The following is a 244,503-nucleotide window of genomic DNA, read 5'->3' as shown; positions in this document are numbered from 1 at the left end:
AAAGCTGAGTGATAGTGGGTGCCATTATAGATGCACATTAGGCAGACTCCAGACTGAGTTAAGAGCGACATCTACATCACCCGACTGCAGTTTACTGTGCCGTATTTATTAAGATTATACATTTTGAAAAAAATATATATATATTATCTCAGTGCAACGTTGCTGCATGTAAATATGATTTAGTGTATTCATAAAGCTGCAAATTCCACTGGAATGATGCGCGAGCGAGGTGACACGTCCAGTCACAGAGCACTGCGCGGCTCTGTGTGCAGGACTATTCAGGGAGAGGGACAGCTTCCACTCGGAGGAACGCACTCCTATTGAACTCCTATTGTGTTTTTTGTACTCGTCCTTTTCCTGAAAAGTCGATATGTAAATGTTATAAGCCCTCGAGGCCAGAAAATGTGAATTTGTATTGTGCCATTTCTGACAGAGGCCCGGGACCAGGAAACGCAGCAAACGTGTTAAACAACTCAGTGTGATACGAATGCCAGTCCAATTATTTCACCTCACGCTAACGGTTCATTGCTGTATAATATATCATGCGCATACTGGAAAATCACTGAGGAATACGACAGTGTAACCGACCGTCTTTAACTCTACAAGACAACCCATTGTCGAGTTGCAAATAAAAAAACACTGCTACAGTACATAGGCATTGTAACGCTTGTGTCGCTGTCTATGCCACGCCTATACTTCACGCAAGTTTGTGCGGTGCTATCTTCATGTTTAAAATGAGTTGTTTTCGGTGGTTCTCTTATCCGCAGGCCTCCTTGCTCCTCTTCGCGTGCTGCGGTTCCATTGTGGGGGGGTTAATGACTTTGCATCCCTTACGCCCCCCCCCCCCCCTTCCACTTTACAATTGTAATATGATATTGTTTTCATTGGGTTGGGCATCGATTTTAAGATGCTATACGAGTATCGAATATATTCATGGAGTTCTACAGGTTTGCTCAAATCACTGCTTTATACAAAACCGTATGACATACTGTCGCTTTCAATAACAAAGCTTAAACCATCCGCGGCACATGCAATGCTTTTAAATATAGTAAAATAATGTAATAATAATAATAAAAATAATATGATGATGATGATATAAATAAAAACGTCACTGGTGCATTTTTTTGTTTTTTTTATGAGCAAACAGGCCTCAGTTTTCTGGTCATGATGCGGATTGCTGATACTGTGCAGGTTAGGGTGACTGCCTCCTCCACTCTGTATCGTTTCCAGGTTTCTGTGATTAACGACCGCTGATCCGTTCAGATTCCCAGCGCAGATTACAGATTCGGAATATTTAACCCTATGGGTCGCTATTCAAACAAAACAAAACAAAAAAACAAACAGATTCTGATCTCGCAATAAAGTTTGTGCTTGGATACAATTTGGGTGTAGTAGAACTCATATGGGAGGGTGCCCCTCATTCCACACACGATAACTGGGGGTACAGACAGTGCCGTCCGCTTTATCGAGACCCGGCTACTGGCGCCCCCTGTTTGTGAGCTTCGGTAATGCTAAGCGATTCAATAATCAAGCTTAAAACTCATGCGGGTCTTATTCTCCGGCATTTCCAATATAAATGTTTGCCGTATATAATATATATATATTTAAACGTATTATTGAAATTATAAACCATATTATAAACGTATTATTTATAACATTCCAAAGGGACAGAAGCTGTTGGTGGCGGTGTTAACAAATCTGTTTCTGACTGATCTTTCTGCATGTATATCAAACCAATAATAATAATAATAATAATAATAATAATAATAATAATAATAATAATAAAGTCCTTTGATTTTCACTCTGTGCGTCCAGGTTCACCAGCGATTCAGCAAATCCCCGATATGTAAAAACAAGGTGAAAAAAATAAAGATAACCACGCCCCATTTAGTGCGCTCCAAGGACAGCGCCCCTCCCCTTTTCAACATTTCCAGGTTCTGATCACGCCCACACACGTGGGATAACCGCCAATCCGTGCCCCCGGTCCCGCCCCCTTCTCTCTGAGGTTCGTTTCGAGCGCCCCATTGTTATGCAAATAAGAGGCTTGTAAAAGGGACCCCTCGGCACAGACCTGCCGCAGAAACAAGCTGGGACGGGAAAGCAAGTGTAGGTGCGCGCCATCGGATTAATGCGAAGCAAGAAGGATCCCGGGTTTACATTACAACACAGGCAAGTGAAGGAAGGACCGCAGTGCAACGCCTTGGGACGTTTAATATACTGAGTGATAGAACTGTGCAATAATGCATACAGCGGGGAGTCATGCAATCGTCATGTATACATAGAAAACGAGCCTGGCTTGCTTTTTATGATCTATTTAAAGAAAACGCTGTACTAACTTGGCTTTTTTTTATTTCCACAGAGAATTCAAATTGAAAACGAGTTGCAAAACTGAAGCCATAAAAGAGGCTCCGTGAAGGGGTGGGAGAAACGACTTTCAAGAAAAGAGAAGAAGAGGTAATATAACTAAACCCTTCCCATCCCGGTGGTGGCGTGCAGCTGAACCCGAATCGAGGGATTGTGTTTTCCAAGACGCACCGATTCCACAAAGCGCGTAAAGTGTGCAATTGTTTCAATCAAGGAGAGCGACAACACTGCTGCTTTCAGGAAAAAACAAAAGCCATTGGCTCACTCTGGGGAGAAATCAAGACACGTAGTTGGAACAATACGAATAAATAACACCGACAAGACCCTGTAGAATCTCGTACATTGGGATTTCCAGCCATTAATCAAACGCTGTGCGCGCATTGTATTCCAATTATTTTGGAGGAGTTTTTTTTTTCCTTTCAAACTTGATTCCTGAACTAAATCCGCAAAAAAAAAGTCAATTTTTTGCTACTCCTACAATCCTGGATAACATAACGTGCCCAGGTTATTTCGACACCACAGCGGAGCCCTTAACTTCTGCTCCGGCGACCGCCTACCACAGCTCCTCAGCCATGAGTCACACCGAGATATCGCCCTGCAATGCGCCGCAGAAGGTGTTCCAGGAGGCGGTGAAGCAAGGCAACACCAAGGAACTACATTCCCTCCTCCAGAACATGACGAACTGCGAGTTTAACGTCAATTCTTTCGGCCCCGAGGGGCAGACGGCGCTGCACCAGTCAGTAATTGACGGGAATCTGGAATTGGTGAAGCTGTTGGTGAAATTCGGAGCGGACACCCGGCTAGCTAACAGGGACGGCTGGAGCGCCCTACACATCGCTGCTTTCGGGGGACACCAGGACATTGTCTTATACCTCATCACCAAGGCGAGGTATTCCTCCGCCGCACGGTGATCGGCGCGCAAAACCGCCACCTACGCAAAGAATTGCGGGCAGGTGAACGCCGGTAAACCAAACGTTCAGAACTAGCGTTTCAGATTGCGTGCGAAGACAAAGAAAGTCGATCGCCTGCTATAAGCAGAATAAAGGTTGATTACGCAGATGCGCGCAAATTCATGTTGATATTTATTACTGTATAATTAATCTAGGAGAATACAAAAGTAGTAAAAAAAAAAAATTGTATTTAGTTGCCCCGAAGTATTGAAAATGAACGCAGTTCAAACACTGCGTCGGTACTGAACAGTTCAAACACTTCTCAAAAGCTTCCCAGTGCGCTGTCTGTGTAACAACCTGTTATTACTGTCTGCTTGCTGTTCATGAAACGCTTGTTTATTAACCTTGGTCTGGCGCGCTGCCCCGCACACCTTTTAGGCCTTTTTTTTGTTTTGTTTGAAAGTTTTTAAAAGATGAAACATGCGGATATGTTTATTTGTTTAAATGAAACATGAATTCATTTGTTAAGTGGGCTCATTTCCATTTATATCCAGGCTGCATGCTGTAATGTGTTTTTGTGTGTGTGTGCGGTGTTTTTTTTTTTTTTTTAAACCTATATAGATTACAGTTTAAATTATAGCTAAGGAGTATTGTTGAGCAGATGCTATGTGAATAATGTACCCGTTTTTCTGGCTTACTCCAGAATGGATAGCGTTTATTTGCAAGTTTCGCTTCAGAAATACTCGCTGTCCATATTTTTTAGTCTTGTATTAGTGTTTTTTTAATCTATACAGGTTTAAAAGAAACACAAAAAGTAAATTAAGTGATTTTAAGTTTTGATGAACGAAGCTGCTTCCTTTTCAGTTTGCCGTGGAACGTGGGAGGCCCACAACACACACGTGAACGACATTGTAACTATGTTTGTTTTAAAGTTAATTCCTAAAAATAACTCTCATCTTTTTTTTTTCTACTGTATTTTGGTTTTCTTTGCCATCTACCTCGACTGTACACAGTATTCGTGGTTTTAGCAAGAGATCTGCAGGGGTTTGACTCGGAAAAATGTTCACTAGATCCTCGCGTCATCAGCGTTGCAATATCTCAACTATTTCGATTTTCTTGCCATTTCACTCCCAGAAGGATACCTCTTCATGTTTCAGATGTAAACAAACACAGAACAGCCTGCTAATGTATCACTGATTTAAATAACGACTACGGTTTATAATTTCAATTCTAGAATATATTATAATGAAGAATTTTTCACATACCCCCCAACACATGTATTTTTTGTCACACGATCTTTTGCTAAAACCTTACTTTGGGATTTTTTTTTTTTTTAACACGACCAAACATAAACTGTTGAGCATCAATCTCTTTTTTAAGAGGTATTATATTTTAATATAGTTTTGGGGACTTGTAAAAAGTTAAAAGCATGACTGATTTTAGATTTAAAAGAAAAAGTCAGGGCGTTACTGTTGCACAATAAAAAGTGGATCCTTTCGCGCCCCCTGGTGGATGTTTTGGAAACTTTCAGGCGCTGAGGCCAACGGATTTTACTACTGAACAGGACTCGGGGAGGGAGGGGGGAAGAGAGACTTTTGGGATATTTTTTCTCCCTCCGCTTCTTAATGCCACGCACGACTCCAGCAAGAAAAATAGAAACCTCGGATAACAACAACATAACAGAACTGGCTGCATTTTGAAGTCACATCACCTAGAAACAGTTTTTTTTTTTGCAATGCTGCTTTTTATAATTATGATTATTGTGTATTGTTAAAGTTGAAAGGCTAACCGAAGGACGATTCGAATCGGACTGTATTGCAGAAAGATATCGAGGTGCCCACTTTCACACTAGGTGTGTCTCTGCGTGCGTGTGTGTGTGTGTGTGTGTGTGTGTGTGAGAGGGAATGCTCTTTCTGTGGCGCATGTGCTGTCGTTTGTTTTGTTTTATTTGTTATGAGCTGTATATGTGCCTCCCCTCCCGTCATTTTTTTTTTTTTAAAAGCTATTTTTAGTCGAGAGTCAGTGAACTGTGGATGAATCTACAAGCATATGTGTGAATGAAAGCGAAGAAAAATGGTTTGGGTTAAAAACGTAAGAAAATATATATGCATAGCTTGTTTTAAACTTGAGAAATCAATTTTATTTACATTGCACTGATAACTGATTTTTATAAACTGTTGGTTTATACCAACTTTTTTTTTTAATTGATTTTTTCTGAATAGAAAAAAAAAACCACAACGAAATACTATTGTATAAAAAACAAAGAAAAAAAAAAAGAGCTCCAGGTTTTACTTATGAAATGGGTTACTTTTGCAAAACGTAATGTTTGCAAAGACTTTGTATCTCTGTGATCGGGTGTGGAAAAATAACGGCAAACACTTTTTGTGAAGTGTGTCGCCATATTGTTGTACGGCGGGCAGGGAGGGTGAGACCATTGTTGTGACGCCAAGTTGCACGATGCCCGGATGTCTGGTGGGAGATTTACTGGAGCATGTCATAACATTTATGACGTGTCAGTAAAATAAATAATTACTAGATTAAATAAATGAAAAATAAAGTGCTATATTGGTGTTTTATTTTTTTTTAAAAAAGAAAGTTGGACCAAGTTGTGTCAATGTCTTTTGCTTTTACATTCAGCACGAAGATCGACAGGACCATGCGAACACGGCTTGGTTTGGGAGCGAAATGAAAGAAAGGCCGTTTGCAAATTGACGTCCCATAGATATATTATTATGTAATGTTGTAACGCTGTGATCAATGTGAAAAAAAACAAAAAAAAACATGTATGCTGTGATTGTGTACGTTTGTGTACAAGGCAGTGCCGAAATCATTAAACCTTTACTCGTGGTTAAACAAAAATGTATTTGTTTCTGTGCGTTATTAATATTGCTTTTGCTTTCAAATGAGAACACTTATTTTATTTTAATAAACTTGGAGCACAGTTCTGCTCTGACCTCCCATGCCAAAATGGAGAGACGGGAGGGTAGGGGGCTCTTTTGTGCATGACTCGTCACCATGTTTTACCGTCAAACTGTACGGATGCGTGGATTATGTGTGAGAATACATATATTATAAAGACAACAACACCAAAGAAAATAACGAGCAGGTATTGAAGAATGGGTTGCAGAGCCGAGAGCAGGGGATTTCTGCTCCTATGAGCGGCAGGTTGCTGATTCAAACTGGATCTCAATGTTGTGCAGTTCCTGACTGTTAGACTCGTGCAGCTGGACGGCTGCCAGGTTTCTAAATCCGTTTTGCATGGGGTTTACGGTTTTTAAATATCATTTTAAAATAATGAGCTTTATAAAATTATAAAATAGCAAGGCATATAGGAAACAGCGTGGTCCAATTATACACGCAGTGACAGAAGGGGTTAAACAAAGAAAGCAAACAAACGACGAATCCTATTAAAGGGCTTCCCTTTCCTGCTTAGCTGTGACGTTACACAAAACCACACTGTTTGTTTGTTCGTAATAGCAGTTCATAAGTACAACGCTCTTTTGACGTGTTGTATACAGTAACGTCAATCACGCCGCACGGTTTGTGCAGCTGCAGTGAAACTGCTGGAACGATAAAGGGGCGCTCTGCACATTTCGTATTGCGTGCTTTTCCTGCAGAACATAGATATCAATTGCTGTATTGTGTAGGAACCACTTGCTGTGCGGCTACTGCCACCCAAAAAGACTGCTCAGCGAGACATATATATATTGCAATGTGTAGTTTATGGTCTTTAAAATAGCAGAGCCATGTGGGTTTATCAGATCAACACCACGCACTGCATAATTATTATGAGCACTAGTATCATCATGTCATTTTAAATCTGACGGCACTAAATACAGGGGCCAAAAAGCGTGTTGTTTTCAGTGAAGAGATCACAGCCCAGCCACTGTGCAATGGCATGATATTTTCCTTGGTGGATCTCTCTCTCTCTCTCTCTCTCTCTCTCTCTCTCTCTCTCTCTCTCTCTCTCTCTCTCTCTCTCTCTCTCTCTCTCTCTCTCTCTCTCTCTCTCTCTCTCTCTCTCTCTCTCTCTCTGGGTTAGAAGCTCAGAGTTCGTGTTGATATTTGATCCTCAATAAACCCACACAGCCGCTGGTTTTGTCTGCTTTTTAACTTGAAAGTGAAAACCCCGAGAGGTCTGTGATATACATGGAAACTACGTATCCTTCCCAACAAATTCAGGGTGATGTGATAGAGCCGATTGCACGGGCGTCCGCTAAAGCTGAGGGAACACAAAGCCATGTTGTGCTGTGCAGGGGCCTGAAACCTAGACTCCTGATACCAAGTTTCTTATGACAACAAAATTCTAATACACTCATTATCTCATTTTCCTTATGATTGTTATTGATGTGTCCCAGAATTCAAAATAGAGCAGCCCATGGGCTTGGAACCTGGTTTCAGGGCACGGCATTGCACACACACAGACACTCTCTGTTTTTATCTTTTGCTTATTTATTGTCTTTTGTATAACTTGTCAGAACTAACTTGTAATCAGATGAAGGTGTAAAAAAAATAATAAAAAAGTGACTTTTGGCATTTTTTTTGTCAAGACTCCTTCATTGAGTCACAGGAACTGCCTGCTTGCCTCTGTCTTTTCAGGTGCAATACAACGGCATACACCAAGAACTGTGCTATGAAGTACAATCCTTACCAAACCACACGTAGATCTCCCCAAGTCATTTAGGATTCGCAAACACAAAACACCATCAAGCACAAAGTCATCCAGCCAGGCAGGTAGACTAGGGGCTAGCATTCTAGTCTTTAAGATAAAGTCGCTTGGTATAAAACACAGAGATTACTACATCTCCTCTTACTGAGTGCACAGCTGTACTGGGTTAAGTTTCTCTAGCTATGCATCTATTTTATAATGCATAGAATTGTTTTTTTTTTCAAAGTTTTGGCAGGGAAACTTCTCAAACCCATAAAAAAATTAAATAAAAAAATCGTGACCCGAAGGGGATATCAAATAAAGCAATAAACAAAGAGCAGAAAATATTGCTGCCCCTTGACTGACCCACCCAGTCCTGGCGCTCTATCCCCCCGCCAGACCCACCCCACCCCGCCCCGCCCGAGCGCTGCGTCCGCACTGAGAGACAGGTGGTCAGTCAGGGTTCGGCTGCCCTCTGCTCTTTTTAACTTTCTTTCATTCTTTCACTCCATTCTGCGCCTCCACCTTCCCAACACAGCCAGCCCCATTCAGAGCCCCATTCTTCTCTCCTCTCCCCTTTGTCCTTTCACTTCAGCTATGTTCCCTCTCTATTCATTCCCCCAGACTGTGTTCCCATTGACTCGCTTCCCCGTTCCCTCACTTGGCAGCTGCTATGCTAATGAACCCAGAGAGGTTAGAGAGGGAGAGAGAGAGGGAGGGAGGGAGAAAGAGGGGGCCCTCTCAGCTCTCCAAATGCTCAATAGATGATCCAAGGTCTAAAACAGCAGCCCTTCCCAAACAAAGAGCCAGCTTCCCCTCCTCCTCTCCCTTCTGCCTCCCCTCCCCTTCCACCCCTTTTCACATTCAAATCCATTAAACACTTTGCAGTAAAGCTAGAGGCATTCATCGCATTGAATTAAAGCAGACTGGGCCCATCCGCCAGGCACTGCTAGCCCCAGGGGCAGCCCCGGCTTCACTCTGTGTAGGGAGGGGAGGAGAGGAGGTCTCCCGCTACCCTGTCACTCCACAACCACACGCCTGCCCGGGACCTGACACCTGTCACTGCCTCACCTTGTGCATACCCTCGTTCACACAGTCCCACCGTCCCACAGTCCATCACACACACACACACACACACACACACACACACACAGTCCTGCGCAGCCCCGCATGCACACAGTCCCACCGTCCCACAGTCCATCACACACACACACACACACACACACACACACACACAGTCCTGCGCAGCCCTGCATGCACACAGTCCCACCGTCCAACACACACACACACATACGCACACAGTCCTGCACAGTCCCACCGTCCTACACACACACACACACACACACACACACACACACACACAGACACAGACACAGACACACACACACACACGCACACAGTCCTGCGCAGTCCCGCATGCACACAGTCCCACCGTCCAACACACATACACAGACTAACACACACACACACACGCACACACAGCACACACACCTTGGTTTAACACACAAGGAGTATGTTGAGTTAGGTGATTTTAACATGACTGCTCTGAAGATCTCACACAATACAACCCTTAGCTTAAGGATTGCTTACAACAAACTGCTAATGCATGCGTTATAAAGGATCAATTAAACAACATTCTTCATATTAATTCTGAAATACTGAAGGAAACTCAATAAAATGAACGACAAACGCCAGGGGGGATCTCATAGTAATCACCGGGAGGGAGTGACACTACACTGTTATATAACACGAGTGGTATTGTTTTTCGATGCGCCAGTTTACCATGTAGATTGTGCACTATTTGTATTTGTCCCTAAATCATTCTGAATTTGAGAAATGAATCTCCATTTCCAATTTCAAGCACACTTCCGAAAGTTAAATATTCTACCTATTAAATATATACTTTATTATTAATATTAATAATAATAATAATAATAATAATAATAATAATAATAATAATAATAATAATAATAATAATAATAATAATAATAATAATTTCTTAGGGGTTCAATTGGGGATATTATAAGTTGGGTTTGTGAGTTCTTATCTAACACACTCGCTTGCAAAGGGCCCGCCGGTAGCGATGTGTCTCTTCTGTGCAGGTTTATCCCGCAACACTAAAAACATCCGACGCTGTCTGCAGTCTCCCAGCAGACGATCACTCCCAGAATCCCGGCCGGGGACTCGGAGAATGCGCGGCTGAACACATGTGTTCATGCAGAGCTATGCGCCCCGTTCACACACTCCGTGACCCCGATTCCTTTGCATGAAAATGCCGGCAGATTTGACATCTGCTTGTATCCAGGCAGGTGTTGTAGGAGGGTCCGTAGGGAGCTCCGTGTAGCGCACCGCAGCGTTACCGTATCGAAACCCAGGAGTATGCGTGGGGCTTTTGTGTTGTGGAGACAGAACAGTGCACGCTGAGAAAAGAGCAGAACGCAGCGGCACAGAAAGAAGGAAAAAGATTGTTTAGTCGTCTTAATATAAAAAAAGGGTTACTTGGAAATGACTTCCTAATATTATAACATAAAGAAATATAATTGCGATAGAATAATAATAATAATAATAATAATAATAATAATAATAATAATAATAATAATAATAATAATGACTGAGTGCTTGCAATTGCAATACTAATAGAAAAAATGAATACAAGGTGTCATCACCATTGTACATACAGTATATCAATCAATCTTACTTTATATTATATTCCAGGTTTTCCCAACCCTTCCCCTGCACCCCCCCCCCCCCTGCACCCCCCAAAAAACTAAAGTGAACTGTTTCCCCTCTGAAAGCAATTAAATACAATAAAGCAACAGTTGTGTCCCTTTTTTCTTGTTCTTTGCATTTTTTTTTTTTTTTAACCTAGAGGGGGTCTTGATTTTCTGTTTGGCTGGGCACACTGAATGGGGCTATTCAGGGCTGTCTTGCTGCCACCTTTCATTTCCCCCATTGTCCCCCCTCCCTCCCTCCCGCTCTCGTTTTCCTGCAGCGATCGTGATTTCTGTTGGTCGGAATGCCTGAATGAGGGAGCGAGAGAGCGAGGGAGCGAGGGGGGGTTAGGGGCCTGTGTACCCGTGGTAATCTGCAGCCCCCCTCCCTCCCCGAATTAAGGGTTTATCAGCTGGGAGAAGGAGAAGAAAAGAAAGGGGAGGCGGTTGTTTTTTCGTGTGGGACAGAAGGGCAGATCTGCCTCACCTCGCCCTCCCCGTCCATTCAGCCCTGCTGCATTCTTGCATTGTCAAGGAAAGGAGGGAGGGGAGAGAAAGGGGGTGGGAAACATGCCGATGGAAGCTTTAGCGCTGCCTCTGTTAAATCTGCCCTGTAGCAAGCTGGGTCTTCAGTGTGATGGGGGGCATTGGAGAGAATGGGCAAATAGATAGAGCTGAGGGACGGGGAGGGAGGCAGTGTGGCTCTAGTGGTTAAAGCTGAGGGACTGGGAGGGAGGCAGTGTGGCTCTAGTGGTTAAAGCTGAGGGACTGGGAGGGAGGCAGTGTGGCTCTAGTGGTTAAAGCTGAGGGACTGGGAGGGTGGCAGTGTGGCTCTAGTGGTTAAAGCTGAGGGACTGGGAGGGAGGCAGTGTGGCTCTAGTGGTTAAAGCTGAGGGACTGGGAGGGAGGCAGTGTGGCTCTAGTGGTTAAAGCTGAGGGACTGGGAGGGTGGCAGTGTGGCTCTAGTGGTTAAAGCTGAGGGACTGGGAGGGAGGCAGTGTGGCTCTAGTGGTTAAAGCTGAGGGACTGGGAGGGTGGCAGTGTGGCTCTAGTGGTTAAAGCTGAGGGACTGGGAGGGTGGCAGTGTGGCTCTAGTGGTTAAAGCTGAGGGACTGGGAGGGAGGCAGTGTGGCTCTAGTGGTTAAAGCTGAGGGACTGGGAGGGAGGCAGTGTGGCTCTAGTGGTTAAAGCTGAGGGACTGGGAGGGTGGCAGTGTGGCTCTAGTGGTTAAAGCTGAGGGACTGGGAGGGAGGCAGTGTGGCTCTAGTGGTTAAAGCTGAGGGACTGGGAGGGAGGAAAGCAGTGTGGCCTGGTGGTTAAAGCTGTCCTGAAAAAGCCAATGAGAAGTCACTGAGCTCCCTACACAAGGGAGGAAAGCATTTTAAAAGCTCTGCTAAACAATACCTACAAACACACAGGACAGTGAGACGTTAAATAAATGACGTCGCATCCTGATTTTGTAAAGTTCAGCGGGTCAGAAGGAACTTACAGTATTTATTACAGAGAAGCTGTGGGAGGAGCTGCTTCACTGGGACCCTGGAACTGAAATGAGAGGGGGGGCGCAGAGGGGAGGGGGGTGATGGGGGGGGGCACAAATAAAAGGAATATAGTCATGCGGGTAGTAAAGGGAGGGATCTGTTTTATTGGCGCTGCAGAGAGGTACGCTGTCGAGTCAGGGCTGATTAGCAGCTGAAATATGCAAATCCTATTCAAGACAGAGTGAATAGATGCCCCCAGTAGCCGGCTGGGGTTTCAAACCCTCGCGTTGAATAATCACGCTCTCTCTCTCTCCCTCTCTCTCTCTCTCTCTCTCGCTCTCTCTCTCACTCTCTCTCTCCATCCTGAACTTCAAACACACACAACTTCAGAGGTAAAACTTTGAGAAACTGAGTGAAGTGGAGAAAAGGCTGCACATGTTTCAGCTCTCATTCTCAACACACTTCTGTCTGTATAGCAGAAAATACCTAGGCGATCCATTTCAATTAGTTTAATTACATGCGTACTGGGCTGTACCAGGTCTGTTTGACCTGGTTTCTAACTGCGTTTTTAACATTAAAAGGTGTTCCAAACTCTGGGCCTGTCTAGGCTCGTGCGCGCCGGTGTATTGTCCTGCGAACGCTAAGAAACCCTTTCTGCAGCCTCCTTGTCTCACTGCCTCTCTCTCTCCTACAGGACAGGAAGGCTACCCGATACAGACCCACACACAAAGGCCCTGGGATAAGAAAGCTGTTTATTGAGGTTCCTGTGAAAGGAATTCCTTTGTACCTCTCTCTCTCTCTCTCTCACTCCCCCTCCCCCACTCAGAACGGGTTCTTCCAGACTGGCAGACACCCCCCTTGAGGAGGACCCGGGGAATCCTGTTATAACGCCACTGCAGCACCCTGTGCAACCCTTAGCTGAGTCAATACCACAGTGTTGCCAGTAATTGCAACCACAATACAGTGCAACAGACTCAAGTCTACTGGACCCCTGCCTGCGTATTTTCTTGTTTTTTTTTATGTATGTTAGACATTGTGTTTCACAGGCTTGCAAAGGTTTGTAACGGTCTGCGTTGTGCTTCGAAAGAAAGCAAAGCTCAGCCCCAGCAGTGCTTTCTCAGTCAGCTTACCAGACTGCTTACACACCCCTTAGAAAAGTGCTCCATAGGTAAAGCAGAGAAAGGTGTAATAAAGCATGGTAAAGCAGAGGTGAGCATTGTAAAGCTTAAACTGCACAATTACTGTGAAGATGTACCGTGGTGAACACATTAGTCTGATTACTCTTGCTTTGACAAGTTTTGAGTTTTCCCTTTTCTTTTCGCAACATGATACTTCAAAAGAAACCCACCCATTGGCTCCAGCCATTGTGACATCATCGGTATGTCAAAATATGAAAGTTTTGCCGCTGTGGTATATTCCCTTTCTACCTGCCCCTGGGGCTCCATCAGTGCTTATTGATCTCTCTGTTTTGGCCGGTGTTAAGATATTGCTGAGAAAGCAGACTGGATAAAGATCCTTTAAAAGTGGAAGCTGTGGAAGGGACAGGGCTGCCCTGGGATGACATTCCGGTTCCAGTTTTCCCTGATCCCAGCTCTCACAGATTCCGGAAGGACCGCAGGAAATCTCCTCAGTTCCGTTTTCCTTTCCCGGATGCTGTCAGTGTTCGAATCTCGGAACCCGGAACCCGGAACTCGGAACCCCCCACGGTGCAGGGAGCTGAGAAAGGAAGCTGCAGACTGGAGCCAGGTGAGGCAGGGAAGTGAGTGAAGCGAGGACGCCACCTGCTGGACACAACCGTCTCTGCAGGGCAGTTGAAAACCCCGCTCTGTTCTGTTTCTACAGCTGTTCAGGGTCTGTCATTATGGAGTCTATATCATAGTTCTCTTTACCTAAAGCAGTTAAAATAACATTTGAAGCTTCTTGCTGTTCAAATGGCATGATCTTTATATGGGGGCTGGGAGACAATATACTACAAGTGTGAGGGGCAGTGCATCTCAGTTTAGTCTATTGTTGCATGTTGGCAGCGCATAGATTTCTGCATTTCCCTTTTCAAGACACCCGCATGCCTACGGCTGCACCTGGATATTCACACTTGATACGAGCAATTAAAAAATAAATAAAGGTTGTTCGCTGGCATTGTGTAGCTCACCCGCAGCGGAAAGCAGACGAACTGGAAAGAGCTGTTTGTGAACAGAGAGCACAGAAAGAAGCCCCTCCAGCAGCACAGAGCTACACTCCCAAGTGTGGAAACGACAAGACAAGCACTGGGGAGTGTATGGCCCATTTCCTCACACTCAGACCCCTTACTTACTAAACAGCCTGCTGTCTCTGAGTCGACGCTACAGAGAAATATTTTAATAAGCAAGACATCTCACAGGTAGGACGGTTCCCCCGAAATGCTTTTCCTTCATCTAGGAAAGCAGCACAGCTGGGGGTGGGGAGTTTGTTTTCGGATAACTTCACTCAGACCATTTGCTCACTAAACATCTCCGTGTCCCGGATTTAAAATAGTCTTGCTGTGAATCATTTGTCGTTTCCAACAGCACACCAGGGTCAAAAATAAATACAGAGTCATGCTTTTCATCGTCTGGTTATATATATGTATATCGTTTTTAATCAGACTGAATCATAGACAGTATTACAGGCTGACAATCCATTGAAAGCTGGATGAATTCTGGATCCACTTTCTTCAGCCCTACAAGGATCAGCATCCGCTTTCTTCAGTTCTTTTTCAGCAGACCCAGGAACTCCTCCTCACCTGTTGCAGAACACGTGGAAAACATGAAGCAGCGATTTCAGGACATTGTAACCCGTTTTGAAAGATCTGAGAGCACTACTTAACCCTTGAGATGAACCTGTGCAGGCCCTGCGGTCACAAAGTGAATCAACTGAACGAGTCAACGAAATGTCCAAAGAGCAGCTCTCTCTGCCTTGTTGGTCCATGTCTACTGTGTTACTGGACAGAGCGTCTCTTACTGTGTGTTTACCTGTGTGTCATAGACCTACCTTGCTGTCTCACAGTGTCAGTAAAGCAGTACAGTTTGCAAACTGAAGACATTGTCTTGGGAACTGGCCAGCGAGAGAGAGCAGCAGTGAAAACAGTTAGGAGGCTCTCTTGCAGGTTTGGTTTGAAAGCGTTTAATATACACCTTTAATATCTGCTAACTGCTTTTGCAGCCTGCCTGTTTGTGGTGTCTTGCATGTGGTTGTACCTGTAAAGGCCTCTGCTGCCATCTAGTGGTTTAATATTGGAATAACTCATTTAATTCATTATGGCATTCCCAAGTCATTGCTTTCAATGATAGAAACTGATAGAAAAAGGATGCTTATTTTAACTCACATCCAAGTGCATTTGGGTATCTTTTCGCCTGTCTCTCTTTTCTTCAAGAGATTCAGGACTACAAGTACCAGGATGCATTGCGGTGAGAGTTTAAAACTGTCCTTACCATCCCTCAGGGTCCCGCAGTACTCCTCACACTCCTTCTGGGTGTAGAACCTGTTGCCGTTGCCCTGGCAACTGCTGTATTTGAAAGGGACGCACTTCCCGCTGGTGGAGTCGAAAGCCCAGAGCTCAGTGGATGTGGTGCAGGAGCCACTCTGTATGGGCAACCGGCAGACAGCTGAGAGGGGGAGAGAGAGGGAGAGAGGGGGTGAGAGAGAGGGGGAGAGGGAGAGAGAGAGGGGGAGAGGGAGAGAGAGAGGGGGGGAGAGGGAGAGGGAGCAGGAGAGGGAGAGAGGGGTGAGAGGGAGAGGGGGAGGGAGAGATAGGGAGAGGGAGAGAGAGAGAGGGAGAGGGAGGGAGGGGGTGAGAGGGAGAGGGGGAGAGAGGGTGTGAGAGGGAGAGGGGGAGAGGGAGAGAGAGAGAGGGGGAGAGGGAGAGAGAGAGAGGGAGAGGGAGGGAGGGGGTGAGAGGGAGAGAGAGAGAGGGGGAGAGGGAGAGAGAGAGAGAGAGGGAGAGGGAGGGAGGGGGTGAGAGGGAGAGGGAGCAGGAGAGGGAGAGAGGGGTGAGAGGGAGGGAGGGAGGAAGGGAGAGGGAGAGAGGGAGGGAAAGGGAGAAGGAGAGAGGGGAGGGAGAGGGAGAGAGAGGGGAGAGGAAGGGAGAGGGAGAGCGGTCATCATGCTTGTGCCTGCTAGTCTTCCACACGTCCTCATATAAAGACTAGAAGAGTTTTCTTTATGCATGAATGTGTCAGTGAGTGGAGCTGTGAGGTCAGCTTCATGCAAGCCTGCAGTATTCAGATCCACCCTGCTGTTCTCTCACCCTCGGTCCTGCAGCTCTGCAGACACTCCTTCTCTGTCACAAAGTTGTTCTCGTTGCCAAGGCAACCCCCGTAGGAGAACTCCTGGCAGGTCATGAGGGTGGCATTGTAGAAGAACCGTGTCTCATACCCGAAGCAGGGTCCCTGGTCCTGGGGCAGCTTACAGGAGTCTGTGTGGAGAGTGGAGGAGTCTCGCTTTACACTCTTAATACCCGGGGGCAACAAAAAGGAACAGTGGCACAACTCAGGAACAGGGAGAGCATTTATACACTGACTGCTTATTGCCATTAGGAATGTTACCACTATCACCACAGTTAACCAAGCCTTAACACTGAACAGAGAGCTAAGCAAGGCTTTCACATCCAGCCTCTGTAGTCTAATCCCTGCCACACCTGTTTACACAATACAATGTGCAGTATCACGTTTATAGTATTACACTTCAGTGGGGTTTTTTCACCTTATCTAAGGCATTGGCTTAATGGTGTTAAGTTGCTTTTTTAGGCTTAAGAAACACTTAGGAGGGAATTACACAGTAGGTGATTTCATGCAACTGGCCAGGTACCAGTATGTATACCAGTATGTATACCAGTATGTATACCAGTATGTATAGCTGACCTTCATTGCGGAAAAATGGGCTGTCATCGCCTGATCCCTCGGGAGGCTGGGCTTGACCGACATCCCTGCGGACTTTCTGAGAAAACAAAGAAAGCCTGGAGTTACTGACACTGCCCCCTAGCTGCTAGGAGGAGAAGGCTGCGCTAGAAACAGTGGTGTCATCAGCGATTTGTTTTAAAACGAAGAGCCAGGAGGACATGAGGAGCGTCTGGGAGTGATCAGAGGCTGTTTGACCCATCAAGGCTCCTCCGTTTTGTTAACCGCAAAAGTCGAAATGTTGCTGTTAATCCTCCTTCAGAGGATTCTTATGACCTCTCAGTATACTGAAGCCTAACAATGATCCATTTCTTGTTGTGCTTTCCTCCCCGCAGTGATGCTCATTTTTCTATGCGTTGAGCTTCATAGCCGGCGTGAGATTTCAACTTATATTTTCCTGTCCCGGGATATATATACATTGTAAATCAGCCTGTCATTTTACACTTCTAATACTTTTAGAATGCTAGCATATTGATTTAGACTGTATCACACTGCATTCATACAACACGTGTCGTGATTTATTTTTTTTTCATAGAAAAATGTCACTGGTACTTAATGGGTTACAACGTAGCGCAGGAAGAGAGGAGTGTGGGGGACCGTCCTTCTGTCTCACTCACCAGCAGCACAGGCTCTTCTCTGATCTCGCTGGGCTGGCACTCCTCTGTTTGGGGAGAAAGGGCGAGAGGGTCAGGGTCAGGTTCAGCGATACTAGGAGGGAGACCTGGTGAGTCGGTGCTGGGAGGGAGACCTGGTCAGTGATTATTAGGAATGTCTCACCTGTCTTTGGTAGAATTTGGAAGGTGTCCTCTCCAAACCCCTGCTCCAGAGCGAACTGTTTGAACTCGGCCAGCAGGCTGGGGCGCAGTTCCTGGGTACGGCCTGTAGAGGGGTGGGGAGAGCAGATTTGAACAAATTCCATTGAGCATGCATCCTTGGGTGAATTAAATACGGTTTGCAAAATGTAGCTGGGCGAGGTGGGTGGGGTGGGGTTAGATGCTTAGATTACTCGAAGGAAAATGACAATGAAAAAGGAATTGGTTATAAAAGTTATGGTACGGGGAGGTGTTTGGAACGCGTGTTAGTCTGGGGGTTGGCTCCCTCTGTTCAGTGTAGAAAACGTGCTGAAGTTTTCTATGGGTGACTCGGGAGAGCGCTGAGACAGGGGAGTCGGGGCGTCTCCTTACCGTACAGTTTGGCGGACTTGGTGACTTTGCCTTCCTTTTGTTTCAGCATCAGTACCATGGCGTATTCATCGTAGTTTGTGCGAACGACATAGACATCGACATCCGCATTCCACCCTGGAAATGCAAAAGAGAGAGAGAGAGAGAGAGAGAGAGAGAGAGAGAGAGAGAGAGAGAGAGAGAGAGAGAGAGAGAGAGAGAGAGAGAGAGAGAGCGAGAGAGCGAGCTTGTAACCAGCATATTAAACAGTGCTTCGCAAAATGAAAATTCATAACAACGCTAAAACTACTAAAACCATGCTTTGCAAACTGCAAGCAAGCTCGATCGAATTAATCAAAATGTTCTTTCAGGGCTGATTTCAGGAAAGACGTGCCAGCGTGTCTGTTGAAGGGACTCACGGCTGACATGATACTTCATGTGTCCCGGGGTCTCGGTCTCTCTGTACACCGCAGTCTTCTCCATGCACTGGCCGTTCCTGGTGTAACACACAGAAAAGCGTCTCTAATGACAGGGTATTTACACAGCAGCTACTTGGTAAATGCATGTGCACTTACATATCACTACAATGCTATTAATGATGCATAGTTACACACACGCTGAATCTACCTTCTCTGTATCCGCTTGCTGTACTCTGAGTGTAATAAAGTCTCAGTATTAATCTGAACGGAGGGACTCACGCAGTGAAGGTGACGGTTGCGTCAACCTGGCCTCTCTCGTTGGACGGTTTCAGGACCAGGGTGCTCATGGACATCTTGCTCTTGCGGGCAGTCAGCCAGGGGCAGGTGGAGGCCAGTCCGAGGCTGTACCACTTACCCATGAACTGCAACAGAAACACAGGCCGTGACTCCCCTCAAACACACACACAGCAGCAAACACGCACAGCAATTTAAACAAAACAGAACCATATCTAGCCACGCATCTGCCCACACTGTTGCTTTTTCAATAACTGAAATGCAGCGCTGGTGCGCGTGTTTGGAAACGCGTGCACAGCTCTCTCTCCCGATGTAATAAGAAGGGCGTGCGTATTTAAAACGGAGAGCCCTCTTCTTTACCCGGTCCTGGTCGAAGTTTTCTTGAACCTCATCGGCAGGCTCTCGAGGCAGCACCAACCCCGTCACGAGGGGCAGCGCGAGGAGAAGGCTGAGCGTGCCCTGCATCTTGGTCCTGTCCTGTGATGAGTGAGCGATCTCTCTGAGTTGCGCGGGGGTGAGGAACACATGCCACCCCTCTCACATGCACCTCTCTCCTATATGAATTAACTCGCCCTCAGGGACACTGACCCTCAGTGTACTGCAATCTCTGCGTTTGCTTAACCCCGTCGGTAAATACAGCAAGGAGAGGAAAGGTCTCGTGGATCTGCAAGCTCTGAGAATTGTTTTATATCTACGGCATATTTAGGGCTTAGCTATTTATTTTCAGTTCTGAAAACGCCTTGTATCGTTCCCAGGGGTGCAACTCGTTTTGAAAATGGTTTAGCAGCAGAGGCCCCTGGTGTGGGCATGTCTTCGGGGGTGCACAGTAGCTGATAGTATGGTAGAGCACTTCATTGGTCTTGTCAGGGTCTGGAGGCACGGAGACTGTGTGTGACTCACCTGTGTCCCGTGGGGTGCTGGCTTCTCTGTAACACAGCGTGCCCCTCTCCATCGTTAGGGTAGACTAGCAGCATACATAACAAAGCTTAATGATACTCTTTTAAACACCGCTGCCTCCACACACACACACACACACGCACATCCTTTCCTTTTAATGAATGGAGCTCTTATTTCCTTTGATAATGTTTCACTACGTTCAGGTAATTGCATTGCATTCAGTTTACCTTTCCCGTTCAGTCTAGGGTAACTGCCTGCCTCGTGACACTGTTGTGTAATGTGGGTTAATGTCCACTGGGGGGAAACTGGGACCACCAAACTCCATGTACAGGGTGTTCTATAACGCAGGCATCATAGCTATCTGTGATACGGATTAGGTGCTCTCTGCTGACGATCAGCACCACACGTCTCAATGATCTAAATCAGCTCCTCTTTGCTTAAAAACATTGCAGTGCAGATGCAGAGGTTTGCCTGGGGCTGTACTGCAGAGTCCAGCCAACACATGGGGAGGGATGATTGCAAAGAGAGCACAGAAACTGCATGACTTCATGATTCCACCCCCCAGAGTCAGCTCTGTGAGGGGTCCCAGTCGGGGCAGGAAAACAAATCCGGCTTTGGAATCGCCTCCCTCCCCTGATCCAGCATCAACACTGGGGGGTCAGGGACAGTGACCCACAGAACACGACACATTTACACAACCTCGCTGGTAAACAGAGAGAGTGGGGATCTGTACGCTCACAGAGAGAGACCGACCAAGACTAAAAGAAAGATTTTCACCCTGTTTAATCATTCAACAAAACAAACATGTAGGAGAACAAATAACCAGGAGCAGGGAAGGCTGAAGCAGCCAGCGTGTGCGCACAGGCACCGTCCAGGATTACAGGCATCCTGGAGCACACAAACACCAGGGCTGCTGCGTGTATTTATTTAAAGGCTCAGTGCAAACAAACAGGGTCAGCACTATTGGTTCCTGCCGTTACGAAATGCTGCTAGAAGATAACAAGTGACTCTGGAATAAAAAAATCGATCAGAGCTGTCCAAACTAAAAAACACAAAGCTCTTAAAAGAACGAGAATACGTAAGTCTGTTAAATCAGAGTTCACACCCCTTCGGGAGTTTGTGTTCAGTAGGGATGTTATACATCTTTTGATTTTGCATCTTGCTTGGACAAAAAAAAAAAAAAAAAAGCTACCTACAAGCGCCATACAGCTCTGGTGTATTGGGTAAGTCACTGGTTAATTGGAAATACAGTGGGATGACTCCAGCCCTCCCCAACAACCGAAAGAGATACCAGAAAAGTGCAGTTGTTGAGTTTTGCTGTTCATTCAGAGAGGTGCAGGACAGTCCACAGCCATTTTAAAAGAACAGGACACGTTGTTTATTTAATTGTATTTATTCATTAAAAAGGTTACATTGCTTAAAAAGGTTTGTGGAATGAAATAACTTGCTCGGAATGGGGTTTCCAAGGTTACAGAGCTTGTAGAAGGCTCTGCATTCCGTTTGGGAGGAATGTTCCGTTTGTTCGATTAGGACAAGCTTTAGGAAGCCAGCGGACGACGGTGTCGATGAATGTCAGGAAGAGCGGCTTTGCGTGTGGATCAGGTGCTGCGATTCAAACGAAGTCTCTGAATTAAATAAAAGCAACATGGTTTGAAGCAAGGACTCCTGCAATGGAAACAAATACAAAAAGTATAATTTCATTTAGTGTGACTTCTGAATATCCAGCATGTTACCAAAGGAGTCAACGCAGCTGGGAGAGAGACAATGGCACGGTGGCTCTATTCTCAGATTCTTTAGCTACCATGGCTTACCCTGCAGCAGTATGAATCCACACACATGCTGGCAATCCACTGCAGTAGCGCGATGCTACCCTATCAGCACAAGGCAGAGTGCAGCAGCACCAGTGGCTCTGTGAATGCTCTCTGCAATGCTAGAGTTTCTTCAGGGTAATGCACTGGGATTACGATGGGATATCCCGTACAAGAGGCTGCTAATCGCCTAAATGTTGGGCTTGTCTTTCAAAGCGTACTAGAATTATATTGCTCACCTCGATTCCACCTTAAGGACAGTCCTCTGAAAAATAAGAGAAATTTAAATTACATTAGGTATGTAAAAGACAGTATTTGATATGACGACTGTCATTTGAAATCGTCACAACACACACGTGTGAAAAGCAGCAAGCACTAACCTATACTGAAAGTAAACTCAAGTCAGCAGGCTCGGGATCCTCAGGATTAGTTTAGAGGCGTTATCTTTCTTGTACTACGATTGAGGTCTCTGCCTCGTCTCATCTGGTCTGACCAGCAGGGGGCGCTGTGGTACGACGAGGTGAACCAACCCCTGGTTGCTTTCCCTGAACCTACAAGTTCCCCTTGACTGTGAACTGCCGACAACGTTAATACCAGCTTATCTGAGGGGGGCTGCGTTTACCTGCGGCGAGTGGAATCACAATGGAATCCTCTGGTAAGCCCTGGGCCAGCGAGAACGCTTTGAATTTCTCCATCAGCTCTGCTCTGAGCTTCTGCTTCCTTCCTGTAAAACATGAGAGAGAGAGAGAGAGAGAGAGAGAGAGAGAGAGAGAGAGAGAGAGAGAGAGAGAGAGAGAGAGAGAGAGAGAGAGAGAGAGAGAGAGAGAGAGAGAGAGAGAGAGAGTTACAATATTTCCCAATTTAAAAATAATTAAAATCTATTACACAAACTATTTTTTTTTGCTGCACCTACCATACATGGCCACCTGTGTGTTCCCTGTCGGATTGCTTTTGAGGACCAGAGCGTACTCGTCGTAGTTGGTGTCCACTATTGTGATGTCTTTCAATGCATTTGACCCTGGAGATCACAAAACGCTCATTAAACTGGCCTCACTTAATCCATCTTCCCAGTCCCTGGACGCTAACCACCAAGCTCCGCATCCGACCCCGCCCCTAACCACCAAGCCCCGCCCCCACCCCCAGGAGTTCCACTTACTTGTGCTGAAGTACTTGAAATGACCTGGCGTGTCTGTCTTCTCATACAGGAAAGTTACACTGTGACAACCAGAAGACCTGATTACAAAAACACAAACAACCTTTTTAAAAGCCTGCAGTAAAACAGCCGGCCCCAGTGTGCTGCAGGGATTGCACCGCAGAGAGACACTCACTTGAGTTGCCACATGGTCACGTTGACACTGCCAGTCTCCGTGGGGACCAGCACACCCACACTGATCTTGAGGCTGTCCCGGTACTGCCTGAACCAATCCGAGTTGTAGGCAAATCCGACCCGGTGCCACTTTCCTGCAAACTGGACACGGACATGACGGCTCAGCACCGCGCCAAATCAATACAAAACTGACACCGTTTTGTTTAAATTTGTATTTATTTATTTATTTATTTAATTATAGCCTAAATATTAAATAAAACGTTATATAAATGAGGTTTTTTTTTTTAATCACACCTTTTAGTGGTGTATATATATATATATATATATATATATATATATATATATATATATATATATAAACACACGGACATCAATTATATAACGTTGTATTTAATATTTCAAAGCAGCACCTAGGAAGCTGTGTATTCGCGTTACCCTACAAATCACACCGCTGAACTGAGCGTGTAGCAGATGCGCAGCCACAATGTAACGCACGCCAGAATAATATTGTGACACGGTGTTACACAATGTAACGCACGCCAGAATAATATTGTGACACGGTGTTAGACAATGTAACGCACGCCAGAATAATATTGTTACATGGTGTCATTTACATCGCGGCGGTTGCTTTTTTAAAATGCTTCAACACCTTCACAAACCAAAACAAAATGTTGCTAATTTTCCACTGAAATTAGACTACATGGATTCTAGGTGTTTTGTAGCAGACCTTATTTTCACATTCAATGTATCTTACATTCATAAAGCGGTTTTGTTTTTGCATGGGTTTCCATTCCGACACTTTTAAACACTGAATCTGCATCCTCATACTTTTTATGACCAATAAGATGATCTGTTAATTGCGGTAAAGGAGGAGCGAAATACCATCATGTAAATGAGCGTTTCCAGTACGCCACCGATCGTGAATCAAATCCCAGCGACTCCGAAAGGCTTACAAATAAAACACATACAGATCACCCCACGCAAAGTCACGTTTTGCACTGAAACTCAACATTATAAAAGCTATGTCATTCTAACCGGCCGATACATTGGCAGAACTTACCCTTTGTAGGTCGAAGTCTTTCTGTGGAAGGATGTGCGCGCCCTCGGTTAAAACGCAAAGGGCTCCGAGAACCGTCAACAACACAACCTTCATTTCTGCAGCGTCAGACGTCTCTCTCCAAACCCAACGATGCCCTGCACGCGTTACTGCTGCTTTATAAAACAGCTGACAGTCGTGCTTTCAAACCCCGGCCCCCTCTCTCATGCTATTAAACCCCGCCCCCTCTCCCATGCTATTAAACCACGCCCCCTCTCCCATGCTATTAAACCACGCCCCCTCTCTCCCATGCTATTAAACCACGCCCCCTCTCTCATGCTATTAAACCCCGCCCCCTCTCTCATGCTATTAAACCACGCCCCCTCCCAGTCAGTACCGACACAGTGCGTGCTGGTTTCTATAGCTCATGACCTGCACCCTGGGGAGCAGCGTGGAGTGCCAGTGGGTGCGTTCACGACACGCAGACTTTCGTCATTCTCACAGAATCGGAGCAAGTAGCCAATGAATTTTCAGAATCTGCGCAGACTTAGCAAAGTCTACCTCTCGTGAACGCACCCAGTGTTTTAAGACAGGAAGTGATGCAATCATGCATTTTCCCCCCCCCCCCCCAAGTCAATTCCATCACATTGTGCAAAGTGGCCATCGTTTGAGAAGCGAGCGAGTGCAGAATGACAGCTTTAAAAACCTTCCCCCTCCCACGCGGACACGGCCGGAATAAAGGCATTGGCACCTCAAGCTAGTTCATTCCATTCTGCAGCGGCAGAAACGGAAAGGAATTCACAGTGATAATAATACAAATAAGAGCGAGATGTGGGAATGCTCTGTGCTTGTAGGACTGAGGCTGTTAAAACTGCAACGCTAATGAAGTTCCTACCTTCCTCTCTGTTTGCACACTGAAGTGGTGTGAACACACACACTGCCAATTTCAAACTGATACTGGATGCCCTGGGGGCTGGGATGCTGTTTTTCAGAGCTGTGGTGCACTAAGGGCTGTCAATTAGGATGGTTTATACGCTTGTGTGGCAGGTGTCACCCTTAATGTGTTAACAGAGGACAGGGAGGGGAATAAGAAGTGACTTCAGTGTTTGTGAAGGACTGGAAGACCAAGGAGGAGATGGGAGTGGAAAATCGGAGATGGACAACCATAGTGAAAACAAACACAAAAAAAAACACACAAGCCCAAACATCTGCTCTTCCATGACAAGCAGGTTTATTTGCTAATTAAAAAGTTTAGAGATCACAGTATATATTATTCTTACAGTTTGATTTTCCTTAAGACGGTTACAATCACAGATATTAATGTTACGCCTTTATCCACTGAGGGGAGTTTCATTTACATACAGTGCACTGCACAGCTGAATCGCAGCCTGTGCCAAACATGATCCTCTTATCTGTCTGCTACAATATGCAAGCATGGGCGAGGTTTTAAAAACAAACTACAACAATCTTCATCTCTGAATTCAGGAGTAGCAGCTCCTTCCAGTACTGGAAGGGCGGTCTTGCATTGACAGAGCAGAGCAGCTTTTGACCTGAGTGGTGGAGGCTATGCAAAGACCCAGACAGCCCACTGGACCCAAGCCACCTCCTTTACCCACACTGTGACCACATCATAACCAATCATTCAGTCTGTGGACTTACTCCATGCCTGGTACACGGAGTTAACCGCAGCACAAAAAGGACTAGATCCCATCGACCAAGCAGTTATGGAGCTGGTATGCCTTTTTGGCTTGTGAATTAATACAATCACTGTATTATTATTAGTGTTAGTTTTAGCCCAGGAAGAGGATATTACTTTGCCCGCTCTGTTCAGCAGTTGTGGTAAAGATCTCCTTCGCTGTGTACACAGGGGTAGGATCGTATTGTCCTGTCAGTAACACTGGCCCGTGCGTGCGACCCCAGGGCTAGGAGGAACCTCTGAAGTGCTCCTCGATTTGTTCCAGAGATTTCCCCTTCGTTTCGGGAACAAAGAACGCGGTGAACAGGACGTTTAGAACACAGAACCCAGAGAACAGCCAGAAGGTTCCGGAATTAGCAAGGAGATTCTAGAGAGGGAAATGAATGGAACACAGGGGTTAGGAGTCAGTGGAATACATGGGGGTCTACTGGAATGATCTCAACACCTTGAATTGCAGAAACCCACAGAAAGAGGACTTTGTTTCCTTTTTTGTTTTTGGAGCATTTTCGCTTGGTGCGTGGGGGGGGGGGGGGGGGGGGGGCCTTATTGCTTACCCGTAACTCACACACATGTATATTAGATCAGGGATGGAAATAAGACTCCTGTTGCATAGCAGCTGGATCCGTTCCCTGGTTTTGCTAGGAGTTTAACACATTAAATGCCCTTGTCCTCATTTGAGGACAGGCTACTTTGTAATTTTTATGGAGCATTTGTAACTTGCACCTACCTGTTATTTTAATGTTCTCTTTAACTATATCGTTCGGTTCTAAATAGGTTAATAAGACACACCTGCGCCTGTTACCTATACACCGTGCCTAATCAAGCTCGTAGTAAAACCTGGAATGGGTGAAACCGCTATGCAATAGGAGTTCCACCCCCGTTAAACACATTGCGGTTTCATTGGCTGCTTACCAGGAGATCATGAAACTCCTTGGTGATGATGAAGGCAGAGCCCCAGTTGGTCAGCACACACGCCCCGCTGGCGAAGCCTCGAGATTTAGCTGGGAAGATCTCAGACATCACCAGCCAAGGGATGGGACCCCACCCCAGTGCAAAACCTAGAAGAGCAAACACAGGACCTGCACACCTCTGAACACACACATACACATACAAACAAACAATACAGGAGCAATCACAGAGCAGGGGGGGGGGGCAAATCACAGAGCTGAAGAGCCTCGAAGGGGCTTCTTGCTTTCATTCCACCCGACTTCTCAACGACTTCACTCAACTGATTATTCTCTTAATTGGTCAACACTAACATTTTCTTCCAGGTCTTTAGCCATTGCTGATTTAAAGATACCCAGAAAACCTGCAGGATTGTGGCTCTTCAGGACCAGGGTTGGCCCCCCTGTTACCGATGTTACATACAGGGCACGGTTATTACAAAGGAGCTGCTTCATGCAAGCCCACAGGTGGTCTTTCTGGATGTCCTTGAGTGGGGTATCCACTGCATCATACATTATTAGACTGCATTATATGGAGATCTCACTTGTAACACACAGCCCTGTGTCTGCCTTCATTATCAGGGATTCTTACCTGCTATAAACATGCCCATACTGCCCAGGGCAAGCCAGGCAAGGGCTCCCTCTGTTGAGCCACCAGGACTTGGGGTGGTAAAGAGATAAAGACTGTGGATAGATGAGTTGCTGGGGTCTGCAGCGGTGAGTTTGAAGTAGACTCCGAAGACCCCTGTACTGATCGCCATGGTGACCCCTGCGAAGAGAGACATGAAATAACGCCCAGGACTTCACACACTGCGATCACGAGAAAACCATTCTGTAGACTTCCTGGCAGTAAGGCGTGCAAAGTTGTTTTAATCTAGTCAGGTACAAAATAAAACACCTGCCCGAATCTCTGTTTCTTTGAAAACGGAGACCTAATTAAAACAGCTGTGCACAACATGTTACATTTCCGGCATTATCTACGATCACTTTAATGAGCATTTATATCAGTTGTTAAAAAACAAAAAGACAAAAGAAAAAGATAAACCCGCGGGCGGCGCGTGACACTTAGGAAGGGAGAGAGATTCTCACCTGATATGATAAGCAAGACTTTCCTCCCAGCCCTGTCCATGATCAGAGCTGCCACTGCGGTCAGGGACACCTGAACGGCAGCTACGATGACTGTAGCCACACTGCTGTTCTGCAAGCAGAGAAGCACAGGAAAGGAAAGGAGAGAGACACACATCACCTTGATGTTACACAACGAAAAACAAAGACAGCGCTGAAGAGGACCTGAAATATGTAACTTAGTTGTTTGGTGCTAGTTTTGTAAAACTAACTGGTGTTAATTAAAGACTGGAGTAAATGCTTTGAAAAGATCCAGACTTATTTTTGTTCTTTGAATGGCACTGTTCAAAAAACTTTTTGGGCAGGTTTTCAGCGATTCTACCTTAAAGTTTGCTTCTTCAAAGATCGTCTGGGCGTAAAACATTATGGCATTGATTCCTGTCATCTGCTGCAGAAACATCAAGAGCACCCCGATAATGAAGGGCTTGTAGATCTCGGGCTTCTGCAGGTCCTGTAATTGGAGTCTGCTTCCCTAAAAAAAAAAGATAGTCCAAAGAATGGGATAAAAGAAGACTCAGGTTTACGATCTCGAGCTCTGCTCTTTTTAACCCTGTCAGGGCTGAATTGTTTTTGTCGAGCTGAAGAATAAACTCCTTCATTGAGCATGCATGAGAATGGGACTGGAGTGTTTTTACATATATTTCTCCACTACCTCAGACTGGGACCGCGAGGTTCCAACGTGATTTCCGACAGCATACGTTGATACGACAGCATAAAGGGTATAACTGTAATTAAGAACTTCATTTTAAAGTAGAGACTCAGGCTAACTTTATCTACAGCACTTAGGATTTTATGAATTTCAAGAGCGCCTCCTGTGGGTGCATTTCGTAACTGTGGTTTTTGAACCTCCCCAGCCTCACCCGCTCCGCAGAGCTGTCCTCAATCTGCCTGCACTCCCACTCGTGGTCCACCTCGGGGCCCCTGAGGAAGCGCAGGGCCACGCATGCCTCCGCGCGCCGGTTCTGTGTCAGCAGGTACCTGGGGGTCTCCGGCATGAAACACATGAGCACCAGCATGAGAGCGGGGGGCAGGGAGCAGACCACCGCCAGCCAGCGCCAGTCCAGAACCAGACCTGGGGAGAGGAAACCAAGACACACGCCAGGGGTGAGAACCCACAGCACTGCCAACCAGCCAGCATCACTACTGAACCAGACCTGGGGAGAGGAAACCAAGACACACGCCAGGGGTGAGAACCCACAGCACTGCCAACCAGCCAGCATCACTACTGAACCAGACCTGGGGACAGGAAACCAAGACACACGCCAGGGGTGAGAACCCACAGCACTGCCAACCAGCCAGCATCACTACTGAACCAGACCTGGGGACAGGAAACCAAGACACGCGCCAAGGAGTGAGAACCCACATGTCGCCGTTACCTGCTATGTACGCCCCCATTATGCCCGTCACCACCATGAGCTGCACACAGGACCCCAGCGTCCCTCGAACTCGGGTATGAGCCGTCTCCGAAATATACAGCTGCAAGATCCAGAGGAGAGAGGAGCTTTTCAGGGGTTTAACTTAACATTAAATCAAGCTCTATAATACCAGCACGATGACAGACAGGAGAACCAGTAAGTGGCTTTGCAATTTCACAAATGGACTGCAGGTGTTAACTTGTACGATTCATTGATTAAAAACGCCTAGGTGATCAGGAGATGTGAAAATAACGGTATCAGACATTGTGACCGCCCGACTGTTCCTTCACAGCTGAGAAACTCCAGAGGTTTGATCACAATTGGCCGAGCGGTTCTCAAGATCTCAACCACTTACAGGCACGACCAGGGAGGTCACGCCACTAGCCAGTCCGGTCAGCACGCGCCCCAAATACAGCATCCAGATGCTCTGTGCAGAGATGATGATGGTGAAGCCGAAGATGAAGGGGATGGAACACATCATCAAGCTCAGCTTTCGGCCGATCTTATCCACCAACCAGCCCCCGATAACACCTCCCAGGGCAGCCCCGAGAGTGACAACAGACTGGGGGACAGAAGAAGGAAAGTTAGTCGTGCTTAGCCCTTTTCATGTTTGCGACTTTTAGGGAACTGCGATGCTCACCCCAAACCAGGAGGCCTCTTCGTTCCCCAGTCTCAGATTGGGGTCGCTGATTCTCTGCAGGTCAGGGATGGCTGGGGAGCTGTATCCCAGGACAAACCCAAAACTAAGAGGCCCCAGGACAGCGGCAAAGGTGGCCAGGTACAGCTTCCCATTCTGCACCTTGCTGTAAAACACAAAAAGGGGGGAAATACAAAAACTATATGGTATTGAAAAAAAAAAAAAGTGGGAAGCAACAGGATTGTGGTTGCAATAACATCTGGAATAAAATAGCTATTTTGTAATATATATAATTTTTTTTATCAGAACAGGACAAGTGATAACCATAGCTTAGGGCTTTAGCCAACAAGCTATTAGTTTGGTTATTGAGAAAATTGTGCTAAGGAGGCTTCTTACCAAAATGATAACCCGGCTGGAATCAATGTAAAAGGTAACTACAGAGGTGGCAATCTGTGTGTGCAAAATGAACCTTGAGCTGTATTTTAACAAGCATTCGTTTCCATCTGGCAGCTTCTGTTCTCCCATTAACACCCATTGAACGTGACAATGACTCAATTAACTTCAAACTGCGTGAAAGCTTTTGCAGCGGCTGTTTGGTGAACATCGCAAAGCAAAAAGCAATGACACTGGTTTAGCCTTTTCAATACCATGTCAATAAAAACAACACGTCACCTGTTATTCTATGCAAATGTTGCTGTAATTGTTTTTAATGTACTATATTAATAACACCCGTGCTACCTTTTAACAAGTTGAACTTTTAAGTAATGAAGTCTATGGTAAAGCCGAACTGTGGGCTGTCACTGACATCGTCAGTAGTTCCTCAAAAAAACAGGTTCTAACATGTTTTTAATGCTTACTCGAGGTAGTTCTGTTCTTCCGAATCGTTTTGTGCATCCAGGAGGTTAACCGAACCGTCCACTGCACCTAGCAGAGGCTTCGACTCTTCGGAGGAGTCCATCTGGACACATAAACCGCGGACACCCGGGGGAAAATGAAATAGAAATTTAAGAAAAAAATATATATAATAATGAAAGATGCAATAATATCACTGTTCGCAGCATTCCGTATTCGTCCAATCACATTAATGCACGATCACAAAATATGCACACACACACAATCATTTATATGCCTGGAATGTTGCAAAGCTGCGTTTTAAAAAATCACAAGCAAGTTGAAAAAAAAAAAAAAAAACACTACACTCGTTTCACGTGATGGTCACTTGTTCTGTTTTTTCTTTTTTTTTTTTTTTACCACTAAACCGGTACAGCTCGTACGGTAAATGCAAAACAACCAAACTGAATGGTAATGTTCGCGTTTATTTTATTTACAATTGCATTGCTCTGAAACCTCGTTTTACCTTCAGTTCCTCTTGATGAATCAGGGATTTTATTTTGTGATCGTCACCAGATATACAGATCAATAATTGAACACACAGAGGAAATGCTATAAACAAAACCTAGCTGGACGCAATGCATTCTGGAGGTTGTAGTTTTTTCAAGTGTTTTAGTCCTTTCCAAAGGGATCCTTCTCCGTGGTTGTTTTGGGCTTTGTAGAATATATTTCATGAGAAACCAAATGCGGTGTATATATATAGTTTTTAATGTTTACTTTTCATATTTGTAACCTCGAACAAATTTGACGTTTTTGCCACTGTTCAAACTATAGAAAAGCTAGTCTTGCTTTCTGGGAGTTTCTTAACCTCACGGCTGAAAGAAAAAAAGTGAAATGTTATTAATTATTTTATACATATTTATTCCCCTGTGCAATTCGTTTTAATACCAAATTAAAACAACTTAGCGTTTCTTTTTACAGACCTAAAGAAATTGAGGTTAAAAAAACGTGCAAGACACAAACGGTTTATATAAATGGTGCCTACTGAATTATTATATTTTGTACAGCAAAAACAGCAACTTTTTATTGCCGTTTTCAGAACATGTGTTTTTTCCTCTGAATCCTACGTTCACATCAGTGCCATTGCACCAAACCCGCCGCCTCCCTCCGCTCCGCGATGCCTGCCTGCCGACTTCCTTCTGCTCGCTTCCTGTCACCGTCTGCGGCGGATTCAGAGGAGAGGTGACCGCGTCATAGTAACCAGCAAATAAAAATAAATAATAATAATAATAATAAAAAAACAGCCTAACATTTAAAAACAGCGTTTTTATTTCCCTCCTTAGGATATTACTTCAGACATTTTAAAGAAGGCCTTTGGTGGGACATCGCAGATTCAGTCCCACCGAGCTCGATTTTTGCCTCTGGCCGAGTAGGGTAGGCGGGTGAAACCGAACAAAACTCCGTGTTTTTTTTTTTTTCTCTCATTTTTGTATTTATACGGGAAGATGCAGGCTTTAGAAAACTATCTTACTTAGTTTATGTGTTTAATATATGTATGTTTTAACCCTTGCGCTTAATAATTGGTGGTTTCAAAACATATTCGATTTTAGTTTACATGCAGTAAAACAAACCTTACCGCAGCAGGATATTTTAACTTCACAATGTTTTCTTTAAATACAAGTTCGTTGAAAAGTTGAGTCTTGAACGCACCCCATGTAAAATCATATTTAGGGCGGTTGCTGTTCTCTGCAGACCGGCTTCTACGGGAAATGGTAAGTTCAGGAAGATATGATAATTTTGTTCTGATTAACAGTACGTTACGAATGCTACACATGTATTATCATTCACGGTAGCGTACACACCGAGCTAACCATTTTCTACAGATGTGGTTAATTACATTTTGGTAGCGTTTTGAGTGTGTGTGTATAATATATAATATCATTTCAGCTGTAGAGGGACTAGATTTGTTTTCTACACCTGTATGTAGACGCTGGATATTGATGTGTTTTACACTCATTTTTCATTAATGAGTTAATTTTATGTGTGAGTGTGTTAGATGTTTAGATTTTTTTTAAACATGCAGAAGAATTATATAAAGTGTAATTTGACTGGTGGAGTTTGGAAAGAAATTACATTATTTTACATATAAACATTTCCTTATTTATCTTACCCAGTGCACAAAAAAAAAACAATAGGATTGTGGTTGCAATAACATCTGAAAAAAAGAAGCTATTTATTTATTTATTTATTTATTTATTTATTTTTTACGTTGCCAAGGTAAACGCTCCCATGACCTCATGGAGAGAAAGCGCTTTGAAGCATGGCTCCAATCTGTTTCCACTTCCTTTCTCACCTTGACGGAGCCCCAGAAGAATGAGACCCTGGATCACCTGATCAGCCTGAGCGGGGCGGTGCAGCTCCGACACCTGTCCAACAACCTGGAGACTCTGCTCAAGAGGGACTTCCTCCGCCTCCTCCCCCTGGAGCTCACCTTCTACCTGCTCAGGTGGCTCGACCCCAAGACCTTGCTCACCTGCTGCCTGGTGTGCAAGCGCTGGAACAAGGTCATCGGCGCCTGCACGGAGGTATGGCAGGGAGCCTGCAAAGCGCTCGGCTGGCAGGTCGACGACTCCCTTCAGGACGCCATGCACTGGAAGAAGGTTTACATGAAGGCCAAGCTGAGGATGAGGCAGCTGGAGGAGCGAGAAGCCTTCGAGACCTCCTCTTTAATTGGGCACAGCGCCAGGGTGTATGCACTCTACTACAAGGATGGGCTGCTGTGCACAGGTAGGGCGCCGCTCTCCACGCCCAAGCGTTACGTTTTCCAGTGGTGGTACCGACGCCCTTGCTGTTAAAAAGCACCCAGCACGAACGCCAAAGCTGTGGTGCAGATGTTTCTGGCTTTGTTGGCTGTAAATAATTGCAGGGTTCTCTTTTAGTTTTGGGTTTAGAAGCAGATTTAAAAAACAAACAAACAAAAAAGGCGCTGTAAGGATAGCGACAGCATCGTATTAATTTAATCCTAGGGTTAGCCGTCATTGAATTCAGTTATTAAATTTGATGCTAGTGCTTTAGCTTTAATGAAAAGTATGACATTGGAACACGACAAAAAACGGGTGCATGTTTTTCGGATCGTAAATGCAATTTTTTTTTTTTTCTACGGTTTTTGATGCTTTAAATGTTAGTCCTTCCTGAAGTGGCAGCAATTTAGACAAGTTTCAAAATCGCTCCTGTCCATGTGAGTAACAGAGTACAGCTTTGAGGAGATGGTTGGTATTTAAGCTGGCAGATGAGTTCTGTATTATTATTATTGTTAGTGTTGTTGTGATTATTTTAACAGGCTCCGATGACTTGTCAGCGAAACTCTGGGATGTTTGCACTGGGCAGTGTATCTATGGCATTCAGACGCACACTTGTGCTGCAGTGAAGTTTGATGAACAGAAGCTAGTGACTGGATCCTTCGACAACACCATCGCCTGCTGGGAATGGAGCACGGGGGCCAAAATCCAGCAATTCCGGGGACACACTGGCGCGGGTAGGACTGCTAATAAAGTGAGACGCGCAGGGATGCCAGACTCCTGCTGCAGAGCAGTTTGAACCCTTCCGAGAGTCACTTAATTAGTCGCGCATCATAAGGTAAAGCATAGTGCAGTGTGCAGTGGAAGCCTGCTTTCCATCGGTGTGGTATAGACATGCTGCTTACTGCAGAGGAGTGTCAGTGCTTTAGCCCCACAAGTGTGATAGGAAACACAATATGAATCCCCTCCCGGCTACTTACTTTTACATTGAGGATGAGATGCAAAACCTGACCAGACAGCCGCGCTCAGCCGCTCGGGCAGTGTGAGTCAGATTCGTATTTGCATTGCATAGTTTATATGGATTTCATATTCTACATTGCTGTTCTGCATGATCATTATGAATTTTAAAGTGCATGTGATCGCTCTGGGGCAATTATTATGGATACCCCCCCCCAGCAATAATCATTAATGTGCTCCACTAGATGGCAATGTTTATTTCAGTGGACAATCCAGTCGATCACTATTCAAAATAAAAATAAATAAATCCGTGCTCAGAAATTCTGATTATGTATGTATTATTTTTTTGTGTAAAAATAATTGATCTCTTTTTGTGTGTGTGTGTGTGTGTGTGTGTGTGTGTGTGTGTGTGTGTGTCTGTGTGTGTGTGTGCAGTCTTTAGTGTAGATTACAATGACGAGCTGGATACCTTGGTCAGCGGCTCTGCAGATTTTACAGTGAAGGTCTGGTCCTTGTCTGCGGGGGCGTGCCTCAACACCCTGACTGGACACACCGAATGGGTGACAAAGGTACAGGAACTGAAACAGCAGCTTTACTGAGAGAAATACAGCAGCGCTTTACTGTGTCGCCTGCGTCTCTTGAGCATGCTTCTTGCAGGGATGGAAGTCAGACTCCTATTCCATAGCAGTTTCACCCATTCCAGGTTTTGCTACGAGCTTGATCAGCCGCAGTGTATGAGTAACAAGCTCAGGTGTGTCTGATTAAACTTGTAGGAAAACCAGGAATGGATCAAACTGCTCTGCAACGGGAGTCTTATTGCCATCCCTGTTTGCCGGTTCTGTGGGGCTGTTCAACCGAACATCCAGACAAGAAATAAGAAATGTTTAATAGGTTAATGTTTGCCAAGTGTTAAACCATTAGACTCCATCCCTGAATGATTAACCGTTATCAAAGACACGCACTGTGGTGTTTACACAGCAGGATGCGTGCGATGTGAGGTTATTTATTCTTTCACATGTAGTGTCATGCACATTAATGTTGTAGTATAAAAAAAAAAACCTCTCCACCTGCTTTATCAGAGATGTGAGACTCAAGAATCAATCGCACACGTAGCTATATTAAAAGTGTTTCTGCTTTACCTTCGGATTCACCTTTCCTTCTTCACACACTGTTTGGATCGTATGGTGTTTTGCATACAGTATATTGCATTACTAAAGTTAATGGTTTTCTTCTTTTCAATTTAGGTGGTTTTACAAAAGAGTGAGGTGGAATCAGTGATGCATAGTCCCGGGGACTATATTTTACTGAGTGCCGATAAATATGAAATCAAGGTAACTATGTAACTGTATCGTTTGCTGCTTTTGTATGAAGTCTTTGTAGGTGGACGTTACTCTCTGTAGTTACACAATACATCCACCAGAGGTCAGTGTTGAGCTAGCTGGAGTACAGCACAATGAAAACTCCCAATAATAAACTAAGTACAGGTACTGCATTAGAAAATCCTTCAGAATGATGTCTATTGTATTGCAGACCTATGCATTTCTTGATATGTTAATGCTTTATGAATATGGCTTAAAGGGAGCCTAAGTGTGAAGCTTATTGATAAAAAAAAATCTATTGGATTCATATTTACCACGCTTTCACATATGATGAATGTTTAAATAATGTGTTCACATTTGTGTTCCCAGTACTAGCAAGATATACCGGTCCAGTGAATAAGTGAATACGCTCCCCACCAGCAGCGCTCGTTTAAGGCTGGCACACACGAGAGAGCACAAACACTCTTGAATATGACCTGTCCTCGGTGACCCTCACATTGCACTGTGCCCCGGAGGATGCTTGGTTTTTGTTCCCAGCCGGCGTTGTTTTGTCTTTCAGATCTGGCCAATAGGAAGAGAAGTGAACTGCAAGTGCTTGAAGACCCTGTCGGTGTCTGAGGACCGCAGCGTGTGCCTGCAGCCCAGGCTCCAGTTCGACGGCAGATACATCGTGTGCAGCTCCGATCTCGGGTTGTACCAGTGGGACTTTGCCAGTTATGACATTCTTAGGTATAACTTGCCATTTTGTTGGCAGTGACGTATTTGTTTTTCCTATTGCTTTTATGGAATCAAAGTCTGCTTGTGCAATAATACATATAATAAATATATATATATATATATATATGTGTGTGTGTGGGACACAGCTACAGGTGAAGAAAGAGTACTGTAGTTTGCAGAGTTTAAGTGGTTTATCAGCAATGTTAAAACACCATCATTGTATGCAATACCACAGTCTTGACACCAGGGCATTTATAAACTAGCTTCTTCTTTTTCTACTTAAATCAAGTACCGGAACTCGGGCATTATGAGGTTCTGTACAGTCTTGATTTCATGCAAGCGCTTGCTTTGTGATCTGCTCACAAAACGTTTACTTTTTAATAATGAATTAACCTGGTGTTAACAGTTAGCTCGCTAAACCATTCATCTGGGCATGCTTTGAAAGGGTCCCCCCTCTCTGTGTATTTCAATAGCTGTGACGTCACAGTACATTGTGCTGTACTCACTGCTGTGTACTAATTGCATCTGTTTCTGTGATAGTAAACCAGCACAAGGAACGTTGTTGACGTGGTCGCATATAGCTGAACGGTAAGAGGTTTAAACATCTTAATCTAAATACAATTAGAATAATAATTTGTATGATCTTGTCCAGATTCATAAGCAATGTCCCATTTCTTCTGGTGCTTTGTAAAATAAATAACGAACCCACTGGGCCACTGATACAGAACCTTATTGACGTAAATCTTCTGCTCTGTCCAGTTAGACGTTGCTGTCATTCGACGCGCTACCTTTTTAAAAGGCGACCAGTGACATGGCTTAGAAACTCTTTTTACATTGAGCTGCCAAAGCTGTGAAATAGTTTTTCATTGTCCAGTATTGTTACTTTTATTCATACCATCATTTCGTTGTCAAAAAAAAAAACATAACACCAGTTCTCTACATTTTCCTTGCAATTTGGACTTCTGTGGCATAGTTCAATTAATCGGACAAGATGATAAAGATTGAGGGAAAGTCTGAGAGCGCAGTAGTAGCTACATTTTAGTGTTGAATGCTACTCCTCTGTCTTAATGGATAAACTTCCACACTTATGTACTGTATCTGTACCTAGCAGTATGCATATACCTGTCAGAATTTAACCCCACTACTTTCTGATCAACATTCATAGATTGAAATGTGTTCCAGGTCTTACGAGGAGATACATTAGCCACACCAATGCACAGTGGCTATCCTAATTCAATGTAAAACCTGGAAGTATTCTTGTAAGGCTCAAACTGCTATGCAGTAGGAGTCTGATTTCCATCCCTGAACGTAACCATGATTAGGTCGCTAGCCCTTTACATCCGCTTAGATCGGTTAATTCTTGCTGTGGAGCTGAGTGTTGGGTCCTTTTCATTAGGAAAGTACTGCATCATTCAGAAACACCCAAGTGTTGCGTTACCTACCCTGTAATCCAGGGCTTGATACACAAGCCAGAATAAGCTTCGTGCAATTCTGTTTTTTTCATTTGTATTTTTATTTAGGAAAGCCAGTTGGCTCAAAACTCTTAATTTGATTTTAGAGGACTAGAGAGTATTCATCTCATAATTAGCCTTATCTAACTTTTATATGAGCTTTGAATATTGTAGTACAAGGAAACAGTGGTTTGTGTTATATAATCCCTGCAAACGGGCATAGTTAGATCTCTGCAATATGGACTTGAAACAAATGCCTTGAATATAATTATTTTGTTTTGCAGGGTCATCAAAACTCAAGACTCTGCAAACCTGTCCTTGCTAAGTCTTGGAGAAGTGTTCGCCCTGCTGTTTGACAACCACTATCTGTACATAATGGACCTACGGACCGAACAAATAACAGGGCGCTGGCCTTTGCCCGCGTACAGGAAATCTAAAAGGGGCTCCAGCTTTCTCCCAGGGGTCACAGGGTGGCTTAACGGACTTGACGGCAGCAACGATGCTGGCTTGGTGTTTGCCACCAGCATGCCGGATCATAGCATTCACTTGGTGTTATGGAAGGAGAACGAGTGAAGCCGAAGAGAAGGAGCCCCACCGTATTTAGTGTAACTGGCGCTGCTTATTTTAAATCCATGCCCATGAAGTCCGACCAGCACTGCATGAACCAAAGGTTGGCACCTGAAGAATCTGCCATCCAGTGCACACGTAGCACCATCACACGCCCTGCTTTTTAAATACTACTACTACTACTACTAATAATAATAATACGAAAAAATAAATGCAAGCCGGCATGCTCAAAGACATTCTTTATTTTTTGTATTTATCGTCAATTTTTATTTCACTGTTTCAGTGGAGAACATTGAAAATCATGGAGCTTTTTTTTTTTTAAGGAGCTGCACTAAACAACTTTCTCGTTTTAATTAATTTTTGTTAGCATCTCTTTATTCGAATGACAGCTCTTCCCCTTTTTTTCTTTTAGAATCTCAAAAGAAGAAACGTAGACAAGAAAAAATGATGAATGTACCAGTAAACAATAGCCTTTCTTAGGAGCTTTGTAACTTGTCAAAACGCCACATCTTCTGATAATAATAATAATAATAATAATAATAATAATAATAATAACAGGTCCCCTCTTGCATTGGACTAGTGAGTTTCACAGGATTGTCAGCAGAGAATCGGACATCGTTGCTCAAGTATCTGATTGCGAAGACGTGGCGGTTTTGAAATGTTGCCTAGTTTTCTTAGTGTTTCGTACTATACTATAAGGCACAACTGTCCTCAACTAACACAGCTAAGAAATTACAGAATAATCATTAGATGATTCTTGTTGTTTTTACTGTTATTATTAATGATGATGTCTGAACTAAACGTTTTGCTGCAGTGTAAAGTTTGCACATTTACCCTTTCTGCTAAACTGTTAATTTCAAACTAGCAATGCAAGTAGGAGCCCTTAAGCAATGCTATTATTATTGTTATTATTATTATTATTATTATTATTATTATTATTATTATTATTATTATTATTATTATTATTTATTGCTAGGAAGCAAACTGTAGCAAAACGTTGCCCGAATCGGATTCCTTTGAGTCTAGTTCTGGGTTTTTAACATGTCGGTGTTCTCTATGAACTTCAGATAATTCAGCTGCTGTTGTTTTCAAGTTACCCTAAATGAGAAGGCGAAATGATAAACATTCATAAAGTTGTGTTTTCTTTCAGAACAATAATCATGTTTAATTAATTTAGGGTTTTTAAATGCCAAATCTCACTCTCTCTCTCTCTCTCTCTCTCTCTCTACACACATATATAATTTCAGGCAGAATTATTATTATTCTATTCCCTCTGAATGTATTCACTTGCTGTCTGTGTTTCTCTTCCCTAACTTCAATTCTGTGACATGGACGCTCATTTCTGCTCCACTTGCTTTTCTGAGTGTCTTTATTTTTACACTATATTTCAATATAAAAAGAAATGCTTGATCCACCTTCCTCGATGTGATTCATTTTTCCAACCCATCTCGCCCAGAAATGCCAAACGTCATTTCAACAGAGCCCAATTCTGCTATAATGACACATACAGTTACATTGTAGTAACCGTCCACAATTTGCACAAAATTCTCAATCGCATTTTTAAGGGAAAACTACAGGTGTAGACAAAAGAACCCTTGAATGAAGTTACATCATAACCCCTTTTCTGGGTCACTGGTCAATGTTTCAGCAACCAAAGATGTATATGTTGCAGTTCAGTTGTTTATGAAACAAAGCTTCCCTATCGAAGGTGTATCCTTTGCCATTCTTTTTTTAGACCTTTACCCTCTGTCTGCCTGCCAAACGTTTAGATAAAGTGCGGTAGAACATAAGAAAAAAAAACGCCAGAGCTGAACCAAGGCATCAACAGTTATTATTCTCAGCACACTACTGCAGAAAAGGTTGCTGCAAGTGTTGCAGTAAATAGTGTTTATGTTCAAAATCACCCCCGTAGAAGGGGTTGCAGTTGCAATTCGGGATGTTCAGATGGAAGAATTTAAACGTTTTTATACGCACGGCCATGCATTCATAGTGGGATACCTAACTCATCTCCACATGCCGTTGCATTATTTGTATTTATTTATTTGAGATGTAGCCTTGCCAGTTTGATTGTTCTCCACCTAGAAGCATGGAAATAAACGGAATCAATTCAGCAGTGTTGGGGTGTTTACTTCAGTGAATTTTTTAAGGGTTTCACATATAGACCCTGTTCTTACAGCAGCAAGCAGGAAACACTGGGTGTGGTTCGGTAAGTAGGGGTTAAATCTTCTGCACAAGACGGGCTCAATCAAAAGACCCGAGCTGAAGCACAAATATACGCAGACTGAAGAAATGGTCCCCGATTTCATCGCAGGAGAAATGGCGAATCTTGGAGGGAGACGGGGAAAACTCCACAGCATGTAGTTTATTCTGTGCATTTTGCTGCACTGTTTGGGACACAGAGCAGTATTTCCGTTATTATAGTATTCTAGGCCTACAGAGGCGAGGTTAAAAAGAAGGGAGTGTGCTTCATAAAAGCAACACTTCCGTCAAACTTTACAGTATGAACATCATTTAGATATTTTATTTAACACCAGGTAATCAAACAAATACACAATGACGTCGCAAAACTCGACCGGAAGCCATAAAAGCAGTACGGTATTTCAAAATGTCACACCTTTCAGGTCGTTGTTACTTTTTTTCGTGAAGCGTATGGAAAAGTACACAGCGGTGTGTAATACAATATGTTATTAACGTAACGTTGTTCAGCAGGTTTCATTGAAATTCATGACGCAAAATGTGTTAATTCTGTAGGGTGTTACAAAACGTTTGGCCAGAGCTGTTATTGCCATAAAAAAAAATTATTCTTGAATCATTTATGTGTTTTTTTTTTTGTTTTTTTTATAATATAAAATAAACTTGCTTGAGGACTGTAATGTACTTCGGATTCGAGGAACGTGCATTATTTTGCTCTCTCGTTGCTACAGTGCTTTCTATATCTCTCACACTATCTAAATGTACTTCCTACCCCCAAAACTCAAATCTGCTTCCCACTAGCATATGTCATTTGTATAAGTGTCCTATAGGTGTCGCTGTCACACCACAAGGACCACCGGGACAGAGCAGTTACAGGACTTCAATGTAAATAACACGTAGGCTATGGTATGCAGGGGTGGGCGAGCACAGTCTGACGCAATAGTGACCTCGCCAATGCACATGACCATTTTCTCTATTGGATACATCTTTTGTTTATTTTCCAAACTGAATATGGCTGCAAACGGTGCATTACAGCGCTCAGATATTTCTGCCAATATCGCCTGTACTTCAACATTTACACAACGATGGTATATACGTTGACTCGTGTCGCTTTGGTCAGTGCTATCACCACACATTTTGCGCACAAACGGTAACGCTGGTTTCAGAGTTTCGCTGAAAAGTGTTTCTGACAGCAGTTTATATGCAGTGCAGTCTTCGTAAGGCAGTGGCGTTGGAAGACCTTTCTGTGCAAGACGCTACCTGTTATAAACTGTAACAGCTTTTTGCCAAACTAGTACAGACGAGACAGAGATCATTATGTGCGTCTTTTTGATCCAAGTTTACAAATGCCGACGCACACCCGGCCCGCTTAGTTTGCTTCTCTACAAGCATCTCCTTTTTCTGTTATAGGCGTTTAATATTTTTACACCATTTCTCGTCATGATCTCTGGCCGCTGTAGATTTGAATGGCTTCATTACCTGACCACTCCTCATGCAACCCCCCCTCCCCCCCCAGACCAGAATAGACATTCTTCTCATGTTTCAATGCAGCGATCTCCGGGGGGTATCTGTCTGTTATTATTATTATTATTATTATTATTATTATTATTATTATTATTATTATTATTATGATGATGATGATGATGATGATGATGATGATGATGATGATGATGATGATGATGATGATGATGATGATGATGACCTAAATTACATAGCGGCACAGAGACAGTACAACAGTGGTACAATGGTAACTAATTTCAATTTCTAGGCTATAGATAAAAAGTAAAAAAAAAAATTATACATGCACATTTTTATCATATATATATGTGTGTTAAATATTATATATGTCCACCATTTTATTATGTGGAAAAGACTGAATGTCTGGATATGAAATAGATATGAAATAAATGGGCAGAATTCCAAACGTTTAACAACTGGCTGGTGATTAAACATGTACTCTGAACTATTAACATGAATAGAAATATGTTTTTACAAGCGTGGTTATTTTAATTACTTTTCTTTCATTTTTTTAGATATTGAACAGAAGCTGCAATATGAAGGACAGCAACAGTCCCTTAAGGGTACATGAATGGAGGACCAGGAGTTGGAACATTAAGAAATTCGTGTTCTTTGGGTGCCTGCTGGCCGTTGGGTTAATCCTGGTCTATATCAATAACAACAGTACCCGGCAAACAGAAAATAACACAAGTGCTCCTAAACTTCAAGGAAGTTCTGATGACCGTCCCCTGAAGACGATCGTACCTGTGGAAAAAGTATTTTTTTATTTTCTTGTTACTATATATATGGGGTATGGGGTGCCAGGTGTAAAATAAAAAAAAGTCTTAATATTTTTTCCCGCTTTTTCACAAGCGTCTGTGGGGCTGGACATTCAGATAAAGAGGTCAAACACATTCACTTCAGTTAAAGAACTCGCAAGAAACAACGAAGGTGCGCTGAATTACTCATTAGAAAAACTAAGCATTGCAATAGCACGGTGGCTTATTCGATTATACAGCATGCATCCTAAATGATGTTGTATAGACTGTATATTGTGCTACCAGCATCCTGCAACAAACAACATCAATCTGAATTATAGGGCAGCAGTGTGGAGTAGTGGTTAGGGGCTCTGGACTCTTGACCGGAGGGTCGTGGGTTCAATCCCAGGTGGGGGACACTGCTGCTGTACCCTTGAGCAAGGTACTTTACCTAGATTGCTCCAGTAAAAACCCAACTGTATAAATGGATAATTGTATGTAAATATAATGTGATATCTTGTAACAATTGTAAGTCGCCCTGGATAAGGGCGTCTGCTAATAAATTATAATAATGAATTTCTCATAAATATGCGTTATCGTGTATATCCGGGCTTTCACTAGGATTTATTGCCCGTTGCTATGCTTTTACTGCGGGCTAATGGTCTAATTTGCAATCAGACTATGACCTGCAGTTGACTAAGTCAATAGATAGCAGGAAGCAATGGGCTCAGCTAATGCCTCTGAGAAAGTCCCGTCATAATTCACTTAATCCATTTTTATTTATTTTTATTAATTATTATCTGGAGCAGAAATCTATTAGTTTAAAAGTTAAAGGGGGGGGGGGGGTGCCGTTATATTTTTTTCCCAGATTTAACTTAAATCTTGTATTTTTAGAGAGAGAGAGAGAGAGAGAGAGAGAGAGAGAGAGAGAGAGAGAGAGAGAGAGAGAGAGAGAGAGAGAGAGAGAGAGAGAGAATCCTTATAAAGAAATCCTTACCAAACATTTGGAAAGAAATCACCGTGACACTTTTGGTGATGTCACAGGGAAAACCCCACCTCTTTCTCATTTGACTTGCCCTCTCAACAATCGAAGCTCAGAATCTGAAATCAGAAGCGAGTCATTTTTCAAACCGTAAGATGACTTTGCATCACACTAAAAATTACTAAAAGACGAGACAAGCAGGAGATTAAAATAAAATACAATAAAAGTGTTTTTTTTTTAATTAACCAGCAGATGGCAGCGTTGAAAAAACAAACCAACATGAAAGTACAGTCATTGAGTGCGAGTGTGTAACAGGCTAAGAGCTTATTAATGGTTTCTTTGCAGTTTATTTTTCAACGTGCATATGATTGGGTGCAGATGATTTTCCACAAACCAATTTCAGTTTTATAAAACAGTTTTCTTGCTCAAAACCATAATTAGTTTGTCTAAAAAATAAATACACATGTTTCTTCGTGGCTTCACTAAATCATAAGTGCATTGCTGTCATGACAAAGTTCAACAGTGCAATGAAAATAACACAGCAAAAAAAATTATTGAATCAATTAGTAAAATGATTCAATATTAATGGCTCAATCACGCCACGTGGGAAAATATGAATGGATCCGATCTGAGCTTTCAGTTTGGTTATTTTGTATTTATCCATGCAGCTTTATAATCTTTGCATATTTTGCAGTGGCTTTGTTTGGAGCGGTGTTTGAAGGGTTATGTATAGGATTACTGGTGGTTAGGATTCGCTTTCTATTACCCGTTTTATGACCTCGTTGGTTTTTTTAATCACCTCGTCAGCGTATTCCCACAGCTTGGTGTCTCTGATCAGGGCTTCTTTTGGTAGCTGACCCTGTAATGGCACTCGGACGTGGACGTTCTTGAAAACGTCCGGAGGCCCTCGGCAGACACAGACACACGCACACACAATTCAATTCAAACCTTTATTTAACCAGGTAAAGACATTGAGAACAAGTTCTCATTTAAAATGCCAACTTGGCCAAGAGGAAACATAAATGCAACAAACAGTACATGGACAGTTAGAGACATTACAGCAATATGAAATCAATAATAATAATTAAAAAAAAAACCCTAATAAAATCAGTGTCTTCCCTGACAAGCACATGAAACAGGGAAAAGAGCTTCAAGTCTAGAAAAGAAAGCACCCTCTGAGATAAAACCAGGGAGTTTAAGCCTTGATTGTAACTCATTCCAATCGTGAGCAGCTGCATATTGGAATGAGTTCTGCCCAACAGCAGTAAAAACACGAGAGACAATTAAACCAATCAAATTGCTGAATCAAAGGTTGTAATAGGAGACCGATATAGTCAACAATTCGCTTAAATAGAGGGGTGATTTCCCGATTAGAGTTTTATAAATGAGTCTGTACCAGTGACATAGCCGACGTGTTTGAAGTGAGGGCCAGCATACCAAAGTGTACAGATCACAGTGATGAGAGCGGTAGGGAGCACCCGTGACAAATCTTATTGCAGAGTGATATAAAGCATCAAGCTTCCTAAGGGCAGCATTAGAAGCATCTTTATAAATGACATGTCCATAATCTAACATGGGGAGTACACACATCTGTACCAGTAAGTACTTGAAGCATGATTTATTTCGGTAAAGAAAGCCGAGTCTAGCTCGAACTTTCGATTGTGTGGTTTAAAAGGAAGTGCACTGTCTAGCCAAATACCCAGATATTTATAAACTTCCACTTGCTCAAGGTCAACCTTACAAAAGGTACCAATTTTGCATCCTTTCAGCTATTATTTAGTCCATTCATTTTAATTCCGTACATGGTCTTGTTGTAGTAGTGCTAAAATATACACTGCCTTTTTTAAAAAATATATTTACCCCAAACCTCGCTTAATATAATTTTAGGAAATGACATGTCAGCACTGTACTTGCATCCAGAGCTGGAATAAGGGAAATGCACACTGACCGCATTGTCCATATTACTTATTAAATTCCCACCCCCGTAAAAATAAACACTGTAATATCAAAAGATGCGATCATAACTACGGCAATATTACTTCATGAAACACAAGGTACATTTTTTTTGCATCACCCACTTAGACCCATCCTCCATCCTCTCTACAGTCATGTGCAAAGATGTGACATTTATATCCTTTATATACCTGCCTGCATGAGAAACCTGTGTGAGAATTTCAATTTTCGGTCAGTAATCAGTGACTCAGAAACAATAGGCATTCACGTGTGAAAATGTTAGACCACTTTGTGCTTTAATCTTATGCAATTCACCATTTGTGGCTATGTGTTCCTTTTCTCTTACGATTTTCAATTAATTGCATGCGTGGCTTATTAAAGTCATCAATTAAATTAGGCAATCCCTAATTCGTCTATTTTTGACAATTTCCCAATCTTTTCAGTTCCAGTGGTTTGGTTTCATATGCACAGCCAGTGCACGGGTTCAGAACAAGATGAGGGGGCTGTGTGGTCCAGTGGTTAAAGAAACATGCTTGTAACCTGGAGGTCCCCAGTTCAAATCCCACCTCAGTTACTGACTCATTGTGTGATCCTGAGCAAGTCACTTAACCTCCTTGTGCTCCGTCTTTCGGGTGAGACGAAGTTGTAAGTGACTCTGCAGCTGATGCATAGTTCACACACCCTAGTCTCTGTAAGTCCCCTTGGATAAAGGCGTCTACTAAATAAATAAAATCGCTCTCTGTGCCAGACCGCACATACTGCTGTTTCTAGAACATTTCTGCTTTGCTCAGAAAATTAACTGGTTTTAAACACATAGTATCTATGCTGGGAGACGGCAACGGGTTCCTATGAATGGGGTCTTCTAGACAAGGTATGCAAATAGGGATTAGTGCAGTACACCTGGCACGAACAAAGGAGCTTTTCAAACATGCACTCCTTTAAGAGCACATAATCCTTGTGCCAGTGCAAGCGGTGGGTGGGTGTGTGTTTATATGAAGTTATGATAATACAGCGCCAGGTAGCAATGGTTTTCATGAAAGGTATGTCGCTTAATTTTCATTAGATGCTTATCTTTGTTCCAGGTCGCTTTCATGTATGTTTTTCAGACTTCACTGCCAAGTTCTTCTGTCTCCAAGGAAACTCAAATGACAAATGTTAAGTGCGAGTGGTTCCAGGAACTTGATTTTCTCTGTAATGTCCTTGAATACTAGAGCAACCGCCACGCACCTCTCTGAAGCATTTTAAACGCCTTTAAGACCAGTCGCAACGCTTTGATATTTTTTTTTCCAGATTTAACTTAAATCTTGTATTTTTCCCCCCAGATTTATAAATGTTGTGAAAATAAAAAAATATATATTTTTAATGTGTACATTCAGATATAATTTATACATCTAGTTACAAGATTTAACATTTAGCTAAATATTTAACTAAATATTAAATCTCTTAACAAGACTTAACATTTCGCTAAATAATTAACTAAATAGAACCATTCTGAATGGTATTTTCAGTTTGTAGTTTACGTTTTTGTTTTGTTTTGTTTAAATCACATGAGGCTCATTGTGGTGCATTTAAGATGAGCTTTTTCCAGATGGATGTGCTGCCCCCTGCAGGCTCACTGCACACACTGTATAATTTATTTTCTGAAATGCAGGATTTCCGGGTGCGTTCACAGTAAGCAAGCCCATATCCCCTTCAGGAACTGTACCATTATACGTTTCCCAACTTCTCAAACCCCACAGAGTTGTGTGTGTGTGTGTTAGTATATATATATATATATATATATATATATATATATATATATATATATATATATATATATAATATATATATATATATATAAATTAAAACATTTTGCCTGAGGGGATATCCCCAGAGAAATAGGCACAGAAAATAATATTTTATAAAACAGAATAAAACCTTTTACACTTCTTCTTTTCTGCCATTAACCAGCAGACAGTTCACATCAGCCAAGGCTGATCTCTTAACCGTGCCAACACGCTGCCAAAAAGATAAGAGATAGCTGTTCTATTTCTGTGCAAGTCAGAACTTATTAAAAAATAGTACACACAGCGGTAACCTGACACATCTTAAAAATAGCTAGCAATGCCCTATATGACCTATTTAATTTCTGTGATGTTGTAAATATCTTGGACATGTAATTTCAAATTGTATTTTCCAAATACAATTGTATTTCGTATTGAGAATGCAGTGTTTCTGAAGTAGTTTGTATTTTGTATTCCTGTAGTATTTTGCCCAAACCTGTTGCTTGTTTCTGACGTAAATGTAATGGGTGTGAAATGTAATGCGGTTTTATTTTTTGGTGTGTAATTTTAGTTTTGATTTTTATATTCAATGTATTTTATTGACCTTAACGTGTGGTTTAAGTTTGTTTCTTTAAAGTTTTGATATTTTGACACTGTCCCTTTTAAAATCAACCGACATCGCTGTGAGTTTCCATAGTAACTGCAGTGCTAATTCTTAATTGGTCCAGGTGTGTAAAAAGACGTGCAGCTCAAAAAAAAAACAAAACCGGAAAGGCTACCTGTGCAATTATCGCGCTCTCACTGTGCAAAAAACGGGACTTCTTTTTTGTTTTTAATTTTGAATGTACTGTCTTAATGCCTCCTCTTGAGTTCATCTCCTCTCGTTTTAAATTCACAAATAGCTCACGGCAGTTTGTATTTTGAGCTATGTGAAATACCTCCCTTGTTTTAAGACTGTGTAGCGTCAGTTCTCCTGTGAAGTAGCGTCTTTTTATTTGGTTGTGTATTGGTTTCTTTTTCATAATAAATATATGTAGTGTTTTTTTTTCTTTTTAAATGGAATCCCAGATTTCTATTAGGGCATTTTAACCTGATTTATATGAATGAGGTAGTGTTCATTGCAGTGTTTGTATGCAAGGCAGTATTTAAGGATCCACGGTGCTCTGTGTTGTGTTATTTTGTTTGTAGTTCACTGCTTCTTGTTGTTTTGAAGTGTTGCATTTATAGCTACATGGTGCTTTTATTCATGTACCATTTTGATGAAAGTCAGTATTTGCTTTTTGAAGTTATGATTTGGATTGTTTCTGTGAAAGTGTTTTTTTTTTCTTCTTTAGGATTAAAAGCACTATTTAAATAAGTGCTTTATTTCTGGTTGGATTTTTGCAGTGGAAATCTCCATTTGCTGTTAACTATTCGGCTGCTAATGTGATGGTTTGAAATGCTTGAATTGACATCATCCTTGTTGTATTTGGATCACCTGTATGGAAGCTGTTTGCTGCTAAATAGTACTTCCTTGAGGTTTCTGACTAACGTTGATCTAAGTACTATAATCATGAGTGTTTGTGTTTTCTTTAATGTTTTAACTTGTTGATATACGGTGATAAAATAAATGTAACCTCTGCTTAGAAGTTGCAAAGATAATAAAACCTTCAGGCCCCCCTCAAATAAATGAAGGATAACAGACAGCAGTGCAGTTAAAGAGTTTTTATTATCAACACAAGAATTGAATGAGGCATCAGCCAGAATCTTCTTTACTAGCTAACAAAGATATATGTTTATGCTCATCAGATGTGCTGATAATGTAAACTGTAGCTCTAATAGAACCTCCCTCCCTCTGACCACACACCAACCAGGTAAACTACAAAATAGAAAAAAAAAATAATAATAATAATACACACACACCAGGAACAAAGTGAACGTGTAAAGAAAAACAACACAACTCAAAAACCAAAGCAAACCCCAATACAATGCTTTAAACCCATAATAAATGATAAAGTGGACACACACTCAGTTTATCCCGATTTGATAACAGTCGGAGGAACACAGTTCCAACAACCAGAGTAAAGCAATCTTCGATAGCTCTGATAAAAGGTATTCAACGAGACTCTGTCCAATCGTGATGTTAAGTCCGTGATCTAGGCACCATACGAGCGTGCACTAGTAAAAGAAAATAAAAAAACACACAAAATAAAACTTTTAAACGAAGCAGTATACAATCAAACACCGTTCAACAATAAAATAAAATACAAAACAACGGTAAGACAAACAGCGGCTGGAACTCCAGAATTCTGCAAACACAAGGATTACATGGAGTATTTGGAGTTCTACGAGCTTACAATTGTCGTAGTCATTAAACTTACTTAATTGGTCCACTAATTAATCAATTAAATCTATTATTATTATTATTATTATTATTATTATTATTATTATTATTATTATTATTATTATTTGTTTATTTAGTAGTCTTTATCCAAGGCGACTTACAGGACCTAGGGTGTGTGAACTATGCATCAGCTGCAGAGTCACTTACAATTACGTCTCACCCGAAAGACGGAGCACAAGGAGGTGAAGTGACTTGCTCAGGGTCACACAATGAGTCAGTGGCTGAGGTGGGATTTGAACAAGGGACCTGGTTAAAATTGTTAAAACTGAGTCCAGTCGTCATCGTACACGTGGTCATTGACCAATGGTTCAAGCAGATTGACATTCTAGATTTCTCACTCGGAACGTGCTCTGCACAAGTGTTGCGCTTCTAGAAGAATGAGACAGCGGTCCACTTCTGGTACAACATATTTATTAATGTTTCTGAAAATAAATGTTGCACTTTTTATTTTGATTTGCTGCATCATTTTGCTTTGGCGTGCGTCTTTTTTTTTTCTTTTTTTTTTTTCTTCTGTTCACCATACTACTAATTCAATTCCATGGTGCTATTACTGACACCTACTGGCCAAAGCTAAATGCTGCAATTTGAGCATTTTTCAAGCAAAAGAAATTTAGACAACTGACCATTATCTATACTTTTATGGGGGTATCTTATTTACTAGTGTTTTATAGCCTTTTCATACCAACTGTTCCACACGAGCACATTCTGAGTGCACTGTATGGAGCTTGTGTTTTTAAATTGCCTTCTTAACCCATTAAGTGCCATTGTTCTCATTTGAGGACAGGCTACATTGTAACTGGCATCTACCTGCTATTTTAATGTTCTCTAACTATATTGTTATGACAACTTGCTCTAATTTTGTAAACCTCAAAAGTGAAGTCTAAATGTTGCTGTTAGTTGTGCAGATGCACAGCCCTTCAGATGCGTTCATGACGCCTCAATATAAAATAAGAGCCTGAAGCATACAAATGACAATTCTTGGTGTTGAGCTTCATAGCCAGCATGCAGTTTCACTGTTCTGATTACGTCTAGCTTCCTCAAACTGGGACGCTAGGAATACATATGTTGTAAATATGCCTGTCATTTTACACTTCTAAAAGACTGAATTTCTTCTTTTTTAAATTGATTTGAATGTATCATTACATCAGTAGAGCTCGTGTTGTGATTTCTCAAAGAGAAATGAATGTTATTTATGTAGCGCAGAAAGAGAGCCATGTGGGGAGAGTCGTTCTGTCACACTCGCCAGCAGCACAGACTCTTCTGTCATCTTTCTGGGACTTTACTGTCCTCCGAATAGGACGCAGCAGAATTTAAATGTATTTCTTGTAAAGAAATACTGATTTTTATAATGTATCAAATTACATAAATAGCCTACAGCTTGTGTTATTTTTTTTTTTTAAAGAAAACAATATTTGGTACTTAATGGGTTAACAAGGTAGATATTCTGATCCCTTCTGTATTCAATCAGAAGTTATTGTGTAGCTCGCAAGATGTTCGTTGCATGCAGAACAGAATTCACGTTCTTAACGAGCTGATCCGAGTAATTCCACAACGTTGTGTCTTTAATTAATTTGTCTTTTCCTAGACGAGTCTTGTATTGGTACCGATAGTGGTGTAACCAGGCCACGTCGCTGGACACAAAAACGAACAATTTCCGATCAATACACTTCAAACAGCTGTGGATAGAGGTCTGAATCACAGTCCTGGGATTCAAAATCATCTTCCTAGCGTTGCTTTTTCTGTTCACAGGCTCACTGTTGACGTGGCGTAAAATATTCACCCCCGGGACGTTGTTCCATTCCTTGTAAGCAAATCTGTCGCCGTCAGCACTGTTAAATAAGTGGTGCTCATCGAAAAGAAACCCCTCCTTGTATGGGTACTGCTTTTCGAGAAAGTTCATGAGCTCCCCCCAGTTTGAATGCTTGCGTGGAATTATGATTTCATCGAGGTCTGTGAGTGCCACGTACCGGGTGGTGTACATGTTTCGATAGACGCAGTCGTTTAAAGCAGCGAGCTGCCCGTTGTAATGAATCTCACCGCCGGCCTTGGGCTTCCAAGAATGGGACACATCAATGAATGAAGTGATTTGCCAAGGAATGACCTCCACAATGCCCTCTTTAATATAGTGCCCCAGCACTTTGTCTAACTCTTGGCTGCTGCTGGTTTTGTATATGAACACCTTTTGTACCCCGAGCAGCCTGTGCATCTCAATGGTTTGTATGAACTGCAAGACGTTGCTGTAATTCCTAAACATGACGGAAATGCACACAGCAAACTCGTAGGTGAAATGGGAAGGTTTTCCCTTCTTGATATTCCGAATGCTCAAGCGGGGGGCTGATGCGTTATTCTGAGGTGAAGTCGTCACTGATACAGACGAGTTCAAGGTTATCCCTGGACATTTGCACTTGAGGTCGGCTGTGCCGTAACGAAACCCAAAGTGATTTGAATGAATGTCGACCTCTGCTTCAACAGAGATGGTTTCATTGTGGAAGCGTAGATGGCAGTAGAGACTCTGATTAGACTGCTGCCGGTCCACAATTCCAATAATCCGGACAACAGGAGGGGGAAATCTGTCATCATAATATGCCGAAATAACAAAAGCCTGTGCGTTTTCCACAGGTATGATCGTCTTCAGGGGACGGTCATTAGAACTTACTCGAATTTCATTATCCTGTGTGTTTTTCACAGGTATGATCATCTTCAGGGGACGGTCATTAGAACTTACTGGAATAACAAAAGCCTGTGCGTTTTTCACAGGTATGATCGTCTTCAGGGGGCGTTCATCGGAGCTTACTGGAATTTCACAAGCATGTGTGTTTTTCACAGGTATGATCATCTTCAGGGGACGGTCATTAGAACTTACTGGAATAACAAAAGCCTGTGCGTTTTTCACAGGTATGATCGTCTTCAGGGGGCGTTCATTAGAACTTACTGGAATTTCACAAGCATGTGTGTTTTTCACAGGTATGATCATCTTCAGGGGACGGTCATTAGAACTTACTGGAATAACAAAAGCCTGTGCGTTTTTCACAGGTATGATCGTCTTCAGGGGACGTTCATTAGAACTTACTGGAATAACAAAAGCCTGTGCGTTTTTCACAGGTATGATCATCTTCAGGGGACGGTCATTAGAACTTACTGGAATAACAAAAGCCTGTGCGTTTTTCACAGGTATGATCGTCTTCAGGGGGCGTTCATCGGAGCTTACTGGAATTTCACAAGCATGTGTGTTTTTCACAGGCTTGGCTGTTTGCAGGTGACTCTTGTCATAGATAAAGATCAGGATTAACCCAACGGCCAGCAGGCACCAAAAGAACTCTAATTTCTTGACACTCCAACTCCTGGTCCTCCATGTATGTACCCTTAAGGGACTGTTGCTGTCCTTCATATTGCAGCTTCTGTTCAATATCTAAAAAAAATAAAATAAAAAATAAAAAAACTATTCATATCTCCGAGGGGTGTTAATAGTTCAGAGTACACGTTTAAAGTAAACACTTGGAAAAACATATTTCTATTCATGTTGGTACACGTTTAAGCGCCAGCCAGTTGTTAAATGTTCCAAATTCTGTCAATGTTCAACAGTTGTTAAAAATAGGCAGGCCAAATCCAGATGCATACATACAATGATGTGTACATACAATCTTCTATTATTATTATTTATTGCTTAGCAGACGCCCTTATCCAGGGCGACTTACAGTTGTTACAAGATATCACATTATTTTTACATACAATTACATTATTTTTTACACATTATTTTTACATACAATTATCCATTTATATAGCTGGGTTTTTAGTGGAGCAATCTAGGTAAAGTACCTTGCTCAAAGGTACAGCAGCAGTGTCCCCCACCTGGGATTGAACCCACGACCTTCCGGTCAAGAGTCCAGAGCCCTAACCACTACTCCACACTGCTGCCCTAAACACACACATTATCTATCTCTAGCTATCTAAAAATGAATGAATGAATGCAAAGGTTTTTTTTTTTTTTTGCATGTACTCAAAAGGTTGAAATTCTCAGCATTGATGCTTCATTAACCGTTTCCCCACACGCTGAAACCAACATCTTAAAGGATGTGTCTGTAACACTATTTTACTGGTCACTTTTTATTTTATTTATTTATTTGTTAATTACCATATAATTAGGGCTTCTGAATTTCAGTTTAAACTGATAAGATCCGATCAAACACCCCCGATTACAAAAAAAAAATGAAATGGGTGGCTAGTCAAGAAACACCGGAAAAACTGTGGAAATAGTTAATCAATTCACGTTGACTTTACCCTATTCCAATTAAAATATAAAACCTACTACAAAAATAATAATAAATACATTTCCCAGTGCTGCTGGGCAATGTCCCGCCTTCCTGATTTGCATCTATCATTCGATTCGTTCTCAATACTTTAAACCCGCCCCAACTACTGAGTGACACCACATTCCTACATTTCTATTGGAGACGTCGCTTGCGAGATTTAAAACGAGATTACAATCAGGATGGAGTCGTGTTAACAGGATTTCAAGCTGTATTACAAGATACGGAGGATTTAAAACAGAATTGTGGTGAAATGTACAAAAATGTATACACACAAAAATAGCAAACTGATTCGTAATGAAGCTATTAAGACACTGTGTGAGTGGAGGGAACACACAATTAAGAACTTGAGTAAGCGGAAATAAAGATCCTCTGTGTGTTCAATTGAATGGAGATTAAACAAAAGTCATCGTAGACTATTTTTCATAATTTCATAGTGTTTAAATAAAAGCTTTAGATTCAACCCAAATGTCTTTATTTACCCTGTAAGTCTTGCATCTTGATTAGCATCAAACGAAACCCAGTTTTAAAGAGTAATACAGCAATGGCGATTTAAACTGACCCGCAGGGGTGTAGTGCTGTATTAAGAAGTGAGGGGTCGCTATTGTCTACCCTGCCGTCCCCCTTTCCCCATACACTCAACAGATCAGTTAAATATTCTCAATGTGACGTACGGAAGCCAAGAAGTGGGGGAGCAGCGCCCCCTGCAGACCCCGCCCACTACACGCATCACACTGCTGATACTGCAGCCTTTGCGCCTTCTGTTGTAAAAAGAGCGTGTGAAAAACATACAGAAAAAAAAGTGAGCTTCAAAATTGCATGGCTGTGTTCGAAAGTTCGTTCAGTAGCCAGGAATTTGAAGGTTCTGTTCACCCATTCCGAAGTATTTTGTTGAGCTATGTTACGTTTTGAAGAAAATGAGCATTTGTATTCAACAAACTAGGGTGAGCCCAGGGGAATAAAATGTTAGAAAGATACATTGGGGTGCCCTGCATTGTGCAAAAAAAGAGTTTCAAGTAATAACGTGTAAGTATTAATGAATCATTATTTGATAAAGGTTGCAACCCTACTTTTTGCAAGCGCTGAATATGGAGAGCCCCACCGAGGGTTACAGTAACAATCGATCTATGTCTGCAATGGGAAACTGCTCAACAGCTGAGAACTGGAAAGCATTTTTTAAACACTTTTTTTTGTAGCAATAACAGAGACACGTTACAAGTTATGTTTTATATATTTTATTTATTCAGCCAATAATCCTGATCATCGTGAACATTTACAGCCGATAATCGGTAACAACAAATTCGTCCAGCACTACTGTATATGTATGAATATCTCAAGCAACATCAATTCCCTGTACATAAACGTGTGTTTTTATTTAAATGATAAAAACGTGATCACTGCTCTATATAACCTGTTTTTAAACTACATGTTAATGTTTTATTCCATTGATATAGATTACCTGTATGATAATATACAGGTGTGTGTGTGTATATATATATATATATATATATATATATATATATATATATATATATATATATATATATATATATACAATTGTACCTATCTTTTTATGTTACTGTCTTATTTTCTTATTCTTTTTACAATATGTTTTGTAATTACTGCTTTTTACAAGTCTGTGTGAAGCGCCTTGAACCTCTTGGTATGAAAGGCGCTCAACAAATAGTTTTATTTATTATTATTATTATTATTATTATTATTATTATTATTATTATTATTATAGGATTTTCAATCAACGTCACCAGTAAAATACACAAATTAGTACCACTGAAGGTTTGAACTTAATTTTACAAACATTTAGCAAATCATTTCCAAGCATCCCTAAAATATTAGTACTAATTTACCATGTTAGCAAAATGTATGTATTTCAGTACTTTTAAAAAACTAAAATCTAAAAAGAGCAGTACCAAAAAAAAATAAAAAATAAAATTGAGTCTTACCTCTCAGAAACTAAACAAATGACCGACCACGTGAGCAAGAGCTGAGGGTACCACAGCGACGCAGTATTGTATAAAGTATTGACTGGGGTTAGGAATTTGGAATACATTTCAATGTATTGCAATTGCATTTGGAGGCTGAACGGCTGCAACGCCTCCCATTTCTTTTGCAACCTGTTTTAATTTATGACAAACTTGTTGGGGGACTAATGTGAAAATGCGGAGCAAGATAAACAGATAAAAAAACCATCATATATTATGTACAGTACTGTGCAAAAGTTTTAGGCAGGTGTGAAAAAATACTGTAAAGTAAGAATGCTTTCAAAAATAGACATGTTAATAGATTATATTTATCAATTAACTAAATGCAAAGTGAGTGAACAGAAGAAAAATCTAAATCAAATCCATATTTGGTGTGACCACCCTTTGCCTTCAAAACAGCATCAATTCTTCTAGGTACACTTGCACAAAGTCAGGGATTTTGTAGGCATATAGTCAGGTGTATGATTAAACAATTATACCAAACAGGAGCTAATGATCATCAATTCAATATGTAGGCTGAAACACAATCATTAACTGAGACAGAAACAGCTGTGTAGGAGGAATAAAACTGGGTGAGGAACAGCCAAACTCAGCTAACAAGGTGAGGTTGCTGAAGACAGTTTACTGTCAAAAGTCATACACCATGGCAAGACTGAGCACAGCAACAAGACACAAGGTAGTTATACTGCATCAACAAGGTCTCTCCCAGGCAGACATTTCAAGGCAGACAGGGGTTTCCAGATGTGCTGTCCAAGCTCTTTTGAAGAAGCACAAAGAAACGGGCAACGTTGAGGACCGTAGACGCAGTGGTCGGCCAAGGAAACTTACTGCAGCAGATGAAAGACACATCATGCTTAGTTCTCTTCGCAATTGGAAGATGTCCAGCAGTGCCATCAGCTCAGAATTGGCAGAAAACAGTGGGACCCTGGTACACCCATCTATTGTCCGGAGAAGTCTGGTCAGCAGTGGCCTTCACGGAAGACTTGCGGCCAAAAAGCCATACCTCCGACGTGGAAACAAGGCCAAGCGACTCAACTATGCACGAAAACACAGGAACTGGGGTGCAGAAAAATGGCAGCAGGTGCTCTGGACTGATGAGTCAAAATTTGAAATATTTGGCTGTAGCAAAAGGCAGTTTGTTCGCCGAAGGGCTGGAGAGCGGTACACGAATGAGTGTCTGCAGGCAACAGTGAAGCATGGTGGAGGTTCCTTGCAAGTTTGGGGCTGCATTTCTGCAAATGGAGTTGGGGATTTGGTCAGAATTAATGGTCTCCTCAATGCTGAGAAGTACAGGCAGATACTTATCCATCATGCAATACCATCAGGGAGGCATCTGATTGGCCCCAAATTTATTCTGCAGCATGACAACGACCCCAAACATACAGCGAAAGTTATTAAGAACTGTCTTCAGCATAAAGAAGAACAAGGAGTCCTGGAAGTGATGGTATGGCCCCCACAGAGCCCTGATCTCAACATCATCAAGTCTGTCTGGGATTACATGATGAGAGAGAAGCAACTGAGGCTGCCTAAATCCACAGAAGAACTGTGGTTAGTTCTCCAAGATGTTTGGGCCAACCTACCTGCCGAGTTCCTTCAAAAACTGTGTGCAAGTGTACCTAGAAGAATTTATGCTGTTTTGAAGGCAAAGGGTGGTCACACCAAATATTGATTTGATGTAGATTTTTCTTCTGTTCACTCACTTTGCATTTTAATTGATAAATATAATCTATTAACATGTCTATTTTTGAAAGCATTCTTACTTGACAGCATTTTTTCACACCTGCCTAAAACTTTTGCACAGTACTGTATATTTTGAAAAATTAAGAAACCATTTATAGCAGTTGGATTGGCACCCTTTTTAAAGAGGTGACCCAGACACCAAAAAGTGTTTTTAGCGCATTCCTGCACACTTTTATTATTTACACAAAATAAAATAAAACCAGCTAAACAAAAGCCAAACTCCCAATGAAGTACTAACTTATTTCCCTGACTAAAGGTCCTGTAGACTACCAGGCTAAGCAAAACCTTTGGTGTTTTTATTTATTTATTTATTTAATTTAACTAAACTGGACAGCTAAGCTATTTACTGGTCACACAACGTATTCTTCAAGAACAAACACAGAGCAATACTTTAAAACAACTTCAGCTACTTTAAACAGAACAGTCTGTGAAATAACCAGGCAGGCATGGCCATATCTGCAGCAGAACAGGGCTTGTTAGTCCACGGAAATAATAAAATAAGCATTTACAGAACAATATTTTAACAACTAAAAAACAAATATGCCAACTTTAGCCCAGTTTCCTAACCACCAAAAAAAACAACGTAGCACCAGCGTTGGCCCGACCTATAGCACTTGAATATAACATCGGTGCAAAAAGAGAGAAAGAGGGCAGAAAAAGAGCAAAGGAGATGAAGTGGTTCGAGGAGGGCGATAGTAGGGGAAGGAGGAGATCAGCTTCTGGAGCAAATCAGGTCCTGCTGGTGGCCAGCTTTGTGAGTAGGGGGAGAGGTGGAGAGAGAGAATGAAAGAATAGAGTTGGAGAGATGATAGGGATAGAGGGAGTGAAGAGAGGAAGGAGGTGCTTGTCAAGGAAGTGAGCTGATGGGGACGGGGCAGGGGGAGAGAGAGATCAGGTTGGAAGGGTTAGAGCAGCAGCAGTGGTGGTGGTGGGAGATTTTGCAAGAGCGTGATACAGTGGATAGCAGTTAGGAAGCAGCGAGGCAGAGTGTGGTGTAGACCGTGCGCACAGGCAGAGAGCATAGGGAGGAAAGAGCCTGTGTGTTTTGTGAGGAGTTTAAATGGGCAGTGTGTAAACACAGTAGCAATTGCAGGTCTCGGCAGCACCTGGGACAATCTAAGACAGTTTAGCAAACAATTAGTGTGGTTATGTAGTTCACAAGCACTCTATCTTGGCACGATCCATGCGTTGGTAAACCTCAACAACAGAAAGTACAAACCGGTTTTGAGTATAATTCCAACAGAATAAGTAAGATCTGCATTGTTTGCTGTAATCCTGTTATACAGTAGATCATATCTTCAGCCTGACCTATAGCACTTCAAGGTAACGTCGGCACAGTGTTGCTCAACTAAAAATTGCTGTCTGGTTGGTTCTGCCCAGATTTGTGCAAAACACCTGGCCAACATAACTGAACCCCGCTGAAAGGGCATTTAATTCAACACGTGAGACCAGCATGTCCTTTAAATAAACATGTTTTATTTCATGAAACTGTGTCATCAGTGTTACAAGCTGGAAAAATACTCCAGCTTCGTACGAGGGCAAGGTAACAAATAATTTAACCAAGAAAACCAACACAACGACAGCCTTGCTGGGCAGTTAAGGTTTAGTGGTCATGTAGCCACAAACCCAACAGAAACAATGTTTGTACACAAATAACATGCAGTGGGCTGGGGAAGCACCAATTTACACATGTACAAACAACTGAAATATGTGTACACATGGATTTATATATTTGTTTATACACACGCACACATACATGTATATTTCGGTTGTTTTTACACATATGTGAAAACTGGTACTGCTATAACATGTGTGTGTATACAGCACAGCCATCCACAATTCTCCAATTACACGTTTTTACATTTCTCAGAATGGGTTGGTGACCATTCATTTTGGCACTCTGAACGTATGAAATACATAAACACTACAATTAAATATTGTGAACTTATCACGATGATGTGTGAAGTACTAGAAACCAACAAGAATATGACAAGGTACAACGACGATTCATAAAAACACTTTTTTTGGGGGGGGGGGGGGGGGGGGGGGGGGTGTGATCGATCATCTCATTAAGAAACGTTTAACTATAGCACCATACAATGATTAGAGAGGGTTAAGTATCCGGTTAATGCTACCGTAGCATCAAGACAAAATACACCAAAAAGACTGCAATGCATTCCTCTAGCAGCTGTGTTATACCTTACAATAAATAAAGTACTCCATTAAAACCTTGTTTGTTTTATATAATAGTTTTTTACAATTCCAAAACAGAAAATAAACAGTCAACTTCTTTACCTTTACTCGTATAGGCTGATACACTATACAGTGTGCATTAAAAGATAAATACAGCAATACTAAAAATAATATCCAACATTGAAACTGTGTGCTAAATGGTCCTTTCTCTTCCTTAAAACAAATATTGATAAACAAGGCTATCAGACCCCCAACATTTGGTGACTAAACCACGTTGAGCGTTTAAACTCAAGACAACTTTTATTAATACATTTTAAAAAGAGGGTATAGCTCCAAACCACATTTAATCTGCTGATATGGGGGGGGGGGGGATAAAAATAAATAAATAAATAGCCAAGCTGATCAGTAGTTAACAGTATTTATTGTTATTTTCTAAATAACAGGTCCTGACAAGATTATTTGATTGTACTGCCAAATGATCTCGAAGCAGTGACGGTAAATTTAAGATTTCAGGAAAAAACGTGCTTGGGGAATTAAGCTAAAGGATCACATGGTTTCAACTGACCTTGCATTATCAGCATGTCTTGAAGGTTTTACCTGTATAAACCAATTCAAACCATTAGGTGTGTTCAAATAAACTGGATCAATTTAAGAAAAAACAAAACCGTGCTAATGATATGTTCTGTATGTGGCACATTGGATTGCCCCACACGTTGATTTAGTGTATTACTAAAGAGATGCTGTCAACACATCTGAAGGCATCGAGACAGACTTGTAGTCGAAGATTCTTTTTCAAAGTAAAACAATCCATTCTACCATTGAGCGTTCTGCTATTCATGGATGCGTCATATCAATGGGTTGAATTATTGTAATAAATAAATGGGCAATGCAAACTGGAACCCTATTTACATTCTAAATACATATCAACGTGTTTGGGTCCAGTCGCTGCATTGGCAGTTCAATATTTGTATTAGCTAAAGGTCATTTAGGTGTGTCTTGTGTACTAAAGGGGGCAGGTTTATCCCTTACACACTGTGTAGATATACATGGGACACACTGTGGTCATAAACAAATAGATCATTCCTGGGTACGTGCGCAGGCTGCAGTATTTGACACCTTCCATTTGGTGTGTCCTTTCTGCTTGAACTTGCTTGTAGTTTTCACTTTGAGAAACGTGTTTTGCCCTTTGTCCCTTTGTCTTTTCTTGGGGTGCCAACGTTCCACAACCTGTCCAGTCAATGTGTGGAGGGCAGACCCTTGTGTAAGGCAGGCAGGCAGGCAGACACACACACACACACAATCCTGTACCTCAATCGTGTTCTCAGGTGATCTATTCTAAACAGTTACACTCTGAAGTCTGTTAACACTCCCAGTAAGTTTTATGTGCAGTAGAAACTTTTTTTCTTTTTCCTTTCTTTTAAAACCCAACATGGGCTAAAAAAAAAAAACGTTCAGTTACATAAAGCAGCATAACACATTTAAAAAACAAACAAAAGAATTAAATGAAAAAACATTAGGCAGGAGTTTGGAGTCTTTTGATGCACAGTTCATTGGTCGCCATTGACCAAAACCAACAGATTCATTTAAGCAGTCTGGTACACGAGACTCATGGACTGCACTCATCTTCTATTCTGCTTTCTCTTGAAGTATTAAAAATGAAGTTCTTTTCTTGATTCAAGTAAGTATGCCAGTTGTTTCTTCTAGGCCACTCCTTTGTACTGTAAACAGTGTTTTAACAATCCTCTGTTCCAAAAAACACACCGTTCTTGTTCTGCAGGTTGAGTTTTCCCAAAAGCATGAGGTTGCCACTGTCCCCGCAGGCCAGGCTGCCGAGAAGAGATTTTATTCAAAAGACATCAGGTTGGCAGGTATCTGAAAGACATACAACACAGATGACTAAGCAAACCCCTTTCACATAACACTGCAAGACCTGTCTGCTAAGTTTTGTATGGTTTAGACACCCGAGCCAAGCTGCTCAAGAACAGAGTTTGGGAGTATTGTAACTTGGGAGGCATTTGATGTGAAGAGTAACCTTTTTATAAATGAGTATTCTGACGTACCTGAGGCCGTCCACTCTTGCAGGCATCCTCCAAATGCTTGTGCCAAAGTATTGCATGAAACCTTGAACCAGTCTGAAACTTGTACACATTGCCTGCAAGAGATACGGGACACGGCTTAAAACTTTAAAAAGGAAGAAGCGGAATGCATCCAGAAAGAATGTTTTAAAAACATCTAACCGTGGAATGATTAAAGATAAAAACTACTTAAGATGAAAAAAAAAGTGTCATTGATAATAACAAGGATGGGGGCAAACAAACTCCTATTCCATAGCAGTTTCACCCATGCCAGGTTTTACAACTAGCTTGATTAGCCGAGGTGTATAGGAAACAAGCTCAGGTGTGTCTTATTAACCTTATAGTAAAACTAGGAATGGATCAGACTGCTTTGCAATGGGAGTCTTATTTCCATCCCTGAAATCGACAAATTAATAATTGTGCCCCAAGCCTCACCTTTATCAGGGTCGTTGAGCTGGAATATATCGGGGTGCTCCGGATCATCGGGTAAGACCACCATCCATCCAATCACAAGAACCTTTTTACAGGGCGTGGATTTATACTGCAAAACAAAGACACCTGCATTGATTCCGAAAAGGACAGGAAACCCGCAGTCTCTGTCTAGCTTTTAAGATATCTTTAAATAACTCCGATAAGAAAGAAGGATTACCCATAGCTGACCTTACGCATTCAAGATAAGCAAACCTGGTGCTTCTCCTGAATGTTTGATCATAGCCATAGCTTTAGGAACAAAGCTGCAAAGCACAAGCAGAACTAGTCAATCTACAAATTCTAACTCTGTCATGAATGATTAGCTCTCAAGAAGGGCTTGTGTTTTGTCCATTTTTATATAGCTTATCAGCGTAATGTGCACTGGTTTAATACTGGAGTTGCAGTGATACTGTAAAGAATCTATGTGTACTCCAAAATACCATCTGAATTAGTTGCAATATAGTCTGCAGTTCATCTTCTAGGTTCGTCGGTAACTTCTAAAGTTGACAGAAATTTTCCTAGTGATTTTATTTAAATACAGATCTTATTTTAACCGTTGCTATGGTGAGATAGGGAAGATGATAAAAAAATATATATATGTATGAGTCAAGGGGGTAGACCAGGAAACACGCAACCCTCCACAAGAAAAAACTAAACGTAGACCACAGGTATCTGCCATATGGAAGTGCAGATCACAATTCTTGCTGTAGATGGATGTATAGATGCCTTATGAACTGGTAACAAGCTTATTGTTTTGGTACATACTGTATAACTATTTTCAGGGCAACTGAATTTTTTAATTTATTTTTCTAATGCTTACGTGCTTTCTTTCAGTGGCCCTCAGTGCTTTGGAACCGTAATACTGAAGAGTTGAGCCTGAGAGTCTGATCCAGTAGCGGCTCCAGGAGGAAAGCTGGAATAAGGGAAATGCACACTGACCGCATTGTCCATATTTTTTATTAAATTCCCACCCCCGTAAAAATAAACGCATATAATATCAAAAGCTGCGATCATAACCACGGCAATATTACTTCATGAAACACAAGGTACATTTTTTCATCACCCACTTAGACCCATCCTCCATCCTCTCTACAGTCATGTGCAAAGATGTGACATTTATATCCTTTATATACCTGCCTGCATGAAACCTGTGTGAGAATTTCAATTTTCAGTCAGTAATTTACAGAAACAATAGGCATTCACGTGTGAAAATGTGAGACCGCTTTGTGTTTAATCTTATACAATTCACCATTTGTCACTATGTGTTCCTTTTCTCTTCCGATTTTTAATTGCATGCGTGGCTTATTAAAGTCATCAATTAAATTAGGCAATCCCTAATCTAATTTTCAGTTCCAGTGGTTTGATTTCATATGCACAGCCAGTGCACGTGGTGTTCAGGACAGGATGAGAAGAGGCTTTCATCGCTCTCTGTGCCAGACCGCACATACAGCTGTTTCCACAACATTTCTGCTTTGCTCAGAAAAGGGATAACTGGTTTTGTTCAGGTGTTGGACAATCTGATGACAGATCTAATCATTAAGAGATTATATATAGATGTGACACTGACAGATCTAATCATTAAGATAAATATATAGATGTGACACTGACAGATCTAATCATTGATAGGATTATTTCCAGTAAGCCTTGAAAAGGGTGAGACTTGAGTGCAGAAGTAAAACTTTGTAAAGCTGCACTGAAGAAGGCAGAGGTTCATTTCAAAGCTTTGTTAATGAATGACAGGGCCTTGCAGTCTTGCTCCTGCCTGTACGGCTCATTTCATGTGCCTGGGCAGGCCCGGTGTGTGTTTTAATGTCATAGTTCAAGGTCTGTTGTTTTTTATTAGTATTGTTGTTTGGACTTGTGTCTTTAACACTTTCTCATACGTGATTTTTAAAAATAAATTAAGTCAGTCTTGCCTAATTGTTCCGACACGGGGAAAGTGGAAAATAAAACGGTCAAGCAATGAATTTCTTGTTTTTATTTGAGGTTTATCATAGCAGTACGCTGCCAAACACTCCTACTTCCACTCTGTCATTAAATCCTCCACTCACAATCCTCGTAAACTCTTCTCTACCTTCTCTTCCCTCCTTAGCGCCCACCCCCTCATCCCTCTAGAACTACCATCCTGTCTCATTCCTCTCTAAAACCCTCAAGCAAGCGGTACACCACCAGCTCTCTGCTTTCCTGTCAACACACTCTCTGCTCGACTCCCTCCAATCTGGTTTTCGCCTTGTGAAACTGCTCTTCTCTCTGCCCGTGCCGCCTCCCTCTCCTCTGTCCTAATTCTCCTTGACCTCTCTGCTGCCTTTGACACAGCTGACCACTCTATTCTCCTGTCCTCCCTTGCTGACCTCTTGCCTGGTTCTCCTTCTACCTCTCAGAGCACACGTACCGGATGTCCTTGCCCTCTTTCGACTGGTGTCCCCTCCCAAGGCTCAGTCCTGGGACCTCGCCTGTTTTCTCTCTACACCCGCTCCCTGGGTCCCCTCATTGCCTCCCATGGGTTCTCATTCCACTTCTATGCTGATGATGCTCAGATCTTCCTCTCCTTTCCCACCTCTGACATTTCCTCCTGTATTTCTACCCATCTGTGATGGGGTGCAGCCTATTGTGGTGGTTTTGTGTGTTTGTATTGTTTAGAGTGGATATGAGTGAGTTTGTGTGAGGAATGTGCCTGGGCTAATGATGTGCGAATTACCCAGGCACCTGTATAAAAGGGAGTGGTTGGGTATGTTAGTGGGTGAGTGTTTGTGAGTGAGAAGACCTGTGTGAGAGAGTGAGTGGTTCTTTTTGGTATAGCTAGTTTGTTTAAAGCCTGTTTTTGTGTTTGTCTTTTTGGTTGGCCATCATGCCTTTTGTTTTATAAAAGTCTTATTTTCCCTGCACATGCTGACTTTGAGTCTCCTTACCTCGGTCCGCCTGTCACACCATCTCTCGGCCATCTCCTCCTGGATGAACTGGCATCATCTCAAACTCAACCTTTCAAAATCAGATCTCCCCCCCCCCCCCCCCCCCCCACTTCTTATCTCTATCTCTGTTCCTCTTGAATCCACCACCCTCTCTCCATCCTCATCCACCAAGAACCTCGGTGTCGCCCTCGACCCCTCTCTCTCCTACTCCCAGCACATCTGTATTCTGGCGCGCTCCTGTCGCTTCCTCCGCAGCAACATATGCAGAATTTGCCCCTTCACCAATTACCCCACACAGCTCCTAGTTCAGGCCCTGGTACTGTCCTGCCTTGACTACTGAATAATAGAGCAACCGCCACGCACCTCTCAAAGCAATTTAAACGCCTTTAAGACCAGTTGTAATGCCTCTGTGCCGTGCTGGCTGCCCATGGTGGTCCCACTCCTTATTGACAATGTTATGGCGGGTGTTCTGGCCAGCTTTGTGCAGAGACTGGGATGGGGCAGCAGTTAGAGACACCCCAGGTTTTACTAGGAGTTAATTAGCCACCGACCCTCAAAGCCATTTACTTCAAATGGGAATTATTGGCACCATTTACAAATCTAAAACGAGTAAGAAACAGCTAGATTACTCACAAGCCCCTAAATTAAATGTCAGATGTTTATTTTGGCCGTGTTTTTACCAACAAAAATCATGCAATGACGTTGTACCGTAAACGGCTTTAAGAACCTTTAAGAACCAAGCTCAGGCATGCCTAGTTAATCTAGTAAAACCAGGAATGGCTCTAACCGCAATGCAACGGGAGTCTTATTTGTAATCTCAATGTGTGGAGCATTGAATTCAGTCTTACAGCTGGCTTCTTTCCTTCCTTCAGCAAGGTCTTTCTTCTCAGGGGTCCTTCGATCGCAATCCCGCCCATTCCACTGCCGGACGAGCGGCTCGGACAAGCGCCTGTGGGGCTGGACATTCAGATAAAGAGGTCAAACACATTCACTTCAGTTAAAGAACTCGCAAGAAACAACGAAGGTGCGCTGAATTACTCATTAGAAAAACTAAGCACTGCAATAGCATGGTGGCTTATTCGATTATACAGCATGCATCCTAAATGATGTGCTATAGACTGTATATTGTGCTACCAGCATCCTGCAACAAACAAAGAAAGGGCATTTTTATTTTTGAACGGCTGTTGTGTTTTGTTTGGTTTTTTTTACAGCTGAAAGAAAAAATGAACGCCGTGCAAAGCTGTTACAGCTAATTAGCCCTCGCATTCAAAGAATGCGCGGTTATTGTTCGCTTGCTTTTACTTAAAAGCAGTAACAGCAGTGACGTTAAAATAATCTAATCTCCGGGTGGAGGGGCCGAAAATATCTGTGTCCGGCGCTGAGAACCAAACAGATTGTCAGAGGTAAGAAACTAGATTTTAAAAACCTTGGCTATTGCTCCTGATATAGTAATACATAGAAATACACAGCACAAGATAGCAGAGAAGATGAAGACATATGAAATCACAAAGTCCCATCGACATTTAAAAGGTACCAATCTGAGCTGGTTCCCTTCATACATTACATGCAAAGGAATGTATTATTCAGTGACGGGGGACAGTAGTGAAACTGGGACGCACTGGAGGAGTGGGGATGTATACAAGGGCAATGTAACAAGACTATCCATCTATTCTCATGGACGACTCCTGAAGAAAAGGATGAAAACAGGAGATCCTGACCCATGACGCATGCACACTCACGGCCCCACTTGATTGAGACAGACACAGCCACCACCATCACCACCGCGGGAATGTACCTGTAAACACAGCTCCTGATCCGCGGAGAATTCCGAACAGGGACCCGCCAGTTGGGCCCCAATGTGGCACACAACCGACCCCTGTAACATCAGTGTGAACCATCACATGTCAGATCCCACATGGCTTTGTAAGAGCAACATTAGAATGAGTTGACAGCTCCCACTGGGGTGACTTCGGCTTTGCAGGGCAAGAAAGATCAAAAGGCCGTGTGCTCTGTTAACGCTGCCTGCAGGGTCAGTGTCACAAAGCCCCTTCTTACGCTTGCTGGGGAGCGGTCTGTCTGTCTTTTTATCTTTTTCCCCGCATGTTAACTTCCAAGACGGAAGGGTTTTGTAGAAATCAGCTAGTCTAAGCGAGCTTGTGATTACAAAGATAAAAATGCCTGCCTGTCTGTTGAGTTGATTTGTACACTAGAGCAGGCTGCAATTTAGAAGATCTTTTAAAACTAGCCCAGGAGGATGATAGGAAATGTCCATGTATGTACATGTGAAGCCATCTTGGGGCAGGGAATGCAATTTAAAAATTTAAAAAAGTGGTCAAAATGTAAAAAATAAATAAATAATTAAAAACAATACAATCAAATAAAAAGGTCCTTTTTATATACCCTTTATCACTAACCTAGTTATCTGCATTACCTCACTGTCTTATTATTTTTATTTTATTGTTATTGTTCCTTCTTTTAGTCACAGTGAATATTCCAGTGCTTCTATAACACAACAAGTTCCACAGGTTAGCAATTTTAAGGTTAAGTGTAACAGCTTGCATAATAAGTACAATAGGCCCCACATCAGGGAAGTTATTTGTTCTGCCACCGTACATTTCTATGCTATTAATAAATAACCACTGGGAGTGGCTCTCATTGCAAGTGTTTGATGGGTGAATCCCATTGGGCCATGCCCATGTCCTGGATGTTGGATACACGGGCAGGGGGGCAGCGCTACAGCTTTAGGAAGGAAGAGCAGTGATCAGGACTCTCTGAAGCATCCTTTGTGTGTTTCGAGATCAGTGTTCATTTTGAATGGCTCACCTCTCCACGCCCGACGACAGCTCTTCACTGAAGGAGCTTTCACTGCTGCCTGGAGACACAAAACAAGTGGGAGATGAGTTAGGTACCCGTCACGTTGCTCAGCACTAAACACACACACAGCCACTAAACACGAAGCGACTGCAGCTCCCAGAGGGGACCTATCAGTGCTTTCTTACCTAGAGACGTCCCATTTGAGAAGACGCGGTTCTGAGAGAGGTTCCTGGCTGGACTGTGGGATTCTAGGAGGCTGTCGTCCAGCAGGTGGCGTGGTTTCTCAGTCGGGAATGTGGCACTTTTGCTTTCCGCGACACTCAGCTGACACATCACACTGGAGACAAGGGAGAGGAGGAATATTAAACAGGATGAAAGTACCGTTTACAGTCATGGCAGATGCAAATGGTTTTGATCAGTTATCTCGTATTGTATTCTAGTAGTATTTGTACCTAGTGTAAACCACACTGTATTTAAATACTGTTTTTGCACTGTAACCTTGTATTGCCTTGTAACACCTGTCACCTTGGATAAAGCAGTCTGCCAAATAAACTAATAACATAATCATTTATTATAGCAGCTGTAACTGCTTAACTGATGCTTAATAAAACCAAAAATGATTAAAAAAAACAAGAGACTAAACTCCTATATGACCTATTTAATTTCTATGATGCTGTAAATATCCTGGACACCCTTGCAAACGAGATGATCCCTTGATCTCCATGTTTTCCCAGGTTCAATATGTAACTGTGCACAGACATGCACGTTCTAGGCTGGGAGTCTTGACACGTGGATTTGTTTTTCAAGCACAGCATGCATCCAGGACCACGAGGGTTTTAAGAGGGTAATAATAATGCGTAGAGAAGGTGTAACAATTCAATACAAATCCAAAAGATCACATTAACCCTGAAGAGGCAACGTGGCAACTTACTCCAATCTTTGCAGCAGGTGCCAATAAACTTTTCCAAACATGCAAGTAGCCGTAATACTATGTTTGGAATAACACACACAAACACAGTTTATTTGTCAAACTATCAACTTCAGCCTGCCTGGCTTAGGTGCCTTTTCCATCTGGTATACCCCTTGTACTGCATAAGGGTTCTTACCCTTCAGCACCATCTGCTGGAAAGACTTAGCAGCTGCATGGTTTATTGATTTTTTAAATTATTATTATTATTATTATTATTATTATTATTATTATTATGATTATTATTATTATTATTATTATTATTAATTGGTCATTTAACCCAAAGCGATTTAAAGAGATTAGGGGGTGAACTATGGATTCTTGATGGGCTGAATGGAGCCTTGATGGGCTGATGACAAGCAGGACAGACTACACTTACCAGAATGCACTGGGGTTCTGAACAGCGCACAGGGCTTTAAACCCCCAGGCAAGTCTGCAGCAATAATTCCGTGCAAGTGAACCTGGGATTTAGAGGTTTCAAAACTAGAAACACCTTCAGTTGTTTCTGTCTTGGGTCTGGAACAAATGTATGCTCTGGAGAAACTGCTGCTCATATCCTGCTCCCCATCCCCTGCTCCCGGTGGCAGCGCACTCGCTTGATGCCCAATCTCCCCTCCCCTCTATCCCCAGCACACTCACTTGTTCCCCAGGCTGTGGCTCTTCCTGTGCCGTGCCACTGGGGGTGTGGGCAGGCTGGCAGCGACGGAGGCGTCCGGACAGGTGGGTCTCCTTCTGTAGCGCACTGAGGTCAAGACCTCGGAAGGGCCTGTGGGAGAGGGGAGACACACACACACACACACAGACACAGACACAGACACACAGAGCTGTGAATATCCAGGAGAACCAACACACTGCAACCTGGTTAAGCTGGATAACTGCATTACATGCATGCCGTTGATATCATTTACAAGTAGCTTTACCTTTTTAAGTAGTTTGCAAACGCTGTGATTTTTAATTTTTTTTTTTTTTTGATGAGTCTGTGTTAACTGCTCTTCAGTTCAAGTTGCCTGTCATAAGTATATACAGCTCTGGAAAAAATTAAGAGACCACTGCAAAATTATCAGTTTCTCTGGTTTTACTATTTATAGGTATGTGTTTGGGTAAAATGAACATTTTTGTTTTATTCTATAAACTACTGACAACATTTCTCCCAAATTCCAAATAAAAATATTGTCATTTAGAGCATTTATTTGCAGAAAATGACAACTGGTCAAAATAACAAAAAAGATGCAGTGTTGTCAGACCTCGAATAATGCAAAGAAAATAAGTTCATATTCATTTTTAAACAACACAATACTAATGTTTTAACTTAGGAAGAGTTCAGAAATCTATATTTGGTGGCATAACCCTGATTTTCAAGCACAGCTTTCATGTGTCTTGGCATGCTCTCCACCAGTCTTTCACATTGATGTTGGGTGACTTTATGCCACTCCTGGCACAAAAATTCAAGCAGCTCGGCTTTGTTTGATGGCTTGTGACCATCCATCTTCCTCTTGATCACATTCCAGAGGTTTTCAATGGGGTTCAGGTCTGGAGATTGGGCTGGCCATGACAGGGTTTTGATCTGGTGGTCCTCCATCCACACCTTGATTGACCTGGCTGTGTGGCATGGAGCATTGTTCTGCTGGAAAAACCAATCCTCAGAGTTGGAGAACATTGTCAGAGCAGAAGGAAGCAAGTTTTCTTCCAGGACAACCTTGTACTTGAGTTGAGAGCGGCTGATCTACACAGAACATACATTTAGCCTTTTTCCCCACCCTCATATTGTAAAATGCATCTGAGAAAATCCAGATCTCTCTCAAATCACAGCAATTGTTGAAACGGGGAACACAGATGCACGGTTTAAAAGGAAATTTATTTCCAGGGACAGAAATGAGCAGCAATACGATTTCCAGAAGAGAAACGGAAACAGTTAAGAGAAGGTGCAGTTAAAGTCACAGCGAGTTACAACAAACACGCAACACAGCTTTGCAGGTGAACTTCCAAAACTTCAAACAGCAATTCAAAAGCAACCTCTCTGCATATCTGCTCCATGTATCTGCAATGGAAAGTATTACCATTGTGAGACATTTTGAACCTAAACAGGTTCAAAATCCTGCGGGCATTAATGATCTTTCCATTTTAAAAGGCATTACTCAATCAACGGTAAAAGATGTTCCTTTTAGTCTCTCGCAGGTGAAGCGAGGTTAAAAGTTCAAGAGCTGCTTGTGTAAATAAGTCTGGCTCTTTGTGGAGTTCACCTGTGGCGTGTGAACAGCCACCGTCTTGAGCCAGCCTCCACCCAGTTACACAACACACAGACAGAACGCTAATGTTAAAGCCAGGTAAGTTTACCTGCAATTCTTTTTGTGTGTTTGCTATTAATCTTAATGTTCTCCGTCATGTTAGCTGGCACACAACTGCAGTTAAAATAATTCTCTTTGTTACTGACATGCCATTCAGATTAGTGCCAGCGCAGTGCAAAAACACAATGACAGTACTGCTTGATTTGATTTGAAAATGCCAAGATTTCTATAGATTATTTCCATGTTTCTTCAAAACTGCAATAGAAAACACCACTCAGTTCATTAAGCAAAAATCAAGCAAACTCATGATCTTGTGAAGATTTTTTTATTTTTTTTTCCTGTTCATTTTATTTATCATTCAAAAATGTACTAAAACCTCTCGCAGTAATTATTATCCTAAAAACGAGTGCTGGGACAAAATAATGTTTTTTTCCTGTTTCCTTTCAAACATTCAAAATGTACTTTTATATTGAATCGGTAAACAAAAGGATAATTCCTACCATATTCAAGTAAACCCGGAACCAAATCAAATTACAGATCAAAGGAAGGATTGGAAGTACAGGCAGTCACGCTTAATCAACATGGTAAAGCACGGTACAAACACACACATGACAACGGAACAGAAAAACACATGTTTGTAATGGAAAGTAGAATTTCCTTGTTTGAAGCATGAAAAGCTAGTGATTGAAACGCGATGTGGGCCATGTTCTACAGAACAGCACCATGCTTTGTAACATAGTGAGGTGATTCTACAGAAAACAGATGCACAACTACTTAGATAAGGTAGACATGGCCTAAAACGTCATCAAGTCTCCTTACAGACTCCAAAGAAGATGTAGTCTTCCTTGTAAGCAAAACACAACATTAAATAACAATTTTCTTGCCATTACATCAATTCAGAAATACACGTGTATTCATAAGCAGTTTTGTTTGAAGTCTGTGTCATCGTTTTTTGCAGATTTCTTTCCTCCTTCCTAAGCTGATGGTGCACAGATTAAACAGGATACAAAGCTGGACCCGAAACTGCAAGCAGGCTCTATGCAGGGATGGTATGAATCAGTGTCAGAAGCATTTCTGACAGGGGCACGGAGCTCCTTGTGCAATCAATGGCACTGTTGTTCTGCGTAGATCACGTTCATGGTAACTGAAACTTTATTCTGGAAGGCGTTACCTACTGCCTGGTTTAGAAATGATTGAGATGCCATGACATCATAGGTGAGACAGATTGCTCTGCTCCACAGCTTTACCTGCCCTACACTCCAGCTCACCTGATTGAAGAAGAGTTCAAGGTCACAAAGAGGTGATGTGTTTGTCTTGGAGAAGGCTGAACTTCTCGTTTTATTTAAATGATCGACGTACAAACTTTTTACACAAACGTTTTCATTGACTCCTGATAAATTCCACATCCAATAAAAAAAAGCCTCATCCCAACTATTAGTGTCCTGAACCGACACCAAACGTAAAGCACGGCCCTTATTATTATTATTATTAGACAGTGGTTTCTCCTATAGCTCGGTACAGTATTAGTTCCTATTGTTTGCAATAAATAGTAATCAGGAGTTTTATAAAGGAGTGTGTTACAGTTGTTTACAGTGCCTGGTTATTTGAGGTATCTGCTTACCTGTATTCTGCAGCTGCACAGGTACAGGTTTAAAATGATTACGATAGAGCATTAACATTGAGATCCACTCGTGCACGCGCACACACACACGCACACTCACGCACGCACACACACCTTTCATTACACCAGATCTCTGCACAGCAGCTGCCGTGTTCAATCCACTTCATCAGCCTAATTAGACCTTAATAAAAACATCCATTATTTTCACATGTGGTTATAATATACAGCAAAGTATGAAAGTGGGTGTAGCGCACAAGATAATTATTACCAGCTGTACATGTTCACTTTATATATATATATATATATAATGTCAAATCTATGCTGTAGTCGTAGGAAATGAATCCTAACTCTACAGTTTGTGAGTATGGAGCATGAAAGTATAAGATTATGGCTCTTTTATCTTTATGTTACACACAAATCTCACCCAGTACAGTAACCCCATCCAGGGTTACCACATGCCTCCATGTGGACTGGGACAGTGCAGGCTTTTCAACTCACACCCCAATGCATTCTGGTACCTGCCTCAGCAGGACTACACTTACCACAATGCACTGCAGTTGAAGAACCTGCACTGTTCCAGACTGTCCTGGTGTACGTAGATGGAGTCATATGGGTAAAACATGGCACTTGACTGCTAGCTTGTTTGGGACATCCCTGCCTACAGAGTGAATTAATGACTTCGAGACCTGTGTGCAAGATCACGGACTCGCTGCTTTACCTTCTCAGACTGCAGTACAAGGAACCGCTCGGAGCTGGAGAGCTTCTTAATTATTTTTCCATCATTTATTTCGTAATAAATCTTCAAGAAAATGGCAGGACAATTGTATCCAAAAACCACAGCACTGGGCTCAAATTGAGACGCATTCAAAAAGTACAGCTCAATATATATATAGATATATATATATAAACTATTGCCTGGAGCAGTGCTAATAAACAGCATTCAGGCTGCGATTATGATTAATAGTTAATCGATTCCCAGTGGCTGGAGCCAGCAGCTTACCCCTCTCACTGGAATGCTACATGATAAGCAGAGCCACGTGTGTGTACGCTCTCATTACAGCGCTGTGATCACTGCAATGCTCTGCAAAGCATCTGGGGAAGATTTGAAGTTTGCAACTTTAAAAAAAAAAAGAAAAAAAAGAAAAAGCATTTTGTTTTCCACTTCTAACCTTAAAATATAATAATAATAATAATAATAATAATAATAATAATAATAATAATAATAATAATAATAATAATAAATAAATAAAATAATGCATTTCATTTGAATGCAAGAAGTGGTTCCAACCCATCAAAAAATCCACTGTATAATCACTGGAAAAAATATGTCAGCAGCCTTAAAATATTTTAGTAATAATTCAATCTAAGTACCAAATTAGTTTTTATTTAAAACAAAAAAAACAGAACAAGCTGTATTTATTTATGTAATTTGATACATTACATTTATACTTCACTTTTGCGGTCAACAATTTTAAGTTATCATACCAATATAGTTGAGGAGAAAATTAAAACATTGCCTAGATGCCAATTAAAATATCCTCCAAAAAAATGACAAAATGAGTAATGGGTAAATGAGAATCATGAAGGTGGAATGTGCAGTTTCCATTGTGGTAAAAATAACGTGATAAAATGAATTAGGATTAGGTTTGATTGCCCAGTTAACACTGAAACAGCGGTGCAGACTGTGGACACATGTGGGAACACTATGTACCACACTTCTCATGCAAATCAGACTGCTCTTGTATCATGAAAGCTGCTCAGAGCTCGGTGGCACATGGTTTGTGAATGATGCTACTGGTTCTTCATTCTGGATCCATTTCCCTGCCTGCGGGATTTAAAGGGACGTACAAAATAAACAGACCAAGTGTCTTTTACAGCTTAGACTTTTACGAGTCTCTAGAAAGCCCCTGTGGTGCCGAGTCTCTAGAAAGCCCCTGTGGTGCCGAGTCTCTAGAAAGCCCCTGTGGTGCCGAGTCTCTAGAAAGCCCCTGTGGTGCAGAGTCTCTAGAAAGCCCCTGTGGTGCCGAGTCTCTAGAAAGCCCCTGTGGTGCCAAGTCTCTAGAAAGCCCCTGTGGTGCCGAATCTATAGAAAGCCTCTGTGGTGCCAAGTCTATAGAAAGCCCCTGTGGTGCCGAGTCTCTAGAAAGCCCATGTGGTGCCGAGTCTCTAGAAAGCCCCTGTGGTGCCAAGTCTATAGAAAGCCTCTGTGGTGCTGAGTCTATAGAAAGCCCCTGTGGTGCAGAGTCTCTAGAAAGTCTCTGTGGTGCCGAGTCTCTAGAAAGCCCCTGTGGTGCCGAGTCTCTAGAAAGCCCATGTGGGGCCAAGTCTATAGAAAGCCTCTGTGGTGCCGAGTCTATAGAAAGCCCCTGTGGTGTCGAGTCTATAGAAAGCCTCTGTGGTGCCGAGTCTATAGAAAGCCCCATGTGGGGCAGAGTCTCTAGAAAGCCCTACTGGCTTGCCTCAGTTGTGGAAGTGTTTTTGACCACTTATGCAGAACATTAAAAAAGTATAGAATTTATTAACATGGCTACCATTAAACTTACAACTGCTGCACATGATCTCACTATTAGACATTTCCTACAAAGACAAAAAAAAAAGTTTCTGTTTGAACCGCTATTGAATTAATTTTGGCATTTGTTGCATGGAACAACTGAGTAATGCTGCCTCATTCATTTGGCAATTTCATTTGTTTCCTATAATTCTTCATATTATTCAGTAAAGTACTACGCTAAGCCTTCTTCTGAGAATATGTATATCCTCTATGCAACGGCTGTGATCTGAGATCATTAGACTTAAGACTGTACGACAAGCTGTACCGGTGTTCAGAAATATTTAGTATCGGAAATGAGAGCCAGTCTTTACACTTGGAGAGTACACAACTACCCCGAACTTCCAGAGAACACGCTGATGTTATTAACCTGCTAACTGCTGGAACAGACTCATTGTAGGGATGGAAACAAGACTCCTGTTGCACAGCAGCGTGATCCATTCCTGGATTTAGAATGAGCTTAATAAGACACACCCGAGCTTGTTACCTATACACTAATCAAGCTCATAGTAAAACCTGGAATGGGTGCAACTGCTATGCAATAGAAGTCTCATTTCCATCCTTGTGTAATTCCGATTTCCCAGTGTGCTCCCATGCAATAGAAATTTGCCACTAAACTTTTCCATTTCCAAACCATCATTTAGCATAAACAACCCCTTAAGGTCCAGTACAAATATCTATGGAAAGAGGGTGTGTAAAAAGAAATCAAACAAAAATAAATCCAGTATTCAGTTTCTTGGCACTCCTTGCAGATCCGCTATGTGTTCATATTGACATTGCCGGGCTGCCTTCTCATTAAAGACAATTAACAAAGCCTTGCCTGTAAATGAACTATTCTATGTGGAAGACCCCTCACAATGGGCTTGTAATTACAGCACACCAAATGAACAAATAAAAAAACTAAAAAAACACCAGAGGCTGTTTACTGGTTACTGGGGCAACCGCTACAAACAGATTCCGCAACGCAATCATAGTGAGCAGCAGCTTCGTATTTACAGGGGAAGCGGAGGGATTTGCATTCGAATTGTGTGAATGCCAAGACAACTGTATCGGGGGTATCTCTGGACTTTTAACAGAGCATAATCTACACTGTACCACTACAAAGTAAAGAGCTTTCAAGGAAGCACCCGTGAAGTTGCCATTCTGAAACTGCTTGTTTCCTTTACATGCCAAAGAAGTGCATCTCTCAGTATCACCGAACTGACATTCTATCATTACAGGGCTGCTTTCACAGCTCCCGAATAGCAATGGTCTTGGACTACCTAATGCAACCTCAGGTAAGGTGGTCTAGAATTAGCATGTGCTAATCAGGGTCTGTGAAACCAGCCATTTGATTCTAAAGTGCTTAAATTAAAGACAGCAAACTAAGAGACACCCTCCACCCCAGATATATAATCTCCTGGTACTGTATCATGTCCACGGTTACTTTTGTACATACTGGAATACATTACACACTAGGACATTGAAGTTGCTGTGTTCAACAGTTCTGTCCTAGAAAGGCAATTAATTGCAGTGACGGATCTATACCATGCTGTGAAATGAAAGCCCTTTAATTAACATACCATGTGCATTCTCAAAACACTGAACCTGGAACCAGACTATAACAGACTGTACTAAATCCACTGCTAGAATGTCCTACCACTGGAATGAAGCGGCCGGGATACAAGAGAGAATTGAGCTTTCCTGCAAAAAAAAAAAATTCCAGTATAAATGGGCAAAACCACTGAACAATTTAAACTCCAGGTAACGGCAGCAAGTCCAATTATTTAAAAGACAAGTATGCACAATGCAAATTCCATGAATTCTTTAGACCGCAGTCTTCAATATAATTGAACCCCCCCCCTTCGCCCCCCAATTTAAACATGAGATGGTTTAAACGGTGCTGGAACGAAATCATCACCAGTTCTGGCCTGAATGCAAACCTTTCCAATCTGCTTATATAAAGGTGAATGCCAGCCATAAATTCAAACACTCTGTCCTAAATGAGGAAACTGCGTTGGTCTGTACACTTGGCTTGCACCCAGTTGGATTGCCTTATTTTTCCAACACATGTTGAACAAACAGAACAAGGACACAGCACAGGGATGACAGCATTGTTTTTTATGTGGAGCCTGTATACATTTTGTACGAGGCATCCTAGTGTAACAGGGCAGAGGCTGGCCGGGACCCGGCGACGCCGCGGCACTGCAAGCGAGCGTCTTAACCACGATGCAAGAGAGCCGGGCATCGTCAGTTTGGTTTTAGAGCTTTTAAATCTCATCTCATCCGGGTCACGGCACCAATGTAACAGGGCTGAGGCTGGGAGCGAACCGCCCTGTTACACTAGCTTCGGTCAGACTCGCTTGTACCAGTTTACTGTAAATGCAAAAGAGCCAGACCCAGACGTTACTTTGGGTGCAGATTCAGAACAAGCCATACCACATTTCTCTTCCAAATTGTTCATGTAATGGTTTGAACAGACCAACCAGCACCCTGTTAAAAGACTTGCACTTACTGTTCTGTCGTTTAGTTAAAAAGGTAGACAATGATTTAATCATTCCATGACATAATCCCTTGAAATTACAAAACCACATGGAATACAGCCCTACACACACTGTGGACCCCTGTTCCAGCACTAGCACTTTACAGAGTGGTTCAGTAACGATGACTACATGATGAAAAGAATAGGAGAACAAAATGATATCCGCCTTCAACGCTAGCGTCTGCTCTGCGATCATCTACGCCCTGTTTTGAATATGCCGGTCGTTGTGCTACATTCATCAGAGGTAGCACTGGTGATGACAGAGGCTATTAAACAGAACGAGCTTGGGGCTTTAGACCCCAGAATGTAAAGTGTGCCTGCTTGTAGCAAGAGCCTTGGAGTAAATGAGCAAAAAACAAGGCATGTGGGTTAAATAAAGAATCAAGCCAGCTGAATGCGGCTCCGAGTCAGTAGCAGACTAGAGGAAGTTATAAAACAAACATGAAACCGTGCACAGGCTACATGCCTGGCAAACTGGGCTGCAGGGAGAACAACACTATAAAACAAATCTCTCCACATGATGCATTGGATTTTGCATGTGGTTTTAATCACACGAAGACCCATTACGAAAAAAGTCAAGGTCAACTTAACATGATCCTGGATATTATAAAAGTCCCATTTCAGCATATAAAATACATGCAGCATGTATTACTAGGCTCACTTAAGGCAGGTTCACACAGGCGGCTTTTCTTTTCTTTCCTCCGCAGTTTAAAATGTCCTGCTCCCCACAGCAGCTGTGGGGAACTGAAGGTCAGCGGGCGTCCTCCGATCCCACTGCCAAGCCAATCACCTCTTTAGCTCAACCAGCCCGTGAAGGACAAACGCCAGCTCTGCAGTGTCTGCACTTGTCCAGTAGGGGTTGATACAGCGTGGTGAGATGACCCAGTCCATGCTGAATTTGCTACCTTTCATGTTTAATGTTCACTTTCCCCCCCATTGGGTTCCTTCTTGCTTACCTGCAAGGTCCTCCTTGGAAGACACCAGGCGTGGCGAGCTGCTGCCTGGCTCGATCCTCAGGGACAGCCTGCAATGAGAAGAGTTCAGGGGGTTGAGAGAGAGGGGGAAACAGCTCAAAAGCAATGGCAATGAGGGCAGCACACACAGGCTAGTACAGGAAGGCTCTACACTGCTAGCTGATGTGGTATAAAATTGTAAAAACCCCTTCAATCTCTGGTATCAATTAAGACTTGCTCTGTCTTGTTAACTGAAATCTCACCTCGTCTCCCCACCTTAGATTCAAATATACAAGACGCGAGATCGAACTAATACACTCTCCTTCAAAACAGGTGTTTTACCTTTATTAAGTGGAAAAACTGTTCACTGCACAGCAATAAGAAAACTGGCAGGTGGAAGCAACATATCGCATGCAAAATGAATGAGATAAGAAATCAAACCGCAACCACACTCAAAGCGCAGAGATGCAACGAAAGGCAGGTGGACTGAGAAAGAAGTGCTCTGCAAGCTCTTTAATGTCTTGGTGACTCGTTCAATATTGATAACAAAAGCAACAGTGTGCAGCTTCATCACAGGGACACACAACGCCTCTTGACAGATGGTATGACTCAGATTAGTTAAGAGGTGTTTCATTTTCTACAGCAAAGTGTCCTGCTGATTTGTTAACCATCCAGTGCAGTCGAGGTGTTGTGGCAGATGAGGATTTTAACGCAGGAAGCAACTTGGGATGAACACAGTTTAGAGGAAAAAACATCAAATGTCTCATCGTCCCCTGAAGGCTATTACTGCAAAGTGCCTTTCACCAAACGCCTATCACAACAAAACAGGATCATCTCACACACTAGGTTGTATTTTAAATACAACTATTTTTAAACAAACACGCACGCACACACGCAAAACACATGAGATTCACGGATTGGTTTTCTTGTGCAGTCTGCACGCTTTCTTTTACTGCTTGGAATTAAAAGCTCAGAAAAGTTTACTAAACCAAGGCACTGGTTTATTGTTTATCTGCTCTGCACCACCGTGCAGTTACCCCATTCCTCCCTTAGTACTATTGCAATGATCCAGCCCACAGCACACACTGTGTCCGCTGTGGGGCATGGAAAAGTACCCACAATGTTAAGCAACAGACCACCGTGGACGATCCTCGATGGGCTGACAGCCCCTGCAGAAGGGAGCCCCCTTGATAACCCTCCGAGAACCACTTTCGAAGAATGACCCAGATACAAAGTTTCCAAGAGAGATGTTTCACCGGATTCTCTTCCCTGTCTGTTGCAAACAGGAGCAGCTGCAAACTGCAGTGACATAAAACCACTAACCCGCTGGCAATTCTACCCAATTTTCAATGCATTTTTTGTTACCTATAATTGAACCCCCCCAACTACACCAGTACAGAGCACCCCTTTTCCAGTTTCAACTCCACTTTATGTACTGTATGCTGAACCATCATGCTTCTTTACTGAAACCGTGGGTTAAGTGAACGATACAGAGGTAAACATTTAATCTGAAAACGGGGCACACCGTCCAGCACAGAAAGCAATGGGGAACTGCAATACACATTACCAGAGAGGCGTAATGCAGAAAGTGCCATGCAAGTGGCAGGGGCTTTAACATTATTAAGTCACTTTCCAATGTGTTAAAGCTAGTCTCCACAGAGCAATAAGAAAACTGGCAGGTGGAAGCACATCATTTAGGGTACCAAGACTCCAGGACTACCGCAATGAATCACAAAAGGATCCTGCACTGCGCTGGACGCCTATGAGAAGTGCTACTGCCTGGGCACCATTAGAGAGATCCCAGACCATGCCTGACAAAGTGCTTTGTAGCTGTGCATGAATAACACCCACATTTTGTGTGCAAAGTTGTGTTGTATTTCCATTCTGCCTATCAGCTTTTGCAAAGTTGTTGAATAGGTGTTCTATGCACCGTGCTAGAGGGCTGTAATGCACAAAGTGCCCAGCAAGTGGCAACAGGGTTCATGGCTAGTTATTAAAAATTACAACAATTAAAAAAAGTGTCCTTTAGTAGATTCAATTAGACTAAGGCATTTGTTTTTAACAAGGTATCTATTTACAACAAATGTATCAGTTGTGTAAATGTTGACAGCAATGCTTGTCTAATGCATGTGTATATGTTGTACTTGAAATTTCACACAACCTGCCACTAACTACATTAAAGTAAAAGAAGAACCAAGCGAAAAAGAATCAAAAGAATACTGGAGAAAAAATAAAATAAATCAAGCAAATACGTGTATGTGTTTATTTTAGGTGATATTAATATGGCAACTGTCCAATGACTGTCTTGACACACCAAGCTTTTACATTGTCCTGCCAGAACTCCATAATGAATCATTAACCAGCAGCTGTATCCACTTAAGTCACTGAGCAATTTGGGTATATTAACATGTGTCATCTTAATTGTTTGTTTGTGATGTGGTTTAGCCAAATGTCACTCACTGTTCGGTGCCTGCCATATTCGAGGAAAAAAACGAGTCTCCACGGTACTGTGAACCAAATGTTTCCAATGAGAATCAGATTAGCAATGCTGAATAAATGTAGGACCGTTCAAGCAAAGGGTAGCCGCAGAGAAGCTGACTTTATCCCACGCTTAAAACCTCGCTGCAGCAGCCCCATCTCTCCCGACATTCCCCAGACTCCTGCTTACAGCTACCTTTGTATGACACTTGTGATGTCTTCAGTCACACCTCCTTATCAGTTAGTGCTTTCCGCCACTCTCTGATTTCACTTTCTGTGCTGTGCAGCAGGTGTGAGGGTCCTACCTGACACCACAGACTGTACCTGCAGTACGTGCAGCTAAGTGAGCATGCTTACCAGGAGGGTGCTCAATACCAGCTGCACAGGAAGTGGATTCACTGTGTAGTGGAAAGATAAACTGAGTTCATTTGAGCTCAATGAATGACAACTCAACGGGATCCATTTCAGGACCTTATTTATAATCCTGTTCAATGGCAGGGCTGTGATTTAAATAGAGACGGGTACAGGGAGCTGAAATGAATGAAAAGCGTGCTCACGTTATGTTTGCCCAGCCACACATTCAAACTTACACAGAACACAGCATGGGGGTGAATTGTAATTGAAAAGAACTTCTAAGCACTGGACACCCGTGTCATTATCGACTAACCACACTTTGGGTTCTGCAAACACTTATGTCAAAAAATAGCGTTCGGACATTTCAGTGCACGCGATGCAGCGACATCAGTGCTTGCTGGGGTTCTGAGCACGGTGATTTGCGATGTCAATCTGAAAAGCAATTCAGAGTGTAATTCCCAGTGTTCTTTTTGTGGCGAATGTTAATTACTGATCCCTGACAAATCCACACAGCGCTTATATTCCAAACCTGAGCTGTAAACAATTTGCACACTCCCAGTTTAAATACTGCCTTCCGCTCAACATCCAACAGTTTCAATTGATACTTCTCCGAGACGGTAATTACCATTTGGAGGCACGCATCTCAGTTTTTTGACATGCCTTTCGAAGCCACATGAAGAAGTGGCAGAGTTTTCATTCTATTATTTCAAGTGTACAGGAAACACAAAGTGCAGTTCAGCTAGGGCCAGCATTCCTGCAAGTGAAACTTACGTGGTCCATTAAAATGTACCCAGAACTTTAAATTATAACTAACGCCTTTTATTGAGCCAGGGTTTCAAGCGAGTTTCGAGACTGTAAAGCTCAGAGCTGGAGGGAAAGCGGGTCATTATTTGGCAGGTCGGGGATGCTCAACAATGCAAAAAAAAGAGCCCACCTGTGATATCTCTTAGAGGAAGCAGTTTATTTTATATTGGGATCACCCAGCAGAATGGGTTTAGAGTCAGACAGAGAGAGGAAACACTGATCATTCACCAAAACATATATTTTAAACATACATTTCAGTTTTGATCTTCTGTAAAGGGTGGTTTTACTGCACATGTCTGACTTTAAATAAACATGAGTCATTTCCCTGCAGCTGAACAAGCTGGTCTCCTGTGTCCAGAAGCTTGAGTTTCCATTACAGTAGATGCACAATCCGCTCACAGTGACGCTACCCATAAACTAAGGCTTCTTTCTTGTTCTCTACTTGTGGCTGGACTTTTCATACACAGCATTCTTTTCCAATGCGCTCTGTTCTCCCACAGTTCTCAGAATCACAACCTTGCTACTAAATGGATACCCTTGGGAATGCCTGCAAAAAGGTTCCAGTAATCCAGATCGCTGGACTGCCGGTGCACCAATGTATTTTTCCTACATGTTTCTGTGAGAGGATTCCAGATTGCGCTATTAAATTAAATGAATTCCATTACGAAAAACCACAGACCACACGTCTGGTAACGGCTGCTCTCAAATAAAACCTGAGTGCATAATTTTGCTGGCGCGCCCCTTATGAAGGTTTACCACCTAAGTTTTACCTACGGTTATGCTATGCATTTACCATAGTTTCAATGTTTTTTGCTTTATAATACGTCTCCAGGCTTAATAATAAGCTTTTCCTATGTTTTATTACACTTTGGCATGATTTTACTATTGTAAACTTTCATAAGGGGTAGTAATGTATATAAAAAAGGCTTATTGTTCAACTGGGATTTAAAAAAAAAAATAATGAAGGGAGCAAAAGTGTACAGACCGTTGAAATCAGTTTCTAGTTTGATAAAACAAACAAACAGCGCATTCAAATCATATGCACAATACATCAGCCTCTGGGGGAATGAAAGTTTACAAGTGAAACACCTTTTCTGCACGTGACATCATCACCGTGGTTACTTGGCAGTGGCAGAGGTGATGACATCTACAAATACTGAACGAAATGACTTCATACTTTAGGGTGCCAAAACAAAAGAAAGGGCCCCGATTCCAAAACAAAGTGCTGCAGAATTAATCTTGCCATCCAAGAGTATCCGAGCGACCATTTGGTTTTGGGAGAGACGGTCACAGCACACAACGCTTCAATGCTTTTCTGAAATGCCAAGGGTGCTGGTGCCAGGCTCTTGGGAGTAATGCTCTGAAACACTTTTCAGGTGAGACCAGGTGTGCTTTTCCACGGTGCTTAACAACCGTACTGAGACATCGCTTCCTTCCTTTCAGCGAAAGACCATAAATTAGGCGCAGCACTGGAAAGAATATTTTCCATTAAGGAGATTGTTGCATTATAAAATAATGGGATGTTCACAATGGCAATGCAATTCTATTCCGGTTAACATTAGGTAGGTTGAAACATTGGATTCTTTTAAGTCTAAATTGAAAACATCCTTTTTTGAACGTGCTTTTATCTAATCGGTTGTAGCTGGAGTGTATTGTACACATGAGCTCTCTGTACAGCGCTCTGGGATGCCACAATGTGAAAGATGCTATATACAAATTAATTTGTATTGTATTACCTATCATATATTACCTACCAATGTTATCACACACGAACCAACACTCCATTATAATCTATGGCAATATCACGGATACAATATCCATTGTGTTGCTGTTGCTGGCAACGTGTTGGTCTGATAATGGTTCTGCAAAGGCTTTTTCAGGATGTGATTTTGTAGCCGACTACAGCACTTGTAATAAGTTGTTACAGCCCTGCAAATATAAAAGTCAAATGTGTGTAAAACGAAGGCAAACGTCAGTGTTTTCAAACAATGTCTTGCAACCACATGCCCTAGAGCGTGAAATGATACTGCCGCGTTTCAAGTGCTTTCTAAAGGAAGGGACGGCTGACCAAAATGACTACCTAACAAGGAGGGAATTTTTACAGCCGTGATCAGCAGGGAAATGCCTGGCTTAAAACTTAAAAGTGCTATTACAGTATATTTAAAAAAGAGCTGGATAATATATATTATTTTTTCTTTACAACTTATCTTTTGCCAGTAGCTATTCTTGAAAAAAAAAAAAAAATTGGCCAAAGATAGAAAACCTAAATCAAATCAAAGGCGACACATTAACAGCTGAATCTCTTTATTGGAAAAGCTAATGAACGGCATCCGTTATGCACCGTCTTCAGAGTGGGCTCAACACACTGAAGCAACCCTAGTAATTAACTGAGGCGTTACTCGATTTTATTGAGACAGAAGTGCAGTTTTGTCTTGACAAGTACAATACCTACTGTAATTTGAACAAGTAGCTTTAATATGCATACTCATATACCACACCATTTTCATGTTTTTGCACATGTTACCGTCGCACATAACAGCCAACATGCCCCACACAAAGACGATAACAGAAGCAATCGTGTAGGCAGTGTAACTTATGAAGTTGCAGGGTAGTGTACCCCCCACTCCCTGCATTTCAAGACCCGGTTTAGAGATGGAAAGATGCATGTGTTTGGTATCAGAACATTATATACAGTAGGTAGATCTGCAGGCACATTTAGTCTCATCACTCCCTGAATGTCTTGTTTTTTGTTTTTTTTACCACGTCAATAAATTTTTTTTTTTTTTTAAATGACCCGGTAGTCTTCTGAATCTGAGCTGCTGTATTTCTAAACAGTAAAAAAAACAAACAAAAAACAAAACAAACGAAAATTTCCACGGCAGAGAAACCCGTTTACTCTGTAAATATTTTTTCTTGTTAATCGGGAGAATGTTTCCGGTTGAGGGTAAACTAAAAACACATGTGATTTATCCACACTTCCGCATCAGCGCTTCTTTCCAAGCATTTCTCAAATCTATATCAAATGGCTGTATCAAATCAACAGCAGCATTTGATACACAGCATATATTATAAACACACGCATCTTGCTTGAACACTCTTACTTGACTCCATGTAGCTTTGATACACACAGCTGAAATATTCATTTTGCAGTAGTCATATTCCACTTTGTTGAAGACAGATTCATCTCACACAGCTGGACGTTATTTCAACCACTCGTCGAATCAATCATCGCGGTCTTAGCAACGCAGTATTGGAAACTAATTAGCCCCTCTCTGAGCATCTGCTCTCCCCTCTCATCTCCTGTGATGTATGTTTGTGTCAAGAAGGTATGTGTTTGGGAAGATATGCTAACTTACTTGTAATTGTCATCTTCCACAAACTTCTGAAGCTCTTCAATGTAGCGTACCGACATTAAGTAGTTCTGCACATGGGGCAACGTCACCAGGTAGTCTGCGGAAGATTAAGATGGAAGTTTTGTCAAAACACTGATGCTGCCTCCAAGATATTCAATTACCGTGTGTCTGACTACTTTGCATGAACCTTCATTTTTATTTTTCTGCAGTTAGAGACTTCATATATAAAGCTGGAAGTGTGACAGAGAGACAGACAGACAGACAGACAGACAGAGAGCCTCAAAATACTCCCAGATTATGCTACATTCAATGTACTTAGCAAGTTTCAATACAATTAGACAAGCGGTTCTCTCTCTCTCTCTATATATATAGATATTATACACACACACTATATATCATATGGAGTAAATGACATCACAAACACATTAATAGATTTGAATAGAAATAAGTGAGTGTGGTTGCCATGGCATCAAAATCCTACAAGTATCTCCACTGTTTGTTTTCAAACATACTTGCCCTTGACAAAGGGATCTCAAACATACCGAAACGTTGGGAAGTTGGCTCTTTTGAGCGTGTATGAATTATGTACACACAGCCGCCCCTTCTATATCCCACTTGTCGGACAGCTGGGTTTAAGGACCCTAACACAAACAACCTTCTCCCACTTAAAATGATTAGACGCAGTTAGAATATTCCTTTATAAAACAACTACTGTATAATTAATCTCTCCTCGCACTTGGGACCTGTCAGGCCTCAAGGCAATGCACACTGGAACTGGATTGCGAGTTTGCCAGCACAAGCCCATCCTGGAAACACATGACCTTAGCGGCAACTGGCCAAACACATGTATACTGTAAGTGACTTTGAGAATGAAGCAATGGCAGCTCTTGAGTAAATGCAACCTTTAGCCCCACATCCAGAGGGGCAGCGGGGTATCAGCTTTGATCAGGGGGGCGGGGGTCACCCTTTCTAAAATAACGAATGGCTTTGAAATCTTCTTGCTCAAGATAGTTTCCACCATAGATAAAAAAATAATAATGATATATTCGTTCTGAATTGTTTATTTAAGGGATCTTTATATATATATATATATATATATATATATATATATATGGGGCAGCAGTGTGGAGTAGTGGTTAGGGCTCTGGACTCTTGATCGGAGGGTTGTGGGTTCAATCCCCAGTGGGGGACACTGCTGCTGTACCCTTGAGCAAGGTACTTTACCTCGATTGCTCCAGTAAAAACCCAAATGTATAAATGGGTAATTGTATGTAAAAATAAGGTGATATCTTGTAACAATTGTAAGTCGCCCTGGATAAGGGCGTCGGCTAAGAAATAAATAATAATAATAATAATAATATATATATATATATATTTTTACAGTTTCTGTATCCTGCTTGTACAAGCCCTTGCTTACCGTAGTTACATGAGACCTGGAGATCGGAGATTATTCGGAGGAGATTGTTCATCTGGTTGGTTCTCTGCTTGTTTTCCAGAATGCTGTCCGAGGCAGGGTAAGCAGAATCAATGTAGATTATGTCGAAGAGGTAAATTCCTACAGTGGAAAAAAAATAAAATAAAATTAGTTTAAAATCGTTAATGCTAAACCCAAGGAGCACAGAACTACTTTTAAGAAAAATATTTAACCTGATAGCTGGACAGGTTTACACTCATAGTAAAACCTGGAATAGCTTAAAAGTGCTATGCAATGGAAGCCCGAACCTCTCACCTATACATTAAGTGATGTCTAAAAGCCAAACCCACACCAATTCAAAAGACAAGGATCTACCAAGACATGACGCAAGGTAAGAAAGGCTGTCATGCAAGAAGGGTCCTGCTTGGAAGATGCCAAGGATGCATGGATCACACAAGGAGTCTTGAAGTTTGGATTAGAAAAAAAACACAAAAAAAAACACACAAACCGCAAGGATGATGCAAGCTTTGTGCACGACATTCATGAAACCCTCCCTTGTCCTCGCATCACCTCCTTGCATAGCTCCTGCTATCAACTTGCATTGTATGGTGTATCTTTATCCTCGCGTAAACGTTGCATGGGTTATTCTTTGAATGGGAAAATCAAACAGAACTAAAAGAAGGAGTTCATCAAGACCGATGAAGGATTTGGTTATTCTTTCAGCATTTCGATTGTTGGAGATTAATGAAAAAAAAAGTAGATTTTGGATCTCAAGCACAGAAGCTATGTGTAACCCCCTCCTGCAGCTGTTACAGGGCCCATTCCAGCTCTTGATTTTCCACCCCAGCACTGAGGTACCGTGCAACGTGGACTCCATAAACATTTGCAGACCGGGGCCCGAAGCCCATTTTATTCAATGTCTAGCCAGCAGGGGAAAAGCAAAAACACGGAATATTTTCTGCAAGTGCCAAACGACACAAAACTTGTCAGGTTTTTACATTAGAATGAAAATATATATATATATATATTAAAAAGTAAAACAGGATATCATTGGGCTCTGGAGAAACAGCACTTAAAAAGAGAAAGCATATTTGGCTCCAAATATCATTTTATTCATTAGTTCACCTGTTTTTTTTATTTTTCCAGGGTGTTTGCAATCCTTGTGAGTGGTTCTAGGTTCTGTTTTTTCCAATTCCGAGTTATTATCATTCTGTATCTCCGTTTCCACCCTGGAGATTTCTAACTGCCCAGCGATGACCCAATATCCCTATTCCATTACGTGACCTTTCACCCCTGCAGCCCAACCTACTCTACATATACAGAGAGAGAGTGGGGAGATGGGATCACATGATGCAAATGGAATTAAGGAAGACTGTTCAGTGATGATAGATTGTTTGTGGTTTTTTTTTTTTTTTTTTTTTGTAGAATCGTCACGGATACCGGTTTTAATCTTAACAATTTAAATTTCATTCTCAACTAGCAGATCACCATCACAGCTGTCAATAAGGGGCGACCTTTGCGGTCAGTGTCTTAAAAAAAAAAAAAAGGTGAAGGATTAAAACGTATGGAGACTGTCCTCTGTCGAGGGCAGGACAGTAATTCAGTGTGGTTGAGACTCGCATGGCCGCTGTCCATGCAGACGCTACTCAGTCAGTACAATGGTGACTCAAATCAGTTCAGTGATATCTGAAAAAATACTTTTGGCTACAGATTTGTGTAAATCCAAACTGCTTTTTAATAGGGGTGGGGGGGGGGGATCTTAAGACTTATCCCATACCGTTCAAAGTCCTTTTCCAGGGTCTTTAGATTTTTTTGAAATGTTCAGATACATTGTGTCCAGTGCATTACTCTCTAAACTCCTTGCTATCCACAACTTTAGATGCAATAAGCACATGTGTAGATGAAGCATCACACCTCTTTTGTATCTAGACTGATTACACATATTCTGCTTCTGGGCAGACAGCTAATCAATCATCAGCGATTAATTAAGCAACAAAAACGAGGGAAGACAGATCCACGGGTTTTAAACTTTTTTTTTCAACAGAAATAATAAGCTTTGTATTGTTTTTTTTATTTAAAAACGAGTCACTTATATTTATAGATCTTTAAGCGTTTTTCTTATGTAATATTTTAACAGTGATGTAACCCGGAGATTCCTGGCTTGGTCTCTTGTTGATGAAACACTTTCCCTAATTGACGATCTTCTGTGCCAAGCTGTTGTATAACCTTGGACAGACTCCTTCTGACCTCTTCCTTTAACAAATCAGTAACCGCAATACATCATTTGAATGTTAGTATATACTGCTTATATTGCATATGGCTCCATCTGCAATAAAAGTCATTCGTCTCCAAAGAGATCATAATTTATTAAAAAAAAACAAAAAAACACGGTCCATGAAGAAACAGAATGAAGCTCTTCAGATACCACGTGCTTACTTATATTCCTCTTTCCTTAATGATGTTTTCAATCACCCCAAGTGGCTCTGGGTTCTCCAATATTGAGGCTTGTTTTTGTTTTTGTTTTTTTTCATACAGCTGCCTTTACCTGGCTTTGAGCTTGCTTGTGGGACTCGCAGGTTCCCCCATTCCCTCCAAGTCACATGACAACGTAACCTTTCAATTCTGCCCGCCCCACCACACTCTCATTTTCTTTTTCAGAGTTGAAAAGTCACATGATTTGAACGGAATGAGGATGACGGTTCAGTCCCGGCATTTAGGATTCTTCAGACAAGCGCAGAACGATAGCCCCAAAACAACCCTTATAGTTTTACCTAAAAGGTTAATTGAAATCGGGCTCCAGGTCTGGAGCAGCAGTTTCACATTAAGTGTCTTTTGGCGACTCTAAACCTTCCCTCCAACACAGGAGATCTATTGAGTCCAGACTAGTAGCCCTGCCAACACTTTGTGCAACAGGAAATGGCATTGCCAGCAGCTGGGAGGAATCTCAAGTGCTGATGCCTGTCTGTTGTCAGCAGTGTCATAATATTTCCTAACTTTTCCACTGCTTCAAGGTGACATGTCTGGATTTATTTATTTCTTTTTTTAAGTTGTTTTGAAAAAAAGAATTCAAACAGAATTGCAATGCATTGCGTGCAACACTCTCTCGCTTTTCTTGCTAACAGATATAAAAATACCTCCGCGTACAGTTTTAATCAGTACACTGATGAAAGCGCTCGCCCTCGTCCACTTAACTTAGTTGATCATCAGTTTACATTTTAGATGATGTTTTTTCTGAAGTTGTAATATCCCTAATAAGAAAAGGCCAACTCTTCAGAAGTAGACTTCATGCTGTAAACCTTTTCCATCAAGGGCATCTACTGCGTGATGACCTTGTAGCTCTAACAGTAAGGAGCCATCCAAACTGGCCGAGCAATAACCTCGATAAATGGCAATTTCCATCTCTGTGGCATTTTCATAGGGCAGCATTCTTCACCAGGTTGGATTATTCTGCAGTTGCGTTGAAGGTTTCATTTCCGTCTGCCAAACTGCATGCGAGACGAGTGGAGTCTTTCCTCCCCCATAGGGAACGTGAAACAGTGACATCACTGAGCATTGTGCTTCTGGGTCCTTCAGCTGGGCCAGGGTACGAATGAGATGACAAACGGCTGTAGAGCACACTGAACCTGCACTGGAGAAGCACATCCAGTGCAGTGTGTGGAATGGAAACGCACAACGCAATGTTACGGGGAGGTACTCCATGTGGGCTTTGTACAATTCAGATCAATTACACATACTTTTAGAAATAACAAAAGGAGCGGAATAAATTCAGTGATGGACGACCATCGTTGAAGACAAAAGTTTCTTTCAGCGTTTCTAAATGTAACGCTATTGACCTTGGCAAAAACAAACTGTGCTGTGATAAATCTAATATAAATCAAGGGTGACAGTACAAAACTTTTATAAACCACGCATGTGGTTGTTTTTTTTGTTTTTTTTTAACTGAATAATATTGCAAATGTGTGCAGAAATCATTAAAACAAAACCACAGAAAGTGTCTTCTAGGCGAGCATCATTATTATTATTTTAATTATTATTTTTTTTGCTTGTTCTTCAGACCTAGCCATCAAGGAATAATAAAACAGACTGTCACGAGAGTCAGGCACAACTATACATCAAGCTCCATTCAAGCCTCAAACCCCTGGAAAGCTGTATTTTTGTAATTTTTTCTACAGTTCAAACACAGTTTCGATTCAGCTTTATTTTGATTTGTGGTCTCTCTGGGTCTTGAGAAACTACTTTCTGCATCTTAACTGATGTTACCCTTCTGTACGGGAGACAACACTAACATATCTAGACAATCTCCTGGTGCCTATGAATATAGACTATTCTACGAGTTGTCTACCAATAAATATTTATTTTAAATGACAGGGTGTACAAGGAGATAGCCGTCTTCAGAGTAGATAACATGCTAGAGATGTTTATATGCAAGTACACTTGATGCACCCTCTTTTCTAGCTATTATATTACTGGATTATAATAATAATAATAAAGTCAGGCTTCAATTATATCAGTCGTTCAGAGACAGGCTGCTGTCCTGTCAATGGGAACCTTTGTGACGAATGTTTTCACTGCACGTTTACTATGAGCTTTCCTGTCATTACAACAGCCAATCACAAGTATTCAAACCTTATGGGCAATTGTAACAATTTCACAACCTGTATGAATTTGGTTTGTGTTATTGCCGTAATGACAGGATCGATTTTTCAAAACATTTTTGTTCAAATCGTATATTATTCAATTGCCGAAAATAAAGCTTGTATCTCAGTGCACCAACCTATATAAAAAAGTAGCTTTCCATAAACAAGCTAACTAAAAAGAAAGTGATACATTTAAAAGATCTTTTTCAACTTCCCAGGACCAGTAATAAAAAATAAATAAATAATGAAATTAAAAAAAGAAGAAAAGTTTGACGTTCCTTTTGGCTAGCACGGCAGAGACGTCTTGTGATTCGGACAGTGCTCAGTTCTGGTATAACATGGTTCTCTGGGTGTCTCAAGATCAGTGTGATACACAGCTACTCAACTCAACAAGCTGCGTGCGAAGGATTGCTGATGTACTGTCTGGACGCTGGAGGCAGGCTGCCATTCTCCGTTTCAAACACATTTTCTGTGCTGGAATATTGGGTTTCCCATGAGGATTCATCCACCAGCTAAACTAGTACAAGTGGCGTTACTGGGGCGCAAACAAATCTGCTTCCTATACAATAGGAAGTTGCAAACCAAGGCTTTACTTATCCCACGTTTCCATGCACCACTCAACCTGGGATGAAAACCCTGCTGCCCCAGATACTGCGTTTCCATGGTAATTTAGCCAACCTGCATGGGTGCCAATCCAGGATGAGGGGTGATAATATTTATGTTGTTAATAAGAGAACTCCTTTAAGAATCTGAAGTTGAAGATGGCATCAAAACTGGTTTTCTAAGCCACATTTTTCATGCATTGTTTAAATCATTCTGGGTAAAATAAACTACTTAGATTTAAATAACGGCAGCGCTTAAGAGCTGAACCTCTTTAAAAAACGATATCTCATATCTATATATGAAAAGGTCAGCTGTGCGCAGTTCTGCAGTGTGTAGTGTTGCATTGCTTGGAAACTCATCTGTTTACAAGCTGAGACCACGCTGAGCGGTTTTACTGGACGTCAAGTGTTTGGGCCCAGCTAGTTATGAGCAATGGCAATAAAAAAAAAAAAAACAAACAAAAAAACACAACAACATAATTACTGTACACGGCCCCATTTTTATTTGACAGGATTAATAAACAAAAGGATCGGGTTGTGTATTTTTAAATGGAAAGTGCTGCAAAGCTGGCAAGGATTCCAAGAATACTGCTCAAAGATGAGTGTTCTAGGAGTAAAGTAATCCCAAATGGAATCCCGGAATGGCCAAAGTGGCTGGTCAATTATTGTGCATCAAATCAGCTGTGTCACCCTGCTTGACCCTCTAAGCAATGCCTGCTGATGGCTAGCCCCAGCTTTGGTCAGCTAACGTGCAAACGAGCGTTGATGCCCGCAGCCAAGTTACCGCCTGTCTGTAATAGAGGCTCAATTGTCAAAGGCTTTGTATAGAAATTGTCTGTGTTCAGATTCCATGTGTTTAATAGACTGTAGTCTGGTGTTATCCTGAAGAAGGGAGTGCACCACACACTCACACAAGGCTGTTCTGTCACGTTCGGATCACAGAGATCTGAAGACGAGCCCATTGCTTTACTTTTCCAGGCAGGGCCCTCACGATAAATAAGACCAAGAAGGAGAAACGCTGTTTTTTTTAAATGTAGTAGTAGTGGTACACACTTTTTGATATTTTTCTGGACGTTTTTTGGTTGATTTTCATGCACATTAGATTTCTTCTTACAAGTTTCCAATGTGCACTAAACCCCTTTCATTGTTGTGTTTTTTAAGGGGGGGGGAACACAATAGTTTCTTTTGCGACTAAGGCAGTAACAGTTCACACTAAACCCTTGTTCTCGCAGATCTACTGAAATGACCATTTGGTTTTTAACATAAATCACACTTTTAGTGCAACTTACACAATACAGCCCTTTAAAACCCTACTGTGTACACTATAGAAGATCTAGATACATTCTGCATCGTGACCCTGCTACACACATATAAGGAAATGCTGTGGCCACGCCTCCAAAACCTTTAGTGACGCTAAACAACGTTATCCCTACCCTACAAAAGACAATTGCCGGGGATCACTAAAACACACAGAAAAAACAATATCCTTGAAATGCCAGCAGAGTAAAACCAAAGCCTCCACGGAGGCAATAACATTCGACTGCTGTGACAATACACAAGACGCCAGGGTATCTCTCTTTATACAAATCGCCACATGCCAATCACCTAGTTAGCAATACAGCCTCTTCTAGTCCACATCCTTTAGATGGTCGTTGGGCTATAAAAACGAGGAGGTTATACCCTGTGCTCGCTGGTTTTGATGTTACAAAGCGCACTTTACAATGGGTGAAACAATCAATCTGATTGAGAACAGGAAGCGGAGGTTGCAGTTCAGTGTCGGACGTGATTACGCGGTCACAAAACAGGAACTGTAATTTTCTGGTTTCAGTAGTTTAAAGCACCCCGGTGGCTCAAAGGGGCTCTTGAAGAAGACTTCTCTCTAAGTTCAGCTGGGACACCAGAGTGTTACCAGAATCCTGTCCCCCCTGTAATACTCCGACCTCCTGTGCATGGAAGAAACACCACATTTGCTCCAAGTGGTAACGCTCTTAGTGATGCAGTTCTTATATCCACTAGGAAGTGTTTCAGGGGGGACAGGTTAATGCGTACACTCTGGTGTACCAGCAGTACCTGGAGGGAAGGCATGTAAGAGAAGCACCAGAGCTTTAAGACGTCCCCAGAGTGTGATGACTGAACAGAATAATATACAAAGTGACTTAAACAACAAGAAGAACACACAATAAATCTGACCTAAACTGGGACTGGATGTAACGCAGGTTACACAACCACTGTTACGCCAGGTGCATCAACCTGTCTCGGTCCTAACGACATCTTAACAGAGACACTGAAGAGTTTCATATCGTGGCATAACCATATATTGGTAGCAACCAGGGTTTGATTTTAACCAGGCTTCCCTCTTCTAAAGGCACTGAACTCTTTTTAATGTGCAGCCTTCCAATACCTGCCCCATCTGTGTTTACAGCTAGGGAGAAAACGGTAGCTGTAGGATTTTCTTTTACACTACAGCAGGCAAAGGCAAGTGCCAGCATTTAAGTTCGTTTTAACTCAAGCCAAGACTGCGTGAAAAAAACACACCCTGGAATTACGGGAAAAAAATGAATCCCAGGTTTTGTTTAAATAACAAAATCAGGTTTCCTTCACTTTATAACTTGATTGCACTTGGTTTGTTTTAGAAAGGCAGAATGTATTTAGTACTTTGGGCATCTGTATTTTATTTATTTATTTATTTATTTATCAACTCTTTTTAAGATCTTTAAAAATCTACAAAAAAAAAAAAAAATCTCTCCACTATTATTATGGCCCTTTTTCAGAAACTTTTTACAACTTTTTTTTTCCCCACCTTTTACTTTGGAGACATTAACTTAGAATTCCAGCACCACTGTAGATTCACTTCCAGTGCAGGGCACTAGAAATGTATCTTTAAGAGGGTTCCTAATACCAACTGCACAACAAAAACAGTCGTCACCAGAATTAAAGTCAAAATAAAAGAGTGGAAAACCTCAGACAAAAATGATGGGGAATTCAGTTTTTGTACTTCTGGGAGGTCTCTGAAATCCTTGTTATTATTACCTCTTAAGCATTTCCCCCCATTGTAATTACGATTTTGATTAGAGGCTGCCACACACATTCCTTACCTGGACGCATCAAGCAACCAGGTGACAGTTAAAGGAAGGGGTTTCAACTCCGAGATCTCAGAACCCGATTGCCCTACCCGTGCCCAGAGCTAAAATGAGAAGAAGAGAAGGAGAGCTTCCTCTCACCCAGCTCCTCTGACAAGGATTATCGCATTGAAAAAGAGGATTAGCTGCATGAATCACCGGGGAACACAACCAACTCTTAATACCCTAAGAGCGAAGTGGTTTAAACGCTGACCGCGCCATTGTCATGAGCGCCTCTCTCAAAAAGCCTTGCATAGCAACCAGGTATAAACACACAGGGATTGCATTGATAAATACTTACAAAACCGCTTTCAAGACTTATAGTGCCGCTTTGTGCACGTTTCGACTGGCAAGTAACCAACGCTTTGCTTCTAGACAAAAGCCGACAACAGCACTTCTCCTATTGTCAAGCAAGGCGTATTAATACTTACCAGGTTGTGAACAAAAGCTTGTATGCCTGTTTAACAATGTAATCCGCTTGTGTTTATACACGGTTGCTAGGCAAAGTTTGAGAGACGCTCGCAAAAAAAAAAGGAAACCTGAAGAGGATTCTCTCCAAGGTGCACTATGTTACCTCCACCCTTTACACGGATCACTTTAAGGGTTTCTGACATATTCAGAGCACGCATCTGTAACTAATACCACCACTTTGAAAAGGGGCCGATTAAAAGCTTATACATATACGTTACTTTATATCTTCTTAAATTTAAAATGTAACATTCTTGGATGTTCACAGTACAGTGCTGGTTCTGTGTTAAATATTACAGGTAGATATGGTAGGAAGCTGGAACAGGAACGAGAAAGAGGAGTGCAAAGATAGCAGGCTCTATTAAATCACAAAGCCTGAATCTGAACCTCCACCCGCAATCTGTCAAGTTTGTATTCCTGACGAATCGCTGGGGTCAGCAGGGCTGTGTTTGCGTAGCTGACCTCTTCATTTTCTTTCTTTTTTGTAACTTTTTTTTTTTTTATAGCGGCCACGTGGAAATTACTGTACGTTGGTCATGTAACTTAAGTGGCTTTCAACAGCTAAAAGTGAGCGGAGTTTGGCTGCACCAACCGAGTCAAGCATGGGCTCACACTGCAGCCGTTCAAGTTCAAGTTCGCTCTCAAATTAGAACATATTTTTGGCATCCCCGGCCTTCTTATCATTTTTAAAAGTCTGCGCCCATTCAAAATGCTTTAGGAGACGAATGCTAAATAGTAAACAACTGGGCAGTAGTTATTTAGCTCTTTGAACGAAACCAGCAATAAAATAAAATAAAAAGATCTCAGATTCCTGAGGGGAGGTTTCAAATGTCCCAGAGAGATAAAAATAGCAAACAAAATCTTTCACTACAGAAACAAACAAGACTGCTTTTCAAATCGATGGCATTCATCGATGTAGCAGACATGTCAGAACTGATTGGATGCAAATGAGGCTTGAGTTCATAGTAACCATGGGTGTCCATTTCTTCAGGAGCAGCACAGTGGTGACAGCAGCTAGTCAGTGTGATCAGTTCCACTCCGCACATAGCATTACGTTCAAAACCAACCATTCAACTCATCCTGCAGCAGATGTACTGTAAATTCCGAAGGCCTTACGAAAAGAGCAAAGATCAAACCCCTGGGTTACTGCGCGTTTAAAAAAAGAATCCTGGGGAATGTGCCTTCTTGATACGGACAGTCAGCTCAAATCCAGAAAGCAAACCAGTCGCCTCTTTCCCTTGGTAATGCTTTTGCAGTCTTACGGGTGCAATTGGGATGTGATATGGAGCCAGCAGGCTACCTGCACAAACAAAATCGACAGCACCCTTTTGTGTGATTTATTGACACAGCAGGACAAACAGCTGCTTCAAATTGAAGCATTGCTGAGAAACGGCCGGGTGATTTACTCTGTGAGAAAAATCTTGCTACACCTCCGAGTGACGTGTTCTTTTTACTTATTCCTTTTTTTTTTAATCCCCCAAAAATCAAGGTCTTAACTAGGCGAAGAGCGGCTCACATCAACAGTACGAAGGTCACTCTTGAAATCAGGACTTAAAGGATGTGCTGCAGTAAGAATACCTCTTTTAAGAAAGACCAAAAGTACATGCACAAGAACACAGAAACTGGACTACGGAACAATGGTCAAAGGTGCTTTGGACTGTTGATGGACGACACCTGTGCCTTCTGCCAGTTCTGTTGTCAATTCAACGCTTGTCTTCTTTCTATTCCTTAAGGGTATTATCTTCAAGTATTGCTCATCCTTGTTAGACAGCTTTTTGGGTCTTCCAGCCCTGGGTTTGTCAATTACAGATGATGTTTCTCTGTACTTGATGATTATGCTTCGGATACCACACCTTGAAAATCAAGTGATGCGAGATATTTCACTCAATGTTTTTCCTTCTTTATGCAAGTCAAGGTTGTTAGAATAGTAGAAAACACTAGTGGAGGCTTTGAGTAAATTGTTGATTCTCATAATGCATCAGAGTAGAAAAATACAACATGTCTAAGACTTTTGCACAGCAGTGTATCTCAGACTGCGATCTTGGATCTTGTGGAAGTTATCTTGGCAGCTTGCCGTTCTCTTTATGATGGCCGCGGACTTTGGAGGTTAGATTAGAACAGCACAAGGGAAAAATGTGTTTTCATCTAAATGAATTGGATGAAGTTTGTGGAGACAGGCGCTGGCCTGAAGCCTGCAGACTAGCTCAGCTGAGGCTTTTCCTGGTACGACTCTTCAAACAGATAGCACAGGCGTTTTCTGAGTTATGATTTGATTTGATTGCAACCCAAGGAGCATGTTAAAAGACACAGACAGGATAAAAAAAATAAAATAATGCAACAAACTGCTGGCCACAATGTACGCGATCGTGAATTCATTTACTGTAATTACAAGACAAAGCACTTTTTACAAGGACAAACTTGTAAAAAGGGCTTTAAACTTGGCAGCCGTAACAGAAAATAACTTGCACGTCAACCGGCGTTTCATTTTCCATCACAACTGATCTGGCTGTCAGAAGATATCTCTGTATAATTATCCGAATTTGCAGCTGCAGCTGCTCTTACAGCTGTTACACTGGGCCCATCGCGCGCAAGACAAGTCTTTGAAATGGCTCTATAAAACATGGGTCGCTGCTTTCACATGGGCTTTCATAGGGAAAGAATGTATTTTAATGTCACCTTTCGCTATCTAGGAAAACCGTTGATCTTATACTTAATAAAGACCAGCTGGCAGTGACATGTGTTACACTGACAGAGACATACAGCAACCGTGTTCAACCAATTTCCTCCCTGTGCTGTACACATACATCATGCACAGAGTGCAGTATTCTTGACAGGATAACATGCTTCGATTCATCTTGCACACGTCGACGGCTGGCTGGTTTTAGTTAAAGGTCAGTAGAAAGACGGACGTATCATTATAGAGTAATCTAAAACAAAACTATTTTGTGTGGGAAGGACAGCTATCCTGGAAGACGCTACAATACAATACCCCAAGCACACTGTTAAGCCCCTTCACCTAACTGTCTACTCCGATATCTACACTGGTCCATTTAAAACCAACAGAGGTTAAAGCAGTATTTATGCATTCAAGTCACCGCTTACCACTAGAAGAGATGACCATCATTTTTGGAATCTACAGCCCTTTTTTGGAAAGTAACTCCTTTTCTTTGCAATTGATAGGTCTGACAATGCAATTGAAAGATCAGCTTGCAGGAGTCTTACTCAACCTGCAAAGTGGACTCTACAGATGCTGCCAGAACTTGCCATTTCCCAGCAGGGGATTTGCACTTTCAGTCTCTGTGTACCAGTGTGGGCACGAAGCAGAGCACAGCATTATCAGCAATGGCAACACAATCAGTTTGCAGCAGTGTATTTTGTTCATAACATTGTGCTGCTGTTGGCATGACAAACTTTCCAGTGTGATTCTATTTTACCCATGACGGCCTCAGACACCAATGCAGCTGCCCTTGTGCTGCCATCACCCCTTAGTGCAGTACCGTTCTATCGCCATTGAGGGTAAAGCCAATTTGTTCAAAGTCTCTTCTATACTGAACAATAAACCCAGTGGATATCCCAAAGGAACCACAATAATATTAAATACATATATATATATATATATATATATATATATATATATATATATATATATATATATATATATATATATATACATATATATATATAATCCTTTTTAACATTAAACAGATTTCTGTGTGGAGTCCAGTTTAAACAAACAGCTAAGTGCGCTGGTGAATTATTTCTGTTCCGATTAAGACGAGGTGAAAGCAAGTCTAGTTTGGTGTCATAACAATGTTATCTCAGATTCCACTGCACTGGAAAAAGAGTCGTAATGCAGAGTCTCGCTCCTTCCTTCCAACACGCCTACCTATTAATTCCAAAACAGAGAAAAAACGAAAAAGCAGGCCACTGCCCAGATTTGGAAGCACATAGGCAGATTCCTTCCCACTGCAGTATTTTGCAAAATTTGGCCAATTTCCGCTGGTATTTTCTGGAATCATGTTAGCAGAACATTTCCTGGGATTCTGGTGATATAAAAGTGCAAAGCAACAAATGTTTGCAGGTATTTGTTAACAAAAAAGGTGTACAGATGCTGTACAGGATCCAATAAATCACATCATGGTTATAAGATAGTGTTATTAAACTAATGTTTGACAGATGTATTAAAAAGGTCCCCGGCACAAATTATCTCACCTCAGGAGTCACTGTTGCAAAACACGTTCCTGGAATTAAGATTACACATTCGTTCCAGGGAAGCTGCTTTTAAAAGAAAAACATGCGACATAACAAGTCATGAATCACTCATCCTAAACCGAATCGAAGTGTCAAAAACGTATTATTTTAACCTAAAAATGATATTGAATCTTTCCAGTCCTGGCGGGACCTCTTATCGTATGTTAACACATGCCGTCGGAAATCACGCTGGAACCTCAAAGGACTCCTAGGTTGGCCCAGTCTGAGGTACTGTACAAATATATGCAAAAAAAAAGTTCCTTCTTCATCTCAACAAGGATAATTCAGGACTGAAAGGGTTAAAGTCTTGGCGTCGATAGCTTAAAGATGATTGTCCGTCACTTTCAAATCAGCTGTGAACGTTATCTCACCGTGGAGAATTTTCCATTTCGCTACGGATTGTTAGTCGTCCACGGTTTGAACATCTGTTCCTTTACAGACAAGGAATGTCAACAGACATCACCTACTGTCAATGACAAAACTAAGGTGCGGGTTTCCTTGTGATCAAAGTCATATCAAGATCGGTAACTGATGGGAAATAAGTGTAATGCTGTTCAGGGTAACCGGGTATGTGCTCCACCACACCAGCAGGGCTGCTTTCCATCAGTACGGTTTCTCTGACAGGAGCCATAGCCAAAAACAAAAGGAGTGGAAACATTTGACATTATGGAAATGGCTGGTCTGCTGCGACTAGTCTAAACATTTGGGCTTTTACCTCATGAGATCCTGGACAGTCAAACACTTCTTTTCAGCTTTTATTTTCCGGGGTAAATATGAGACATGCAAAACTTTGGTTAAAAACTAGCCATCAGCTTCCTGTCTATATTATACACAAGTTAGGACTGGAACTTATGCTGGCCTTCTCTCTTTAGACCTCAGTATAAAAAAAATAAAAAAATAAAAATTCCATTTCACAGGCCGTTTACCTAGTGTATTATACAGCCAAACCTGTGCTGACAGACCAGAAAGAAAAGGAAAAAAAACCCACACCCAATAGAGTTATCAAACCAGAAAGAAGTCTTTAATTTAGGGGTTTATAAACAGCCCATTCCTATTAATTTTACAACGGATCACACTGTTATGTGCTTTACTCTGCGATCTGCCAGGCTTTTATAGCATAGGGTATTGCAGTAAACTTTTAAACAGGTTGTGTGGATAAGAAGATTTCAAAGCCTTCCTAACACCTAGCCTAACAGTGCATCTACTTGTTCAAACCATTAAGAAAACCAGCCAATCCCACCTCGGTAAGTCAGACTTCTCCTTGCAGCGGTGAGGGGCCCGGATGGTACAAAATGACCTTTGTATTCGAGCCAAGCCAAACAATGCAACAAAACAACTGATCTCTGCAAATCTGAGCTACACGTGCAAAAAGCACTACTGTACACAAAGAGATTCCAGAGCGGCTTCCAAACAATGAGCTCACACCAGACAGCTGGGATGAAGAAACCGGAATGTTTTCCGTCTCGGCCCACAGATTTCCCTTCTGTTGTGGTCAACTGAGAACCAGCTTTGCACAGGACATGCAACGGGGCCAATCCTCAGAAATAGCCCTCCCGGCCACACTGCCTAACTGACAGCTCAGCTGCCACAAGGGCATGGCACCGCTTCTTGAAACAGAATCCCCCCCCCCACCAACAAAACATTTCTTACATTGCTCAAGTCGCTGACCTTAAAGGATACCCTTTCTTTGTCTTGGCCCAGAGATAGCCTGCTCCAGTGAAGCTCACATCTAGTCCTTTACTGAAACTGCCTTATACAGTACTTGCAGTCAACATCATTTGTATATTAATTAATCAATCGATTAATTAACCAATTAATCAATTAATTAATCAATCAATTAATTAATTAAATGCTATCCAGCAATAAACAATACAGTTTACTTACGTGACTACAAAACTGTACGAAACACAATGTGTAATCTAAGTTACATTTATAGCTTTTCTTATAGAGTTATAGTTTTGCACTGTGTTTGAATTTTGCCTCAGGAAGCCAGTAAATACTAATAATTTACAAGCGCAGTCTTGGTATAGAACATCCCCAGCTATAAAATGTTTGGCCAAAGCATGAGCTTTTCTTTCTTACATTTTACATTAATAATACATTTTAAGCACCAAAAGATCCTGTATTAAAAACAAAAACACATGTATCAATATACAGTAAGAAATACAGCAGATATTGCGATAAATCATTCTAGTCTTGGAAAATTCTTTACTGGACTATTTAGCAAACGACTGATGAAATATCATTGCAGTCAGCAATCTCTGAAACCAGGGAGTCCGTTCTTCGAAGATTAGCTCATACGGCATGGAAAATATCAAAACACGCAATGCGGTTCCATTGGTTTTAACCCTAAACTTTAGTTTGGCTCAAGCATCCGGTTTGAATAAATCTGTTTCATAGTTTAATCTGGAAGGCATTATTGGGTTCCCAGAACATGGGAAAAAAACACAACTTGAGAATGCCTTACTGACAAAGAATGTGACTGTGGTCTCGGTGCAACAGACAGCTATCTTCTGATTCTATACGGTTCTGCACTGAAGATACAGCAAACCAAAAGACCAGTGACATCAATAGGATTTTGATGCTGGGAGTGGTGGAGTCTAGGGGAGTCTGTCCCTGTAAGATTTTGAAAATAAATACACATTATTGCTTCAGTGGAAAGCTCCCTTATTAGGAAAAAGATAAATGGCGTTAATGTCGCAGAATTAGCATGAAATAACACTGAGGTACGAGCAGTCGCATTACTGCTCTTGATGGTTTTATAAGAGGAAAATGTTTTTCATCTCCAACATGTCCCTATATAACAGGGGTATATGCTTGGCCTGGTCTTTGTACAAACTCTGTTCTGAATTGTTTGATTAACCCAACTGAACCTCCGTCCAGCCCCTAAAAGCAGCCCATCTGGACTGGGAATGGTCACCCTTGCTCCAACTTGTTTGGATTAGCCTGACTATAATTGAATTAAACACATTGTGGGCGTCAAGGTCATGTGTTTAAAGTTCTTAATAAAATGCACCATGCTGCTTTGAAATGAGATTCTTTCTTTCCTTCCCTGTCTTTAAGGAGTTCTACCTCAATAAAACATCAGCCTGGTTTTGTCCTCCGATAAAATCCCGTAAGGTCCTCTCTGAAGCTGTAGAACGTCACTCCGAAGGGTTAAGTTCTACTTAACTTCTACTACACTGGCACAAAGATTCCTTTTCACTTTCAACACAGCACCCCCCGCCCTGCCCCGCCCCGCTTCATGTCCACTGTTTTCTTTACAAACACCAACACAAGTCAGTGGATTGTGTTTCAGTCCCATGCATGGGTGGTTTGCCCCTGTGGTTCACAGTCTGTCTCAAGGTCCTCGATTCTGCAGTGGGAGGGGGCAGGGGTGGGGGAGCCATTGCATTACTAAGGCATGTGTCTCCACAGCACAGAAACCTCTCGCCGAATCAGCCCCGGACTTCCAACACATGGAACAAATTTAAGTTAAAAAAAAAAAAAATAATAGATCAATAAAAAAATAAGCATCATCAAAAATAAGCATTACAGGCTTGTAAAAGCTCCAAAAACAATTTAAAACCTGTTTGACATAATGGAACGGTTTTGTAGACCACTGGATTCCAGCGATATGGAGTCAAAAAACAATGACAGAATTCATGGAAAGTTGTCACTTTCTGGATCTTTGTCTTTTAATGACTATATGATTATATATTTGCCTTGGGAGAAAAAATTAGGAACAGAATATAAAATTATGAAAAGAAAACAAATAACCTTTAGATAGCATACTGCCAAGTTTCCGACAGTTTTAATGGTTGCATTTGTAGATCCAGACCAGGATAGTGATATGTTATTAAAGTTCATAGCGCTTTTAAGAATGACATATTCTTAAGAATAAAAACCACTGCGTCATGTGTGCCTTCTTTCAAATGGAAAGAATGTCTTCCATTTCCACCAAAACATGTTGTAGAAGTGAAGCGAATTTAAACCACACATGTTGTCTTGGTGGAATAGAGGCTGGAAATAATGTAATCAGCTTCCTTACTGAAGAAAAAAAAAAAAGTTTAGTTCAACTTCAATGGGGAGACCACTTTTTTTTTTAAAAAAGGCTGTCTGAAAGATTTAATGGAAATAAAATTCATTCGTCAAAGAGTCAAGAGCGATTTCCTTTTCAAAAACTCTCCCCGTTTCGTGAAAACGAGAATCCTTTTCTGGGTTAAGTCATTTGGCAGGGCGTAGGAGCTCTTCAGCAATTCAGGGCCTGATAACCCATCACCCCTTGAGAAGAATGGACTGATGTTTAAAAAAAGATCACAGTCCAGCTGGAGGCTTAGGTCTAGCTGAATATCAATGGTGGTGGCTGAGAGAGAGAGAGAGAGAGAGAGAGAGAGAGAGAGAGAGAGAGAGAGAGAGAGAAGAGAGAGAGAGAGAGAGAGAGAGAGAGAGAGAGAGAGAGAGAGAGAAAGAGAGAGAGAGAGAGAGAGAGAGAGAGAGAGAGAGAGAGAGAGAGAGAGAGAGTGTAAGAGTGAGAGTGAGAGTGAGAGAGAGAGAGAGAGAGACCTTTTGGTCCTGAAAAAGATCCTTCTGCAAACCCTGACCATTCCGTGCTTGCCTGTGTTTGTCAGCAGTATCAAATTCAGAGCCGAACACAAAAGATCTGGCAGCATGGCTATTGCAAGGGGCTTGATACATTAAAACAATAAGCCACTTTCCAGTGTTGCTTGAATGTGACTACAGAGGAGGAAGCCCTCCCCTCACACCAGACTGAAGACAGACAAGGTTACTGTGATTTCATGGCAGGTGAAAACCGATGATGCTGAACCGTGTGTGAGCAGCTGAAGCTCAAGGAGAAAGGGCCCAGGCAAGCAGGATTCTTTTCCATTGAGAGATGGGAATTAGTCCAGATGAGATATGACAAACTCGGCAGCTCTTTCGGGGTGAACAGCCATGTAGAACGGGCTAGCGAGAATAAGTAATCCTGATCGTACTGGGTTTCTTAATCTCAAATGGCCCGTGTAAAACTGTCTGCTTTTTCCTGTCTCCCCTTAACACAAGACACAGACAATCTCGCAGACAGACAACTAGAAAACTCACAACGCAAGACATCTCAAAGAAAAAGAGCCCAAGCATTACAAGAACAAGACACTAAATCTTACACAGGAAAATAAAGCAGCCTTAAGACAGCCAGTCAAATCAGGCTGGTGCTCAGAGCTGAATTTCTGCAGCTGTTTTTGGACCAATGCAATGGTGGTTTGAGAATCCGAATCGGAGCAATGCTTGGCATGGTCATTCAAGATGGTTGTTGGCCTTTAACACGATTAGCAGGCAAGTAGCTTTTCTACAGGTTTCAGACCCAGCAAACCGGAAACTGTATAATCAGAACCAATTGGATCCGTTATTTTATATATACAAATTTCAACAGAAACGCAACAAAATTGCCAGTAACTTTTACATAAAATAGAGTGCAAACCGAAGGGATGAGAAGATACAGGAGGATCGCAAAGTTGCATTCGACAGAGGAATTCTTCTGCTTTCAAAGTGTAACACTGCTGCCAAAGTAAAGAGTGGAAAACAAAAACAGGGGGTTGCTCATCGAACGCCAAGAGAATCCTGGCTGGCAGGTGCCGATTAAAAAAAAAAAAAACAAGACCCCCAGATGTTTTTTGGAAGGATAGTTTTAGTGATTTGGTTTGGTTTATTATTATGTGTTTAAAATGTGGGAATAAAATGTTAAATAAATAGAATTAGAGAGAGAAACGGAGTGAGAGAGAGAGAGAGAGAAAGAGAGAGATGAGAGAGAGAGAGAGAGAGAGAGAGAGATACAGAGTCCGAGACTACACAAATACAGAGTGTGTGATCTGTATTATAGATTTTTAATTAGAGCTACGTCCAGTTTCAAAGGACATCTAACTTTCGTGACATATTAAAACGACGTTGGTACAAAACCCCCATTGTTTCTTTAAAGGTTAGCATTATTTTGTAAAGGGAAATTTTGACATTTTATTTAACAGAGGATTCTCAGTCTGGAGTGCAGAAATGGGGCCGCACCAAATTGTGGAAAAACATCTCCCAGCTGCACTGCCCAGCCCCCACTTCTCTCTTTGTCTTTCACAAAAAATGAAGCATAGAAAAATCACAGAAAATCAGACTGCATTCATTATTGCAAAGCTTACAAGCGTAAAGTCAACACAGTAAAAAATTGAACTGCAGTAACGAACGGAAACATGGCTTTTATTATGTGTCACAAAGCTCTGACATTTCGTGGCTCTTTAATGTGGTTTCATTTTGGATTGTCAGTTTCTAGGGTCGAGAGGAAATTGATTTCATACTTCAAAACAATTCTGAGTGTTTCCACGGTGACCAAGCGACACTGAACTCCTATAGGGTTACAGATCTTACACTATGAGAGTACACCGTACAAAAAACCCTTTCAATGTGCTACTTTACAGACAGCGAACAGGTTGTGTAGATTGTCCTGCTTTACTGTTCTTTGAATATATTATTGCCATGTCAGACACCTACTCTTAAACCAGTTATAGCCATGTCTGCTTTTTAATAGCCTGCACGTTTATTACACAGCTTATATTTTGCGATTCACTTGGGACTGTCGAGGAAGGCATTGATCTACCTGGTCAGCCGTGGGGGGTGACATGGTTTAGCCTGCTTTTCTAGTTTACAATACCCCAGACAATCATGAAACGGTAAGGAGAAGTACAGTAGCTCCTTGTCGAGATGAATTAGAGTGTTTGACAAACAAACACGTCCCAGCCTCCCTGCCAAGACTGTTACCTGCAGCGCATCACACTGGGACTAATAAACTCCATCAGACCAGAACAGCAGTGAGCAAAACACAGAATACACCTTGTACTCAAGCGGGAGGGAGGGAGGAGGTTTCCTTAGAAAGGAAATTGTTACAGGAGGGGATTTTCATGGGGTTACAATTCACGCTTCATTAAGCCGATGTCTTGCAACACACTTCTCAGTTTTTACCTGCCTCCCAATAAAGAGATACATGTCATGATAACTGGAGCTTCGGAGAGACTTTTTTAAGAGGTCTTCGACGACATTTTGACTGACTAGGAGCCAAGATGAGGTGCTTAACTATACTGTTATGGAAATCAGCTGCACCCGTCGAGGTGATGTGAAGCGATCTGCCCTGAACAAACCCTCAATGCAAAGCAGATAGGAATCAATCACGCATCAGTGACTTCAGGAGCAATAGTTTGTGATTCTGAAGGCAATGGGGCAAATCTCTTGCTGTGCGTCTGCCATCTCACCTGAATAAAAAAAAAACAACCTCTGACGCTCGTTAATGTACAGAACCCCCTGCAGTGCTAACAAGGAATAGATTACCTTTCCTGTATCCAGCGTTGTCTGTAAGGCGAATATATATACATATATATGTTTCAACACAGTCCTGATTGATCGCTGTATCACTGTTATCATGGGTCAGCTATAAATGCAGGCACTCGGCAGCATTGGTGGTATTAGAATCCGCTGCGATTTCCATTATTGAAATAAAAATGGACCTCAGGGTGTCCTAATAATCTGCATTGTTATATTGGTGCCCTTTGTTGTTTCCAAGCTATTTCAAACTGAAACAACAAATGCATACTCAACAAAACGTGGACCCCCGTGTGCTGGTCTCGCAGAACGCCGAACAGCCTCACATACAAGCGGTATTAAATGCAGGAACATGTTTCCAAATGAAACAATATAACCAAAAGTCTCCGGACCAGAGGTAAACAACTAAAAAAAAATTAGATCAAGGCACTTAACTAAACATGTTCTGATAATGAAAAATGATGATTGATAAATCGGAATTCAAAAAAAAAAAGAAAAAAAGACACTGCTACTGCAATGTTTAGTTCCTCTCTCTAACTGATTTGTCCTGGTGGTGTTACAGCAAGTACCATGTAATTAAAGTGGGAATCAGAACCTGTCTTTAATCCAGTCGCCCCCTCTATTGTGGGATTGGAGAGAGCACTCGTTTTTGGCTCCATTTGACAGAAAGCCAACCAGCAAAACACAGACAAAAAGAAGAAAGTGTGTGAGAGCAAGTACTACCAACTAGGAAGGAAGCTATGAGAAATGCGATTTCAGATAATCAACATCTGAATAATCAATCACCCAACCATAGCAGGTCCCAGCTACCTGCTGCTGCTTTCTACTCCACCCTGAATAGTCTCATTCCAGGTTTACCGTCTGAAGCCAGAGCAAAAGTAACAATCGCTGCCATGTGCGAGGGGAGATTACCAGATGTTATTTCCAGAAGACCAGAGTCTTTTACACTCTCTGGGTCAGTCCTTTGAAAGGTGTATGATTTTTTATACTTATTTTTTTATACTTTATTTTTTTCTCCTACGAACAGGAAAACCTGGGTTATGAACTTCTGTACCCTGGAAGCAGCTTAGCCATGATTTTGAAAATCCAACGTGAACTCACTGGCGGAGAATTGTACTCATTGTTACACCAAAAACAGCTCATGTTAGAAAAGGCCAACCCTTGACTTTTAGATTAAAACCCGTTGCACACCATGGTGGCTTGATACGGCTCTATTATGAAAGGCAATAAAATAATATCGTTAACGGTCTGACAAACTACTCAGGACAATCATCTGAGCGCTCCTTTCTGCCACGAAGTTGCTGACCAGCTTTATACCGTTACAACTGTCTCTGCCTTTGCACGTGCTCAGAACGGGGCCCTCGTGTACCCACAATGCACCCTTGTAACGGGTCGATTCCATTGCCTCGACAAATAACTCAACATTTCCACGGGTCGTCATTCAAATCAAATCAACAGAGTGCATGGAACGATTAGCTCTTAAATCTTCAAGTAAAACGACAAGGCCATTGGTCGCCCGCTTGGCGCAGGACTGGCAGACCTTGATCTTGTCTCGAAACGGCGTTTCTCTTTTGTAAGAATGCGTGAAGTGGAATGCTGCTCTCCCACCACTGGTACTTCCCAACAGGTCACAGGCTGGACAAAGTTCATGTTCTGTAATGCATATAATCTAACCGAGGGGGCATCTAGTCATGGTCAAAACGGGCATTCGACTTATTTATATTCACACTATCGTGGAGCAATCGCTGTCAAGTCAGATAACCTTAGCTGAGTGAAACTGGGCTGTTGCAACCCCTACTTACTGGAATATACAGTATATTTGTACTGCAGATTTTATTAAACCATGGCATTGTTCTGCCTTCCAGAGTAAATCAAGGGACCCACGGTATACCAGGAGGCAATGTCAGATCCAAACGGACACACAGGTCCTAATAAAAAGTGTCCGGGCCATGCTTTTGGTCATCATACTTTTCTGTGCTTTGCAAGGCTTTCAATGTGCTTCGCTACTCTTTGCTCCACTTTTACCATGGCATGCTGCAGTGAACTCTTCTAAGGGGGGTGGGGGGGGTCTAGTAACTAATTACTCGGGTTTCCGAATGTGTTCTGCAAATAAAGAAATCAATTAACCTTGCTGGTGGTCTATGTTAGCTGCTGTATGCTTCTCGCAGCTGCGACTGTTTCCAATACTTGACCCTCAGCTGCAATGATGTCATTGCTGTTTAATGTTTCCGTTCCACTGAGCATTCCAAAGCCGTTCTGTCATCCGAAGCCTGGACAGTAACCTGAGAAACAGGGTTTTAAGACTCTGTGTAGCTCAAGATGAACAAGAGCCTAGATCCCGACCTTTACCCCTGCTACAAGATCAAGCCCATGCACTGACAGCTCATCTATGGGTACAGAATTAAAACTCATTGCACATATTCTGAGCGTACAGGTACCCATGAACACGAGCAATCATGATGTTTAAAAAGAAAACATTTCGTGGTACATTACACAGACACCTGCACTGGTGTACAAAGGACCCCCATATGCCACTTCAAGATAGAATCAGACCTAAAAAGACATGATAAACAGCTCAAATGAAGTCACCACATCTAGCTGTCTCTCGCTCAACATGCTTTCTGAATTACAGAAGTTGCAGGCTTGTTTATAGATTGCCAGGAAAGCTTTTTATTTTTTTTACTTTTTATGGTTTGCTAGCTCAAGACGTCAAATTTACTACAGCACGGTTTGAGAACTGCACGTGACAAACAGCCTTTTCTGGTTCGTTTCAGGTTTACAGTAGAAGTAAACCATCGAGGAGGACTGGAAAATATTCTGACGTTATCATTGACGGGGTTAGGTGGATTCTGAGTAAGTATATCCTTGGTTATCAGCTTCGATGTGAAGATATGTTGCTTGTATGCAAAACCTTGATAGATCAAAAGGGGCATACACACTGTGTTCATGCCTCTCTCCTATGCTGGTCTACTTGTAAACATGATAGAAAATAAAAATGATTTAATAAAGTGTATACAATTGATCTGAAAGAGTCAGATCTTAACACTATCCCCTCTTTAATCATTCAAAGGGGACTGTTTTGTGACAACTAACACCTTACACAGTGCAAGCCAGCTGCTTTAGTGTTCTTCTTCCAGTAGCAAGACACACAACTTTAGGTTTTGTTTCTTATTGCTATGAACCTTGGTGGTGTTGTTCAGATCAACTGAACAGCAGCCTGCTCCCATGGCTCCCATGGCTACAGCAATCACAATTCGACATCTCACTCAGGGATCGGACCTGGAAGTGGTGGACCTGACCTGCAGCAGCTGATGCACGTCCCAGTGAAATTACCGCGAAGCTTATCAGAACAGGGGGCTTTATCTGAGCGATCCACCAGCACTGGGAATGAAAACACTGTGAGAATGAGCATGGTGCTGGGAATGAAAACACTGCGAACGAGTATCGCCCTGGGCTTTCTTTCCATGCGGACGGGGCAATCTGCCGGCAGCTGTGTTTACATGCAGAGGTTACCGTTTATTTATTCACATGTCGATGAGGAAGCTCAATGAATGAACAGAGTTAATGTTCTGCCAATCAATCTCTCTCTCTCTCTCTCTTTGCAGACATCGAGATCATGCCTTGGAAGTGGAAATTGGACTTCAAATGGTTTAGCAGTGTAGAGAGGGAAGGGGTGTGCATGAGGGGCATAACGGAGCACTGACCTAAACGCTGACTGATCTAATAGTACCACACTGAGTGGTGCTACTGATTCCCACACAGTCTCCCTGGCTGTGGGCAAGGTTACTATGCTGAGATTGTACCATCGCGTACGCAAAACGTCTGGTTCTGCTGCTAAAAACATTTTCATGATCAGAATGTGTTTTCAAAATTGCCAAGCTTGGTAGCGGCACTTTTATTTAATTTTTTTGCTGTTATTGCAATACGATCCACGCCTGCCTACATACATACATACATACATACATACGTACAATCATTTTACTGATTACTGATTCAAAAGTCCCTATAATTATCAAGTTGTGCAACATACTTCTCCGAAGATATAACCGCATCTTTGGAGAGTCTTAGCAACAGAAACTCTGCAATATCAAATATTTACAGCCCTGGAGTCATCTTCCAAATAGCAGTATTTATGGTCTAGCGGTATTTACGGTCTAGCAGAAAAAGATACGAGAAAGAAAATGTGAAAATTAGTAAGGGACTCCCTTAACAAAAAAAAAAAAGTTTATTTTCAGAATTCGAAAAACCTGTTACAAAGATTGCTTTCCTGTGTCTTTTCTGTTGGCAGGTTGCAATAAACAAACCCTTGTCTTTAAATATTTGGAAGTGGATGAAACACCTTGCTTGACAGGACCGCTCTACCAAGGCCAGGAGCAGCAATAGTTTGCTGAGTGATAACTCCGAGCCCTTGCAGATGCCTGCGACGCTATGCAGTCTCCTGGTCATTCATGGGCTCTCAGCCAGCAAAGCCACTGACAGAACTCTTAGAAAATCAAACCAGGATTAAAGTGCTGATTGTAAAAGGTTACTGAATGCGAAAAGACGGCCGCAGGAACTTCAGTGTCAAGTTTTGTTCTGTAACTCACAGACACCAGATTGGAAGAACATCTGTACAGCCAAGAACCAAAGGATGTTGGAATCCCACACTGGGACGCTCTAAAGGTGCAAACTAAATGAAATCAGTATGAGCTAACGACAGTGCGCCGTCGCAGACTGTCATGCTACTTGAATACAGCATGGCTTGAGCTCCACTACGCGCGTGTGGCTGCGACGTCACTCAAAGAACCTGGTACTGTTTTAAGTGCCAGACTAGTCATGCAGAGCTAATGCAGCATGACAAGAACATAGCATAAAGAATGGAGCGGTCCGCACAATGAACACGCATACAAAAAACAATTATATACATTGTTAGTTTTCTGATTGGTCATGCATGCCCTGACTGCACTGATTATATATATATATATATATATATATATATATATATATATAGACATACTGTATATAAGTGCTAAGTCTATAAAAACAGATTTATCCATTAATCCAGTGCCATTACAGGAACTTGCAAAATATTATTTGGGGCAAAATGCCTCCGGTTAATAAGCAAACTTTGGCTGCAGAAGTACTTTATATAAAATGCACAGGACAACAATACTGTCTTTCAGACTGGTGCCAGTCGTTTTCAATGTCTCTGGGTCAGTGGTTTCTATATCAATTACACTGCTATGCACCAGCACTTAGTTTAATTGGGTTAAATACACTCCATACCAAAAAAACAAATAAGGTTTATGCAACGATAAATGCAAGTTTAAAAGCATGACCAATTCAAGAATGATACTAGGATAATGAAGGACTGTATGCTATGTCTTAGACAAAACTTGTTCAAATCTTGCCAAGTTCTTATGTGATCCATGCGTCCCATCCAAGCAGAACCAGTCCCGGTCAGAAACAGTAATATTGTTAAATCGTCACTGTTTTGCTCTTTATTTTAAGTACATAACTGTGTCAGTGTGCTCAGTAAAGTAATTTATGAGGTTGTGTTAGCGCCATTCAGAAATACAGTAAACAATCTCCTGGATTATTTGTTTAACCCCTGTAATTCTGATTATGTGTGTAGCACATGTTTAAATGGCAACATCGGATCTATTTTTTATAATCTGGCTTTTTGTACGTTTAACATGTTTTGATTAGATGACAATAGAAAGAAAACAACGAGTTATGATCTGCGATAAATACACCCGATGTTCAATTTTTTAAAACGAGGATTGTGTTATTATATACAGTTATTTTAAGGGCTTCAGAGTTGCTACGGTGTCAGTGAATTTTTCACTCTGGAAATCTGGTAACCCTAACCCTAACCCTAACCCTAACCCTAACCCTAACCCTAACCCTAGCATTTACTGTGTAAGGCATGCATGAAAAGATCTTGTTTTAAACCTGCATTTATAGTCCTGCATGATTTGCACGATCCTTGTGTTTTGCTGGTAGGGATCACTGCTTGAAAGACTTCAAGATCTACTAAAAAGCATCAACAAGGGACAAGACTCTCAAAACGGTACAATCAGGCGACATATAATGCTTAAATAAATCAATAATAATGAGGACTGTTGAAATGATCTTTCAAACAGGATAACCTCGATGGTTATCCTTACAGAACGAATTAGCTGTGAGCAATGGGTGTTTTCAGACGAGAGGAGAATGATGGACATGCTTTATTCTCTACACGGCACTACAAGCACTGCGTTGTTATGCACTAGCCTTCACAGTAATACTCATTTCCTTCCAAAGCACCGTTGTGTGCAACATCAAAACCATACTTTGTTCTACTGAAAATCTAAAGCAGGATAAAAAGGGATTAAAGTCTCCGATTCAAGCAGACATGACAAATCCCCTGGACTGACATAACCAGCTGGAAAACGGCCACCTCGCCAAACCAGGACAAGAAAAACTTGACTCAGCTTGCCCCCCCCGATTTATTTAACAAAATGAAAAATTCCATACCGGTCAGGCTTTATTGTAAAAGCAGGGAGTGATGTATGAAGGAGGTTAGAGCTGCCTGTTGAAAAAGACATGCTTTCTGGTGTTCTCTTATTCACATGACAGCCAGGGTGCAATTAAAAGCTCAGGATAAATAGAGCAGGATAAATGCCGCCCTTGTTTTGTGACACACGCGGAGTGGCAGCTGCTCCTGCCAGCTCACAGAGGGGCCAACGCACACACTCCCTCCCAAACACTACCACCTGGAGAAAGTGCCTGCCATGGATAAAACATACTTTTAAATACTGCATCCGTAACTATGAAACCATTTGGAGATACTAAAAAAGAAATTAAAAAAATTCAACGGCAAACGTTTCGACAAAACACAGAAGGAGCCTGCCATCGAATCGACATCCACGTTTATTGGATTATTTCTAAACTCTGAAAAGGGCCAGCCTTGCGCAAGCGATACTCTTGCAGGCCCCAGTTCCCCTACATATTAGTGACGCATTTTCTTAGCTTTCTTTCTACTACCATTAAACTCAATTCAGTTTACATATTCCTCCACCCAGATTGCATCCCCAACCAGAACATTTTCAGTAATTTCTTGAGTAATCTATTTACACCGGCAGCCTCTAAATAGCTGTATCTTTCTGTGAATAAACATTTGCGATGAGCTCAGCTCAGAGTTATTTGCATTGCCTACCTCCGTTTCTTTGTTTATCGAGTTTTGATTGTTACTATGCAAATCCTTTGCCAAAGCCCACGGCAGCCTGTTCTCTCTTGGCACCAGACTCCTTAAACTTCAGTGATTTCCAGTGTTTCTTTTCAAATGTGTCACCTTTGGACAGACTTTAATAAACACTAGAAGGGTCAATCTAACATACCAAAATCACGCCAATCAGCACTCACAAATGCTCATAGATCTGATAGAAGGCAGGTGGTGTTTTGTGTGTTTTGGGGACTCGTTTTGTAATACCTGTGTGTGTTTTTCTTTGCGTGTTTCCTTCCCCAATCCAGTCGATCCCAATCCTTTTTTTTTCATCAAAACTCCCAAACAAGAAGGAAACACACAAGGAGTTGCTAAGGAAATGTCTGCCAATATAAACTTATAACAACACTTGGTGAAAATGAATGGCTATACTTTAAGGCAGGGGTGTCCTGCAGGGCCACTCCACTCCAGAGATAACAGATAAAATGAGATCATTAACTACCTCGGGGTCTGGATGGAGGTTCAATTGGTTCAATTAAACGATTTAGAACAGTTGGAACGAAGACCAGGAGTGGAAGGGCCAACCATGGACACCCCCTGCTTTAAAAGGACACGCTTGTAATAAAGTGCATTTGTAACCATCAATATCTGAGAATCTTTGTGCAGTTCATTACACTCAAAGGAACACAGTACACTTCAAGCACATACTGTACTAAACAGTTACTGGAATACAGCTCACACGCCTTCCACACCATCATCAAACAGACCCTGATTAACATTGCGATTGCTCTATTATCATGCTGGCCATACCTAATGTCGGCTATTATGGTTTGGCCGCACATCAAAACTGGATCTCGATGATGTACCTATCACTGGAACAAGGCAGGTAATTAGCAGTCTTTTTTTTTTTTTAAGGACTGTAATGATTATTAATTACTCTTGCGATCTCCTTGTTCTTCTGATGCCAACAGTAATTAAAACAATTATAATGAGGTCCGCCTTTGATCTTCCCATCAGTTTACAGGACTCAACTGAGAACTACACTTTCATCAAAGAAGCTGCAGCAAACGACTCCACGTTTAAGCTGAATGTAAAAGGTATTTTTATTTTGCTCGGTAAAGGGATTCCGTGGTGTATAACCATGCAAAGAAGTGCCCGCGCTGATGTAATGGTGGACCTCTTATATGCGAGACATTTAAAGAAAGAATTGAAGAGAAAGCGAAAAGTGAAGATCACTCACAAATCCTAGCATGCAGTTTTAACGTGGTCTTCCATGGGGGTGTGTAGTGATGCAGAATATCCTCGCCCAATCACGAGGCTGCTTACACTCAGAGATGGCGCCTGGGCTTATATATGAACCCAATGTAAATGACTGCACTCTCTCAGAAAACAGTGCGCCTGTATTTACTGTACACCATTATACGGTACACAGAAGGTGTATAAAACTAGTTTGAATGCTGTTACAACTGTTCCTCTTTGCATGTGATTCAAAATACACTCTACAGTGGTGGATCACTGCTGACGTAACCCACAGTCCATGCTGATTCAGCACTCTGCATTGTAAAGCGCGTACTGATAACATAACAGCGCCTTTACAAGACTACACAGGGGCAGAACTCATAGTTCTTTACTAAGGTCAGCTGTGTGAATATTAGCACAGGTTAGCAACATATTATACCAGTAAAACCCCATTTTAATTCCAAGCCTATTGGTTGTTCTGCTTTCAGACAGGTCTGTCTGTTGAACGGGTCTCAAAACATTTCAACACGCTACGCTGGCTTCCTTTTTCAAGGAATCCGCTGTCGAACTACAGTAATTCAACTTACATGGACAAACAGTGCGGCCCAGGCGAGTGTTAAAAGCATGGGCTTTATGGCCCCCTATTTATGGGGGTCTTCCTGAGTGGGCTGGCTCTGTGTGTGTGTGTGTGTGTGTGTGTGTGTGTGTGTGGTGGTGGGGGGGGGCAGGGGACTGGCACCGAAAACCAACTGTCAGGAAACCAGCACCACTGGGGAACTGGGGCCATGTTTGCTTTTTAAGTCTTAAGTAAAGGGCTTTTCCTGTTCATAGATCTTAAAAGCAGCGCCTTGGTGGCTGTGGAAATGTGGGAGAGAAACTGCTATGCAATAGGAGTCTTATTTCCATCCCTGACATGTACTGTGGTAAACTTTTTACAAAGTCCATATCATTACTGCCCTTGTGACACGACGGTAATAAAACATGACTTGTTCAAGCAACAAAAAATAAACAACACACGCAACAGGCCCTTACTAAAATACATAGGCATTTTAAAACCGTTTGTAAAATAATGACACGCTTTTTCTTGGGGCAAAATTCATTTTAGACGCAGAATGGTGAACGAGCAGGTGAACCCTGAACTGTGTGAATAACTGCTGTGCTACCCACGAACTGCTACAGGGAATCGGGTTTACATGTCCCATTCCTCCCCAGACCAGTCGGTCACGTGAGAAGCATGCAAGAAGTCAAAATGATTGTCAAAGACAACAGGCTTGATAGGGACTCACCACCAGTGTATAAAATGATTTTTCAGATACATTTTATCAAGCACCAGGGACAGTACAAGGCTTGTTGTTTCTTTTCGATCTTCTTCATGTCAACAGTTTAAAAACCATGAACTAAGTCTTAAGTTATGCTTGCTGACACCCCCCCCCATGACTCATTTTCACAAACTGTGTTTAATCACGATACTGTTTATATACCAGTGACTCAGGAGTCTAACATTGAGAGCATTGCGTGGACCAGAACAATATACAACTGCACATTCTGTTTAAATAAGTGTATTTATTTGATGAAAATCTGCCAATATATGCACAGATTTTGTTTTTTCTTTTCTCTTTTCAACACAAGTTTGGGCAGTTAATCAAACCCAGAAAGAAGAGGAGAGAGAGAGAGAGAGAGAGAGAGAGAGAGAGAGAGAGAGAGAGAGAGAGAGAGAGAGAGCCGCCAAAGGCCTGACTTATCAAGGTATTTAGACCAAAATGCAATTTGCACCATTTATCCATGAAAGAAAAATAACTTAACGTTACTTAACTAGTTTCTATCTTACTTGTTTTGTAAGATGAAACTTTCCACACATTGTTATATTAACAGAATACTCCATGGATGTTCGTGGAGTGCTGTAGTTTTTTCCCCTTATGTGGCTGGCTGCAGACAAACCTTCAGGGGCTTGTTGGTTATTCATCCGTACTCATTCGCAGAATAACTACAGCGCTCCGTGAACGCTCCTGGAGTATTCTACTTACTTAACAAGCCGAACTGTAGGTTTTATATTAAGCTCTGAAAGTGGAAGTGTGTTAGTACTGCGAAGCATTCGTTTGAAAGATGAGACACACATGGATGCAATCTTCAGCTGGTCGTTATTTCCAAACCCATTTGAATCACAAACACGCTGGCTCACACCTGTTTATCGCAGTAATGCTTTGAGCTTTGTCCAACGCAACTGGGTCAATTTGGTTTGGTTTTGGTGACTGAAAATGGCTGAATTAACGAGCAGGGTTCTCCCTACTTTTGTCGGCTGGCTAGACCAACGTTATTAATAATCAGCTCCTAATCTCTAGCACTGTTTCCACAAAGCATGACTGAGACTCAAGATGACTATCAGCAAGAAAAGAGAGAGAGCTGAAAGTCCTGCTTCCCAGCTGTGTTGCATGTTGGTGCAACGATTAAAGAAATTCTGCCTCAGAGTTGCCATTCTTTTTCCTGGTCCACTACTGGATTCAAATTAGAAAGCGCTCCATGTTGAGTCTGGACAAGAACAATATACAAGGGAGGTCTACACCATGTGGATTAGCGTGGTATCTGCCACTCACAAATCGTCTTCAATGGCAATGCAGATGGTGGCACTACAACACCAATGGTACTTTACTAAGGGGGAGAAATGGTGCCATGAGGGAGCTACAAAAGGGAGGGCTTTCGTACAGTGTTAGCAGAATGACATTATCTTTCTATTTTCTATACACTCTGCTGGGAATCCATTGCAGTTCCATATCAGCAGCAGACGGTGTGCTAACAAGTGAAGAATATCGTGTACATCCTTTTTAATGCTGTGGTTTGTTCATCGCTCTGCTCCGGCTGCTTCAGGGCAATACACTGGTATGCCAATGGGAACAATGGGTAATGTTAAATACACGAGTGTAAGAAGAGTGTTACCTCAGATGACAGTAAGGACTGCACACTTACATACAGGCGTGAGGTCCATGACTTTTTTCTCCCCCCAATTCCAATTCATTTTTAAAATAAATTTGCATTGTTTAAAAGGGAACGGGCACGGGAACTGGAATCGGGAATTGATTTTAAATTGAAATTGAAAACAAAAGGAATTGACCCCAACCCTGTATGTCTTCAGTATTGACTTGCCCTTTTTGAAGCCAGATGTTCTGTTACAAGCAGCAGAAGCAGCCCCTGTATCTGTCATACGGTACAATTTAATAGATCTTTAAGGTTTCCAGCTGTTAGAAGCTCAGCTGCACCGAAGCCTTTCCACTCGAACTGCAATCCAAGATTTGTTTTGCAAACATCCCCTTTGCACTTTTATCTGTGTGGATTCCAGGCATCTGAGGTAAGCTGGAAGCTGTTCCATGTGTCTTTTGGAGACATCTGCATTAATGATACAGCCTCCTGTATCAGCTGTAAATCGAGTGTTAGTCTCTGATGAAAGCAGTCTGTTGCATGAAAATGAATGTCTGCTTCATGGTGAAGTACATAAGCTGCTGCTATGGCCAAATGTTTTGCATCACCCTGCAGAATTAAAGTCGATTGATACCTGCTGAATAATGTTACGTTAACATATTGAATTACATACCGCTTTGTAGTTTTCCATATACTTAAAACTGACAGTTCATATAATCATGCAAGCCATGATAGTACTAACAGATTTGAAATATATTAGTACTATTACGATTACATGATTTTAAATGAAAGATCTAAAAATGATGTTATGAATGCACAGTTTTCAAACAAAGGTTTGCTAGCCAGCACTCAAAACTGTGCAATAAGGACGTTTGGCCTCTTGTGTTTCCAATACGTTTTTGATTTGCCGTCTTGTGTATATATCATCTCTTTTTGTTTTTAACAACCGAGTTGCTGGCCGCTTGCAAAAGATTACAACAAGTTTGGTTTGCTTTCAAGCATATCAGTTGGGAAAAACAGCTTTTTAAAAGGGTCTGGCGAACAATCAAACCTGGATTTAAAAGACAAGATGTTTTGATATATTTATTACGTGTCACGCATTAATGGTTAATGTGGGTGATTTTTTTAATAGTAACATTGCGTGCATGTCTCTTGTGAACCTCAAACCAGCAGTAATGACTGTTTGAATAGAAGCCACATACATCACTGTAGTGGAATCAGATCTTACAGATCTTACAAGGTTTATCATATGATCAAACGACTTCTACATTTTCAAAACTGGTGGCAAGTTTGCATCTAAAAAGCACAGTAAAAGCCAGGAACACAACCCCTATATATTGTCTTTCTAAAACAGCCCATTCTATGACTTAGACAAGTGAAACATATTCACATTGTATAAAAACACACACAGAACATTTAAACAGATGTACACGTGGCCTTCAACCATTCCATCTGACTGAAGATTTCCTGCAAAAAATGGACAACTAGGTACGCCACCTTTAAAAATGACAGACCGTGCCGTCATCCTTGACAAACACTTGGTGTCGTGATTAAGGATCATTTAAAACCGGACTTGGAAAAAGACGCTGGCTGTCGTAATGTTCACCCGCCAGACTAAGAAGAAGTTCCTTTATTCTTACTGGCTGGCTGATTAGACTCGGTAATCTGCCATCCTCATTTAATTTAAGCAATGACTGGCTCTTCAAAAGACCGAACACAAGCCCAGCAGGCTGATCCTTGGTGTATGAGTGCAAAAGGCCCCCGGTTTTGATTCCCAGGGTCAAGTTATTGTTCTTCGGACTGAAAGCAAGCCCTGAGGTGGTGTGGGAAGGACCACACACTTGGAACTATGAAAGCAGCGTGTGATCTGCCTCATTATGGGATGCACCTTGGCATTCCGATCTTATAAGCCCCCCCCCCCCCCAGCAAATGTACAGAATACAGCAGCAGCCAAATCAGATTACCATGCCTTTTAGCACATGTTCTCTATTTTGGTTTTGTGGAAGCAACGTTTTAAGTCTCACTTTCTCTCAAGTATTTGTCGCCTTCTCAAACTGCACACCCCCACTGAGCAGCCACCCCCTGCAGTAAGCTCACAGCTGTCGCGGGGCGTAGCTAGCGATGCGGACAACTGGCCTGGCCTGCCGTGCAAATAAACGCTCAGGTTTTGCTGCGGTGTGTAGCTGACCACTAGATCATTTCATCTCAAGTGCTGGCGCTGGCACGGCTCCAACTGCGCATTCAGTTAAAACGGGAAGCTTGCCCTGAAAGATTAAATCGAGTGTCACAAGACCTCTCTCCTGCTGCTAGAAGGAGGCTGTCGCTCTGCTGCTCTGCCGCTAACCTGAGGGACCTTGTCTGACTGATCTGACCGGCACGGAGAGGGGAATGCCAGTGCTGATTGGAAAAGCTACTGCATTATTTAAAAACACAAAAGAACAACAATTGGAACAAAAGTTTAAAAAAAAAAACCTTTCCTCTTGCCTGTGCAGTGGAGTGGTGTCCACGTTGAGATTCGTACTGCTTAACTTGAACTGCATAATTGCATACAGATGTGTCTGTAAGGCTATCTACCGGATGCTATTAAAAAAATGATTCTGCCCCCCATTGGGTTACCACTGTCACAGTGCATAGTCGAGATGGTGCTGGAAAGCCCATAATCTTAACTTAGCTACAAGCTACAAATTAGCTTCTTGGTTCTTCTATCCCGACAGTAAAGACTTGCTTTGTTGGAAGCATTTGCTGAGATTGGGGTCAACTCCTATAAGCAGCTGTTCCCTTGTCCATCATAAACCACACACTCCTGAGAAACAGCTTGCTGTGGTTTACCATGGCAGAAGAACAGCGCGGGGTTGTAAAGCACAGTGAATGTGCCCAGCTAAATTAAGCTGGTGACCTTGTATCCCTGTTTCCAATTCCCTGTGCACTCGCTTTACTGTAACACATTCATTCACCTAATGAAAGGTTACCTTTGCGGTGATATGAAGTCCAGGTGGGCCAGGTTGATTAACAGAGATGTTCTGATAAAATCAAAGTTTTACTGCATTAAAACAAACTTTTTTTTTTTTTTTTTTTTCAATCTCAGTTCAATTGAATCTCCAGCAAGACCTTGCTTAGCAAAAGGCAACGATAAAGAAGAGACACGCTAACCCTACTGCGCTGGCTGCCCGCACCCTAACTGAGCCAGTGCTCAATTTGTCACAGCTGTGTACAAAACAGACTGAAGCCATGTGCAAGAGAAACGTGAGATGAGAAAGTCTCAACCCCAAGGTATTATTTACAAAGGTTAATGTTACAAAAAAACAGTCAAACTTTAAAATGACTAGTGCAATTACTAAGTGTACTTATCGAATGTGAAAAAAAATCTGAAATCGTCATCTAAATTCCTGCAAACAAAGCACTTCCAATGCGGCCCTCTCTGCTCTAGGCTTTCCAAAGTGTTGATCTCTGCATGACACAGTGTGTACATTCACTGTGTTCTGAAGACTGAAAAGGCAGGGTTCCCTACAGCCACAGTCTGCCAAGTCCCTGAGACGGCGGTTCTCTTGCATGCCTGATTAGGCTTCGATTGCTGTGACATCACTGCACTCAAAGTGTTGCAACTAGCTAGCCAGCCAGCCCACAAATACTTGTGGTGGAGGGGCGTGAGTCCCCAAGGAGTTCAGCTTGTATCTCCTGCTGGTGAATCACTGTCCTGCCAATAGGAGGGGTTAGGGGAGGTCCTGAAAAAATACAACTCGACTACTTGCTGCTGCCTGGAACTTTTCATGTAAATCTACGGAGAAAGTGGACCTGCAGTTCAAAAGGGCTTGGAGCTGCGAGGCAGAAGGGATGTACACAGAGCTCAGAAGCCTGGCAAACCACGCATTCTACAGCAGTATGTGCTTGTGCTGATCTGAAAGGACTGGCAATGCACCTACACTAAAAAAAAAACCAAAACAAAATAAACAACTTAATTTGCTACATATATATTTTTTAACATTTGTAGAATTTTTTTTTTTTTTTTGGTTTAGCTTTGCCTGCGGGGTCGACAGGCATTGCAAACTTCCCATAACTTTTTGTTTGTTTGTTTTGTTTAGTTTTTTTTTATTTTTCTATTTTGTTTTTCTCTTTAAGCCTTTTTGCTTCTCAAACTGGTGCTGGAGTCCGAGAGTGCTTGAGAGTTTCTGACCACTGAACCCGTGTGATTTACACTGGGGGTCCAGAGACACAAGTGAGATGACACATTTTACACAAGCACTATATGCAGCTCAGCCAGGGCAACCAGGAATTTAAAGGGAACCTGAAGGAAGACATATCTGGTAAGGACAACTAGCCACTTCTCCTTTGTTTTAACAGAATATCATTTTAGTGTCTCTGTGCACTACTGTGCGAGTTCATTCTGGTGTCAATAAAATGCAATGTAATGTATATTATTGTGAGTGTGTGTGTGTGTGTGTAAAGCATGGACTTGCTTACTGGCAACACAAAATACAGTTAAGATCATTCTAAATCTCCAGTTAGGAAGACTCTAATGCAAAGACAGTTTAAAAAAAGGGTGAAAAAAAAGCTGAATTGACAATTCAATGCTTTGTTCTAAGACTGACTTTGTGAATACTTAGATAGATAAATGTGAGTTCAGAATTGTAGAATTGTGGACTGCAATATCACTGCAATATCATTGTCATCATCATCATCAGAACTACATTCTACGTACATAAATGCAAAAATAAATGGTGTAGCCATAAGCAATGAAACTGATTATCACGTGGATTACGATATAGTAAGGAACAAACTGAATCCTCTATCAGGTAACTGCATATTAAGTTTATTGGTGTATTTTTAGTATGTTTGAGTTTATCAAACAATTCCTACGTTTCTTTAGTGTAATAAATGTGCTCTCAGCTTGCTGAGCACACTGCTACTTTTGTCCTTAGTAAAACTTTTAAAATCGTCCCGGTTTTGCTATTTTGCATTCACATTTTTTATGTTTCTGATGGTGACAAAATAAATGAAAGCTGAAAATTGGGACAATCCCGGTTTCCCCTGGACGTCTGGTAACTCTGCATCAGGGTGTTCCTGCTTCTTTGTTTACAGAGTTCCCTCGTATGCCAAGTCTCCCGGCCAACTAAAACCCAACTCAATCACGTTTAGAAATTTTTCTTTTTAAAATCCTGCTGTTTTATTTAAATCAGTGTAGCCTGGTTGATTTGCATCAGAGGTGTGTCGACAGACAGGCAGACAGGAAATCTATCCCTGCGTAGTTCAAATTTTTGCTGAAGATAAAATTCAGAGTCTACTTTTAACTGCAGCGAGCGAGATGCTCCAGAAACAGAATACCAGGGTTTGGACGCGGGCGCGAGCATCTCTCCCCTCTTTGCATGTGGTTATTGCTTTTGCACTTAAAAGAAAATGAGTTTAGAAATGGCTCTGCAAACTGTAATTAAACCGTTAAGCCATAATTGAACACTGTCCTCTGAGACAGATTAAGCGGTTCTGCAGATAGCAGTGAGCAACAAAGGCATGTCTTGTGCATAACGGGGACTCGTCAAAGCATCCCATTCAGGAGTCATTTTACATCAAGGCTGGCTAATCTGGGGGTTAAAACTACAAGAAACAATATGTATATATATATATATATATATATATATATGTGGGTCTACTAAAGTTTTGTACGTTAAATAAAATAAGCATTAAATCATTTTGAAGCCTGTTTGAAATTACTGGTAATTTTGTATGGCTATTCATGCATAATATATCATTCCATAGAGATTAATAATAATAATAATAATAATAATAATAATAATAATAATAATACTACTAATAATAATAACAACAATAATAATAATAATAATATTCAACACAATCAACACATACTGCACAATGCACACAAAAGAATGGACCTTTAAACCAATGAAAAGTGGCAGCCCAGTAGCCAACAATGAATGCTTGTATTGATAAAGAGAAAGAACTACTGTAAGTCCAGTGGAGTACAAACTTGTTCCAAGCACAGTGCGTACAGGTACACAGTGCCTACAGGTACAGCCCTTCCCCACAAATCAGAACTGAACAGACCAGCTGCAGCTAGCGGTGAAGGATTTTTTTTTTTACTTTTTATTTCCCAGTAAATCAAAGTAAAAAGGAAGCAGCGAGTTCCCGGTCAGAGAGCCGTCTCTAATGAGGTGTCCGAGAATGCCAGGAATGCCCAGTTCACACCAAGGAGACGTGCTTGTGTAGGCTCTCCAAGACAAAGTGGATGTGCTCCTGCTCACCACGCCCCAAACACAGGAGAATGCTAGTGCTCTAATCCGTGTTTGTCTTCAAGAGACTAGAGAGACACTATCTGCCTGTGTGTCAAAATTGAAGCGAATGCCGACATGTGCATACCCAGGGCTGCAAGGTTCATTATGGAAAGGGTGAAAGATTAATATCTCCTAATCATGCCTGCGATCATTATAGTTTCCCCTTTACTTACTTACTTACTAACTAAACACTTCAGTTTAAGTATGTAAAATCGACAGGAATCTAAAACATCTGAAAGCAAACAATACCGGTTTATGAAAGAATCTCATTTTAACAGCTCTGTTGGATTTTGCCTCAATACAAGAACGAAGCCCGTCGGAGAACAGCACACGTGCGAGTGTGTCTCTGTGCGTCTCAAATCCCTTTGTTTCCACCCGGGTTACATGAATACGCAAAGTTTGAATGCTGCACTTGAGAAAAAATAATCAGCACGGACGGACGGGGTTCAGATCCTGGCATGGCGGCTGTTGCCATCCATGCTTGGCCACTGTTGCCGAGCTAAATCAAAAACAAGGAGACAAAGAAACAGTCCAAGCTCTCCCCTACTAGGTAACTAGAGAGCAGCAGTAGCTGCAGTGATACGGGGGAGGAGGGGACTCTGAAACAGTCCAAGCACCCTGCTTATCACAATGTGCTAATGTCAGCTACTCTGAGAGGCGGATTGAGTTACTTCAACAATAATCAGCAACATGCCAGATGGCTCAGGCTGCAAACGCTTCTATAAAACGACCCGTGGCAAAGCTCACATCTTTAAAATCCACAGCGCCTGCCATGCAGCATGTATGTAATGTACTGAGTGAACTAAGCAGTATCCCCACCGGATTATGATGCATGGTTTTTCTTCTTTTGTTGGAAGTACATCTTAGTTCACCCCTCTGGATATAATGACTTATTACGTTGTACTTAACAAGCTGTGAAACGGTTCAGTTTGCATGATAAGAACTAGCTGATGGTGACACATGTACACACGCAAACCCAACTTCAGCTGCACCACTGTTTTTTTTTTCTTCTTCATATTAATGTACCTGGAGCTACTCAGCTGCACTCTTTTGTAATAAACTGGATCCCATTTAGGGAGGGTGCAATAGCAAGATTTGGGATTATTGCTGGTATTACTAAAGGGATACATTTGTTTAAAATATTACTGGGAGCAGAATTGGTGCTGGGGGGGGTGCTGCAATAAGAATGGCTGTGTCCCCGGGAGTGCTTGTCTCCTCCTGATTCAAAAGGCAAACGTGGTGGTGCTTGCTAATGCATGATCATTTTCCATTAAGTCAAGCCCCTTCCCAGACCGCCGCCTGCAGTTACAAGTCTCTGCCTTGATGTCACGAACAGCTATCAGTAACTTAATGGAGAATGGTTCAAGACTGTTGTGTAAAACGCAACCGCAATTCTCCAAGTTTAAACACATCTCAAAACTGAAAAAAGACAACGACTCCCTTATTAACCTAACATGCACTCTTACATATTTTAAACTTTTCTCCTTAAACACTGCATAGAGCTACGCACCGTGCTGCACAGAAATACTGTTTAACACTGCCGGGTTAGGCTTTTAGAAGTCGCTGCCATTTTTAAAAATAGTTTAAGAGTAGCGTGAAAACAACTGCAAACCACGGCTAAAGTTCTCAAACATATGTTTGGATTTGGAAACAAGTCACCCATGCACAGGATCAGAGAGGGGAAAGCCTGCCTGCTCCAGTAAATCAATGCAAAGGAGTATGAAACGCACGCTGCAGATTGAAAGCTTCCTAAACAGAAACCCGCTGGTTGCGCTGCTTTCCCTGCTAGTTCTTGGGCAGTCTGACACCCTTGAGTATTCTGTGTTACCACAACAATGTTGAAGACACCAAGCGAACAGCTGAGGGATTTGCTTGTGGCTTACACAGGCTGTAAACTAATGGCAATTCAAATCACAGCGATTCATTTTGCCTGTATTGGAAAAGCTTCTGAAAAGCCTGTGGAATTATTACCACGTTTCCATCTGGACTATGAAACCCGTCCCTAAAACTCAATCTGGGCCAGTTCTGCACAGTCTACAATCCAGAGTCTACAATCCAGACAGGAAGACGGCCTAATGATCTGCAGCTATTTTTAAATATTATAACAGCAGTGTTTACATGGGTGTGACGGTAAGCAGTATGATTTGTTGTGAAGAAGGTCACGACAATCTGTTAGGCTTCTTTTGTTTATGTGTAGGAAGTAAAACTGATATGCAAAGAAAACAACAACCAAAAAATAACAGCTTGTTTTTGCACATATACTGACACTGAAGCGTATTTACTGAAATAACCAGGTAACTGGTTCTCTATCCTGGCAGGGCATCCTATGCACACTTCTGTGTCAAATTAATTTCCGAGCCAGTTGTGAAGAATATAAAGGACTGACTGGAAAAACTACACACAAGGCTAGACAGCTAAGCCTGTTCTTAAAAGGAATAAACCGTAAGTGAATTCCCATTACGAAGCGGGCTGTTTCCTAACGCATTACACGGTAAACTCGATAAGGTCTATGCATGCACCCGTACTGAACCATTCGAAGCTGCCTCACAATATTTGCTCAAGACATCCACGAGTGATTTAGTAGCACACCTGGTGGCGCTTGCTTCCCTCCTTAAGAGGTGGTCAATGGTTTAACGACTGCCCAGAGACTGCAGACTAGACGACATCCTGAGGCTGTTCTATACACTGCCTTGGGCTTGCCCTCGCTCTGTGTACCGCTGCCATCCGATCACACCACATTCCAGATTATCCCTAAAAGAATGCCATCGGAAGGTTATTCACGGACACCTCGATTATCCAAAATATCCAATTATCCCAAACAAATGGCAGCTAGGAATACTGAATTTTATTAATGGAAAACAAGGAGAAACAGTTAAGAAAAATCAACTGCAAATCTCATTTTTAAAAATCATCTTACTATTAATAATAAGATCCCTGTGCTATAAGGTCCTTATTGCCGTTGTCTATTATTATTATGTTTTGTTTGTTTTAAATCAGACCCCTTAATAAAGCCTGCCTTACCTTGGAGGTGTTGAATAACGCTGCTCACTGACACAGCTTACAGCAGGTCTAAATTAGGATCCCCGGGGGGTGGGGGGCAGCCTGGCGTGTGTTGCTATTGCACAGAAGTGGCATTTTGTTTTCATTAAAGTTCAGCAGTACCTCGCGCGCTTACAAGAGCACAACATCCTATACCAATGTTCCTCGAGGCACTGTTCCTAATAAAACACCTCTCTTTGAAACCACTAGGAAACTGTTTGGTTGCATACAGGGAGGTTTAAGAGGTTACAAAAGTAACCTCTTAAAGACTTTGTATAAATACAACGGACTGCGAATACTTTATTCAAAACACAGCAGATGGGCTGTGCAAACAGACAAGAGATCCGCTCTCCGCTTAAGAAATGAACACAGCCATTTCAAATATTTATATATATTTTTTTATTGAGGCTAAAATAGTGGATGTAAAATGAAATTATAATCCTTCAAAAAAACAAAATCCCTTTTGTTCCGAACCGTTTGATTTTATTGATACTGAGTTAATTTTTTTTAATACGTTTTGTATTAAAAGTACTGCAGACGCATTTGGAGGAACATTTTAAGAACTATTTTCTTTCCCCCTGTTAAATTAGCACAGGATTTCTTTAATAATAAAAAAAGGTGCAGTACTGAGATTCTAACATTCAAGGAGAATCCAACTTCTTGAGAGTGACACTCTCACTGTGAAAAAGGCATTGCTTTCCTAAAAAAAAGACTCCCTGGATGCAAAGGGCTTCATGGAGAACCCATTCCATTTCCCATTAGGCACTCAGTTAAATGATCATATGTGGTTAGGAATGTCCCTCAAAATGTATTTACATGCCAATCGTTTCTTTTTATAAAGAAGGATTTCTTCGTGGGATTACTTTGATTGTAACCTCCAGGAACACTGAAAGTAGATACCGTGCATATTTAATATAAATGTTTAACATGCCGCCCGCTGGAGAATGTCTTATTTTTCCATATGACTGAAGGATTCCGCTTCTCAAAACATTATTCTGCTTTTGAAAAGACTCGACTACAATCTTTTTTTTTTAACACACCTAATAAAATAATCAGTTAATAAATCATCAGGCAAGCGTTTGAAGTGTTTGAAACTTTCCGTCTGCACAGACAGGACTGTTTATTTTATCAAGAAGATAGCTCTCAAGCCCAGAAATAACAGATGAGACTGACTAAGGACACCCTGATAGATTGCAGAGGCTCACGGAAAACTTGCAGTGGATTTGTGCTTCATACCAGCAATGTTAGCTCATGTTTATGGTCTATCTGAAGAAGCAGACTTTATGATTCAAGATTTATTTTTGTAAGGAAAAAGACAGACACAACGGGTAATGAATCTCGTCTGACCACGGGTTAGATGCATTCAACTTTTTCTCTGGCGCAGAGCCGATAGCGTTTCGTTTTTTTTTTTTAAAGGAACTAGCAGTAGGAAAACACGTAGGTGTGCGTTCACGAATTGATTGAACACAAAGGTGTGGTGAACTTTTACACTGGTGCATAAACTTCTGCCTGTGTGTGGTTGCAAGTGGTTGATGGTTGTTGTGAAATTAGTTCTGGAGGTCCAAGCCAAATTGCAAGCCGACAGAATCGCACTTGACTCCTGGCAGAGCAGTTGACAGCGCAGTGTCTAAGGTCAGCACAGGCAGACAGCATGGAACGCAGGAATCTAGAACTGATGCAACAATAGCACATGATCAGAGGGGTGCTTAGTGTGCAGAATCCGCTATTCTAAACTCGGTAATGCTGGTCGTTAATTCTGTGAATATTGTTAATGTCTTTTTATTTTTTTTAAACTTTGTTATGTTTGTTCTTGCTGATATTGCTTCCAATTTGAACGAGAGGTAAAGGATTGGTTTTCACTAGATAGACCAGCTGAGATATAACATGGTCTATTTTAATGATCTACACAGTGCCAGGTGTAAATAACAATGTACACACTGCAAACTCGCTCCCACATAGTACTGTACATTACAAACCCTCGGCCCCTTTGGTCAGCTTGGAGTAGGGACCAAATGGGGAATGTTAAAAAAAAAAAAAGAGTTCCCTGCACTGGGATGAAGATCTCATTGGGAGAAGGACTACATTAGAAAGACAGATTCCTTATCTTTATCTTATTAAATGTTATTGCAACTGATGATTGCATTCATCTGATGACAAAGAGATGAATGCCAAACCCAGACTGGTGACCACAAGGTTTTCAAGGGCTTTGACAAACCACACTCCTCCAATCTACCGAACTGAAGCGCAACCTGCGATGAAAGGCTCAAAGGGTTTGATCTGCGTCTTCCAGCTGGGCGCCCTAACCATGCTGTGATTGCACACAGAGCCCCACAAAACCAGTAGAAAACACACCAACACATAATATAGATATGGCCAGTCTGGCTCGGGGGAGCAAGGCACTTTAAGCTAAGCTCCATCCGACTTGAGAACAGTTCCCTGTGCCAAAGCTTTCACTTTATAATGAGGCAAAATAGTAGAATTGGATGACGCAGACATTTCAAACACAGACCAGGCATCTCATGCACATAAACAGGAATTCAAGCTACTGACATTGCACAGCCAGCACAGCCATTTGATTTAAAAGCTACAGGATTATTGTATCAGCCTAGCTATGTACTACAGTATAGAGTGAAGCATAGCTTCCCATAATGCTGATCTTTTCTTCATCCTAAAGCACCTAACGCATGATAAAGTCATTTCACAAAAATCTAACCCATTGCATTTCAATAGGAAGTTCAAATTACTATTCTTTACTTTCTGCTCAAGTGGAAACAAACCGGGGCAGTCTTGCTTTACGGCATTATCTCAACTAAAAAAAAAATAGTGGTTTTCCCTAAAAGCAAAATGTTGCCATTAATAGCTTTTTGTTCATTGTGCAGGCTAGCTCAAGAAGAACACAACGCACCCCCTCCGTCCAGCTCACACCATGAAGGTACCAGTGACGACCATCCTTTTCCTGCTCTTCGCTGACCTCGCAGCCCTGACTGGCAAAGCCAAGGAGTTTGACAGCAGTGATGAGAGAATGGAGGCGGAATTTATTTCCACTAACAGATACAGGAGAGACACAGACTCTCAGCAGGAGAGCAAATGCTCTTACACTTTCATTGTGCCGCAGCAGAAAGTGACGGGGGCCATCTGCGTGAACTCCAAAGAGCCGGACGCGATCCTGGAAAACCGGGTGAGCAAGCAGGAGCTGGGGCTGCTGAACAGCGAGCTCCTCAAGCAGAAGAGACAGATCGAGACTCTGCAGCAGCTAGTGGAGGTGGACGGGGGCATCGTCAACGAGGTCAAGCTGCTCCGGAAGGAGAGCCGCAACATGAACTCCAGGGTTACCCAGCTGTACATGCAGCTGCTCCACGAGATCATCAGGAAACGGGACAACGCGCTGGAGCTTTCCCAGCTGGAGAACAAGATCCTGAACCAGACCACGGAGATGCTGCAGCTCACCAACCGATACAAGGACCTGGAGCACAAATACCAGCACCTGGCTTCCTTGGCCAACAACCAGTCAGTGCTGATCTCTCAGCTTGAGGAGCACTGCCAGAGAACACCCATCCGACCCATACCTCAACCTCCCCCCTCGCAGCCCAAGACCCCCCCGCAGCCCAAGACCCCCCCGCAGCCCAAGACCCCCCCGCAGCCCAAGAACCCCTACCAGCCCCCCACCTACACCCGCATCACCAACCAGATCACCAACGAGATCCAGGGAGACCAGAACCTGAAGGACCGGGACGAAGCGCTGCCACCCCCCCTTCCCACCATGCCCACCATAACCGTCAGCCCGTCTTCTACGAACAAGCCCTCCGGTAAGTGGCTCGGCTTCTGTTCCTAAAGCCTGTACCATGGGCTTCTGTTTCTATTCTTGGCTGCAGTCTTCTGAGCAGTAATGGGGTGTTTATGGGTTTCAGTTTGTCAGTCTGGTTTCTATACTGATGCTAAAGAGAACCGGACTTAGCATTTGCAGAGCTACGTCACCTATACACAGTGCTTACCCAAGTAACTCTCAAGTCATCAGCTGTTCGTGATAATTGTTCCATCAGCTACCAGGATAGATATAAGATTTGAAGTTTGATAACTAAAAAATCGCATTTCATCTTACAACAGCTGGCAAAGAGAAAGCATTGGCCCCAGCTGTCGTGCACGCTGCCTTATTTTTTAAATACACCCGAAAGGAGATGGTTGTGGACCATCTGCCAAGGCTTAACTGGAATTAAACTACATTGCTGTGCATCAATTACAACCATGACCAATTTAAACCACAGTGAACTAACTGTGTTGAGATACTGTCAGGGATAGGGGTTGCAAGCTCAAGAGTAAACTAAGAAAGCGCGATTCCAGAGCTATGCTTTCTTTAAATGCATCGCCATTAAGCCAAAGATTGTCTTTTGAATAAAAAAAAAAAAAGAAAAGAACAACATAAAATGTCCTTGACAGGAAGTCGGTAGTTTATGGGAAGCATGTATGTGTTTACAGCGCGCACATTTCAAGTGTGAAAATAGTTTGTTTTCAACACCAACTTTGTGTATTTTGTTTCCACTAAAATTCTGACAGCTGGACAAAAGCTGACGGAAACTGCCAAGAGCCTCCGGGAATAACTTGGCAACACTCCCGTTCAAACACTTGTTCATTATTAATTAGACGTGCAAAAATATTTATTAAAAGGCATGGAGGAGTTCATCTTCCTCAAAAAAATAAATAAAACACGCCATCTTTAAATCGTTATCCACAGAAGAAGCGTTTTGTTTTTTTTATCTGTTAAAGACCTCGCTTTGTAAATTCAGAAGTCGGCTTTTATTTTTATTGTTTTATTGTGTCAAATGGAACGCATCCCAGAAAATAATATAATAACCGTTCTTTCTTGTCTAACAGTAACCATGTCAAGCAATTACAGGCTACACATGGCACTTATCAATATTAAGATAAAAGTACTAATTTATGTGTTCTCTTTAATGTAAACTTATTTTAATACAGTTTCTCTACAGATGACTGACAATGCTATCAGGTTGACAGAGAGGCTTATTAATAATCCAAAGCATCAGCTTAAAAGGCATGACATGAAAGAATCCACTTTGTCAAGTAACAGCGTTGTGCAATGTTGCACCCCTTTTAAAACACACACATATTTTATGACCAATAGAAAAACTAAACATCCACGAAGGACCCAATAAAATGGTCACTCCCTGGGGCCGGTGACTGTCGTTCGGCCGGGCAGTGGGATATACAGCTTTGGTTCGGGCGCGGATTCCAATCAGCAGCTGCTTTCAGCTGGAGGGTTTCTGTGGTTCTTCCCCCCCCCCCCCCAGTGGACAAGCGGTTCAATCCAAAACCAACAACATCGCAGTCAACACTTGCCGGCACGTATGGCGTATGCTGGCAGGCTCTCAGTGGGAATAAAGATCATACGGTCAGAGAAACGGAGACACAGCACCCAGCGTGAAGGGAGGAGTGTTGAGGCATGTTGCCAGGGCAATAGGGGGGGTGCGCTATTCTGGCGCTTCGGTTAAATACATTGCATGTTTTCGAAACACTAAATGTGTGTTCAGTCTTACAAGGAAATACATTTAAGGAAAGCTCTTACTATGCCAGACAATAAGGAACATGTTTAATGTGGTCAGGCGTGTAGCAACGGGGGGTGGTTGGCTTGGGGGCTAATTGAAATATTACAAAAAGTACCACATCTGCTAGAATGATGTCATAAAGCATGTCTGTCAGGCACCAGGAAGGTCACTGTAGCCCCCCATCACTCTCGGTTCTATGAAACTGAACAGCACAGAGGAGGACGGAGGTGGGGGAGGATGGGGGGGAGGATTCCGGTTCCAAACACAGCCCCCCCCCCCCCGAACTCCAGCTTGACATGCAACAAAGACAGAGAGGCAGAAAGAGAATGATGTCATTTGTTCCAGAAGAAACACCCGTTTTAAATCTGCCAGCAGGTCCTCGACAGACAGCACTTTATCAAGCAGTCTGTATCAATGTCTGAATGCAACAAGAAATCCAGAGCAGGGGTAGGGTAAGGGTGAGGTGGTTCGGTTTATCTTCTTTATCCTACACTGACTCTGCAGTCTGTCTCCCCTCTCCCTTCTTTCTCTCCCTTCTTCATTTTATGCAATTCATGAGAATTGCACAACACCAAAATAACTGAGATAGCCATACAAACGCTTTCCAGTTTTAACAAAGCACACATGATGCAAAGAGTGCTGTTATTTGGTAGCCTGGAGTGTCCTTTTGATCGGTTTTAATGCAGCAAATAGGAAGAGCAAAACACCCACCACTTTATATACAGACTTCCCCTAACGACCGACTGGGGAAACAACTGCCCAATAATAAAATGTTTTATTGCTCGCCTCAAGCCTGTTCCTCAGCAACTTCCTCAGATCCCAAGTACCCAAGACTGTGTGAGATTACCAGTATCTCCAAACCTAGTTTCTTTAATTTGAAAGAGGGTTTGAATCTCCTTATTTAACAAATTCAGTCCAAAAATACAATCATGGTGCCCTTCAGGTTGAGGAGACTGAACCAGTGTGGCAGTGCAGCTAACAGCCACACTTCACTGCTGATCCCTCTGCAGCAGAGGACGGCTGTTCCTGTTCCTGCTCCTAGACAGCTCTGCATGGGAAGCTGAGCAAACAAACCCTGGGGGTGCACTTGCAGGCTCTCAGACCTCACGGCCTCCAGAGACTTCCCTCCTGACCGCAGAATGTCACTGGCGGTTAGTAAACAGCTCCCTGTTAAATGTTGACTGGTACTGGCAGAGACTGGCCAGAGGACACCCCACAATCATGCTGCTTCCTATGAGCAGCGCATGCAAGAAAGAGAACGTCTTGGACCCTTTAGCAAAGAGGGGGTCTCAAACGGCTTCTTTATATGCTGTTCCCAAAGGGGGCTATTGCAAATCAATTGTGGAACAGCCACCTCAAATTTCTTTGTATCAAGATTATATTATAAAAAAAAAATAGCACAGCGTGCTGCAAAATACAAGCTGATTTTCACCCTAAGCTAGTATCGCAAATCCCAGACCCCCTCCATAAATATTCAGCTGCTTGGAGATCATGGAAGACCTCGCAGCAGTCTGGCACTAATCTTCAGCATGTGAAGAACAACGCCAGATCTGCTTCAGGACTGCAGCCAAATGCCAGGAACAAACTGGGGTCAATTCACTGCTTCTCAAATTCATTATGACCTATATATCGGACACCAAAAGGAGCCGGTCAGGTCTGCAGACGTTCTTCCTACTTCCACACAAGGAGAATCAAGGCCTCATAAGTTGGTGGCTAGGATTCCTCGGACCGGTGTAAGCTGCCGTGTCAGACTCACCCCCCCCCCCCGCTCTTCAGAGGTGACGCTGTTAGATCTTTTTCACACGACAGCTTTTCATTCAAACCCCCTTCACACTTCAGTAAGCAAATGCTCTTAACGAGTCATTACCTTTCACACTTCCGATGATGCCTGCCCTGCATATTCAGATTAATAACATAAATGTACCCCATCCCTAACCATGGCCTATAGAAGCTGCTGCTGGTCTGACAGCTCTCAGGATGCAAAGACCCCACAGTACAGTTCTGAACACCGCAGCACACACCGTGTCAAGCGTGAGCCGCAGCGTTGGCACATGTTCCTGCTACATTTTATACCCTCCTCTATAATAATGAAGACGTGTCGATGCCTGCATTTGGCAGCCGAGTCACTGAGGCGCTCCGTTCATTCTTTTCATGTGGGTTTTGGCAAAGACCATGGAAAAAACAACATAGCGAAGAGAGAACAGAGCTTCTTCATGCAAATCTGTAAAATACCACCCGTAACTTAAAAACTGTCAAATCAGGAGGGGAACACATTAAGAAACTAAGCCAGATTCACCTTAGAGTTCTGATTCAGCATTCCCCACCCAGTGTTAAGGAGGTGCTAGTCGAAACATCTGTCAACTTTCTTACAGCATCGTCTCAGAGTTCTGTATGAGCCTGAGCCAGGTGTGCTTTCATTTCAAACCAAAAGTGTGTACGTAAGCCCCAAAGTAAAGAGCTATTAGTTTCTGTTACAGTTAGGCACATGCGTAGCTTTAACATACCCTTTTAATACTTTCTCCATTAAACCCATTCATTAACATTACTTATAAATAAGGTAATATGTACAGTTGACTGTTCTCTTTTCGCACTTTGGATCAACTGTGCACATTAAGTTATACAATAGTTCTGTGATTTATGACCCTAAAAATGCAGTTAGGAATACTCTCACGAGATCTACAGCATCTATCTGCAGTGGTTTAAACCCAGCTTCGTCTGGTGATGAATTGCACACAAGTCTCGTTGCTGCAGTTGCCTTACGCTGCAATCAGAGGTCTCCAGCACTGCTGTTATTCTTGGCTCGGCATCTAGATATCATTCCCCGTCCAGAACGGGAGCCAAAGACAACTCTGGCCATGCTGTTAGGAGTTTTCCATGAGAAAGCAAACTCTGTGGAGTTGTATTCTGGTTTCTTAACTAAATCTGATAGCCCCTTCATGCATTTCGATATTCCCACCATGGCCCAGAGGGGAAGGTGGCAAAGACTAGTCACTTCATCAAAAATCATTTGAACATTTCCTCCTCCTGGACAGGGTGTAAATTCATGTGTCAGGGCGCAGAACTGAAATTATAAATAACATTAATAAAAAAAAAAAATTGGAGTCTAGAAAAACCGATTAAACCTTTTGCGGTTCGACAAATCGCCAGGGTACACAGCACCTGCTGAGGAACTCTCAGTACAAAGCGGTGAAAAATAACCAGAACATAATTCCTCTGCTAAAAAAAAATGACTACTGCTCGCAAGAAATGCACGGCAAGTCTTTATCTAAATCCCAAATCTAGGACCAGGCATTAGCTTAACTACTTGACTACCTGACCTTCCAGTTCGATTGATCGTTTGAAGTTGATCAAATGATGCAGGAATAAACAAACTTTTTAAATTTTTTTTACTGCAACTCCAACACACACACACACGCACGTACAACTTCTCAGCAATGCTGTTGTCAATCTCCCCCTAGGGCCGTGGAAGGACTGTTTACAGGCACTGGAGGACGGCCATGACACCAGCGGCATGTACCTGGTGAAGCCAGAGAACGCGAACCGGCTCATGCAGGTGTGGTGTGACCAGAGACACGACCCGGGCGGGTGGATAGTCATCCAGAGGAGACAGGATGGCGCTGTCAACTTCTTCAGGAACTGGGAGACTTACAAAGTAATCAAACTCCACTGTAAAAAAAAAAACACAGCTTGATTCAAATAACACAGGCATCCTTTTAACGCTGTATTAATTCTGTTGTCTTACCCAGGTGATTTAAGGGTGTTTGTACTTTAGCCTGGGTCATTTTCCGCTCTTCGTAATGTTAGGTTAGACCCTAAAATAATTCCTTTTACCTAGTAGGGCTCAAACCCCGTTCTGCTCCTTTTCTCTTCTCAGAAAAAGGGAAAAGCATTGGAGAGCGAAAAAGTGGATTGATGACGGCTTTTACTATACCGACCCCTGACCTCTCCCGTCTGTTAAGCCGTCATGTAGCCGGCTGACAAGGTGGTAGCACATGTCAGTCCCCAGCCCCTGGGCAGGAGGTCAATCATAATTACACTCCTCTTTGCACAGGGTCAAGTCAGGCAACGTTTCATCGTAGCGGGCTGGAGTCTCTATCTAGTGCAACCCGCTGCGCAGTCTCAATCAGAAACATGTGTCGGCAGCATAACTGCAGCCATCTGTAGAATTATCGAACTAGTATCCCCTTTATCAAATACTTCTGCTGTGCAGGACAGTAAAAGCATGACACATTTTTAGGAAAGAGATTTATAATATATATATTTATGCAAGTCGTTCCCTCCCCCGCCTCTGTTCCGTCACAGCAAGGGTTCGGGAACATCGACGGAGAGTACTGGTTGGGTCTGGAGAACATTTACTGGCTGACGAACCAGGGCAACTACAAGCTGCTCATCACGCTGGAGGACTGGTCCGGGCGCAAGGTCTTCGCAGAGTACGCCAGCTTCAGGCTGGAGCCGGAGTCCGAGCACTACAAGCTGCGGCTGGGGCGCTACCATGGCAACGCCGGAGACTCCTTGACCTGGCACAACGGGAAGCAGTTCACAACGCTGGACCGAGACCACGACGTGTACACTGGTAAGCGCAAGCTGTTTTAAAGTGCGGCAATGGACCTCGCTGCTGACTAAAGTCACAGAGTCGCTAGAATGATAAGCCTACTTTTTTTTGTATGTTCTGCAGCAACATTGTGTCGAATTTAGGTGCGGTATAAATGTTTAGGTTTTACTAAGTGGCAGGAGAGGCACAAGCATATATTTCTATGTCAGGAAATTTGATTAACCACACACACTCACACATATGTTTTACTTCGTCATCAGTGTTGCACATTGGAGCAGTACAGTAACAAGCGACTGTGTTTGGTTCCAGGTAACTGTGCTCATTACCAGAAGGGGGGCTGGTGGTACAATGCCTGCGCTCATTCCAACCTGAACGGGGTGTGGTACCGCGGGGGGCACTATCGCAGCCGCTACCAGGACGGGGTTTACTGGGCCGAGTTCAGAGGAGGGTCTTACTCGCTGAAGAAAGTCATCATGATGATCCGACCCAACCCAAACACCTTCCACTAAAAAAAAAAAAAAAAAGGAACAAGTGTTTTTTTTTTTTTTAATGTTTGTTCATTTGCCACCAGCCAAAAAAAGTGCAATTCTTGTATTTGTGTATATTGTCTCTACATTATAAAACAAATTTGTTTCTACTGGTTTACGTGCCAGTCAAGTGCAATTGTTGGCAGAGGTTGTAAAAAAAAAAGGACAACTGACCGGTTTAATTTAAATTTCCCAGAACAAAACCTGGTTTGTTAAACTGCCGATCTCTCAGCAGTTCAGCAGCATTCCCATTCAAAAATAAACAGGAGAGCGCTGGGGAAGCTACTGGTCAGCTCCATTACTGGGTGCTACTGGGAAACTGCGGAAACCATTTGAAACCAGGTCTGTCTTCCTACTGAACTCTGCTGAATGTTTCATGGGGGGGTGTGGGGGGGGGGGGGGGGGGGGTTATGACATGGACAGCTAATTACTTGTATTTTGCTTAAAAAACAAAATAAACTGAAGGTGCTTTTTACCCTTATTCAGTCGTTCAGCATGCCCCGGCTTCATTCATTCACCCTCTTAAAGTGTGCGAGTTTAAGACCATAGTGCTTTACTGACAGCAATTCACATTGCTAAGGAACAGCTAGACACAAACAATGGAATTAAATTTTTTTTTAAAAAACTAAAAACTGCCTTTGTCAAAATACTATTTACTGCTTATTAGTACACCAGACATGAGCCATACTACTGCTCTTATATTGCAGATCTGTATAATAATGCTTTATAGATGTTATTTGGGGGAAAAAAATCATTACGACACAGGAAGCTCTATCCAGTGACTCAGTGTAAAACATTTAGTAGGAAGCTAGTCTGATTTTGCTTACGGCCAATTGTAATCCTGCCAGCGTCAATACAAGGTTGAGTGTGGGATGATTAGACTTTATTTATTTGGTATGGCAGACATTCTTTTTATTATTATTGTTATTATTATTTACGGAGATGAACCAGACAAGCTATAAAAAGCACAACTCATCCACATTTACTCTCGAATCGTTAACCCTGCAGTTACTGCAGGACAGAGGAAGTCATTGACCTTTTTATATTGCAGTACCAGAAGAGGAAACCCATACACTGAGGTTAATTAGGCTGCATACTGAATCGTTCTTATTCAGCAGTGCATGCAATGGATCACCAAGGTCTTGCTGCAGTGTTTATTTCTTTTAACTGACATTACGTAGCACCCACCTGTCATTTTTCTATCGGCACTGTACTGCTTTACAAAAAATGTATACAAAACTAAAATGCAAGGCTTCTATGCAAGGCAACATTGCACAAAATCAAGTTTAGTATTGATCTGCACTTTTAAAAAGCAATACGCTGGCTATGTTGTGGACTGAAAAACCGCACACAACAGAAACATGCACGGCCTGGCCCCTTTATTAGTACCTGTAACGCTGTTTTCCCTGAGCAGATGTGCCAGAAAGTGTCTTTGAGGAATGTTGATCCATTCAGTCATTAATACTTCAAGCAAACAGTGTAGAGAGGTAGGCAGCGTACAAATTCACCCAAAGCATGCTCTGCTGGATTGATTCTGTGGGTTGTGGAGCCAATGGAAGCTGCCTGATGTCTCCGTCATGCTCCGTCAAACCGTTTGCTCACACTTCTGGCACAGTGGATGGGTGCATTATCATCTTGAAAGTAGCGATTGTTATCAGGAGCGATGCCCAATCAAATCGGGTTGGTAAGGTAGCCAGGCGGTACATGTTCCTGTACTATCTCCCATCATTTGCTGCATTCAATGCCTGTAAATGTGTGTTTTGTAAAGCCAGTATTTTAAGTAACGTCGAATGTCAGTGTGTAAGCCTCAAATCAGGGTCACCTGCACTCAGTGAATGACTTTATAACTGACTTGCTCACATTTTGCAGTCGTAATATTGCAGTATTATTCCTCGTTCTGTTCTTTCTGTGAGCTGTACAGTGTGGCTGATACTTGACTTTTAAGTTAAGCAAATGCTTTTGGAAAGCTGATCGAACTACAGCAAAAAAAACCAAAAAACAAACAGATCTTTTGTATCACACTTGTCCAAGCGATTAGCTATATTATACATCTGGGATGAACAGGAGTGTACTGTATGTGTACTGTATTAATGATAATATGTGTCTTTTCTGTACATAAAAAGTAATCTCAAAGTATTTTTGTATTATATCAAAACGCTCATATTTTGCTAGCCTGTTGCAATAAACTTACCATGTACAGCTTTTACTGTGTGTCCTTCATGTTTTGCCTCGTTGTTTCATCCACACTAGAAGCAGTGGGCTGGTGGGGAGAGTTTGATAACCACTTGCAACATTTTTGAACCTCTTTAAATCAGAGAGATGCTGTTAAAGTGAAAGCACTTTATTTTCTTCATGTACACAAAGCTACATCGATAAAGAACTCTTGTATTGACCCGAGACATAATGTCTGTATACAAGATCAGTTTATAAAATAAATAAAACATCATATTATAGGGGGGGAAAAGGTAACATTTAAAGTGAAATGGAAAACAGTGCCAGGTCAAACATACCCAAAACATAATTAAACAATTGAGTTTGTAATCCTAATAAAAGCTGTTAATATAAGATCTGCTGTCCTATTTCATAGCACAGTGTCTTACCAGTAATAAACGGAAGAAAACAGCTTGAAGTGTTTATCAGGGAGTTTAGTGTGAATGCAGCGATCGTGACAGGAAAAAAAAGAGAGACAATCATTCAAACTGAATTACAAGAATAAGAAAGCTGTATCTATCAAGAATCTTAGAAACCGGCAGCTACAAAGATCACATGCTAACGAGCATCAACAGGATCGAAGCAGTTAGATTTCCAGGACGGAAAACTAGGATGTCACGCTGCTGCAAGCCGGCAATGAAATATGAAAAATCAATACACTCTGAAGCACCCAAATGCACATGAAACCATAAAACCAAACTGAACACAGCAGACCAGTAAATCAATTAAACATCCCGATATTACATGACGATACAGATATGAACCCAACCTAAGACTCCTGTGTCTTCTAGTTTTGCACTGACTAACGAAGGTATGAATTTATTACAGGGTCCAGCGTGGAAGATTGCAGGTGCAGTGGAGACGCGCGGTGCTCCACAGGACTCCTAGTGCGTAGCAGTTTCACCCATTCAAACAAATGGATTCCCAAACAGATCCATTTCATACACACACGCACACAGTAACACATGTTTTAGAGTAGGGTTCTCTATATAACACATATGTTTCCATGCACTGAAACATAACAGATAAATGGATGAGTGAGCAGGTGATTACATTATAATTATTCCCAGTGTGTCGGACTCAGCCTCTTAGCCTGATTCAACAACTGTTTCTGATGTTGCCCACTCTATTAAAAACACAGACTTGTACTGCTGAAAAAGTTACTGATTGCTGCTGGGAAATGAAATATGACAGCTGTTAGACTACAGACATGTCTGGGTCTTAAGTTTAACAACCCCCCCCCCCCCTCCCCACCCCACCACACTATATTTCCTGCAGACTACTCATGCTTTTTTTGTTTTGTACTGATTTCAGTGGAAAAAATTACAAAAATGATGAATGTTTTTAAAGGATAGAATTTCAGTTACTTAATGTAGTTTGGGCATTCCAGAATGTAGAATAACATAAATACAAGAAGAAAGGGAATTATTTAAAAGGCTGAAAACCAGTAGGTAAATGGGAGAAGTGGCGTGATTATGTAGCAACTATACTTAAGCTCAATGCAGGTCAGGTCTTTCCCTCCATAACCCTTTAAGACAGCTCAATATAACTCATTCATTTGCACGACAACTGGAACAGAAAAATCACACCCTTAATAACTTTTTTAAAAACGCAGGTCCTTAGCTGTTCAGTAACACTACAAGAAACCTATGCGAAGATCCTTAACTGAGCTACGTGTTTCAAAAGGAATGTGGAACGAAACCATGAACGCAAATGACTTTCCTCAGTCATCAAAAGATCCTTCATTTTAACCAATCCCAGAAGTTCTGGGGGTCAATCACGTGAGTAAGGTTATTTTTTTCTTAAATCAAAAAGACAAGGTCTCGGACCAATTTACTGTGTCAAAAGGTCCTCTCCACACCACTAGCACCAATGGATCTACAAGCCTGACAGCTATACAGGCGAAGGAGAGAGGTGACGGCCCCAGCATTCCGAGCTGTCACGCAGCGCAGACCAACATAAATCCAGTGCACTGCTTTCTCATCTCATTAGACACACAGAAACTAACCGTAATCTGTTTATTCACTGTGGGAAGTGTGGTTTTATTTCAGTTTAGGGGATCACAGCACAACAATATAACAACTCAAAAGCATTTACCGTCTTCTTTTTCACTGGAATAAAAAAAAAAGTGTAGTTATCCTGGCACAAATGATGGGTGAGGCGGATGTTATGTGCTTCATATGTTCATGGTTATAGATGCTGGTTGTGGGGTTGCTGCAGTTATTAAGCTACCCCAGGCTACGTGGATGGCATGCATGCAGGAACACACTGCTTTACTCAGTAGCAGATGTGTTTAACAAAGACACCGCTGCCTCGGAGTTCTGCGGTAAGCACAGGTCTCTGCTATAGCCAGTGGATAGTGTGACGATGTGGTCTGCATACAATACAGTATATTCAGGCATGCTTAACCTTCAGTGCTAACAACAAAGACCTCCTCATTAGCCACTGTGCTGCAGCCCGTTTACCAGATGTGCTTAAGGGCCCAATGCATCTTTCAACTCTCCGACAGAAAGGGAATTCAGTTTGACAGGAGCTTTGTAACAACGGGATAGATTTACTCCCAAGCCTCACTGTGGAAAGCTGTACATTTTCGAGAAGGAAACCTCATCCTCTAGAAATGTAGGCGCCTCATTTTTTCTCAGCAGTTATTTTACAGCAAAAGCTCAGTACAGTGTTTGCATTAAACATAAGTAAATCAATGTTCCAAAAAAAAAAAAAAAAAACACACACTACCCCAGCACTATGTTCCTCTTACTGAATTGATAAATTGCTACTTTTAATACTGCACTATAAAATGCACCTATCCATCAAGCCAGAATTATGAGCAAATGGTTCGAGGAACAATGACAAAGACGTCAGGTGCATCGCACGCACGCACGCACGCACGCACGCACACCATGTGTTTCTCGTCCGATGCATCGCCGGTGTCAGCTGCTGCTGCTACAGTTTGCTTTCATCTCTCATCGAAGAGCTTAAAAAACACTTTCTTCACTTGAACCCGAACCACACACACACACACACACACACGTCTCCTTACTTTCACGATGAGACTACCTGTCAAGATCACCTCCAACATCCACCTCTTCAATATTTCAACTAAACCTAATCGTTCGTGGCTCTTGTCGTTACTTTTACCTCATTTCTCCATCTCTCACTACATTCCTCAGTCTCTCCACTTTGTGGTGTGTGTGCAGCACGCACCAATCAATTACTTCTTTACCCCTGTGAGTGGGTCAACCATCATGAAGTGTAGGCCAGCAACAAAACAAAAAAACCATATATATATATACATATATACTGTATATATGACATATGACAACACTTTTGCTTTTAATATTCCTTGCAGGTCAAGTTGTCTCGCTCACCTAGATAAGGGATGGTTGGGACCATTTTCAAGGTGCTGATGTATTCTCTCATGCGGCTGTAGTTCTCCTCTTTCGACAACAGGTAGTCCAGCTTGTCGAAGGCGGTCTTGTCCTTGCGATTAATAAGCTGCAATAAATGAAAAAAAATAAATGACAAATAAATGACAACTCGGTGGCTTGGTTTGGGATGCACGAGAAACACATTAGAGACGGTTTTCAGAGGCATTACTGGGACGACATACAGGGGAAAAAAAAACCCAACACATCCCAAAGTTGCATTTAAGGTTTTAAAGGTTTTGCACGCCTGAGTTGCTGACTGCTACTGCCCGGATGAGACTAATGAAGACGATGGTAAATAACTGAATGGCTTTATTGCTTTTCAAAGGGGTGCCTTTTAATAGGAATAAATAGAACTGGCAGATTCCGACAGGTCCAAGTCATTTTTAATGGATTTAGGATGCATAAATCATTATCTCAAAATGTAGGTTCAGAAGACAGAGAGCAACATCTGGCTCTGATGCAGCTATTTTTAAACTGAAGTAAAAAATTAACTAAATAAACCTCTCCTTTCTGGCCCGTCTAATTAGGAGACATAAACGTTACCGCAAGTATAAATGCTTTCAGTGTGTCTGCTAACGCTTGCTGGTTTAGAAAACAGAGTCATTAACTAAAGAATTTCCTATTTCACACTTGAAGTGTGGCGTTTAATAAAATGAGAAAATTGCATTCAGGTTTCCATTATGGAACGATACCAAAAGGTACTTATTTAAATTTTCAAAAGTATTTGGAGAAAGCATGGCCTTTGTAATGATATCTGTACAAGTGGATCATGGCATCGCTGTTGAATAATGCACATCCACTGCAGTTATTTTCGGGAGGTAAAAGGAGGTCACCCATTGATTTTCAGTACTCCTGATCGGCAAGTCAGGTGCAAGATTTGAATTTCAAAAGAAAAAATAATAATTAAGACTTTAAAATCGATTGAGAATACCTTTTTAAACAATTCAGAAATGTATCAGTCTTCTTTCTGGGGTGTTTTAGAATATAAAAAAAATACAGCAGACTTGTAATAAACCCTGCATAAAACACTTTAAATGTTTAACACTTAGCTTGCAGACATACTAGTATTGTAGTAGTTGCTACCAACATATCATTGTATATTTTTTTTATGTAACAGGTAATGCATTTCAGTGATTGCATTGTGTGCTGTACTTTGTCAGAGCTTTAGTTAACTTGTGCTTCCAGCATGCAGGCTTTAGAGGAAAAACCTTGAAACATTTTTAAAAACCGCATGATATTGGATAAGCATGGAAATCTTAGTAATTTCAGACTAGGATGAGAACTGGTCCCATGCCAGGCATTTAGAAATGTTTCAGTACATACCTATTAAACCTTAGCGGTTCTGAATTACCCAGAGTAATTTTGTAACTATCACGTCTTTAAAAGTAGCTTTCTAAACAAGTGAGAAATTATTAAGATAAATGTTTAGCTTCAAGGTAACAATGGCCAATGGCGTAATTGCACTGTTAAATTGAACCAGTTGTATGAAGTCACTGAAAACATGTGCAGGTCATAAGCTTAGCAATTAATATCAAAATATTATGCAGAGAACAGAATTTATTCTGTACTGAAAATCTGCAAACAATTTTCAGCGCTGAATAAACTTAACCTTGTCACTGAATAGATTAGATATAGATATGAATGATAAAATCAGACGGTTAACGGGAGAAACCTGAACCAAATAAAAAAAAACCCTCATTATTAAATAAAATAAAATAAAATAAAATAAAATAAAATATACACCTCCCTACAGAAAGCTTTGACTTTCTGCTGATTGAAAAGAAAGACACTTTCATCATACTGGTACGCAATCCCTCACAGACCAGACAGAAGCATGCAGCAAGCAGTAATGAGCCGTAATAAAACTGGAATAATCTTGCACAAAGAGCGAAGCAGGCTAATGTTTTGGCAAGTGCCTTCTTCAGAAATGTTCACCGTAAAAAAAAACTAAAAAAAAAACTTAATAAAAGAAAGTAATACTGCAAAATTTAGATTGCGTGTGTTGAATATGGACGACTTCTCTTATTTAGTAGAAGTAAGATCACAAAGTCCTCTCTTTCCTGTGACTGTTGAATTACTGCACCCATGGGTCTCTGCGCTGGCTCTGTCTCCCAGCAGATGACGGTTTCCACATCTTGCTTTTGCAAAGATCATTATACCGGAACAATGGAAGGTGGATCAGAGCCCCAGCTTCGCAAACGGAAGAAGAGACATCCTCCTGTTTGCCTGCTCCTAAATCACCAGTAAAATAATAAAATAGCAGAACAACTCGAAGAACCGAATGCTATGACTTCACCTCCATGGACACCCTATACCATGACATCCTGGGTATCCATTTAAACCAAGGAGCACCACTCTTCAAGGATCACGCTATCATTAAAACAAGAAGGCAAAACTAACCTAATCAACATCCACAATTGTGTCTTCATAATGCAGTGATAACTAGCCTATATTACCTAATGGGCCAGCGTGACAACAGTGCATACTGTACAGCCCCCTATTTTAGGCCAGTATAGACATCCACAGTCGGCCACAACACAGACATGATGTCAAACTCGAGGGATATTAGTCTGTATTAAATCATCATTTCCTACAAGATAATTGCATTGTCTGATAATGACAATTGATTCAAGAAAACCCTTTCCATCGTATATTATAGCATTTGATGAACCTTTATTAGTTTGTTTAATCAGACGTGTCAATTCAATACAACTCTGCTGAAATTCGTCTTACAGCGTTTCACACAGCAAAGGTGCTGGCAGGGGGTGTTGTCAGGGAACCCCCTTTTTTTTTTGTTTGTTTGTTTTAAATTATCTGTGTTTTTTACAGTCTTTCCCCTATGAGGTGTGTGTTATGCAGATCTGTTCATATTGTAGATAGCAAGGAGAGAAGAGGTCTTGTGAAATGTTATAAAAACAGGGGGAGCAGAGGGGGAGAAAGAGTTCCAAATTACACAGGATCTGCTTTACATCAACGCTAGTTATTCATACGCTGAAAACTGGTTTCATGCAGTACAGCGAGGTTTCTAATCACAGTCCTGGCTTGTAACACATAGTGGCATAATGGATGAAGACAGTCCAGGCTATAATAGCCAAGGTTCAGTCCCCACTGTACTGTGTCTCCACATGCTATTACTGGGAACTGGCCACACCTTCAGCAGAGAGAGCTTTGTAAGTTTTCTTGATTTAATTTGTACCCCCGATTCCAGAATTGATTCAGCCCAGTTATAAAACAGACCTTCAGCATCTTTCTTTCCCCTGTCTGCGTCTTGCTGGGAGTTCATTGGCAGGTCACTGTGCTTTCAATTTGGGGTGACCTGAATTTCAACAATCGCCTGAGACCACACGCCTCCCCCCTGGTCTCGAGTTTTGTTTTCAAGCAGGGTGATGCTGCACACACAGATCTTTGCTCTTGTGTCTTTAAAAAAAAAAAAAATGACGCAGAACAGCGTGTCCCGTTCAGGGTGAATATTTAACTGTGTGGTTCACCTGTCCTAATTTCAGTGCAGCAGGATGAAACAGACTTTCGGTTGAGTGGAGTTCTAACTAGAAAGGGACTTGTTCTTTAGCCAAGCACGCAAGGTGGGCTGAAGCCAACAAAATGTAGAAAAGGGGGATTTTAAATCCGGACTATAATATAAAATATATAAAAAAATAAACTGAAAAAACGACACTCAAATGACCTCAAATGAAATGACCTAGTCTGTTTGGAAGAGAAAAAAAATGAATTCTCAGCATCTTCTTCTTCTTATTGCCGGCATGATCTTCTGTATAGGAACGACATCAAAATGATTACCCTGGACGTTCCAAAACTTGGGAGGTATCATTTTTCTGACAAGCGCAAGAACATCTAAAGGAATTACGCCAACTAATTTGTAAGTCGTTAGGTATCTTTCTTTAAGCCAGGAGAAACTGGACTGTACACAACACACGCTTAAAAGTCAGTCCATAATTTCAAAAATATACAGATCTTGCATTAAAATAATGGTTTATGAGATGTCTGCCAAGTTTAGAAGCCCCTTTCATTGCCAGGGACTGGGGGAGATTTATATTAATGTCAGAGGATTAGCCATAAATCATAAGAAAGTTATTTTCACATGGTAAAGCTAAGCCACACATTGAAAACACAACATCACACTAATGCTGTATTGATAGCGAATACCTGCAGTACTTTGCAAGGCTGCTGTAAAAAACACACAACACCTTCTACCAGATGAAGGAAAGAAGCCATGCTGCTGTCTTTCATTTTTCTCACTTTCATAATGAAAGAAAAATAAATAAATCTGCGGCTACTAAGAAAACTTTTTTTTTGTTGTTTGTTTTCACGCACAAACACACCGGCTGATCATAGCAAAGGCTGTTTACTAAAAGCATGAGGGTACTTTGGGGTGTTGCGACAGAAGGGTACTGAAATCAGCAGTGAGAGAAAACAGCTGATTACATTTTGGTTTTTAAAAAGTTATGAGGAACGGTAATAATCTGTTGTTGATTTGAAACAGATTGAACATAAATTACATTAGCAAAATACTCCAGACGGATGTACATTATGGTGCCATAATAAGTTATAATGTTGGAAATTGAGTTGGTTTTTGCTTAAAATACCACAGGAAGTTCTTCATTCACTTAAAAATCTACTGAAATTCAAAACACACTCGCACATAATTACGGGACAACTGAAATAATTCAATACAACAGTGACAATGTGCAGAAAGAGGCTTGTAAAATAACACATTCATCGGGAGCCATCGGAGGTTTTTTTTTTTTTTTTTTGGAGAGTTATGCTCTTTTGTTTCTTTTTTGGTAAAGTCCTGGCAAACGAATCAGATGCCCGCTAGTCTGAGCCAATACAGAGAAGTGATTAGAAATGACAAGCTGAACTGCTGAAAACAACAATTAGGGAAGCGAAGCTGATTAACCATTTCAGTACTACAGACTTGCAGGGCAACCGCACTCAAAACTGCAGTCTGTGAAAATAATACCACAATGAATAAAAAAGCTGAAGCACTGTGTGTGTGTGTGTGTGTGTGTGTGTGTGTGTGTGTGTGTGTGTGTGTAATATATATATATATATATAGAATATTCAGCCCAATCTGCTCGCTGTCTTTCAATAATCAAATCCATTGAATCAATAAAACAAGGAAATCAAATCCAAACAGTGTTCCAACGTGGATTCTAGCCCCATATTACAGGTCCTAATTGTCTCAGCCCCTGCCTGTCTCCTTACAGTACAGGAAGTCACAGATGCCCGTTCTCAGGGTCTCTCTAAACTGTAATGTACTTCTGTCTGCTCCTTAAGCATCACCACCACCACCACCACCACCTGTGTGCAATCTGCTTCTCTCTCCCTGGCCAGCCAACGAAAGAAATCCTCATCATTTCCTTGCTACGCTGCCTGACTCGCTTTGGGTTAAAACACACCTAATGAGCAGCGACGTTAACCACCGCGTCCTACATCCTGCAGGAAATACATAGAGATATAGTTCCAAAGAAAGGTTTTTCGAAAGGCAGCCCACGCTGGCTTCCCTGCAATGCAAACCCTCCCAAAGCAGAACCGGAAATGGAGAGAATGCTATTGCTGTTCAGCTAGCAAACTGGCACACAGGTTTATAACTTGGGCACGGCTGTTTTCTGAGAAGATGCAGTCACGCCTTTGGTTTTTACACTGTATATAAGCACACACACATGTCTCCGAGTGTAAGCACTCCAATTTCTGAGAACAATTCTAGTTAAAGAAGTGAAGGCTGAGCTTGTACAGAGCATGGATTTTTACAGAAAAACAGCAAACCTCCTTGGGAGTACACTTCTAGGGGAATCTTGCATGAATTAATCACCATCACCATCAGTTAGTATCTGTCACCGCTGGACAAAGGATTCTCCACGTTCCTGCCAAGTCTTCATCGCAAGTCTTGCATTCAGGCGATATAAATCTGAGTAAAAATAATTTCTGTCTGTGAAGCTTTTCTTCCTTTCTCATGCAAAAAAATCCAACTTATATATATATATATATATATATATATATATATATATATATATATATATATATATATATATATATATAGGAAAAGCGAAAACCAGCAGCAGGAGTTCCATGCAAATACAACACACTGAGGAAATTACACAGCAATCTACCCACCATGACACACAATTAAGGGTCTGCTGTAGAAGCAGATGTTGTACAGATATTACTGGAAACGCTTACATTGAGGAAAAGCCCCGTCCCGTCCCAATCATGCACTCACACATGCAAACTGTTCCCAGTTATTTTACATCATCTGTTTTATTTGATTTTATTAATTTACATTTCTTCATACATGTGGTATAAATTCAATTTAAGCTTCTAAACACAGACACTTAAAAATAACTCTGATGATCTGTTACTGCATTAGAGGGGATTCCAGTACCCCAGGATAAAAAATATATATATATGGATTGCTATCTGGAATATTGACTTCTTCCACATAGATCACCTAAGGGATGCAAAGTCCCTTTACACATATATTAGACATTTGATCCGTTTAACCCATGCAACCTCAGCCTCAAGCTATCACAGACTGGCAGGACACAAAGTTAGTTAATTTCACAGTGCATCTTACAGAGAATGTGACCGTCCCTTTAAGAGAAACGGTGAAATTCTCCTATAAAACAGTAGTTTTGTTACAGGATCCATCCACCAGATGGTGCTATGCGCGAAGCAGAAATCCATTTAGAATACAAACTAAAACAGGAACATTGAAAGAAAGCACATTTTTGGCCAGTTTTGAAATTATCCGTCATATTAAGCCAAAGCGCCAGAGATGAACGGTAATTTAATTTAGTCTCTAAAAAACACCCATTAGCATCTAATGGATGGAGTTTATTTGATGCCAATAAAAGGTGTAGAATAAACATACAATAGATAGGGTATCATTTCTGCATTTGACTACCCTCTACTGGTATGACGTAGTACTGCACTCTCTAACAGAACAGACAAGCCCTTGTTCCATAAGCATTTTCTAATGATGTAGTGCAAGTGGACTGGACAGAAACAACTCAAGAGGGACTTTGAAACAACAAGTAAATAGCAAGAGCCAAGAAGACCAAGGGACATGACTGCTGTATATCCAGACCAAGGTGAAAGGCCAGTTTAAATATTTACATCTTCGCATTTCTGGCAACTTACTTTCGTTACAGCCTCTATACGGATTCAGCTCTGTATGTATTAAGTTTTCTTCCTGGCAAGAGGCTGTCTTTCTCTCACCAGTGATACAGTGAACCGGCTGAAAAGGCAGGAGGGTTCACCTGGCAGTTCAGTTCAGTTCTCTTAAAGCCACACCTGAGCAATACATTTGGGAGGTCCCGATTTGTCACAATGATTTTGTAGGATATCAACTATATTAAAATAAAAATAATAAAATGGCTGTATGTTCCAGGAAGTGCCGCTCTGGTTTCTTGTAGCTAATTAAGACATTTGACTGAGAAAGAGCCACGGGAGTATAAAGCATGTGGATGGAACCACTTACTGCCCACGTTTTGGAGAGTCTGAAAATCGGCGCACTCTGTAAGGCAGACACCACGGACACGAGAGAGTGGAGGTTGTTCAGCTCTAGCAGTTTCTGAAAAGAGAACAAAACATTAAATGAATCAGAATCCGCAAAGCAACCAAACAACCAAGCCAAAGATTAAAAGGACAATCAGTCTTGCTATAAAAACGTAACGACTGCAATAAATGAAGGCAAGAGGACTGATGGTTTTGGAGAAGAAAGCTTCCATCAACAACTGAATTTTCACGTGACAGTTCCAGATCTCAAATTCGTTTTGCACTTCTCTGGGCCCAGAGCAGTTTAATTAATATCATAGACAAGGCCCTGATATGACCTACAGTATGAATCATAAAACAATGATGAAATGCCCTTCAGATATATAAGACCCACTTAAGTCTAATAAAACCAAAAATACTGTCTGCAACCGTAAGCAGAACAAAATGTGCAACAGAGATGTGGCAAACAATCCAAGTGGAAACTTATGAACACACTGCAAGCACATCACTCCAAAACGAAGAGGTTACGTTATTTTCAGATAATTAACACCACACTCAGAAAGCTGGCCCCCGCTCGCATGCAATAAAGCCACAGTGTAGAACGAGCGATATCTGTTCAATTAGTATGTGTTACCCAGGCTCTCAAGACAATTATCGGAGGAAGACAGCACTTTGAGCAGAGAAAGTTTCGCTACAGTAATACAACAGCGGTTGATCCATTTAACCACTAATGGCCAAAGGAGCTGCCAATACCAGGTACATAACTGACTGATGCAACAGCGAGGGGTCCAGAACCGAATGCACTTCACAAAGGCCCATTATCTACAGGTAATGACCACCGACAAGGGTATTGTTGCTATTATAAAACAGAAGGACCGCAGTTAAGTTTATGATGGCAACTTGGGAGTTTTTTAGGTTAGATTTTGGATCGCTTAGCCTGCTTGGTTTCAAGACTAAAGTCTGGTTAGCTTTTGGAAGGCGTCTGTCTGATGATGATGATGATGATGATGATGATGATGACCGCTCAACTTGGAACCTGATTGGTCGAGATGATCCGTGGGGTTTATAAAAGCTGGCTTTATTACCCACAGGCCGGTTAGACAAGACAACGCTGAGGTCAGAAGTTCAGTTCAAAAGCAACACCTGGATCGGCTCAAACTGCTGGCTAATTAAGAGCATCATTTCCAGGATAGAAGACTAGACAAAATTACATGACTATTACTGGCCTGGAGTTTTCACTTTATTATTACAGCACAGTGGAAAACAAGGCAGATTGTAGTTTAAGAGCCCTACAGTATGCTTATACAAGTGCACTTTCTTTAAGAGGAATAAAACAAACAACTTAGTTACTGGAAGGAGCTTTTTAAGTACTGCCCCGAATAGTCTGTGATAAGTTTTTGTTTTTCTAGTTTCGAAACGGGGGCCATGCGTGTCCAGCTGCAGTTATAAACAAGCTGTATAGTCTTTCCGCGGCTTGGTCCATTTATTTGATGTCATTTCATTTGAGCATGAATTCATATTGTTTATGGAATTGACACTGAACCATTACAATAAAGCATAATTTCACGAGTTCCGTTACTGTGACGACTTGGCTCTCGAGAGTTAAGGAACTCTGTGTCCTGCCAAAACGCCCCCAAAAAAAACCATCCAAATTTCCAGTGAGAAAGAATCTGCAAATTCGCAGCTTTATTGAACACGGCATCTCATTCTCATTTGCTTGTCGGGTTGTTAATTGTATTTTTTCCCCTCTGTTCCGTCTTTAATTACTTGGGCTTTAATCGTTTCAGCAGGCAGTGATGCGAGAGCCTGGCTATGCTGTAATCTGGACCCACTCATTGTTCTGAACCTGACCCCTCAGGAGGTCTCCAGCATTGGCTGCAGGAACAGCCATTATCTAGCCCAGGAGGAACATTTCGTTTTTTTTGTCAAAATCGAAAACTGGTTTCATCATTATGCTAGCTCCTGTTCCGTACATAAAATTGTACAGCATAAGGGTTCAGCTGGCAGGACAAGCTTGTTGAAATCTATTGCTATAATGATTAGGACTGCAGCAACATGCAGCCCATTGCTAATGTCCAGTACTCCAACTGGTTTAGGTTAAACTCCACTGCTTGCCTGAATTTTTTTAATCAATCAATTTAACCATTTCATGGATGTTGAAAAAAAAAAAAAAGCTCTTCTACTCTTTATATGGGGACATATGGAAGACGCAATGCATGACGACCTCATGTGGGACTAGTGCGTTACCTCATATGAGGCTGTCATGCTTCATTATTTAAATGCCATGACAATAAGCCCGTGTCTCTCAGTCACACATCATGCTCTCTTTGTAGTTCTTCCAACAAGATGCGCAGTATAACTCTGTTAATAAATTTATTATAACAGCTGGCAAGTTAAATGAAAAAAAAATATATAAAACAAAGGAAATAAAGCAACAACATCTGTACAGAATACCAAGAAGAAAGGAATATGGAGAACAAAGAAATGAGTTAACTGTCGATATACAAACAGAGGTAGAGAGAGAGAGAGAGAGAGAGATTGAGAGAGAGCGAGAGACAGCGAGAGAGATTTTGAGAGAGAAAGAGAGAGAGAGAGAGGGACAGACAGACAGACAGACACAGATACTGTAGGACTTGTCTATGGGTACACTGCTGTATCAGAAAAAAAGGAAAAACATATAGAACACACAGCAGTAAGAACATTAAAATGTGTAACAAGAAGTCAAGCTTACCTTCGCTAATTTTACAAAATGACTTAGTATTTCTGCGCGTATCTTTAAGGTCTGTGCCGTTAATAATTCTCGTACCACCCAGAAGCTGACCTGTAGAAAAAAATAAAACAAAAATAAAATAAAAATACTCCTCCAGTGTTATTTACCCTCCCACTTATTAGCATTGCTACATAGATTGAATACACACTGAAACGAGGGGCAGGCGATATTAAGATATTCTCCTGTTTATAGGATTAAAACTGACCCTAATATAACCCCAATATCATGGAAAGTGAGTTTAAACATTTCCTAACACTTTATACAATTTGTAGGTACATTTCTGTGAATTTCCGCAATTAAGCACGGTCTGTCCAAACTGCATTAACAGTTCCATCCACAAAACCAGAGGATACTGCAGAAGAATCTCAACAAAATAAACATGTTTCAAGTGAAATGAACTCCTCGCATGTGGGATACACGGAGTACACAAAAGTTTGGAATGGAATAGGTGACACATATTTGCCTTGTGAGGAAACACTGTAATTAACTTGGGACTCGCTAATTATTTGGCTTTCCTGGCCCCTGCAGTATCTCAAACCGCAACTGTGTGAAAAATGTAAAAAAAAAAAAAAAAATCTTCAAAACTCTCAGAATTCAGACGACCGCACAACCCCACCAAGCGTTTCAAGATGCTTCTTCGAAAAACAAAGAAGTCTGAGGTTCAGTTTTGGTCTTGGGTTATCATTAGGACAAGAGTGACGTAAATCGGGGATCAAAGCAAACCAAAGTTTCTGTGCCAACAGACTGAAATGAGAATGACGGAAGACAAGGAAGTATTGAAACCCCTGTTGTAGCTACACTGACCGGTCTGCACTGCTACTGAAGACCATACTGCGCAGCAACCTGCGCACTGCTCCAGTGGAAACACAGGCGACTCCACTCCAGTGTTGAAGTCTTCTGTGATCTGACCACACCACGTAGCTCCCTGCGCACTGCTCCAGTGGAAACACAGGCGACTCCACTCCAGTGTTGAAGTCTTCTGCGATCTGACCACACCACGTAGCTCCCTGCGCACTGCTCCAGTGGAAACACAGGCGACTCCACTCCAGTGTTGAAGTCTTCTGTGATCTGGACCCCTGTTGCACACGTCGGCAGGCTCATATCGGTCATGGCCTTTGCTTTGTGCTCTTCAGTGGGGGCTTTTGGTAAAGGGACACTACGGTCACTGCAGCCACCGTGCAGAGGGACAAGCAGATTGTGCTGGCACTCGGTATCATGCCCCTTGTGAACCCACGGAGATGCTCCTGCTTTTCATTTCACACAATTGATGTAATATATGGTCCAGTGCAGTGGTCTTCTGTGTGTTTTTGTCAGAAGGTTGAGTGTGTGATGATAATTTTTTCGGTAACACTTTGCTTCGTGTCTCTAATTACTGTGTATTTACAGAGTTACAATATACTTGGTATATAAATCTTTTTGCATGATATAACCCTAACTCCAAACTTGACCCTAACTCTTTTCTAATACAATTGCGTACTTACATCTAATGATGTAATATTGTAACTATGCATTATAACATTGTAATTATGTTCAAGTACACATGTATTTACTAAGTAACTACTATGTAAACAAAGTGTGACACAATGTAAAGTGTTTCCATTTTTTCTTATGCATGTTCCAAAATGTGAACTAAAGGGAGACAAACCGAGAATGATCAAATGGCACCAAAGCTGAGACTGAGCACACAGAGTCGTAGATCACAATGGCTTTGGTTAATATAACCTTCTGGTTTCAGCCCACCCTCCGTTCTCACCCTTCATTAAGGCGCAATCCCCTACAGTAAACTTGTCAAGTGTTCAAATATCAGCTAATCCATTCACTTGCCCTGCCAAAGGATGATCTGTGTTCTCATTCCCAGCCTTTTAGGGCCATTTTAAAGAGAAAAGCACTCATCTCTGTGCCAAATCCAAAACTGAGGATAAAACTCGCCTGGCCCAAGCAGCGCTTGATGTTCTAATGAGAAACAAAAGGTTTAAAACTGAACCGTGCTTTCTGATGATGAGACTGAACAAATTTAAAAAAAGGAAAGAAGATGCAAGTACAGTGAAGAAGCCAAAACAACAAGCTTGCAGCATAATCAAACACCCCACGGACTGAACATGCATCAACAGAAAGGACGAGTGGTTACGTGAGGGTCTTCTTTTAATAACAATGATACAAAAAAAGTATAAGAAAAAAGAAAATCTAAATGTGAACTTTCACTGAACCTCTGCTGCGTGAGCAGTTCCCTACAACTGGCAAATCAACCCGAATTCCTTAGATTCTGATTCCCAAGAGTGCTATCAGTGAGGGGGGGGGGGGGTTCCGAATTGTCTTTGACGATCATGCCTAACGACTTCAGCTCCTGCAAAAATAACCCCGAACGACCGCTAAGTCTAATTGAGCAGTAAAACATCATTGCAACATAACCATGCCGTATTTTCCAAGAAAGATGCACTTTAACTGGTATCATATTGCCGCATGACTTTTTCCAAAGTGATTGCAGACAGTCACATTTGTAAGACAAAGCTCACAAGTGCAAACCGAAGGGATGAGAAGATACAGGAGGATCGCAAAGCTGCATTCGACAGAGGAGTTCTTCTGCTTTCAAAGTGTAACACTGCTGCCAAAGTAAAGAGTGGAAAACAAAAACAGGGGGTTGCTCATCGAACGCCAAGAGAATCCTGGCTGGCAGGCGCCGATTAAAAAAAAAAAAACAAGACCCCCAGATGTTTTTTGGAAGGATAGTTTTAGTGATTTGGTTTGGTTTATTATTATGTGTTTAAAATGTGGGAATAAAATGTTAAATAAATAGAATTAGAGAGAGAAACAGAGCGAGATAGAGAGATGAGAGAAAGAGAGAGAGAGATAGATAGAGAGAGATAAAGAGAGAGAGAGAGAGAGAGAGAGAGAGAGAGAGAGAGAGAGAGAGAGAGAGAATTGAATATTTACAAGCTCAAAGCAATGTCCCTTTTGGCAGCCCAAGCCACTGATCCTACAAGATTGATTTCTGAAGAGATTAACAGTGGTGACTCGTGGCTCACAATAAAAGATGTACAGAAATGGGGAGGATTTGAAGTTTTTATATAAATTCTGGTGCCAGTGATCTCTTCTGACTCGCGTGACTTCAGCTTATATACGATCTTACTGAACTGTCTTTGTGTGATTCTCGAAACACACAAAAAACCTTGTGCCCCAGTTTCAAGAGGGTTCGGCACTTCCAAACGTTAAGACGACACTGAAAACGAAGAGTAATAACAAGTTCAAAGAAGAACTGTGATAGAGGGCTATAGGGGAGAGAGGAAGAAATCAACCGGAAGGGAGTTCAGATTTGAGATCAGGGAATGGCATTGCTCTTTAAAAGGTGTCATAGTGAGGGTTTTAAAAAAAAAACAAAAAAATCTTACTTCTTGTCATGAAACAAACCTGTTAGTGCGTTGCTAGTTTTTCTTCCTACTTTAATTAAGGATTTACAGATAGTTTGAGTAGACAGCTGCTGTCTTTTTTACTTCCTGTGTTGAAAGTCACCTGATCGGAAGGCAGCAAGACCATTGGACCACCATCGACACAAGAAAAACAAAATCCTTTGATAAGGTTGCTTGTGCTAATACTAGGTAAAAATAAAATGATTAAAATATGACAATAGTACGTTTCTTTTTGTTTGTAGGCTTTTCTACTGCAATTGCTAAAACGTATATTTTCCGACAGTCTCTCTGGAGACCTCATTACAGATGAACTGGCCGACCCCTGACCCCACTCTCCCCTTCTCAGAAACATGAAGTATGCAGAACTTGATAACGCTGTTGTTGTTTTTCTGTCCTGACAACAACATCATTCCTGACCGATTAAACAATCTTTTCCTATTTTTTTTTTTTATGCAAAGTTGTTAAGTTGTTCTTAAATGAAACAGCTTTGGCAGGCTTGAAACGTTGGCTTGTTTAATGTTGAGAACGACGCAACAATCATTTCAGAACAAAAGCCTGTAACGGTTCTCTTTTCGAGCTGGCTGTTGACGGATTAAACCTCCACAGCACGTGATTAATTCCAAACAGGCGCGGCCATTCCTTGGAAAACAGCTCTCCCCTTAACAACGTAAGAAAACAGAACATCATCACCTGCGGGGGGAAAAAAAAATAAATGACAACGGGGAGTTTGATTGAAAATTACAAAACCATGTTCTGAAAGCGCCTGTTTAATTTAGCTTAAGTTTTCAGTGGACACGCAACATTTGTTTGAAATTATTTCTTGGCTTTAAAAAATACATCTACTAAAAAGACAACCCATCTCGCGTGTGAACGCCACTGGAAATGTGTTTTCTTCAGACAGGATAAGGGACAGAGAGCACAGACATCCTCAGATTGAACGGTGGCGTTCTCTCCCTGCTCCTCCTTTTCTACATATGACCAGGCTAAACTGTCAATCAACTGTCCAATTCAGCCTGATCACACTGCTCCGGGAATAAGGAGTTTGACCCTCACCTCTGATCAATAACATACAAAAACTTCAATATGTACATTTGCAGGGTATTCTTTACCGCAAGTAGCATGCAGAGCTGCAGTTTACTGGAGTGCTAATCTAACCTTCTCTTAAATCACGTGAACCTACAGAAGATGCATTGGGTGACCTTTTCAATGTTAATGTGGAAATGTAACAAACTACACCCCGAGATAGGATCGAGCCTTCTTTCGTTTTCAGTTAGAAATCACAGAAAGCTCAGTGGATTTTACTCATATCCCCGCATGATGGAAACAATGATGCTGCTTGTTAGTCCTCAGATATCTGATTGGGCTGTACGTTTTTATGCATTTTACAGCACTGCAGGGACCTGACAGAATTCTTCTATTACTGGCTGGCGATTTCACATCTGTTGTTGAAACTGCCAGCAGTAAAAAAAAAAAAAAAAGTCTGGAATCTTTTAATATAATTTCAGCTCCTTAAACCGTATTTCATTTTTGTTAGTTTAATGAAGAATGGTTATCATCACCGCTGATAAGGCGGCCTGGTTTTTACTACCAGGTCATCGGCGGGAATGTAGAACGAGAAGACGTTTAGCGCTTCTGTAGTTCCAGTAGCGTTTTCTGAACATTCTCATCGGGTTCCGTGCTTGGTTTTGCCCTGTTGTTGCCTATGCCGATTCCCCAGATACCCGCGGGGCTTTACAGAGTACTTGCCTGATTGAATCTTCTTGTGAACGCGACGACGTTGGGTGCAATCCTGTGCTTCTCCTTCTTATTCCACCCGCAGCTAGCCAGCTCCTGCAACCAAAAAAAACAACACACTGTGAAACTTACGTCAACTTCACCCATTTACTGGGGGGTGTGCCTCCAGGGACTTGGGTTCGAAAAGGGAATCAAGGTGCGTCTGTTTGAGAGAGGTCAGTGGTTGGTAGTAGTAGTTCACATTAACACACAATGGCTTAGATCTTGCCCAGCTGTAGCCAGTGACACTGCCCCTGACCTTCCATGAGAACTTAAACTCACAATATACAATCCACAGACCGCTGTAATGACGCTTTCTTAATTGGTTACTGTAGTAACATTTTTTTTTTTTTTTTTTAAGCAGGTTGTGCTGCTGAATATCTGTCAGTTGTGTTGAGGGTGGAAAGCTGAGTAGACCTTGTATGCATCTGGAATAACGTGGGTTCAATAACAGAACAGCCTGACTCTGTGGCATGTGTGTTGATAGAATGGAACTGTGGAACTAGGAGATGTATGTTCGGGAGCATTTGACTATTAAAATCAATGTGCTCTGTGCTTGTACCTGCAATCTGTGTCTGGACTCTCTATACTGCCTTCTGGCCCGGATTGACATCAAACCAGCCTGCTCATCAATACAACTAATAATATCATACAGTCACAGCACAAAACGACAAAGATCATGACCACTTCAAAAAGAAGCCATGCCTCCTTCCTATGGTCTTCAGTTTGAAAGATTTATCCATTTCCCCTCGTATTTAGGTCTTAATACCTGTTTAAACAGCGCTAATTGCCTTGAATAAATGTGCTTTTCCATCGTCTCTGAAAAATACAATCTCAAAACCCTGAGCTCCTAATGAATAAAATGACAGATGAATACTGCATCCCGTCAGCTGACTGCGAACGCCTGCTGTATGAAATGAAATTCTGAAATGAATACTCTTTGAAACAGAGTCTGTGCTTTCCATACCTGGTAGCAGCTGGGTTTCCTTTTCTGAGATCCCAAGCACTTGAAAATAATTAGAAGCTTATCTTGTCTTCTGTTAAACATTGTATTACAGAACCAAAAATCCTGCCTGGTAATCTAAAGCAGGCTCCTCATAAGTCAGACGCTGGTCAACATTTCCCCATCTTTCTGATCTCCTTTGGCATGCTTCGCATACATGTTTAATACTTTCAAACCTTTGAATACATGGAAAAAAATACCTCAGATCAGCGCTGCACGTGCCAGCTTGTGCTTCAAACCTCGTCCAGACACTGAAGGTGACCTGGGGGTTCACAGTCGGTTAAGCTTTCAATCTAGGGCTGCTGTGGGTTCCAGGTTGTGCTCTGCTTTTATTCCAATAATGATGCATCAAAGGATCATTTGAAAAGCTGGTCAAATTCATTTTAGAGGTTATTTCAATGCTCATACCCGTATGTGTAAGCCCAATATTCACCTGCCAGATGGTACAACTTTTGTTTAAAAAGTTTAAATAAATAATGTCGATTAGCAGTACTCCCTCTTTTTCACAGATCACGATTACAAAACTGCACCTTGCCTCAAACCACTCCTTCTGCAGTGGAGATGGTCAGATACCACTGGTACAGTACAGTATATGGCACACACCTTTTTAGTATTGTTTTTTTTTTTTTAAATGTACACTGCTATATATAAAGGTGCATGTGTAACAGGGCGGAGTCTGGGCGCGAACCGGCGACCCCAGCGTCTTAACCACAGTGCAAACTAGCCGGGCTCGTCTGCATTCCGTTACATGTCGTGGAATCCACTGTAACCTAAGAGACACCTTTGAGTGGAATTCAGAAGCAACACATACTGTAGCGTGTATGCAGAGCAATATCAAACTTCAAACAGGAAAGCTCATGAGTGCAAACATGGTTTTGCTTTGTGTTTTGCTGCAGTCTGGAACTCGCTGACATTCATGTGCGATTATCAGGTTCACTTCAATACACACCCTTTGTAATTTACTGTCGTTTTTGCTGGCAGAGGAGTGAAACAACAGAATACGGTTTTATTCATGAACAAACCCCATCTCTCCTGATGCTCTAAGCAGTGTGTAGCGGGAACGACGTCAATTCATGGGGAAACACATTTGAAGTATTAGCAAACCGTGGATTGAGGGTCTGCCATTGAAGTGAGCTCTGGGGCCCGCGGTCCCTTCACTGTAATAAACTCTTGACGTATTTACTCTCTTCTCCTGGTCATTATGCATTCCTCATCGACAGCCATGTGACATCATGAGAGCTGCCTGTGGAAGCCATCGAGAGCTTGCTGGAGGAAGGCAGGTTTTGCAATCGCCCGCTGAGGACCAGAGCAATAGCATGGGACTCGTGAATCCTTATTTCGAGCCTCAAGTCCCCAGGCTCTTAATAACCAGGAGCCGCCTACAGTTGTCTCGCAGCTATAAATGCTCACTGTTAATGGTTTCTCACTGTTAATGGTGTGCACTGATGTCATCCTGTGCTCAATTTGAAAGTAATAAAAATACTATGTATGTGTAAAAGGACAACAATAAACACTTGGGACTCCGATTGGAACCATTGGAGGTTTTCATTATAGAATTATTGTGTTAATTGAAAAGGACATTACTATTCTAGTTCATTTATTGCATTGTCAAAAATAAGACACACATTTCTGTAACATACCTGATCTCCAAATCTCATCCATACGCATTCCTCACACATCTGTGTCTTTCTTTATTTGACATACAATTGCATTGACAGATGATCTCAGCATACCCCAATAAAAATCCCAAACCCTACCCTGAAGCCAGTGTAAGGAACTTGTATGATTTTCCACTGTATCATTTCTGAAACAGCCGTCAAATAAAAACTGTAAAGAAATTGTTGGGCTGGGTTTGCGTTGCATCTGTTTGGGATGCTTCAACTTCAAATGTATGTCTAATCCAAATTTGCATTCTGTTACCCCCCTAATTTAAAATACTATTTTAATTTTGCATTTACCAAGTGCAAAAGCCGGTCTCACGACGATCATATTTACTCAATTTTTTTTTTTTTTTTTTTATCTCTCCACAAGGTTCAACCGTTCTTGACACAGTAGATGTAATAAAAGATACAGGCTGCTAAATATTTATCCTTCATGTTATGAGAATGACCAGAAAACGGCAAATGCCAGGATGTAAGCAGATAAATTCATAAACTTGTCAAGCGCTGCTTTGCTTTCTCTGGCACCACCGGACCCCGAGCGGACTGCAGACTTTAGAAAACGCCGTCTTTCTTTTTCATTATGACACGTTTGTGACTGCAGCTATAATTTTATTTCTAAAAGAGAAAGGCAAAAATGGCATTTACAAGGATCTACTGATTAATGAAATGTCATAACCTTGGAACTCCAGTGAAGTATAACATTGCTTTTATAACATGGGACAACTGTATTTTACATATAAAACATTTTGAGAAACTAAAATTACAGAACCCATTAGGAATGCCTGTTTCAAGTAAATCAGACTCCCATTGCATAGCAGTGTGATCCATTCGTGGTTTGACTATGAGTTTAATAAGAGCTTGTTACCTATACACTGTGGCTAATCAAGCTCGAAGTAAAACCTGGAATGGGTGAGACTGCTGTGCAACAGGAGTCTTATTGCCATGCCTGATATTAGCAATATGGGATCACAAAAACCTGCCACTTTATTTAAATATTTTTTTAAAATATATATTTTCGATTGTGTTTTTTTTCTTCTTTAAATGCAAAAATCTCACTTCATTTCCAGCCGATGGTTAAATGACAGTATTATCCAATCCCCACTGAAATAAACACACACCCTCCCACTCCCAATTTGATTGCCCTGGGATCAATGCTTTTTCCATAGCCTGAACCTGAGCATGTGCTTTTCAGATTTCACTGAAAAAAGCTAAAAAGACTAAAAAGATTCATAGACCGCAGCACCTTTTTTTTTTTTTTTTTTTTTAATCTGAAGGGTGGATACAATTTCACACGCTCTGCAGTTTTCACATGTGGAGATAATAGGCGCAGCACGTTTCAAAACTCAGTGGCTTTACATGAGATTATTTAATGACTGGCGTGCACCACAAAGAAGGAAGGAATTCTTCAAATTAGCAGGTAGGTGTCGCATGAAAACATGACCTGGGTGAAAACACAGAGCTGTTTGGCCCGGTTACAATATCAGCCTTCCACTGACCATTTCAGAGGGGGTTCAAACCCTAAATAAAGACACATTTACCGTGAACACAGGGCTAATGAAGCTGGCCGACAAGCTCAATTATAATTGCTATACAGTGGAAATTTAAACCAACCAGACACAAGGAGAGAGGGGCTTTTTAAATGCTACTCCAGACCGCAGTGCTCCTTTTGAGACTGATGCTGCTGAAACACACAGACACTTTGCACATTTGATTGGGAGACACACCTGTAAAACGCATGGAACGTGATGGGTTTGAATTCCCTCCCTAAAGAAGTCTTTTAAAACAAGGAGGAGCACGAACATCAACACTGCTGTCTTTCATTAAACAGAACCCACCGTCCGGGGGCTTTTGGAAAAGGCAATTTGTTAGAGATTTATTTCCAGTGCTTTTCCTCTCATTACGAAGAACTTCCCCCCCGGGGGTATTTCGCACTGAAACCAGGGGGCAATGCTGTGATGAATTTCAAATTCAATTCAAAGCTTCTGAGTGCTGCTGACGTAGAGGTTCCAACTGTGCAATAAAAGAAAAAAGAAAAGAAAATACAAATTTGCCCCTTCGTTTTATTTATTCAGAGATTATTAAAGTGCCCGGAGTTTCCAGTTATCGAAGAAAAAAATAAATAAAAACGGAGACACTTTTAGAAACAGGTGTGCTTTTCTAATTTACTGTTACAAAGAGAAAGCACATGCAGGGTTCGAATGATGAATAGTATTTTACAAAGAAGAAACTAAATGAGTTACCATGCCACCCGACATAAATAACACCACTGTTTTACAAGCAAGCGGAGTCCCAAAGGACTGCGAATCATAGGGAAGCTGGCTCCTAACACACTATGGTCTATGTTTTCAAATCACATGCCAATTACCCACTTCCATAAGAAATGAATTACATGGGCAGCATGCCCACAGTGGAAAATTGATCCCAATAACACATTAACTAGCAATACCAGGACAGTATAAGGTTCATTTGAAGCCATTATCTTAAAATCATTCAACATTTTAAAATGTGGTGTTCCTTGCACAAAATCTAACTATAACACTAATAAGAACAGACCACACACTATGCATTATGTCATGTATTTCATGTTTCTTTAGTGGCTGGTTTCACAGACCTCAATGGAAGTTACATTAGCTAGTCCAGGATTAGTGCTGATCAGGGTCTGTGAAACCAGCCGTACCCGTTATTTATAACCAGTAATACCAATTTGTATTCATAAAGTGAAATCCGCATGCATACTGCATGTGTATTGAAATGAACCTTTTTTTTCATTTCTTGTACAGTGTGTAGGAGAGGGATGTTAAAGCAAACGCTGCCAGTGTAATAAACCACTCTCTTCGCGACAGATTTGAATTCTTGTCATATTTTTTCAGTGGGTGTTTCGAGCTTCACTTGCACTCAACACTTCCCTGCAGCAGGAGAATACAAATCACAGAAAAACGCACAAAACCGAGCATACAGCAGAGTGTGCGCCAAGTTCATACCAGCCCCATGCTGTGCAGCGTAGAAGCAGATCTGATGCCTCCGATTCATTCCAGATTGAAGTAGTTTTTTTTCTTTTCTCCCTACTGCTACATTTTTCACCTCCCTGTACTTTTCCCATATTTCAAACATCCAAATGTATTCGCTTAAACGCTACAACCCCGCACAACAGCTCAGCAGAACCGAAGGCCAGTGGGTGTCCTCAGATCCCACAGCCAAGCCGATCGCCTCTTTACACCCAAGAGCTCGACAGCGGATAAGAGCAAGCTACCGCCCTCTGGAGGCCATCCCTGGAAGCGTCTGTTCGAGAGGATCGCCAAACGCCTTGCCAGTAGGGGGTGATGTAGCGAACTGAGAAGTAACGCAACAGTGGGAGCACTGTGTACGACCTAATCCAAAAGTGCTCCACCATGCAATTAATGGGACATTTAAAAGAAGGTTGCGCTGCAGGCAGTTGGTTTGTTTGCTGAAGCAGCTGGAATTCCTTGGGTTTCTCCTCCTCCTCAATGAAAGGTACCCCCCCCCCCCCCCCGGAGAGTATATCCTCAGCTGCTAATGTTATTTTGAATACCGCATTTCCAGCAGGAATGTAATCCAACACAGAGAACACTGGGGTCACCATTAGTTTGCGAAAGAACGTTTTTTTTTTGTTTTGTTTTTTTTTCATTTTTAATTGGCTCATTTGGGGAAAGTTGGTGGTCAAAAAAAAAGAGTGTTTAATTACATCCATTTACTGACATTTTCATACAAACTTGTGCTGGAATCTGCTCCAAATGGCTGGGAAAATTAAAGCCATTTTCCATGGTTACCAGACTGTTTTTTTCTTTTTCAGCTTCCAGACAAACGTTTTTTTTTCTCTCGTCGGACGATAAAAGCTGTGTTTCACTACCAGCACCAATAAAACAGCGATATTACCTAAACACATGCCACGCTCATTAGAACAGCGTGGAAGACGCATTTATAAGAACAGATAATAGTGCTTGAAAAGGGAAAAGGCCTCAAAAGATGTTGGTTTCTGTCTCTCTGTATGAGCAGACAACACCAAAAGACAGTGAGCTAGATAGGGATTTACTCCACAAGTGTGGCAGACTAAACAAATCAAGCAGAAACCACAATCAGGGCCATATGCCATGCTCAGTTTGCAGACGGACATTTTTTGGTTAACACAATCCAAATTACAAGGAGACAGGGTAATTCCAATTGAATTGGTTTGGTGTAAACATGAATTTAATGCTCCACTCCACGTCTATTCAAAACGGAGAGGAGGCCCTGTTTGAGCTGCTCAGAGCTGGTGGTTTGCTGGTTTGGGAGGCTCTGTGCTGGATGAGGAGCTGGTTAAACCGTCTGATAAACAAATCCCTTTACGGCAACGTTCTAAAGTGGGCTCTCTGTTGTCTTCGCTCCTGTATCTGCTAACCCTACACGGGAGTTTATAAACCTGCTGGGTGCTCATGAAGAGGCACAGAAATATCTGTTCCAATTCCTGCTCACCAGCAGATAATCAGAACATCAAACCCAACCATGAGTTCATCATGAACATGGACAAGGTTACCATGAACAGACACAGGGTCGCTAACATGAAGGGTTAAATACATCACTGAATGGCACTGCAGTTCATAAAAATCCAAAATCATCTGAAGATAATTTAAACAGATGAACATCCTAGCCTTGTATCTTATGTATTCTGCATGTATTTAATGTATTTGTATTGATTTGTACTGTTTGTATTTAATGTATCATTGTATTTAATGTATTATGCATGGTTCCTCATTATTTTGTAAAGCGCTTTGTGATGGTGGTCCACTATGACAGGCGCTGTATAAAATAAATATTGATTGATTGATTGATATGTAATTATGTTAGTGTGGGAAAAACAATCCGATTGCCTCGAAACCTGTACTATTCCCATTTTAACAAAATACATCATAGTATAGGATAGAAATACTATTGTAAACCCCGTTCATTGAGGTTCACAATGCTGGTAATCCATAGCCAGCCCCGTGCATACTGAAGCACCACCGTCCCTGAACCTCCACTGAGATCCCTGACAGCAGGCTGAATGAACCTGATCCATCGATCCCGAATCAATGGAAAGACCAGCCTGTGGAAATGAGCTCCAGGTGGCAGCTGGTGTCTTATGGAGAACACAGCCCTGGACAAAAGCTTCGCTTCACCCTATAGAATGAACTCATTCTGCTTCGTAAAGTCGAATGAAATCTGCTGAATAACGTTACGCTAACATATTGAATTACACACCTCTTTGTAGTTTTCCATAACGAAAACATGACAAAAATTGAAAAAAAATGTGACATTTCGACTTTTGCGATATCATTTTGTAGTTGCTCTGATTACATGATGATGTTAAATAAAAGATCTGAAATGATGTTCATATATACATACATATCTGCTTTTGGCCACAGCTGCACAGGAAGCAGCTACAGTAGCTTCATTAAGCAGTCATGGGTCAGGAAGATACCTTCCTCTACAGGTGGCTCCAACACTGGTAACTTTATCCGTTTCACAAACCAGGAGCAGCTGTGTGAGCAATTGCTTTCCACATCTCTGGCTCTGTTCGTACTGCCAAACTGTGATTCAATTAGTTTCTTTCACTGCTCGTCATGTCAGAAGAAAGGAGTGCGAGAGGGCAGCGTCTGTAAGCTACCATTTTCCTTCTCCTCCGCCAGGACTTGACTCATCCTCTCCACTGGGCTGCACTCCAGAAGACTGGTGATTTTACTGCTAGTCTTTTATGAATAAAAACCAGTGGAATCCACACAGGAAGCAGGCTGGGGGGGGGGGGGGGTGTCACTCGCTGTTTCCTCCGCTGTGGGCTTGATAAACGTGCATTAAAAGCTTGTTAAGTGAGTAGAATGCCAGCTTCTTTCATTGCATTGTTCCAGTTGGTAACTATACTGGTCACCTTGGAATAATCTCTGAAGCATATCTCAAGAAAGTGGTGTAGTCGGCACAGTTTATTGCGTCTTTGCTAGTATCAAAAGAAACCCGTTCCAATCCGTTTGTTTAAAAAAGACTTCCCGCTCGCACGGCCCATCTCAAAACGTCCAGTGTTTATCCATGCGAATTAACTTGCCACACTGGAAAATCCCATTTTCATGAGATAGCGAGGTTGCAATGTACAGAAATACTAAAAAAAAGCGAGGGTTTCACAGACCATCATTAACACTGATCTTGGGCTTAACATAAAATAGTTCAGGATTAGCGTCTGTTGAGCCTTAGGTAAACTGCCTTAAATGAGACTATAATCACTCACATAGTGGTGGTGTAGACACAGCTAGTTACTATTTAACTAAATGGTAATTATCATTAATGGTAACACACTTCTGTAAATACTACAGGAAACCTTCTATCCACACAGTGACGAGAGTGTTCACATTCTCAAATGTATCAAATTAAACAACCTCAGCCATTTTCATAAAACAAAGACGGGGAAATATTGAAGCTACTGCACGCAAAAACCCAGATGAAATGAAGAAAAAAAAATAGTAAAAATTAGTGGAAAAGACTTTTTCAGCAGATTTCCAACCACAAGGCTCGTGAAACCAAACTCTGCAGCAGCTGGTCCATAGAGCTTTGTCTAGATAAGAGCTATGCTGTGACCACAAAGTGTGTTCCATTCTGTACCACACACACACCTTACACACACACAAGCACACACATACACACACACACACACACACACACACCTCACACTGACATTCCTGACAGCCAAGCCGTGCAGAAACATTATGCTTTTTCATTAGAGAAAAAATAAATAATTACAACTCCGAAAAATACTTTAACCTTCACAAAGTCTGGAATTCTGTTTTGTGTTATAATTGGATAGTGTATTTCACAGACACGACGCTCAATCAGAATTCTACGGTAAAAACGTAGAAGCAGACGCGCATTTTGGCTAGAGCGTTCTTCAGAGTACTGTACAGCAAAGGTGGCAAGCTGGCCAAAACGTTTGTCTACTTTAGTTTCCTCTAAGTTTTAACTTATTTCCAGAAACAAAATTAATTTAAAATCCAAGTTTGATCACTCTGATAGAGAGACAAGAACATACTGGCTCCTATCGGCCAGATTCATCAAGCTGTTTAAGTGCAGTTTGCACAAATTATTTTGGGGGAAGGAGACATAAAACATGCTCCTGTTACAGAACTATAAAGCTGTCCCTGGCAGGTATACTGCACTTCTCAATCATGCCACTATTTATCTTAAATGACACCCCGGTCTCTTATTTCAATCACATTCTGTTCTTCGTGGGACTGGGAAGACATGTTGTAAGATTAATTAAGTATAGGATGGGCGTAGAAGGGAAAGAAAAAGAAAGAAAAACACAGGCATTGGACTCGGCGTCTGAAGAATGTACTTTCCATCAGAAGCAGGACTCCGTCTGCACAACGGCCAGTTTGGCTCATCTTGATGGAAACGCTCAGCAGTGTCGTTGGGCTGTTTCGTTTTTTTGTTGTTTTTTTTTAAAATATATTTCGCAGCAGTAGCGCAAACCACAAATAAAAAACACACGCATATTTGACATCCAGCTTTGAAAGAATAAAACCGTGATGTTATTAAAAACGTCAAATTGTGTCTTGTATTTTTCTTTTTTTCATCAGATGGACTGGTATGTTTATATGAGCTTTCTTTCTCAATTGTATACAGCACTCTGTATATTTCGCTATCTAACTTACACATCACAGTTCTGTTATAAAATAACAAACATAACATTTATAGAATTTACTGTAAAGACCACAATATTACAGGTCTGGCACTTCCTTACAATGTCCATAAGATTTTATGTGAAGTACAGTGTATATATATATATATTCTTAACCTTCAAAGTTGTGGCGTCCGTTCTTGGGACTGGAGAGAGGTCCTGCTTTTAGAGACACAGCCCCTCTCTCAAACCTTCAAGATCTCATGTGCGGAAAAGGTGGAATTCAGATTATTGTTCACTGAAAAAAAGGGATCCACGTTCCCTGTGCCAAGCGTTTACAATACCACTGGATACAGACAGCCACAGCAGCCAACGCGCCAGTCAGTATCCTTACACGCCCCCAAACGGGGCTCTCAGTGCTGTCGGGATCACAGCAGGATCTGTCAACACGTTACTTTGTGATAAATGCGGTTTCTCTTTCTGCGCTTCTGCAAGGCGCATCTTTTAATTACATCTCCCCTCGCCCGCTAAAAGGGGACAAAGGCTTAACGTTGACATGCAATTTAAAAAACAGACAAGCCCGCTGCTTGCAGATTCGAGTCACGCAGGCAGCCGGGCACGACAGGAATTTTGTAACCCTTTGTTTTAAACAATCGTTGCCTGGCAACGGCTGGTGTCTTAAGTTCCCGTCGGGAGTGCTTTTGTGTGGTTATTTTCGCCACACAATTGTACTGAGGCTGATGCTGCGGTCTCGCATAACCCAGACAGCATGGCACTGATCCGCAATGATGTCTCTCTCTCCCCCCAGGGTCACTGATCGGGCACGTCAGGGGAAGCAAGTCTTTATTAGACTGGAGGTCTGCACCCAAGTTACAGCTCTTTGAACAATGCACCACCGCACCACCTTGTAAGCTGTAGTGCGGCATTGCAAGATGCTCATCCACACAGAACAGTAGCACACTGTAAACACGATGCACTTTACACACAGTATGGGGTGATCTTGATCAGCTGTCCTGTATGAAGTGCAGTGGGATTACATGCTTGTCTAAATGTGTTAAAGCAGCGCTTCCCAATTCTGGTCCTGCTGGACCCCTGTGTCTGCTGGTATTCATTCCAACTGAGTTCTCAATTACTTAACTGAACCCTTAATTGAACTACTCGTTAGCTTAATTAGACCTTTTAAATTGTTTTCAGCTTTTAAACAGTTGGGGATTTCAAGTTAACTATACAGTTTTATAAGTAACTTGAAAAATTGGCAATTTAAGAGCTGAGAACAATTTAAAAGGTCTAATTAAAGCACCTTATTAGTTAAGGGTTTGATTAAGTAATTGAGTTGGGATGAAAACCAGCAGACATAGGGATCTCTGTGTTAAAGGAGTGCTAATAGTTTACCTGGTATTAGATTGTTTAATATTACTGCAGGGATGGCAATAAGACTCCCATTGCATAGCAGTTGGATCCACTCCTGGTTTCACCAGGAGTTTAATAAGACACACCTGAGCCTGTAACTGTGCCTACACACTTTGGCTAATCAAGACTGTAGGAGTCTTTTTTTTCCCACTGTGTTGCGAAAGACATGCCAAGAACCAAATGAAAAAAAAGGGCCAAATAATAATTCAAAAAGCGATTTCAAACCCTTGGTTAACACTTCTAGAAGAGCGATCCAGAAGAAGCAACTACAAACAAATAAAAAACACAATGACTGCTTACCTCGGGTTGTATCGCTTTAAATACCGGTGCGTCCATTAACGTTATCTGGCTCTGAAAAATAAGGACGTTCAAATTTTAAAAATCGAAATGTATTCCCACATAACACAGCACGTCACCCAGAACTTCAGAATGACCAATCACAATTCTCTAAACAGTAGTTGTTACCTTAAAGTATACATTGGACCTTTTTCTGTTGCAACTTGGAAGTATTTTTTGCTGCTACCTTGTTATCTTGTTGCTGCTACAGAGCTTGTGTACAGAACTTACAGCCAACTGCTCCGGAGTCACCTTCAGCACGTCAAACACAACCGCGTCGTAGCTCTTCTCATAGTCCACACTGCGGCCATCCAGAGAGTCCGAGCTGCTGCTGCCCTGAGAGAGGAGGAAGAAACAGCACATCCATAAGCACCCTCCGCACAAGAGCAACCCCCGTCATTGAGGAAAATGAGTACACCTTTATTTGAAATAGTCAAGAAATCGACTTCTTTCTTAAAACTAGATAGACAAAGGAGATTCAAATAATGAATAAAAAAAGCCTTTATAAAAGAGTGTCATTTCTGGTAAAATATAGATAGATAGATAGATAGATAGATAGATAGATAGATAGATAGATAGAAAAGTAATAAATGAAAATAAATGGATAAATAGACTCAATACCATGACGCCTCAAGGTTTAAATAGAAATGAATGGAAGATTTTTACATCACTTTGACATCACAAACACAATGGATTTAAATAGAAATAAGTGAGTATCGTTGCCATGGCATCAAAAGCATGCAAGTACCTCCACTGTTTGTTTTGGCATTTCTCCTATCTGGCTTTAAACTTCATTTAATTTATGCATTAATGTATGTATGTATTTATTTAAACTCGTGCTGCTATACATTTTCAAGTGTTTGTTTTGAATTGCTGATGTATTTCCATAGCCTCAGTCACCAGCCGTGAATTACCAGCACTGCAGGTTCTGTACCAGCAGTACTTGGGAAACCATGCCCTCTGCTGGCTGAATGTCACTGCTCACTCCCTTGAATGCTGTCACTGCTCACTCCCTTCACACTTGCATTCATGAGGTGTACTATTGTGAGGCCCTGTGCAAAATCGCTTCCACAAACTGTACAGGAAAAACAGACGTCAGAGCACAGCGTCCTCTTGAATGTTAACAGCTGAGCCAGTGGACCATCTAGGGGCTAATAATAAAAATATTACAGGACTGGCCTGGGAAAATACCTCCATATCAACACCTCTTACCTAATAATATTAAAATGATCCCACATCAAAAACGATATTACTAAATGATACACCAGCAAAATTACTATGCTGGAATATTAAGAGTCAGTGTGTGTGTGTATGTATGTATGTATGTATGTATGTATGTATGTATGTATGTATGTATGTATGTATATATATATATATATATATAGACACACACACACACACACACACACACACACACACACACACACACACACACACACACACACACCACTGCATTTTACAAGCTAGGCATTTTTCTATAGGCAGTATAGAATTTATCGAAAGAAGGACAAAGCTCTTTGCTGGAGGATGCATGACAGTTTATGAAACACTGTCCTGGAGAAGAGTTCTATACTGGAAAAAGCTGATGCATTCCTGTCTTATGACTCCCAGTCGAATGGGATTTGTATGAGAAAAGCTCCGTCTGATTTACTTGTCTCTCTACAAGCAGGACAGCGTTCCAGTGCACAGGACAGCCATCAGCGTGGAGAGAACCAGAGGGGAGCCGGAGCCTAGACGCCTCTGAAGAAGACAGACACATCTACAGCAGTGCGGAATCAAGGGCTTGCATTAGAACTGCACCCCTTCAAAGGTGCGCTAACAGAGTTCAAAACACGTCTTCCTACTTTCTGTTAGCACCAGCAACATTATCGTAGTGCTGTTTAATGGAGCGCTAACCAAGGTTTTTAAAACACTTTATTTATTCGCACAAGCAACCCGAGTGCCCCCCCCTTTAAAAGGGGTGCTGATCAAGCTTTGAAAGTACATTTCTAAAAATGTAGTTGGTGTGGAGGAGAGAGAAGCCAATTGGTGGGCCTTTAGGGTTGTGTTTTTTAGTTCTAGATAAACAACAGCATGTCAAGTCGAAACCAATATTTCAGGAGGTTATTTATTAACTTTACAAGGTCCTTCTTTGAAAGTATCAGACCTACAGGTGCTTCCTGCGAAAAACACCAGCATAGGAAAGAAATGCAGACATGACTGATAAGAATAGGTACAACCTTCTCGTTTGGTGCACAGCCTTTTGCTCTCCCACTGTGCTCACAGAAGGCACTCTCACACCGTTGGAGGCAGGGTCACTGGACATGCAGTGGAAGTGTTGAAGTCTTACCTCTGGAGTGGCTGAGGTGACCGCCACACTGGACTTCAGACCATTCCTCTTGTACATGCTATCCGCTAGGCTGTGAGCAGGGGGGAGTTCACCCTCAGCTGGTGCACCAACTGGATTCCTGATCCATCTCTGCAACACACAGGGAGGAAGAGAAAAAGAAAGCAGGACAGGTAGTTAATGAGGATGGGTAAAAATTCTTCTAGTCTTTATATGGGGACATATGGAAGACGCAAATGCATGACAGCTCCATATGAGAATGCAGTTTCTTTCCCCATATAAAGCAATCGAAAAATATTTCAATGAAAATTATATTATGTAATAAAAAAATTAATAAATATAAATCACAAAAGTATATATTTTGTAATCCTTTCCGACACAAGGGACACGCCTCCCACGAATAGAAATGATGCTAACTTTCTTATTTACTAAAAAGGTGCACAGAACAGGGTTTCAATTTTACCAGCAGGCTGGATCTGGTCATTCAAATAGTCAGTTACCTCCTGGTGACACTTGAGTCACTCTCCAGTGCATTTTCAGAAGAACCTGTTTGAACAGCAAGCGCTCGGTTCCTCGCGTACCCTGGAGCAGTAGCTGGTCTGTGTGCTGTTTCGTTGAGCGCATTTGATTGCTGTGTTTCAGGGGGGTGTGCTGGATGCTGCTGGAGAGTGAGCTGGAAATGTTTTAGTGAATTTGTTTACTCCGTCGTGCTAGTGCTCGAGTTGGAAATGTATTCAGTGGCACAGGTTGCACATTTTCAAAGCTAAAAATAGTTTTCAAATCTGGAGACAAACTTAATTGGTTTACTTACTAATGGCATTGGTAATGAATGCACAGATTTCTTTTCATGCTTTAGAAAGTCCGGTGTACTGTTTTAAATGTAAACCTAGTTAACATGGTGTCATGATTTCCATTAAAACAAACACTGACCAAGCAACTAATCGCAGTCAAAAGAAACACACAAGCACCCCTTCACAAGTACAACAGCTATGCTAGACTGCCCTCTAGAGTAACCTGGCTAAACAAAACTGAATGAAGCGACTAAAACACATTGAAAACAATGAATGAAAGGGTATTAGAAAGTGGGTCATGGTACGTATGTGTCCGCCTACCAGTTCTGCATAATATTTAGGGCACCGCAGCGTTTGCGGGACTCGTCCAAATCTTTAGCATGTGATTTTTTTGTGAATTCTGTGTTGCAGGCAATGAAAGGGGTGCTCTTCCCTGCCCTGTGCGTTGGGTAAATCAGATCCACCAATCATGAGCCAGGAAATTCCAGATGATAATCTGCTGTGTGACATCAGTGGAGCAGTCGCCCTGCAGTCACACGGCTACAGTTCAGCAGGAGTGTGGATTGGCATTTCTGCCTCCTCTGTAATTCAATTACAGTGAGTCCGGGTCAGGGATTAAGGCAGTGGAGGCCTTGTATTTTTAAATGTTGCAGTGGGGAGGAGGATGTCAAATTAACAAAGGCACAGAGTTTACCATTCACAGGCTACACTCTCCACAGCATGCCCTGTCTAGATAAGCACTGGAGAAAAATGTGCATTACTATTGTACCATGTCTTAGTATAGCATTTACACCACATCTCAATAAATGCAGAATAATGTGGCTGTAAATAACTGAAATAAACAATTAAATTAATAGAATTCCTGTAGCATAAACTACTACTACTACTAGTAATAATAATAATAATAATAATAATACAAGTTTTTAATTCCTGCATAAGGGTTAATCTGAGTTTAACTAAATATATAGCATTTGCCCCATTTTCTCAAAGTGTAATGCCACACTTGGCCACCAGATGGTAGCAATCTGCACCCAGTGCCTCGCCTTACACCAGAGGAGAGGCCTGTCAACCTACACGGTCCGCCCTGTACAGGAACCCAATCTGGTCTTTGGGAGTGCAACGCTTGTGTGTAAAACAAAAAGTACGCACGTTCCTCCTTCCTCCCCAGCTTGTCGTTATCCACCAGGAAACAACAGAAAAACGCTGCCGAGGAATCAACGGAGCAAGAAGAAAGAGAAGTGAACCAGACACCTGCATGCCTCCCTGGGCGTCTCTGAGAACGTGCAATGACGTCACTCTAGCCTGTGGCCATTAGCTGCTATGAGAAGAGCATGCTCACAAAAGGAAGGGCGGGTGAATGATCATTGGTCCGTTTAGGGGTCACCAGCGACCCGCTTTATTTTGTGTAAACGGGGTACACAGCCCTGGAGACAGACCTGCCCCGTGAACGTGAACCCCTCGTGTTCATTCATTATTCCAATGCATCGTGTGGTAACAGCAGGACTGTGTGCAACCAAGGCTGTTTAATTAAACAAGGGAAGAATTTGAAATGTGTGGAGTGGTGACTGAGCATTATGCCAACCCAATGAAGTGCTTCTTCAAAGAAAAGGGCACCGTGGCGAGAGGAACGAATCAGCTCTGCTATGGAGGGGGGGGGGGGGGGGGGAGTTACACACAAACTTACTCACACATACACACAGAGAGTGACACACACAATCCCACAGACACAACCACGCAATGTTACACACACACACACACAGTCACAGTCACACAGAGTGGCATACTTGTTGGCACCAGGAAGCTGGTTGGTATTCCCCCACTATGTTTCCAAATAGCTCAGGGCCAACTATTCCAAGAAGCTGAAAAGAAGAAAGAATCTGAAAGAATGCTGACATGGATACCTCCTATCAGACCACGTTATCAGGAAACTAAACAGCGTGCAGAACAGAATGCATCAGATCCGGATTCATTCGTTTGTGTTCCATTTTGATCATTAAAGTAATTCACACACACGCTTTTTCTTCTTAAACTTCACATGATAAAGGGACCCGGGTAGTGCTGCAAGCTTTGTGTTGTGACGTGTAGCTCACCGAATCAACATCAACATGGTTTCTTATTTATTTTTCATCTCTAAAATGCGCAGCGAACACAAAGATTTGTTTTGTCAGCCAGTTATCGACCCAGGATAAAAGTGGCACTGAGATCGAACAGATCCCTTTGAAGTCTTGGTGCAGCTCAAAACTGATTTCAAATTTGACACCTGAGCTCAGGGAAATAAAACTCCACTTTGAGGATAAAAATAAAGGCTAATCCACCCAGCTGGATTGCCCCTTGACCTGGTTTATGATCACATGATCACATTAATATAGAAAACGGCAGAGGGCTCGTATTAAAAACAGATATAAATTATAAATGCAGTTTATCCGTATAGCCCAGCTGAGATAAAAAACAAACCCTGCCCAGGGATTCTGTGGCAGAGAATAAATGAAATACTGTTTCAAAGGCGGTTTACTAGCAACCAAGACACTGGGGTCACCCACAAGGAGAAGGAAAAAACAAAAAAAACACCTTTTAATCTGAATAGTGCTCAGCAGTGTGTGCGTGGATATTTAAATCGTGCTCTGCATGGCTATTTTGATCAAAGGGTTGCTTTGTAAAGGTAAATGCTATTGCAATTAATCTGAGTGATCAATGCAGAAGTGTGGTGAAGGAAGCCAGAGCATTTAATTCCATCAACAGAATCCCAAATCAACGTGAAATCTCCCCCCCCCCCCCCCCCCCCACCCACCCCCCCTTCTATATCACTCTTTAATAAGCGCTGGCATCTTTGGTCGTCATGGTTTCCACGCAGTCAGGAAGTCGAGTCATGGTGCTGTGTGTTGTTATTTTAAAAGATAACAGTTTAACGAGCACAGCAATGGCAGATCTTTGAACCCAAGTCCTTGGTAGAAGACTTCACAGTATTTTGCCTCCGGCTTAGTGCTCGGCGGTATGTGAGAAAATATCCATTTCAGGCACCGCTACAATGACCTTCACGCACTGCGAGGGAGACAGGACCCCTTTATCAAGCGGACAGTGACCTAGAGAAGGCTGTCTCAGCAGCGCGCTCTGAAACCCAGACTCCAGAGCCAGATATCTCCACTGCACCCCCTGTACAACTACTGTATAAGCAGCTAGGAAACTTAAACACACTGACTTGCCAACTCTCTGGATCTCAGAGCAGTTAAATGACACTGCATCTGAGATCTAAAGATGTACATCTAAAGATCGACATGCACAGTACAGCAAGATTCAAACTGCCACCAGCGATTGTACACTACCTGGCCATTCCTCAATTCTCTGCCTTTTTCACCACCAGTGTCCCCCCCCCCCCCCCCCCCCCCTTATGATTTGATCGATCTTTTTAGAGCACTTTACAACACTAAGGAACCCATGCAAACATTTCCCCCACATCATTTAATTAGTTCAGTTGTACACAGTACTGTATCTATAAGTGAAGATAACTCACCGTTTAAATAATTAGCTACATAGAAGCAGATTACATGAATCCTACACTATATAACATTACAAGGTCTGATGGCCACATTAATTAATTCATGAATGCACTGTTGGAATGTATTTTACCAGCAGAAGCCTCTTGGAAGTAAATGGTCTCTGGAGACCAGTGAATGAAAGCAATGTTCCGATGGCCAGTTTAATTACAGGGCACTTAACTCCCTCACTCTCTGGTTTCTATGCATTTCAGCTACCTGTCTTCAGTACAAAATCTGTCCCATTGCAAAGTAAACACATTTGTATTTCTGCTTCTCACTTCGGTTATTCAGCGGATCCATTTAGACAGTCAGTGCAAACCCTCACACATGGGGGGGGGGGGTCGATGGGGTCGTCGATGGAGGAATCTAAAAGAAAGAACACAACACTGCCATTTGAGAGACACAAACAAGAAGCAGCTGTTTTATTTCACTTTACAAATTGTGCTGTGTCTGCAGATAAGACAGATTCATACATTTGATCAAAACTTGCATATGCATTTCTGCACAGAAACCACTGCTTCATATACAATGGCAAAATGACTTTAGAGCAAGTTAGCACTTCATTATGAACTTGAACTGAAGTACCTGCCAACCAAGTGTTTGCATTTAGCCATCCATCAAAGTCCATCAAGTCTACTGTCTTACATGTCATGACTAAAAGCACTTTGCAAACATCGGGGGGGGGGGGGGGGGGGGGTCAGCCTTTGTATACAGCGGAATACATGTCGGGGATAACCATCTGCATAACGAATCAGGTTAGGTATCTGAGGGGCAGGCAAGTATGTGCTGCACATGGCAGGTGCTCATGATCTTCTGTCTAACCCCTGTACATGCTGAAAGTACTGGTGTGAGGTTGGGGATCAAATCCAGCAATATCAGTATCTCATTGGCTAATCCAACACAATGCAGAAAGAGCACACAAAGTTTGCAAAGCTTAGCCATGCCAACCACTCAGGTATCCACAAACACAACACTACTCTTAGCTACTGCAGAGTTGCTTAGACAGCCCTGATATTTGAAGAAGTTTATGTGCCTGTTCTGAAGACAGAAACTGCATTTTCCTTTTCCAGCTAAGGAGTCGATAATTTAGGAACCGCTGCAAGGCTAAAACAAAAGGACATCCTTTTAAAACAAGGCAAGTAGGATCGAAAATAATAAGAGGGGAATAAAAATGCACAATTGTATTAACCTTCTGCGAGCATTGATTTCAGCAACAAGCTCTGTGGGTTTCAGTAGAACTGGCCAGACTGCTTAGTGCAGAATATAGAGAGGTTGCACGACCAATCAGAAATGCAATAAGATAGAAAAGGATGTAGCATCTGAAACTACATGGCTGTAAGTGTGATTGCTTGAGGTCTTGCACTCTCTGATAGCAGCTGTGAACTGAAATGTTTTACCCACTGCTTTGCATGTTTGTTACCACTGTAGCTACTAGCTGAACGAAATCAGTGTTTGCAAGATAAAACTCAATTTTATGCACCAAAACATTTTGAATTAAAATCAAAAAGATCCAATAACCTGCACTGGTGCATAGTAATTTTACAAGGGATCTGAAAAAAAAGAGGATTAAAATGATCAAATCATTCAGTTACTGTAACGGAAGGTGTAGGAACAGGCAGTGTCTAAATCACGTACATAAACACGGTGTCTTCAGGTGAAAATGTGTCATGCAGTAAACACAGTCATCTAATCTTAACACTCGAATCCACACGCATACAGTACAGTACTGCACCAAACAAAGGCTTCAGACACACTTACAAGAAAACACACCAGCGTAACCCAACAGCGAAAAGAGTCACAGATCTGTCAGGAGATTAGAGGAAGGAGGCGACATGCAGAATTAGATCTGGAGGCGCTTTGCCTCTCTCAGCACATTGAACTTGTAAGAAGAGGACCCTCCCAGCGTACATTGCACACCAGCACAGCTAGCACAAGGAACTGAAACCACAGCACACTGCAGGAGGCGTTCGTTTCGGTTTACTGTGCGTCGCTGAAGCAATTGCACGAACACCAGCTTCTTTACTGAACTGAAACAGTTTAAAAGAAGTCAAAAGTTGCACCGTGTTGCCAATAAAAAAAAAAGTGTTAAACGCTGCAAGAAAATGTGTTCCTCGGCCTTGCATAGTAAATACACCAAAATACAGTTTTAATAAGTATACAAAAATATCAATTACATTACACTTTAAATTCAGTGCACCTCGTTGTTAATGCATATAATTTAAACTTCTGTGTAGTCACTAAAGTAACCGCATCAGCGATTACATGTTAACATGCTCCCAGATTAATGGCAGGGCTATAGCAAAATCAGGGTCTGTGAAATCCGTTGATAACATAAACATGCATTAATGGGTTTGCAGAAAAGAAGACTGGGCTTGTTTGTCCCTTAACATTACCGGTGCTTCCTGTGACCTTGAATGAATGTTGTAGCCTGGAGCTACTGCAACTTTCTGACTTGGATACAAACTACCTTAAAAAAAGTCTAGCTTTGGAAAGTTATACAAATGCAAAAAAAAAAAAAAAAGATAAATATGTACATAGCTTGGGTTATTTATCTAATGCTCTGGCAAAAGCTTGTTAATTCTTTTTTAACAGTGTGTGCAGTCAGTGCTGGAGCCTGATTTGTTTACTGGTTTGCTTTTTTTTTTCTTTCCTTAGGAAATGCTGCTGCAGAGGGTGAACATGGAACCACAGGAGGAAGCTGCTGAAGAGAGCCCGTCATTCAGAGTCAATGTGGAGCTGCGGTATTGGCTGGGGGAGCACAGCCAGGCAAGGCTCAGACAGCTTGGGGCCCTCTGTGTGGACGAGGTCACCATCAAAGACCAATACTACGACAATGAGTCATTCACGCTGGCGGCCAATCAGGTGTGGCTCAGTAAACGAAACAGGCACTGGCACCTGATCCTGGGCCAGAAGGCACACTTCAACCAAGCCTACGGACAAGCACAGCGGGAATCTCAAGCAAGCCCACCAGAAAGTGCCGGCAATCTAAAAACCAACGGGGCAGGCGGAAAGGCCGACCAGGAGATTAAAGGAGACATCTCGTCGAAAATCCGAGAGGGACAGCAAAAAGTTTATTCTTCTGATCACCTGACCAGCGGTTCAGTGACTTCTTCTGCTCCTGGTCTGGACACAGACCTCAGTTACTGCGAGCTCACTACAGACAGAGAGATCATTGAGCGCTTGGCCCAGTGCCTGCAGATTGCTTTGACGGCAGAGGAAAGAAGAAACATGACAATGGAAGCCTTTCTGAAGCTGGCAGGCATCCACCACTACGGCAGCTGGAACGTTACCAAGAAGATAACTTACAAGCTGGGGGATACCTGCGGTGTGGTTATAGAGAGACGAGTCGTCCCCTCCCAGGCAAGCGGCTGTGCTGACGATGGAGGCTGACGTGCTGAACATCGTCAGCGAGCTGGAAAAGATGGAGAGGATCGCGACAGAACTGGAGCTTGAACCAGCTTCTTCAGCCAAGTGATGCATTTCACGTCCCTCCTTTTTTTATTACCAAAAGGAATGGTTTTACGTCTTGTAAGATGCTGAACAATGATCATTTCATTAACTCTCAAAAAAAAAAAATAATAATGATTTTCTCTAGAAGGAAAACCATGTATTTTCTTTTAAATTATAGTGAAAAACACTATCTGGCCATTAAACAGTAAAACTCCCTTTGGAATAAAAGGTAAAAACTAACACCTTAAAAAGAGGATGGGGGTGGGGGTGGGGAGCGATTCCAGTCACAATATTAATACAAATTTTTGCTCATCTGTAAAGATGTAAAGATGTATTTCTGTGGAGGGTCTTTTTTTCAGTCCTGTTTGATATGCTTTTTGTCTTTAAAATCTGAAATAAATATAATGTTTCAAACAAGGCACTCAGTAATAATTACACATTCAAACTGGAATGCCTTCAGCTTTGCAAACTGATGCAAGTCTGAAGCTGTCCTGAAATAGTACTGGAACCCCCACAGCAGTACGCGAGTTGAGGGCCAGCTTCTTTCAATGCAATAGCTTGCAGGTTGTGCATCTACTTTATATTATACTTGATAAGTACTTAAGTGCATAACCTGCATCTGGATTTCCTCAGGGGCCACTTACTGTAAGTTCTCTAAACAAAGTGCTCCCCTAGATGAACTGCTATAAAACGTCTTGCTTTCATTTTGCATCTTCACGCTCCATTGCTTTAATGTCTGCTGAAGTAATTTATATAAAAAGACATCTGGTATAACCGTGATTTCATGTACAGATGGGCCGTCTTAATGCAAATCAGTTTTCAATGATATTCTATTTCACAAATCAATCTGAAGGCAATTGAATTATCTGGCAGGTCATTGTGCATGGGCATACTCTATGATACTGCAGGAAGCTGGAGGCATGGTGACTGGCTATGTTACTAAGCAATACAGCATTGCTCAGCAAACTGAAATTGCAATGCAGTCCTACTGTATATGAGTTTGCTGTGCAGTGCTGTAGTTCTCAGTAACTAGTCAGCCCTCATGCCCCTAGCTTGCTGCAGGCTTGCTATGCTGCTCTGTCTTGACAGGGAGCTGGAAGAGGAGTTGACTTGGCTTTTTATTTGCAAATGTTGTTAACTGCATACATTACTAACCAAGATTTGAAAATCTATCTTCTAGCTGCTTTGTTGCACATGCTAATTCCTCACGGTCCCCCTTTTCACTGCTGAAGATGGTTTTTGCTTGTGTTTTGTACTTCAGTTTGGACTGTGCAGATGCAGATGCAGATGCAGATGCAGTGTTGCGGCTGCTTTCTGGTACAGTACCTGATCACTGCATGTGTCGCACTTCAGACTAAACCCAATCAGACCACATAAACGGATGCAGCCGTTCAAAATATAGCATCGTAGCTGAAATATTTGCACATCCTGAATTAACAAAAAAAAATGCAAAAGACCCTAAAGATTCTGAGCACAATAAAAGGAGGATCAGTACTAATGTCACTAAAGCTGATATGAGGCCAGATACCTGATTTCAAAAGAACCGGTTTCAAAGTATTATTGTACATCACTTCTTTAAACAAGCAGATGCACGGTATTGAATAACAGTTAGCATTTCTACCCCCTATCAAAATGATCTGTTGTTTATCTGAAAACACACCAGTTTGGATTTGCTTATGCATGAAAAAGAAAAACAAGTGTCTATGAATAAACTAGTTTTATACTGTGCTGTAAGCCTGGGTGGGGGTGGTAGCTGACTGAACGCAGACTGAGGCTAGCCTGTTTTCTATGATACACTGTCCTGCTCAAGATAATAATGCACATGGTCAATTTCACTGCGAATCAAAAATGCTTAGCTTTGGAGACGGGGGACTTTGCTAAAGCTACAGTTTTTTTTGTGGAAGACTCCAAACCTCTGTTACAGCAGCTGCTGAATCGCTGATTGTGGTATTTTAATGTCCGAGTTACTACAAGTGACAATACTGCAGCTTCGGTATGGCTGTCTGGCGTCTCCACAATACAGCTCTTTGGATTTGGAGGTGAAGGATACCTTAAAAGGCTTTTCAAGGGTTTCATCAGACTGCTGGGACTACTGGGTAGCATGTCTGTTAAACTGGTCCCACACGGTTCCTGAAGAGCTTGCACATAAATGGTAGTTGTACCTCTCAAGTGTCTCTGTATACAACACCATACGGAACTCAGATTGATCTATCTGATTGATAAGTATTACAGCAAACTTCAATAGGTCTCTTTCTTTCATCCCAGGACCATGTCTTGGCCTTTCCAGGTCAAGTGGACCCCATTCCGGGGAGGAGTTTCTTCCATCTGTGGTTGGCGACGATACAGAAAGCACATGTTTTTTTTGTTTTTTTTAATGTTCCCTTTTCATGGCAGTACTGTATTGTTAGCCACCTACTTCAGCATGCTTCACAGGACCCCAGTGCTTGCTGGGAGTTCAGACGCAACTTCACTGGGCTTGTAAGGACAGTAAAGTGATTCAGGAAAAGGCACTAAACCAATGACAAGAGTCTGCCTCATCCCAGCAGCTTCAACACTGTCAAAAGTCTGGCAGCAGAAAATCGGATCAATCAGTGCCTGTACATAGGCATTCCTTGTATTTAGTTGAAGATGCATGAATATACAGTATCCACATGTTACAGGATTGTGAAATAAAGTCATTATAAATCTTTCTTATAATGCTTTTTTGACATGGCTTATGACACTGTATTGCTCTAACCTGTTATTTCTTTTTTCAATCACATTTCAATATGTCTTCCTTATTTAGAGAGACTCAATTCTACTGCTTATGAGAGTTAAATAAAAACATGCAATATAACTGAATACATATGCTAAACCATTTCCTCTGTTAATACCATGAAATAGTTCCTGAAATATTTCCCCCAGGATTAAATGTTGATTAAATTGGACCTGTAGTTTTTAAACAAATTAAGGCCAGAAGCAATTGTATAGCAGATTTTCTCCACACAAGGACTGTTACAATGTATGTAACAGGATACTCACTAATTTCTACAGCAGAAGATATACTGTAATAGATCAACCAGCTCATCAAGTTATGAAGGCAAAACAAAAAGGATGGGAAGGAGGCCAAGTTTTGCACATTTTCGGGTCCTGACTTCATATTCAACCCTGACAGAACTAAATGGAAATGGCTGTAATCCCACAGTACAGACATGGAGCCTTTGACTCAGTGTGTGGGGAGAGGATGATGAAGGCTCCCAGCTGTCTGCTTGTAGCCCATTCAACTGCCTTTGTACTGCACTAAATATACACAACAGGATAAACAGAATGCACTGGCCACCTTGCGGTTTAACAAACGTTCAGGAGGCACCTACGGTACAGTACGGCAGCTTCTGCCACAGCGACAAAGATTTTAATCAGAGAGTGTCAATATGACTGATCGGGCCCATGTGATAGGGAAGTGTAGCAATACCAGGAAACATTCGATGCAAGATCTGAAATTCCAGGACAAAAATACCTTGCACCGCAGACAAGTACATGTAGAGGTACAGGTACAGGTACAAGTACAGGTACAAGTACAGGTACAGATCACGCCTGTGTTCCTAAAAAATGTATGATGCTAGCGTTCAGCTGCAGCAAGCGAATTAGGACACCAGTTCCACTTGCTTTATCTTAATTACAGTACCTGTGCTGGCAGCTCCATACCCCTGAGATCCCGAAGCTCAATTATCGTTCAAGACAGGGGAGGCTGCTAATTATTATTACCCTGCTTGGTGGGTTACTTACAGTATCTCCAGTCTCATTGCACCCTGCAAGTCATGGCTGCTTTTAAAAAGCATGTACAGAATTAGGGAGTGTGCGCACTTTAGCAATACAACATCAATACCTTAAAACACTAGAGAAGGCCATTCGAAGCCAGCAATGTGCGGTCAGTTCCCAGCTGATAATTCATGAAATAAAAAAGGTTCTTAGTTGACTGATCCCAGTGACTCAGCAGCAATAACGTGGCTTTGGACCCATACCGTACACTCCCTGCTCACCGTGCACAGAAGCATCTCCTATCCGGTCTGCTTCAATTCAGTCTCCAATACAAACTCCACACATACCTGTATAGGGCATTTGCTTTCCGTGTTGGGAGATGGGGCTGGTTTGGTTGCTTACAGCAACAGCATATCAACAAAGAAAACAACATCGGAGAGCTATCTTTTGACTGCCATAATAAAAGCCAACGCAGTAAAAACGAAAAGTTTCAAGGTTATTCTTTGAAAATGTTATTAGTCAGGACATCAAACGAAACTACAGAAGTGTTTAAGGGGCTTTGTTTCACAAAGTGCTTGGGGTGGTCATTACATTAGTGAAGCCAGCCAGTGAAACGGAAAGCGGCTGGCTCTGTACTGTCTGCACTGTAGTGCTGATTTATGTTTGACTGAAAGTAAATGAAGTTAAACAGATACGACTCACAGTCTCGGGGGTTTGCAGGTTTAATTAAAAGATATCTTTCCTTGACATGCAAAGAGTTCAGTTAAAGACACCCTAACTCGTGCATTGAGAGAGAACTCAATCCTTCAAGCCCTAACAAAAGTTTACGACGGTATTATTGAACCATGCTTTTCCCATGGCTATACTAAGCATGTACCATCGTTTACCCTGGTTTGCCATGTTTAATACTGCAATATGCTTTAACATACCTCGCTATTCTTTACAGTGCTTACCTGTGCTTTACCCTGCTTTCACTGCACTTTAGTACACTTTGCTATGCTTTTACCGTGGCGAAGTTTTATAAGAGAAGAGTCAGATTGGCAATAAGCTAACTTATACGCAACAGAAGCAGGCTGGTCACTTGACCTCGCCTCCCTGGGTTCTGCTGCTTACTGCAGGTTCAGTGGGTGAAAAGATGGGCTGGACGATGGGAACCCGGTTGATCGGTAACGTGTTTGCAGTGGGTAAAATAACCGATTGATAAAGAGCACGGCCGTGTGGTGTGCAGGGTTAGTCATCAGGGGAGCACAGATTCGCTGGGGATCCCAGAGGGAGAGTCGCATCGGCCCTGGTGCTCCCGGGGGTTAGGGAGGCAAAGCAGGCAGGGACTGTTTCTCCTCATCATGCAATAGCGCACCCTACTGGCAAAAAAACTACAACAGTAATTTCATATTAATTCCGCACACCAGAATAAGGCCTCCCGTCATTTAACACAGCGTGCTTGTTGCTAAACGCTTCTTCGTGTCTTTTAAGGGTTTCATATTTATTGGTGCATTACCTGCTTCGTTAGTGTCCAGTAACCGACCTGCAGGACCCCAGCTCATGATAGATAAGAGGACGGAAGATTTATTTGGCTCTGAACTAACCAAGCCCCCCCCCCACCCCCATAGAACCGATCACCCATTGAGCGGAAACCCCAGCATTGCACTGCATGAAAACCCTGCTGTGTTTGACTGCTTCTCAGCCCCTCGAACCTCTTCTGTCAAGCATCCTGTTGAGCTTCATCCCCGGCAGCTGGACCCCTTCATCTCCAATACTGACCTGGCCCTTACCAAAGTTCAGCTCAGTATTTTTGGCGTCACCCTGATCCCCCCCCCCCCCCCCCATGCTTTTCCCATGGTTATACTCTGCATTTACCAGTTAACCCTGGTTTTACCATACCTTGCCATTCTTTACCATGCTTACCTGTGCTTTAACATGCTTTCGCTAGGCTTTATTACACTTTGCTGAACTCTATTTAATTCAATGTACTTCACATTTATTGACTTATGGCCCACAAATGAAAGGCAATGTTTTCTAGGTCATGTCATACTGGTCTACTCCACACATCTATCCCATAACCTCATTTTCTTCTGTACAGTGCCAAGTTTCTTCATGTTTTATTAAATCTACAAGGCAGGTTGCCATGGATACAGTAACCAAATCCTGCAAAGAGTCATGACATGCTGATGCAAATATTACCAAAGGATTGCCTTGTCAGTGTAGCTTTCATTGAGGTTTTCCCACCAAACAATGTATGGACACTTTAAAAAATATATATATTTTCACTGTAACAGCAAACTGGCACAAAACGCGAGACGCAGTACTGAACGAATGAAAAGACGCCGCAGCTAACAACAGACTAGTGTTCATGCTGCTGCTGAATAAAGATCTTTCATTTCAATACGGATTCTCCAGCGCTTGACAGCGTTAGCAACAAATCACTTGCTGAGATTACCTTGCATTATTTTCATAGATTTAAAAAGCTGAGAAGCAAGGTCAGTCTGCCCATTAGGGCTTTCATACCGTACCTCTGATAACACAAGACAGACAATCCATTCAGCTCTTTTTTAATCCGGGAGCAAAGTGCCAGAATTATTTACTCTCTGTATCAATAATAAAAAAAAATAATACACTTTTTTTTCACAAATACAAAACAATATTTCCTTGTTAGTTCTCAAAACAAAAAATGGCCGTGTTTGTACTCCTATAAAATAATTTATAAATAACTATGTCATGCCATCCTTCTTTTGCTTATCAGAAAAAAAAAATTCTCAAGCACTGAATGTATTTAATGTAACTACTGCATAGGTTACTTGCCGCAATAGTTTCTTGATAGTTCAGTAACCTTACTAGTGTCATTTTACAGTTTGCTTTTCAATCTGTCCCCCGACAATACTGTATGTAGCAGCTCACCTTCAAATAACTCTGCCTGCTTATTTGTATTCTCCCCACATGAGGGTTGCATCCTGTGCGTCCCAATGAAGCAGCATCTCTGCAATGCACAGGCTGCAAGAGAGGCTGCCAGTGAGTGTGTTAATTACTGTGTTCCTGCAGGAATATAAAGCCATGCAAACAATGCAGTGGAGAAATATCAAGACACGCCGAGATATCTTTAAACAAATGTCTGTGAAAGAGATGGAAGGCAAGCTGCCTCTCCTGCGGTGTCACCCACAGGGAGCGCTAACATCAGCACCCGTCACATTTTAATAAGCGTTGGCTGATACTCTCCAGCTGTTATATGGAGATTGCATTATCCCACAAGGCCAACTACAGCAAGATCTATTCATGTAAGACCTAACCACAGTTAAGACAGCACAGCTGTACTAGGAAACAAATGACTACCTGAAAGTGTTTCTCTGCAAGACCACGGAATTGATCAAAACGACTCGGAGGGGCAAACTCATTTTAAAAGGCAATCAACTGCATAGCGTGTTTCTCTGTTTCTTTTTCGCTCTGCTGGAATCATGAATCCTGCCCTGGTTATTTCACAATGTGCTTATCAGGCTGAGCCCGTTTCGCAGTGTCTGTTAATGGTTGAACAGGGGCGGGCTGGATTAAAGCAACGTTGTAAAGCGGTGACTCCTTAGATAACCGAGTAATTGCAGTTTGCAGACTTGTCACAATGTAAGAAAAATAGCCTAAGGAAGGAGAAATAGAAGAATGACCTATTGTTGTTAATACCTATTGCCGTCGTGCAAGCCCAGTCAAACGCATGCCCAGTCTATGGCTCACGCTGTTCCCCCTGTCATTCTCAGTGGTTCTTATATTCTTTTCAGTTTTTGATCATTCTGTGTTAAGATGCTCAGGATTTGCACTCCAGTCCTTCTAGTTGCTGTCGTAAGCATACGTACTATAGGCCAGATCAACCAATCTCTTTTTATACTAGTAAGCACCAGTGCCAGCTAATGATTGCAAACATTGTAAAAAGGTAAAGGGCATGTATTGTATATATGTTTCAACTGCTTTATTAGTATGGAAGAAAATACTGACTTTACTGTAATGCATTTAAAAAAGGCCAGCAGAACAATTATGTCATTTGAATATGCCAGCCTTTTAAAGTGCATAGTCAGTGCTATCTACAGGGGCTTACATTAAGAGACATATATAAGCTTTGCTTATTGTCCCTGTTGCTGAAGTAGCTAGTGCTCAATGTCTGCTTGCAATCTCCCAGAATGCAGTGCTGTTAAACTGAACCGTGTTCCTGTTTTCACACATCGATGTTTTGCAGCCTTGACCCTTATACAGCAAAGTCACAAAACCTCTGTCAAGCGCTTCATGTTTTTTGGATTAAATGTCGCTTCACGTCAAGTCCTCATGAGCTTGCAGCAGCCCACGCTTCCCTTCCTGACGCCTGTGGCAGACAGCGGTGTAGCAGGAGTTTTTTTTAAACACAGAGCATTTGCCCCAAGGTTACATCTTTACTCTCATCCTCTGTCTTTTCAAGCTAATTCGGGTTGACGTGAATGTCAAAGAATGTCACACAATACTTTACAGTAAACAAAAAAATAAAAAGAGTTCCCAGGGCAATGCATCCAATGCAAGTGCATGACTTAAACCCACTCCTGTAGTTAAGGGATAAATCAACAAAGCTTCACAGCACTGGAGCAGCAGACCCCTGCATTTCTGATATCTGTTAATAGCGATTTCTATAATCTTTTGTTCTGAATGAGTTTCCTTTCTTAGGGGAATTCATTTAAAGTTCGCTCATCAGAGTCCCATCAGATGTACATTGATCTTCTTTTTTTTTGGGGGGGGGGGGGAGTATTCATAGACCAGGAGTGGGAGGGGCAGCTTTGCCCCCCCCCCCCCCCAGTCTTATAGCAATAGGAGACCCCCATACTCACAGCGTATTGAAACTTGGTGGATATATCCCATGCAACAATATATCAATGTGTACTTTTGAACTCTGAAGGGCAATTTCTAATTTTAAAAAAAGAAAAAAGTTCATTTTTGAAATGCATGAACCAGCTCTGCAGTCCTATTTAAATCGTGTTTCTGTCATCACAGCGTTTCTCAAACACTGGTAGCCTTCTGTGAGTTGCAAGCAATGAAATACTCATTAATAAGATGAGCACACTCCCAGAACCAGCTTCCAAGTTCAGTATGCTAATGCTGCTCCCTTTCCAAAGAGCTGTTAAGGAAACTGCAAAAAAACTTCAAAAGGCATTTTTCATTTCCTACTCAAACGCAAACGTACAACCAGAAAGATTCTCCAGTGATGTTGGCCAAGAGGAAATTCAGACTGCTGCAGAATACAGTATCGAGTGCTTCGAACTACAAAACGTGCAGCGTAACTGCAATACAATATCAGCAAGCTCATAAAGCTCTACTGCTGAACAGCTGGATTTGCACTGAATTTTTCATTCTTAAATTTAAAAACTTATGCTTTACACAGAAGTATAAACTATTGTAAAAAAAATAAAATCTGCTATTGATCCAGTAGCTTTAATCTCAATGAAAACCACTAAGGTACAACAAGGCTGATACTATTCAGCTTTACAGTGGATGGATTAAATAAACTATAAACTATAAACTATATATATATATATATATATATATATATATATATATATATATATATATATATATATATATATATATATATATATATATATATATATATATATATATATATATATCATAATCATCAAAGAAGGCTGTGTGGTCCAGTGGTTAAAGAAAAGTCCTTGTAACCAGGATGTCCCCAGTTCAAATCCCACCTCAGCCACTGACTCATTGTGTGACCCTGAGCAAGTCACTTGACCTCCCCTTGCTCGGTCTTTCAGGTGAGACGTAGTTGTAAGTGACTCTGCAGCTGATGCATAGTTCACACACCCTAGTCTCTGTAAGTCGCCTTGGATAAAGGCGTCTGCTAAATAAACAAATAATAAAAAACACCACCAACAAAAAAAAAATCCTCTTTAGTTTATAGCACCTCCTGTAGAAGTTGGGAAGACTTTTTCAGCCACGGACAGAAGGACTGACTCCTCTGCACTTCCGTCAAAAACAAAATACCCCCAACTGGGACACGAGCCCCGCAGACCTGGCCCGGCTTTGCAAAGCTTCCAAGATCAGAATAAGACTAAACTAGAACCCAAACGGAAACGGCTTGAAGCGAACACACTCCTTCAAAACTGGTTTGCCATATTCTCATACGACCTGAGCTTTCACTCTGCGCTAAATGCATCCCTGTGCACTCAAATAAACAACAGAGCAACGAGGTTGCGAAAACAAAACAGGGAACACTGTGTCGACCGAACCTTCCTCAGACAGCTGTAACAGGATAAGTAACAGGTTTCACTTTCTCTTATGACTGTAGCTGTATGTGCGTTGACAAGCCACCGCATTCATGTCAATGTCATTAACAGGAGGGACTCCCGGCGGTATTTTAGAAAAGACCCGGGCTGTTTTAGCAATGAGTTTTAAATAAATCACACAATTCCTTAATGTTATTTCTAGGGTTGGGCAATAGTCACGATTATCTTTAAACTCCAAGTCATCGCTACGTTTCCTCTAGTTTGTCCTGCAGTTCTCTTATTAATAGATGGGGGGCTGAATTCAAGTCATTTTACGACATCTGTTTAGTTACAGCATCTCTATGGTCCTTCTCTGGGATGAGAGAGAGAAGAAGACGAGAGAGAGAGGAAGGGATCATCTCAGCAGCAGTGGCACTGATCACTTTTATCTTTAGCTGTCATCTGAATAAATATCTATCCTGTTCCTGATGTTACCACAGTAATAAACACCCTCTATTGATCGCTTTGTAACCACTGTGTGGGCAATCTTGACTGGATTTAAATGAAGCCTTCTAAACCTTAATTACTATGCTTCAGAGGGGTTACCTTAACTTGTACTGTATGTGAAACATTAAGAGTTGTTCGAACAAATTATCAGTAATTCTGATGACTGGTGCAGCACAGCATGGTACAGCCACAACTAGCATGCGATGGAGCAAGCAGCAGACACCACCGCCAACCGAGAGAAACTGCAGTTTTAAATAGAGGGAGACTCCAAATAAAATGATGCAGGATTCCACTCAATCAAGCATCTAAGTGCATGCGAGTCTCCTTTGTGCATGTCTGCCTGGATCAATACGTAAAGCCTCAGGGAGGAGGGCTGTGTAAGAGTTAAAGGGTGGGAGGGGTTATTCAGATAACAGTTAAGGTCAGGGCATTCACTCTATTCAAAGACATCTTGCTGGCTGTTTCACCGGCTCACCCTGCCAAAGTTTCAGAACGCACCCCTGCAGCCACAGTGGGCTGGGATCTTTCTAGACGATTGGAAGCTTGTTTACTTCATTTTGCTTTCTTTACAGAGGCTGCCAACTGAACTCCAAACAAGTCAGGGCATTCTGGAGACCAGGAGGGCATGCCAGCTTTCTGAGCTCTACAGCATGTACCTGCAGTGTGCTTACAAACTGCGTGTCCGTGACTCTGGCAGCTTTATTCATCTAGAAATTACCCTCCAATCTGCTTATATCAGCTGTTCAAAGGTCCATTTATCAAGGTCTTTGGACCGTGAGGCAAACTAGTATAATTGGAATAAACTTAAGGAAAAACTGAAACTTTAGTGTTTTGATACCTTTAAAGGAGTTTAAACCAAAAATTGACATCTGTGGAGCAGAGGCATGTTTTGGCCAATGCTCCTAAATTGTGTGTGTGTGTTTGTGTTTGTGTGTGTGTGTAATATTTTATAATATTAAATTAATATCTGAGAAGAAAACAAACAAACAAAACAAACACATTAACAGATCTTAAAATCTGTATTTACAGCATTGGAAGGTGGTCTCATCCAACATGGGAATTCTGGGATGCATCAAGATAGTGACAGGACTTTAATACAGGACTCACTGGAAACCAGACTTTAACCCCAGAGCTCGTAAACTTACCAATAGCGACAGTCAGAGGTATGCCAAACAGTACTGGAGTGCTTGCAGAGGCATGTGCAACGCTTCAAAGAGAATTCAAACCAACAGCACAGGACTGGACCCGTCCACATGAACACTGCACCATTGTTACTAAATCAGTCCACAGTGTTCACACACTACAGCACGCATATTACATGTGTGTGTAGATATAGAGCTTTTTTTAATGCCATGCCAAGTCTGCGCGTAACACTGCTTACCCACACCACGGTTCTTTACTGTGCTTTTTACTATGGGGATCTTTTAAGAGCGATATAAAGGTAAACACGCACTCCTAACATGGGAAGTGCGAGGTGATCGATACAGACTAGAGGTCTGCTTGCGGAGAACAGCATCTCAATAAAGCAGCGATGCAGCCAGCGCGTTCTCGTGTAGCCTGCCTGTCACACAAGCTTATCGTGTTGGTTAAATACTGCAAGAACGTCGTTCTCCTACTGAATGAACTGTCTAGTCAGTGAAATGCAAACGCATTCCACCCCGTTTTGATTTCTCTATTAATGTCCATGGATACCCGTTACACCCAAGGCTTTCCCTTTAATCAATAATCCATATTTGCATAGAAGGGGGCAATAGGAAAGACTTCCAGTGATCGGAAGGTTTTTTTTTCAAGGCGACGTGGTCATCACACCTCTGTTAAATAATGCGCATACGCTGTTCTATATATACACTGCTTTCCAAACTGCTCTGCGTAAACTTGTCACAGCAACACGTTTATACATGTATGCATTTACAGTCATTTTAATACAAACAAACACACATAATGTAGCATGTCGATTCAATTCATCTATACATACATACACTGTATCGTGTGATGTTTGATACCCTAGCCCTGGGGTCCCGCAATTACAATTTGATACCCCCGCCCCCTCGCCCCCTCGTGAGCGCGTGAAAAGCACACAAAATATTTCCACACGCAAACAGCAACACGCCGTGCCACAAGCACACGAGGAAGGAACAAGCAGCGTTATTAACACGATGTAGCAAAAACCATTTAAAAATACAAATCACAGCAATCCTATCTCTCTCTCTCTACAATAGCACCTGTGCAATCCAGACAGCTAGCTCCTTATACGCACACCCCGTGTATTTACAGTACGGTTAGCAGCCTGATTTTCTTCTAGCATATTGGGTTATAATAATACATGCTTGCCTGCCTTGCTCAAAATGTCAATGCACAGAAACGACTTACCTCTTGTCACCGACTCACAGTGAAAGCAAGCAAGCCGCACAAATCCCTCGCAGTTTTCTTTTGCAACACGGCGACTCGCCGACAAATATATGTTTCGGTATATGATTCTCCGCAAACGCGAATTATTTCCCAGCGATTTCACAACAGCTCCAATATTCCAAAAATAAGACAGTCGAGCGTCTGCAGAAGCGGCCGTAACATCCCCTCGATCTCCAGCGTGTCGTTTCCTTTTATGTGTAGTTTATAAATGCAAACAATCGACATGGGAAAGTCGGAAGCACAACCCCCGTCTCTCGAAATATAGATACTGAAAAACAGATCGTTTCTAACGCAGCTGGGGTTTGACAGCAGGAAGTGTCAGGCAGGTAACATGCTTCGTGATTGATGCGAGATTGCACGAATCCGCAGCTTGGCTCTGCCCCCCCAAGGTAAAGCACGGCCAATCACGGTAGCAGAAAAGCGGGTCCGTGCATATTTTCAATAATTGGTCAGGCGCTAGTTCTTTAAAACCCGACGAATACGTGAAATGCACAAGCGATTTGCTCAACAGCTGAACCTGATTGTGCGATTACATTAGAAACATCCTTAAAAATTCTGAACGTGCTTCATATTTTGATGCAGTCAGCGTGTAATTTTCCAGAGTTTGAACTGTGCTGTAAATGAAACATTAATGATCAGGTGCATGGTGCGGTGGTCATGTCTTATCTGACGCGGGCTGTGTTACTGATGCCAGAAAGCATTTGAGGTAATAACAGACTTCATTGTGAGGGTATGAGGGCTTGGTAGTGGTATATGAAAAACGATGCAGTTCAGCAATTGGCAATAACAAAATGTTTCAGATGGGTTATATAATAATAGAAACAGCGGTGCAAAAGATGAACATCTTGGAACGACGTGATTCCTGACTAATCAAAAAAAAAAGTGAGCCAAATACTGACGGTCGCTTCCAAAAAAACGTCCATTTCCTGTCGTTCAGTTAAACTGGTGCTGAATAATAGATGTGGTCGAAAAAGATTCGTGTGTTTCTGGCGGTTATTGAAAACTGACTGGCTCACCAGGAGCGAGGTATTAACCTGCTTATGCCTGAATCAGCATACATCTTAGCCATGCAACAGTTCCTATCTCCGTCTAGTAGATTGCATATTTGTCTACCACACTAATCTGCCCTGAAGGTCTTTGAAAATATTTTGACTAGTGGTTTTGAAAGATGGGGTTAAATAAGTTTCCTTGATACAAAAGCATTGCTAAACACAAAGGAGTACAAGTTATTAAAACAAATAATGCAGTACTTGCGTTTTTTCCCTGTTCGATAGCGCGATTCAGTTAAATGCCCCAAACACAGCGTAAACATTCGCCCCCCCCCCCCCCCCCCCCCCCCCGAATAAACACCACAGCAGGACCACGGGGTAACATTGCATGCGCTGTATTTGTGTGATTGCATGGATCCTCCTTTTATTGTCATTGCAATGTGTATTATTTGTAGTTTTTGTGCTGCACGCTTCGGCTGTTGTTTTGGCTAGAATGCATTGCACCTCACATAGCATGTAGACTATATGTACAAATTAAACAGCTTCGTTTACAGAATATCATAGCTTGAAAGCGCGATACGAAAGTACGGCACGCTACAGAGCATTGGAGTTAGCCCACGTCTATAATAATCTATAATAATATTCAGTCTACCCGTGGCACGGGGGTCACAGTGGAATGAAGGTCACGGGCCTCTCCTGACAGAAGGGAGGGGGTCCCCGTTCTGTTTATATATTGAGGGTACATGCTGTGAACGGCTGTTTTCCGGTTTTGTGCTTTGCGGAGGAGTTACTGTAATTAATTGTTTGATCTTTGTCTAGAGCGAAGTACAAAGGTGAGACAGACCCTGCTGTGTATCAGCTGGAAACCGATCTAACCTATTTAGCTGCACTTTATCCTAGTTTTCTGTGTGTGGATATTGCTGGCTGCTTTTCGATTGATCTTATAATCTGTAATGATTTAATACGCAGAGGCAAATTGCGCCAGCTTTAATGGCATCGATTCAATTACAGAACAGTACTATATGGCTGTTTAGCCTGGAGGAAAATGAGACCAGAACATGCTTGTAATTTCAAGGCGTTTGACTCAGTAAACACGTTTGTTTTCCGTTGCGATGCACACATCCTGCGAGGTATTTCGCTCGAGTGTTTTCTAACCCAGCTTTACTGTTTGTCGTTTTCTAATCGTGCTGTGAGATGCTTCCTTCTCTCTCAGGGTCGGGGTTTCTGGAGAACAAACATCGCGTTGACAATGAGCACATTGTGATGATAACTGGAGACTCTGTCTGTGATCCAGGCCTTGGTTCACAGCTCTGGCACAAATTCAGCAGCTGGAATTTTATTGATGCTACAATAGAGGGTTTTGTTATATATGTATGTACTTATTTTAATGTACTGTGCCCACTTATTTAACCCCAGTTGCATTCTCCCATCGCAGTTCCGGTTCCAGAGAACTGAAACTGCGACCAATGCCATGACCAAGCCAACTACCTCTTTACACCGAGTAACTCACCCCTAGAGGACAAAGGCCAGCCGCCCATGCCGATTTTACCTCTAACCAGGAGTCCCAGAGCCAATGCGGTGCTCCCTGTGGAATCCCCAGGGACGACCAGCAACTTCGCACAGCTAGGAAGAAAACCCGAGGGAGTCGGCTACCGGTAACACTATCTTAAAAAAACAAAAACACCTTAAAGTTTAAGCTTTGTGTGTAGAGCCTACAGAGGCAGTCCATTCTAGCACCGCTTGGTTCTCTAAATGGGACTGTATTTCTGTACCTACCACTGAGCTGCATGTCAGAAATAGTTCAGAGATTAAGAGTTCAGGGTCTGCAGCATCATGCGGGCTTGCCTCCGTGTTGCATCTGTGCAGACTACCTGTCCACTTCGTTGTGTCACTTTTGTTTGTTGAAAGGACTTCGTAACGTGGCTCAGGTCTACTCTGTAATGCATTGCAATTCAAAGTATTTATGTTCTTCGTGTTGTTTAGTGTTTAAACCAAAAAAGTGCATGCTATCCTTAACACTGATGCATTGCACACAGATGCGGCTTTTTGTGGAAACTGAAACCTATTCCACTACTGCCCCGATCAGCTGAATACAGGTTTATACGGAAATCTCACTTCTAACACAAGGGCGCCCTCTGGTGGTGAATTGATGCAATACAGTTAATACTGCTGTATTGCTGGAGTGCGCTACAGATTATGGTTACTGTGCAAGCTAAATATGTGTTTAGTTATGCAGCGAAGATCTAGCCAGTTTTATTTACATGTTAACTTCCCCTGACAGGATGTAGAACTTGGATCTCTCTAGAGTGCATCTCGGCAGACACAAGAGCATTAGCGACCATTACAATGTAATAATATTCATTCATGATTAAAAATAAATAAATGCTAGACGCCAGTTTGCTACAGCAGCATTTTTATTTTACAAACAAAACGCCCCCCCCCCCCCGACCCCCCAGACATATTCTTTGTATCATAAGAAAGCAATTTACAAGCAAGAAAAAAAAAAAAAGAATCAAACACTAATAAAAAAGCAGCACTTACAGTCATGTCACAAATCAGGGAAAACCCAGATAATAGAATGATTATGAGTAAAATATATCATTTGAATAAATATCTTTTTTTTTTTTATATAATTCATGCTATAAAATAAATTCATAAATGGCAAGTTAAACAATTGTTACAGCATCAGCTCTAGCTAGCTGAATATACGTTACATAGTTAAAAACAGCAGAGTTTCTGAGGTTCACAGTTGAGTTGAGTTGTGAGGTTGTGGGTACAGTGGACTAAAGGGACTCCAATGTGCTCTGTTCAGAACTAAAGGAGGAAGGGCAGGTAGCAACAGTTAAACTGACTCTTTCAGTTTACACTTTAATTGCAAAACGCCATCAACTGCAAGGGAAGTGCAAGTTTTTAATATTGCTCCAGCACTGAGTTTGTTCTCTAATCCTTGGCTTTTAGCTTGCCTAGCAAATCCTGTGTGCTGGCACTCCACAGCCATTCCATTTGAATCATGTTCCAACTGTGTGGGTCCCACCTGCTCTGCATTTACACAGACAGCAAGAGCATGTTCAAAGCCAGGTAAAAGCTTACTTCGACGAACACGAGAACTCAGTATTGGAGAAACAGAACGCGTTCATGACTGCAGGGATGGAAATACAGTAAGACTCCTATTGCATTAGCAGTTTCACCCATTCCAGGTTTTAGTATGATTTTGAGTAGCCACAGTGTATAGGGAACGAGCGCTGGTGTGTCTTATTAAACTCACAGTAAAACCAGGAATGGATCAAACTGCTATGCAATGGGAGTCTTTATTGCCATCCCCAGATTGCAAACACCATTCAACAGTAAGGGAATGTAAAAATACAACTGAAATGACAAAGACGCATCGTACAAATCAACGCAATGCTGAAGATGGTTATAATTTAGTTCTGAACAGTCTAGGATTCCCGAAGTGGGTATTCAGCCCACCATCCCTTCTTTGTTTGGACACATGCGGAGGTGCAACCACAAACCAGTTCTCCTAGTGTCACAGTATTACTACACAATAGCACCAGCTGCAGCCTAACACAGACCTGCAGTTCTTCCTTTAACTTGATACATGCACACCCACCGGGTGTTACAGCACAAGTCAAAAGCGATTACAAAGTTACACCTTTGATTCTTCACTCAACCTGTCCAAATATCCGCCAAAAATAAAATCCGTACATAGACGACCCCTCCCCGCTTCCAAAATTTGTATTGTCCAAATCAAAACAGCTCCCTGGCAAACTAAGAGTCTTCCATTCCTTGCAGTGACGTGGTAAAAGTTTCAAGTGTCTTACAGTATTAATTGTAATAGTTATTACATTGAGAAGTTTATTGCTTTTTTGAAAAAAAAAAAAAAAAGTATAGGAAAGTTGCGAAAATGTTTCACGGAAAGCAATGAAAGACTTTGCACAGGATCAGTGTTCACAAACTACCTGATTATTACCCGACTCCTGTCCCTCGGTGGGGTAGCGAAACGGGAGAGGGAAGCTTACTGATGGGAGTCTGAGTTGCAGCGGTCCATTTAGTAAACTGGATTTGCCATTTGAGTCCAATTAGAACTGCACTTTTGAATTGTGCTTGCTCGTAGGACGACTACTAAACTCACCCGGCCATGCACTCATTTCCCTGTATACGAATACCCTTCAGCCAAAGCCACAGTGACTGAACAGGGACTCCCGTTTGACTGTTACAGGGCATTTGTGAAACATGCAGTCTGGAGATCAAGAGGCCGATGTCTGGATGACAAGGGTGGACTCCGATTAGCCGACAAACTCAAACTGTAGCGGGATTTTAAAGAATGGGCTGCTGCACCAATCCCAATCTACGCAAACGCTGTTCTTTTCTGGGAGGAGACCAGCGGATACAATCATCTCTGCTTTCTAAAGCCTCCACCCCGCCTCCCATCCCATCTCATCTGCCCTCAACAATGTACTGATTTTGGGGGACTGTTTTGAACAGTTTGAGTGAACTCAACTGAGTGTCAGTCAGTTGGTGAGTGAGCACTGTGGAATTATAATGCATGATTAGTACATATATTTGATATAAAGCATTTACACAAGTATATATAATTTTTTTCCAAATACTATTTATATTTTTATATATATATATATTTATATATAAAATTAATAAATAACCCTGACCAGTCTAAAAGCACCATTCAAGGGTAAAATTCCCTATAAAATAATAATAATAAAAAAAAAAGTAGTCAAGGCATTTCATACTTGAGTCCCTTTTAGGAGCGGCTGAACTGTTATAATAAATCAAAAACAATAATAAAACAATGAAAAGTAATACATCTACAGCAATAAAAGCTGTGTGTTTTAGTAACCAATATTGAGAATGAGAGCGATGAGTAAAAAAAAAAACTGTACCTGTGCATCTAACATGATCTGATCATTCACTTTTGCACCTATATATTCACAGCTATTGTTTAAAGCAGATTCCAATTGCTTCCACTTTGAAAGAATGGCTGCAAATTCCTCTGAATTCCAATGCATTAACTGCTACTGCTTGGTGGTGCTCCCGAATTCATTATACATTTGTGGCTTATGAATTTGCAGATGTTATTTTAAAGTGTTACCGTTAAATAGTCTGTGAAGGTCTCTATTTTTTAAATCCCCCCCAAACATATATATGTCAGTGTATGTTTTTTCCCCATTTTGGTTACTTATTGAATTTGTGAAAGATTTAAAAACAATTAGTTTATATCCTATAACTTGCATGCATATTTAAATGCACACTGAACTTCCTACACTATGCTGCCGTTGACTGGTGATATGTGTTTAATTTTAGAAAAAAAAAAAAGTTCAGCTATTTGATAATAAATGCAAAATGGAAATCTAATGATTAACATAGACTCTATGCAATACAGCACAGATTCTGCTCTGATTGAGAAAAAAAACACATCAAAAAACTTTCCAACATTACACAAATCAGTGTGTACAAGACAGAACTGTCAACATGATCAGAAACTACTGTATTCACAAGTGTTCATAGCTAAGAAAGTCTTATTTACAGGGTCATGTACTGTAAGAACAACACGTACATTTAAAAAAAAAAGCCTGCAGGAATTCACAGTTTGTAGTAGTAGATCAAGGACAGCTGGACTCTGTCCACAAACAATTCAGAGACACCGAATCACCTGATAACACAAAAGGGACTCAAATATGCATTGGCCTCTATGATCAGGAATTCATTAATGCGTTTGTTTAAAAACTATTATATCACAGCATGGTTTACTGCAATCAATATAAATGAATGTGAATAATATTACTAGATCAACGTTCTATTGAAAACTAAATTAAATTAATAATCAGTTGATTAGACACTGAAGAAAGATACACCATTTATATTTTCAAAGCTTACTCCAATATCGCCTGTCTTCGGACACGAAGAGTACACAACAGGAAACGATACCAAAAAAAAAAAAAAGACCATGCATTTTCTTGACGGGAAACTGGCAAATAATATTTTTAGTGCGACAAGGCACAGTTTAAAAAAATCAAGATGCCAGCTGTTTTAATAAAAAAATAATAATGAAAATGAAAACACATTCAATAAACCCAGTAGTTTGCTGTTACACCCCCCCCCCCCCTCCAAAAAGTTTTCATTTTTAAAAAAAACCAAAAAAGAACCTGGCACAAATACATTAGATACAAAAGTTCAAAGTCAGAACCACTGCAGCACATAAACTTTGTTATGGCTTTGTATACTCCTAACACTGCAAAATGAAAACCAAGACAGCTGGTTTCAGGCCAAGCTAGCATGGAAAACACATAAGAACAGCAGCAGTATCTTCTTAATTAATCATCTGTTGAGGAACTGCCCGGGGGGGGGGGGGGGGGGGGAATACATGGAATTGAGGACAGTTCAAAAACGCTACGTTTTGGGCATGTTAGGAAAGGTGCGTTTGTCCTCCACTCTACTGAAGTTTGCTTGAACGGCTCCAAATTAGAAACAGCAAGGTCATAAAGTAGTATTCTGAATATATAATATGCCTCCGGGACTAAGTGAGGTCCACCATTCTGGGAAGCACTGCTCTTCAGTTCCGTGAATGACGGTGAACTTTGAGCTTGCTACTTCCAGCTCTTCCAGGTCTGTGTGCTGGATCTACTTCAGAGTAAATCACCAGCAACATTTCTGGTTAAATCTGCTTTCTCACTACAGCTCCATTAATAGCTTTGACTCTCGACCTACAAAGCAGTGGAAGTCACTGCATTTTCACTTCGATATGTTCCTAATAAAGATTTGGGATTTCTTTTTTTTTTTTTTTTGGCAAATTCTTTGGTAAACTTAACAGTAAAGCCTAATGTTAAATTATGGGAGGGACGATGTATTTATAACCCCTTTCTCTCCCACCTCAAATACACCTACTAAGAAAACACAAGTATCCAATGTCAGCAAGTCCAAAAAACACCCCTAGAAACTTAAAATCCCTTTTCAAATTTCTAAACCTTTTACGTGTTCCTTGTTCTAGATCTACAGTAGACGATATGAACAGAGTAGTTCTAAGGAGTCGTCTAAAATAATAAAATGTGTACGCTACAGTTTGGTAATTTTGTACAGGTAAAGCCATCGCGATTTTATCTTCTAGGCTGTTTCACTTGGTTCAAGTTCATTAATGCAAGCGTCAGGCTATTTTTCTAAAGAAAGCTTGTACAACAAAACAAAAAGAAAGCCTTTCTTTATGAATACTAATGTATGCTTACAGTATAGATTATGTAAATGTAGTCTGTTTGTAATACAACCAAACCAGGTACCTTTGTTAGCTAATGTAGCAACAACACCCTGGCTGAGGTAAGACTGCTCAGAGATAATAGATCAACATTATTATTATTTTTTTGCATCTAAAAGCTGGAACTCTGAACGCTTACTACCACCTTCTCGGTCAGATCCTTGTGTTCTATTTACAGAAAAGCAAGCTAGTTATATGCCATATAGGGCCTATACGGGGGAGTTTAATACAAATTAGGGCAGCCTTAACTTCAGCACGGAAACGCACACAGTGTTCATTTTCACACCTGATCGGAGACACATTTAAAACAGTAGCTGTGCAGACTTTGGCAGAACAAGTGAGGACGGACGATAAGTGTTAGCTGCAATTGTTCTCCAGTCTAATCAATCACAGACCCTTTAACAGTATGTACTCTTAAAGCTATACAGGATGTGTGTCAACAGAGAATTCACATTCAGTTTACTGTAGTGACCTAAGTTACATAACGTGTACATTGAAGTATGTGTAATAAAAAAAAAGAAAAAAAAAACAGCACCAGGTTTTCAAATAATGTAGACACAAAAAGATTTTTAAAAAAAGCAATGAAATAGTTATTTTTCTGTTAAAAAAAAGATATATATATATAAAAAATGACAGCTAATTATAGTTAAAATTATACAAGAAAGCTATACAAGCACTATTATACCAGTCCTATGTGGGTATAACAACAGTATAATAGTTGCTAGTGCATCTTCTGTAGTAACTGATGGGATTACAATTGAAAATAACATTAGGAAAGGTTACATTACCCCTTTCATAGATTTCTTAAGTCCCATTCAGTAGCGATGTGGAAACTACGATTAGCTATCTCACTTAATCTGTTGCAGTATGTAGTGATGGCGCATTCTCAAACTGAATACAACTAAATGTGTAACACGGTTACCTGTATATATTAGTGATTCCCGGTTGTAAATACTGAGATATTTGCTATGCTGTATTTGTATTGTTTAAATGGCCCAGTCACATCTGTTTCAGTTCTGTATTTTAAAAAGTGCATTGCGGTTTGGATCACATACAAAAAAAAGTTTAGAGAAAGTGTCGTTTATCTAACTTCACGTTGGTTTCCGTATCCATTCCGCCCTGTTTGTAAGACAGCAGATAGTCAGTCAGCCCATCCCATCCCCTAATGCATTCGCACACTGCCTTTCTAAACCAGAATAGGATGACGACTATGGATTACACAAAATAAACACCAAACTAAATACAAAAAAACAAACATATTATTATTACCAACAATTATGGTAACAATGTACATTCCCCCCCCCCCCCAAGCAAAACAGTTACATCTGCAACCAAGGACCTCTGAATTGCTACAAAGTAAATCACCCCCAGCGGTGTGCACCTTTTGGTATGTTTCAATGCTCAGATAAAAGTTAAAACTTGTTTGGTTTAAATAAAAAAAAAATAATAATAATAATAAAAAAATAATAGTACAAATGTTAACTGGCAAAGCAGCGGTACCAATCCTTATTCTTCTTAAGTGCTATTTTAACCATTCCAGGAGCACAGATACTTTTTCTGTATTTGGTTACCATTTGGTTAGAAAAAAAAGATTAAGACCTACTGCTAGACCTACACCATGAGAACATCTGATAATACCGGATTCTCTGCATACTGCCTTGCTATATGTAATTGAACAGAGCGTTTAGCACATTCTGAACCTCTGCTGTGTCCGGTGACACTTTCAACTAGCAGTGGTGTGATAAATGTTACGCAGGGTCGCGTCAAGAGTATTAAATTCACCCGGTTCTGAAATGTGTTCAACGCTACATGGTTTTCAACTGAAAGTTGATCTTGTTCACCGAATCACGAGCTAAGCTTTCACATTAGTAAATATAATGCAACATGCCTATCTTAGTTGAATCTATAGAAGAAAAAAAAAATCCTACAAAAAAGAATGCAACCATTTCTATTGGACCTGATCTTAACCATTTCTTTTGCCTTCGAGCTATAAAACAAACCCTTTCTCTCCCCTAACTCAATACTCTCAACCTACAGCGATCGTTTACATAGCGTGCGAACAAGCGTGCCGCCACTTAGAAACCAGATGCATAACCTTTTTTTTTTTTTTTTTGCAGTTGTGCATCGTTTCTAAAAACACATTTTTTTTGCATTGACTTACGAAACGGTATGAAATGGAGAAACTGTAAAACGACATCCAAACATAACAAAACAATAATAATACATATAAAAAAAATTTAAACACTAAAAATCACATCTTGATGCCTGAGCTTCGTCAGGGCTGCTTTTCATGCCATCGTCATCGTTGTCGTCATTGACTGGAGCTTCCTCGCCAAAGTGGGCGCTGTATTCCACGCTGCTTTCAGAGGCTGGGGGCTCCTCCTCTTCTTTCTGCTCGCCAGCCCCCTCTGTTGGCTCGGGGGACTCCATGTGGTTGCGCACCTCGGCCCCGCCCATGTGCTTTTTTCGCAGGTGCTGGTTGAGGGTGCCCTGGAAGGGGAAGCACTTGCCACAGATTTCACAGTGGAAAGGTTTGTTGTCCGTGTGGCCCCGGATGTGATACTCCAGCTGGTCCTTGCGCGTGTACTTCTTGCCGCAGAATTTGCACACAAAGGGGGTGATGCCCATGTGCAGCCGCATGTGGCGGTCCAGGCTCCCCTTCTGATTGAAGGACTTCCCGCAGTAGATGCAGATGAGACGTTCGTTGTAGGGATACCACTGGCCCCTCATACTCCTCTCCCGGATGTCGTTCTCGAACCCGGGGCTGCCCAGTACCGCCTCCCCGTCCTCAGCTGCTGCTGCGCTAATCCCGCTGGGCGCCTCCACCGGCACCGCGACGGCCCGTTTGGGATGTGCCCGTCCCCCTCCTCGGAACCCGCTGAGCATGGAGCGCGAGGGGCTGGAGTTGCTGAGGCTCAGGAAGGAAGAAGGCTGGGAGGCCGTCTGCGGGTACGTATAAGTGGAGTGCTGCAGGACGGGCCCGTGAGAGCCCACACTGACCGCCAGCACCTGCTCGCCATCTACCATTTCCGTGTGGTAGCCGTCATCTCCCGCCGAAGAGCTGTCCGAGCAGCTGGGCCGGTCCGACTTCTCCATTTTCACCTTGATATCCGTCACCTGCCCATCCCGGCCGATCAGCTCCACCTGCTCGTGGTCTCCCTCCATTGGGGTCTCTTGCTCCGAGACGCTCCCGCTGCTCCCCCGGTCCGACTGCCCTTCCTCCTGCAGCCGGAGCCTCAGGCTCTTCCCCGACATGGAGTCCAGCTTGGAGGAGTCGCTGGAGGACACGTTGGCCTGCCGGGAGAAGTAAGGCGGAGAGATCTCAATGGGGTTGATGAAGAGGTTGCGGTCTTTGACCCCGTTGCGGATGCCTTGCGGGCTCTCCTTGCTGCACATGGTGGCGTCTCCCTCTCCTCCCCCTCCAGGGAGGCTGATCTTCGAGTGGATGCCCTCCAGGATCTGGGTGCACTTGTCGATGACAGCCTGCATCTGCAGGAAGCTGGCCGCCGTCAGGAAGCTGATGACGTCCTTCAGATGCAAAGACATCCGCCCGGTGTAGCAGAAGGAGAGCAGCTGCTCGAACACGTCAGGGTTCTTGATGACCGAGATGGACAGCCCGCTCATGGTGCTCAGGGAAGAGTGATCCCGGAAGTAGGGGGAGCTGGCCGCCAGGACGGCTTTGTGGGCCCTGAACGGCTGCCCCTGGATGTGGACAATGATGTCACACAGCTTCCCTTGCAGGCGCAGTTCATTGAGCTGCCTCAGGACAGTGTTGCTGTACTCTGGCACATCAAATTCTATGTAGCTGCTGCTGTTGTCCATTTCTTGCTTTTTAATTTTTATTTTTTAAAGACAGCCTGTAGAAAAAGTAAGCGAGAAACACATCATGGTTAGTTTAAGTCTCCCCTAATATAGAGAAGCATTTTGTTTTTGACAATAAATTATGTAAAAATATATATTTTTTTCCCCCTTACAAAATGGCTTGCTGCTGCAAAATGTGCTACAGTAGACGTTATAAGCTGCTGACTTAAGCAGCTGATTTTGATGAATTTCACTTGCACCTGCCCTGGGGTATTAGCATCGCATCAGCACCTGAAGACAGACACGTGATCACATTTTCGCAAACTGGAAGTATGAAAAGGAAATAGAGATTTCAGGCAAAGCATGCAGGACTTGAAATTAGGCAAAAGAAAACATGCCTATTTTACAAAAGCACTGACATTTTTGCAAAATAAGAACCAAACATGGGACCTCTATGATTCTGGAGCTTCCCAATACACCACTTTGTTCATTGGATCATTCTGGGGAGGCTGCCAACATCACACACATACACATTGCCTGGTTGTAAAGAGCTGGCAGGAAATCTCACTTGCACCCTGACTATGTTGTGTCAGTAACACAAGCATCTATAGCTGGCAGCTGCTACGTCCACACCTCTGCTCTAGAAACAGGTGGCAGCGTATCCTAGCAATAGCCGCCGCAGCTTTCCAAATGCTGCCGCTCATTTTATGTCTGCTTTTAAAAAAACCCCAACAAAATGCCTCTTTTTAGTTAATGCGTATCGTTTCAGTGCTCGCAAATGTAATGTTAAACACGTAGGCACGATACAGCAGACCGCCCTTCACACAAATGACAGAGTGCGCCTCAGTTGTGGTCTTTTCTCAGTTGCGTGGGGTTTTGGTGATAATGACTAATGTGCACTGAGGGTTCAGCCGAGAACCAGGTCGACCACAGCTGGATTCTGTCCCTGGCCTCCAGAACTGAAAGCCTTGCAAGTCAAGTGAATTAGCCGAGTGTGCCACCTTGCCTAAACTCCTACACAGACGGAGCAGGGTTACTATCCGGCCTTGGTATCAATAACCCTGTTTTGCTAAGAGGCATGATGTTATGCACGTGGCAGCTAAGTAAAGTAATAGCACGATCGCAATGCCAGCAAACCATTATAAAACTTAACCAGTGGGGAGGTAACCATGTTAACACCGTCATCTTCAACTTTAATAAAAAGCATTGCATGTGGATGAAACATATAATAGCGACAGATGCTTAATCTACAAGCAGGGAAGTCCTCATTTGATCAGTGAGAATGTTATCACAGCTGGATTGTCACCTTTCTGGTACAATATGTAAGAGCCAAATTACTGCAAACAAAAAAGCACTCAACTTGGTCGTTGATTATTCTATCATTTATACGAGCTATTGCCGCAGAGTAAGTCAGAGCTTAGTTTAAAGCTGTCAGTGAAATGATTCAAGCTGTGTTCAACTCGGACGATAGGGTGGAAGATATTCAGAGAGATCAGTGTATCTGATGACAGTGCCCAGTTTTCAAAAGCTTTTTTAAAAAATTTTTTATGTAATTTAACAATTAAAAAAAAAAAAAAAGATGAAGCCAGACAACTAGAAAGTCAGTTGAGCAGTGAAATGTTCTGAGATGTAAAGCAAAACACTACAGCGTGCAGAGCACTGCAATGTTCATGCTTACAGCTTCCGTGTGTTTTAAATTACAATACACTTACAGGGCAACAGACTGAAAAGAAATTTTATATTCGAGTTCCACGGCAGAACAGTTATATATCTTCTGCTTTAATGCTAATTTCTCCAGGACTGCTGGCGAACGCCTGGTAGTTAACTCTGCTTACTGACACTATTTCTGCTCAATCCTTGAATTTCCAGATTACTCAGCTGGTTTTTACAGGAACTCATCCCCGGGTCTGCCTCTTGTGCTGACAGGCGAGATCGGCGGGAGACAGCCTGAGACGGGCGTAGAGCGCAGGTGCAGACTACGATTGGAATGTGTGCCCCCATCCACCCTGTTTTGTGGTGGGTTGAGTCATGCCCACTGCCCTGCCAGGGATCTGCAACCTCAATTAAATCGGACAGGCGCCTAGTAGAAAAAACCTACACCAGCCTCTTAACTCATGCCACAAATCATCAAAACAGCTCAATTAAGTCAGCGATTTTGTTTTTTTTAAGCACGCTGGCTTAATTAACTCGATAACCTTTGGCACCGTTTCAAAAACCGATTCTGTTTTCAAACAAACTAGAGCGCCTGTGTGTTGGAACTCAAAATCTTCCTTTCAAATATGGTGCCCTTTTAATGATATTTCAAATGGAGTCTGCTGGGTGACCCAGCATGGGCAACAAGCCATGTGCTTCAAACTCTGCATCAGTTTATAACTTAACAATCCAATACAAAACTGGTAGCGGGCACAAAATAACCTCTTACTTTGTGTATTTATTTTATGCCAGAATTTCCAAAAACGACCACTCAAGGAATAGTTCACTCTTACAACTTCACTCCAACGGACAATTTTCAACGCGAAACACGTTAATGAGATGAAGACGTTACATAATCATTGTTTCATATCAAATAAAATAACGTTGGTTTCTAGAAACTTAAAAAGCACTTCCTGTCCTGTCCAAAAAATACAAATTAGTAATTAATTTATCATTGGGATGGAATATGAGACATTCAAATATATATTTAAAATAAATGGTGCATTGCATATTCAAATCGTTTAATATTGTATTTGAATATTAAAATGAAAATTGTAAAGAAAATATATTCACCAGGCTTAAAACACATACACCGAACTTTGTCAAAATTGGTCTTAGTAGAAGTTATTGTTAGTATGCGCGGATCAAAGCCTTAGAACTTGACCCACACAACACCCATATTACTGAAATGACGTTTCCTGGTAGTGTATGCAATTTAATTTATTATACATCGTGCTTACACAGAAGACAAAAGGTCAACTGTGCCAGACACTCGAGTTATTCATTTGTGGAGTCTGTGTTACACAGCTCGCGTACCTCTGGTTTACCTCCAGTAGTAAGCAGTATTAAGATTTTTTCTCTCTCTCTTTTCAATTTCAGAGTCAAGGGCGCCCTGAAGCCGACGCGCTATGGTGTTATTCTGAAAAAGACTAAGCTACACAGTTGTGTGCTGCAGAGCATATCTGAAAAGTTTAGTTTGCACAAACGATTTACTTTTAGAGCTTGCACACGATGAAATACAGATTTTAACCCCTAATGCAATACAAAAACTGCTGAATATTTGAAATCGCAGCCTAACCCAAGTGCAGGAGTTTCGTTGTTAAACTCGTCCGAGATGTTCAGATTCGCTTAATAGATTGAATATAATAATGCACATGTGAAAAGGTACACTAAAAAGTTTTCAAGCGACGCGGTCACAAGCTTAGCTTGCGCACTGCGAATACATTACAGTATCAGTAGACATCACCATACACAAATGCAGAACACCTATTGAATTGTCACCATGACACATTACATTACCCTCATAACAACTTACTTAAAAAGTACGAATTAAATACATACAACTACAAGACACATTAACTAGGGGCTAAAGAGGCAGTTTACTGTACAAAAGTTGCAAAAAAAATTAAACAATTCTACCGCGGAATGGAAATGCGATACGAAGAGCTAACATTTTTAGGTCATAAAAATACTCAGTGTGTGAAGACTACAGGCGCAACAGAAACGGGCACGGCAAACTAACGGTAAACCAGACCGAGTTAAACACAGATACGAGCTACCTCACGGGTCACACGCGGCGCCGCCGAGTGTTTAGTGTATTTGCTAAAGCGCCAGCGGGCTGCTGTCTTACGTTTTCCCGATTAAATGGCTCCCATTTCCCCCAGCAGCGGCTCGCTAAGCTCCAGGCCTCCTCCTCCTACTCCGGTGGCTCCTGTTTCCCAACCCGACCGGAAGTGAATGTGTCAATCCCCGTGAGCGCGTGCTTCCGGGTCGTGAGGGGTTGTTGTTCGGAAAGGTTCGGGTAGGACTCGGCACCAGTCGGCAATCAAAAGTGAAGAGAGCTAGTCTTAGACCCGTAGGTAGGTACATGTGTATAGTACACACAGTAAATGTTTGCATCGTTAACTAACGCTACAGTTCACAAAGCATTTCATAAAACATAAATTCAAGGTACTGTAATTTGCACAGTTTATTTTGAACGTCAAAACAACCGTTGTGTGTTCATATTTAACACCAGTTTGAATAAAACAAAAACAAAAAAAATTAAAAGGTCTCTTTATAGCTTCTACATCTAGTCTACTTCTGCACACGGCTCCATGGCAACAAAGCCAGTCCGGTATTTTAACTTACATTGCAATGCATTGAATATTGAACTTGTCTCTTTCCTTTAACTCAGGATTACAAGTACTAGAATGGACTGCAGTGTGAGCTTAAAAAACAAAACAAAAAAACAGAATTGTCCCAAACTGCCCCGGTGAGTCTGAAGCCCTCACTGTGCTAGAGTGTAAATGGTGAAGTGCAGCATGTTGACATTTCATTATTACTGTATAATCTCATAGATCACTCTTAAGCTGGGGGAACACAAAGCCACTTATTTTTTGTGTCTTGTAACTTGGTTTCAGGTCACTGCATGGCACCCCAGGGGAGACTCGGGGTTTGATACAGCAAAGCTGTCTCCTAGAGTGTGCCCTCAGCTTCACCCCTCTAACTGCTAAGCCATTCTGTGTAGCAGTACATCACCCATAACTATGAAACACTCAGTAGTAGTCATTTTAGTGGAAACGTTTGTCAATGAATTTACAAAGTTTGTATTTCTAAGTGTAGCAGTACAGTACAGAAGAACTCAGACTAAAGGACACCCTGTGGTGTACCCAGGCTTAATAATTTTTATGAGGCAGCTTCACTTAAAGACTTGCTGATGCACATCAGATTTTGCTACAGGGTTTTAAGAGATTTATTTCCACTTGAACATCAAGTGACTGTCCTATGACCAGTGAATGACCAGAATCGACCGCCTCTGTAAGGTGTGGTCATGTAATGACTGAGGACTTGAATAAGAAATTGTAGTTATGCATTATTTCCAACACGCTGCAATGTTAAATGCCCCAGTGGGGGTGTGTACTGAATCAATGTAAATGGTGGCAGATATAGATACATTTGTGTACCAACGTTATGCATAGAAAATCAAACATGTAACAGCGCATCGGTTTTACAACATTCTTTGTGGCAACTATAGCTATACCCTACAGAAATGTACAATTAATAAATAAATGACAGATCTGAGTGGAGTGTAGAATTGCAGATTCATTTACATTCTGTATTGGCGAATATGCTCTTGACACATTTTTTTTTACTAGTTTCTTTTAGTATTTCTACTGGTTCTTGTGGGCATCTATAATCATCTAATCCACATTCAGTCAGCTGGTCCAGCCGTGGTAAATGATACAAATGTATCCATATAAGAAAAGGAAAATGAGAGAAACAAGCTACATTTATTGCTGAACACGTTTCTGTACAAAAAAAAGAAGTTCATAATGTTCTTCTATGAGAAGAAAATACGAATGTCAATCAGTGATTTCAATAAACGTTACACAACTGAATCAATTCCACTGAGAGCCTCGTAAAAAAAACAAAACTGAAATGCTAATATAGAGTACACCAGAATTTCAAAACCTCATATTTTTCATTTTTAAACCTTATTCACAATATCAGCATTCAAGTATCACAGTTCAAACATAGAATAAAAAGTACAATTTAATAAATGGATAATTACAAAAATGAATAAATATTAAGTATAAATGTTATGCCGTGAATCTATGACATAGTTATTCACAAGCCAGTGGCGAACGCTGATAGAAACCACACATACAAATTCAACAAAATTACAAATCACGGACTGGGTATTTCAGCAGTTAACATCGATCAAAATGCAACTGCCCAGCCATGCAGGAAATCCCTTTTTAATACGTCTACCTTTAAACAGAAGAAGAAAAAAAAAAACAGCACTTCAGCCTTTTTTTCTGCAATTTTCATAACTTATTTTGCAATCTGTCAGTTTAAAAAAAACTAAATGGCAGATACATGAAAATAAACCCAGATAAATAACTGTTCTGTAAAACATATTTACAAATCATTTGGCAGGTAACTTAAATATCAACCAGCCAAGCCAAAATGATCTGTTTAATTAGGAGCTACTTTTTCGATGCCTCATACTGTTTCAACATTTACACGCCAGATCCATTGCGATGGTCCCATTTCTGGTTGTAAATTAAACAAAACTGGCTTCAAGAAAGCCCAAATCGGTGCATAAAATAACAACGTGCCTTATAATTCAACTGCACAAACCACTAGCTACGGATTAAAAGAAAAGGGGACTATACTAAAGCAAAATCAAGTCACAGAATAAATAAGATATTTACAGATCATTAAATCTGGATGCTTAACTTTACAGTCGGTCCTTAAATAAGATGTAAGACAGAACAGTTTTAAGAACTTTTTTTCTGGATAGGTTGTTTGATAACATGAAGACCCTTGAACATTTACCAACGTATGCATTCATCACAGCTGTTCATTAACTATTGTAAAATAAAAAAAAAAAACAAGAACCAGCCTTGCAAGAAAAACTAAAATGGGATTTTCCTATGTCGCCAATTTAGAAACCCTGCAGCATGTGGCTATGCTATGAATGCAGAATACCCGTATTACAACAGCAATTTGCTATTCAAACATGGAGGTGGCTAATTAAGCTTTCATTTGTAAATTGCAGTAAGCCATATGCATAATCTGCTCCTTATACCAGTAAGGCAGGTTATATACAGTACACAGTATAACCCCCACCGCTGGAAGATTAATACATTCAACTCTATGACAGACAATGAAATGAGTAAACGGAAATAAATAAATAGAAATGTTATCTGCCCATTACATAGGCCCACGCCTGTGTCTGTGGTTGACTAACACTTCGCAAACCTAAATCATGCAAACCTCAGACATCGCCGAACTTAGTCATGTTAACCTCAACATTTATTTTCAGCTCCTTTTTATATATTTACAAAAAAAGGAAATGACTGCCAGAACAAAACGCAACAGGCATATTTAAAATGAATAACATAACAAAAAAAAATGGTTCTCGCTTTAGATCATAAGAAAGGTTACAAACGAGAAGAGGCCATTCAGCCCATCTTGCTCGTTTGTTGTTAGTAGCTTATTGATCCCAGAATCTCATCAAGCAGTTTCTTGAAGGATCCCATGGTGTCAGCTTTAACAACATTACTGGGGAGTTGGTTCCAGACTCCCACAATATTCTGTGTAAAAAAGTGCCTCCTATTTTCTGTTCTGAATGCCCCTTTATTTAATCTCCATTTGTGACCCCTGGTCCTTGTTTCTTTTTTCAGGTCGAAAAAGTTCCCTGGGTCAACATTGCCAATACCTTTATTACCCCTTGATAATGTATGTCTTTTAAATCACATGACTCATGGACATTTGACATGTTTAATAAAGTCATCAGGATATTTTACAGGTGGGGCTGTCTCTGAGCAAGCCTGGGCAATGAAACCAGTATATAAATGACTAGGTATTGTGTGGGCACAGCTCATTTCTTCCACCTTAGTGAGTATGTAAAAGATCTGAAATGAAAAACTCACGTTTTCAAGGGAAAAAGAATTAGTCCTAGCTGTTTGCCAATGGTAGTCTGCTAGCCTCACTGCAGAAACTCCACCTTGTTCGTGTTTGCTCAGGCACTCCCACAGGTAAGATATGCCAGTGACTTCATTAAACATGCCAAAACATCCACGAGAGTAGAAAACACAGTAAATCATGACTCAGAACACATACTGTATCATTCATGGGATAACTGATACAAAATGCAGAGGGTTTAAAAGTATTCCTTTGAGGCCGTCACTGTTCCCTATGCAAAATTCGCTCTTTTGATTGGTATAATGCATATTACTTAAACAAAAGTTGTTGTATTAAAATTCACTACCAAATCGTTACATGTAGCAATATGTATAGCGCCGCTGCCGTGTAAGGAGCAGGGTATATGCTAAAGCACTGGGGGGTACCGACAGCGGTTGTAGTGCTTCAGTAAAATATGTACTGAATACCTGGTGTACAAGACAGTGTAAGAGAAGTGCTAGGGTAGAATATCTATAAAACATATAAAATATACGTTAACACTAATAACTTTATTTTCGAAAGCTATAATCTGTATTGAAAGACATGTCTCGAAACCCCTCTGCTGTTTGGGATTACAGTTTCGTTAAATGCCCCGACAACTAAAAAAAAAAAAAGCTGAATGCAAACTGTGCAAGCGACTATTGATGTATCACAGAGGCACAACCAATCTGCGGGGTCACTTGACAAGCGTTCATATTCTTCTTCTTCTTCTTCTTCTTATTAGTATTATTAGTAGTATAATGGGAATGTGACTGAAAACCTGCTTGGAACAGTGCCTGTTAAATAAAGCTTTGTTTTGCCTCAGTCTGATGCAGTTGGTGCTGCTGCAATACAAGCTTCCTGTATATATCGCAAGCAGAAGCAAACAATGTGTATTTTTATTTAAAATATAACAACATGATTACTGTTCTATATGACGTATATACTACAAGTGAATTCCTTTCCTGTAAAATAATCAAATATAAACTAGTAGCTATGGTGACGTCACCAGTAAATTATGCAAATTAGTACCATAGAAGGTTTGAACCTTCCTTCGGTAATGTGTTCCGAAACTTCCAAGGTCAAAATGTACCCTTCGTTGCAGCCCTATTTAATACGGAACAGCAGACTCATTCCCAGCCTCCCAACTGGAAGAAGGACTATGTTTTGTATGGTCCATCAGTAACATAGGTATAACCCTTGCAGGGAAGCAGAATGTTAATGAGGTTTGTCATTTTGAGAGATTAAACCAGGTCCCCATTAAAATGCAAGAAAAAAAAAAGTTTAATTGATTGCCAACTTTAAAAAAAATGCCATGACTTTAAATTCCCTCTTAACCATCACTTAAAAAAACACATTTGTTTTCCATTCCCTGTCTGTGCTGCCTTTATGTATTTCTAAGTGCGCTCGTACCCCAGTCCCCTTGCTCTCTGTCAGCAGATGTCTGCTGTCTGCTCTGCTTTCTTCGCCTGGTAAGCCTTGGTGCAGGACGACACATGCCGGTGAAAACTGTCCCTCCACATGAACCTCTTCCCACAGATGTGGCACTCGTAGGGTTTGATCCCCGTGTGTATTTTCATGTGACCCACAAGGTGGTGTTTCATTTTAAACTTTTTCCCACAGACCGCGCAGCCGTAAGGCCGGAGCCCCAAGTGCATGCTCATGTGCCTGTCCCGCTGACTTTTGTGTGTGAAGCTTTTGCCACACTGGCAGGGATACAGCTTATAAACCACGGCTGTGAAGCCGGAATGAGAGGTCTCCTCCTGGATCCCGGAGGGCAGTTCCGCACTTTCCTCGCTCCCTTGCACCTTCAAGGAGTCCTCTCCGGGACCGCTGAGGGTTTCCTCAACCCTGTCTTTGGAGAACTCCTCCATGGACGCCCCATAGAAGTCCAGCTGCTCATCGTAGGTTTGTCTGCCCTCCTGGTTCTTGTCAAAGTTTTCCGCTGCCTTACCAGCTTCGATATTAAAGCTGTCAGTGTTTGAGGGCCGGTATTCGGCTTGATTCGTGAGCTCGGAGTCCGACGCTTGAGGCTCTTCGGTCATGGGCGTAGCTGCCAGGGCGTCGCAGTCCTCCTGCGTGAACCGTTCCGCCTTCACCTGGATCCACCGCTTGTGATACATTATGCTGGGCTGGATATAGAGCGGCCTGGAGCACTGGTACTCCACCCCGTCGCTCGCCCCATCCTCCCCATCCTGACTGCCCATCTCTGTGCTGAACCGGTCCTGCTCTGTGGGAGAGACGCTCTGGGGATGATCCCGCTCGTTCATCTGGGGCGAGAAGCTGTCTTCTTTATGATGATCCTCGTCTCTAGAGCGTGCTGCTGGGGTTTTGCAGAGTTCTGCTGGCACCCCTGGGGCCGGGTCAAACCCCTCGCCGGCACTGTTAAAGCTGCTGCTGCTGCTTGGAGACCGGTGGTGGCTGCTGTGGCACGATTTGTGGCAGAAGGCCGCCGGGTTCCCTTCCAGGAGCTCGGTGCACTTATCCACCACGTGCCACATCTGGAGGAAGCTCGCTGCCGTCAAGAAGCCCACGATTTCCGAAGCTGGCAGCAGCAGCTTCCCCGTGTAGCAGGACTGCAGGATGCTCTGGAACACGCTGGGGTGCATGACGTCCGGCAGAACGACCCGCATGCTGTTCTTCAGGAGCACCTGGTCGCAGAAGTAAGGAGAGCTGGCGGCCAGGACAGCTTTGTGAGCTCTGAAGCGGTGGCCCTGTATCACCACGGTGATGTCACAAAGCTGGCCCAGCTGTCGCTGTTGGTTGAGCTTCTGCAGAACGGAACAGGAGAAATCAGGGAATTCCACGCGGTAAGAGTTTGCCTCAGGTTCCATGGCTACTGAGATCTATTCCTAATTAAAAAGACAAGAGAGACAAAAAAAAAAGTGAATGCCAGCTTTTGAAGTCCATGTATCCCACCTGTTTCTGCCCACTCTCTGAATGAAATGTATATAACACAAACAAACTGTAATGCTAATGAATTTCTGCTATGAAAAGTGTTATCTTATCAACGGGGTATTGATAGGGCCATGAGCTCACAATGTCATTCAGAAAGAACACAGTACTGGTCTTTATTCTTCAAAGAATATTCTCCATGTGACTCTACCATTAACTTGGCACACCAAAATGAACACCGAGACTCGCTTTTTCATATAAAGTTACTAAACCATTAAAAAAAAAAAAAAAAAAAAAAAGCCCTGCATAGACATTTTGATAGCCTAAAGTTGTTTCTAACTCGTTTTTATAAATGCATTTGGAATCTGGTGTTTACCTCCACACAAACAATGCCAGTCCATGACAAGTCAATGCGAAGTCTTGTGTTACACAGATAGTATTTTACAGAAAGCACACGCAGAACTGATATCCAACAGGGTCTTAAAAAGGAACAACCTTCCTAAATAATAATAATAATAATAATAATAATAATAATAATAATAATAATAATAATAATAAACCCTACACCTTTATTTAAGAAATCCTTAAGAATTCAAAATAATGGTTTACAGCACAAACACCCACAACTCAGCTGAAGCAGGTATCAGGTATGCACCGGCCAGCTGTACTGTCAGATGATGTGAACCATGAAAGTACAGTATCTGCCAAGCGGGTATTCTTACAGAGTCGTTATAATTAATTAATTACAATGCATATTAATGTACATTCGCAGGTCCTGTTTCAATAGGACTGTGTTTGTACATGTCCGCAGTAAAATATATCGCACTAGACAGCGTCTCTGGGGCGTCATAATGCGAGGCCTTGTTTTGTTTAATCAACGTTCAATCCAGACATCAAAGCAATAAAAAAAAGAAAAAAAAAAAAAAAAAACCATTTACAATGTTTCTACACATCAACATACTGGCCTCGGTGTCTCTGCCTCCTCTCTCTCCATCTCCCTCTCCCTCTCCCTCTCCCTCTCCCTCTCCCCAAAACGCTTGTTTGTTTGCAGTTCATTCGTATCATTTTGACAAAATCAGGAACGTCCTTCATTAAAACGACACTTTTCGCGAACAGGCAGAAAAGACGTATTGTTGTCTCACCTGTGCTGTCATTTTCGACACAGTTTCCCGAGTCCTCCAGTCTCTCTGACTGCCTGCTCGCCTCCTCCTCCCTACACCGCCTGCAGGAAACCGTGACGTCACGTCCGCGTGGGGAAGAGCGCTGCAGACAAACGCGAGCAGTGGAAGCACGACTCGTGCAGAAACCATGCGTCTGTGTTGCATGCTAATACATGCATAGATAACAAGGGTGCAATGTGAGTCGTGTGCTCCTGTGTGTGCGTGTGATTCCCCTATAGCACAGGCACGTAGTTGTGGTCACAGAGTTAAACACACAGCGTTTCTCACTGATGTTAAGTTTTCAGACACGCGATTCATTCCTTCCCCGTCATTCTTCCTACACTTGAATCATCAGAAAGCAGCTCACTGTCCGGTTTGTTTACATTCCCAAACAAAAACACAGACTAAAGTGTATTGCAGTGATGGTAAGACTCCCATCATATGGTACAGTTGTGCTCAAACTCGACTCGCTTATTGAAAAAAATCTATTTACTACTCTATGATAGAAGTATCTAACTGGTAGACAGGAAATATCTCATTAACCATTTCATGCATGGCGACCTCGTATGTACATTTAAAATATATTTATTATGTGTCCAAAACTACTTTTTTTCAGCTATTTTCAATATTTCATACATGAAAGTGTCAACACAGTAAAAACAGCGTCGTTATGCCACGTATCTTTGTTTCAGTAAAAGATTTGTAATGAACGATCAGTTACAGAACTGCTTGAATCTGCTTGAGATGTTTGTGCGTGCAACCCCACTTTGAGAGCCACAGATTGAGCCATTTCAGGGTTTGCTTTGAGATTCATTTATTAACAAACCATAGAAAAGTCAGGTTCAAATAAAGTTGAAATAAAGTACGGACTGGCTCAGACTGCTACGCAGTGGGAGTCTTATTGCCATCTCTGGCACTGTGTAAACCTTTTCCTAACCCCTTGAGGTACAAGGCGCTTGTTGTTCAAACGGGTTCTTATTAAAATGCATTCGGAATTGACTCAGGTATCACGAGGAAACAGATCCAACCTGTCAGTGAAATCTAAACCGTTTCGTGCACTTCAGTAAAGATGCCACTTTACAGCAGCAGATGGCGCTATAAGCTCACCTGAACCAGTTTGAGGCTTAAAAGTGAATACAGAGCAGAAAGTGAAGGTAAATGAAGTGAGTGGCAATCGCATGGTTTCAGTGCACGATGATTGCACATTATTATTAAGCAGCCTGCATATTGCTCTTGAGGAGACTTCATTCTTTAAAAAATGCAGCAACTAATAATAATAATAATAATAATAATAATAATAATAATATATAGTTCAGGAGGTACCCCGTTGTAAATTGTTATTTAATATTTCATTTTGTTATGTTTGTTTTTTGAAATAGAAAAACTAATAATACTAATGAGAAATGTGTATGACAAAGGGCGATGTTAAATTATATTTGTCTGCTTTTGTTTCGTTGATGGCTGGTTTATGATTCGATATCAAAACTTTAAATTTCTCAAACCTATATTTTTTTTGTAAACTCGAATGTTGTTGTGCTTAGCTATTGATGTGGTAGGCCTATATAAAGAGATTTGCTTTTAATACTAGTACATTAAGGTAAGGACGTGCAGCTATAAATAAAGCATAGCTTATAATGTATCAAAATCAAGAAATCAAAAGTGAGAGATTGAACTTAACAGTTAATGAGTTCTCTGTTCCACATCAATATTCAAGATCTCTAAGGGTTTGCAGTTTGTGAACATCCCGGCTTTTCATTTTGTTATGACACACACACAGCCTTTACAATCTCATGATCATACAGCAGAGCCCCTCATCAGTGGGAAGGATCACAGTTGACACAGATCAGAGAGCTGTCACTCACGCGGACAACTCTGTGCTCCTCTCTGCGCGTTGCAATCCTCCACAGGGAACTGCCCCAGATATTACAAGAATCAAACATGTATGAGATACATTCTGCTGCAGAAAACAAGCCTTGAAGAACCACAAAAAATGTATGAAGTACGACTCTGTTTTAGTGTTAGCTCCTAAATGAATACAAGGTATGCATTTCATTAATGTATAACTTTTATAACTGTATTACTTTATAATTGGAAACCCAGTTCAATCTCTCACTGATTGTTTGACCATGTAAAGTTACTTGACCAAATATGGTATTGGCTTATACTTGCTAAACTCTAAAATCCAGGCATTGCACACGTGGGCCAATGCAAACAAACTGGGCCGTCAACAGTGTTTTCTGCATGCACATCATAATAAGCTATATAGGGATATGCAGTATAAACAGAATGTGGAATTAAAACTGTAGAGCTTTAACTAGCTCTGGATAGCAACATCAGGCATATCAGTCACATTTATTGAATTAGAAAAATTGAAACGCACGCAATAAATTTGCAAATGCGTCCCCATGGATGAGATAACTCTTGTTGTTATGCACAGTATTAGATTTTTATTTTTATTTTGGTTGCTTTAATGAAAGAACTGTAAATGCACATCATTCAGAAATGCAGGAGGAATCCATTTGCTGTGACAGCGTTTGCAGGAGTGTGTGTCAGCTAACTTGATTTCTGGTCAGATTTACACGAATAATCAGGAAGGATGGAATTAGAGCACTCTGTGATTTGTGTACCGTGTTGGTGAGAATGTAATTATGCGTTATCACCGTGGTATGAAATTCAAATTAAAAACATCTTTCTGTAGTCACAATGCATGCAGGTTGTTTTTTTTTCAGCATCTAGATTTATTTAGAATAGTCTGTTTAATTTTTCTTCACCAAGAATCATTGCAAATACCAAGTATTTGAAGGTAACACTTATTACTGTGTATTTACATAGTAGTTACTTAGTAAGTACACATGTACTTATACATACTTACAATGTAGCCATTTGTGCCACCCGAATGTCCCTGGTGGTCTATGAATCAGGCATGCACTGAGGGGTGACTGGCAGTTACATCATTGGTAGATCTGTGAATATTTAGTCACATCCTCTTTTTTCTGATTTATTGTTCCTTTCATATAAAAAAGTAGAGCTGAGCTGATGTTTGTTCTTGGAAGTGTTCATCTCTTGCCTTAGCTTCTGCAGGCTTCCATCACTTTTCCCATGTGAAGGGGCATGGTCAGTCCCTAACCTAACACTAACCCCCAACCCTAACCATAGCCCACGACGTCCAGATAGGTCATCCAGATTTCCAGAGGGACGAAACCTCATTTCAAAAATATTAATCGCAATATCATTGTTGTCTCCCCTCAGAGGGATTGTGAAACCTATTGATTTCTATTTTACCAAGAGATGACACCATAGAAGAAATATAACCGGATTCTAAAATGCACTGCTGCATATTTCTGCAATGATAAGACAGAGTTAAACCATTTATATGAAGAGGACCATTTCCAATACCTGCCCCCTGCTTCAGGAATGCTCTGTTACTGTTATCTATTGCAGCACAGCGTCATTATTCTGTAAGAAACAGGGAGTGGGAGTAAGACGCAGCTGACCAGTCATTCAACAACCCTTGAGGTCTGTTCTAGTACGTCCAGGACTTTGCCAGTTCAATTACTTAACCCTTTGCTGCCCAGTGTTCAACATATTTGACATTGAGAAACTAGGTATTAAATGGCTATGGGAACATACCCAGGGCGGTAAAGGGTTAATTTAGGACCTGGCTGGAAAACAATACGTGCACTAGGATGGGTCTCGAGGGCCAGAGTTCAGAACCGCTGTAGTGGACTTTGCGGATTAAGGACATTTTATATTCTGGACACCAGGTTTAAAAAGTTAAACAAAATCAGAAAAGATCATTGCAGTTTTATTTGACTTTCAATTTGGCTTCTCTCCGGCTGCGCTCTTGCTAACAGACAGCAAACCAGGATGTTATCTTTTAGGTTTTTTTTTTTTTTTTTTTCTTTTTCCACTGACAGCTTGGCAGCCCTGTTAAACTCCTGAGTTAATCTCGAAACAGGTGGGCAATCGGGGAAAGGGGGCTGAAACGCTTTGTCATTGCACGTGCTCCTGACAGGGCATGATGTTAAACAAGTTCGTTTTATATCCCCGGCTGTGATCCTCTATCCAAAAAAAAAAAAAAAAAAAAAACTGCACGGCCACAGTGATTAGAAATGGTTTGCTTGACCTCGAGGGGTGATCAAGGTATTGATAAAATTTCAAACAGCTTCTTAATCAAAGGGTTTCCTGTCGAGGCTCTAATCTCACCTGAGAGTCTGCTTTGTTACCTGCTGCACTGTTCACTTGACCAGAAATTCTTTCCTACTAAGCTAATGGGGCCACTTAGAACAGGGGAGCAAGACTTCTGTAGAAGCCAGGTGGGAAGGCTGCAAACTTCCCCACTGCAGTTTTAATACCAGGTGACTTTGCAATTCTCTTAATGCCCCTTGGGCTTAGTTAAATGAATGCTTTATACAATGTATATATATATATATATATATATATATATATATATATATATATATATATATATATTACACACGCATTGATCAATAAATCCCTCCTATTTGGAGACGCACATATATACGGCAGGGTGTACATTCATTAGAACACACCATTGCATCTGTTGTTTTGATTGGCTGTGCTTATGAATTCAAACCACTGGAAAACAAAATCTTGCACAGTTGTCAAAACAGGCATGGTCATGGCCATGGATTCCCTGAGGTTTCCTCCTGTCCCATTGTGGGTCCACAGGGGTTTTTCCTTACCTGAGCGTCAGGTGGTTGAGTTCTGCGAGGTGGTGGATAAGGAATCAAATTATTATTGATCATTACCTCCCTGATATTTGGTTAGGAAATTGGGTGCCGATTGCACCTCCAGTCCTCGAATCCTCATTTATTACTATTCCTGCACTCATGGGTGTGTGGCACGCTTAGAAAAGTCACCAGCTTATTTTGGGACCGTCTCCGTGCACGCCTGAGCAAAGTGGAATTTCTGCAATGAAGCCAGAATACTAATGACCACCAGGGGCGTGGAGCAATAATTTATTTCTCACCTTGAAAATAGAGTTTGTTAAAGATTTGCAAGATTTGATTTAAAATGCGAAGACTCGGTGACCAAATATTTACTAGCTAGCTATAAAACAACCCTCTCCCCCCCCCCCAAAATACATTGAGTAAAATGATTGTTGGCAATGCATTGTTTATGTTGCTTTTCCCATCCCAGAATCACACCGCAGAGCATTTACGACCTGAGCTTGTCTTTATTGTAACTTATAAAATATACATTGCATTTTATTAAATTGCCTAGTGTCAAGATCTGCTGGAATTGTATTGTTTTTACTATCCCGGAGAAGACTGAGGCTGCCTAGATAGTAATTTGATTACCTCTGCAAGTGCAATAAATCTAATTTTGTTATACACGGGATCGATCAGGAAAAAGTGAAGAGTTTACTTTTTAAGATCAAGAGATGGCATTTGAGATTGCTTTAACATGTTGGTAACTCTTTGTTTCCAAAAGGCTTCGTGCTGTAGTTCAATCTCGATTATCCGTGAACGAACACATAATCATGTATCGAACTGAAATTCTATAATGTATCCTTCTCTGTGGTCAGGTACACAGCGATACAGATTGTCCGCTTGATCAACTTTCATGCATACGGTTGTACATGAAGACAATATCATGGGAAAGAACCATTGGATGCACAGAACAGTGCTGGGGTGAATATATAACATTCCTACCAGAGATACCCTTCTGGGATCTCACATCCCGTTCTCAGAGACAGGGCTGCTGTTGGTCTGCAGGGACATGCAATGTTGAAATACACAATGTCCAAATCAGTAAACAAAACTAACAAAGCGAGAGACACACGATACCCAAGAGGAACAGCAGCAGGTGCAGCCTGCTATCGTTTCTAATGTTTAGTTCCAGCCTTATTCCTAATTGTTCAAACAAACCAACCCAACCTTAGCTCCTATAGGCGTTTCATTATACCTAGAAACCTGGAGTGGAATAGCCCTTCTGAACAGGAATTAGGCCCTCTCTGTATTTAGGAAGTGAATATTCACACGGCTTGTGTACCCTTTTCAATCTTTTGTTTGCAACGTTACGATTCCAAAAAAACATATGGGCTGGATTCCAAATCGTCATTAGCATTATTTTTGGTCTGATTGGTAAAAAACAAACAAACAAATCATGAGAATCAGCTGAGGTTTACTCACAAGCCATGGTATCAGACACCCGTGTGGTTTATTTCTGGTTCTGGTAACGTTTTGTCGGTGTGTTATTATTGCTTTGTGAAAATCTCAAGCTGACAACGTTCTGAAGTAAATAGCTTTAAAAATGCAGACCTTTATGTTGTTGTGTTTTTTTTTTTTGACTCGTTTGCTCCGTTCTACTTATCTACCCCGTGAATACCTTGGCCAGAGGTACTTAGGGAAACAATAGCGGCCAGTCTTCTCTAATGCTCACAAAAACTGCCTCAGTGACAGAGAACATATTTTTCCAAAAGCAGGTGCTTGAGTTTGTCAGCGGCTGAGCCTCCACATTGTTGGAATGAAAGAACAGCTGACCTTGTGCAGGTGTGTGGAGACTAGGAGCCTGTCTTCATGCTATCAGGTTTCTCCTTGCAAGACACAAGCTCTCACTGTGTGCAGAGCCAAACGCACTTTATACACTAAGAAAAGATTATTATAATTCAACAACATTTCTGCTACTGCATGCATGCATGCACGAATGGGTAATGCCTTCTCCGGGCTGGTTAGATTCATGAGGTTGAGCTTCTAGTGTCTAGAATGGAAGTGATAGTGAAAGATTTAACACTTCAGTGCTAATTCCGCCATGTGGCAATAGCCCAGTTGTAAATAGCAATCGTTTGTCTCGTGGTCTGTGGGATTTTATGTCACGGTCAAGTTATTTAACAGAGTCCTGGCCCTGGCTGTTGCTGCTAAAATCTTCAGTATTCATTTCCTTTTTTTTTGTTTGTTCTGTATTTTCTGCTCCAAGCGTGATTTTCGATCTTTTTCTATTTACTAACTTGAGTTGGCACAGTTGCAGTAGGGGCAGGTATTGCAGTTGCACACCCCCTGGCGGTCATTTCTAAAACCACCACATGTTAGCTTCAGCAGTCTTTTCAGAAGACTCCCAGGGATCTGAGCAGAAACTGCAATAGAGAATCATTCAAAACACATGGAATAGGATATTAAATAAAAAAATTAAGTAAATGCAGAGATCGTGGCCAAATGTGACATGTTTTATGTTTAAAAATAACCTTCACAGCAAGGTTTGGACTGGATCACATTAGGGTGCATGGAACAGGGAGCTATTTCAGAAACCTAAACAGCTATTAATACTCCCACCCTAAAGCTGTATCCTGGCTCTGTCGTAGATCGTTTGCATTTTGTTGGTGTCCAGCGATATCAATAAGGGAGCCAATAAATCACACTTGAGGGTAAAGCACCAGTAGATGGCAGTATTAAGATCTTCCACAGTGCAGATCATTAAAATAGATCAAAATAGGGCCAGACGAGCCATTGAGAAACTTGACAAGAAACTTAATAAATTGAATGCCAAACTTTTCCACTAGATGCCTTTCTCGATGCCTTCACCATAACCATTCCAACCTGGGCTGTTGTAACCTCTGCAGAGATTGCGCTGTCACCCGTTACCCTGTATTGAGACAGCACTGCAGTTAATCCCTGTTAGTTTCATTAAGATGCTTACTCAAGTTCAATAACGAAAGAGCAAGCACTCGGTGGTTAAATCAATAGGGTTCGCTCCTCGCCTGTTACTCTGCATTGATTTGATCATGCAGCAGCTCAGTATTTAAATCCTGGTGCCGGAGCCCTTATTGATTTCACTAAAAGAGGGCTAATCTGGAAATGTGCTGCCCTGTCATTCTGACCTATGGGTTATTGCAGAGAGAAGTGGTTGAGTGGGTTAGAGAAGCGCACATTCATTGAAAAGCCTGTTTAGTGTGCAGGATTTATTCAAATAACCGATTGTTAAAATTGCGAGCATTATGTGCCGCAGGGCTGCTCTGACCCACGCAAGGTCAATTTATATTGGAAACAACATGAGGAAAATATTTGGTCAAAGTCAATCATTGTGAGGACATCTGACATTGTTCTTCTGAAACCCGCTTATATAATTGTTTTATTTATTTAGTGATGTCTGGCGCGTCCCGTGCCTTTATGACCTGCTTGTATGAATGCCAACAGGCGATGAAATAAATAAAATTAAAAATTCGAAGGGATTTAATTGGTCGAAATGGCAGGCTCTTTGGATTGTTTGGAAGGGAAATTGCTTCCAAAGACTCACCAGCCTGTTCAGCAGTATTGTCTGCAAGGGGTTCTGGGTAGGCCTCTGGCGGAGGAGGTCACGTGACTTCCATGAGGTCACCCGGCGAGTTCTAATCGGATCTCCTGCTCTGTCGATTATGTGTGGTTATCGGGTCACATTTCTGCAACCTAGCAACCCACTTTTAAATGGTGGCTTACAAAAAGATACCTGTATGCAGGCTTGATCCCTCCTGCAAAGTATTATTTTTTTTTATTCCCTGTTTTTTTTGTTTATTACTTTTCCTGCTGTACTGTGTTTAAAATCCAATATAGGAAAGGGTGTCGTTCACGTACAGAAATATTGCAAACGTTTCCTGTACATTTTGGAACTGCTCTAGCGGATTATATAAGTGCAAAATCAATGAAGCACTAAATACAACATATAGACAGTGGGATAAAACCACCAAGGATGATTTAAAAACACTTTAAACATAAGGAAAGAATAGAAGAAAAAAAACGGAGCACTGTAACCTTTCAGAAAAACAGAATGTTTTCCCAACACTAGATTGCATCTCTCAGCCAGGCTAATTTTCTCAATTCTTTTCCACAACCCTGAACCACAGTCCTGTGGCATGGGAACAAGAACAGTCAAGCCTTTCCAAACACTGTCTCCTCTCTCCAGCAAAGTATTCCTCTGATATTTTGTGGTATGTGGCACAGTTCCACCTGAAATCAGGGCTTACCATCCCGTCGCATCCTGGCCTCAGAAATATTAGCCTGAGCAGTGCTGTGTAGTGTTATGACAGTGGTATTGTACTGGCTTTAGTTACTATGAGTCTGGCTTTAGTAACAAATGCCCTAGTCAAATGCTTGATGAAAGCAAGGCATTCTTCACACACGCATCTAGCGCAGAATACAAAGCATGCTGTAAATGACAGAAATAAGCCAGGAGAAAACATGGGATTTTTAAAAAAAAGTTTTTACTTAGAAAGAAAGGGATATTTTTTAACGAACTGCAAAACTTGTTTGCTTGACCTCAAGACACACACAGCTCAACTGATTGAGCCATTTTCTATTTCTGGAATAAATTCAGTGGTTTACAACTGTTGTAGAATTGTGACTTTAAAAGTGATAATCAACAGGGGCTTGTGCAATTAATGATTAGAAGAGAAGTTAGGTTCAATGCTTAAAAACCCTTTGAAGAAAGAAAGAAAGAAAGAAAGAAAGAAAGAAAGAAAGAAAGAAAGAAAGAAAGACTGGTATACAAACAGAAGTTCTGCCCAGATTGAAAGTAAAACGTATGCTGCTAATCTCTATCTCTGGGAGTCGATTTCTCCGAGTTACAAATTGCAAGTGAAAAATATATTTAACGTGATGAATAGTTTTAATTTGCTATATTCCTGTAGTGGGCTCGCGAAAGAATACAATATGAACCTTTGTGTTGAAGCGAAATCAAAAAAAAAAAAAAAAAAAAAAAAACCTTGGGAATGATCTCATCACGTTTGCTCGATAAATTAAATAAAATTGCTGAAATAAATAGCCGGAGCTTGAAAAAAAAAAACATAACGAGGGCCCGGGCGGGTGACTGATTTTTGGCACAATATGAAGAGAATGGAAGGAGTGCTGCTTGGTGCTTACCCCAAATGAAAGCCCTGCTTAGTGGAGCAGAGATCAACATGAAGAGAACGGCCCTGCTCCACCTGGGGCTTTGTTATTGATAGGTCTGTCATCTCCGCTAATATTGGAGCAGTAATGGCAGTTGATGATTAGGCCACTCCAGAGCTATTACCTACATTTCTTATCCTTTAACCAGAGCTCTGGAAGCTCAGCTGGGAAACAAAGGCTGCCTTCATGAGGCACAAGCCTAAATTGCAGGCCTGAGTCCACCTGACCTGAAAGACATAACTGTACGCTTTCTGCAGGCCTTAGAAGTCTGGGACGAGATAAATGTCAAAGGTCACGGCACGGTGTTATCTGAAATGAAGGGGCTCTGAATGACTGGGGCGCTGACAGAAGCCTGCAGTGAAATTACAGAAAATTGGCTGTTTTGTCAACATTTCATCGGCAGATTTACTGAAAAACAACTCTGGGCCTAGTCGTCTCTCACAGACAGTTAAAGGATTGAGTCAGTCAGAACTGACTGACAAACAAATCTCCTCTGTCTGTCTCAATAGGAGATATTTAATATCATCTCTTTTTAATGATCCTTAAGTGACTGAAATTACATCTCAGTGGAAACACGTTTGACTAGAATAATAATGGAAAGGGGAAAGAAAATCATAATAATAAAATTAATAATGGTGAGCGATTGCCACTGACTTTTTAGGATTGTGACTGAAATTAATCACCTCGCTCGCGCTTAGAGATAAGCAGCTGCTATCAGAGAGTGATCTTAAGCTAAGAAATAATGAAAAGTTGTTTAGATATATATATAAACAACTTTTAGTATAAAAATCACAGAACAGTTTTTAAATTTTTCTGACAGAGATTAATCCTGACTAGGGTGTAACAGCTGCTCCTGAATATCGGGCTACATGTACAAATGACAATATATTTGTACAGCAAGACATAAATAGAAAAGGCAGGGACTATACAGCTCAGCAGCGAGATGCTAACAAAAACAACTGCCAGTACAACCTTTTGTTAAATGCAGTCAATGCTCACAGTGCGTATGTTTGCACAGCGTAGCCCCAGAATGGAGTTTCTCCCAGTGTTTACTGATACGAGCCTCAATCCACCTGCTTGCCTTCGAATAAAAGATGTTTCAGTGCATGGATTGCAGAAGAATCGTATTACCAATGCTCACTTTCCTAATAGATACGGCACACATAAGGATCTATGTATGCTCTGCTGAAACAATAACTGGTTTATGAACCAATTGGCAGCGTGCGTCAAGCACCTTTTTGTGTGTAGTAGCTGGAAGAATAAAAGGCAAATAACGTGACAAACCTCTTATGGAAATAACAAGGCGCTAAGCCTGTGTTGACATGGGTTGCCGCAGCAAACACTGGACTGCTGTGACGAGTCTGACCTGGGTGGTACTTGAATGGGAGACCTTCATTGAGTTAAGCAAAGGGGTGGTTCAGGCCGGGAACTCACTTTAACCTGAGATCAAATCACGTCAACATCCAGCATAATTTACCCGCTTAAATCGTTCAGTCGAATAGCAAGGATGTTATTTGGCTTTCGATAAACAGTGCGTCCAATGATTGGCAAGGAAGGGATTTATATCCTATCTCAAACCATTAGGTCCCCACTGTGCACCACAGTTCACCTCCTCCCCAGCCTCCATATGCTTTCTGGCTTTGTTTAACAGGGGAGGGCCGATAACCTGTTCATCTGTCTGTCCTTTCTAAACCAGAATAGGAGTCACGTGTATTTCTCCAGCTGCATGGAAAAATTTGTTTTTTTTGCACAATGTTACCCTAACCCTTTTCTGATACAATTCTGTGCTTTGCATGTATGGTGCAAAAAGATTTGCACATTAAGTACATGGTAACTATGCATACAAATCTTGTAAGGAAGTAAAAGTACACATGCATTTACTCAGTAACTCATATGAAAATACACAGTAATGAGAGATACTTAATGTAAAGTGTTACCAATAACAACAACAATAATAATGTTCTACATACATTGGTCTTTTGTTTAACATGCAATGTCTACAGTATCTACTCTATAGCCCGGCAATAACGAGATCTAGTCACACAAACACCTCCTCAGCGAGATTCTCAGTCAGTCTGGAAGCAGGATTTAAATCAGGAATCTGTGATGAAGCAGGCAGGATTTGTAACCCCCCCCTGAGTTCTCCAGCCACCTGCGTGATGCTCTGGACCTGAGCTCTGCAGTCTCAGAGACAGCAGCCCAGGCTTTAACACAGCACCTCCTCTTTGTCACTGCTGGCCATGCATCCTCGTGTGGAACACTGCGTGTGTCTCGTGTTTTAGACCAGAGCCCTCCAACCTTTATGACGGAAACAGCCATTGGAAACAATACCAAGAGGTTTAGCTGGACTGCACACTGCTTCCTCGTGCTCCTCGATTAGGTTATACATTATCACAAGTTTCATTTCGATAATGGACGGGGCCAGTTAGGGGGCACAATGACCATTAATACATCATGTATTTGTGTCTGCTGCTGTATTTGTGAACATACTATTTAGTAACACTTTGCTGTTTCTCTGCTAGACTTTAAAACTGCATGGAATTTTTTTTTTTAAAGGTCATTTTTTAAACTAAACACAACCACACGCTTCACAATTGCACGTGACGCGCGATAAGCTGCCTACTGGTTCCTGAGGTTGACTGTCGCTTTGCTGAAGTCGCATGTTCGGTGCTGCCCCTAGTGCTGGTATGCAGTATTGGCGACAGGTGATTTCTGAAGCAATGGGACACACTGGGGTTTTTTGCAAGCAGGAGAGGTCAAGGGGTTAAAAGAAACAAATAAAACATGTAGGAAACATTTTGATTAAACTTGACTTCCTCCATGCACTCCGCATACTGTATTTAACCTGCGTCCCAGGGCGAGCGGCCTCTTGTTTTGTCTGGTTATTTCTTGACAAAGGCAACCAGAATCCCTGTCTTGTTGTTGGAGCCACCAGCAAGTTACTGAAGGAGGCTTAAAAAAAACATCTTTCATTAAAAGATAAACCCTGGGAATCAGATACCCCCCCAACGATAAGATCTTTTAATGCGGTAACATGGAATTATGGGTGAAAATTGTAATTTCGTAAATAAGCACCTGTGATCCCTTCTGAAAGCCTCCAGTATGCAGCCGGAGACAGAGGAGAGGGTTTGCTCTTGCAACTCTATCCGGTTTGAGGTGGGTGGATTTGCTGCAGATCTAACCCCAGGGCTTTAATATTAGAGCTGTGAAGGTCAGCCTCTGAACAGGAGAGTTTTTGCAGGTGTGCTGCTGAAGGCTGCTGCGGGGAAGCTTGCTCACATTCTGTGGTAGACAACGCAGCGCTGAGGTGTCCTTTCTCATATCTGCGGGTAGAAGCCGAGTGGGCCCCGGACCATGCTTTAACCTTTGCCACAAGCAGGAAGAGTCAAATATTTAACACTTATAAAAATCTAAGTAAATAAATGACAACATTCGGACACATAAGGGTTTGATGAGGCTTTTTCTTTTCCAATGTTGGACTTTATCGACCACCGTACAGCTAATATATATCTATACACTGCTGTGCAAAAGTCTTAGACATGTTGCATTTTTCTACTCTGATGCATTATGAGCATCAACAATTTCTTCAAAGCCTCCACTAGTGTTTTCTACTATTCTAAAAACCTTGACTTGCATAAAGTAGAAAAAACATTGAGTGAAAAAGCTTGCATCACTCCATTTTCAAAGTGTGATATCCGAAGCATAATCAACAAGTACAGAGAAACATCATCTGTAATTGACAAACCCAGGACTGGAAGACCCAACAAGCTGTCTAACAAGGATGAGCAATACTTGAAGATAATATCCTTAAGGAATAGAAAGAAGACAAGCGTTGAATTGACAACTGAACTGGCAGAAGGCACAGGTGTCGTTGTCCGTCCATCAACCCCATTAACAGATTTAAATAGAAATAAGCGAGTGTAGTTACCATGGCATCAGAAGCCTATAAGTACCTGCACTTTTTGTTTTCGAACGCACCTTTCTGTTTGTAAGTCTCTCACTTTTTGTTTGTTTGTCACTGAAATCTTATTTGCTTGTGTTTTGCACTTCAGGGCCACTGTAAAGAAGAGAGCTGGTGGAGAAGAGCGATAGATCCATACTGTAATAGTGTGTATATGCGTGAATAAAACTAAGGACACTTCAGTGGACAGACTTTCAGCTTCCTGCATTCATCACAGATGAGCTGAAACGTTCCAGGCAAGATTCTCCCAATTCTCCCTGTGCGGTTTGGGTTGCTCCTCCCAGTTTTCCTTGTCCTCTGTCTCTGATTGGTGGATCTGTTCACTGTTTCCCAGGCATGCTTGGGTGTGATGACGTCACTGCTCGTATGCAGCGGATTACCGGGGGTGAAGTGCAGCTGACACGCCCCCAAGCCCCCCCCCCAGGTAGGTTGACTCAGTGATTGATTGGCATGACAGTTTGATGGATGTGGCAGGTGAGCTGCCCTTTCCCATATTCTCTCCCCAGAGTTTCAAACCATTCCAGAGGTCACTTGATTCACAGGTGTTCCAATGCTGGCTTGCACAGATACAACCGAAAGCAAGAGCATCCCTGTACAGCTAATAAATCACAGATCTCCTGACTAACAGCTCAGGCTGTCCCGTTAAGCAGGTGAGGTGCTTGCTTGCAGGCTTTCTCGTATTAATCCAGTTTATTCATTATTGATCATTGCTGCTATTTTAGGATTTGCAGCTGATTTAAAAAAATATATATTTCCGGTTTTAAAGGCAATAGTTAAACAAAGCAGCGGTACCAAAGTGCAATTGAGTGCATTTTCTAAAAATAAAAAAAACGCATATTGATTAACACTTAACAGGTTATTATGTACAACTCCAATATTATGAAAGGTCATTTACTGACATAACGGTGAACCCTAGGGGACGTGTGTGTATTGATCACTTTGTGCCTGGGCTCCCTCCCCAATCGATCCCTCTGAAAATGAGATTCTGCATGTCAGTCACGCACTCAAATAAGCGCTTAAATAACTCTTGAGTACAAAGCTCTGAGAGTGTTTCCCTCAGTGCTGTACGGCAGGCTGTCATTAATTAGGAACAGCGTATGCCAGGCTAAATATGATTTGCAGTACCAGTCCATCAGAAAAAAAAAGAAATGATTGAAAAGCTGGCAATCGAATCCTGTCATTATATTTTGCAATCCAACACTAGTCTCATTTTCCAAACCAGAATGACGAGTCTGTTCTGTATTTCCCCGAAGGACATTTCTTCTCTGTGAAATGAAGTCCGCCCTGCCAATATCCAAAGCTTCCAAACTGCTATGAAGGGATGTGGTAGAGTAGGCTGTAATAGTTGCCATCTACAGTGCAATAGTTCATGGTGCAGCCTAGTCACTGTGCACAGCATGCCCCACAGCCCAGCTACTAGCCACACCATGCACACACACTTGATTATGGGATGGCGAACAAACAATCCAGGTACAATACATGCTGCTTGAACCCAATAGAACACTGTGCTATACAAACATACCGCCAGCAAATAGATGCTGCAAAGTCCACACCTGCAATACATGAGCCACCTACTTTCAAACAGGCTTCCAAACCGCTTAGGTGTTGTCCACCCAGTTTTTCGAAACACCTGTTATGTTCACCACTGTTGTATTGGGCTGCAGTAAGCTTGCATAACCACTCAGATTTCAGCGGCTCTTCAGAACTTACCAGATCACTCCCTGCAATTATGCTCCCAGGCTGATTATACGTGTGACGTTCAATAAGTAGACTCTTTCCCCACCCTGCCCTTTTCTTCACCACTTCAGGTTGACCACACCGTGGCCGACGATGTCATGATCGAATCCTCACGGCGCTCTGCACGGTACACATTGAAATAAAGATTGATGACTGGGGTTGCCTGTGCTCCAAGTCATGTAGAACTCTTTACCAGCGCTGGGAGACCTCAAACTAGATAGGGATCATTTTTCTTACCGCTGGACGAGAACTTAACCAAGACCTGGCCTTGGAGAACATTTTAAATGTTTAAGTAGGCAGGCCACTTGAAGCTTGACAGTTTGAGACCATCAATCAGACGGCTAATCCAGGATCTTAGAAAGGCATAAGTGGTTTAGTGCAAAGCAATGAAAGTGCGTTCACTGCTCAGCAAACTAAAAAAAAAAAAAAACACTGTCCTACAGGTGATCAATTGTTGAAAGACACTGGTAAACAAATACAGAGTAAATCCTGCTGCTAATTGGAATGCTGAGACGTTTACTATCAATATGCAAATAAGCAATGTAATTTCTTTTACAGAGCTTCAAACTTTATGGCGAAAAAAGGTAATGAAATAAATATGAAGTCAACTAGCTGGTGCTGGCAGACTCCACAGTGCTTATTGCACAGGTCTTCCATTCACTGCTCCATGATGTCATTCCGTATGGCAGTCTTGCACCTAATTACGGGCAGCTGACTGGGACAAATTCTCCATTTCCTTCAATAAGCTGTGGTTTGGAACTACTACCCTGGGTCACTTGAAAGGCGGTAGCTAAAACATTTTTTTTAATGTACCATAAAATGCATTTAAATAACTGTAACTTTCTTTTTCCTAGTAGATAGCACGCGCATTATGAAAAATATTTACATTGTTTTTTTTTAATCTCAGAAGACGTAATTCTGAAAGTACCAATGAGAAGAGAAATAAAAGTAAACTGTAAGTTTCTCGTCTCTTCTGGGGAGTTTCTCCAGCACCTCTTTAAATGTCAAAGTGTTTGGCACACAGCTGGATCTAGGGCTCTCTTGAGGAAGCAGTGTGGGTCACCGTCGACTATAAATTTTAAATTCTCTGGGCTGGAATTATTCATGGCTACTCGTGGAAGGACACAAATAATTTCAGCTTTGTTGTATCACTTGTGCACAAACTGGCAGGCAGCAGCAAAAAAAAAAAAAAAGACAAGTTTCACTGCTAAATCTGGACATGGTTTTTGTGTAAAGAAAATGAATAAATAAATAAAGAGAGCTAATAGAGAAACAATGACAATATTCCTTAAAGAGATCGTAAATATACTGGTCAAAAAGAAACATACATGATATGCATTCTTTTCTTTTTACAAATCCATCTTCTTCAAGGCACTTACAAAGTATCTGTGATGTTTTATAAGTACTGCATACCCATTGCATCATAACCTCAGTGCAACCTCTGATTAGCCCCCCAAAGAAGTCTTTAAGCTGAGGGAACACAAAACCACTTTGTGGCTTGGAACTTGGTTTCAGGAGGCACACAAAGAACCACTGCAGGGCACACCAGGGGAGACTTGAGGTTTGATACAGCAAAGCTGCATCAAACTAGGTCTCCCAGTCTCCTGGAACCAGGTTTCAAGCCTCTGATTTACACATTAAGTACATTGTAACTATGCATAATAACACTGTAAATATGTGTAAGTACACTTAATGTAATGTGCTACCGAGTTTAGATTCTCAATGATATTGTGGGGGTCTCTCAGGCCTGTACTTGTTGTGACAAACACACAAGGTGAATCAATTATACTATCCAGACAAACCTGTCCCTCAACACTTCCATTAACTCTGAATTACAGCAATCTACACATTTTTTGATCTCATCAGCCAGCAGGTGTTAGGAGCCAGTCCGTTTGCAAATGTATGGGGCCCTCCCGAGCATTGTGTGGTGCTGAATTACCCAGTACTGTAGCTATCAATGCAAGCAGGGTGGGTACCATCATGTGCACTGTGCATGTGACTGTGCTTGTATGTCATGTGAGACACCGATGGGTTTGTCTCTATTCTCTGGTAAACAAAAATCATTAGGAAATAATTTGCTGAGGTTGCCCCCAGTATGCATTCCTAACCAGAAGATCAATCGCTTAGATATTTGTTTTGTTCTCCTGGAGTGCTTTATTGACTTCACAGCATCACATACATCTGAACTGGCAGGAGGGAGGGTCTGTGGATGTTTGGAGATTCTGTAGATTTTTCCATACAGTCCATTCAGTGTAGCGATACAGTAAACATGGACAAATCTGTTACATGTCATTATGAGTTACACATCCATAAATGTGCTATGATATGTCAGTTAATAATATTAATATAAATAATAATAATAATAATAATAATAATAATAATAATAATAATAATAATAATACATCAATAATTATATAATTATTATTATATCATGTAACTAAGACATCTTAAGAAACTGTATCATTACTTTTTAAGCTTGGATATTTCCCCTGGTTGTGCAGTGATAAGATTATATTGTAATTACAGTGTTACCCCTTTTTATCAATAAATTGTCTTCCACGCTTTTAGTAACAGAAGTCTAACAGTGGATGCTTAGCCTACAGTCTGACCCAGCGCTGCATTCTCCACACACTCCTAATGCAATTTGTTCTCCTGTTGCATTGTTTCAAGATAAACCGGGTGCACATGTGGTAATCATTTCTCCCAGTAAAGAAGCAACACTCTCCCACATACGGAATGGATCTCTGCCTGTCCCTTCCCATCACCCCTTGTCCGGGCGCGCGCTGTTTGGACGTGTGAAGCTCTTAAGCAGAACCAGATTTGGAGGGCTGGTCGTCGTGGGCTGCCAGGGAAGAGGCCAGGCTTGAGCCCGGTCCCTGGAGCATGTGAACGATCAGGCAGCACTTAACAACCGGCAACAAATCCTGCAGTGAGAATGTACCGGGCGGGGCCTCCAAGGTGAAATTCCACACGCCAAGTATCACAAACCCATCGCTTAATTAATAATTAATTGCAGCTGTGAGGAGTAGAGACCTGTGTGTGTGTGTGTGTCTGTGTGTGTGTGTGTGTGTGCGTGTCTGTGTGCATGTGTGTGTGTGTGTGTGTGTGTGTGTGTACCTGCTCCATCATCCTAAATAGGCTGAAGGTTTTAGGTTTAAGGACAATGCAAGGCAGTACTTGTGCAAGTGCCAGTTCATTGCTTATACTATAATTACTCTGTTACAGAACTAGATAAACAACTAAGGCACCTGCTCTTAATTACATACTAAGGGATCTTAAATGAACCTAAACCAGTCATACAAGAAGATCACCAGGTTCATTTTCAAACCGGTAGCTGAAATCTACAGTCTATTGATTTTAATAAATAATAGCTGGATTGGAGTGGCCTGCATGAATGCATTGCAAATTACTTCACACAACATGGCATTGGTATGTCTTTGGCATGTCTATCGTCACTGTGGGTTTCTTGGTGCTATTAGGATAATTTAAATGCCCCCCTCCCCTCTTTCATTAATGAACTGTCTATTTTCTCAAGGGTGAGGTTAAAAGTGGATTTGTCTCAAACAGCTCATGTCCGTCCATCAGCTTGCTTGCAGAATGAGCACTTGACACCCCAGTGACATGGCGGGGGGAGAAGTTTACAAAAACATTTAGAACATTAATTCGATTATGGCTCGGCTTTGACTTTCTTTCAGGTCAAAGTTAAAACGGAGTGCCATGTTTATCCAAGGAGCCGAGAACGGAGAGAACTCTCTTTCTAAATCTCAGCCTGGAGTTAAGAACACCCGACAGCTACAGGTCCTCTTGTCTGATTGACTTGCTTCTAAGAAAAGTGAAATGTGACGTAGAGAAAAACCAAGACATTGGGGAGTAATGTGGAGTAATGTGGAGTAATGTGGTGGCGATGAAGAATTAAAGGGTTAAATACAAAGTACTGTATACTTTCACAAGGCACTCCCAGCTAGCACTTTAAAAATAAACTAAAAGAAAGGAACATATTTACCTTATAATCATTTAGACTTGCTGAGCTGATTTCTGCAAACAAAAATATCGCCCTGTGCTTAAAGCAACAGACAATTCGACTGCCCTTCCTCGCCAGTTTTAATAGGTTCAATAATTAGTTAAGATCCTGGGTGGAATTGAATTTACAACACAGTTGAAAGAAAGACCTGTTTTTTGAACGGGAGGGGAATGAAGCCATTCTAGCAGATGGATGTCTTTTCGTCTTCCCTCTTTCCCAAGCCATTGGATTTCATTTTTTACACAGAGCAGGGGGGGGGGAGGGGAGGGTCAGCACACAAAGAAACGAGATACTTCCTTGCGCAGACCTGAATCAGAAGAATCACAGTATTTCTACCTCTGCAGACAGATGCTCCACAGTTTTTGAAAGACTGCAGACTGTTTGGTTGCTGTTGCTGTTCTCTTTGTGTATTCATTTTAACAAAAGAACAATGTGTTTCTATACCAGACACTTCTCTGTAAACAAGAGTAAGAAGCAGGTGGACTATACCGAACATGGTTCAGGCTGGGTTTACAAAGGGAATCCAGTTTAAACACTGCATTCAGGGGGCAAAGTGGCTAGTGTTTCAGAGCAGGCATTGGAGGCTCCTGCAACACCCTCTGCAGCCATGCGTAGCTATTACCCCTATTTCATTTCAAGTGCTCTGCTTTGAGAGACACTCGTGCTGACTTTGTACCGTTGAGGGGGGATTTCGAGTGTTATCAGCCCAGTGAAACAAAAAGTATGTGTCGTTCTGCCATTTTAATAATCACAAAATATAAAAAAACGCATGTGCTGGGGTGTTCGTAGGGAGGTTAAAGTCCAATCGGACTGTCTTCAATTTTTATTTTATTGGTATACAACCAAATCTAATGTAAGGTCATCAAGTTTATTAGCCCCAGTGTTAGAATCCTAGTGATGGCCCTATAAGGAATTCCACACCGCCCTTCCATTCATTCTAGAACGCAGTGAGATACCAAGCAAGCTGACAACACAGGAATGCAAAGGTGTGACCTGGAATTGGGGGTCAGGACTCCAGAACAGGCTCCCCCGCACCACTTTATAATACACTAACCACCCCATGCACTCAACAGGGATCACAAGCTCTGGGAAGCATGATTCACAGGTTAGCAAAAAAAAACCCAGCTTTGACCGAATATTACATGGCATTGTTATTTTTTATTTATTTAAGAGCTACAATAACAAAATGCATTAAGCAGCGTAGTTACAAGTTAGTTAGCGTTTTGCCCCCGAGCCAGCCAGTAAATCCCTTCTGTTTAGACAGATGGCGGGCTGTCCTTTCGTCTGGAGCAGTTATTTTAATTTTCCACACAACAACATCCCGGAGAAGCCTTTGAAAAATTCCAAAGGCAACATGTACCTAATTCTTTAATATGAGAATTTCTATCTCTCCGTGTTTGTAAGTCTGGACTTCCGTGCGGAGCTCTGGGTTTGAGGTGGATCTCAGCCGGGCTGGCCTGAGGGACATCATGGCAGGATTACTGAAAATGTGAACCAGGTGCCTTCGGATACCACAAGACCACGCATCTTCTGCTTTCTGTTTTGATGCGCCCATATCAACACAGGCAACAAAAACAGAATAAACCTCGAACTGGAGTTGCAGAACGTCTGGTCTTTCTAAGCTGCAGACTCAAACCCCCCTGAGATTTTAATATATCATTTTCCTCGTTCATTTATTACCTGTGTAATAGCCTAATGTGCATACTCTGTATGATTCTCACATTGTTTCTGCTTAAATTGCTATTTCCGAAACTTACAAACAAGTACTGCAAAACCAAAAACGCTCAGCGCAACGTTAATATCATACCCCACTTTTTCAGGAAGAGTTATTTTTATAATAGGTAAAAGAAAAAGTAAAAAGTGTAGATGATATAATGTATCCCTTTCAATTATTTTTTCAATTGTTGTTTTGAAGGGGGGTGTTTTAGATGAGGGACATTGGCTCTGCGTCTGATTCATGTAGTCATTTGTACAATGCATTTACCATGCTTTACTACACTTGCTTCAGATCAGTACACGCTTTGTCAAACTATCTACTGTGCGCAATGCCAAGAACTCACTTCCCCTGTCAGATTCGAACCCAGGCCTCCTGAGGTGAACAGCATGGAAGGCTATCAGCATGCTGTTTCACCTCTCCCCTATTGTATGACATCCCTTATGCTTGTCCTTAAATCTTCCCGTTGATGTCTAAGAAAGCTGTTCTGTACACTTAGTTCATCTAGAACCTGAAAGCCACCTGCTGTCTTCTCATTGGTTGTTTTTGTATCCTGCTTGCCGAACCTGTTTTAGTTTATGTGTCTGATGGCGAAGTTCCTTATCCTTATCAAGTTGCTCTTTCATTCCCAAGGTTTTAAGTCTTTGTATCTTGGTGTGGAATGGCTTTTCACAAATATTATGCCTATAAACGACAATTATAAACCTAAAAACAAGCCCAGACTTTGTTTCAGTCTAGTAAGTAAATAATAATCTGAGTCTTACCAACAGTAATTACCCTTTGAGTTTGTTATTGGGATACCTCCGAGGCATGGAATTAGCTGCCATTGTATTCTCGGAGACACTAGACTGGAGCTGCACTGTGCGGCCATATGGTGCTTTACTCAACATTATGAACAGTTCACTACACTGCAATATAGTAATCAATACCGGGTCCCTAATGTAAACGGTGGTGGTTTGTAGGTGGCTACATTGTTGCCATATCAATCATCGAAACAATACAAGGCAGCGGAACAATCAATAGCGGAACAATACACAGAATCAATGAAAAGAAACGTGTGCTGAATCCATTGCTAAATACGATTAACAGGAGCCCTTTGGAGTGATGATTTAGAGAATGATACGTGCCTGACACTTTGCTGACCACAGTGCTGCCCTTTAAATTATTAAACATGCTTTCACATTATCTGCTGGCCACTGGATACCGATTGTACGAGGCATGGATACAATTATGTGTGTTTAACTGGTTCAGTGGCTGACAGACATATTTATGGACATTTAATGAAAATTGTGAAGCATGATGTTGGGAAAGTATGGAAAATGAAAAAGGTACAGTAAAATCAATTAAATATACACTACTATTAAAAGTTGTACGTTTTATATGCTTTTTATTTCACATTGTAAATATGTTTATATTATATAAAACATTTTCTTAAAACAACACACAATGCTTGTTTAATTGAGTTTCCTAGTCTGAAACACATGTTCACAAACTACACTGAGGGGAAACACAAACCAAGGATCATTTAACCCTTCCATCCCTCCCTCCCTCCCTCCAGCCCGCCTGCCCAACTCAAACGGTTTGTATTTTTGATGTCATTCACTTTTAGTCAAATGTCCTGCAGCAACAGCAGCCCCTTGCAGAGAGAAGCAGCAGGACAGGACTGGCTGGAGGCACTGGGACACTGGGGTATGCCTGTACCCCCCCACCCCTACCCCCCACCCACACACTATTTGGAAGCAGCTGTTTTTACAGCTAGAAGAAGAGGAGGAGGAGGAGGAGTGGGAGGACAGTATAGATTCTCCCTCCTACTCACCATGGCCTTTTCTGGTTCTCAAACTTTTCTTACGTTCTTATATTACAAAGCGTTGCTGAGGCAAACATGGTATTTTTTCAATACAGTAGAAATAAAACATGTTAAAAATGGAGTTTGAATCTTTTGGGTCTCCCCTGCCAGCTAGCCAAACATTTAAACTGCTTTCCTATCTCTAGCTGTATCTCCAGCCTTCATTGTGCAGTAATCCCATCTTCTCAACCTTTCAACGCCGTTCAGAACTCTGCTCCCATCTCAATACCAAATCTAAGATTCCCTGCCGTTCCTCCTTTGTTAATTGTCAATTGTCGGAGGGGATTTTCTATACGTGGCGCAAACGGATAATTTGTCTCTACATTCTCTTCTCTATCATTAGTTACTCTATAAAAGGACACATCTCTACACAAGTCTGTCATTCTCACTTTCAGGTAAAGCGGGGATTACGCTAGTGAAAGACGACACTCAGTACCGTTGATAGCATCTCCAGAGCGCTGCCAGGGAGTCACAGGGTGACCCGACATGTTTTAACAGAAGGCAAAGGTTCTGTTGAAATGCCCCTCATCTGCTCTGTGAGAGTGACACGGGCAGCTCTCTGTCACCCCAGCCTGCCTGCCTGGAGGACCCTGCTGAGGACTGAGGGGGTGGGGAGGGGGAGTGTGTGTGTGTGTGTGCGTGTGTGTGTGTGTGTGTGCATGTGTGTGAGGGTTAGGAGCAAGCGGTCAAGCAAACAGGCAGGAAATAAAATAGTGATGCTACTACTAAGCATCTAAGATGCGGGATCGCCAGTTCGAACCCAGCCTCTGCCCTGTGACACTTCCAGGCATCTCTCCTTTCAGTTTTGAGCTTTTAAACACAAGAATGCTGCAGTTTCTCTTTCTTCAGCCAGGACAGAGGTGCATATTTCTGATTTAGCAGTCACCTTTTACGCAACACTATCACGCAACTGTGTATGACGTCAACTGACCGCAGCATACCGTGTCCGCGGAATATTTTGAACACTCGGATCTTTAATTGAGTTTTGCCTCATTTTCTCCGGTGCTTTCTTATCTCCCTTAACTAATAATAAACCAATCAATACAATCACTGAATGTAATGGTTTCATATGGTAGGCTGCCCTTGGAATAGACCTTTCGGTGCCAGTGCACACAAAATTGAAAAACGATTGAAAAATGGCTTTGATATCTTTTACTGACCCTTTAAGGGCAGTGCCTGTCAGTTCTGGTGTAGGTCAGTCACAATTTGACCTGTTTAGATTTATTTATTTTTCCATATTGAGCGTAAAAGGTACTAACTGCCATGTGTAGGATTCACGCTGTCTTATCAACCAAGGATGGTCTTTCACAGTTACAATAAATAGCATGGGCAACTTCTGCTATTGGCATAGAGCAGCAGTCTGTTGGCCAGGGGCATATCTGTGTATTTCTCAGGTGGAGGGCATGATCAGTTCTCTCTCCTTTGACATTTCATTAACTACAGCAGGTACATATTCCAAAATGCTGAATGCAAGGGCATTCAAATACAGACTTGCAAAAACAAAGATTGTGTGCACAAAGCAGCAGACGGTGAAGTGCAATCCATCACTCACATCACAGATCACTGCCCAACACACGCTCCTGCAGGAGGTACACATGGAGTCCATCTGCCAACCCCACAATGGCTTTCCAAACTCAACATACAGGTAGAAACTCGGCCCGGTGCTTTTCAAATGCCATACGAAAGAGGAAGGACTTTAGTTCCCCCACGAGTGCATTGTTGTATGCCAGATTATACCAAGGGCTTCCCAACCCTGGTCCTGGGGACCTCCTGTGTTTGCTGGTTTTCATTCCAACTGAGCTCTCAATTACTTAACTAAACCCTTAAGTGAATTAATAATTTGCTTAATTAGACCTTTGTTTTTACTTGTTTTCAACTCTTAAATGGTTGCAGATTTCAAGTTAGCTGTAACATTTTATAGGTAACTTGAACTCTGCAACTTTTTAGGAGCTGAGAGGAATTAAAAAAAAAATTAGTTCAGTTAAGGGTTTAGTTCAGTAATTGAGAGCTCAGTTGGAATGAAAACCAGAAGACACAGGGGGTCCCCAGGACCAGGGTTGGG

The 244,503-nt window shown here is 41.7% G+C and overlaps 10 protein-coding genes across 16 annotated transcripts; 4 read left to right on the top strand and 6 right to left on the bottom strand.

Moving 5' to 3' along the window:
* The first annotated feature begins 2,359 nt into the window (after positions 1-2,359).
* On the top strand, positions 2,360-6,113 carry LOC117396861 (notch-regulated ankyrin repeat-containing protein A). The gene has a single exon (XM_033995111.3). The coding sequence runs from the start codon at positions 2,937-2,939 to the stop codon at positions 3,273-3,275; it is 339 nt and encodes a 112-aa protein (XP_033851002.1). The 5' UTR covers positions 2,360-2,936; the 3' UTR covers positions 3,276-6,113.
* An 8,555-nt stretch (positions 6,114-14,668) lies between these two features.
* Positions 14,669-19,408, bottom strand: LOC117973911 (protein AMBP-like). The gene is made up of 10 exons (XM_058986758.1): positions 19,235-19,408; positions 18,860-19,002; positions 18,581-18,657; positions 18,186-18,299; positions 17,779-17,880; positions 17,619-17,662; positions 16,966-17,041; positions 16,353-16,520; positions 15,538-15,711; positions 14,669-14,849 (listed from the first exon to the last, which is right to left on the bottom strand). The coding sequence occupies exons 1-10, from the start codon at positions 19,337-19,339 to the stop codon at positions 14,812-14,814; spliced, it is 1,041 nt and encodes a 346-aa protein (XP_058842741.1). The 5' UTR covers positions 19,340-19,408; the 3' UTR covers positions 14,669-14,811.
* Positions 19,409-21,145: 1,737 nt separating this feature from the next.
* LOC131697507 (prostaglandin-H2 D-isomerase-like) lies at positions 21,146-24,125 on the bottom strand. 2 transcript variants are annotated; one of them, XM_058986756.1, is made up of 7 exons: positions 23,967-24,125; positions 22,908-23,047; positions 22,736-22,812; positions 22,493-22,597; positions 22,202-22,303; positions 21,819-21,844; positions 21,146-21,436 (listed from the first exon to the last, which is right to left on the bottom strand). In XM_058986756.1, exons 1-6 carry the CDS (start codon positions 24,057-24,059, stop codon positions 21,831-21,833), a joined length of 531 nt encoding a protein of 176 aa, XP_058842739.1. In that variant the 5' UTR covers positions 24,060-24,125; the 3' UTR covers positions 21,146-21,436; positions 21,819-21,830. The 2 variants fall into 2 exon arrangements, with proteins under 2 accessions (XP_058842739.1, XP_058842740.1); XM_058986757.1 differs by having other exon boundaries at positions 21,146-21,396.
* A 1,026-nt stretch (positions 24,126-25,151) lies between these two features.
* On the bottom strand, positions 25,152-32,348 carry LOC117973924 (solute carrier family 2, facilitated glucose transporter member 8-like). 3 transcript variants are annotated; one of them, XM_034927564.2, is made up of 11 exons: positions 32,227-32,348; positions 30,617-30,717; positions 29,763-29,925; positions 29,478-29,684; positions 29,084-29,183; positions 28,568-28,779; positions 28,030-28,179; positions 27,672-27,780; positions 27,175-27,351; positions 26,551-26,696; positions 25,152-26,005 (listed from the first exon to the last, which is right to left on the bottom strand). In XM_034927564.2, exons 2-11 carry the CDS (start codon positions 30,715-30,717, stop codon positions 25,865-25,867), a joined length of 1,506 nt encoding a protein of 501 aa, XP_034783455.1. In that variant the 5' UTR covers positions 32,227-32,348; the 3' UTR covers positions 25,152-25,864. The 3 variants fall into 3 exon arrangements, with proteins under 3 accessions (XP_034783455.1, XP_058842738.1, XP_034783456.1); XM_058986755.1 differs by lacking the exon at positions 32,227-32,348 and adding an exon at positions 31,718-31,838; XM_034927565.2 differs by lacking the exon at positions 32,227-32,348 and adding an exon at positions 31,117-31,585.
* LOC117973925 (F-box/WD repeat-containing protein 2) lies at positions 32,228-39,814 on the top strand. Its single transcript, XM_034927566.2, has 8 exons — positions 32,228-32,362; positions 32,868-33,377; positions 33,931-34,125; positions 34,781-34,914; positions 35,590-35,676; positions 36,224-36,393; positions 36,922-36,969; positions 38,117-39,814. Exons 2-8 carry the CDS (start codon positions 32,888-32,890, stop codon positions 38,403-38,405), a joined length of 1,413 nt encoding a protein of 470 aa, XP_034783457.1. The 5' UTR covers positions 32,228-32,362; positions 32,868-32,887; the 3' UTR covers positions 38,406-39,814.
* Positions 39,815-59,429: 19,615 nt separating this feature from the next.
* Positions 59,430-195,868, bottom strand: LOC117962659 (ras-specific guanine nucleotide-releasing factor RalGPS1-like). 4 transcript variants are annotated; one of them, XM_058986750.1, is made up of 21 exons: positions 195,511-195,867; positions 179,506-179,593; positions 174,907-175,035; positions 172,809-172,913; positions 172,542-172,592; positions 160,505-160,588; positions 155,316-155,405; positions 152,568-152,660; positions 145,010-145,136; positions 87,739-87,876; positions 86,325-86,418; positions 79,336-79,403; positions 70,044-70,170; positions 68,623-68,774; positions 68,447-68,495; positions 67,419-67,499; positions 66,472-66,580; positions 63,535-63,627; positions 62,679-62,784; positions 62,229-62,320; positions 59,430-62,040 (listed from the first exon to the last, which is right to left on the bottom strand). In XM_058986750.1, the coding sequence occupies exons 3-21, from the start codon at positions 174,961-174,963 to the stop codon at positions 62,011-62,013; spliced, it is 1,746 nt and encodes a 581-aa protein (XP_058842733.1). In that variant the 5' UTR covers positions 174,964-175,035; positions 179,506-179,593; positions 195,511-195,867; the 3' UTR covers positions 59,430-62,010. The 4 variants fall into 4 exon arrangements, with proteins under 4 accessions (XP_058842733.1, XP_058842734.1, XP_058842735.1 ...); XM_058986751.1 differs by lacking the exon at positions 179,506-179,593; XM_058986752.1 differs by lacking the exon at positions 67,419-67,499 and having other exon boundaries at positions 195,511-195,866.
* LOC117973941 (angiopoietin-related protein 2-like) lies at positions 123,230-139,819 on the top strand. The gene is made up of 5 exons (XM_034927676.2): positions 123,230-123,777; positions 131,676-132,602; positions 137,813-138,006; positions 138,657-138,927; positions 139,216-139,819. Exons 2-5 carry the CDS (start codon positions 131,723-131,725, stop codon positions 139,413-139,415), a joined length of 1,545 nt encoding a protein of 514 aa, XP_034783567.1. The 5' UTR covers positions 123,230-123,777; positions 131,676-131,722; the 3' UTR covers positions 139,416-139,819.
* Positions 181,884-185,365, top strand: LOC117396847 (uncharacterized). The gene is given in 2 exon segments (XM_058986754.1): positions 181,884-182,589; positions 182,591-185,365. Coding segments are annotated over 2 exon segments (816 nt in total). The 5' UTR covers positions 181,884-181,885; the 3' UTR covers positions 182,703-185,365.
* An 8,437-nt stretch (positions 195,869-204,305) lies between the features above and the next one.
* On the bottom strand, positions 204,306-211,662 carry LOC117973940 (zinc finger and BTB domain-containing protein 34-like). The gene is made up of 2 exons (XM_034927675.2): positions 211,424-211,662; positions 204,306-207,656 (listed from the first exon to the last, which is right to left on the bottom strand). The coding sequence occupies exon 2, from the start codon at positions 207,619-207,621 to the stop codon at positions 206,044-206,046; it is 1,578 nt and encodes a 525-aa protein (XP_034783566.2). The 5' UTR covers positions 207,622-207,656; positions 211,424-211,662; the 3' UTR covers positions 204,306-206,043.
* Positions 211,663-214,583: 2,921 nt separating this feature from the next.
* Positions 214,584-219,501, bottom strand: zbtb43 (zinc finger and BTB domain containing 43). The gene is made up of 2 exons (XM_034927550.2): positions 219,264-219,501; positions 214,584-218,078 (listed from the first exon to the last, which is right to left on the bottom strand). The coding sequence occupies exon 2, from the start codon at positions 218,058-218,060 to the stop codon at positions 216,660-216,662; it is 1,401 nt and encodes a 466-aa protein (XP_034783441.2). The 5' UTR covers positions 218,061-218,078; positions 219,264-219,501; the 3' UTR covers positions 214,584-216,659.
* Positions 219,502-244,503: the final 25,002 nt, after the last annotated feature.

The sequence above is a fragment of the Acipenser ruthenus genome, chromosome 15 (genome assembly GCF_902713425.1).
Source record: "Acipenser ruthenus chromosome 15, fAciRut3.2 maternal haplotype, whole genome shotgun sequence".
Taxonomy (NCBI): domain Eukaryota; kingdom Metazoa; phylum Chordata; class Actinopteri; order Acipenseriformes; family Acipenseridae; genus Acipenser; species Acipenser ruthenus.
Note: the sequence above shows the minus strand (reverse complement) of the source record. Positions and strands in the feature narration are given on the sequence as shown.

Coding starts and splice junctions, on each gene's coding strand:
- LOC117973911 (XM_058986758.1), bottom strand. CDS start 19,339: ATGCAGGGCACGCTCAGCCTTCTCCTCGCGCTGCCCCTCGTGACGGGG. Junction 19,003..19,234: donor AAAACTTCGACCAGGACCGG/GTAAAGAAGAGG, acceptor TTTCTGTTGCAG/TTCATGGGTAAGTGGTACAG. Junction 17,663..17,778: donor CCAAATTCTACCAAAGACAG/GTGAGACATTCC, acceptor CTCCCCAAACAG/AGGAGTGCCAGCCCAGCGAG.
- LOC117973941 (XM_034927676.2), top strand. CDS start 131,723: ATGAAGGTACCAGTGACGACCATCCTTTTCCTGCTCTTCGCTGACCTC. Junction 132,603..137,812: donor TTCTACGAACAAGCCCTCCG/GTAAGTGGCTCG, acceptor ATCTCCCCCTAG/GGCCGTGGAAGGACTGTTTA. Junction 138,007..138,656: donor GGAACTGGGAGACTTACAAA/GTAATCAAACTC, acceptor GTTCCGTCACAG/CAAGGGTTCGGGAACATCGA.
- zbtb43 (XM_034927550.2), bottom strand. CDS start 218,060: ATGGAACCTGAGGCAAACTCTTACCGCGTGGAATTCCCTGATTTCTCC.
- LOC117973924 (XM_034927564.2), bottom strand. CDS start 30,717: ATGGACTCCTCCGAAGAGTCGAAGCCTCTGCTAGGTGCAGTGGACGGT. Junction 29,926..30,616: donor GAAGAACAGAACTACCTCGA/GTAAGCATTAAA, acceptor TGTGTTTTACAG/CAAGGTGCAGAATGGGAAGC. Junction 29,685..29,762: donor AAGAGGCCTCCTGGTTTGGG/GTGAGCATCGCA, acceptor TCTGTCCCCCAG/TCTGTTGTCACTCTCGGGGC.
- LOC117962659 (XM_058986750.1), bottom strand. CDS start 174,963: ATGTACAAGAGGAATGGTCTGAAGTCCAGTGTGGCGGTCACCTCAGCC. Junction 152,661..155,315: donor ATTTTGTAAAATTAGCGAAG/GTAAGCTTGACT, acceptor TTCTCTTTTCAG/AAACTGCTAGAGCTGAACAA. Junction 70,171..79,335: donor TTCCAAGGAGGACCTTGCAG/GTAAGCAAGAAG, acceptor CCTCTCCCACAG/GCCCTTCCGAGGTCTTGACC.
- LOC131697507 (XM_058986756.1), bottom strand. CDS start 24,059: ATGAAGGTTGTGTTGTTGACGGTTCTCGGAGCCCTTTGCGTTTTAACC. Junction 23,048..23,966: donor AAGACTTCGACCTACAAAGG/GTAAGTTCTGCC, acceptor GTCCGTGTCCAG/TTTGCAGGAAAGTGGCACCG. Junction 22,598..22,735: donor TTTCAAGTACTTCAGCACAA/GTAAGTGGAACT, acceptor TGTGATCTCCAG/GGTCAAATGCATTGAAAGAC.
- LOC117973940 (XM_034927675.2), bottom strand. CDS start 207,621: ATGGACAACAGCAGCAGCTACATAGAATTTGATGTGCCAGAGTACAGC.
- LOC117973925 (XM_034927566.2), top strand. CDS start 32,888: ATGGAGAGAAAGCGCTTTGAAGCATGGCTCCAATCTGTTTCCACTTCC. Junction 36,394..36,921: donor GCCAGTTATGACATTCTTAG/GTATAACTTGCC, acceptor TTTCTGTGATAG/TAAACCAGCACAAGGAACGT. Junction 36,970..38,116: donor TGGTCGCATATAGCTGAACG/GTAAGAGGTTTA, acceptor TTTGTTTTGCAG/GGTCATCAAAACTCAAGACT.
- LOC117396861 (XM_033995111.3), top strand. CDS start 2,937: ATGAGTCACACCGAGATATCGCCCTGCAATGCGCCGCAGAAGGTGTTC.